Source organism: Equus przewalskii, chromosome 18 (genome assembly GCF_037783145.1).
Source record: "Equus przewalskii isolate Varuska chromosome 18, EquPr2, whole genome shotgun sequence".
NCBI classification, from domain to species: domain Eukaryota; kingdom Metazoa; phylum Chordata; class Mammalia; order Perissodactyla; family Equidae; genus Equus; species Equus przewalskii.
In genome coordinates this window covers 1,046,272-1,299,530 of record NC_091848.1, presented here as the reverse complement: position 1 = coordinate 1,299,530, position 253,259 = coordinate 1,046,272, and the positions used below count along the sequence as shown (strand labels likewise).

The 253,259-nt window shown below is 41.8% G+C and overlaps 2 protein-coding genes, 1 long non-coding RNA gene and 1 pseudogene across 10 annotated transcripts; 2 read left to right on the top strand and 2 right to left on the bottom strand.

The window, feature by feature from the left end:
• Positions 1–40,057: 40,057 nt before the first annotated feature.
• On the top strand, positions 40,058–248,022 carry VEPH1 (ventricular zone expressed PH domain containing 1). Of its 8 annotated transcripts, none has more exons than XM_070582955.1 (14): positions 40,058–40,417; positions 48,063–48,356; positions 82,312–82,527; positions 90,405–90,579; positions 114,490–114,656; positions 125,850–126,059; positions 147,848–148,068; positions 163,190–163,399; positions 164,261–164,658; positions 199,894–200,033; positions 203,059–203,193; positions 225,049–225,166; positions 242,262–242,398; positions 246,417–248,022. In XM_070582955.1, the coding sequence occupies exons 2-14, from the start codon at positions 48,219–48,221 to the stop codon at positions 246,651–246,653; spliced, it is 2,502 nt and encodes an 833-aa protein (XP_070439056.1). In that variant the 5' UTR covers positions 40,058–40,417; positions 48,063–48,218; the 3' UTR covers positions 246,654–248,022. The 8 variants fall into 8 exon arrangements, with proteins under 8 accessions (XP_070439056.1, XP_070439058.1, XP_070439063.1 ...); XM_070582957.1 differs by having other exon boundaries at positions 40,084–40,219; XM_070582958.1 differs by having other exon boundaries at positions 40,152–40,417; positions 125,892–126,059.
• PTX3 (pentraxin 3) lies at positions 101,119–107,212 on the bottom strand. The gene is made up of 3 exons (XM_070582964.1): positions 106,930–107,212; positions 106,115–106,474; positions 101,119–102,349 (listed from the first exon to the last, which is right to left on the bottom strand). Exons 1-3 carry the CDS (start codon positions 107,057–107,059, stop codon positions 101,736–101,738), a joined length of 1,104 nt encoding a protein of 367 aa, XP_070439065.1. The 5' UTR covers positions 107,060–107,212; the 3' UTR covers positions 101,119–101,735.
• On the top strand, positions 139,955–140,766 carry LOC103546773 (PRELI domain-containing protein 1, mitochondrial pseudogene; annotated as a pseudogene).
• LOC139077074 (uncharacterized) lies at positions 224,242–231,735 on the bottom strand. Its single transcript, XR_011529274.1, has 6 exons — positions 231,536–231,735; positions 228,980–229,325; positions 228,715–228,828; positions 227,695–227,919; positions 225,387–225,487; positions 224,242–225,151 (listed from the first exon to the last, which is right to left on the bottom strand). It is a non-coding gene; the product is annotated as an uncharacterized lncRNA (long non-coding RNA).
• Positions 248,023–253,259: the final 5,237 nt, after the last annotated feature.

The window sequence follows — 253,259 nt, the reverse complement described above, 5'->3', positions numbered from 1 at the left end:
AGGATCCCCAGATGACCCTTATGCGCACCGGAGAGTCAGAAGCGCTGTCGGAGCTCACACAGTGTGTCACTTTCTTGTTTACCTCTCTTCAGGCTGTTCCTTGAGCACCTGTCACGTGCCAGGCACTGTTAGATACTTTGTATCTAATTTTCACAAAAGTAGGAATTATTACTACTAATTTGTATATGCTCCAACTGAGGCTGGGGAGGTTGAGGGTCTTTCCTCAGCCGTCCGGAAGGATCACAGGGTCTCTCAAGCAGGCTTTCTCTACTCCTCATTTCCAGAGCTCAGGCTCTCAGATGGGTTTAGGAGGCAAAGCCCCAAAGTCATGGTAATGTCTCTGAAGAACACCATGAAAAATTAGATGGCTCATTTTATCTCAAGAATGAGAAAGACCTTTGCCAGCAGGATATAGGACTAAATTAGGTGTTTGCAACATCGAAATCATAAGCTGGAGCATAAAAGAAAAGCAAGGTGTCACCTGGTACAGTCTGAATGTTGTCATCTGTTCCTTGATCACTCAGTCTGCCTTCTGCCCACACTCACCAGCCACCAAGTGTGACAGGCACCAGAGCCTTAGGAAACGTGTGTGAGGAAATACTTCAAGGCAAGACAGTTTTGTTAACTGAATTTCCCCCGGTGATTTGGAGGAGACCACGCCCGGCCTATTTGGCAGCCAGATGTCCCTGGGGGTTGCTCCTAGTGTTATGAGGAAGGGAAGTTTGAAGCCTCAGCCTGGACGCTGCTTGGGCAGTATATGGCGCAGGGAGCCAGCTGCAGCCTGTTTGGTGCTGGAAAGCCTTCCTGCCTAAGTCAGTCAACACAAAGTCACACACTTTCTGTACATCTCCCTCCCCTGAAGGCACCCACAGCATCCACATCCCGCTAATGGGACCAGGAGGGACGGCCCCTCCCTCAACGCCTAGAGTTGTAAGCACCCACAGGCCAGGAATGAGATCTAAACACACATCCCCTCCTCTTCTCCATCTTCCAACTTTCCCCACATTTCCAGGCATTGGATGAGGGCTTTAAATAAGATAACAATGTAACTTGACTATTAATACTATTACAATTTATCAAGTGCCTGCTAAGTGGCAGGCACTGCAGGAGATACTTCTAGAAGCTGTCTTCTTCAGTTCCCACAGAAATAGGAGAACACCACGGGGCTGGAGGGGTGAAGTGACTTGCCCAAGATCATGGAATCAGTAAGGGGGCAGGGTACGCTCAAATTTCAATTCCTACAAGCCCTCCTAGGCCACACTGTGTCCCCGAGGTCAGACGACACCACATAGGCTCCCTGGGCAGATCAGCCTTTCTGCCCCCTCACCAAGTGATCTACAAAGATGATAGGGCTCCAGGTGCCTACCGGGCTCAAGACTCGTTCATATTTACACACCAGCATTCTCAGGTCCTCCATCTGGACCTGGGAATCTGAATTTTCCACAAGCCCCCCCCAAGCCCCCACCCCCGGTGTCCTCAGACGCTCACGAGCGAGATTCAGAGTGGACTGGGGGTCATTCTGTACAAAGCTGGTCTCGGGTCTCCCATCAGAATAGCCAAAGTACCCGCGCAAACCCAGGGGCAGGTTACCAACCTCAGAGAAACGCACCGCGTTCGGGCACAACCTTGGACCAGGAGGGGACCGGCGACCTGGCGCAGCCGGCGCGCAGCCGCGTCCTCCCAGAGCCTGCGAGATGCCACTGGCGCGCCCTCGGTCCGGGGCCGCCCGGGAAGGCACGCCCCACCCAGGAAGGTGCAGGGTTTGCAGGCGCCACCCTCCCAGGGTCCCACCACTCCCGACACCACCCCTTCCCAGGTCAAGTCCAGATTTTCAGGTCTCGGACGTCCGGGTTCCTCTTCTAGGCCCCTTGTATCCGCCCCATTTTCATTCCTCCCCGCACAAGCCCATTGTGCGGGGAGGAATCTAGGCAAACGGCTGCCTCCTCCCGGAGCAGGATTTAAGGTTTTGTCCAACATCATTTCTTGTCCTGGATAACTCCCGGGACCCACCCAGAAAACCCGGTGACCGCTGCGCAGCCCCACCCGAATCCCGGGTGCAACCGCAGCCCGGCGCAAGGCCAAGGCCCAGCCGCCGGCCCCACCGCGCCATCCACCCGGCTCCGGGCAGGATGCCCCTGGGCCCACCCATCCAAGGGGCCCCGGAGAGGGCGAGCAGGGTCCCCGGATGGTGCCATGCTGGAACCAGACAGTGACCCCTGCAGGCGGCGGCGGACCCGCGTCCCGGCGCCCTGCACGCTCACACCACGCACTGGCACAGGCACTCCCACTCCCGCGAGGGCACACGCTTGTACGGCCGCATGTCCACAGAAATCCCACAGTCACAGTCATTCACACACATTCCCGTGCATACAGCGCACGTTCCCATCCACACACACATTGCAAATAGATAAATGCACTCACACTTACACACACTTGCACACCTACTCAGTTTTTACTGCATACAGTTAAAAGCTACTCTTTCGGTGGTAGGCTGAATAATCCCCGCCCCCCCCCACCCCTCCGCCGCCCCCAACATATCCAGGTACTAATTCCTGGAACCTGCGAATGTGACCTTATGTGACAAGAAAGGATTCTGTCAATGTGATTAAATTAAGGGTCTTGAGATAGGAAGATTATCCTGGATTATCACGTTAGCCCTAAATGCAAGGGCGTGTGTATCCTCCTAAGAGGGAAGCAAAGGGAGGTTTAGCTAGAAGAGGAGGCAATGTGAGCAGAAGCCAGGCGGAGCCATGTGGCCCTACCCGAAGAAGGCGGGCAGCCCGGAAGCCGGCGGAGGCTGGCGAGCAAGCCACAGAGCTGGGAGGGGGCTGCCCTGCCGACCCCCTGATTCCAGGCCAGCGAGCCTGATTCCTGACCCAGCCTGTGGAACTGTGAGAGAATAAATTTCTGTTGTTTTAAGCCACCAGCTGGCAATTTGTTACAGCAGCCGCTGGAAATGAATATTTTCTTATTCACACTTTCTACCACAGCTCTGCACGCTGGAGTCTTTGAGTTCGGAATGAGGATCAAGCCATTTATAATAGTTCTTTCACTTCAGCCAAGTCCTGAACCTTTAGCAGTCTCAGCTTCCTCATCCTGAAAAGCAACAGTAATGCCTACTGAATGGGCAGATTATTGTGAGGACTCATACACACATTCATGCTTTCATTCCGAATCCATGAGTCACCTCCTGCCTTGTGCTGAACACTGCTCCTGGGTCTGGGTTAAATTAGACACCTGTCTGCAGGTACGGAGCATCACAAAAGCTCTTAGAACCACGCCAGTCTGGCACACAGATGTTGCAATCATCATCATCAAAGTCCAGACGCCTAGTCCCACTTTAGCAGCGGTTCACACCAGCAATTTATGGAGAGAGAATCCGAAAGGACAGTAATGAAAAAGCTGAGAGGGACTTCTTCCCCCTCAGAACACACTAACTGTTCTCTCCACCCTCCTTAAGCCCGAGTCACCTTCCACCTTTCCCTCCAGCCGTGCTACAAATGCCTCCATTCACCAGGAAGCATCCAGAGAGTGGGGTCTGTGGTTGACTCCCTGGGCCTCTCTGCTGTGTAAGGCTCGCCTTCTTCCCTCACCACAACCCCAGGCTGTATCCACGTAGAGCCCATCTCTCCCAGGCAGACTCTCTCTTCTCTCCACTCCCCGTTCCACTTCAGATGGCCGTTCCGTCTCTTACTTGAGCTGTTTTCATAACCTAACTTCCCCTAATCCAGCTTCTAAGTGGCAGGACAGAACTCAGGCAGAAACCTTCCAAACTCGGAATCCATGCTCTGTCTTGAACACCCTACTAGCTTGTTCTCGGCACACACGTGTTTTCTCCACACTGACATGAAAGACCACCACAGAAGGGACAGCCTTCATCTACTGCCACACGGGGACATCACTGGCTTTTTGAATGGGACATTTCTTCATAGGGTCAGGCTCTCTCAGGTGTCGTAGAACATCTAGAAACCCTGGCATGATCATTAAATTCGAGTAGTACTCCAGTGTTCATGACTATCAAAACCGACCACACATTTCCAAACAGAGGTGGGGGACGTGAGGCTACATGGATGGGGCAGGCCTCATTAAGTTTTATTATTCAGTTGAATTTGGCCTCCACATTTTCCTCCCATTGCATTTAATAGTGCCTGAGTTAGCAATAGGTATCCATAATTTCAAACAAAGCAAATACCCAAGGATATGCAGTAATTTTTAAGATAGAGAATGTTTTCAAGGAGTACAATGTGCTCCACCACTGTGATCTCAGACGTTGACGCATCGTATCTCTCTGTGCATCAGTTTCCTCAGCTGCAAAATGGAGATAATGAAGAGACTCAATGATAGAGGATTCTTGTCTCCCCTCCATGGTGTAGAATTGGTCTGTGAAGTGGCTTCCTGGCCAGGAACTACATTTCCTTGGCCCCCTTTGCATCTAGGTGGGGCTGTGTGGTTAGTTCAATGAAATATGAGCAGAAGTTATGTGTATTACTTTCTGTTAACGTGATTTGGAAGCAAGTGCAGCTTCTGTACCGGTTTCCTCACCTGCCGGCTAGATGTCAGTGTCCAGAACATCCTAGGAAGCCATACATTGGAAATGAAAGAGCAATAAGGTGGAAAGAGCCTGGGCCCCTTGGGTCTCCATTTAGAGAACTGCCACCCAACCAGACATACTCATTCTGGATGGATAAAGAAGCTTCTATTGTGTTTGAGCCATTGTACATTTTGGAGTTTGTTAGAGCAGCTAGCATTGCCTTAAGTAATACAAATATTTGCCTCCTGTGGTAAATTAAAATGTATAGCACTAGGAAAGCCCCTGGTATGTAGTAAACATCCAACAAATGCTAGCTATAGTTATTATAATTATTAATGTTGTCTCCTTGTATTATTTAGTGGGGCCAAAGGCATCAAAGTCTCCTCTATTGTTTGGGGATAATTAAGTGTGTAGGATGATTTCGGATGCCCTGGCTTACCTGGAACTGAGGGGTTTCCCAAGACACAGAACTTGCCATGTGAAAACGGGATGAGTTGGTTATCCTGAGTAGGCCCTGTAATCGTTTTCCACCCTACCTTCCCCTCATGAGTTGATAGATGGGAAAGATACATTTTCTGTTGAGACTGTAAGGTTTGGTACCCTGGTTTGGTAAAGGCAGCTGGTTTTACTTGAATGAAAATACTCATTTTTCTGTCATTATGACCATCGTGCCACCAGTAGAAGGGTCATGAGTAGACAATAGAAAGGGCCGCTTTCTTGGCCAGGCCCAGGGCACATGAACATTTCTAAGTGGCTGGCTGAGATGTGGAAACTGGTGTGCTTAATAGAATAGGATCAGAAATCCATTCTTCATAGGCCCTACTTTATTTGCCTCTCCTACTGTAATTTCCTTTTATTTTTGTTACATTTCATACTTTGTCGATTCCTTTTGTGACTTTCAGCTGATCTCGCTGCACTGAAACGGTAAAGGGGTTTTGTCTACACCTCAGCTAGCACTTTAAATTAGTGGAGCCTTCTCTGGCCAGAAGACGGTGGTAATCTACACAAGGGAACACCGAGGGCAAGGGAAACACCACGGGAAAGGTCAGAATGCTCGACCAACCACCTCCTCCCATCTTCCAGGGCTGAACCTTGACGGATGCGTGCTTTGCTTTACTGAGGTCAGTAATCCCTCACTCCCTACTGTTTAAGAGTATGCGCTATGGAGCCGGATTGTGTGGACTCTGTCTTAGTCAACTCGGGCTGCCATAACACACCACAGACTAGTGACTTAAACAACAGAAATTTATTTCTCACAGTTCTGGAGGCTGGAAGCCCAAGATCGAGTTTCTGACAGTGCTCAGTTTCTGGTGAGAGCTCACTTCCTTGCTGGCAGGTGGCTACCTTCTCACTGTGGCTTCACATGGTCTTTCCTCTGCGGTGTGTGCAGAGAGAGACAGAGGGAGAAGGGGGTGTGGGGACAGAGACAGACAGTGAGAGAGAGAAGACTCTCTTGAGCCTGTTCTTACAAGCGCACTGATCCCACCATGAGGGCCCCACCCTCATGACTTTATCTAAACCTCATCACTTGCCAAAGACCCCGCCTCCTAATACCATTGCATGGGGCATTAGGACTACAACACATGGATTTGGGGGGGACGCAAACATTCGCCCATAACAAGTTCAATTCTGGTTCTGCCACTAATAAGCTAAGTGAACCTGGATAAGTTACTTAACTTCTCTCTACCTCATTTTCCTCATCTATAAAATGGAAATAATGTTAAAAACTACCTCCGAAGGTTATTGTGCGGATTAAATGATTTAACAGATGTAAAGTGCTTAGAAAAGTGCTTGTTGTTGTTAACATTATTTCCCAAAAGGAGTGCTTTATACTTCCAACACAGCCTATTTTATCCATCTTGCCAGCGTCCTTTATTCACAGCCACCTCTATGCCTTTGCTCATGTTGGTCATGTCCCCTGGAATGCCCTCTGTTCTTCCCTTTCAACCATTATTCAAGTGTCTCCTCAAGTTCCACTTATTCTCTGTCACCTTCTCTGAGCATGACCTTCCTCTTCTTGGAGCTTCTATAGCTCTTATGGTCAGTATCATATTTTGGTAGTTACCATATGTGGTACAATCACTCACTGTTTATTGTTTGATGTATGTAGATTTATTCACTCAAAAATTGTTATTGAGCACTCTCCACATGCCAGGCACTAGGGAAACAATGATGAGTAAGGCATGATCCTTGCCCCCAAGTTCCTTACAGCAGTAGAAAATTCCATACTTTAGACGCCTCCTGTGTCTTCCATGTTGATCAGCCTAGAGTCAAGCATAGGGTGAAGATTTAAAAATTTGCCTGCGACAGTATGCCCAGGGATGTAGCTGGAAAACAGAGAGTCACCACCATGCAAACCCAAGTTGTACACTGCTCACCTGTTACTGTACCTCAATCCTCCCTCTTAAGCACTGAAATAACCCCAAGTGGAAACCTCATCACCACGGTTGCACAATGAATTTAAAAGTGGCACTTTCCCAGGAAGTCAGAGGACTCCCAGTCGTTCTGGATATCAAGTGAAAGCATCTGTTTCCTTCCCCAGAAGAATGGGTCACCATTTTTCTCTTTGCAAAGAAATCCAGGGAGTTAAATTACAAAGGAAGGAAAAGACAGGAAGGAGAGTGGATTTAGGAAATCACTTAATGGTTGCCTTAGGACTCACATGTAGAACATACAAGATGAAAGAAAGGGAAGACACAATCATTTTTAATAGCCCCTTGGAAAAATTCCATCCCCAAATGTCCTTCATTCTTGTTGCTATTTGTTGAAGGTTTGCAGTGCTGACTAAGAGTGTTTTATGCTAATTGGCTTTATCTGACATCCCTTTATCATTTGAAATTAATAGACAACCTAGTAGATACAAGGTTAATGGAATATCTTCTCCACCTCAGATTTGCAACTTGGCGTTTTCCCCCAAACACCACTTTCATCTGTATTTAAGCGGCCGTGTCTATAAAGTCTTCTAAGAAAGCCGTGCTGTCTAATCCCATCAACCCATTCGTGAAACGTTCCAGAGGGAAATCGCTACACTGTCATTGTTGAAGCTGTTCTGCTCTTGGCATGCTCCTAAATGCCCAACAGATTTGACATCCTCTTAGCGTGGTGGGGAGACAGCAGCCTGATGTGCCAAGCACCAAGCACAGCCGGCTCTGTAGCAAAGCCCCTTCTTTAGCTCTTTGGAATGATGCCATCTGGGAAATGGAAGGCCTAATGTGGAGTAGAAGCAAACTCTGCCCCGAGGAGTGGGGACGACAGAGGCTCCTCTCCTTTCCTCCTGCTTCTCCCTTTCTAGGAATACAGGCTAAGGTGACACTTGGAAAGGAAGTATGAAAATGTTATAAGACTGGAAAGACTTCTGGCTGAAGGAAGCCTTCTCTGAATATCAGTGGGGGGCAAGAGCAGAGGAGAGAAGAGGAGAGGAAGTGAGTGTTTTGACCTTCAAGGAAAAGAGTCAAGGTTTAATTGTTTGTCCAACTCAGGTCACAGAAGGGAAACGAGAATTGAAGGAGGCATATCGAATCCAGAGTCCATAATGGTAACTCCATATGTTTCACACTCCAGGATCTCCAAAGTCTCCATAAATAGTATTATGCCAGTGTTTCAGGTATAAAGAATAAAACAAAACCCAGTACATGTTGTGTATACCTGTCCCATCTCCTCCCCCTGCACCACACACCAAAAGTAATCACTCTCCTAAATTCTTTGTTTACCACTGCTTGCTGTCCATGCCTTTGCTACATGCTAATTGTTCTGCATGTTTGTAAACCTTATTTTCATCTGTATCAGATGTAAATAGAAACAAATAGATGTAAGATGAAAAACCAAAATGAAAGCAGTTTAAACAGAATACAAGTTTGTTTTCCTATCACATAAAAGAAATCTGAGGGTAGCCCACCAGGGCTGATATAGTGGTACCTAGAGTTCTGTTTCATCCTAGTTCATGGCTTCTATTTTCAACATCACCTTGTAATCTAAAGTTAGCTGCTGGAGTTTCAGCCATTGTGTTACTTTTAACAGTAAAATTTGAAAAGTTGGTAGTTGTTTTCATTTTCTTTTGTTTTTGTTTTATCTTTTGTTGGCCTAGGATTCCAAAAGTCTTGGAATCATATTTCTTTACCTAGAAGAGAGACTGCCTTGCTAGACCATTACCACAGCAAACTCACCTGGGGTACCCAGGCTTCCTCTCAGGTGTCTGTCTTCTTTCTCAGCTGCCCTGTCCTGGGGACCATACAGGGTCCCACGTAGAGGGCCACTACCATTTCTTCTCAGCCCAATGGCAGGGAGCAGCAACATAAGAAGAAAGCACAAACTCACTTCTTTAGTTTTAGGATTGCTAACCACCAACTCTGGGCTACTCAGAACCCTGCACAGTCTTGACTGGTGCATCTGTCTACAGCAGCTAGGCCAGGAGTGGTAGTATTTCTCCAGCTGTGTGTTGTGGACAGTGAACTCCTGTAGAGTTCACGCTATTATCACTTTGGTAGACGCTAGGGGTTCTTTTATTCCTTCTCTCTCCATAGATGATGATGATGAGGAGGAGGAGGAGGAGGATTGGAGTTCCATAGACAGAAGGATCTTTAACCCTATAAATCATACCTAATATGTTACTCCTCATTTACAAAAACACAATTTTGTTCAAGAATGCCAAATAGCAAGAATAATGTGCATGTGTCCCGGCATTTGTCAATTTGGAAGCTGTGACTGATTGTATTTTCCAAGGTGACCACACAAGATGTCCCTTCTTACATGCTTTTGTTATGATGTGATGTTGATACTCTTCCAGTTGAGAGGGGATGTCTATGTTACTACCCTTTGAGTCTTGGTGGGCCTGGGACTGTGGCAGAAGTGATGCTATATGAATTCCAAGGCAAGGTCATAAAAGATGACACAACTTCCACTTGCCTCTCTTAGGATGCTCATTCCTGGAATCCAGCCACCATTGCAAGGAAGTGGAGAGACAACATGTGAATGATCCAGCACATTGTTCAGCTGAGATCCCAGCTAACTGCCAGTGTTGACTGTCCAACATCTGAGTGACTGAGCCTTCAGATGACTCTAGTTCCCAGCTGTTGAGTCACTCCAAGCCTCTAGCCTCCCAGATACAACTTCAGACATTAGGGAGCAGAAACAAGTTGTCTTCATTGTGACCTTTCTGTGTTCCTGACCCACAGAATCTGTGAGCATAATCTAATATTTGTCGTTTAAGCCACTCATTTTAGATGGTTTTTTGGGCAGAAATATATAAGTGGCAAAAAAGTTTGTTGCTTTGTTATGAAATAACAATAAAAGTTAACATTATTGGGTCTGGCAATAGGTAAGGAATTTACAGTACTTTCTCATTTAATCCTCAAGATGACCCCTTGAAGTAGGCATTCTTTATTAATCCCATTAATAAATCTCAAGTTCATAGTTTGCATTATCTTGTAAGAGAGATTATAAAACAATCTGTTGGAAGAATCTTGGAAAGTACTTTGCTTGTGGAGAAGACAGTGTAATAAACTGATTCATATAAACAATATAAACCATCACATTCTTTTATTTTGTTATAAGGAGCTCAAAGAACTTGGCAAAGTGATTGTCAGTGTCTACCAACCGTATCGACCGTAGTTGTGTCTCTATTTTGAGGGTTTGGGATGGCATGATTAAGTGAGCTGTGAGGGTCCATCAACAGCAGGAGGGTGAGGCATAGGTCTGTACTTCCTAGTATGTCATCTGGCTTCTCTATTTACCCAGCTGTACTTTTCTGAAAACACTGAACATATATTCATTCAACCATTCACCTATTATTAATTTTTAGATTTACAAATACCTATTATACACCGGTGATGTACCAGGCGCAATACTGGTGTGATGGAGAAATATTTTTGAACCATTAATTTATTTTAAAAAAATGTTTCCTTCCTCTTTTTTTGGCTCTTTCCCCCAATTCAGTCAGTGAGGTTTTTCTAGGTTCAGAGATTCGCGGGAGTGGTGCAAAAATAGAAAGCAGAGACAAAGTTTCCCTTTGTTTTTGAGTTTCAAAATATTAGGCCCTCAGAGGAACACATGGGACTCCACACAGACAAAATATCAGAAAGAGAGACTCCAAAAACAAGAGCGAGGCTTCCGTGCGTTCCCTCCTCTGTTCCTTTAGGAAAAGGTCTCTGAACTGAGAGGAGAGTAGAGTTGGAGGAAGGTGATAACAGTGCTGACGTTGGTGGGTCCTGGGACAGGGGCCCTGTGCCTCCTCCAGATATGAGTGACTGCAGAGTCAGAGGGAGACAAACCAAGCTTCCGCCTGCAGCACAGACGCCGGGAGCCAGCGTGGGGACAGTGTGATTGGTGCCTGATGGAAACGATGGTGAGAACCACTGGATGGAAAAGCTTTGTGATCAGGAAGAGGCTGTCTCTCTGGTGGCCTTTGTGAACCACTGCCAGAGACAGGGAAGGACAACAGTTGTCCTGGCAGGTGCCAGCGTGAACAGAGAGCATGGAGATCTTGAGAGGGTGCCCATATAACACCCCTACAACTTAGGCAACCCCAGGGACATGGAGAGGGGACCACCTTGATTTGGATTAAATTTGTCTGCCTTGCTAGAATGAGAATTTGTAAATAAAAATAAATTATTTAAATAGTCATATTTTTCACACTGGTGTTATGGACAGTGATTGTTATTGACTGAACCAGACTTGGGGATTACATGGTTGGAGAAAGAGGTTATAAATGGGGAAGCACGTAAATTAATATGATAATTACAGGCTGTGAAAACCATTAGGAAGGAGATGAACAGCATGCTGGGGAATAACCAGAAGGACCCACATAGGCTGGATTGTCAGGAAAGGCCTGAAGCCAACACAGGGCCCTGAGGTGCGGAAGATCTTGGCCTGTTCTGGATCCCACAGAAGGCCAGCTGACTGGAATAAGGATTGGGATAAAATTGGAAAGTTTACAGGGACTTGTGGACCATGAAAGGGAGTTGAGATTTTATTCTATGTGCAATGAGAAGCCATTGAAGGGTTTTAAGCAAGAAAATCAGAGTCAAATTTAAGAAGATTAATCAAGCTGCTGTGTGGGGACTGGATTGGTGGACGAGGGACAGGAATGGGAGTGGGGGTCTAGTGACAGGCTCCTGCAGTGGTCCAGCCAGAGGTGATGGAATCTTGAGCTAAAGTGGAATATGAAATGAAAAGAAAACAGTAGGAAAATATAACATATATTTTAGATGTAGAACCAAGAGGACTGGCTGGTGCATTTGAATTTGAGAAAAGGTAAAGGTGGATGTCAAGATGACGCCCAGGTGTCTGGTCTTAGTAACCAGGTAGATGTTAGAGGCACTTCCTGAAATTGGGAAAAGGAGACGCTGGGATGATGGTGATGTCTTTCAGGGTTGTGGAAGGAAATCAACTGCCCACTTAGACTTGATTAAGTTTGATATGGCAGGGAAGCCATCCATATGGAGTTGTCGGGAAGGTATTTAAACACGAGCCAGGGGTTGGAGGAGAGGTCTGGGGAGACACAAGTTTGAGCGTCATGACTCTACAAAGGGCCTTCAAAGTCGTGGAAATGGATGTGATCGGCTAGGGAAAGAGTGTGATGGAGAAGAAAAGGGACCTGGACCTAAGCTGGATCCCCACATTTAGAGGTCTGGCGGGCGGGTAGGACAAGGTAGGCTTTACTCTAGAGTGAGAGGCGTGTTCAAAGCTCCTTACTCTTTGTGACAGCTGTGCTTGGTGCATAGTGCAGCCGACTGGGGACCGACACAAACCAGCCCTGCTCTTTGCACGTGGCTCCTCCTAAGGCTCCGAGGAAGTCTCCGCTGGTATTAGTTTCCTCAGCTACACAAAAAGGCCCTGTGGTAGCAGCCCTTACCTTCCTTACAAGGTTTGGTGAGAAGTGTCAAGATGGAATTAAACTCAGGCACAAAGATTTACATTCAAGTGCCGGCCATTTTCTCAGATTTTATGAATAGTCCAGACTTTGTATTTTAGGCCTTTAGAAATATTAATAATGCAAACGGAATCAAAATCATCATTCATATTATTAACAAGCATTTTTGAGTAATGTTTTGAGTAAGTGCCTAATAAAGTTTAAGAAATAAAAGTAACTCATGTTTATTAAAGAGGAATTACTAGGTCTCCATTCATAAGCTTCAATATCCTGCTTAATGGATTCCATACAACATAACACAGAAATCCAGTGAATGAATTATGGAGAAACAGTCCACAAAAATTATACGGTTTCCTTTTTTACTGTTCTTCCCCTCCGTGAAATAACAATGAGGAGTGTGGCTTGAATGAAGCCGTTTCTTATAACAGAATGAAAGCATTAAGGTGACGCTGGTTGTATTTTAGCTAACGGGAGAGAACATCGAAATCTTTATGGTCAGAATGCGCCCCCTTGTGGAAGCTGTGAGTAAGAAAAGGTGGACGGGAAATTGCCCTGTGCTCCAGGTCTGGTGGGAGAACTGAGGGTAGGGAGAGGGCTCAGGAGGCAGTGAATAAAACGCGTGTTGACCACATTCTATAAGGAGCTGTATAAGGAAGAAGGCACTTCATCAAACAGAAAATGAGAGTGGAAAGGGCAGCCTGGGGCAACTAAGCTTGCAGGTTTAGGTTCGAGAAAACTTGAATCATTTATGATGGATTATAAATGAAAAAGCCACTGAATGAGGCCTTACAAAGTGATGGAGGCGTGTGCTGTCTCTGAGCTCCGCCTGCCCGGGTGCAGATCTTGGCCCTGCTCGTAGCTGTGTGACTGCAGGGGTCAAATTGCTGTTCTGTAAGCTTCAGTTACCCCATCTGCAAAACAGAATAACAGTTCCCTCTCAGGGGTCTGTTGTTGGAGAGCAGGGTTATTGTGAGGAGCAAATGAAGTGATGTACGGAAAGTGTTTTTAGTACAGTGATGCTGTGCTCGAATAGCTCTCACGGTTACCCGCCCTCTTCTGGTGTGCTTTCAAAATCAGAGAGAGATATTTTAAAAAAGTGGCTTCCAGATACAGACACTCACTGACTACGGAGGGAAGCTCTGTGGATTTGTGAAAGTCTTGAGACTGAAGATTTTTGAACCTTTCTGCAAGAAACACCAGGTATGCTAACCAGGTTCCATGAGCTCACCTGCGCGAGTGTGTCGCCAAGGTGTCCAGACGCATTTGGATCCGTGTGACCCATATGCTCTTCCTACAGTTGAGGCGAGGTCAGTCAGCGCTAGACAGTTGACAGAGCAGGGCTGGGTGGCAGGGTGGGGTGGGGTGGGGTGGGGTGGGGGTCAGCCTGCTGTGAGTAAGTCAGACCAGGGCCACAGGAAGGGCACAGGCTTCCTGGAACCCAGAAGAGTTGATTTCAGGAGGACAAGAGAGCACATTCTCGGGGAGGTGACCCTTTCCACTCAAGCAGCCACACGATGCCAACAGGCAAATAAAAGAACAGCAGGATAATTATTGCTGGCGTCCCGAGTTTTCTGAAACTTGCTTAGGAAAAAAGAAATGTGTTTGTCTTAATTCCCTCAAATGTGCTGCCAAAAATTCAGGTACTTGGAAACGTCAAGAAAGGCAGGTAAAACAGACTCTCAGGCCAGAAGAGTGGCTAACAGGGAGCGGAGGTATGCTGTGTGGGCTGTGTGCCCCAGCCGGCTCCCCTTTGCACCGAGGCCTCAGGCCCGGGCCCTGGACAGCGCTGCCCGTCTCCCGCTGAGTGAAGGAGTCCACAGCCGGACTCTAGACGCAGCTTCTGTGAAATAGTCATCATTTCAATTAACTAACAGTTGGAAGTTACAGGCCTTTTCTCTCCCTTTGATCACTGTCAGGGGTAAGTTTCTTTTGTTTTCTCATATCACAAACCGATAGCTCAATAAGCTTTGGAAATTAATTCATTCTAATGAATGCTATGAAATGAAACAAAGCCAATTTAAGATTCTAATAATTGATATTGGGCTTCCACGACTTTTCCTGTGTCCGTGCCCTGCTTCGGGCTTCACGTGGTTGACTTCTTGGTCTGGGTCATTCTGTCACTGTCCACAGCATGCTCTCTAGCACCTGAATCCCTCTCCCCATTGGCTTTCCGCGGTTCCCACCTAGCTGGTTCACACCTCTGGGTAACTCACACTTTCTGTTTTGTCTTTTCTTGATGTGGGCTGAGTCTTACTTGGGGGAAAAAAATCCCCAAATTGTACTATTAGAGTCCATCGTGTGTTTGTGCTCTCAAACTCTGATCCAGGACTTCCAGGCCTCATTCAGATCTTTCATTCATTTCTTATTATTCCCTCATGTTCCCCATGGTGTCTGAGTCAGACCTGTTCCTCTGCCCTCAGGTTCCCAGCCCCCATGCCACCACTTCCCACTCTCAGTAATCGTAGTTCATCCTTTACTTTAGAAGATCTAGGGCAATTTTTCTAGGCTCTCCTTTGTCCACAGCAAACTAATTTTGTCGTCATTGTAGGCATTTTCTTATGTGTCTCGCAGGACGTGGCCCTTCCATTCTGCCGAGGCTGACCTTACGTTCTGCTCTGGATCCTGTCCTTTGGAGTCAACTTGAGGGCCCTACTCCATCAATCATCCACTTTCTGTTCCTTTGTCAAGTGCCTTCCTTTATGCTTTCTTCTCCTCTGTCTAATTGATTCCAACTGTACTAACCTACCGTTCAACGTCTGCTCCTCTTTCAAACTTCTTGAACTAGATCTCTATGCATATTCCCGGTGGCTGTGGTCCTTACTATCTAGACTTGCCCTTGTCACTCTGTTACGATGCTTTCTTGAGAGCCATTGATGCCTATCTTCAGACCTTTTCTTTCTTAACCTCTCTGGAAAGTTTCAAATGGCTGTCCACCCTCTTTCTCAATACTCTCTCCTCCCACTGTTCACATGATTCTGCCTTCTTCTGGTGTTTTCCCTCTGCTTTTCTTAGCATTCGTTTTACATCTCTGACCCATTCTCCATGCGCTGCCAGAGTATTCCATCGAAAGTACAAATATGATCACGTTGTCCCTCTGCTTAAACCATTCAAGCCCCCAGTTTTAGGATCAACCCTAGCTCTTCAACATAGCTCATGAGGTTCCTCCCATCTCTATAGCCTCTCTCCTCACCACTTCCCATCCACTCCATGATACAGCTGTCCTTAACTCTGCTTGGGCTGTTTCCTCTGATTAAAGACACTTCTTCTACCTTTCCCATTATGCCCCCACCTCCCATCCTTCTTTATCTTCTTTGACTGGCTAAGTCCTTCTGCTTTATTTCAGTTTAGCTATCACTTCCTTCTGGAAGCTTCATCTGATGTCCCATGTCTGGGTTGGATGTCTCTACTATGTCCCCCTGAGCCTGGCCTTCTCTAGAAGTCATCCTGATGTATAGTCATCTCTGACCCCTGCTGTTCTGTGAGCTCCATGACAAACAGGCTGTGGTTGGTCAGGTCACCACGAAGTCCCAGACCCAGTACAGGAAATTACAAATAGTAGAGGCTTAATAAGTATTAGTTGAATGATCAGGAAAGTGAACTAAATGAGTTAGATGATCCAAACAATAACTAATAGTAACAAAATTAGCTAACAATTTCGTGGTGCTTCCTACGTGTGAGTCACGGTTCTGAGTACTTGAGTACTAAATACCGTATTAACTCATTTAATTCTCCTAACATCCTCAAGAGGTGCCCACTTGTTTTCATTTTACAGAGAGTAAACCGAAGGATGACAGGACAGTGTTCTAGACCAAGGATTAACAAATTCCTGCTTTAAATTCTACTTTAAAGAATTTAGAAATTGAAGGTGCCTGTGGCCTTTCCTACCTGTCTTTAAAAAATGGACTTGGGGCTGGCCCTGGGTGTCAGTGGTTAAGTTTGGCTTGCTCTGCTTGTGCTTCACGAGTTTGGATCCCAGGCACAGACCTGCACCATTCATCAGCCATACTGTGGTGGCAACCCACATGTAAAGTGGAAGAAGTTTGGCACAGATGTTAGCTCAGGGTTAATCTTACTCAGCAAAAAAAATAACATAAAATAAATTAATTGGTTAAAAATGGATTTGGATAGTGACATCTATAGACCCTGATTTATTTCCTATGAGTTATATAAGCAGCCAAGTGTAGGGCCTGTGCCAGAATCCAGGTCCCCTGACCTTCTAACAAGGCTCTGCTGGCCTAGCTCTCTGCCTCGTCATTGACAGTGTGCCCTAAGCACACATTCTGCCTGAGGGAGTCAGTTTGGAGTCAATGACTTGGGCTCAGAGACAGCAAGTTTGGACAATTTATTTTCCAAATGCATAGAGCCAATTCTAAGCCCTCAACATCAACCAGATCCAGAAAGTCTAGCTAAGGATTGCCATTATTTTTCTGTTTGACCATCTAGAAGCACTCCCTGGCTTCTTTTGTTTATCTTATATATGCATTGTGTGTGTGTGTGTGTGTGTGTGTGTGTGTGTGTGTGTGTGGTGTGGAATACCCAGTTTTCATAGCCAAACCTTAAACAAATGAGAAAAGTGCCTTGAGGTCTAACTAGGACAAATGCTACCTTAGTAAATATTGGTTTTGATACCATCTGAGCCTTGGGGTAAGGAATATGAAAATTCCAAATGGTTATTATGCAGATCAATCAGTGCAGAGCACATCAGCGCCTCGGCGGAGCTGCAGAGCTCAATTAACACGCACGGCATCTACTCCCTGCTTCCTGGATGCAGCTCACATCACCCAGGACCCTGAGCAAGCAACACTGTGGGTAAGGATATGTCATGGCAAATCAACAAAATATGCAGTTTGATCAGCATATTCTGAGAACAGATCATTAAAATATGCAACCAGATCCCCCAAGTGCATGAAAAATTAATCAACAAGTTTTGTATCTTGATCAGTTTAATGAGAGAGAAGTCGTTGAACAAAAGTGTCAAACTGCAGTCTGGCAAGGGGGCAGATGACTGTCTGAGAGAAGCCAGGAGGGCCAGAGCTAATACTGCTGGTTTTCAAAATACCAACCCTTAGTATTCACTGTCAGAGAGAGCTGATTAGTATTAAGATGTTGTCCAGCCTGTGTCCAGCAGGATGTGATGAGATGTAGAGGCTTCTGATGTAAATGAAACATTGATTCTCCCTTTCAGGCTTCACTAAGTCTTAATGGACTCAGCCATGCGCCTGGAAGCCCCTGCCAACTGCATCATACACACATGTGTGGAAGTAAGAGGCAGTGGCAGCCTTCTGGAAATATCTAAACCATGTGACCTTGAAGAGAAGCTAAAAGGAAGAGAGAAAAAAAAGCTCTTTAATCAAACTGTATCAGAGATGCCCTTTGCCATTGAGAAAGAAGCAGAGCTTAATAAACCAGGAATGCCCCAGCTAGGAAGTTGGAGAATTTGAGTAAATTAAGCCCGAGTGGTTGATGATCACCGAGGAGACGTGTGAATTGGATTGTCACAGAAGACTATGGGGCCTGCTGTCACCCTGCTATTGGCAGAATGCTGATGGGGAGGTTGACAACCCACTTTTAACACAGCCACACATGCTCCCAGTGACTTGGCCCACATATAAACAGGGACTTGAGCACCAGTTTGTTAATTCCGCGCGGCTACTTTATCTGAGCTGCCCAGCTGGCATTGCAGCTGCAGGAGTGTCGGTTTCCCAGGGCATAAATTTACCCCCCTCTATAATGAGCCGGGCAGCAGAAAGATAGCAATCCCAAATAAAAGGCAGAAAGCAAATCCAAATGGGAAACATTCTGCAGACAAAGGAGAAGATTGGCAGTCTAGCAAATGCTGAGGCTGGAGCTGGCTGCTATTGCCCTTCTGTTGAGCACGTACTGTTGGGGCAGACTTCTTTTGTCTTTCTCAATTTGATTAGACTTTCCCAAAGTGTAGCACATGGACATACCCAGGATGACTTTTGGTTAAATGTGGTAGATGGACAAACTTTTAAAAATGGTAACAGTTATGATTCTGTTCTCATGAATATTAGATACAATCAAAATGGCACAGCAAACCCATGCTTTGACTACTATTCTTTCTTAGAGTGAGGTAAAGTTGGCAAAAGTGAGTCGAATCAAAGTAAATTTAAAGAAAAATACTGCATACATAATAGCACCTGTGATGAATGGATATGTCAAAAGGCATAAAGGGATTTTCAAATGGCTGAAGTTTAGGAAAATTTGAGCTAGAATATTTTCCTTGGGTTGGGGGTTTCATGCCATTCAACCTATGAAGCGGTCCTGCATACGTGGTGAAAAGAGGTAGGATGGAGCAAATCATTTTAAAGAGGAAAGGAAGACTGGAGGATAGGAATAAACCATGGAAATAAAAGAAGGATCTTAAAATTTGTCTCTTACCCGTTTTTATTTTATCTTTATTTGTCAAATGGGCTAAAGGAAGTTCCACAGTCATAAGCCTGGGAATAGAAAAATGTAAGCGTCCACAGATATTTTTTTCCACACTGTGTTTCAGTGACACATGACACACTGTTCAGTCCTGCCATGGGGCCAGACCCAGGTCTGCGCGATGGCCCTGCAAGCCTCTGCAAATCTCTTTCTTAATCAGAAAATTTTAATTTCAAAAATTTGTGACACACAGGCGAAGGGATCTCACAGCACGTCCCTGGAGTCAGGTTGCTCCCTCACCGCGTACAAAGATACAAAGTAAGACCCTCAGACCAAGAACATGCTCTTGAGGTGCTCACGTGTCAATGATCAGTTGTAAAACCATGAAAGTTCTCTTTGGATTACCAAAAAGTAATTTTCAACTATTATATTTTTAATTAAATTTTTATTAAGATTTTATTATAAATTAGAACATCAAAAGCATGTATACTATATATGTGTGTATGGCATGCATACACACACATACATATGTATATTTTTAAAATAATAAGACACACTCGTACCCTTCAGCCAGCTTAAGATATAGAAAATGACTAGGATCCCGAAGCTGCTGCTGTGCCCCCAGCAGCAACTCCATTCCCCGCCTTTCTCAGGCACCTCCTTTACTGCGTGTAATATGGATCATCTCCTTGCTTTCTTTATAATCTTACTATGTGTGCGTGTACCCCTAAGCAATATAGTCTCTAACATTTCCTGTCCTTCCATGCTGTAATAAAGGAATCACACTGTATGGATTCTTCATGACTTGTGTTTTTCATTCAATATTACGATTTTAGTATTGACACATGTCAATACACATAGATTTAGTTTATTCATTTTCATTCTTGTGTATGATTCTAGCAAATATAACGCAATAATTTATCCACTACTCTGTTCACAGACATTTGGATTGTTTCATTTTTTAATATTATGAGCAATGCTGCTTTGACAGTTTTCCTGGTGTGCACGGGGAAGAGCTTCCCTCGGTATACACTTAGGACTGGAATTGCTAGGCCTTGGGTATGTGCTTCTTCCACTTCATAAGGGAGTGTGACATTGTTTTCCAAAATAGTTTTATCGGTTTACGTTCCCACTACTTACAATAGCAAGAAAAAGAAAATGACTGCATCCTTATCTTACGCTATACTCAAAAATCAACTCAAAATGGATTAAAGACTTAAATTTAACACCTAAAGCTGTAAGACTCTTAGAGGAAAATGTAGGGGAAAAGCTTCTTGACGTTGGCCTTGGCAATGAGTTCTTGGATTTGACACCAAAAGTACATACAATAAAAACAAAAATTAATAAGTGGGAATACATCAAACTAAAAAGCTTCTGCACCACAAACAAAACAATTAGCAGAATAGAAAGCAACCTATGGAATTTTCAAACCATGTATCTGATAGGGAATTAATATCCAGACTGTATAAAGAACTCCAACAACTCAATAGCAAAACCCCCAAATAGCCTGATTTAAAAATGGGCAAAACGCTTATGCAGACATTTCTCCAAAAAAGACACACAAATGGCCACTAGGTACATGAAAAGACGCTCAACATCATTAATCATCAGGGAAATGCAAATCAAAACCACAATGAGATATCACCCCCACCTGTTAGGGTGGCTATTATTAAAAAAACCAGAACATAACAAATGTTAGCAAGCATGTGGAGAAATTGGAACACTGTTAGTGGGAATGTAAAATGGTGTAGTCACTATGGAAAATGGAATGGAGGTTCTTCAAAAAACTGAAAATAGAACTACCATATGCTCCGGCAACTCCACTTCTGGGTATATTTCCAAAAGAACTGAAATCAGGATGGCAAAGAGACATCTGCACTCTCGTGTTCATTGCAGCTTTATTCACAAGAGCCAAGGTATGGAAACAGCCTAATTGTCCACTGACAGATGAATGGACAAAGAAAATGATATGTGCTTACAACGGACTATTATTCAGACTCGAAAAAGAAGAAAATCTTGCCATATGTGAGAACATGGATGAACCTGGAGAACACCATACAAAGTGAAATAAGCCAGTCACAGAGAGAAATACTGCTTGACTGCATTTATACAAAGTATCTAAAATAGTCAAACTCACAGAAACAGAATAGAATGGTGTTTGCCAGGGGCTGGGGGCAGGCGGGAATGGGGAATTGTTCAATGGGTATAAAGTTTCAGCTGTGCAACATGAATAAATTCTAGAGATGTGCTGTAGAACGTAGTTGCTATAGTGAACAATACTGTATTGTTCACTTAAAATATTTCTTAAAACAGGAGATCTCATATTAAGTGTTCTTACTGTAAAAACAAAACCCCAAACAAGGGGGAACAAGGACACTTTTGGGCATGATGGATCTGTGTATTACCTTGATTTGGGTGGCGCTTTGGTGAAACTGTGTATGTGTATGTCCAAACTCATCAAATTGTATACAGTAAATATGTAGTTTTTTGTGTATCTATTATACCTTAACAAAGCTGCTTTAAAAAAGTGTTTAATGTTTTTAAAAAATGTACAATTTGTATATGAAAAACTAGTTTGTTGAAAAACGTTAAAGAAGATCTAAATAATTTTGGAATTATAGCATATTCATGGATAGAAAAATTCAATATTGTGTAAATATTAATTCTCCTCAAATTAACCAAAAATGTCATGCTATTTTAATCAAAATTTAGATAGGTTTTTACATGAAAGTTACGATCTGATTCTGCAGTTTACATGGACAGTCAAAGGGCCAAGAATGGCTAGAGGGGCTGGCTTAGTGGCGTAGCAGCTAAGTTTGCGCACTCCTGTCTGTGGCCCGGAGTGTGTCAGTTTAGTTCCCAGGCATGGACGTACGCAGCACTTACCAAGCATCCTATGTATAAGATAAAGGAAGATGGGTGCAGATGTTAGCTCAGGGCTAATCTTCCTCAAAAAAAAAAAAATAGCTAGAATAATTTTGAAAACGAAAAAGAGGCAATTTGCTATATCAAGTATGGTAATTAAGACAATGTGATATTGGTGCAAGGATAGAGTGTATACTAAAAGACAAAACATAGAACCCAGAAACGGCGTTCTCCAGAAGGAAATGGTACATATGGAGATGGCAGAGCAGATCTCAGAGAAGGAGTAAACTCCTAAGTAAGTGGTACTGTAACTATTGATTGACCATATGAGGAAAAAGAAAACAGAGGCCTGCATTCCACCACACACAGCCATCAACTCCTTGTGGATTATGGACTTAAACACAAAACTTTAAAAACGTCTAGAAAACAGAAAAGGAGAACATATTTATGATCTCTATGTAGAGAAGGGTTTCTTAAACAAGACACAAATAGCACAAAGCATAAAGAAAAAGATTTATAATTTGGACTACATTAAAATCAAGATATCAAAAGACATTTAAAAATACCGTAAAAATGGGGCTGGCCCGGTGGCGCAGCAGTTAAGTATGCACGTTCCACTTCAGCAGCCCAGCGGGTTAGCCGGTTCAGACCCCGGGTATGGACGTGGCACTGCTTGGCAAGCCATGCTGTGGCAGGCATCCCACATATGAAGTAGGGGAAGATGGGCATGGATGTTAGCTCAGGGCCAGTCTTCCTCAGCAAAAAGAGGAGAATTGGCAGAGATGTTAGCTCAGGGCTAATCTTCCTCAAAAAAAAAAAAAAATACCATAAAAAGAGTGAAATTCAAACCACAAACCAGGAGGACATATTTGTGATGTATATATATCTGGAAAAGAACTCATATCAAAAATACATATAAAGAACTCTTATGACTCATTAAGAAAAAGACGACCAAATAGAAAAATAAATAAAAGACATGGGTAGGCATTTCACAGGAGGAAAATATGAATGGCAAATAAACACTAAAAGATGCTTGAACTTATTGGTGATCAAGGACTTGCAATTTAAAACCAGGGTAAGAAAGAATTTCACACTTGCTAGACTGGCAAAAATTAAAAAGTCGAGCAATATTATCTGTCGGGATAATGTAGAGCTAAGAACTGTCACACACTGCAGATGAGAATGTAAGCCAGGACAACTACTTTGAAAAATAAATAATCATTTTCCAGTAGTGGGAGACTTGCATATCCTGTGACCTAGCAATTCCACTGCTAAGTATATACCCTAAAGAAACACTTGCACATTTGCATCAGAAGACAAGCATAAAAATGTTGAGAGCAGACTCTCTCTGATAGCAGAAACGGAAGAAGTCAAATGCCCATCAACGAAGAAAGGATAGCTAAAGTGGGACAGAGGCATTCAGTGGAATAGCATGCAACTGTAAAAAGGAAATCAACTGCAGCTCATGGATGGATCACAGAAAACAGAATGTTGAATGAAGAACGTTGAGTCACAGAAGAATATCTGCCTCATTATCCAAGTAATATTTCAAAAACATGAAATATTTAGATAAACACATAGGTTATAAAACTATAAAGGGAAGTTTTGTATAGCACTCAAATAGCGCATCACTTCCAGGTGGGGAAGGGAGGGGAAACTGGGGGCAGACACACGTTCTAACTCCAGTTAATGTTTATTTCTTCTACTGGGTGGTGAGCGCGAGTCTTTATTATCATTCCTTAAATTATAAACATAAAAATATACATTATATACACTCATTTGTATATATTGTAGAGCTCACAGTTTAAAAAAAAGACAAAAGAAATTATACAACTAACAAATATGGCAAAGTTGTGAACATTTACTTGATTGACCAAAGTAAGCGACCTTCTGAGCCAGAGAGAAAAAGAAGGTGCGACTGCAGTATACGCACTGCCAGAGGCCCATTAGTTCTTTCGAGACACTGGTGCATACCTGAATATTGGGCACCTGGCACATAATAGATACTTAATACAGTTGGTGAAAGCAAGGAGGAAAGGAAGGGAGAGAGAAGGGAGTAGAAAGAGAAGGAGGAAAAAGGTAATAAGGGGATTGGGAGGGAAGGAGGCTGGCCACCCTGGATTTATAAATACAGGCAGACCCCAGAGATATCTCAGGGTCAGTTGCAGACCACTGCAATAAAGCAAATAAGGCAATAAAGTGAGTCAAAAGAATCTTTTGGTTTCTCAGTGGATATAAAATTTATGTTTACACTATACTGTAGTCTATTGTGTGCAATAGCATTATGTCTAAAAATATATACTTACCTTAATTTAAAAACCCTTTATTACCAAAAAATGGTAACTCTTATCTAAGCCTTCGATAAGTCATAATCTTTTTGCCACTGGCTGCTGACTGATCAGGGTGGTGGTTGCTGAAGGTTGGGACGGTTGTGGAAATTTCCTGAATAAGACAACAATGAAGCTTTCCTCATCGATTGACCTTTCTTTTCATCAACAATTTCTCTGTAGCATGCGATGCTGTTTGATAGCATTTTACCCTCTGTAGGACTTCTTTCAAAATTGGAGTCAATGCTCTCAAACCCTGCTGCTGCTTTCTCAACTAAGTTTATGTAATATTCTCAATCCTTTGCTGTCTTTGCAACAATCTTCACAGCATCTTCACCAGGAGTCGATTCCATCTTAAGAAACCACTCTGCTCATCCATAAGAAGTAACTCTTCATCTGTTCAAGTTTTATCGCGTGATTGCAGCAATTCAGTCACGTCTTCAGGCTCCACTTCTAATTCTAGTTCTCTTGCTATTTCTTCCACATCTACACTTACTTCCTCCACGGAAGTCTTGAATCCCTCACAGTCATCCATGAGGGTTGGAATAAATTTTTTCCAAACTCCTATTAGTCTTGATATTTTGGCCTCTTCCCATGAATCACAAATGTTCTGAATGCCATCTAGAATGGTGAATCCTTTCCAGAAGGTTTTCAATCAACTTTGCCCAGATCCATCAGAGGAGTCACTATCTATGGCAGCTACAGCCTTACGAAATGCAGTTCTTACATAATAAGACTTGAAAGTTGAAATGACTCCTTGATCCATGGACTGGATGTTGTGTTAGCAAGTATGAAAACAGCATTTATCTTGTTGTGCATCTCCAACAGAGCTCTTGGGTGACCTGGTGTGTTGTCAATGAGCAGTAACATTTTGAAAGAAATTTTTTTCCTGAGCAGTGGTTCTCAACAGTGGGCTTAAAATATTCATTAAACCATGTTGTAAAGAGATGTGCTGCCATCCAGGCTTTGTTGCGCCATTTATAGAGCACAGGTAGAGGAAATATAGCATAATTTTTAAGGGTGCTGGATTTTCAGAATGGTCAATGAGCATCGGCTCCAACTTAAAGTCACCAGCTGCATTAACTCTCTAACAAGAGAGTCGGTCTGTCCTTTGAAGCTTTGAAGCCAGGCACTGACTTCTCTCTGGCTGTGAAAGTCCCAGATGGCGTCCTCTTCCAGTAGAAGGCTGTTTCGTCTATGTTGAAAGTCCGTCGTTGAGTGTAGCTGCCTTCACTGATGATTGAGCCACATCTTCTGGATGATGTGCTGCCCCTTCTAGTAGAAGCAGCGCTTGCTGCTTCCCCCTGCGCTTCCAGGTTATGGCAAGGGCTTCTGTCCTTAAACCTCATGAGCCCACCTCTGCTGGATCACACTTTCTCGGGCAGCTTCCTCCCCTCTCTCGGCCTTCCCAGAAATGAAGAGAGTGAGGGCCTGGCTCTGGATCCGCTTAGGCCTGGTGGAGTGTTGTGGCTGGTTTGCTCTTCTGTCCAGGCCACTGAAACTTCCTCCATATCAGCAACGAGGCTGCTCTGCTTTCTTATCATTCGTGTGTTCACTGGAGCAGCACTTTTAATTTTCATTAAAGGAAAAGGAAAAGGAACAGAAGTTTTCCTTTGCACTCACAACTTGGCTAATAGTTTGGTGCAAGAGGCCTGGTTTTTGCCTGTCTTGGCTTTTGAAACGCCTTCTGTATGAGCTTGAGCATTTCTAGCTTTTGATCTGAAGTGAGAGATGTACGACTCTTCCTTTCACTGGAACCCTTAGCGGCCACTGTAGGGTTACTAATCGGCCTAATTTCAACATTGGTGTGTCTCCGGGAATAGGGAGGCCTGAGGAGAGGGAGAGACGGGGGAACAGCCGGTCGGTGGAGCAGTGGGGACACACACAACATTTATTAATTGTTTGCTGTCTTATATGGATGCAGTTCGTGGAGCCCCAAAACAATTACGATAGTAACATCAAAGAACACTGATCACAGATTGTCATAACGAATATGACAACAAGGAAAATGTTTGAAATATTGCGAGAATTACTGAAATGTGACACAGAGACAGAAAGTGAGCAAATGCTATTGGAAAAATTGTGCTGATAGGCTTGCTCAACACAGGGCTGCCACAAACCCTCAATTTGTAAAAAATGCAGTATATGCAAAGCTCGATAAAGCAAAGCACAATAAAACAAGATACGCCTGTAATTGCTACTACACAATAAATAAATTCCCTGTTGTTTGCAAAGAGTGCAGTCTTGTGTTGACTGAGGGAAAGCTCTGTTCTCTTGCAGAATTTAGCCTGTTCTGTCTTCATGTTACTAAAGGCTACATGACAGATATAGTATACCACGGAGACTTGCCTGTCAAACGTTAACCACCATGCCGTGTTAGAGTAGATTTTTTTTTTTTCTGATAGAGTAATCACTACTACTTATATGGAATGACAGAAGCTGCCTGATAGTATTTAATCTAATCCAAAAATATAAGAAACAGCCCAGCTATGTAAGACATAGAAAGAACCCAAAGGGATTTTTTAAAAAATCAGGACAGGAAGAGAAGCAGTAAGCATATAATTAAACTCTAACAGACTGTACCTTTTCCTTTAGTTTCATGAGAATTGGGGTAGTAGGTAAATAATCCAGTATGTTGATTACATGCTTAAATCTGCCCTTTTTGGATTAATTTTTTAAGGTAAAAAACCTGCAAAATAATATTCGTAACATATCTTCAAGGTATAAAAATAACAATAAAAAACAAAAACTTGTGTACACACCACACAGTTTTAAAAAGTAGAACATCTATGCAATCTTAGAAGCGCCTCCCTTATCCTATCCCTGCCACGTGACATCACCCTGTGATGACGACCCTGAATTTTATTCATATCATTTCACGGTCTTTGTTTATAGTGTTATATATTCGTATATATTCTTAAATCCTAAAGTCTTCATTTTTACACTCTTTTAAACTTCATATAAATACAATAATTCTGCATTTTCTTCTACTATGACTTGTTTTCTTTTTTTTCGCTCAGTGCTCTATTTTGGAGATTCATCCGTGTTGATAACATATGTGCCTATTCATTTCCATTGCTCTTTAGAATATATGTTTCCAAAGTCCTTCACTTCCATTGCTCTGTACAATCCCATTGTATGAATAGCACAACTTACTAATCCATTTTGTCTGTTGATTGATATTTAAGTTATTTCCAGTGTTTAGTTATTATGACACTATGAACTTTTTGGTACATGTCTCCTGGTTCACATGTGCAGGTTTCTCTGGAACTATACCTAGAGTGGGATTTTTGGGTTATAGGGCATGCATATCTGTAATTTTACCAGATAATAATTGTTTTCTAAAGTAATTTACTAATTTGCACTCCCACCAGCATTGATTGAAAGTTGCTGTTTGCCTGTCTTTCGCCACTCTTATGAGTTAGGATCCATCAAGTCCTCTGATGTGCCCACTTATATCATACTTTTAAGCATCCACACATGTGAACCAGTCAGTATACAAACCACGCACCTAGATTTACGCCCACAATTTGAAGTTAGTGCCCCATATTGACTTGGGCCATGGCCTCATTTGGACATTTACCAAAAAGTAAGGCTTAAAAGGGAGAATAACTCTGTTGTTTTCTCAATAAAGTGCTGATTGACAAATATGAGGAAAATATCATGATGTTAGTGGTAGAAATAAAATATTGTATTTGGTACTGTTGGGAAATCGCCCAAGTTTTGTGGGTTTCTGACTTCATAACTACAAGATATTTGGATCAAAGTATACTTACTTTAGGTGACATATGGATTCATAATCCAAGGAAAAAAGCCTCATAAAAATAACTTAACATTAAATATATCTTGCAAAAGAACCATTTAACTTGGCAAAGTATTAATGAAGTAAAACACATGGGTTAGATTTCCCCTATAATACACATAGGAATAAAATGTGCTCAACAAAATATGCTTTGGCTTTTACCAAACTAGAAACATCTGAAAATAACCTAAGAGACTTCCTTAAACCATAGCATGTTTCTGGCTTTGTCCACCACTCAATTAAGTGTTGTTTTAATAATGAAGCACATTAGGGATGGGGGTTGTATCCAGCCTACAAACCATTCTTTATGAGGTAGTAAAGATAAAGACAATAGTACTGACATTAAAAAAATATTTAATTTCACGGTCTTACCTTCTTAGCATATGTTTCATATCAGCCTTACTAGTTGTTTTATGAAATCCCCTTTAGTTAAGAAAGTTAGCCATTGCTTTATCCTTGAAAATTTAGGTGGAAATCTATTATGATGGCTCAAGGATAAAGGAGCCAAGTAAGATGTTTCTCTGGCAACTATAAGACCGTTGATTGTAAAGAATCAAGTTATGAGTGCTGGTAAAGCATAATTGGATTTCAGACATTTTTCAAGGCAAGTTATTGCTTTATTCAGTGTCTTCACAAAGTGAACTCTTGAGCCTTTAAAAATAAGGCTGCAGAAATGACACAAAAATATCCATAAATGACATTTTAGTACAATCTCAGTGTACATATAGACTAATTTTCTACTCTTATGAAGAAGTCATACATTTTAGAGGTAAAAACATAACTGTTTTAGACTTCCACTTCCAATAAAGATAGTCTAGGTAAATCTGACCAATCCATCTGCTGAGAACAATAAAATCTGTAGAAAATAATTTTTTAGGAGTCTGAAAAAAATGTGTTTAAAAGCACTGAAAAGACAAAAAGATGGTAAAGTATCAGTGCATCAAGATGTGGAAGAAGACTGAAGCCCAGGGAGGCAAACCCAGCTTTAGGGACAACTTTTCCCCAGTGGGCTTTTGATGACTCAGTAAGGAACCTGAAAGTCTAAGAGGTTGAGAAGCTGAGCATTACTTTTCACAGCTTCACAGAGAAAAGGAAATAGTCATTAGAGTCTAGGACCCATCAAGAAGGGAAGGGGACTTGTAGAAACTCTGTAGAAATCCTGAAAGGCTAGACCCTAAGGACAGAGTAAACTGAAAACAGAGAAAATGAAGCTCAGTTTCAATTTATCTCAATATCTAAAATTGGATTGAGGTGATAAAAATCCTAATGCACAAACAAATGTAAATCCTCTTCCTAAGCATAAGAAATCCTTATCCTAAAATTATTTTTACAATCAATTTTGCAACTATAATGTCCATTTACACACACACACATACACTCACAAACACACATACACATAAATAACTAAACATCCAAGGAGACAACAGAATATAAATAAAAATGAGGGGGAAAAACCCAGCCAACAGAAATGAACCCCCTGTGTCTCCAGATATTGGCGTTATTAGGCACAGACTTTAAAATAAAATAATTTTGATTACTATATTCAAGGAGAAAAAAAGACACAACTAAAAATTTGGCAGAAAATTGGAATCTACACAAAAAAGAGAAGCAAATAAAAATTTTACAAACAAAAGAATATCATGATGAAAATGAAAACTTTAGTGGATGGAATAGCATGTTAGACACAGCCAAACAGAAAATTAATGAACTGGAACACATTAGAAGAAAATATCCAGAATTAAGAACAGAAAGTCAAAGGATGGAAACTATAAGTGAAATTAAGAGAGATAAATAGTATGATAGAGTCTATCATGCATGTAACTGAAGACCAAGAAGTAAAGGAGGGAGACGGCATGGGGCAGTAGTAATATTTGAGGAGACAACGGCTGATAACGTTCGAAAGTGACCTCTAATCACAAATTCAAGAAATCCTGTGAATCCAAAGTGCAGGATAAGTTAAAAGAAATCCATACCTACTCACCTCATAATATCACTGCTGAAATAAGAATGTCTTGGGGAGATCCATACATATACCATATATGTATGTAACACATATACACCTAGACATATATACTCTCCAAGGAAGTACTAAAAATAGTAAATAAGTATATAATTTTCAAGCTTATTGAGGAGAAAAGAGGAATAGAGAATGTTGAATCAAAACAAAAGCAAGAAAGGAGAGAAAAAGAATCCTAAAACAAACAGAACAAATAGAAAACAAATACTAAGATGATAGACTTAAACCCATGTATGTAAGTAATTAGATTAAATGAAAATGGTCTAAATGTTCTAATTAAAAGACAAAGGTGGGGCCGGCTCCGTGGCCGAGTGGTTAAGTTCGCGCGCTCCGCTGCGGCGGCCCAGGGTTCAGATCCTGGGCGCGGACATGGCATGGCTCGTCAGGCCACGTTGAGGCAGCATCCCACATCCCACAGCTAGAAGGACGTGCAACTAAGATATACAACTGTGTACAGGGGGGATTTGGGGAGATAAAGCAGAAAAAAAAAAAAAGAGGAAGATTGGCAACAGTTGTTAGCCAAGGTGCCAATCTTTAAAAAAAAAAAAAAAAAAGACAAAGGTGATCAGATTGAGGAGAAAAAAACCATATGATGGAAAAAAAGAGATATATCCAAAACAGAAAGATAAAAAGAGGTTACAATTAAGAGACAGAGCATGCAAATATTAACCAAAATAAAGATTATATAAACTATTATCAGACAAAGCTGACTTTAGAAGAAAATCATTATTATGGGTAAGGGATGCTTCATAATAATAAAAGTTTCTACCCACCTTGAAGATTATAACAATTCTAACTTTCTATCCAAGTATTACAGTGCCTCATAATAGTTATAATTACAAAAAAGTCAGAACTTTAAAATAAACAAAAGGGGAAATGGACAATTCCAAAACATACTAGGAAATTGTAACACACCTCAAAACATTTAATTTAAAAAGTCATATTATAACATTTGGAAAACTAACTTGTAAACTTGAGCTAATGTATATAAATATAACCCAGCATACAGGCACTTTTTAAGTGACCATATCCTGAGACATAAAACAAGTTTCAAGATATTTTAAGTATTTATTGAATAGAGTGGGTTTTCTGCCCACTGTGGCAGAAGAAAAGGGCAACTAGGAAATCTCTGTGAGTTTGAAAAGTAAATAATAGACTTCTAAATTATTCATGGGTCAAAGAAGTCATGATAAAAATATAAAATATTTTGAACTTGATAATGAAAATACAACATATCAAAACTTATGAATGACAGCAATAGCTATGCTTAAAAGGAATTTAGTTTTAAAGGCAAATATGAAGAAAGAAGGAAGACTGAAAATCAATAACCTCAACTTCAGCCTCAGGAAAATAGAAAAAGAACAGCAAAATAAACCATAGAAAGTAGAAGGAAGTAATAAGGATAAGAGTATAAAATCTACAAATGTGATTTAAAGGAAATTTTTTTGGAAAACTAAAAAGAATGTGAATAAGGTAAATAGTTATTCCAAGAGGCTAAGGGGAAAAAAGGTAAACCAAATAAAACTTGTAGAAAAGAAATGAGAGAGATAAAAGCAGAAGTTAATGGAATTGAAACTAAAAAAAAATAGGACTCACCAACAAAACTGAATCTTGTTCTTCAAAATGACTAATGGCAAGATGGGGAAAAAAATCAGAAGGGGTACAAATGAATAAAAAAGAAGTAAGAGGTCTGAGAATTAGGGGGGGAAATAGATAAAACTGTCCTATTTACGGATGGTAAAAGTGATTCTGCAGACAAACTTTAAAAATTCATAATAAGATTCAGCAAGTTTGCAGATACAAGATCAATATACAAAAATCTTTTCCCTCACATTAGGAATAATAAAATAGAAACGTACTAGAAAAAAGAATCACATAAAAAAGATACAAACGGCTAAACTATAAAGTACCTAGGAACAAGCCCTACAAGTATGTGCATGAACTTCATGAAAAGATAGTAATTATTCATTGAAGAGCATAAAAGAGGACTTGAGGGCTGGCCCTGTGGCCTAGTGGTTAAGTTCAGCACACTCCACTTCAGCGGCCCAGGTTCACATGTTCAGATCCCGAGTGCAGACCTACACCACTCATCAGCAATGCTGTGGCAGCAACCCACATATAAAGTGGAGGAAGACTGGCATAGATGTTAGCTCAGGCTAATCTTCTTAACAAAAAAAAAGGACTTGAAGAAGTGAAAAATTTTACCTTGCTCATGAATTAATCAACATTGAAAAGATATCAGTACTTTCCACATAATCTATATACAATTCATTATAATCCATACAATTCCAGTTAAGTTCTCAAATTGATTTCTCTGAAATATGATTGAGTCTAAAATTTATCTGGCCAAAGAACTGCTAAGACAATTTCAAAAAGAAAGAACAAAGAAAAGGTACTCTTTCTGTACAATATCAAGACATTAAAAAGCTAAGATCATCAGAATAGTACAGTATTGGCATAGAGGAAAACAAATGGACCAATGGAACACAACAGAGACTCCTGAAATACACCAAAACATGTACGTAAACTTGGAATATAATGGAGCTGGTATCATAATCAACACGTGTTAGAAAAACTTGCTATATAATATTTTGTATATTCTTTGGATAGACATATTTTGTATATTTTTTGGATGTATATACATACTCTATCCAAATTCCCACCTCACATTATAAATAAAAAATAAATTTTGCTTTAAAACCTAAATATGAAAAAATTTACATATTTTATAAAAAATACAGAAGAATTATCTATCTTTATGATGTCAGTGTAGGGAAGGGTTTCTCAATAGGAAATAAAATATATAAATCATAAAGGGAAAGACAATTTTTTTAAAAGCTAAAAGCTTTCATTCTAATTTAGTGCTCTATTTTTAGAGATGAGGAAAGATTGAAATTACGCAAATGCCCATTATTAAATAAATTATAGCATATCCATAGAGTAGAATTACATGCAGCTTTAAGAAGAATGAGTAAGCTCCCTATTTGCTGATATGGAAAGAACACCCAGATATATTGTTAGGTGATTAAAGCAATATGCAGAACTGAGTGTATATAGCAAACTACCATTTATGTGAAACTGAGGAAATAAAACATATATTTATATCTGTATTTGAATTAAGAAACTTTGGAAGGATCCATGTCGTTTCTTGTAGCAGTAAGTTGAGTAGGAGCTAAGTAGATGGAGGACGAGGTGTGCAGGTGTCTTTTCACTATATACCTTTTAATACATATTTTCAATTTTTGAACTATCTGAATGTATTATTCTTTTGAATTTTAAATTGACAGAAAAACCTTTTTTGTAGCAAAGACCTCCCCCCAAAAACAAAGGTGAAACACAAGTTAAATAAAATTTCAGCAAATGTAGCAGACAAAGCCTTAGTATCTACAATATACAAAACACCCAAATCAGTAAGAAAAAGACAGTCCATGCAAACGTGTGAAAAGAATATGAATCTGAAAAGGCATTTAACAGAAGAGGAGTTATGAATACATTCAGAATTTAAAATATGTTTAATCTCATCACTTACTAGGAAAAGGCAAATTAATACAAAAAAGATACCATTTTCATCCAACAGGTCAAATTAAAGAGTCTTTGTTGAGTGTTGTCAGGTATGTCACAAGAAAGTGCCCTCCTTGCAGGAGTATTGATTGGTACTGCCATTTTGGAACGTAATTTGGCAGTATTTAGTAACACTAAAAATATGCATATCCTACAACCCAGATATTTCACTTCTGTATGCATGCTAGACAAATTCCTGCACAAGCACCAGGAAGCACGTACGAGGGTGTTCCTTTGCGTGTGTGTTTAACAAACACTCGTGTGGCGCTTCCTACGTGCCCTCCTGGTTCTAAGCGCTTCACAAATACGACCTCAGACAGTCCTCACAACAACTCCAGCAAGTAACTACCATTAACATCTTTGCTTTATAGATATTAAAAAAAGCTCAATGTGCAAAAAAAGTTAAGATCATTGATCATTGCCCACAGTCACGTGGCTGGTACATGGCACACCTGGACGCGGACGCAGGCGGCCCAGCCTGAGTGTGTTCCTGCACCCACAACATCACGGGGTCTCCCAGGAAATCCCTGCAACTACGTATAACACATCTGCAGAGGAATGGATAGACAGAGTGCGCTATATTCCTAGGAAGAAATGTGAACAACCTCTAAAAGTATATCTATCTATGTATTTATCCATTTATAGATATTTATAATTTACATATGAATAGATCTCAAAGCATCTTATTGTGAAATAATCGGTATTATTCATGTTTTAAGTGTTTTAAGTGTTTTGTAGAATGTACCCGTGAAGCCATCTGGGCCTCAAGTTTTCTTCATGTGAATATTTTTAACCATAATTCTAATTTTTTTCATAATTTTAATTTTTAAATAAATAAATATTGGACTATTCTGGTTATCTATTTTTTCATGAAGGAGCTTTGACAATTTTTGTCCTTCAAGGAATTTGTCCATGTCATCTAAGTTGTCGAATTTATTGACATAAAATTTCCATAATATTTTCTTTTCTCCTTTTAAAATATCTGTAGAATCTGTAGTGACGCCAACTGTTTTGTTCCCTGGTATTGGTAATTTGTGTCTTCTCTCTTTCTCTGATCAGTCTGTTTAGAGCTTTTCCAGTAAAAGAAAGAGCATGCTCCTCTCTTCCTTTTTCCTAGTACTGGGAAAATTTTTAAAAATTTTCTTTACCAATTTGACAAGAAAATAATTGTTTTTCAGCTGAACAAATGTCTTTCCTATTCATCTCTTTCTTTCTACATCAGAATTCTTTTCAATTATAGGATTATTATTTTATTGGCTTTTATAAAGGAAGCCCGCATTCATGAAATTTTTATGGAGTCCTCCTTCGTGTCAGACGGTAGGCTAGAGCTGGAGTTCCTCACGTGAGTTAACCCGATCCCTGCGCATGGGGGTTGCCAGCGAGGGGGAGAGAGGGAGAGTAAATGGCAAACGTCTGTACAGGTTCCCTTGTGGAAACAAAGGAAGACGTGACCAGCTCTACCTCGCATGGGTATCTGTACAGAGGAAAAGGTAAGAATGGTGGTTAAAGGGTACGTTGGCATTTTATAAACAGACCAGGGTTATACCTCCAGGGAGAGAGACAGGCAGGAGCAAGGCACAGAAGCAAATGGGAGAATGATGACTAGAGCATAAGTTGTGTTTTTAGTTGGAAGCATTAGAAGCAGTTTCTGGTTGATTAAACAGAAATAGATTTTACTAAAAATCCGTCTTAGGAGTTCACAGAATTGCTGGGAGGACCAGAAGATCAAAACCATGCTGGAGGACAGGCCTAATGAGGAAGCCTCTGCTGCTCCCACCCTGGGCCCTCTGGGAAACCACCACTGCTGTCCTGGCCGCACAGGTGCCAGCGTCGAGCCAGGACTGTGCCCTTGCAACCGCTTCTGCCCACAAGAGATGGATGTTCTGCTGCCAAACTCAGTGACGAAGTGGGCTCTCCACAGTCATCCTCCTTCAGGCTGCGCCCTCCTACATGACAGTCTCGCATGAAGAGTCTGAGTGAGCTTAAATTACCTTCACTTACTTATTCACAACAACTGAGGTCCCTACTATGAGTCAGACACCATGTCGAACTCTGGGGAATCAACTGAACAAATAAAGTCCCTGCCCTCATGACGTTTATATTTTCAGAGAGGTGGTGATGGAGAAGAGCGATAAAAGAGAAATAAGTAAATATGTAGTATATCAGATGATGATAAGTGCCAGGGACAGAAATTTAAAATAAAGCAGAAAGTGAGAGGTGCAGGGAGGCAGGGAGCATCGTCACTTTATAGAGAGGGGAAGGGAAAGCGTCAGGGCTAAGGTGCTGTGTGGGTAAAGATAGGAAGGAAGCGAAGGAGCAGACCCACCAGGCCTCAGGGCAGAGCCTCCCAGGCAGAGGGAGCAGCTAATGCAAAGGCCTTCTGGTGGGAAAGTGTCTACCGCATCCAAGAACCGCGAGGAGACCCTGTGTGCTCCCGTGTGGCTGGAGCAGGGAGAGCAAAAGCAAGAGTGGTAGGAGATGAAGTTGAAGACGTGGAGGCAGGAGGGAAGCTGTATCACATAGGGCTCTGCTGCTCATTGAAAGGACTTTGGCTCTGACTCAGGGTGAGATGGACAGCCATTCCTTTGCAGGCTACTTGAACAGAAGGGAGTCCATTGTGACTTGTGTTTTCATAGGATTATCTGGATGTTCTGTTAAGACTATAGTTTAACAAGACAAGGACAAGAGCCAGGCAGCTATTGCAATAATCCAAGTGAGACATGAGATGATGATGCTTGTGGTAGTAAAGATGGTGAAAGGTGATAGGCTCCTGGACATAGTCTGAAGGACTGACCTCACTGCACAGGCTTGTGTGTGTGTGAGTGATGGCAACAAAGCTGGAAAGAGGGAAGGGGGCCAGATTACAGAGTCCTTTGTGTGCCAAGCCACAGAGTTTAGATTTCATCTTCAGGGAAGGGGTTGCCAATTATTAGTTTTAAGTAGAAGAGTCACATATCACATTTTATTTTAGAAAGTTGATTTGGTGGCAAAGTTGAGAATGGAGTTGAAGGGGCCATGTTGGAGGCAATGAGTCCTGATAGGAGAAACTTGTCAGTATCCAGACACAAGAGGATGAAGAATTTAACAAAAACAATAGTTCTCAGCTATCACAATGGAGAGGGGGGAATGGTCATGTATTAGTTTTCTATTGCTGTATAACAAATTACCTTGAACTTAATGGCTTAAAATGATACACATTTATCATTTCACACTTTCTGTGGATCATAAGTCAAGGCACATCTTAAACGGGCCTTCTGCTCATGGTATCACAAGCTGCAAGCAAGGTGTTAGCTGGGCTGTGTTCTCAGCTGGAGGCTTGACTGGGGATGAGTCCTCTTCCCAGTTCACTCAGGTTGTTGAAAGAATTTACTTCCCTGTGTCTGTAGGACTGAGGGCCTGTGCTTTTTCCTGGTTGTTGGCTGGAGACCATCCTCAGCTCCTAGAGTCCACCCATAGTTCCTTGTCACATGGGCTTTCTTGACACGGCCTATTATTTCATCAGACTGGCAGAGATAATCTCTGGAGTGAGTCCACCAGCAAGCTTAAATAACATATGGTAATCACAGGAATACCACTCCATCGTCTTTGTCTTACAGTACTCCCCCTTATTCACGGTTTTGCTTTCAGTGGTTTCAGTCACCCATTGTCAACTGCAGTCTGAAAATATTAAGCAGAAAATTCCAGAAAGAAACAATTTATATTGGGGACTGGCCCTGTGGCCAAGTGGTTAAGTTCACGTGCTCTGCTTTGGTGGCCTGGGCTTCGCAGCTTCAAATCCTGGGCGCTGACCTACAAACTGCTCATCCAGCCATGCTTAGGTGGCATCCCACATAGAAGAACTAGAATGACTTACAACTAGGATATACAGCTATGTTCTGGGGCTTTGAGGAGAAAAGAAAAAGAAAAAAGAGGAAGACTGGCAAAAGATGTTAGCTCAGGGCCAATCTTCCTCACCAAAAAAAAAAAAAAAAAACCCTAATTTATAAGTTTTAAATTGCACACTGTTCTGAGTAGCATGATGAAATCTTGTACTGACCTGTTCCGTGCCCCCCAGGATGTGAATCATTCCTTTATTCAGTGGATTCACACTGTATGCACTACCACCTGTTAATCACTTAGTAGCCACCAGGGTTATGAGATCAGCTGTCGCGGTATCACAGTGCTTGTGTTCCAGTCACCCTTATTTTACTGAGGCCCCAAAGCACAAGACTAGTGATGCTGGCAATTCGGGCACACCAAAGAGAAGTCATTGTTGTTAACCTCTCACTGTGCCTAACTTATAAATTAAACTTTGTCATAGGTATGTATGTTTAGGAAAAAAACATAGTATATGTAAAGTTCGGTACTGTCCGCAGTTTCGGGCATTTACCAGGGGTCTTAGAACACATCCCCTGTGGATAAGGGAGACTATTGTCTTCTGTTTGTGAGAAGCAAGTGGCAAGTCCCACCTACATTCAAGGGGAGAAATTACACAAGGGTTTGAATCAGAAAATGGATCTTTGAGGGTCAGCTTAGAATCTACCCACCACAGACCATAAAGGACGCTGAGCACAGAATGGACGGGACCCAGGATGTGACATGTCCCTTGCATGTGAGGGGATGTGAGGGGGGTGGTGCGTCCTCTAATGGACTCTTGCAAAGCTGGGAGGCTGAACACAAAAATGGTGTACCTGCAGCAGTGGAAGTGGTTTCAGGCAAGAAAAATGCTTTATAGAAAGTGAAATCATCCAGGAATTCTCAGTGTTTAAATGGAATTTACCCGTTTAAAGTTGCTTTAGAATTTGTCTATTTTCTGCAAAGGAAGCATCTTAGTCTGACTTTGTGGTTAGAGAAAATGTTCTTCATTTCAAGTTTGCCAAGGGGTCGGGGGAGGAGTGGTGGCAGTTGTGCAGGGACAGAGGGAAAAAAATAAAGATGGGCAATATTCCTTGAAACTAATTACCCAAAAGGATTTATGAAAATTGCGCATGGATGGAAGGACTCTGTCGTCAGGTTTATTGAGGTCAAACTGTAAATGGTAGGAAGCCCAGACAAGTCCAGGTGGTTAAAGTGGAAGTACCTGGGGAGGTAAGCAGGCAGTTGGTTAAGAGGAATCAATCTGGAAAGTCCCACTTTCAGGTCCACTGAATGCCCACATTCTTTCCCAGGCCTCTCCCGCCTCCCTCTGCTGGTCGTCTATGGAAGCCTGTGGTTAGAGAAAATGTCCTTCATTTCAAGCACGCCAAGGGGTGGGGGGAAGAGTGGAGGGGGTTGTGCAGGAACAGAGGGAAAAATCATAAAATAAAGATGGGGCAATATTCTGTGAAACTAATTACCCAAAGGAATTTATGAAAACTGTGCATGGATGGATGTCACAGTTGGTGCCTAATGAATCCCCTAGTCCACTTCCTTTGCAAGAAGCTATGCTGTGGGGACCCGGAAGAGACCTCCCTCAAACCTGGGTTCACCTGATTCTGTCAGGTAGAACTTTTTCAATGGCAGAAAACCCAGCCTAAAATCACTTAAGCTATTAAGGAAGTGGCTTACAGTGGGGGGTACATCTTATCAAGTTTAGGGGCAACTGGTTTAACGCACCCAGATGAAGTCACTAAGATTTGTTTTCTTGGTGGCAAGATGGCAAGAGCAACTAAACCGTGCATCTTCTTGTTGTCAGGTCCAGCAGGAAAGACTCTGTGCCCCCAAAGCCAAACATGCATCTTTGTCATGACTCTCATTCAGCTGGAAGGGTTCACACACCTCCCCTAAATTAATCGCTGTGGTCAGGGAAATGCAATTTCTCTGATTGGCTAAGATCTAACCTGTCTATGAGAGTCAACTCTGCCCAAAGGACAGGGTTTCCCATGGGAAATTTGGGTACAGTTTTACCAGAAGCAGGATAAGTGGCTGTTGGGCAGTAAACAGAGGACAGAGTCCTCCTCCCGCCGTGAGTATACCGTTTAATGGAACCAGCGATTTGTTTATATGGCAGCATGACTGCCCGTGACAGGGAAATATTTATATTTCCGGTTGTGCACCTCACACCTTACTCTCCCCACCGCACTAGCCCACCACACTCACAAACTTAGTTTGACTGAAAGAACAAGTATTCTTGCTAGAAGAGCCTCAGAAATATTCCATCGCTTTATGGGTAGGCAAACTCTCAGATCAATAAGGGGAGAAAGCCCATGTCACACACATAACAGGGGAGAGAAGAGCCTGCAGATACAACAGTCCACTGGGCACACCAATTAATTTATGCATTAGAGGTTTGAGGAACATTCTCCTCAGAAGAGAGAGACGTGAGGAGGTGAGGAGTGATTGCAAAGGACCCCCTGGGTCTTAGGCCTGAGAACAGGAGCTCCATATTTGGATGGTGAAAGGAAGTGAGTGAGCACTTTGGAGCGACACAAGAAAGAGCAGTGCTGGCTTGGAACAATGCCCTGCTCCAGCCGGCACGCTTCATTCTGTTGTTCAGTGTTTCACTAGCAATTCCCGAAGCATAGTCAGACTTCCTGCTCCTTCCCACCAGCCGCTTTGCTTCCCTTGTTGTATTTTTCTTCTGTTATATTTGGCTTAAATACTATCGCATTCCACCATTTCACTCTCTCCGTCCCTCCCAAGCCTTTTCGCTGATGCCTGCCTGATAAAAGGCCCCACATCTGATATTAACCTAAATCTCCCTTGATTCCTTAAAGTGAGTTATTCATTAACAGAACCTAAATGACTGGTTGTTAGGCAAATCTAGTTCTTTCAAATGACTGATCTGCTCAGAGAAGTTTCTGTAAATCTCCTGTAGAAATAAGCAGAGCTTTGTGCCACTTGTGAGCTCGAAGCAGAAGTTTGGGAGAGGGAGAAGATACTATTTTGCCCATTCTGCAGGGTGAGTCCAGGGGAGGGAACCAAGTGTACCTCGGGCTTGACAAGCTGCACGGGGAAGCGCAGCTGTTGCCACAGGGCAGAGTCGGCAGAGGCTGCCAGGCTACCTCTGAGCGTGGTCATGGGTTCCAGCCAACTTGCTCCAAACATCAAGCATTTTGCCTTCTGTTTCCTATGACGCCAGAGTTTCCAGTGCTAAGAGGTATGGCTATCTTCTTTCCTGTTCTTTTGTTCAGCAAAAACAAAAGCTAATTAAAGTAAATGTCAGAAGCTGGAGTGAGGCAAGGAGTGGCTGCGGGAGTAGGGCAGAGAAACTTCCAGGGGCTGGCTGATTATGCAGACGAAGTGCATTTGGGAGTTGTGTGTCTAGCCATGTATGCATGTTTTTCACTTATTAGGGTAAAAAGCCACCTCTCTGTGGGTTATTAAAATATGTCTCTAGGCCTCAGGAACAGAAAAGTATGCTCCTAGATTCACAGAATGTGCATTCTTGTTTTGCTCCATAATAGTCTAGGCTCATTTCTGTTTCATACTTTTGTTTACCTCAAGAAACATTTTGCAACCAGGAAAGGAACTGGCTCTGACTATACGGTTTTCAAAGAAAATTCAATAGCATCATTTCAGTCCTGGGGTTGGCCAGTCAACATTACCGTTTTAAAAATTGTCATTTTTTAACTTGGATATTTCAGCTATCTTACAAATCATAATTGGATCTAACCACTCTTTTGTTCTTTTGAATACATACATAAATTGCTATAATGATCAACTATTGGATTTCATGGTATGTATATATGTTTTCAATTTAAAGAATAGAAAAAATACTTAAGACATTACTTGAATTGGTCATACAGTTGTTTAATATATGGAATTCATATGTAAATAAAGATACATGTAACAGTGAATTTTCCTTGTAATTTGAGAGTTTGGGTATGTTTTCTGGAGAAACAAACCCACAAAATTTGAATTAATTTTTTTTTTTAGCAAGATTTGTATCAATTCCAGAGCAAACATGACCTGAAAAGTCAGAATTCACAGGTGAAAATGCACACACCATGACAGGATGGCAGGTCAAAATCCTCGGTGTAGAAAGACTGCTAGGCTTGAAGATGTTTCCCTCATTCCTGGTGAAGAAAAACATTTCCTATCTATTTGTGTTTCAATAAGTTGCAATATGTATTCAAAATTAAATGGTTTTGGAGCTGTTGCCTAAAGAGGTCACCAAACCTATTTCTGGTCTGCGCTTAGGGTAGTAAGCCTGCTCCGCGGTTAGGCTGTAGGGGCTCCAGCAGAAGCATCGGGCTGAGCCCTTGAGCGTTGTTTGGAACAACCCAGCCTCAGAGCCGTTCAGCAGAAGCAAAGTGTGGCAATGCGTCCCGCGGAGGGACCACGAGAAGCCGGGGGAACAATAGACATCTTGTGGGAAGGGCTGAAATGTATGCGGCCAATTCCCATGGGAACGCCTGTAGTTCCTTCACACTGTGTGAAAAAGATGCTCCTTGAAAAGAATCTTTAATCCTTTCTTTCAAGGGAAAATCTATCTGAGAACTTTATTGAAAGTTTCTAGAACCTAAATGGGTCTAAGATAGTCAGTGTGCATTTTTAATACAGATGAATAAAATGAGAATTCTTTGATGCACCGTAGTGTTGTTCAAAGCATAATGTAAATAAATATTACTATTCTAGAATTTTCTGAAGTGAAGAAACTAGAGACTCTCCTAACCTGGAGTTGGAAGCTAGAGGATAATTTTCTCAGAATAAATTGGCCTCCTGAGTTAATAATGTTTATTGAAATCCCCCCAAAGAGCTTCAGCTTTTTCCACAGGTGGTATGGGGTAATAGCGGGGTGACTAAGTCCTCAGGTCTGTGTGCATTTTCATTTAGCAGAATCTACTGATGTGGAATAGAGCAAACCAGCAATGTTTTATTAGTGCCCACTGACTGTAGGTCACCTTGAAAAGTTGTAAGGAGCATTACGCTCTGGTGCCCTGGAGAGAGTTATCCACGCCCTCCTCACTAACAAGCATGGAGTGAGCACCACTCTCACAGGAAACTCAGGTATTTGCATTACCCAGCCAACTGGGTCTGAGACACACTGCCTTCCATTCGACTTCCACTCTGTGAAAATGCTCACTGCCACTGTTTAGGCATGAGGCGGGTCGCACTGCAGTGAGACCGTCCCTTAAAAATCCAGAGACACATTCAAGACAGTGCATGAACTCCCCAGATTTAAGATTTGAGCAGAGTACAACCAGGATATAAATATGACACAAATGGAAAACACCTAGGTCTCTTTAATGCTGTGAACTCAATGTTAGGTGGCAGTATAGTAGTATGTTAGCTTTTAAAAAGTATAGCATGGGAACTTGTTAACAGAAGAATGACCTATAAGAAGAATGATATCATTAGGGATGTAATTGCTCTCCTTCCTGTCTGGTTGCTTTATGCCAGGCTCTGTGTTAAATGCTTTACGTAATCTTATCAAACCTCCCAACAACCCATATCGCAATTCTCAGGTGCAAGTAAGGAACCTGAGGCTCAGAGGCGCCAGTTAATCTGCCCAGGTTTACACTGCAGGTGACGGCGTGGCTGAACCCAGTTGGCTCCAAGATCCTGCACTCTTAGCACTCTGCTCTTCTTCCTGGATTCCCAATGTCCAATTCTGGACCCTACACTCTAAAAATGTGAGAAAATTGGATAAAACTAGTGATAAGAGCCGTTAATAATAAATAGAGGATGAAAAAGATGAAAGACTAACAAAATATAGTCTCTTCTATTAAAAGAGGAGACTTTTATCAGTATCTATAAGCCAGAAAATTACTAATGAAAGAATACACCTATTCGTGGATGACTGGCTTTTCCATTTTTATAAAGGAGACTTCAAGGGAACATCTCATATACAGATGGTGTAAAAACGATTTATCACCAGGCATCTAAGAAGATTTATGAGATCATTCTCCTGGAGCATATGACCTGGCTCAGTAGCAGGTGTGGGGTCCCCTGACCACACACCTTTGTGGGGCAGGATCCCCAGGGAGGGGGTGACATTCATAGTGTCTACGTCATAGTGATCAAGCAGAGGAATTTTTCCAAAGCACAGCTTCCCAGACAGCAGATATGTAACCTGATGGGCAATCAAACTTCTACGGGAACAGACAAATAAGGAGTAGAGAATAATACAGTATAAAACTTTTTTTTAACGTGCCATTAATTACTGAAACAGCAAGGGAGAGTTCTAGTACCTTTTTCTCCTCTGAAGTGTCAATAGATTAAGCAGAATAAACATTTTCTCTAGTATTGCTGCAACATTTTAAAGTACAAATCTGACATATCTAGTTCCAGTGGATTTTCATGAATAACCTCCCAGCAAATAAAGTGGAAAAAAAGAGTGTATGCATTTTTGTTGAGTAAGTTTGTTCCATTTATAAGCAACTTCCTGCATCCTCAAACTTTTGACGATATTAACTAGAAGCAGAGCAAGAGGATCACTTCTTCAAGAGCTGTGACCCACACTGGACAAACGCTCAGTGTTTCAAACTGTGTGTGTGACATCTTGAGAGGGAGGGAGTGTTAATTAGGCCGCAGTTCTCTCTTCTCTGGGCTTTGTGAAATGGCTCCCAATAGCCACCCCGTTCACCTGCTCCAGTTCCTGTTGAAACCGTTTCCTCTGTGGGTTTTTTTTCTCCATTCTTCCCAGGGAAAGTATAGATTTTCACGAACACAGGGAGTTTTGTTTTCTCTGTTAAAAACAACTCTGCTTTACTGGAGCAGGCTTTATGTTTCGCCCCAGGAAACAGAGCATTTCACTCAGAGGTGACTCTCCACTGGGTGAGGTGCAGCCTGTCACCTGACCAGCTCTGGAGCTGCTGGTGGCATCAGGCTGCATTCCTTGAATTCTTCCACCCGGCTCCGAAATGAACAACTTCAGGTTCACTGAGCTGAGTGGATTCCACGGGCTGTGCCCTCGCAGTCCGCTGCCGGATCTCCCGCCCAGTCTCCAGACACACAGCTGAGTAACAGCAAGCGCGCCTGTGAGGAGTGGCACCAGGTAAAGCGAGTGTGGGGACTGCTGGGGCTCCCTGAGATGCGTCACGCTTGGTGTAGACTCGTTTCTCTTTTTGTGGTGTCTGTTTCTCTGTACTGAAACCTGACTTGTCAACCAATACCTACTTAAAAAATATGCTCCGAATAATGAGAATGTGTGCTTCAGATTAAGGTCCCTTAAGGGTTAGGGAAAGAAATTATGAGTGTGAAAGTTGGGAGTAAGAAGGAATTTTATAAGCCACTTTTTGTAATACAGAAAGTACGAGATTTGGAGGATGACCTACTTGGATGTGAATCTCTTGGGTGTAACCTTAACCTCTCCAGTCCTGTTTCCTCTTTGGTGAAAATAGCTACCTGCAGGGTTGACGGGAGAACTAAGAGAAGAAAGCATCTAGCAAAGAGCTTGGTGCGTGGAAAGCATCTGAGTGTGCGCACATATATGCATGTGTGTGTATAGGTGTGTTTGTGTTTACGGTGGGTATTTCTGTGTACATGCGTGTAGGCCACAGGGCTATGACTTTCATGCGGGTGGGGAGTTTCTCTGAAGATGACATACACTTTGCTCTGGCTCTGACCTTCTCTGCTGCTGCAAATAGACCACCAGCAGGAGAAGCCAGACACCTGAGCAAAACATCGACCAGAGCTGCTGAAAAATGAATAACGTGCCTTGCTGATCCTCATCCAGAAAAGGGCAGTAAACTGCAGCATGGGGGCGCTCTTCCATGAGAACTGATGAGAAGGGAGACAGCTCAACGATTAGCACACACGCTCATGTATACCAGTATACACAGCCCTGAGAGGGCTTTGCCTGGGAGACCAGCTGCCTTCAATTCTGACTCTGAACTTACTCTCCAGCTGCCCCTGGGCTGGTTATTTTGCTTGGTGAACATCAGTTTCTCATGGCATGGAATTGTCGTGAGAATTAAGTGGCTCGATTCTCGGGAAGCACTTGGGGTAGTGCCGGACACGTGGCAAACACCCACTAAACATCAGCTCTTGGTATCCTTGTTTTGCAGAGGGCCCTTTTACATGTTATCAACTTCGATCTTCAAAACAGCCTGATGCGATGGACTGGGCGTGCATTAGCCCCATTTTGCAGATGAGGAACTAAGGCTCAGGGAAGAGAAAAGAATGAACCAAAGGTCCCAGAGCTGCTGAGTGGCTGGGCTGGGTCTTGAATCTGGGTCCTCAGACAAGCAGCTGACTTAGTATGTACTCCTCACACATGCATTGAATGAAATGTACTCTAAAAGGCCCAGCTCAAACAGCATGTCCCCTGCAAAACCATTGTACCGTCTTCCCCCAGGAGAGATCTCTCTCTCCCTTGTACTTCCCCAGACTTCCTTTTACGGTACCTAGGAGACTTTTCTCTTGTCATCCTTGTATTGTGGAATGTTTGGCACAAGTCTCATCTCTCCCGCCCCCACCCCCGGACGTATGAAAGTTTTCACGTACGGCTGTGTGTTGAACAATCATGTTTTGCACACACTGGACACTCAAGAGTAACAGCTGAAGTTGGAAGCATGACTGTCTCCTCCCCAGGTGTCGTGTAAGTGTGGAGAGTAAAGAAGGAGCCCGGAAAAGCCTGGGGGGCTTCTCCCCACCAGAGTATTCTGCTCCTTCTCAGAGCTCTAGCTCTGGAATGTCTGGGGTGGCTGAATCTGCCTAAGGAAGTGTCAGATACTGGCCAACAAGCTGACGAGGTGAAGTCATTTCCATTCACTGTCTTCTTTTCCTGAATATTATTTCACTGAGACTCTGTCACTGCAAATGTCTGAGGGGAAGACAAAGTGTTAAGGGGAAAATTCAGGAAAGCATTGCCCTAATTTGTCTTATAGATATTTCAGTTCACCCTTCCACATTTGCCAGGGTGCAAACTACTCTGTAGGACCCTCTCTCTGCTCTCTCCACACCCCCTGAAGCCTTCCCCACCTCTCTCCTTCTGTCCTCTTCCTCTAAGCTTCTCCTCACTGTGGTTTTCCTGCTCTCAGGTTGACCTAAGTTCCAGGGCATAGATGGGCAAGGATGCAGATCAGCGAAGGAGGGAAGAGGAATTCATTTTCTTGCTTTATGACCCTGCCTGTGTCTTCACCCTCGAGTGTTAACAAGGCTCTGAGGGCCTTTACTCCTAGGAGTAGCCTCACTTGGAATCCACACGCTGTAGTGGTTATGAACTTGGAGCCTAGCACTGGACTCTCTGGCTCCAAACCCCAGCTATTCAGTTTACTAGCTGTGTGGCCTGAGCAAGTTAGTAATGCCTCAGGTTCCTCACCTGCGAAGTGGGGATGAAATAACCTCACACAGTTATCAAGAGGGCTAAATGAGTTAGTATTTGTAAAGTATCAGCACAGTGCCTGGCACACAGACAAGCATACGTAAGTGTCAGGCGTTATTTTTCTAAAGCTGGTGAATAGCACCAAAGTTGCGTGTGGGTTATACTATCCTTGGAATCCCTTCCATGGCCCACAGATTGCACCATTTGGAATGCTACTGATAGCTTATTTCGTTGAGGGCCTGGTGAGGGATTTGGCTTGTGTTTGAGACCATACTGCATGGAGAGCATGTACCTTTGAACTGTAAAATTGCATTCAGCACAGAAAGGCGTTCCCACGCGATCCCTCAGAGAGGAAGACTGCCCAAGGAGGCAGCAGAGCCCCTCTCCCTTTTCACACTTGTTCTTGGAAACACATTCAGGGTGAACGGCTGGACAGAATCGCCTCTCGCTTGTATTAAATGACCCTCTCTTGCTCTCACTGTCTGCGCACGTGGCTGCATTTGTAAGTTACCTGCCTGTATGTAATGACTCCACTCCACTGTTAACCGTGGCAGAAGACCGCTGGCCAGAAATCAGGAGAACAGCACTGCCACAGCTACCATGGGGCCTTGGGGAAGTCAATGAATCTCCCTGGCCATTAACTGATTGCTAAGGTCTCTACCAGTGCAAATGGTCTGTGGTTTTATTAGCCCAGAAGGGAGCTGATGAAAATAATCAGATATTTAATTTGTGCCAGTGCCCTACTCTCTGTGGACCGCTAATTGAGTAAGAAGTACAGAGGGACTTCATTATTTCAACTGTGGGAATGGGGAGATTGCCTCACCCGCAGCCCTTCCTCTTCAGCCTGCATTGCACTGCTATCACTTGCAAGTTCAGTGTTCAAGTTCAAGTTCACACTCACGTACAGTAGAGAGTATCTGGCTTCATACTCCTAGGCAGAGTCCTTTGTTTCACTGCTACTCATTTAGAGAGTACATAAGAATAAGGCGAGTATTGAGATCACCTTCTGGACAGAGGGTCGGGGCAGCTTCTGTTGTCAGTATGGGAAAGAAACCCCGCCAAGAAGGTGAGCGCTGGTCTCCACACCCAGAGAAAAGAGGACACCAGGCAGCGGGTCCAAAAGATGTTTCTTGTGTTTCTTCTTTCCTTTCATTGCCCTTTTTTGTTTGGTTTTCATGGGAATCTGTTTGGGGAAAATCTGGCAAGTGTTGGGCCTGTTTGTTGCTTGTCCACTTGTTTCCTTGTGGCACGGAGAGAAGGACAAGGATATGGAAAGAAGAAAACTAAGTGTGGGATTTAAGCTGCTTTTTAAGGCTCAGATTAAATTCTGGAGAAACCTAATAATTTTTGACAAGACTTTTTGAGACAAAAATAAGGAAAGAGCTCGTTTGAAGATCATCAAGCCGGGATCTGTTACTCTACACACATTTCCAAATGTCTCCTTTTTTTTTCTCTGCTGGGCCCCAAGTTCACAGTCTGAGCTCACGCCATCCTGCTAATGGCTATATTTTGTCATTTGTTTCTCTTACAGAGAGTGTCAAAGAAGACCTGAACGTCTGGAGAAAAATGACATTTCAAGGAATACGGCGTATACCTCCTGCTACGTGTTTTTGTCCTATTAACCTGTGATGACGGAAACATACGGCCCTGGGCCTATAGAAAGTCAAGGATTACCACATTCCTCATCATGCATCAACTGTTCAGGCTGGTCTTAGGACAAAAAAATCTTTCACGAGCTGGAGACCTCTTCTCCTTAGATGACTCTGAGATTGAAGACAGCCTGACAGAAGCTTTGGAGCAAATTAAAATAATTAGCTCATCTTCAGTAAGTAAACGAGTTTTTAGACTAGATCTTTGAAATCACCTATTCTAGAGCCAAATGCTTGTACATATCTTGGGGAAAGGATCTTTGGAGGGGAAAGGGAAGGGACGACTAATATTGGTTTCTCAACTCTGCTCTGTGGTTTAGTTTGGCGTCTAAGAAATAACACCAGGGAAGTCACTGACTTAGGGGCAGCTAGGCTCACTCACAGAGGCCAGAACTCTAGAAATTGCAGGCCAGGGTGGAATTCTCACAAAAAGCTTATCTAAGGGCTCTTTCTGCATCCTTGAAATAACATGGAGAGGTGAGGGGGCATATCTGGGGAACAGCAGACCTGCCAAGCTGCACAACAGCGTCAGTGAATGAAGCAGGGTGTGCTGTGGAGGCTGAATAATGAAAGAAGGAAGGATGACACCTCCTGCCATGCAGGGAATATGAGACAAGGACAAGGATCACTCTGCTGCCAGAAGTGACAGTTGCCCAGGGCTTAAAAACGTGGACTGTCTGCTTCTATATCTTCTCTGTTTTATTTATCTTTCCTCCACTCCTTTTTTGGCCACTCTCCTTATTTAACTTAACTCACCCATTATTAGCCACCAGTATGATCAGACAAATTTAAAATCTCCAACACCCCTCCCCCTCTTCTGCTCTCCTCAGTGTTGGGATAATATATTCTGAAAGCACTCCCAAAGAGGGTGGACGTGGAGTGCCCTGCATGGTTTGATGTTGACCTTCTTGGTCATGCTTCGACCCTCCCTAAGATTGGTCCCATTTCAAAGGCCAAGGCCACCAAGCATCCTCTGGCATCCTCCCAGCTCAATAGCGTTTGCCAGCGCTTGACACAAACACCCACTGGGCAGAGGAAAGAGATGTAACTTGAGCCATAGAATACTGTATTAGCAAATGTGTGCCTATTTCAGAGATAACAGCTTTCTTCCATGTTCTAATGAAGAGATGTTTAAAAGGCATACTAGCAACCAATGTGGCTTCCTCCTCGAGCCTGTCAGCGTGTTCTCTTGTTGGCTGCCATTAACACGCCAAATCCTCCCACTGCCCAACCACTCTTCTCTGCCCAGGTAATGTCTTTGACAGCAACTACGTGTCCACATTTTTTCCAGAACATGAATCAACTTTATCTGACTCAAAATACAAAGTATTCCTGGTACATTTCCACTTTCTGGGTAGGATTTGTGTGCTATTTTCAGCAGCCCAATCCTTCACACTCCTCTGGAAATAAATTGGCTGAACATGCCACCGTTTTTCATTTAATCTAGTAGAAAATCTTTCTCTAAGTTCCCTGAAGCCTATTTCCACTAGAGGTCACTAGTGTCAGTGATTTCTTTTGTTTCCTTCATCAATTGCTTGGTCTCACAGATGTCAAATTCAGAATTTTAGGACTGGTGAGTTCTGTGTCCCCACTTTTTTTTTCTTGAGGAAGATTAGCCCTAAGCTACCATCTGTGCCAATCTTCCTCTACTTTGTATGTGGGATGCCTCCACAGCATGGCTGATGAGTGGAGCAGGTCTGCACCCGGGATGCAAACCCACGAACCCTGGGCCACCAAGGCAGAGCACATGGAGCTTTAACCACTTGGCCACGGGGCTGCTCCCGCATGTCCTCACTTTTAACCATTAAGGCTGGCAGGTCCCTTGTCATCAGGAGCCTTGTCCATCCTTTAAGCCCTCTGATCAGCATCCCCCAGCCAGGTCTGGAGAGCCAGCAGTTCTCCTGTTCTTTCTCTTGCTAACTTCTTTTTTTTTTCATTTTTTTTTAAAGATTGGCACCTGAGCAAACAACTGTTGCCAATCTTCTCTTTTCTTGTTTTCTTCTCCCCCAAGACCCCCAGTACATAGTTGTATATTTTTAGTTGTGGGTCCTTCTAGTTGTGGCATGTGGGATGCTGCCTCAGTGTGGCCTGATGAGTGGTGCCACGTCCACGCCCAGGATCCGAACCAGCAAACCCCGGACCACTGAGGCAGAGCACACGAATTTAACCGCTCAGTCACGGGGCCGGCCCCTCTACTAACTTCTATCACATCTCACTTCTTCCACTTCTGCCGGTAACCAGGGCATAGAGCACATGGGTGGTAGAATAAAAAGAATCATTTTTTAAGGGGCTCGTGCACATCAACCTAATTTTTAAATTTGCTCCTCAATTCTAGTTGTAAACTTGTCTCCGTGTGGAGTTCCCTCTCACTCTCCATTCCTCTAAAGGCCAGCTCAAGTTTCATTATTCCTGGAATGATTTCTCGTGGTTCTAGCTCATAGTGATTACTTCTTTCTAAAAAGACATAATTGCCGTTTTGCATTATACTCTGTTATTATAGAAAATTATCGATTCGTATAACCTCAAGTGCCATCTCTACATTACAGAATCCCACATCTGTGTTTTGAGCTTTGACATCTCTCCCTAAGCTTCAAGTCTACACTAGTTGATGTTGATCACCTCAAACGCAATATATCTAAATTGAAAGTGATCACGTTTCTTCGGTTATACTATCATTTTCCTAGAGCTCCTCGTTTGAGACTGGAGTCGCTCTTGGCCCCTCTCCGTCCCTCTCTCCTTCCCCTGTGCATTCTGTAGACGTTGCCTGAGAGCTGCCTCCTCCTCTGCTCCTTCTGTCCCCATTCTGCTGCTGTCACCCGGGCTCAGGCCCTCAAAACAATTGATCTCCGTGCTTTTGGTCTTGACTTTCTCTAGTTCAATCTACCAATAGTTACCAGATTAAACTTCCCAGACCAGGTTTTATTACATGTCTCTCAATTGTGCAAAACCTGTCCAGGAGGCTTCAATGCCCGTGGCATTCAATGACCAGTGCCAGCGACTGGTCCATGGAACCAGCATGCGTACTCACGGCTACTTCCCCCTTCCTGTGTCACCTCCTTTCCTTATGACCAGGAGCAACTCTTCCTTTCAGTCCTTTCCTAATGACCCTGGATCTTAGTTATCAATTCCACTTCTTAATTTCTCTTTGGAAACGTGGAACTGAAGGGACCTTCTAAATCATCTGTTCAAACTTCCTTCTAGCACAGAAATACCTTTTTTAGGATTCCTGACAAATAGGTATCTTCTCCTTCTGCATTCACAATGATGAAAATGTAGTAGATTTCTGATATTTTCTCCTGCTTCTCAATTTTCCTTTGATAGATTTCCCCTTTCCATTGCCTGAAGCCTTGATGGGGCCTTCGGTTAAGGTTCCCTACCTTGCCCTTGCCAGGGGAGTGGGGAGGGAAGGAGTGGGGACACCTGCCCCAAGCCATGCTAATCAGAATTTCTTTCCCAGTAATTCTAGGAAAGAAACCAGCAGAGGGTGATTTATCATGTTGATGGTGCCCCCAAAGCAGCAGGCTTTTGGTTGCTGCCCCTCCACCACCATAGCCACCTCAGTCACTGCCCATCTAAGGCCAGGTCCTTCAGCTTTTCCTTCCAATCTGTGAGCCACCTCATACCTTTCAATTAGTCTTTTATGTTTTGCTACAGTTATCCAGACTCTTTCTGTTATTTATGTCCAGAGAATCCTAACTGACAGAGAGAGAGCTGTTCCACTGTTCGAAGTTCAAATTGTTCGCTTGCGCCTCCTTTTGGCCAGATGAAATCTCTCTCTTTGTGTTTTCTGTTTATTGTGCTTTGTTTTGTTCTTTGCCCCAACAATCAGAAGAATGTGACCTCTATTCCTACAAGAAGAACTTTAAACATACGAAGACAGTGTTGTCAGTCTCACCTCTGGCTTCTCTCTTCTCAGCTAAACATCTTTAGTGTCCTTATGTTTCTCATGACAAAGAAGGGGCCTTTGGCAGGGAAAGAAGACACCACATCACATTTCCAGTCTCAGGTCTGGAAACTCAGTTCTGTCAGTGCGTGGGAAATGCTACCCAAATCATGCTAGCCAAACGTAAGACTCAAAAATATAAATTAGGATGCTGACTTATTGATCTACAATGAAGATTATAATTTATGTCTGTCAGAATTCTTGTGTGCTCCATGCTGTTCTTTCCACGTCTATTTACCCAGTCTTTCTCTAGACAAAAAATATGATTATTGATTAGGTTTCTTCCTGCTCTACTACAATCACATTCCTGCTCTACCTCCCTGAGATTACATTTAACTCACCTACAGGGTCACCTGTGTGCAGATAGTATCTTGGAGTAGCCCTGTAGCAGGCTAATCCCACTTGTATAAGTGGATTTTTTTGGTTTAATCTTCAAAGGGCAATCTTGTCTCCAGGTTCTCGGAGGAGCTTCATTGTAGCTCCCAAGTACTGCCCACATTCTTAACATTCTGGTTACCCTCGGGGAATCTTCCTAATTTATTATTGTAAATTACCATTGCCCAGTACTTGAACCAATTGCTTGCAACAATTGCTGATACTAGTCAGATACTCTGTTTCTAAAATTTCTTGTCAACAGTAACATCACAGGGTTGGCCACATTTATCCTGTGATGACCTAAGACCTACAAGTTGAATCAGTACTTGTAATAACATAACTTGATAAAAGGCCTAAGTGTATTATGTCACATTTTAAACCATTGAGATAATATTCTTGTCTTTAGGCCCCCATATTCATACCTTTTAAAAGCCATGATTCTGTCTAATGTATTAGTAATCATTCCCAGCTTTGTAGAATCTGAAAATTCAGTAAGAAAACCTCCAATCTTTCCCCCAAAGTCATTCACAAAATAATTGTACCTTACCAGATTCCACTCTGAAGTCCTTGCCTTCTTTTTCTACCAGTTACTCCAAAACACGGCTGGAAAATGTTTTGTCACTAGGTTTGGTTTGACAATGTCACTTCTCACTCAAAATTCTCTCCCAGTTGCTAAATGTGCCTTTCAGTTTTGCCTTTTCATTTCAAGTCCTTTCTAGACCACAGCTACCTGACAGTCATTTCTTCTGCTCCCTTGGCTCTCTTTCCAGACTCCTCCAGCTGAGATTGTCTCCCTATCCTCTCATCTTCCTCCCACACTCTCAGCTCCAGCTTTCCCGTGATGTTCACTCATGCCTAATTGACCTACCCACCTTCCAGTTCTTTTTAAGATTTTTTTAACAATAAAAAATATTAAGCATACAAAAATCACTCAATTTAACAATTACATAAAATTGAAATCACCTGCATGTCTCTCTCTAATCCACTTCCCCTCTTTTCCTCCCAAAGGTAACCAGGATCCTGATCGTGGTGTTTATCCATGCGTGATTTTATTCTTTGCTACATATGCATGGTTCAAAATTACTTATAGCATTTCGTGCTTTTAAACTTTACTTAAGTGCTGTCCTAAGGCTCAATATTATGTCTTTGAGGTTTAGCTACGTTGGCACATGAAGTTCCAATTCATTTGTTTTCGGTGGAATAGAGTATTCCGTTACAAGACTGGGCCACAATTGGTTTGTCTAGTCTTCTTTTGATAGACATTTACTGTTTAAACAGTGCTGCGGTGAACATTCTTATAATTAGCAATTCTGGCAAATGTGCTAGTATTTCTAGTGTCTACAACTAGAATGAAACAACTGGTCTGGGAGTTTTGTATACATTTGACTCTCTGATATACCACCAAACTGGTCTCCAACGTGGTGGCGCCAAATTGCACTCCCATCATCCACGTACACGAGTCCCAGTGGCTTTATATCCTCGCCAATGCTTACTTTTATTAGATTTTTTAAGTTTTTGTCAATCTAAGTGAAGCAGTATCTGATTGTTATTTAAATTTGCACCCTCATTATTAGGGACGCCGACCAGACCATTTTTTCATATGTTTATTTGCTATTTGCCATTTGGGTTTCCTCTTCAGTAAAGCACTTGTTTATGGTTTGGGGTTTTTTTTCCTTTTGTTCTCTTTCTATTTTTCTAATGATTTTTTTAAAAAGTCTTTCCTTATTAAGTTGAAGGAGTTTTTGTCTAGTCTTGTACTAAATGGTTGTCACCTCTGCATGTCACAGGTCTCTTACTCCGAATGTCGCTTGCCTCTCCATTTTACTGTAATAAGTCTTGATATCTGGTGAGACAAGTATCCCCAAACTCCTTCTTTAAAATTGCCTTGATTTGCTTTAGTTCTTTAACAATTTTATATTAAGCTTCTCAAGTCTCGTGAATAATTCTGTCAGTATCCTGACTGGAATTTCATGATATCTATAGAGGAATTTGAAGAAAATTAACATCTTTATAGTACTATCTTCTTATCTGTAGATGTTGTATGTCTATCCATTTATTTAGATCCTCTTAAATGTCTTTCAATAATGTTTTATGATTTTTTTTCCTAAGGATCTTAAGAGCCTTGTACATCTTCCTTTTTTCAGTTTGTAAGTATTTTATATTTTTTAGCTGAGATTATAAATGGCATCCTTTTTTAAAATTGTATTTTCCAACCATTTTTTTCAAGTGATTATAACAGAAATGACACATATAGTGATCTTATATCAGTAAACCCACTCAACTCTCTTATTAATCTTAATAATTGTTTATAAATTTTTCCACTTATTTGACAAATATATTAGGCACCTACTATGTGCCAGACACTGTACTGGATGCTGGGAATACAGGAGTGAGCAAAATAGGCCAAAAAATCTCTGCCATCCTCCATTTAATTGGGTGAGAACAGAGAATAAAATAAGCGAGGGAAATCTGTCGTCTATTAGAAGAGGGTAAGTAAGTGTTTTGTAGAAAATAAAAGAGGATGAGGACGGCGCATTGGAGTCTTGAAATCGTGCATTGAACAGACAAGGGAGCACAGACTGAGAAGCTGAAGTTTAAGCAAAACTTGAAGGAGATGAGGGAGCAATACCTGTGGATACCTGAAAGAAATCATTTCAGGCGGAAGAAGTATTAGGGACAAAGGCCCTGAGGGCACCCTGGGAGGCCTGTGTGGCTGAAGCAGAGAGCAAGGCAGGAAGCTCATGGGACAACAGGTCAGAAGGAGTTGGAGGCTGGATCATGTAGGGCCTTGGGTAGCCATTGGAGTGTTTCAACCAGTGAAATAACATGATCTGACTTTCCATTTCTTGTTTTGAGAAGAGTCTGTGTGAAGGCACAGGTGGAATCAGGGAGGCCGATTAAAAGGCTACTGCATAATCCAGATAATAAGCCACGGAGACGGTAACTGTCATGGCGCCATGAGGGTGGTGAGAAGGTGCAGATTCTAGATGTATTTTGAAGGTGGAACCAACAGGATTTGCTGATGTGGGTGTGACATGTAAAGAGAGAGAGAGAGAAAGGAGATTCAATGATTTTTGGTCTGAAAAACTAGAATATTGAAGTTGTCATTAGGTAAGATAGAGAAGACTGACGGAAGCACGGTTTTGGAGAGGAGGAGTAGGAAGGAATCAAGAGTTTTGTTGTAGACGTGAAGTCTGAGATGTTAGACGTCTGAGTAGAGATGTCGTGCAGATAGTTGGATATATGAGTCTGGAGTTGAGGAGAGAGGTCTAGGCTGCACATTCTCATTTTGGAACTCATCAGCCTTGAGACTGAATGAGATCACCAAGGGAGTGAATAGAGACAGAAAACAAGAAAGTCCAAAGCCTGAGCCCAGTGCTCAGACATCGAGGCGATGAAGACAGACCAGTAAACTAAGAGAAACTTCCAGTGAAGGAGGGAGAAAGTCAGCAGAGTGTGCCATCATGAAAGCCAAGTGGAGAAACTGTGTCAAGGACAGAGCAATGTCTAATGATGAGGACTGAGAATTGACCATTAGATTCAGGCACTTGAAGGTCACTGTGACTTGACAAAGGCAGTATCATTGGATAGATAGGGGTGAAAGCTGAGTTGGAGTCAGTTTAAGACAGAATAGGCAAAGATTTGAAGAAAATGAGCAGTAACACCTGTGCATTTTCCTACAAAGGGGAGCAGAGAAGTGGAGTGCTAATGAGAATTAGCGAGTCAGGAAAGAATTTTTTTAAATGAGAGAAACCCATTCTTCGGAATTTTTTATGTATATCATCATTATCTTAAAACAAAGAGAGTTTTGCTGCTTCCTTTCCAATCTTGATGCTTTTATTTGATTTCTCTGTCTCCTTGGCCTGACTAACACTCCAGAACCATGTCCAGTGGGATAGGAGAGCAGGCAGCCTTTTCTCATTCTTTAAAGGGAGTTTTTTGACTTTTTAATGTAAGTATAGTGTTTGCTCCAGGCTTTTGGTTAATACCCTTTATCAGATTAAGGAGATTCCCTTTTGTTCCTGTTTTTGTAAGAATTGTTTAATTTTATCAGCAGCTTTTTCTGCTCTTTTAAGATAATCCTTTCTTCCCTTTTAATCTGTTAATGTGATGATTTGCAGTAATACATTTTTAAAATATAAAACCATTATTGCATTCTTGGGATAAAATAAAATTTGACATTTATTTTAATACATTTCCTGATTTGGTTTGCTGTTTTTAAAGGAGTCTTGGAACGTAGGGATTGGCCTCTAATTGTCCTTTCTTCCACTGTCTTTACCTAGTTTTGGTATCAAGTTATACACACCAGTCTCATAAACTGAGTTGGGAAGTGTTTCCACATTTCTATTATCTACAAGAGTTTTATAAGGTTGAGATGATCTGTTCCTTGATTTCATGGAAAGCTGTAAACCTTCTGGGTACAATGAGTTTTTTTGTTTTGAGTACTTTTTTAAGTAGATCTTTAAACCACCGATTCAATTTCTTTGAAGAAAACTGGAAGAGTTTCACTTTAGTCACTTCTAGGAAAACATATTTTGTAGGAAATTATATATTTTATCTGAATTTTCAGATTTATTGGCATAAAATTGTATCATTCTTATTTTTTGTGTTCTGCTGCGTCTGTATTTAAATGCTCTTTTTCACTGATATTTTCTTTTATCAATATTTTCAGAGCTTGGTCTTTTTTTAAAAACTTAGTTTATGAATCATCCATATAGGATCTTTCTTTCTATCTCATTAATTTGTTTTTTAATGTTTACTATTTTCCTTTTGTTTTTTCTCTGGCTGTATTCTGCTATTTATTTTTCTAATCCCCTCAGTTGTATGACTAATTATTGATGTTTTTTACTTTCTTATTTTCTAATATAAGCATTTAAGACCATAAGTTTCTTGCTAAGTACCATGTAGCTTAATCCCACAAGTTTTTGAGATACAGTATTTTCATTAGGAATTCTAAATACTTTCTTATTTTATTGTGATTTCCTCTTTGACTCGTTAAGTGATTTAGAAGTTTGTGTTTTAATTTCCCAAAGAATTTTTGTAATTATTTTGCTGTTAAGTTAAAATTTAACTGCACTGTAGTCAGAAAAGGTGACCTGCATGATACTGATGGCATGGAAGTGGCTGAGACTTGCTGTACAGCACAGGTTAAGGCTCTTCTGTGCAAGTGGTAGAGCTCACAGTTGTGTGGTGCTTGCTGCCTACCGGGAGCTGTTTTAAGAGCTTATCACGTGTTACTATATTTATTCCTTTCAATGAGCTTTTGAGATAAGTGTACTAATACTGTCTCCATTTTATAGATGAAGAAACTGAGGCACAGAGAGGTTAATAATTTAACTTGTCCAAGATTATATAGCTAATAAAGGGTAGAGCCAAGAATTAAGCCCAGAGAGTTTAGCTTCAAAAACTGTCCTTAGCCACCACACTATGCCGCCTCTTTAGATGTTTCGTATGTGCTCAAGTGTATGAGGTGTAGGATATTAGGTGTTTTGATTACAGAACTCTTGTTAATTATATTGGTCAAATTTTCTATATCCTTAATAGATTTGTGTTTGCTTGAAATGTCAATTTCTAAGAGAGGTGTTTTAAATGTTCCCGCTATAATTTTGGATTTGTCAATTTCTCCTTGTAATTTTGTCAAGATTGCTTTATAAATCTGGAGACTTTTTTATTATATACATGCAAGTTTAATATTGTCACTTTTTCCTTGGGGAACTTTTCCTCTTATTGTTACATACTGAACTTCTTTGTTTTAATAAGCTTTGTTCTTCTTCTTTAGAGTAGTAGTTGCCTATTTTCTCTTTTTCTATTTTTTACATTTTATCTTTCCATGTCCTTGTAAGACTTAGATGTAATTTGTAAACACCAACTAAATAGATTTTTAACTATTGCAAATTGAAAATCTCTGTCTTTTAGTTGGTAAATTTTGTCAATTAATATTTTAATATATACTAAATTTATGTCAATTTCTGTTGTCTTTCTCTGTCTGTGATAAACGATATATTTGGATGTATTTCTCCATTTTATTTTGTGCTATATTTCCTGATTTTTAAAAATTTTCTATCTTCTTTTCGGCAATTTTTTTAGACTTACAAATTTATTTATTTATTTTATTGCAGTAACATTGGTTTGTAACACTATATAAATTTCAGGTATACATCTTATATTTCAATTTCTGTATAGATTAGATCATAGTCATCACCCAAAGACTAATGATAATCCATCACCACACACCTGTGCCTAATCACCCCTTTCGCCCTCCTCCCTCCCCCCTTGCCCTCTGGTAACCACTAATCCAGTCTCTGACTCTATATGTTTGTTTGTTGTTGTTGTTGTTTTTTTTAAAGATTTTTTAATTTTTATTTTTTTCCCCAAAGCCCCCCAGTACATAGTTGTATATTCTTTGTTGTGGGTCCTTCTAGTTGTGGTATGTGGGATGCTGCCTCAGCGTGGCTTGATGAGCAGTGCCATGTCCGCGCCCAGGATTCGAACCAACGAAACACTGGGCCACCTGCAGCGGAGCGCGCGAACTTAACCACTCGGCCACGGGGCCAGCCCCAGTTTGTTGTTGTTTTTATCTCCTATTTATGAGTGAGATTATACGGTATTTGACTTTCTCCCTCTGACTTATTTTGCTTAGCGCAATACCCTCAAGGTCCATCCATGTTGTCACAAATGGCCAGATTTCATTGTTTTTTATGGCTGAGTAGTATTCCATTGTGTGTATATACCACATATTCTTTATTATTTGTCCCTTGAGGAGCACCTAGGTGGCTTCCAAGTCTTGGCTATTGTGAATAATGCTGCACTGAACATAGGGGTGCATGTATCTTTACACATTCGTGTTTTCATGTCCTTTGGATAAAGCATGTTTTCAAGTACCATGTCTGACCTGACAAAAGAAACAATAGAAAAGGTAAACAAGAGGGACTACATCAAACTAAAAACCTTCTGCACAGCAAAAGAAACCATCAACAAAACAAAAGACAATGCAACAACTGGGAGAAGATATTTACAAACCATATATCAGATAAGGGGTTAATATCCAAAATATATAAAGAACTCATACATCTCAACAGCAAAAAACTAACAACCCGATTAAAAAATGGGCAAAAGATCTGAACAGAGATTTCTCCAAAGAAGATATACAGATGGTCAATAGGCACATGAAAAGATGCTCAACATCATTAGCTATCAGGGAAATGCAAATCAAAACTACAATGAGGTATCACCTCACTCCCGTCAGAATGGCTATAATTAACAAGACAGGAAACAACAAATGTTGGAGAGGGTGTGGAGAGAAGGGAACACTTGTTCACTGCTGGTGGGAGTGCAAACTGGTGCAGCCACTATGGAAAACAGTATCGAGATTCCTCAAAAAATTAGGAACAGAACTACCATATAATCCAGCTATTCTGCAACTTTTTAATTAATGGAATTTCTATCACTTCATTTTCCACCTCTGTTGGCTCTGTTGGTTTGCAAGTTACACATTCTATTTCCATTCTTTTAAAATGTTAGCAGATATATTCACCATATTTTATTAATTCTAAGACATTTTTTACCTAGTTATATCTCTGAAACAAGTATATATTTTATAATTGATTGCCTTCTTGCAGTTGCCATTGGCCAGGCATTAGGCATAACATAACTGCCATTGCTTGCATATGCGTGAACTTGCCATAGCTTTTCGTGTTGCTACTATTCCAACCGAATTAGGCGCGTTTATTGTTAACTACTAATGTTGAGTTAAATATTCTTTTAAAATGTTTTCAAAAATTCTAGATATAAGGTGGCACTGAAACAAAAACATCTTAGCAGTGCAGAAAGGCATGGAAAGAGAGTACCTGAGTATAAATTTTATATTAGTGAGCCAAATATTCATCTGTGGGGCAGTGATAAAAATTCCACCTTTTCAACTTAAAAAGAACATACTTTTCTGTTACTGAGATATTGGTAAAAGATTGTGTATTACACTACAGTAAGTAATGCAACTGAAAGCAGGTGAAATGGACAATTGCCTTAGAACAGATGAAAGAAATTTCAAAGAAATGAGAGGCTGTACCATGAATTCATGTCTTACATAACATTTCCTCTAAGGCATGGTGTAACTCATATTTACATTGGCAGTCTTTTCTCTTTCTTTCTTTCTTTTTTTTTTTGAGGAAGATTAGCCCTGAGCTAATATCTGCTGCCAATCCTCCTCTTTTTGCTGAGGAAGACTGGCCCTGAGCTAACATCCATGCCCATCTTCCTCTACTTTATGTGTGGGACGCCTGCCACAGCATGGCTTGCCAAGTGGTGCCATGTCTGCACCCGGGATCCAAACCGGCGAACCCAGGCCGCCAAAGCAGAACATGCACACTAAACCGCTGTGCCACCCGGCTGGCACTTACATACTAATCTTAAAGCAGCACTTTTATCCCACCTTGTTTAACACCCTTGAAACAATTCTTTAAAATTACAGATTTGTTTCTGAGTTCATAATAGTTTACAACATTGTGAAATTTCAGTTGTACATTGTTATTTGTCCATCACCACATAAGAGCTCCCCTTCACCCCATGTGCCCACCTCCCAGCCCCCTTCCCCCTGGTAACCACTGAACTGTTCTCTTTGTCCATGTATTTGTTTGTCTTCCACATATGAGTGAAATCATACAGTGTTTGTCTTTGGCTTATTTCACTTAACATACTACCTTCAAGGTCCATCCATGTTGTTGCAAATGGGACGATTTTGTCTTTTTTATGGCTGAGTAGTATTCCATTGTGTAAATGTACCACATCTTCTTTATCCAGTCATCAGTTGATGGGCACTTAGGTTGCTTCCATGTCTTAGCTATTGTGAATAATGCTGCAATGAACACAGGAGTGCCTAAGTCTCTTTGGATAGCTGATTTCAAGTTCCTTGGATAAATAACCAGTAGTGGGATGGCTGGGTCATATGGTAGCTCTATTTTTAATTTTTTGAGAAATTGCCATACTCTTTCCCATAGTGGCTGCACCAGTTTGCATTCCCACCAGCAGTGTATGAGGGTTCCCTTCTCTCCACACCCTCTCCAACATTTGTTATTTTTTATCTTGGTGAATACAGCCATTTTAGTGGGTGTAAGGTGATACCTTGGTGCAGTTTTGACTTGCATTTCCCTGATGGCTAGTGATGTTGAACATCCTTTCATGTGCCTATTGCCCATCTGTATATCTTCTTTGGAGAAATGTCTGTTCAGATCCTCTGCCCATTTTTTGATCGGATTGTTTGTTTTGTTGTTGTTCAGTTGTATGAGTTCTTTATATATTATGGAGATTAACTCCTTATGGGATATATGATTTGAAAATATCTTCTCCCAATTAGTGGGTTGTCTTTTAAAACAAAAACAAATCAAAACAGAACCCAGTTTCCTTTGCCTTGAAGAAGCTCTTTAGTCTAATGAAGTCCCACTTTTTTCTTTTTTCTTTTATTTCCCTTGTCTGAGAAGACATGGTATTCAAAAAGCTTGTTTTAAGACCAATGACAAAGAGTGTACTATCTATATTTTCTTCTAGAAGTTTTATGATTTCAGATCTTACCTTCAAGTCATTGATCCATTTTGAGTTTTTTTTGTCTATGGCAAAAGATAATGGTCTACATTCATTCTTTTGCATTCTTCTGTCTGTCCAGTTTTCCCAACACCATTTATGGACGAGAATTTCCTTTCTCCATTGTATGTTATTAGCACCTTTGTTGAAGATTCACTGTCAATGATATTGAACCTGTAGTGAGTTCACTCACCCATTACACATCAAGCCAATCTCTGACACAGTGGGTAGTGGAAGAAAGTAGGAATTTTGCTATTGCACGCCACTGAGCAAGGAGAGAGGGCAGCTAATGCTGAAATCCCAAACTCCCTGAAAAGCTAAAATGAAGGGTTTTTATTTGGGGTTTTAGGTAGGGGAGGGGGTGCATGTGGCCTTGCTGGTCAGCAGCTTTCCCACCAGCCTGTATCTCCTTGCAGGGAGGAGATAGTGAATCTAGGTGCTTGTCCTTGGCAGTGTCTGTCTTCAGGGAGGACAGTGGATTCTGGAGCCAGGAAGCCAGGGAGTAAGCAGGGAAAGAGTGTTTTGTTTTTAACCCCATATATGCTGGGTTTAACGTAGGGAAACTGATATCAGGGTTGGTATCATCCATAGATGTGTGGTTCTATTTCTGGGCTTTCAATTCTGTTCCACTGATCTGCGTGTCTGTTTTTGTACCAGTACCATGCTGTTTTGATTACTATAGCTTTGTAGTACATTTTGAAGTCAGGGATTGTGATGCCTCCAGCTTTGTTCTTTTTCCTCAGGATTGCTTTAGCTATTTGCAGTCTTTTGTCACCCCACAAGAATTTTAGGATTCTTTGTCTATTTCTGTGAAAGATGTCATTGGGATTCTGATTGGGATTGCATTGAACCTGTAGATTGCTTTGTGTAGTGTGGAATTTTAACTATGTTTATTCTTCTGATCTATATGCAGGGAATATCTTCCCATTTCTCTATGTCACCATCGATTTCTTTCACTAATGTCTTATAGTTTTCATTGCACAGGTCTTTCACCTCCTTGGTTAAATTTATTCCCAGATATTTTATTCTTTTAGTTGAAATTGTAAATGGTACTATATTCTTGAGTTCTCTTTCTGTTAGTTCATTATTAGAGTATAGAAATGCAACTGACCTTTGTAAGTTGATTTTGTACCCTGCAACTCTACTGTAGTTGTTGATTGTTTCTAATAGTTTTCTGATGGATTCTTTAGGGTTTTCTATATATAAGATCATGCTATCTGCAATAGAGAGACAAACACAGGCTCAGAATGAAAGGACAGAAGGTTATACTCCAAGCTAATGGCAAACAAAAGAATGCAGGTATTGCCATAATTATATCAGACAAAGTAGACTTCAAGATAAAACAGATAAAGAGAGACAAAGAGAGGCAGTATATAATGATAAAAAGGGATACTCCACCAAGAAGAATAACACTTATAAATATCTATGCACCCAACACAGGAGCACCAAAGTACATAAAGCAACTATTAACAAACCTAAAAGGAGATATTAACAACAACACAATAATAGTAGGGGACCTCAACACTCCACTCACATCTTCCATCCCTTCATTCTGAGCCTGTGTTTGTCGTTGGAGCTGAAATGTGTTTCCTTGAGGCAGCATATTTTTGGGCATTGTTTTCTTACTCCAGCCTGCCACTCCATGTCTTTTTATTGGAGAATTTAATCCATTTACATTTATTTAGAGTGATTATTGATATATGAGGGCTTAATGCTGCCATTTTATCACTCATTTTCCAGTTCTCCTGCATTTCCTTTATTTCTCATCCCATGTACTTTGGACTACCAATTCAGTTAGGTAGTTTTCTATGCTGGTTTTCTTAGTTTTCTCCTTATTTATTATTTATGTCTCTGTTCTACTTATTTGTTTAGTGGTTACCATGAGGTTTGCATGAGAAATCTTGTAGATGAGATAGTCCATTTTCTGATAACCTCTTATTTCTTTAAAGTAAGCTGATTCAATCCCTTTCTTCTTCCCCTCCTAAGTTGTTTTGGTCACATCTTATTCCATCTTGTGTTGTGAGTTTGTGATTAAAATGACAAGATTATATTTATTTTTGATGTTTTCCTTCCCTTTATCTTTAACGTTTTACTTGAGTGTTTGCTGCCCTGTTCTGATGACTAGCTACATTTTTCTCATTTTGTCTACCTATTTATCTCCTTACTCAGGGCTTTGTAACCCCTTTCTTCTTTTTTTTTCAGGTGTGAGGGCCTTCTTGAGGATTTCTTGTGTGTGCATGTGGGGGGGGCGGTGTGTGGTGATGAACACTCTTAGCTTTTGTTTATCTGTGAAAGTTTTTATTTCTCCATCATATCTGAAGGATATTTTGACTGGATAGAGTATTCTGGGCTGTAAGTTTTTGTCTTTCAAAGCTTTGAATATACCATTCCACTCTATCCTACTGAGAGATCTGCTGAAAGCCTGATAGAGGTTCTTTTGTAAGTTATTTTTTTCTGTCTTGCTGTCCTCAGTATTTTTTCTTTGTCATTGACTTTTGCCAGCTTCACTGCTATATGCCTTGCAGTAGGTCTGTTTACATTGATATAATTAGGAGATCTGTTGGCCTCTTTCACTTGCATTTCCAGCTTCCTACCCAAGTTTGGGAAGTTCTCTGGTATTATTTCTTTGAACAAGCTTTCTGCTCCATTCTCCTTCTCTTCTCCCTCTGGGATACCTATAATCCTTATGTTGCATTTCCTAATTGAGTTGTACATTTCTCAGAGAATTACTTCATTTCTTTTTTGTCTTAATTCTCTTTTCTCCTCCATCTGAAGCATTTCTATATTTCTGTCCTCAATATTGCTGATTCATTGCTCCATGATATCAACTCTATTGTTTAGGTGATCCATATTCTTCTTTTTCTTATCCATTGTGTTTTTCATCTCCAATATTTCTGATTGGTTTTTCTTTATAGCTTCAACCTCTTTTGTGACGTAGGCCCTGAATTCATTGAACTGTCTATCTGAATTTTCTTGTAACTCATTGAGTGTTTTTATGATAGCTATTTTGAATTCTCTGGCATTTAGAGTATAGATTTCTGTGCCTTCAGGATTGACTTCTAAGTACTTGCCATTTTCCTTCTAGTCTGGAGATTTAATATATTTTTTCATACTGCTAGACAGCATGGATTTGTGCTGCTGCTTTGTGGTAGTATTTGATTGCCACTTCAACTTGCCACCACTGGGTGGGGGTCAAGAGCTGAGTATTCTGAGCCCAATGTGATCTGTGGTACAGTTCCCAGGTGCTGAACCAGGGCACTGGGTGGGGGTGGGGTGATTTCGTTCTCCTGCATGATGTTGGGGGCTTCTCTCTCTGACCTTGCTATCTGCTCTCCTGGGGTGTTAGCTTGATGAAGGCACCCCCACAATAGCTAGTCACCTCTGTGTGGGGTTTTCCCCCAGGCTGTGAGGGACCTCAGAGGGCGATGGTGTTCCCATGGAGGGCAGCCCCTCTCCTCTTTCCTCTCAGAGCAGGGTGCAGTCACTGGGTCATTGCCCTTTGGGGAGGAAGAGAAGATTTCTCTTAGCTCATTCCACTTCCTCAGGGGAAGGGCTCCAGCACCTCCACCTTCCAACCTATGGCTGTGTGGGTCTCTCAGGTGTCTGTTGTGTTGTGTTGATGTCCTCTGTTGGAATATGAATGTCCTTTTCCTTGTATCTTAGAGGGGAGAGTTTACTGGGAGAGTTCAGTCTGCCATGATGCTGATATCACTCCCCTAAAATTACTGACTTTTTAAAAATTCAGCCAATGCTTACTTTGAGTACCTAATATTTCTGTTTCTTTTCTCACCATTCCTTTTTTATTCTCTTCCTCTTTGTTTTTCTTCTGAATGTAAGTTCTTACTTTACGAAGTAAACATTTTAAAAGTCCCTCCAGCGAAGGTCTGATAGTCATAAATTCTCTCAATGTTCATTTTTCTGAAAAAGTCCTTATTTTGCATGATAATTATATGGATATAGATTTCTAGATTGGCAGTCTTTTTACTTCTCAGTGATCTATGCTATTGCTGTTATGAAATCTGCTTTCAGTTTAATTTTCATTTCTTTATACCTAATCTACTTTTTCTCTGTTTTAATATTTTCACTGTGTCTTTAGTGTTCTATGGTTTCACTATTATCTGTCTAAATGTAATTTTATTTGCTTATTCCTACTTAATCCTCGTTGTGTTTTCTGAGTTTGAGTTTTATGCATTTTATGAATTTTGGAAAGTTCTTAAATATTATATCAAATATTGCCTTTTCCATCTAATCTCTCCCTCTGGAAATCCTATTTATTCTCTCATTTATGCATTCCACAAATATTTTTTGAATACCTACTATCTTCCAGCAATATTCTAGGCATTGGAAATATAATAGAAAACAAAGCAGACAAAAATTATTGCCCTCATATCCTTCACAGTCTTTCCTATTTTATCCTTCATGTCTCTCTTTTTAATTGAGGTATAATTCACATATATCCTTATATTAGTTTCAGGTGTACAATATAATGATTTGATACTTGTACATTTTGCAAAATGATCACCACTATAAGTCTACTTAGCATCTGTCACCGTACAGAGTTACACATATTTTTCCTTGTGAGGACAGCTAATAATTCTATATTGCATATTTGAAAGTTGCTAAGAGGGTAGATCTTAAAGGTTCTCATCACAAGAAAAAAATTGCAACTCCATGCCTCTTAATCTTTTGTATTTTCCATCACTGTGTGACACATTATTTCTTCATTTCCTCAGCTCCATGTTCTAATCCATTGAGTCTTTTTGGATCAGATTTTGGTTTCCATCCAAATTTCATTTAGTTTCCATTCCAAGTTTTGTTTGGTTCTTTTTAACATCTTTCTGGTACTTTTTAAAGTGACTTGGTCTTTGTTCATAAAAAGAATTTTCCTTTATACATTGAGTCATTTTGAACATAAAATTTGAGGTCAATAATTCCACTACTTGAAGTTTTTGAATATCTAATCTGGTCTAAGTTTCATCTACTGACCTGTGCTCATATTGGCATATTTCCTTGAGTGTTTTATAATTTTGGATTTTTGAGTTCAGTTTAAGTAGGATTTTACATGTGTGAATACTGAATGGCTTGGGTTGAGTGTTTCTCCCCTCAAAATAGTTTATGTTTGCTTCCGCTGGCAACCCCACTGGTATTATCAGCTCTGGGAACACTTTTGTTGTTGCTGCTGCTAGTGTCTTGACTTTGGAGATTCTTGGAATGATAAAATAAATGAGATTATGTATATACATATATGCTTTTAAAAGTGGAAAGGGTGATACAAATATAAAGGATTATTAGTATGGATTCCAATCTAGAATGTGACTATAAGAAAGGAGTGACTGTGTGGTCTTTTTGTGTTGTTCATTAAGTGGTTGTGTAATAAATGCATAAAAATTGTAACCACACAAGGAAATATTTGTGACTCAGTTTAAGTTAGAAACCCGAGGCTGGCTTTTAGGGTTCTGGTATCCTTAAGAGAAATAATAAAAATAATAATAGCTAATCTTTATCTGCACATTCTAAGTGTCAGACACTGTTGTAAATCCTTTCCCTATGTTAGTTCATTTAATCCTCACAAGTCATGGGAGGTAGATATTAGTAATATCTCAATTTTAAGGATTAGGCAATGGAGGTCCACAAAGATGAGTGACTGCCCACGATTGCAGAGCAGATAAGAGCAGAATGTGGCCTTGAGCATGGGCAGTCTGACCCAAGAGTCCATGCTCTTAACCACTCTGCTATGCTGTCTCTAAAGGAAAAGAGAGAGAAATGATCCATCCTCTGCCTTATAACTTCTCTCTTCTTCTCTCCCAAACTTCCACTCCCATGCCACATCTGCTCCTCCCACCACTAACTCCTGTATTTCAGATGTTCCACATTCCCTGAAGACTGTTTAGCACAGAGAATAGTGACTGAAAGTTTAACAGACGTTGATGTGGAGGTGTAGTGCCTGTGGCTAAGTGGGAGTTCTTTCTACATCCTGATAACGAGACCAGGAACAGCGTGGTGTGTGGCGTTTTCATTGTACTAAACTCCCGTTTTGGCTTCCCTACCACATTAGGATAAATTACTTTAAAATTGACAATGACCAGGTCACAGTGAGAATGAATCTCTAAACCAGCTTGATGGGTTTGCTATTAAATAAATCTGGTCCTTAGAAGTTACTCATTTTAATATGCCTGGGTACTGACCCAACGGTGAGCTCAAACCTAAACACACGTGTGCACATGTATACATTTCATAAGAATATGGTGTTTCCTGGAATGTGAATCAGGGAAACCCTAATTACAAAGCTGATCCCTCACCAAAAAGCTTTAAACTATTTAACTACATCATTAAAAGAACTGGAAAAATTTTCTTTTGTCTTTTTGAATTTTTGTTGAAGAAAGCAGTGAACTGCTTATTCACGTTTTACCCCTTTTTGGAAGAAGTCTCCTCTTTAGAGAATAAGTTTTCCTTCATGTTATACATAAGAATTTGAATATATAAAATTTTTTCAAGTTGAAAAATCTCTTTATCTTTTAGTAAAGTGGTATGGAGTAAGAAATTATTGGCTTCAAGAGATTCACAGTACTATCAAAGTTCACACCTGCTGCACCGATAACTAACATTTGAACCCAATCTGAAATGCCTGTTCCAAGGGAGAAACAAAACATTGGGTGAGGCCATTCCTTTTTATCAAACAGTTTCAGGAGGTTGACTTGGCCATGAATCAGCAGCTGAGCAAATAAGTGCCTTTGTCTTAGAGGGGGATTGGGGCAGCGTACTGTAGCATCCACTACAGTTCACCCCGGCACCATTCCAATCCCTTTGTTTTATATAATAATTTCATCTCATATGGAAGCAGCTTCTGTGAGATGCTGATTTATCTCTTTTCCTGAAGAAAATTAGAAGAAGGTTAGTGAGGGGATCTATCATCTGTACCACTCCAGCTGGTGTCAAGCCAGCAATTGGTGCTCATTATCTCTATGGTAGGTTGAATAATGGCCCCCCACAAATGTCTACATCCTAAACCCTGGCACCTGTGAATTTTATCTTACATGGAAAAAGGGATTTTTCAGATGTAATGTAGTTAAAAATCTTGACTGGGGATGTTATCCTGTATTATCTGAGTAGGTCCAATATAATCACAAGGGTCCTTATAATAGGGAGGCAAGAAGGTCAAAGGCAGAAGAAGGAGATAGGATGAGGAAGGCAGAGGTTGGTGATGCATTTGGAAGATGGAGGCTCCTAGAGGCCATGAGCCAAGAAATGCAGGTAACCTCTAGAAGTTAGAAAAGATGAGGAATTGGATTCTCCCCTCAGAGCCTTCAGAGGAACAAGCCCTGCTGACACATTGACTTTAGCCAGTGAGACTAATTTTTGATTTTTGACCTCCAGAACTAGAAGAAAATTAATTTGTCAACACAAATTCTTGAGTCACTAAGAATGTGGTAATTTGTTACAACAGCAGCAAGAAAGCTAACAGAGTCTCCCTCCCCTACCGCCTAGTCTAGATTTCTTTCATCTTTAGCTGGCACCTCTGCTGATTTAAGTTGCATTCTACTTGAGTGACTCAGATGCATTTTCCCGAGGGATCTGCATCCCTGGTCTCCATGTCTTTCTTAGGTTATGACTGCTCCATTGTCCACTTATCATCAAAATTGGGCAGGGCAGTGCCTAGAGATGCCCCCATTGTGTAACAGCAGCCCCACCATCTTCTGATGATATGGTCAATTACCCTTTCCAGGATGGGGACTCCTTTTGTTTTCTGCTGGTCTCTTGACATGGGAACCTGAAGTGACTGGGTTCCCAGGCTCATGTATTCTACCCAAAGCAAATTCAACACGATGTAATGGTCATTTCTTTAGTATGTATATTGCCTCTTGGAGGATGGTGGCCCATCCTCACAGAATATTAGATTGTACTCCTTCGAGAGCCTGTTCTGTTGATCTATTAGTCCAGCAGTTTCAGAGTGGGGGAGGAGAGGCCAAGGTAGGTGATAGGACCAGTGAATCCCATGATCATGTGCCCACTTGCTGGACCTCCTTTGCTGTAAAGTGGTTCTTTGGTCAGATGTAATGTTGTTTAGGATCCTGTGTCATCAGGTCACGTACTTTGTAATTCCTCAAATAGTGGTTCACACTTAGGCCCTGTGGGCAGGAAAGGCAACCCAAACCCAGCTTACATGTAAACTCTACTTAATGTAATTGATGTCTCTCCCAGGATGGAAAAGATCTAATGTAAATAACTTGTCACCAAATGATTGATGGGTTTCCTTGAAGGATGGTGCCATTTTAGGGGCTCAGCATTGACCTCTGTTGCCAGCAGATTGCACATTTAGGCAAAGACAATCATAACAAGATGAACCTTGGTGAATAGGAGCTTACGGTGTTGGGCAGTGCTTAGCTTCTATCCCACCAAGGTTACTCCATTTATGCACCCATTGGATCACACTGTGGTGGCTATGACAAAGGCTTGACCAATGTCATCTGGCTGAGTCATTCTATCTAATTGTATTTTTTAGTGCCTCTTCCGTGGTGAATGCTCTCATTGGCATTAACATAGAATGAAAACTATACTTATACTTTGTGCCCAATACCATGTGTCTAGCCATGTACTTCTTACTCAGAGTTCCTTTTCTCCAATCACTCTATCTTTCTTCTTGTAGGCCCTTGGCCGTTCAGCCAAGCCATCTGCCACTGGTCATGATGCTTAGCTCTTACCTGTACATTCCTCTTTCCATACAAAGTTAATGACCAGGTGCACAGACTGGAGCACTGCCCACTGGGGGAATTTTTCCCTCACAACTCTCTTTCAGGGCCACCTCTAAGTAAGTCTATATTGTAACAGTAGTCAAATTTTGACCTTTACTCACATACTGAGCCAACCCATCAGTAAACCAAGTTCAGTCATTTTCCTCCTCTGTCAATGGATCATAAGGGAACCTCCCATATGGCCATAGGTGTGTCCCAGGGTAAGGTGTCATTTCTACAGTAGTAGATGACTTAGGGATCTGGGCAACCTGTTCACACAGTTTATTTGTGTCCTCTGTCCTTGCCTGTGTCTGATCCAAGATGTACTACTTTCTAGTAAAATAATTCAACTCTGAAAGGTAATAAAAAACCAACATCATAATATAAAATAATATGACATATCTAAGACCAAATATACGTATCATATCATTTCACGTAAACAGTCAAAACTCACCTGTTAAAATAAAAAGACATTTAGATTGGATCAAAAGGCAAAATCTAGCAAACAAGAGACATACGTTCAATAAAATGGTTTACAAAGTGTACAAATAAAAAGATAAAAAATTTTAAAAAGATTTACTTCGCCAATTAAAAATACATGTTAATAATTCAAATTAAAGCAAATCCTTTTGATATTTACAGTAACACTGTACCACATATTCAAACCTAATATAAAGGCTATTTTTTTGAACCATGCCAAATTACCAAGCAAAGAACGGGAAATGACACATTGAGATAGGAAATCAACGCTGATCCAAGATTAATCTTCTTTGCTGAAAATTCTGAGAAGCAGTTTGTACACACATTTGCTAAAACAAGGCTCTCTGTTCTCAAATGAAGATCTGTGATGTCTGCATGGAACCCCGCCATTCTTCAATTGCTGTTTGTGACAGAATGGTTTGGAATCGTATGATGATCAAGTACTACCTCCTGATTTTTCTATAACCTGTATACTAGGTATACCATTGGCTATTAAGAAGTATCAAAGGGGCCATCCTGGTGGCATAGCAGTTAAGTTCTCATGCTCCTTCAGTGGCCCAGGGTTGCCAGTTCAGATCCTGGGCATGGACCTACACACTGCTCATCAAGCTATGCTGTGGCAGGCATCCCACATATAAAATAGAGGAAGATGGACACAGATGTTAGCTCAGGGCCAATCTTCCTCAAAAAAAAGAAAGCATTGAGAGTGACGTCAGCATCATGGTGGAGTTAAGTTGCCTGGGATTCTCTCCCCTCCAGCATACAATGAAAAGGGGCATCCGTACTCCACAGAGGATATCCTAACACAACACGAAAACGTCAGAGAGACACACAGCCACATGACAGAGGATGGAGAGGCTGGAGACCCCCTCAGAGGAGCTGGAATGTGGTAAGAGAGAACTTCTCTCCCCCTCCAAAGACCGTGATCCAAAACCACAGGAGGATCCATGAGGGAAAGAATGGGCGAGGGGAAGTTCATTCACGGGAACATCAAGGACCCCCAAGGGCCCATGCAGCCTAGAGGGAAGACCTCTACCAGGCTGAGAGCTTTTGCGGGGGTAGTGACCTCATCAAGCCAACACCCCAGGAGACCAGATAGTGAGAGCTGATCGAGAAAGCCTGGAGTGCACACAGGAGAAAGCACCCCTCCCCCCACCAGTCCCACACCACTCCAGTGCCTGGGATCTCTGCTGAAGGTGATGGGCTCAGAATACGTGGCTCTTGACTCCCACCCAGTGGTGATAGGCAGTAACTGGAACCAAATAATATCAGGATGCATAAGATCCAAGCCACCTCCTCTAGCAACATAAAAAATTTTATCGAATCTCCAGACCAGAGAGAAAATGACAAGTACTCAGAATTCAGTCCTGAGGACACAGAAATATGTAATCTAAATGACAATGAATTCAAAATAGCTATCATCAGAAAACTCAACGAGGTAAAAGAGAATGTAGAGAAACAATTCAGCGAGTTCAGGAGCTACTTCACAAAAGAGATTGAAAATATAAAGAAGATTGAAAATATAAAGAAGAATCAATCAGAAATATTAGAGATGAAAGACACAATGGAAGAGATAAAACAAAAAACAGATTCCCTGAACGCTCAAGTGGACATCATAGAGGAGTGTATCAGCATAATCAAAGATAGACATGTTGAAATGCTCCAGACAGAGGAGGAGAGAGAACTAAGACTAAAAAGAAATGAAGAAAGTCTCTGAGAAATGTCTGACTTAATAAGGAAATGCAACATAAGAATTATAGGTATTCAAGAAGAAGAGAAGGAGAATGGAGCAGAAAGTTTGTTCAAAGAAATAATAGCAGAGAACTTCCAAAACCTAGGGAAAGAGAGAGAAATCCATGTGGAAAAGACTTCCAGATCTCCTAGATATGGCAATGTAAAAAGACCTACTGCAAGGCATATAGTAGTAAAACTGGCAAAAAAATGAATGACAAAGAAAGAATACTAAGGGCAGTAAGGCAGAAGAAAATAACCTACAAAGGAACCCCTATCAGGCTTTCAGCAGATTTCTCAGCAGAAACCGTACAAGCTAAGAGAGAATGGAATGACATATTCGAATCTTTAAAAGACAAATATTTTCAGCCAAAAATACTCTATCCAGCAAAAATATGCTTCAAATATGATAAAGAAATAAAAACTTTCCCAGACAAACAAAATCTAAGGGAGTTCATAGCCACAAGACCCCCCCCCTTAAAGAAATCCTCAAGAAGGCCCTCATACCTGAAAAAAAGGGAGGGAGAAGGGGGTCACAAAGCATGGAGTAAGGAGCTAAATAGGTAGACAGACACAGAATAGGATAGCAAATACTCAAGTATAGCATTAAAGATAAAGGGAAGGAAAACACCAAAAACAAAGATGATCTTGTCATTTTAACCACATACTCACAACCCAAGATGGAATCAGATCTGAGAAAAACAACTTAGGAGGGGAAGAGGAAAGGAATTGAATTGGTTTAGACTAAGGAAATAAGAGGCCATCAGAAAACGGACTATCTTATACTCAAGATTCTGAATACAAACCTCATGGTAACCACTAAACAAAAAAGCAGAACAGAGACACAAATAATAAATAAGGAGAAAACAAAGAAACACATCATAAAACTACATAATTCAATGGATAGACCAAAACACACAGGACGAGAAACAAAGGATATGCAGGAGAACCGGAAAACGAGTGATAAAATGACAGCATTAAGCACTCATACATCGACAGTCACCCTAAATGTAAATGGATTGAATTCTCCAATAAGAAGACACAGAGTGGCAAGATGGATTAAAGAACAAGACCCAACAATATGCTGCCTCTAGGAAACACATCTCAGCTCCAATGACAAACACAGGCTCAGAGTGAAGGGATGGAGGACGATACTCTAAGCTAATGGCAAACAAAAGAAAGCAGGTGTTGCAATACTTATATCAGACAAAGTAAACTGCAAGATAAGACAGGTAAAGAGAGACAAAGAGGGACAGTATATAATGATCAAAGGGACACTCCATCAAGAAGAAGTAACATTTATATATAAATATCTATGCACCCAACACAGGAGCACCAAAGTACATAAAGCAACTATTAACAAATCTAAAAGAAGATATTGATAATAACACAATAATAGTAGGGGACCTCAACACTCCACTCACATCAATGGATTTATCATCCAGACAGAAAATCAACAAGGAAACAGTGGAATTAAATGAAAAGCTTAACCAGTTGGACTTAATAGACATATACAGAACACTCCATCCAAAACAGCAGAATACACGTTCTTCTCAAGTGCGCATGGAACATTCTCAAGGATAGACCATATGTTGGGAAACAAGGCAAGCCTCGATAAATGTAATAAAATTGAAACAATAACAAGCATTGTTTCTGATCACAATGCTATAAAGCTAGAAATTAATTAGAAGAAAAGAAGCTGAGAAAGGGACAAAGATGTGGAGACTAAACAACATGCTACTGAAGTAGCAATGGATCATTGAAGAAATTAAAGAAGAAATCAAAAAATAACTGGAGACAAATGAAAATAATACCATACCATACCATACCAACTCATATGGGATGCAGCAAAAGCCAAATTACAAGGGAAATTCATTGCAATACAGGCACACCTTAACAAATGAGAAAAATTCCAAATAGGCAATCTCAAATTACACCTAACTGAATTAGAAATAGAAGAACAAACAAGGCCCAATGTCAGCAGAAGGAGAGAAGTAATAAAAATCAGAGCAGAAATAAATGCTATTGAAACAAAAAAGGCAGTAGAAAGGATCAATGAAACAAAAGCTGGTTCTTTGAGAAGATAAATAAAATTGACAAATGCTTAGCCAGACTGGCAAAGAAAAAAAGAGAGAAAGCTCAGATAAGCAAAATTAGAAATGAAAGAGTAGAAATAATAACAGATTCCACAGAAATACAACACATTATAAGAGAATACTATGAAAAACTATATGCCAACAAAATGGATAATCTAGAGGAAATGGATAAATTCTTAGACTCTTACAACCTCCCAAAGCTGAATCAAGAAGAAACAGAGAATCTGAGTAGACCAATTATAAGGAAAAAGATTGAAACAGTAATCAAAAGCATCCCAAAGAATAAAACCCCAGGACCAGACAGCTTCCTTGGGTAATTCTACTAAACTCTCAGAGAGGACTTAATACCTATCCTTCTCAAGCTATTTGGAAAAATTAGGGAGGACGGAACACTTTCTAACACATTCTACGGGGCCAGCATCACTCTGATACCAAAGCCTGACAAGGACAGCACAAAAAAAGGAAAACCACAGGCCAATATCGCTGATAAACATAGATGCAAAAATCCTCAACAAAATTTTGGCAAACCGAATACAGCAATACATCAAAAGAATCATACATCATGATCAAGTGGGATTCATACCAGGGACACAGGGATGGTTCAACATCCGCAAATCAATCAATGTGATATACCACATCAACAAAATGAGGAATAAAAACCACATAATCATCTCAATAGATGCAGAGAAACCATTTGACAAGATCCAACATCCAGTCATGATAAAAACTCTTAACAAAATGGGAGTAGGAGGAAATTACCTTAACATAATAAAGGCCATATATGAGAAACCCACAGCCAACATCATACTCAATGGGCAAAAATTGAACGCCATCCCCCTGAGAATATGAATAAGACAAGGATGCTCGCTATCACCACTCTTATTCAACATAGTACTGGAGGTTTTGGCCAGAGAAACTAGGCAAGAAAAAGGAATAAAAGGAATCCAAATAGGGAGTGAAGAAGTGAAACTCTCACTGTTTGCAGATGACATGATCTTATATATAGAAAACCCCAAAGAATCCATCGGAAAACTAATAGAAATAATTGACAGCTAGAGTGAAGTTGCAGGAAACAAAATCAACTTACAAAAATCAGTTGCTTTTCTATACTCTAATAACGAACTTACAGAAAGAGAACGCAAGAATACAGTTCCATTTACAGTTGCAACTAAAAGAATAAAGTACCTATGAATAAATTTAACCAAGGAGGTGAAGGACTTATACAATGAAAACTGTAAGACATTACTGGAAAAAACTGATAATGATACAGAGATGGAAAGAGATTCCATGCACATGGATTGGAAGAATAAACATAGTTAAAATGTCTATACTACCCAAAGCAATCTACAGATTCAATGCAATCCCAATCAGAAGCCCAATGACATTCTTCCTGGTAATAGAACAAAGAACCCTAAAATTCATATGGGGCAACCAAAGACCCAGAATTTCTAAGTCAACACTGAGAAAAAAGAACAAAGCTGGAGGTATCATAATCCCTGACTTCAAAATGTACTACAAAGCCATAGTGATCAAAATGGCATGGTACTGACACAAAAATAGGCACACAGATCAATGGTACCGAACTGAAAGCCCAGAAATAAAACCCTACACCTATGGACAGCTAATCTTCAACAAAGGTGCCAAGAACATACAATGGAGAAAAGATAGTCTCTTCAATAAACGGTGTTGGGAAAACTGGACAGCCACATGCAAAAGAATGAAAGTAGACCATTATCTCAAGCCATACACAAAAATAAACTCAAAGTGGATCAAAGACTTGAAGATAAGTCCTGAAACCATAAAACTCCTGGAAGATAATATGGGTGGTACACTCTTTGACATCGAACTAAAAAGGATCTTTTGAATATCATGTCTTCTCAGACAAGGGAAACAAAAGAAAAAATAAACAAGTGGGAATTCATCAGACTAGAGAGCTTTTGCAAGGCAAAAGAAACTAGGATCAAAACAAAGAGACAACACACCAATTGGGAGAAAATATTTGTAAATCATATATCAGACAAGGGATTAATCTCCATAATATATAAGGAACTCACACAACTGAACAATAAAAAAACAAACAGCCTGATCAAAAAATGGGCAGAGGATGTGAACAGACATTTTTCCAAAAAAAAATATACAGATGGCCAATAAACACATGAAAAGGTGTTCAACATCACTAATCATCAGGGAAAGTCAAATCAAAACTACGCTAAGATACCACCTTATGAGGGCTTAAAATGGCTATCATCACTGACTAAAAATAAATATTGGAGAGGGTATGGAGAAAAGAGAACCCTCATAAACTGCTGGAGGGAATGCACACTGGTGCAGCCACTGTGGAAAACAGTATGGAGATTCCTCAAAAAACTAAAAATAGAACTACCGTATGACCCAGCTATCCCACTACTGGGTATCTACTGAAACAACTTAAAATCAACAATCGAAAGTAACACATGCACCCCTATGTTCATTGTAGCTCTATTCACAATAGCCAAGACTTGGAAACAATCCAACTGCCCATTGACTGATGATTGGATAAAGAAGATGTGGTGTCCATATACAATGGAATACTACTCAGCCATAAAAAAGACAAATTCATCCTATTTGCAACAACATGGAAGGACCTTGAGGGAATTATGCTAAGTGAAATAAGCCATGCTGAGAAAGACAAACACCAGATGATTTCACTCATATGTGGAATATGAACAAAGACATGGACAAAGAAAACATTTCAGTGGTTACCAGGGGAAGGGGGCGGAGGGTGGGCACAGGGGGTGAAGGGGAGCACAGTCAAGAAATAATGTACAACTGAAATCTCACATTGGTGTAAACTATTATGAACTCAATAAAAAAAAAGCATTGAATAATGACTACTAAGTTGTTTTATACAAAGTTATATAAACAAGCTTAACAGCCATTCATTTGATGTAACATAGGCTGTAAAAGGAATTTTAAAAATAAGAATAAAATGGGCAGATGATTCTAGACAAATGCGATAAATGCAAACCAAAGAACCAGGGATCATGATCTTTATATCAGACAAGGAAAACTTCATGCCATAAAGCATTTAATGAGACAAAGAAAGGCACTTTTTATGATAAAAGATTCTGTTCACAAGTTATAAAGCTCCAGAATATCTAGGTATCAAATTACGTAGCAACAATATTGAAAAAACAAAAACTCCAGGAGATACCAGGAAAAACAGATAAGACACATTAGTTGCAGGAAATTTTAATTTACTTCTTTTGGGGCATGCGCACTAAAGTAAAAAAAATTAGTAAGATTGTAGATAATCTCTTCCAAAATCTTTTTATGAAATTATCATAAAATTGATATGTAACCTGACAGACATAAAGATCAATCCCTCTAATACTGATGCAAAAATTTTAAATAAAATATTAATAAACCAAATCCAGCAGCACATTAAAAAATTAATTTCCCAAGATCCAATGGGATATATTCCAGGAATGCAAAAATAACTAACATCAGAAAATTGTTTTCTATAATTTATCTTATTAATAGATTTAAGGGAAAAAATAATGTGATATATCTATAAATGCTAAAAAGGCATTTAATGAAATTCATCATCCATTCTGGACTAAAAATAAATTTAATAAAATAGAAATAGATTGGTACTTCCTTAACATTATAAAATATATCTATTTCACACCAAAAAACCATCATAATGCTTACTAGAGAAATTCTAGGAGTGTTTTTATTAAAGTCAGGAACTATATAAAAGACTTTCTAGTATACTATGCTTATTTTACATTTTTCTAGAGATGCTAGCCAAAGCAATTAATAAGAGAATAAAATTAGCAACACAGGGTTTTGAAAGGAGGAGGCAAAATTATCGTCTCTTGTAAATAATGTGATAACATACCTGGAAAACCCAAGAGTATCATGAAAACATGCTCACGGCAAAATAACTCAGTGTAGTGGTAGGGTGTTAAATTAGTGTGCAGAAACTGGTAGATTTCATATAGTGGCGTTAGTGCCAATAACCAGTTAGTAGAAATAATGGCCAAGAAGGACCAAGTTAGAATGTCAACAAATAGATAAAATACCTAGATATATAAAAAATCTGCATAAAGAAATGTGCATGCTCTAGATTAAGGAATCTTTAAAATCTTTCTGAGGGACACAAAAGTGGGCTTGAAAAGTAGAACGGCGAGTAATGTTCTTGCACAGGAAACTCAGCATCATAAACGTGTCAGTTATCCCTAAGTTAATTAAAATAGCTTAAGAAAAAAGCCATCACAAATTGTCTTTTGAAACTAGACAAGCTGTGCCTATAGCTCCTGTGAAGTAATGATAATAATAGAATAGAGTAATTACAACTAGGAAAAAATCTAAAAAAGAAGAGTAACTAAAAGAGACCCGTCTAGCAGATACTAAAACACTTCCACTTACGGGAGCTTGTCCTATGCGTGAGCCCTGTAAGCGTAAAGTAACTTGCACATGAGGTTGGTCATTGCAGCATTTTTTGTAATTCCAAAGATGGGAAACTGTCTAAATCTTCATCAAAAGGGGACAAATTAAATATCCCATAGTACATCCTTACATTGGAATACTATTCTGCCATAAAAGGAAGTGGGGAAAACTCTTTATATGTTAGTGGAATGATCTTCATGATTCAGTGTGAAGTGAAAAAGCAGGATGCAGATTTTTGTGTCTGTTATGCTACCATTTGTGTGTAAAGTAAGTAGGTCGGAGTATGTGTGTTTATGTCTGTGTATGTATGTATATCAGGTATTTCTATAGGTAGGCACATACGCTTACTTGAATGTGTATGAGCAATCTTTGGAAGGATACACAAGAAAGTAATAGCTTGGCTCTTTGTGGGAGAGTAATAAGCAGGGGGGAAGGGAGATTCTATGTCCCATTTTTTAAATTAAATTTTAAATTAAGATTCATAAATATATTTTTTCAAATAAATAATTTTGAAAATTATTGCGAAGGAAAACTTCTTTCCTTGAGGAATGTCTATTCAATTAAAACCGATGAACCATTACTGAATGTCAACTATGTACCAGTACTATTAATGTTCCAGAAGGAATGTGCTGCACCATTTCTTCCTTTCCTTGGAGTCCAGAAATCTTAGAAAAAAATCTTATGGATCAATCACCTTAACCATCTTAGCACTTACAGTTGGAATATAGGCTTCCTTCTGTCAATGACATTGGTTCTCTGTTCCATCTACCTTTGTGTATATTCGCTTTATTACGTAAAAGTAACCAATATGATATTTCTTCATATTTGAAGATGATGTCATTAAAAGTAACTGCTATTTACAAGGAGAGTTGTGGCCAAAGATAGTGATTTTAGCCCGAGAGTGTTCTCTGTTATTTTTCTCCCCAAAGGATGGTTTTAACTTTTCATTGCTGCAGAGACTTTTGGAAGAGTCAGCATCATTTTTTGCACTTTATAGTCTGGTTTTTCTCTATGGTTTGGTTCTACAAGAATCTACTTGCTGCAGAGCAGGATTTTATTCTGGCACAAGTAAAAATTCTGCTGCACTGAAATAAAGAATACACTCATCAACAAAGGAGGAAGATAAAGAAAATACGCTAAAACAATCCACCAAACCAAGTGGTGCTCATTCTAGGACTGCGAGGATGGATAACATCTGGAAATTTCATCCCGTGTGGTAACATTTCACATCCACAAGCCAGCTAAGAAAAAAATGCTTGGTTATCTCCATTGGTGCCAAGAGGGCATTTAAAAAAATTAAAATGAATATGGAAACTTTCAAATTATGAAGAAAATGATGTGTCCTATATGATTTAATACTTTATAGTATTTTTTGCTTTGGACCACAGAATTTTATATCAAAAATCAGGAACTAAAACCAGAAAAAAATCAACATTCTTGCTTTTATCACTTTTATGTGAAAAGCTTAGGAAATTCTAGTCGACACAATAAGCCATGTAAAGATATGTAAAAATGTATAGATAAAGAGATGTAAAATGTATAGATACAATGCAGAAATCTTTCCAGAAAACCCAAGAAAATGATCTGAAAAATTATCATAATTAAGAAGAGCTGAGCTAAACAGCTGGATACAAAATAAATACAAAAATGCTATAAGTTGACTTAATCAGCAATAAGAAAAAGTTGTGATGAGGAAAAAGAAATTTTGTTAACAACACTACCAGAGAGAAAATACACTAGGAAACACCTTTAAAAGTTCATGGAGCTTGGGGCCGGCCCCGTGGCCGAGTGGTTAAGTTCGCTCGCTCCACTGCTGGGGCCCAAGGTTTTGCCTGTTCGGATCCTGGGTGCAGACACGGCACCGCTCCTCAGGCCACGTTGAGGCGGCGTCCCACATGCCACAACTAGAAGGACCTGCAACTAAGATATACAACTATGTAGCGGAGGCATTTGGGGAGATAAAGCAGAAAAAAACCAAGATTGTCAACAGTTGTTAGCTCAGGTGCCAATCTTTAAAAAAAAAAAGTTCATGGAGTTTATATGAAAATACTGACAAATTAATATTGTAAAGAATTGAGAAATGGAACAAGCAAACAGAAAAGACAGACCTGAAATGGAACCTGGTGTGTATAAAACAGTTCCTAGGAAATGAGCTATTCCATAAGCATTGGGGGTGAAAATTAGATTAGCTGTTTAGTAGAAAATGTACCTTTACTTATTTGCATAAATACCAGATAGATTTAGAGCTAAGTGAGTGGTTAAAAGATTAATTTTTAAAGTACCAAATATTAAATGTTTTGTCAAGTTTTTTTTAAATCTAGAAAAAATGCAGGTGAATTTTTACTACACCTTTGAATAAGGAAACCTTGAAGTTAAGAAACAAGCCGTTAAAGGCATCACACAGAAAGAAAGGAGCGTGTGTAGATGGCTACTTGCGTGCGCTTGGAGCACCCCTGTCAGGCAGGGCGCTGAGGAGAGAGGAGCCAACTTTTCACTGCAAGCCCTTCCTGTGTGTCTTTTGTATTTTTGTACCATGTCCAGGTATTATCTTTTTTAAAAAAATAAATAATTTTGACAAATTTCCAATTTAAAAAAGAAAAAGCAATGAAATCTCAAAAGATTGACAGATTTGGCTATCTAAAAACTTAGCGTGTCAGTGAATAGCAGCAAAAAAACTAAAAGTCATGAAACTAAAAGTCTGTATTCTGTCGGTCCTTTGAGGGCTAACTTTCCAGAGTGTTGTTTAACATGAAGGTTTTCTTTCAAACAGGATTACCAGACCAACAGCAATGACCAGGCAGTGGTTGAGATCTGTGTCACGCGAATCACAACAGCCATCAGAGAGACAGAATCGATTGAAAGGCATGCCAAAGCCCTGGTGGGGCTCTGGGACTCCTGCTTAGAGCACAACCTGAGACCCTCCGGGAAGGACGAAGACACCCCTCATGCAAAAATTGCTTCTGACATCATGAGTTGCATTTTGCAGGTACGTCAGTGTTCAGCATCCCGCGATCTGGTGCTGGTTTGGCAGCTTAGGTGAACACGTGGTATCTCTGAACCAAAAGCCAATGTTTCTGTAGCGTTTAGGTACTGTAAAAAGACACCACACACCATCAACAGCTAAGCTCGACAAGGTTTTGCCGAGCCCCTATCATATGTAAGACCCACCATGGGGAATTCAAAGGAATACCAGAGCAGGCTCTAGTCTATTTGGAGAGATAAGACATGTACATAAAGAAAGCTAACAGTGAAGTAATGTACACCAAGATCCAGATGAGGAACACTGGAAAATTCAGAAAAGGAGACCTCTTTCACCCCAGGAGACCCAAGAGGGGCTGGAGTGTGAACTGAGGGGCAACGAGCTTGGACTATGTGGAGAGAAGTGACTAGGTCATTTTTAAGTGTATTTCTATATGTATTGTGAATTTTGCATGATAATAATATTTACCTGTTCTGACCATGTTTAAATTTCTATCTCTGGTATAAACATAAATTTGGAGTTTTGGCTCAGCCACAAACCAATTATATAAGATTGAAATGTTGGGTGAGTCTCTTAACTCGCTAAGCCACAGTTTCCTCCTTGTAAAATGCAGATGAAATGATATTGTCTATCATAAATTTTATGAACCAGCAGAGATTGGTGATGTTAACAGGTATTTTTCAAAAAAAGAATTCAGTGGTCAGATAAGCGGGGAAACATTGAATTCAATGTTTCCCTTTTGAGCTGTCATAGTGTTTCATAGCATGTTAAAGGCTCTGAAAAGTCCTGCAATGAAGAAAGCTGATTAACTTTGTTGGGTACAGCATGTTCAATATGATTTGACCATGGAACTTCCTTTCCCCTCCTTACCCCTAAAACATTTATGACCATCTCTCAGAACTGTGGTTTCACTGAGCAAAGTTCAGGAAATTCTGGTTATGTTTAAGTGTTGAGCACTGTCTGGCAGCTAATATTAGTTCCTTTCTCCAGCTTCTTTCTTTTTCTGTCTCACAGTTGTCTGTGCTTGACAGGAGCATATTCCATTTTATCTAACCAGCTAGCGACCGGTCGAGTGAAAAGACTCAGCACACGCTATCACGCTGCTTCTCCTTTGTCTCCAGGGTCAGGGATGGGAGGGCAGGAAATGGGGATTTGAATATGTTATTGACATATATCAGAAACAGATTATTTCCCTCCCAAGTGCCACTCCACAGACATTGAGACAGAAACTCCCAAATCAGCCAGACTCTCCAACTCCCACTGTGATTTCAAAACCGCTGGTCTGGACTCCACAGCTGCGCTCTCCAAGAGAAATAGGGTAAAGCTGCAAACACGAGCCACATACGTAATTTTAAATTTTCTAGTAACAGCAGATCAACTTTAAAGTCAACCACTTAGTGTTTTTAGCTTGTACACACACACACACGAGAGGGTGATTCCCCCTCCAGCCACTCCACCTTCCAGATAAGCAGCCCCAGCATTGCGCTAATCTAATCAGGCAAGGGCCCACAGGTCTTCTTCCCGCATCCTTGGCCATTGTACTTGATCTTTTTTTCTGGCCACTTCACTGTCATTTCAAGCTAAATGTGTTCACACACACACACACAAAAAAAAAAACCTGTCTTTTTTTCCCCCAAAATTTCTTTTTTCAACCTACACTCAAACCCACTTCAGATGACCATTCCTATTCCACTTTTAATTAGTAATTATATTGAATTCTTTCTTTTCCTAAATTTATGAACTTTCCACATTTACTTTAAAATAACTTCTGACATTCCAGAGTTCACTGTCTCTGCTTTTCTCCGCATGAAATCAGTACACGTGTGTTGCACGCACCTGTGAGTTCTGGTTTCTTTTGCCTTAGGTGATATGCTTCTACCAGCCCAGCCCGTGTCCTTAGACCTCCTGTCATCTATGAAACAAAAGATGAAGCAGATAATCGCTCAGATCACTGCCAGTGTGGAATCCTGGCTCCCTGAGGAGATGCTGAGAGACAGGAGAGCAGAGCTTTCGAGCTTGAGGGCCTTGGGGTCGGATGCTCTTGGTCTTATACAAATGAGAGATTGGCAAATTATTTTCTCTCTCTGAGCCTCTGTTCTGCCATCTGTAAAATTGGCGTAACAATACTCGCTGCTCATGAAGAACATCTTTTGTTATAAAAGCAATCTCCATGTGTTGTCTAGCCACTATCTGGAAGTACCTATTTCAAACTACAGCTTCCTCTGAGCAGGTTTCTAAATGGAGTTGGCCAATGCCTATTTCTTTGCCTCTGGAAAAATCTTGAAAGGGAAGGTACCCCCCACAAGTCACATTACATTCTAGGATAAATCCAAACCTGGAGAGGGTTGAAAAAGTAAAAATGCACCTCAAGGAGGCTGTAATCATTGACATAGCTGATGTGACAGAATGAAATTCCCGAGACTTGACAGGCCGGCTATCATGAGATTGACAGCCAGCGCATGGGTTTGTCCTCATTCTACCAATTGCGGCACTTACTGCCTCTTCCCCAACCAGATGGCTCAGCAGAGCCCTTGCCAGGTGAGCTCTGTATTTACTCTCTTCCCCCGTCTCTGCTCACTCTGTTGATGAAGAGGGAGAGAGCCCAAGGGGGTTGTTTGTGGGGAGAAGGGAAGAATAGAAATAATCCCCAAATCCACTATTGGGAAATCAAAAAGCACCTATTTTTCCTTCTTTATAGAAGGACCCGCTGTCCTTTCACCCTGATTCCACACTTCATTTTTCTTCACTCCTCTTCCCCAGTTAATGCTGTATGAAGATTCAAAGTGTGTCCCTGGCTGGCATTGCATGCAAAGTGCCTTGGACAGTTTTGAGAACGCTTCCTTCACAACCCTTAGAGGCAGGACTGGTTATGTTGATCTAGAAGTTTATTCAATGGGCAATCCCAGCTCTACCATTTACTAGCAGTGTGATCTTGGGCAAATTAATGTTTCTGTGTCTTAATTTCCTCATCTGTAAAATGCAGATGATACGAGTAGCTGCCTCATCAGTTTGTTGTGAGGATTAGATGAAAGATATTAAATAACAGATGTGAAATATTTAGGACATGATACACGCTGCATGAGTGTTAACTCGGGTTGGTATCACCATCATCTGCAGAAACTCTCAAGTAGCACTCAACACTTTCTAACACGCTATTTATTTCATTATTTATTTTAGCCATTGTTCATTTCTTGTCTCCCCCTCCCCAAAATAGAAGCCCTGTTTTATTCACTGATGTAGTCCCAGCACCTAGAATAGTGACTGGCACAAAGGAGGCGCTCGAAATAATACTTATTGAACGAATGAACAAACGAACATATGATTGGCTCAGACGACCAAATGACGTCGTGACTGCCCTTTGGCTTCAGCACCTGCCGCACTTCTCCCTAGAGCGGACCTGGTACTTATTGCTCAGTTAATGCTACACCAGACAGTGGCAGGAAATGAGAGGAGACTGGGACGCCCCCAGGTTCCTGAGACCCACTCGTCCCCTGTCAGAAAATACACTGGGAGAGCGTAGGCGTGGGTGCCATTTCGATTTTCTAGAGAGCCATGCTGCTGAGAGCCAAGCATTTTATACATAAATCCAAAATTAGATTATCTGATTGACGATGCAGAATAAAAAATCATAGAATGCCTATTTTAATAAATAACATTTAATATTTCTTGATATTACTTTCACGGCTCTTAGTTGAATTCAAAGCCTGAGAGCCGAAGAGCCTTTAGTTGCTGTCACCTCAGATTTGCATCTCTTTTACTTAGTTTTATTCTCTTCAGTTTTAAAACACTGGGAAACTTTCCCAAAGTGCATTTTCAAAAGGCAAATCTCCACCAAAAGCTCAAATTGGTGCTAATCTAGTTAAGAAATATAATTCTTGGCATCCATGGAACAAAGCCCTCTTGTTGGGCTTCTGCAGCTGGATATAACTGTCCCCGTGAGCAAGTCTTTATTTCCACCCTGTACTTCACTGAATTCGCGCCCTGAGCACTGAATTGTGTGTGAGATGACACGCATACCAGCATGCTCGCGTCTGCACTGAGCGGCAAGATCGTCACAAGCTCTGGCGTGGCCGCTGCCGTTAGAGTGGTGAATTTGTACGAGGGATCAGACGGCTTTCTCTGCACGTGTACCATCAGCAGCCCTGTGATCCAAACAATCCTAGAGATAAAACAGTTTCATGGGGCTGAGATCTACAGCATTAGCAACTCCTTTTGCTTCACTTGAGAGCGAAGCTCAGTCATTGGAAGGAGGTGGCATGGTCCCTGTCAAGTCTGTGTGACCCGTGTCTGTCCAGCCTCACCTTGGCCTCCCAGCCCCTGCTCATCCTGCTGCTGTCAGCGGTGCCCATGGCTTCCTGCTGCACCAGGAACATCCAGACACTGTTTGGCGACTAAGAGCCTCTGGTGGCCGCTCCTTGGTGCTTATACGAACCATTTGCTCTTTGCTTAATGTTTCGCTTCTCCTGTCATTTGAGAGATTTCCAGATAACATATGTGGGAGCAAAACAGAAAAACGGAGTGTGTTAAAATTTTGTTTTGTTTTTTTGAGGAAGACCAGCCCTGAGCTAACATCCGTGCCCATCTTCCTCTATTTTTTGTGTAGGACGCCTGCACAGCATGGCTTAATTAGCAGTGCCATGTCCGCACCTGGGATCCGGGCCGGCGAACCCCGGGCCCAGAAGCGGAACGTGCAAACTTAACCGCTGCGCCACCGGGCCGGCCCCTTTTGTTTTTTTTTTAATAATGACATTATGCATATTTTTTTATTTTATACATTTCACTTGGAGCCACAGTCCAAAAACTTTAACTCTTTGGAGTTAGTCTTTCAAGTTAAGTCTTTAACTCCAAAGACTGTCCACTCTTTTTTCTAGAACATCTAGAATTACTGTAAGAATAATAAGATCAAATTGGTTAAGACAGTCCATTCTTTAATTGTTGCTGGCAAGTGTTAGCTCACATTCAAGGTTTAAAACCACCAGTCTCTGGGAATACTGATGCTCGCTGATCTCTCACTGTGCCTGTCTGTGCTCACAATGAGCAGGAACACTGGAAGTTACTTCCCAATGCCACCCCCTGTGCTTTCTCAGCGAGTTACAGTCAAATGTCCTTGCAGACGCACTTCTCTAACGGAAGATGTGTGCTTCTCTAGCTGCAAGTTGTTCTTGGCTAACGACTCAGAGTAGACAAAGTAGATTGGGCATGAAGCTCTTTGTCGGAAAGCTCTGAGAATTGCGTGATTGTGTTCCACTCTCAAAACCAGGGCTCTCGCCAGCCATGCCAGGGACTGGCTCCTGATAGCCTAATAACGTGAAAGGGGTGCCCTAGGTGTGACCTAGGGAAGACCCTCACGGTGGATGAGTAAATTGGCGTGCCTGATTATACACCAGGCTTTTGGAAATCCCTTGGTGGGAGTTAGCCTCAGTGGATCCAAACAATTCTATATGGCTGACCAAGCACATGCCATGACTTCTAAAGCTGAAGGGAGGGGAGAAGCCAGCCTCCCAGGGAGCCTCATGGTTCATCATATCAGTAATAACCCAGTCCAATCACCCCAATTAAATTCACCAAGAGGTGAGCAACTCTCGATAAAGGTGAAGCCTGGTATCAGAGAAGTCTGGCTGCAGGCCATGGTCCTGATAGTTAGATGGTCCTAAGAATTCTAAGAAGGATAGGACAGAGACCCAGTGAGTGTAACTGCTATATAAGCACATGATTTGTCACCAGGGAGAAGGGTCAGAGCTTTCAACATGGCTGACTTAAGGGTAGGATATCAGGTCACTTAGCAACGGGGATACGTTCTGAGAAATACGTAGTTAAGCAATTTCATCATTGTGTGAACATCACAGAGTGTCCTTATGCAAACCAGCATGGTACAGCATACTACACACCTAGGGCTTATGGTACTAGTCTTACGGGACCACATCATATAAGCGGTCCATAGTTGACTGAAAGATTTTTGAGGTGCATGACTGTACCGATTTTCTCTGCTCAGGAGTCGGATCGACCCTTAAGTCTGGAAAATGGATTGACTACATGAATGGATTAAGGATTTAAACGGTCTGTTTTTCTCTCTAGGGACTGGGAGGAAAAAAGCTTAAGCACGAGAGACTTAACTGGCTCACTTAGAAAAGTTTAGGGATGCAGCTGGCCTCAGGGACAGCCTAATGCATGGGATTCAAATGGTGTCTCCAGGACCTGGTTTCTCTCAGCTTATCTCTCAGATAGATCCATGTGGCACTGAATCTCATGCAGATTCTCTCCCCCTGAGATCAAAAGATGGCAGCAGATACTCTTGATCTTCCACCCTCGATACTTTGAATTCAGCAGGAGAAAGACTCACTTTCAGAGCTCTTTAATGCCTCCTTAATTATAATCGGATAACTTGCCCATCCCTGAACCTATCATTTGGACTGGGGGGGGGGGTGTGCTTCTCTGATTGGTCAATGTCTAAGTCATTTGACTACTCTTGAAGGCAAGGGTGGAAATGCCTTCTTTAGAAGTACCTGGGATCATGGCCTTGGACGTTGGACTCTGCTAAGGAGTACGTAATAACTCACCTACCCGAGAAACTAGCCCTGAAAATGGAGGACACTGGAGCGTCAGGCCCACACCCGGCCTGTTGCTGGCAGTGGGTGAGGCAAGTAAGATGGATGGGAGAAAGTGGAGCCCCCGTCTGCTTCCCCCTTCCCACCACATTATGTTCCCAATGACAGTTATAACAATAGATTTACATTTTCTTCACTGGTTATTCAATTGGATAGATGTTTATTGAACACTTCCCATAAACCCAGAATTATAGGAGGTCTTAAAAGGGATAATCTGTGGGTGGAAAGATATAAGTACTTTTCACATGGACAGTTAGAGAAAAACCACCACTTTTTATTTCTAATAAAATGAAGTCAGCTCCCTAAACACATTGTGCACTGTGCCACCCTTGCTCTGTAGGTACCCTCAGGAGTGAGGTTGATGATCAGAGTGGTTGATGATAGTGAAGACATACCATTCAGTTTTATGGAAACAATTTGTATTTTCCAAATATTATTCCCTAATTAGATAAGTAAAAGCCAATTGCATTATTTTTTGTGTAAGATATTGATGTTCAGTCACAAAGTAAATCAAAAAGAGAATTATTTTAGGATCCAGAATTCCTTTAGTTTTTAGTCTGAAGTTCATTCATTTGATTCTTCTGCATCTCATTTGCTGAAACTTTAGTTTTTAAGATACAGTCAGAAAGCAACTTGTTCTACAGTCCTGGGGTTGTTTTCTCAAGCATAAATCTGACGAGCTATTCCTCTCATCAGTCCTGCCTGATCACCCTGAAGGTCAATTCCAGCTCCTTAGCATGGCATGCCAGACCCTCACGGTCATACGCCTGTTTACCTCTCCAGTCCCTTCTCTCACCTCCCTTCTCCACCTTTCCCGACATGTACCACACTCCAGCTACTGAACTATTTGCAGTCTCCCAGATGCACAAGCTGTCTCTCACCACTGACACGGGCTTTTCCTTCTGTCTGCCCCTTGCCTTGCCATCACGCAGCCATCTCCTGTTCATCTGCTGTGTCTCAGCTAAGACATCACCTCCTCCAGGAAGTCTCTCTGGACAGCCCCAAGACTGGATTAGGCGTTCCTTCTTTGCTCCCTTAGCACCCTGCACTTTGCCATCATGGCCCTCACCAGCCTATGCTTTTAACTGCCCGTTTGCCTGCAAGTCTTCTAACAAGACAGAGAGTTCCCAGAGATGCCAAATACCAAGGAAAGTAGGTGGGTCTGTGTTTTTACAGCTGCACTGTGGGAGTTCAGCTTACTAAATATTTTTTTGATAAATGAATAAATGAATGAGTAATGAGCCACTTATTGTTTGTTGTTTTCTTCTATTTCCTCAGAATTACAATCGGCCCCCTGTGATGGCATTAGCCATCCCCATCGCAGTGAAATTCCTCCACAGAGGCAACAAGGAGCTGTGCAGGAACATGTCCAACTACCTGTCTCTGGTTGCAATTACCAAGGCAGATCTCCTGGCCGATCACACAGAGGTTATAGTCAAGAGCATACTCCAAGGTACGATGCAAAGGCTGAGCTGGGGGACAAGTTTTAGGAGCCATTTTAAAGTAGTTTCATGAAGCGGTTATGGTTTGTGGGAAATGAGACCTGGTTTATTGAGAGGCACGTTAGATTCTCAGCTTTACCGTTAGTCAACTTATGAACGTGGGTAAAGTTACCTTGGCTGGCTGAGTCTTTCTTCACTGGGCAGGTAAGTTATTTGGACTCATTAGACGGGTTGTAAGCTTCCTTCGAGTTCTACACGTCTCAGTTTGGTGTTGCCCACACTTGGTTACCTTGTCCAACTACTGATTGTGGAGAGCCGTCTGTCTGTACCGCAGGGAGTGCGGCCCTCCGCTCTCAGTGGCAGAGGGAAAACCGCTTCTTCCTTTGGGTTCCAAAAGCGAAACATGTTAGGTAAAATACAGCAGAGAACCTGTAAAGACTTCGTAAATGTGAATGTGATTTGGGACTGATTTATAGTTGTGTTAAATACTGCCATTAAAAATCAAGTCGGGGCACCTCTGTTAATTATTGCACATTTGAATGAAAGAGCAAGTTAGTCTGCTCAAAATATTTGCCCTGTCTTGTATTTTTTCCTCTTGTTTTAGATCTATCAGAAACCATGTTTTATGGATTTTGGATCAGAGAACAATATATGATATTATTTGATAAGCACCCAAATGTCCCTCATTAATAAAAATGCACGAGATCCATGAGTATCTTAGCCTACATTTTACTGACACCGCCCGACATGTCAAGTTGAGCATCAATGCTCTGTGCTCCCAGACCAAGTATTTCTTAGAGTCTCTGTGGGTGTCCTGCACGTGCTCTCTTCCTGAGGCGTCCAGATCCGTCCACAAGCCCAGGCTGCTACTTTCTCCACGCTTCCTGGCATGGCATGCTGCGGTGTGATCACTCCACCACCCTGAGCCAGGCAAATTCTGTGGCTGCCATCATGGAGGTTCCAGGAATGGACTCCTCTCCACACTGCTCTGCCGCGGATGGCAGCCTCTGTCTCTTTGTGCTGCTCCGCCTGAGCCTTCAAGAGCCACCAGTCCTCAGTCCACTACCCCATGTGGCAGCCTGTGGCAGGATGGGGAGAAGAGCTTTCTTTCTCCTCGGTGTCACACTGCGGTAGAGAGGCTCAAGAGCGGGGCTGCTTGGCTCCCAGTGCAAAACTGCGTCACTGAGTTTGCAATAAAACACATCATTCTGCTTTATCTAAAAGTCTCTCTTCCCTGGGCTCCACTAACTACCTAAGAGTCAGGCTAGTGGCAAATTAGTCCTCCAGTTCTCAAAATGGCTATGGCCTACCCAGGACTAAGGTTTTATTCACTGTACCAGACACTCCCAAGAAGGAGTTTTTAGCACCACCACCCCCTGGACATCTGACCAGCCACCCAGTGGTCTGCCACATGCCAGGAAATGTCTGAATCTCAGCCACGACAGTGGAAGTTCATCACTCTACCTGTGCTCCCCTCTAAAGGTTTGTCATTGATATTAGCAGTCAGTTTCATTCATTTCTCATTTTCTTTGGCTACAGGATTAAATTCTAATTTCACTTTATTCGTGCAATTAAATTTGCTAAAAGTCCAGAAAAGCAATTATGCTTTTTTCACCACCTTGGCTAGATATTTGGAACAGATTTTATAGGAATTACAAACACAACACACATTTTAAAACTGTGATAGTTAGACTTGCAAGTAACTGATTTACAAAAAAAAAAATTGAATTGTCTCTTTGCAGCTGCCAAGAACTTAGCTCACGTGTTTTTTTTTTTTGGAAATGCACTCTCAGTGACAAAGAAATCTTTTGAAGCACAAAATAGACTTTCCGAATTCACTGCAGGCATTTGAAATAAACAAACGATTTGGTTTATTTGATCTGGCACTATGAAAATTACCATAAAATAAATGATAATTTGACCTATAAAAGTTTGGGGCTACATATTTCAGGGTTTAGATTTTTAGGACTGATGTGTCTGTAAAACTCCACAATCACCTACATGAGTCCATCAAACTTAGAGCTGCAAAGCAGAAAGGATCTTGCTGTCTCCAATTAGTAAGTTTCCTGCTCTGCAAATCTTTGACATATATCCTCTGCCAGACAGCCTTAGGAGGCATCACTGGGATTCCTTTTTCTTTACCTACAGTTTTCTCCTCTTTAGATCTTCCTCCTTGACTTATATTATCCTAATTGCCATTCTCCCATTTTCTACTACTATAGATATGCTAAAGTAGTTCAGTTATTTGATTTCATCTAAGTTTTTACAAGCCTAGAATTATAAAATTGTAGAATCTTATTGGGACATTAAATTGGGATATTAAACATGATTTAGCTCAGTTACCCAGGCAACACTTGAATCCTCACTAAATGGTCATCCATTCAATGATAACAATAATAATTATAATAACTACAATGACTACAATTTTTTTCATGCTCTCTTTATGCCAAATGCTGCGTTAAGCACTTTATCCCAATTATGTCATTTAATCCTCACAAAATTCCATAACACAAGTCCTATTATTATTCCATTTTACCAATTAGTAGTATTTTAAGTAAGAGAAACTGCAGGTATAAGTGGCTTGATGATGATGATGACAAAGGAAAGGAAATGGAAGATAAGAAGGAGGAGGAGGAGAAGAAGAACAATAACGAGAAAAAGAAGAGGCGGCGGAGGAAGAACACCTCGTTGGAACACGTGACTGAAAAGTATATGAGAATATCAGACTTCCCATAGAGCTTGATTCAGGGCTCAATGGTGATCCCAACAAATTACTCACCTCTGCTTCCTGTAGATTGGTTTCACTTTCCTGTTCCATGTTATGGGCCTCTGCAGCTTCCAGCTCACATCACCATGAAGACCAGTTGAGCAAAAGGAGCTCCATATCCAGTCTCGTCTCTGTTTGACATGACACGGGCCACATGCCCATTTCTAAACCAATCCATGATTGTTGCCAGAGGATACAGTACCTCAGTTGGCCAGGCTTGTGGCATGAGCTACCCTCAAAGCCAAAGATGGGAGTCAATTGCAGCAGAACCACATGGATGGGGAGTAGATCCCCAAAAGAAACCCAGGGCTGTTGCCAACATTGATGTAAATGAAGAGTGGATACCAAAAAGCAGCCTTATGTAAGTATTTACTTTTATCTCTTCACAATTTCTTCTTAAGAGATTCAGCCCATTACTTTGGCATGCCCAGATCTTGCTGGATAATGATGCTCCATCTCAGTGTATCAGCAGTTCTTCCAAGGTTCTTGTCATCTGTAAATTTTAGGAAGAGAATCACTCTAACTTCATTTTAAAACACTAATGAAAAAGTAGACCACATGGGGCCAGGCAAGCCTTGTGGTGTACCAGTGGTGACCACCCCTTACACTTGGTTGGTATTATTCCATTGATCATATTTTTTCATTTGTGTTATACATGTCTGTGCCTGATTCCAAACCAAATGCCTCATTTATGCTTCTAAATCAATCATGAGAGACTTTGTCAAATGAGCTTATGTATCTATCCCTGAAGTTCAGTAGTTCCAAGCCAATTTTTTGCTACTTCTCATTATTAATGATTAGATATGAACATTTACTTTTACATTAAATGTAAATACAAATTCATTTTATTCAAATTGGTTAGACTCCATTTGTCTGCTTTGTATTCTCTGAACTCTCCCAGTGAGAAGGAAATTGTGAAAGGGTCTTCCATTTGGAGAAAGGATTAAACACCTGAGCAGAGTATCCCCTTGATTTGAACTTGAGAGCAAAGGGGTTAGAAAACCTGACTATCCCTACATCAAATAGTATTTTAAAATCAACCTACCAAAAACAAAACAAAAACTGCCTTACATCATTTTACAGGCAAATTAGAACAAATGTACAAGGAATAATTACAATCTTATCTAAACTTTTTCAGATAATTAAAAAAGAAGTACATTCTCCAACTAATCTTACAAGGCTAATACAGCCATGATATCAACACCAGGCAAGGACAATATAAGAAAAGAAAACATAGGCCCATCTTAATTATGAACATAGAGGCACAAATCACAAATAAAAATTTTAGCAAAATGACTCTAGAAATGCTTAAAGAAAACAATAGTTAACATTTTCTGAGTGCTAACTCTGTACCAGGTACTAGTTTTTCAACTCATATAACTCTCCCAACATCTTATGAGGGAGAAACTATTGTTATCCTCATTTTATAAAATTCATAATAACTAAGTTGAATTTATCCCAGGAATGCAAGGATGGCTTAATATTCAAAATGTAATTCCTCACAGTAAAAGACTAAAGCAGAAAAAAGTCATGTGATCACTAAAAGCATCTCATGAAATTCAGTACTCATTCATGAAAAAAAATTTTTTTGAAAACTAGGAATTTTGAGGAGCTTCCTTAAACTTATTAGGAGGAGATATATATATATATATAAAGAGCATTTATATGTAATGGTGAAACATTAGAAGCATAAAGTCTGGAATGAGGCAAGAATGCCACTATGTCTACTTCTATTTACTGTGGCACTATATAATTCTGATTATAAGAATCAGAAGGGAAGTGACAAAACAATCATTATTTCTAAAAAATATGATTACCTATAGTAGAAAATCCAAATACTCTCTAGTCAATTCTTGAACATAATAGGAGAAATTTTAGTAAAGTTCCTGGAAGTGAGATCAATTTACAGAAAACGGTTGTTTTCCTATACACCAGCAATGATAAATTGAAATGTAATATTGAAAATATTAAAGTAGCAAAATACAAGATATCTAGAGAAAAAGATGTGTGCGAATTTTGAGAATAAAACAATTTTTTTGAAAGTAATTAAATAAAAGATAAGCAAATGGAGCAATAAATCATGTTCATGGATGTAGCAAAGATGTCAGTTTTCTCTAAATTAATCTATAAATTCAATGAAATTTTAATAAAATGCCAACAAAGATGTCCAAGAAAGAAGACAAGCTGACTTTAAAATCACAAGTAAGATAAGGTGGAACACAGAGCCAAAATAATTTTGCAGAAAGAGAAGATGCGAGTTGTTGGAGAGGAGGGGGAGGTAATAATTTCCATACCAGACATCAAGTTGTTGTAAAATCATAGCAATTAAAAAGGAGTGGCACTGGGACAAGAACAGCCAAACAGCCTGTGGAATAGAATAGAGAGGCAAGAAATAAGTCCTTGCATACATGTAATTGCGTATATGGTGGAGAATCTTTGCAATGGATAAGAATGGATCATTCAATAAGTGGTTCTGGGACAACTGTCTTTATCAGAACATGCATAGATTAACTTCATGTGGAATAAAGACCTAACTATAAAAAGCAAAACTTTAAATATCTTCTTTTGTAAAATGCAAAGTCTGTTCATGATTTTAAAAAGTGTCTCAGGGGCCAGCCCCGTGGCCAAGTGGTTAAGTTCGCAAGCTCTACTTCAGCAGCCCAGGGTTCGGATCCTGGGAGTGGACATGGCACCGCTCATTAGACCATGTTGAGGCGGTGTTCCACATGCCACAACTAGCAGGATCCATAACTAGAATATACAACTATGTACTGGGAGGGATTTGGGGAGAAAAAAAGCAGGAAAAAAAAAAAAAAGAAGATTGGCAACAGTTGTCAGCTTGGGCGCCAATCTTTAAAAAAAAAGAATGAAGTGTCTCAGCAAAGCAGCAATAGAAGTCAACATCCTTAATCTAATAAAAGATATCTACCAAAAAACCTACAACTAAAATCATACTTAATGGGGGAAATGTTGAATGCTTCCCCTTGAGTTAAAAAATAAGACAAGAATGTCACTTGGATAATGAATTTGTTTTCTGTTTAAATCATATCAGAGGTAATTTAATATTTTGTACCAGAACCTTTTCAGAGCAAGAGGGCTGTTTTTCAGTGGTCCTGAGTAGTTCTCCGATTTGTTCTCTGCCGTGTGAAGATGCTCTGTAGAATGTGTCCAGTGATGCGATATAAAAGCATCCCTAATGCTTAGTGCAGTGTGAGTTAGCACATCTTTCGGCTGAGAAGTTTACAGTATTATTGAAAATCCTTAAAAGGAGGGTATCTGCGCCTGGGAGGGGTTGCTTGAGGGCTTGTGGGGAGCCCCTCTCCAGATTTGGGTTTGGAACTCTGTGCTACAATTCACAGCACCGCTGTCAGAGCTAAAGCAGCGATGTGCCTTCCTCTGCATTTCTGAATCAGTGCTCAGGATAAGGAAATACGTTTCTCCGTCGATATGCCTTTACATAGTCCTCTGGCACAGGTAACAGGATGACCTCAAAAGATTTGAAAGTTAAGTCGAAAGTCTTTGGAAAGAAAATGTGGTATTGTCTCAGCAAGAGTCCAAATTCCTTTTCGATTTACTGGCAAAGCCTAGAAAAGACTGTCTACTTAATTATGATAAATTCATCTCATTTCTTTCTTGATGTGAGACAAAATTTAAACCACTGATTGGTGAGCTGTCTCAGAAAAAATGGAGATAGAAAATTGACCCCCATTTGTTATGGCAGCAGTAATATGTACCACATAAGGTGGATGCGAGGCTTAAATAGATAAAGCAGCTACACTTCACACAAGGCGGGGCCCGTAGTTCATCGTGGTTTCTACAATTCTTCTTAATATCATCATCGTCATCATCGTCGTTGTGGCCATCATCATCATTGTCATCATCACTAATTGAGTATCACATGCCATGTGCCAGGCCCATATGAAAATACTGAGGGCAGAACCATACCTATTTGTGGAGTTTCATAATCCCTGGGAGATACTTGGTCGTTAAAAATTCATGATACAACTATTCTTTTTTTAAAATTGTTTTTGTATCTTTTTTTTCTGTTTCTTTTTTTAAAGATTGGCCCCTGAGCTAACATCTGTTGCCAATCTTCTTTTTCTTCTTCTTCTTCTTCTCCCCAAAGCCCTCCCAGTACATAGTTGTATATTCCAGCTGTAGGTCCCTCCGGTTGTGGCGTGTGGGATGCCGCCTCACATGGCTTGAGGAGCCGTGCCATGTCTGCGCCCAGGATCTGAACCTGTGAAACCCCGAGCCACTGAAGCAGAGTGTGTGAACTTAACCACTTGGCCACAGGCCTGCCCCATGGTACAAGTATTCTTAAAGGAAAAGATTGTAAGTCCGCCATACTACAGGCTGTTGAGAAAGAATTTGTTAATCAAGTATTCTAGGAAACGGGCTCCTAAGAAATCTTATTAAGAATATTCAACCTGAATATTAACACACACAAGGAAGTGTTAAATGTAGTGTTGTGAAAAGTCAACCCAAATGTGGATCAAGAAGTAGAGACACATCTTGAAACAGGAAAGCACCTCTTCTGAATTGCTCCCCAAGTCTTGGGTCAAATGCCTGCCCGGGTTTGCACCTGCTTGACTCCACCAGCAGGTGTTGCTGTGAAGTAGAATAAGGCCTGTCCGGATATGAACACACAGAGCTGGGTTCTGGGAATGGCTTACCCACAATGTAAGGGAATCTTCATGGTTGTTTATTTGTTTGTATTTTTGTTTACTTATTTTTCTGTTTAACCCACTGGGAACAACTTGGAAAAACATTTTTAATATTAACTATTTTATTTCAAATATTACTGTACAGTTTAGAAAGCTCTTTTTATACACTATCTGTTTTTATGTCATCCTCATAATAACCCGTCAGCAAGGAAAGCAAATCCTATTAGAGCTAATTTCTTTGCTAATTTGAAATTCATAGTTGGCAGGCCCAAAGTCTTATAGTTAGTAGGTGATGGTGCGAGGACTTGAATGCTGGATTTCTGACCCCAAGCCCAGGAAGCTTTCCTCTACACTCCAGATTTATAAAACATTCAGATTTGCATGCAAGGGTCAGCAATCTAAATTTTCAAGTTCACCGAATCCAGGAATATATAAGTGAATGTGTACAATTACTTTGACCAAGATTTTTAACTTTACGAGTATTATTTCTTAAGTGGCTAAAAGATAGTTCTGGGAACATTTGGCCTTAGTAAGCTTCTTAGCAAGCTTTCAATATAAAATTTAACAAGAGAGGTAATAAAAATCAATTATAATTTCTTTGTTTTCAGATCCAATTCTTTGTTGAAGCGAAGTTAATTAAGTAATTGTAAATACCAAGCTCTAAAATTCTACAGTATGAACTTAGTAGTCAAATGTTCTTGATATTTTTTAAAGTAATTAATACTTAATTACAAGCCAATCTATATTGTAATAGACAAGGAAAACATCAACTCTGTTTCGTTCATAATCTATCACTGCAGAAACATTGCTCTCCTGACACATAAGTATGTACTAGTGTGACAAGTTGATAAACTGTCACAATTTGCCTGGAACTGAAGGGCTTCCCGGGACACAGGACTTTGAGTGTTAAGGCCGAGATGGCCCTATGAGAACCAGGACAGCTGGTCCTTCCAGCACACATGTACCACTGTATATATACATGTATACGAAGTGTTATGCATTAGTTCCACACATATTTTTCCTCCTAATAACTTGAGTAACGTTGCACACTAATTGTCCTATGCCACAACATTGCAATGCCCTCACTGGCTATTCTTGTGAATGAAACTCTTTGCCAATGTGCTAAAGTAAGCCAACTTGCTGATATTTCTTTTTAGATATTTTATTTCTGTTTTACACATTTCTTACTTCCTCCTTTTGCTGGCACTATGTATTCTAAAGCTCACTAAATGCTACTAGTTAGTAAAAAGAAAAGTCAGATAGCTAACTTCCTGAGAATTTGTAAAAAGTATTTTCTAAGTATAGACAATGAGTGTTTGAGGGAATAAAGTACATGGTTTCTTTAATTAAAAAAAAATTCTCTACTGGATTGGCATTAGATTAGGTGGACAACCAATAGTGGATTAAAGAAGAGAGCAGTATATTTTTCTCTCACGTAAAAGAAGGCCAGGGCAGGGAGCCCAGGGCTGGCAAGACAGCTTCGCAACATCGGAGACACAGGCTTTTTCAATATTGTTTGAGTTCATCTCATGGTCTAAGACGGCTGCTGAAATTCCCATCATTACTATATTCCAATCAGTTGGAAGGAGGATGGGAAAGGCAATCATCTCCAATATTTCAGCGTCAGCCAGGACTTAGTCACATGGCCACACGTAGCTGCAACTGATGCTGGAAAGAATAGTGCTCTGGAGTGGCCATATATGCCATTAAAACTAGAATTCTGTTCCTTAGGAAAAGAGGGAGAATAGATATCAAGGAACAGTTAGAAGTCTCTGGAACACTTCTCCAGACTTACTTCTGTAGCAGATGAAATTTCTAGTTTTGCAATCCATGAATTACTTTATTTCCTTCTGTTTCTTCTCTGCCCTCAACATGCAATTCCCGTAAAAAAAAAATTTTCAAAGTTCCCTTACATTTAACGCCGTCAATGTATGAGTTCACATATATTTTGGCCTGCCTTATCTTGGGTCTCTTGAACAGATCTAATTCATGCTGAAATGTGGAAAGGAATTGAAAGCATGCTTAATCTCCCCTTAAGATTTGTCCAGTATTTCTTCTTCCAGCTAAGCATTCAGGCTGTGCCCACAATGGCTAAACAGGGCCTTGCACACAACCACTGTGCCTGCAACTTTGAATTATGTCATCTCCAAGGGGCTGAGACTGGCCCAGCAGCTCAGAACTGTGAACGATTTTCTTAGAGACTCATCAGTCAGGTTTTGTGGGTCTCACGAGTGGGATGAAGCTGTAGTGATATCACGAGCATCCTCAAAGGCTCCTAGATACATGGAATTATATTGCTGAAAGGCACTAAAAATCCAACCCCCTCCCTTTCCTGAGAAGACCCAAGGGAGTTAAGTAACTTGTCTAAGGACACACAGCTAGTTAGTTACAAAATGTGGTTTGGTAATTACTCCTGGCCCTGTTCTCCAAACCTCACGAGGAGATGACCTGTGGTTGTTCAGGCCCCATCTTTAGGCGGACACACCACCTCTACGGTTGTACGATATCTCCACTGATGTTCACAAGTGGCTCTGTGCTGTTCCCTCAGGCCTGCACGGCCCGTACAGGGGAGAACACTGGTGTGGCGGAGAGTTACCTCCCGTCTGCAGGGTGAACGAGGTTGGCCGTCCTCTCCTTCCTGCAGAAGGAAGAGAATGGGGTGTGCTTTCAGGGCAGGAGGCCTTGTTTCTTTTCCAGATTCTTAGATCGCCCAAATAACAGTCCTAAGCCACCTCTTGCAGGCGCCACGTGTATCTGGGAACCTTTGCAAATTCATTTGTTTTCCATGTTCCACAGCACAGACAGTTGTGGATGCTCGTAGAATCATCACATTGGAAGAGATCTAGAAATCATTATTTACTCAATTCCTTGATTTCTCAGTTGAGAAAACTAAAATCCAGGGAGATGAGTTGACTTAGCCAAGATCATATTTCTTGCTTATGATTTACAGGATGCTAAAGCTTAAACAACTCCATAGTTTGTCTCTAACAATGTTGACTATTACTATTTACATAATAGATTAGTATCTGAAAACTAATTGCCTGCTTTAGATGAAAAAAGAAAACTGTGGATTTGCTCCAAAACATCTTTTAAATTTAAATTTAGACGACACGGGCTAGTTTTAGAAAATATTTTATTTACAGTAGAGCTTTACAAAAATAGTCTTAATAAAATTAATACAAAACCATTTTACAATATAACTTATATAACTATCTTCTCAAAAAAGTGACATTCGATTATAACATATAAACTACATTTGTATTTGTTAAGTCAGATTGTAGTATAAATATGTTTTATCCTCATTTTTTTGTAATAAGGTACATACCAGTAACAATGAACAATGGACGACAAATGTTATTTTATTATTCTTCCAATGTAAAATTTATCTCTGGCCAAAACAAAAATAACCAGAGAAAAGTAAAACAATTGTCCTTCTGTTCAACAATAGAGTCCTTTTTAATTATTTGAGAGTTTATCTGACAAAGACACAGCATTCATCTGAAAGCACCATGGCATAAGGTCTAGTAACAATATCCCCAAAAGGCTTCTCCAGCGTCTTCCCCTCAACTGTGTATTCAATGTTTTTCCAAGACAAATAAAAATGGATCTTAACTCTCTCCTTCATTAGTCTCAAGCATTCTTAATACACACTGAGGTTTCTTAAACCTTCCCAACTGGCATATGTTGAAAATGTGAGTTTCCTTCTTTGGCTTCAAGCAGAGTTTTACAACACTTATGAAACATACTGAGCTCCTCCGTGTGGCTGAATCTCTGTGACTCCCCACCCAACAACATTTCCCCGGATGTGACAAGACTCTGCTCCTCCGGTCTCCCTTATCTCTTCATTGCTGAGAACATGATCCCAGATATTGAAGCCTGTGAGTCTTCCAGAAAAGGCTAATGTTTCATCAAAGCCACCACCCACACAGCAGCCGTTCTTTTCTTGGCCGATCTGCAGGATTCCTCCCTCGGGGACAACATGACCTGTGGCCATCTCGACAGTGGAAGCCACCAGTTCACCGTCTACCCACAAGGACGTGCGCCCTTTCTCTGAATTCCAGGTGCTGCACAGATGGGTCCACCTCCCCAGGGAAACCACAGTATCAGCGACCAGCTTGCTCTCCTCTCCACCCACCACAAACACTATGGACTGGGAGCTGAGGTACAGCTGGATCTCATATGGATTCCTCTTTGTGCCATAGGAAAACAGGATGGTTTTGTTTAATACGTCTGTGGCTTTGACCCAAATGCAGGCACTAAAAGACTCAAGCCTCAGTGGTCTCGCCGGATGCACGCTTCCAAAAATCTTCTTGGAACGCATTGGGAACAAAACCGCTGTTTCACAACCTAGAGTAGCAAGAAAGTAAGAAGAATATGAGAGAAAATATAAATTCATTCAGAAATGATTCTGGCATTTAGGCATTTTAATGACTACAATTGAAAATTATAGGCAGCATCACATTATGACTTGAGGGCCCCCAAGTATGCTCTCTGCAGAGCATAAGCAAAGCACACAGGAACAAGGAAGCCAGCGGTCTTCCCCAGCGAGCAGCTAAATGGAGAAGAAGGCAGGCAGAGGAGCCAGGCTGTCCAAACCCACAACAGAATGACAACCGCGTTTTAATAACTACTGCCCCCTCCAGATAGCTTATTTTCTTTGTTACAGCTTTTTAAAAATGTTGAATGATGCATTAACTTTAAACAATGACACTGTAATTTCCAAGAACTTAGAGCCAAACTTGTTTCCATCTCCTTGACTTCACCAAACTCCTAGAACAAAAAATCTGTGAATGCAATGGACCTAGCTCACCCCATTTAGCCATTGCCAACATGCAGTTTTAAACAAAACTCGAGGACAGGCATGTTGTTGCTGAACACATTTTAACATAGCACATGTTCTCAGATGTTTGTAAACTCTGCAGTTTATAGAACACCACTTGTGAAGGACAACAGTGTGTAATAATGATGACTAACTCCCATCAAGTACTAACTATGTGCCAGATACTGTTCTAGTCACTTCAGATGTCATTTTAATCCTCCTACCAACCCTAAGAGATAGTCTTCATAGTCCCATTTTGCGGATGAGAAAACTGAGGCATAAAGCCCTAAGTCGCTTGGCTATGCTTATATAACTGGCAAGGGGTGAAACTGGGCGTTGAGATTGGGCACACTGGCTGCAGAGGCCACATCCTTAGCCAGCACACTGCCTTGCTTCTTAATGGTAGAAGAAACCTCGGGTTTGGCTAGAAGAGCTGAAATTCAGTTTGTTTTGCTACTAGTAAGCTGTGCAGCTTTTCATGAGTCCCATAATCTCTCTGAGCTTTACAGCTATCTGTAAAAGCCTCTTCCCTTCTCCTTCTAATGCTCTGCAACTCTGTAAGCAACAGGTCTGCAGCTCTCAAGAAGAGTTGCATAGACCAAGCATATGCTTAAACACTCTTACTTTGTCCATATGTTTATAAATACTATTTAAGCAGTAATAAAAAACCTTTAAGGAAGAGTGAATGCTTCCAAGGGGCCTGGTGGAGAACATATTTCTGCTGAAGAGCAGTTAGAAGGAGACTTTCAAACTTGGGGGTTGGGAGCTCAGTAAACTCCCACCTCGGTGCATCTCCAGGTCACGTGTCCAGTCAAGGAGCTGGAGATGCTGAAGTGAAGGCCTTCCAGGTGTCTCTGGGAAACGATGTGATAAAACCTTTAACAAGTGAGCTCTGCTTTATGCTAACCTCATGTATGTATGAAAGATCAGATAAAGAATTTTTTTAAAAAATCTAAGTAAGGGCTAAGTATTCACTTTATAACAACCTAAAAAAGATTTGCCGTAAGATAGCTTTGAAAAGCAAACTCCCGGAGCATTTAAAGACTAACTGCTGAATAGACAGAACTTGCAGGAACCAACACCCATGCAGAGTGCAGTGAAGTAACGTAAACACCAGCAAGGGGCTGAGGGCAGTCTCTGTCCTGAGAAACTGAGATGTGGACCTTATCCTTTAGAAATAGACAAAGAAATATTGAGATTCAGAAAATCCTCTAAAAGAAGTTACAATACCAAAGCTCAAAATTGGCCCCATCACGCTTTGTTATTAACTTTTTCACTGAATAATTTGAAGTTTTGAAGATTCTTTAAAATTAATTTTTAAAGAGGCATTGATTCTTTTTCTCAAATGAAATTGGTAGGTTCATTTAAATCAACAAACTGGGTTAATTAAATCAAACGAAGGTCATGGAACAAAAGATCAGCATATGCATGGGCATTGAGAAATTCTCGGTAACGTCCAGTAAAGTCGTGTTCAAGAAGGTGCCTACTGCAATCTACTATAGTGACGCCCTGTTTCAGTAAGCCCAGCAGTCAGCACTGCATTCCAACCATCCCTCGCTGGCCGCGCTGGCCTCTTGGAGACTCAGCTTCCTCTGGAGGCTGCACTGGCTCTCTGAGTTCATAGAGAGGAACTACATGCTCGTGGGGTTTTTGTGGCTTCTTTTGGGGACCAGTGATTCTCTTGATATTTCTTTAAAATATGAGAACTTTCTCATGAAATAACCTTTAACTAATAGGTTTTTCTGATTATATTATCAAAGACCAAACAAAATTCCAACCAGGTTCTTAGGAGACCGACAACAGAATGATTAGGAATTCCTCAGGAGCCAAGCTGGCAGGAAACAAGGGAGGGGAAAGCAAAGCATGTGGGGAAAGTACTACTCGAGGTAACAAGAAATTAACATTTTAGAATTCAGAAATGCACCCTTCTTCTGCTCTAACTAGTATGCAGAAGTGACGATGAAAATTAGCATAATGCTACAGTAGTTTTGTTATATGTATAATGATTATACATGGTTTGCAAAAGACAAGAAATTCCATCCATTAAAATAGCCACAGAATTATAATTTGCCTCTTTGTCACTTACACTGTGGATCTATTGTATATTTGGTTTATGCTTTTCCCCCTGTGAAGCCCTACTTAATATTTAAGAAACTATGCTCTGCACTGATAAACAGTCCTCAAATCTTTAGAAAAAACTGACATTCCAGTCTGACTCCTGTAATTCTAAGTGAAACACGCTCTCATACCTGCTATGATTCTCCCTCCCACCCCGTGCAGTAAGAGCTGTTGTACTGGAAACATAAGGAAGCATGGCATTGCTTGCACTTGTTTTCTGTTTATGAGATTTTCAGGAAAAGTATAAGCTATATTTTCCTACCTAGGACACTGATTTTCTAATATAAACCATAAATGACCGTTGCATCACCATTTCTTAGAAAGTTTGCCCTATAATGGAGTGTCACTTGGCTCTAAATCTTCTCTTTGTTTTTTAATATCTTTAAAATGTATTATTTCCGGCCCACACGTGTTTGGAGATTCAAATAGCATCATATGAACTTTGACAAGATGCAGCTAGTTGGAAGGGCCTCTCTCCTGTTTGGCCCTGATCCTCCCATCCCCGGGGTGGCCCAGATACCAACTGGCTCCTACACCTGACTGTTCCCCTTTGGATCCCGCAGCCACCGGTTAATCCCAAGCCGCACATCCTCCGCCCTCCTCTCTCACGCTAATTCAACAGACCTCTGGGGGCTGGGGGATCCCTCAGGAATTCCACCAACCCTCGGGGAGATCAGATCCATCCCAGGTCTCTTGCTCAGAAACAGCAGGGAGGAGAGGCCGGCCCGGGGACTGGAAAACGTCCCTAAAAGTTAGTCTGGGCCTGAAATAGCCCGGGGAACCAGAGCTCCCCCCAAAAGAGAGACAGGCTAAAATTAGAAGAAGTGGAAATCCCTAACGGAGGGAAGCAGGACAGTGAGAGAGGTCACGGTTATGATCGGTCAAGGGAGCTCCTGCAATGCCTGGTAGGATCGGGTGTCAGTCAGGGGCCCTTGACGTCTATTTCAAGACTATGATGGTGACGTCCACGGCTATCTTCTGGGATGTCTCGGGGCTGGAGGAGACCTTTTAAAGCCAGTTTTCCTGCCTAGCATGGTGCGTCTGAGCTCTGTGACCGTGCATGGAGAAGCGGAGGTCCGCGCGCCCGTTTCCCCCGGGAAGGCCTCCCCCAGGGGACTGCCGGCCGCGGCGTCCCGCAGAGCGCGCTCTAGAACAAAGCCGCGGGGGCTCCTCACCTGCGGGCAGCCAGCGCGGGGCCGCCCCGGCCTGCAGGGCGCGCAGGTCGGCGCGCGTCTGCCGCAGCTCCTCGAGCGCCGCGCCCTCCAGGCGCGCCAGCCGCCGGCCCGCGTCCCGGCTCTCCTGCTGCAGCTCGGCCAGCGCGCGGGCCAGCCCGGCCTCCGCGGGGGCCGCGGGCGCGCACGGCCCCGCCAGGCGGCCGGCCAGCCGGCCCAGCTCCTCCCGCAGCCTCTGCAGCTCGCCGCGCAGCACGTCGTCAGTGGCCTGCAGCAGCATGCCCTCCCGCATCTGCGAGTTCTCCAGCATGGTGAAGAGCTTGTCCCACTCGGAGTCCTCCCGGCGGCAGTCGCACGGCGTGGCTAGAGCGCGGGACACACACACGTTACCGACCCGCCCAGGCCTTCCTTGGGTGCTCTTTGTAAAAAGCTGACCTCCCTCGGCGGCCCCAGGTTACAGCCCATCCCCAGCAACCCCCTTCCCTTTAAGGACACCTCCGAAAAACAGTGTGTAAATATCTTGAGAATGACAGAAACCACTCATGCAGGTATATATTAAGTTGAACTCTATGAAATTGCCATTCATGTAGCTCAGAGCAGGCAAATATCGGCGATTTCATACGGTTCAACCCACTGTGTATCTGTGATAGAAATAACTTTTTGAAACCTCCCCCTTTCCTAAAGGGCTTCTCTCTTTTGCAAAATAAACTATAATTTTTAGCTTATTTCATTGGCTATAAAGTATATGCATAATATTTAGACCCAAAGAGGTGGATATGTAATTGGGGTTAGCAGAGAAACAGTTAAAATGAACTTACGGTCCTCGGTGGGATGGAGTCCATTGTCTATTTCGTTGTCCAAGTTCACATACATGAGCTCATAATCGTCCGAGTTCTCGGCCGACACTACAGACCAGAGAACACAAAACAGAATCGCAGGGAGATGCATTGCCGGAGAGAGACGAAGCTCTTGCCACAACCGGCGGTAGGAACGAGGCCAGAGGCTCTCCAGGGAGCGGAGAAGGAGCGCGGACTCTGAGAGGCAGGAGGCGAGAGCCCTTAATAAATGCTGGGAGAGTCTGAATGGGGATGAATGAGTAATGCCGGTGGCACTGCGGCAACGGGAGTTCCCTGAATTTGGGGGAGGGGGCTGGCGGGGACAGGGAGGGAGATGCGCACGTTGCACAATAGTGAAAAGCAAAGGTTTACACAGCAGATTAATTGGAGGAGGGTCAGAGGGGAAAGAGGGGGGAAACCAGGGCTGGGAGTGTCCCCTGAGGACCGGCTGTTGTAACTTGAATTCGTAGCCCTCAGGGATGAAAGGGCGGGAGGTGGGTTAGGGAGAGAAATAGTTCAGCAAGCATAGAAGTGTGAAGCAAGAGCATCGTTTCAGCATTTTGTGTGTGCCTTTATTTCACAACCCTTTTCACTTGCACACAGTTTTATAGGTCTAAGCTGAGCAAGGTATTCGGTGATTCCAAGACAAACTATTCTATGGCTCCAGAAGCCAAGTCCATTCTGAGTTATTTGATCTTGAATCCTTCTGGAATTGCAACTATACTTTTACAAACATGTATTTTTTTAATGACAAACAATATGGCAAAACTGGCAAACCTAGAATAAGAAAGAGCTGGGGGATAGGAGTAAACTGATTTTAGATACGCTTCTTTTCATAACCTGGTATTATATGAAAATTATATTATTTCACCAGGCTTAGAATCAAAGATCATATTTTTAAGTAAATTTAGGGTAAATTCTGCCAATATATGGGGTCTGTTTAAACTGAAAACTTTCTGGCACAAAACACCTAGAATTGTGTCTACATAATAATAATAATAAAAACTTTAACTATACAAATGAGTTCCCCGTAAAGTAAGGGAAATTGTCCAGGTGCCAAAGACAGAGAGGGAGCTGAGACAGAAGGTGAGCCCCAGAGCTGCAGCTGGGGCTCCCTTGGAGGGGGTAGGAGTGGAGGTTATCAGGGCTGTGACAACCACCAAGTGGGGGCTAAGCTTAGGCCAGGTGAGGAGGTGGAAGTGAGACTGGCACGTAAAGCTGGACCCTTAGAGTTACCTCCTGCATCTCAGCAGGCACAGCCGCACTCTCTGCCCAGCTCAGGAAAGTGAGAAGTCAGCACGTCCGTGTGACTGAACTCCACAGGGTCCCTGAGAGTTTGTGACTTGAGGCCTGCCCTCACACATGTTTGAGATTCAAATGTATATCGTCTGCCACAGTAAAAATAAACTCACAATGAAAAGTACGTAAATGTAAGAGGAAACAACTCACCATAAATGAGAATCAGCAGAAACCAAAAAGGACTAGACACTCCTCCCTAAAGAACTTCATTTATTTAAAATGTCAGCTAGAAATTAGAAAATAAATGTGTTTAAAATTATTTAAGATCAGCAAGAAGGAATTGGAAACATGAAAAAAAGAAGACATTGTCAAAAGAAAAAGACTAGGCAGATTTTTTAAAGAACCAAATATAACTTCTGGAATTTTTTAAAACGTTAATTAAAATGTTTAAAAACCCTCAAGGAATGGGTTAAACAGCAAAGTAGGCAAAGCTGAAGAGAATGTTAAGGAACTGGAAGAAAGATCTAAGGAAATAATCCAAAATGTACTCCTTAAGTTCAGTAAAGTATTCTAAAATCCTTTCATTGTTCAGGGGGTGATAGAGAAATTAATTAATTTTGCTTTGTTAGTTCAAGAATGTTTATCTTTTAAAGCACAACCACCAAAACCAAAAGGAAATAGAACATCCAAATAGAGGAATTTAAAAAGAATTTAAAAAAACAACCTTGATCTGATCAATAGAAAGCAGTGAAGGAAAGAAGAAAAGCATAGACAAAGATAAATAAAAAGCCCAACATAATGTAGTAAAAATAAATCCAAATATACCAATAATCACCATCAGTATTAATGAAACAAACTTTCCAGCTAAGAGACCAAGGTTGACAATAGGTATATCTTTCAAATTGCAAGCTATATGTCACTTATAAGCACCACATATAAAAAATGAGAATATAGAAATGTTGAAAGTAAAACATGTAAGAAAGCAGGGATGGAGCAGGGAAAGTATACCAAAAATATAGCATAGCCATATTAATATCAGTCAAAAATAGACGTTAAGGCAAAAAGAATAATTAAATTATGATTTTAAAAAACCACTTTGCCAGGAAGATACTCAGAATTATCTAGCAACATAGTTTCAAAAACTATATATCAAAGATGGACAGAATTATAAGGAGAAATTGACAAATCCATAGTCATGGAGATAAGATTTTAGCATACCTCTCTCATAACTGATAAGTCCACTTTTGTCATAAGTGATCATTCAAATGCTAAAAAAAAAACTGCTGAAAAATACAGAAACTTAAACTATATCATTTAAAGTTCAATATAATGAAATAGGTAAAGCATTGTCCAGAAGGTCTGATAAGCAAATTCTGCCAAACATTCAAGGAACACATCATCCCCATCTTATGCAAACTGCTTCTGAGAATAGAGGGTGCAGGAACGTGCTACATTCTTTTCATGTGTCCAGCAAGTATGGTACCAAAAAGAGACAAGGACAGTACAAGAAAGGACAAGTGCAGGCCAGTCTCATTTAAGAACATAGATGCAAAAGCTACAAATCGGATACCAGCCAAATGAACCCTGCCATATATGTACAAAAACACATCATAACCAAGGTGAGTTTTTTCCAAAACTGCAAGATTGATTAAACGTTAGAATATCTATTAATTGATTATATTAATTGATTACATTTATTATATTACATCATATAGTTATGTCAACAGATGCAGAAAAATCATTTAATAAAATTCAACACTCATTCATGTTCAAACTAGGAAACAGACAGGAACTTTAATAAACGTAAATACCAAAAATCTGTAGACACATAGTCTAATAATGGTGAATTCTTAGAAACATACTCTTTAAAAACAGGAATAACAAAAGGATTCCCATGAACACTGATTCTATTCATCAAACTATTAGGGGTCCCAGCCAGTAAAGCAGGACAAGAAAGGAACATAAAGAATAAAGATGGACAGAAAGAAACAAAGCTGTTACCAATTTTTACAATTTGATTACTTATATACAGAAACTCTAAGAGACTCTAAAGACATTGTTAATAAGAGAATTGAAGAAATTTTGCTGGATGAAAGATCAACATACAAAAATTAATTGCTTTCTTAATACCAGCAGACAAATTGAAAATATCTTAAAAGAAAAAACCCTCCATTTACAATAACAACAACAAATATGGAATACCTAGGGATCAGTTTAATAAAAGATGCATATGGCACAGCTGATATCACAAATCTTTATTGAAAGGAGTAAAAAAACTACACAGATGGAAGGTTATGTCATGTTCTTGAATGGGAACACTCAGTTTCACAGAGATGTCAGTTATCCCAAATTAGTCTATATATTCAATGTGAAAAAAACAGAATCCTAACCCAGTTTTTCAAGAAAGTTTACAAAGTAAAGGTAAAATTAATATAAAGAAGCCAAGAGGAATTTGAAGTAGAAGGTGAAGAAATTTTCCCTATGAGACATAATGATTTATTATAAAGTTATTATAATGGAGAAAATGTATAATTGGTAAACATATGATAAGTACCCAGAAACAGACCCAGACATGTGGGAAACCTTGTAAATGCAAGAGTTACTACAAATCAGAAGGGGAACAATTGACTACTCAATAAATGGAGCTGGGACAATTGTTAATACACACACAAAAAATATTTATTTATTTATTTATTTATTTATTTAAGGCAGATTAGCCCTAAGCTAACATCTGCTGCCAATCCTCCTCTTTTTTGCTGAGGAAGACTGGCCCTGGGCTAACATCTGTGCCCATCTTCCTCTAGTTTACATGTGGGACACCTGCCACAGCATGGCTTGACAAGTGGTTCTAGGTCCACATCCGGGATGGGAACCGGTGAACCCCAGGCCCCGAAGCAGAGCATGTGAACTTAACAGCTGTACCACCAGGCTGGCCCCCAAAATATTTATTTAGATCCCTTCCTCATATGTACAAAAAGTAAATTCCAGATGGATTAAAGGCAAATATGAAAAACAAAACGGTAATGCTTTTAGGAGAAAATATAGAACAATATTTTTATGAACTTGGGATAAGGAAAGATTTTTCAATAACAAAAAAATCACAAACCATAAAGAAATTTTAAAAATCAACTACATTAGAATTGCAACTTCAAAATTTTTAAACAAAAAATTAGTGTCCAGAATAAATAAGGAAATTCTACAAATCAATAAGAAAACCCAAGCATCGAAATCAAAAATAGGCAAAGGATATGAATGGCCCAATCATGGGATAGGAAATGACCTGTAAACATGTAAAAAGGGTACTGGGCCACTCAAATAATTAAGGAAATGAAAATTAAAATGAAAAAATCAGATATCATCTCACACCCCATCAGCTGGCAAAAACCGATGTCCGTGAAGACCAAAGGTTAGCAAGGATGTGGAGGGTGCTGGTGGGTGTATAAATTATTGTAATCATGGTGGTAGGCAGAATAGTGCCCCAACCAAAGATGTCCAGGTCTTTATCCCCATAACCTGTGGACATGTTATGCTTCATTGCATTGAAGATAGAATTAAGGCTGCTGTATAAGATACGGAGTTAATTCTAGATTATCCAGACAGGCCCAATGTAATCACAAGAGTCCTTAAAAGTGGAAGGGAGAGGTGGAAGAGAGCATCAGAGGAGGAGACGTGACACCAGAAGCAGGCTCAGAGAGATGCCATGTTGCTGACTGCAGAAGATGGAGGAAGGGAACCCTAAGCCAGTGTCTCTAGAAGCTAGAAAAGTCAAGGAAACGGACTCCCTTCTACAGCCTCTGGGAAGAAACCTAGCCCTTCCGATGCCTGGATTTTAGCCCAGTGAGACTCATGTTGGACTTTTGAACTATAGAAATATAAAGTAGTAAATTTGTGTTACTTTGGAGCACTACGTTTTTGGTAATTTCTTATGGCAGCTATAAAAAAACTAATACATCCACTTTGCAAAGAAACTTGGAACATCTAGAAACTTAACTCTCAGAAACATAACCACTGCTTTGCTACTTAATTATGCAGTCCAGGGACCATCAGCACCGCCTGAGAGCTGGTTGGAAATTCAGATTCTCCACTTCTACCCTCAACCTGCTGAGGCAATAGCTAACAAGACACTCAGGTGGTTTCAAAGCACATGAAGTGCAGAAGCAGCGCCCTAGGGAATGTCTCCCATTTATGCGCAAAGAAATAGGTATAAAAACTATTGGTGAAAAACTATTGGTGAAAGCAAATAATAGTCATAATAATAAGAAGAAAGATTTTAGCCGTAAGATTTTATGGTCTTTCAGCCATAGAGTGTATGAATAAATTGTTGCATACTTATACAATGGAATATCATACAGCTGTGAGAATAAACAAAGAAGAGCTTCTTGGAGATAAAACTTCAGCATAATGTTGAATGGGAAAAAAAACTTTGTGGCAAAGAGATATGTACAGTATGATACTATTGATATAAAATTTTAAAGCATACAAAACAGCACTATGAAATGCTTATTGATATGTACACATGCAATTGAAGTGTAAAAACATTCATGAAGATGATAAGTACCAACTTCAGGATGGTAGTTGCCCTGAGGGAGAAAAGGTAACGCATGGGATGGAAAACAGTTACGGCACAAGGTTGAATTTTGACAAAGCTGGTTGGTGGGCATAGCGGTGTTCCTTATATTATTGCCTACATTTGTCTAATGGCTTGAAATATTTCATAATTAAGGAGAATACATTAGTTTACAAATAGAATTTATACAATTTCTATGCTGAAGCGTCTTCATCAATTTCTAACTCAAAAAAAGTTCTTAGCATTTATTTTTGTATTATTTGATCGGAATTAGTCAGCTAAAAATGACTAACCTGGAGTTTTCCCCTTCAAGCCTCCCAGGGCATTAGTGAATATTGCGCCAAAAAGCCTTATGCCAGTTTGCTGTCTTCAGTTTCAACAACAGGCCCATTTATCATGACCTTCTCCAGCAATTGCTCAGTATGTCTACATAATCTAGTTCTGTGATCTAATGCATTCTGTACTGACTGGGCATTACGCTTAAAATTCCTGATCATTTAAGGAAAAGCGCTTAGTAAAAATAAACAGAAAACAAACAAAATAAAACAATGTTTTCAGATGAACACAACATTTTTTAAAAAGAAAACCTTGAGTATATCCAATACCTTATACTCTGTGGGCATATGTCTAAAATCTGTTTGAGACTGACTCTACCGACCCACATGTGGAAAAAGCAATTCCATTATTTATTGTCACCCAAATACATTCAATTCGATCCAGAATCTCCTTTCATTAAATTTACTCACTGATACTCTGAAATTGCTGGCCCTCTTTCCTTAATCCTTATATCTAAGTGGCCTTTACATATGGACATGTCCCCACCATTTAATAAGGGTCTGTGTACATGTTTTCATTGCATATTTGATTCTTTCTGTGTGTACCTTCTGTATACAAAGCCAGATTCAAAGTAAATTGAGGCAAGAAAATTCTTTTTCAAGAAATCCCTAGAAACCACTTTTCCTGAGACCTTTAAGTACTTGAGAGGATTTTGAGAAAAAGTCCACACCATAAAGCGATAAGCACATGTTCCCCATATGTTTGCAGAGGAGTCCCTGTAGCTTATGTAGTATTTTTTCTTTAGATTTTGCCATTTTTAATCCAGTTGTCCATACATGTCTTTGAGACAAATCACGTGTGACAAACAAACTGAGTCTAAACTGCGCTTGAAATAGTGCAGAAATTGGGGGTTTAGATTTGCATTGCTACTTTTCTAACTATTCATAAAAATACGGCACAGTTTCCATATGTCGTCTGTCTAAATCATGCCTCGGTATCTCTCAGGAACGTGACTGCATTCCTCTGCGCTATTTTTTTTTGGTTCAGTTGCACTTAGATTCACGCTCATGGCACTGGTTACTTTTCATTTAAAACAGCATCCAAACTTTGTTTCTCGTCAGGAATTCTTTATCAGAACTGTTTCCTTCTCAAGGGTGTGGTCTGGTTACTGTCAAATGTTCCTCTTTCCTCATGGGGCATTACTCAGGGAAAATTTTCATTAGATAATAGTACTGATTGTATCATAAAATATTCCCTTTCGCGGAATCAGTTTAAGTCACGCGTTAATGATCTTCCAGAATAAGTCATCATAAGGTACTGCGTTATTTTTAGCAGAAATCTTGACCATCAGTCCGTGCTATTTAATGTGTAAGTGCAAAGTTTATTGCGTTGACAATAACGGTATTTCTATTGCTCACAGGCTGACAAAGTCATCATTCCTTTTGTTGTTCCCTCAATAGGTAATGCCATGTTGTTGAGGGTGTTACCTGCTGTGTATGAAAAGCAGCCTCAAGCGATTAACAGACGCCTGACGGAACTCCTGGCCTTGATGTCTCGGCTGGAACAACCAGAACAGTACCATCTTCTACGGCTTTTGCACGTAGCAGCAAAGACAAAGCAACCGGAGGTAAAGAGTACATTGTATACATGACGGTCCACACAACTAGGCATGTTTCTGGGTCTGTGACAGGATGTGTGCCTAAGGGTTCCTGTCTCATGAGTCCATACACACCCAGCTTTAGATGAAAGCGCTCATCCACTTTTTCTAGAATCATAAAAGTGAGGAGGTAATGGCAGAAGCTGGGTACTGTCTTAGGGTTCTCCAGAGAAACATAACCAATAGGATGTGTGTGTGTGTGTGTGTGTATTTATATAATTTATTATGGGGAACTGGCTTATGCATTTATGGAGGCTGAGAAGTCCCACAGTCTGCCATCTGTAAGCTGAGGACCTGGGGGAGCGAGCGGTGTAGTTCCGGTCCGAGTCTGAAGGCCTAAGGACAAGGAGAAATGATGGTGTGAGTTCTAGTCCACGTCCAAAAGCCTGAGAACCGGAGGGCTGGTTCTGTAAGTCCCAGTCCGAGGGGAGGAGGGGACCGATGTCCTCAGCTCAAGCAGTCATATCAGGCCCTCAGTGAATGGGATGCAGCCCTCCCACACTGGGGAGGCGACCTGCTTTACTCATTCTATCAATTTAAATGCCAATCTCATCTGGAAACACTCTCACAGACACACCTAAAATAGTGTTTAATCAAATATCTGGGCACCCGCTGACCCAGTGAGAGTGACACATAAAATCGACCATCACAGGTACAAACACAGCAAATGTGCAAATCCATAGCCACTGTAGGATAGTGTCAGTGAAAGTTTAGTGTGGCCATGCAGTCCTAGGGATCTACGGTTTCTCAGACAGGACCAAAGAAAAGACCTACATATGCCTTGATTTATGGGGAAATGAGCCTGTAGTGAGAGTAAAGTCTCTTTTTCTAGATAGCGAATTAGCTGTTTTTTGGATTCAAGTAAAACATCGTAATTAGAATGTTTGTGATTATCAGTAACAGAACACACAACCCACAGTGGTTTAAACAATACAAGGAATCTATTAGCTAATGTGTTGGGAAAAACCCTTCAGATCAGGCTTGATCCAGGGGCTCAAATCATGTGAACAGAACAGCTTCTCTATCTCCATTTTCAGATTTGATTTCTAGGTTTTAGCTTCCATTTTCTGCAAGCTTTCTCATTGCGGACTCCAGATGGGTGCTAGGGGCTCTCTAGGCATTATGCTTCTCCTACCTCAACTACCACCACCAAAACTCAAGTGGAAGTCCTGATATTCTCTGATAAGGACACATGCTCAACCCCTGGAGATTCTCCTGAACTCCAAGAATATTCAGATAGAAACTAGAGGTATGCTAGGAAGGGAGAAGTAGAAATGGATTCTGGAGAGTACCAACATGTGTGCACAGTGAAGATTAATGGTCAACCCAAGGTTCAATCAATTATGATTGTATCTCTGCTCCAGTTCCTGATAAAATCAATATCTACTACTTGAAAAACCAGTTAACACTAAGGTGAAGACTGGAACATTTGCACTCAACATTAGAAGTGTTCAAAGAAAGGAAGGAAAGAATGGTCACGTGCATAATGAAGCACAGTAGACTGCAAGCTCTTGGTGGTAAGGCACGATTTCTTCTTTGCCTCTGGATCCCACACCTTGGCATAGTATCTGACAGCACTGAATAAAATTCATACAACCAAACCGAACTAAACAGAGTGATAAGTGTTCTACAAGTGGTATAAACACAGAGAGAGGGGCAATGAATTCTGTCTTGGGAGAAATAGGTGCCATGCATACCCACAAAGGGAGCAGCATCGGGGCCAGACATTGAAGATTCCAAAGGTTTGTGCCAGGTGGAACAGAGGAGCCAAGGGCCTTCGGGAAGTGGAGACAGGGCTAGGAGTCCTGGACACTGGAGAGCAGGCTTGAGCCCCACCCTGGAGATTTCCATTCAATATGTCTAGGTGGGCCCCCTCCCCACGTGCTGCCTTTTTACAAGTTCTCGGGAGATGCTGCCCCTGCTGCTTCCGGGCCCACACTTGGGATAGCAAGGCTGGAGGTCGGGCAGCGGTCTGGGGATGTCCGTGTCATCTGTTTTGTGCAGAATGACTGTGCAGCTACAGAAGTTTAGAGGAAATAGGGAGGGTTAAAAAAATCCAGTAAGAATAAAAAGATTGAAGACGTGAGAGAAAATATTAGCTAGAACAGGGTGCACGAGTTCATTAGGGAATGAATTCCAGAGCACACCTGGGGGCATCAATGTCAGAAAAGACGAAGGGTAGAGAGGATGAGCGAAGCTGCAGGGCAGTGTGGGTGGGAGTGGAGTGGAGAGTTCACCGGGTCACCTAAACGGAGGCTCAGGGTGAGGGGCACAGATGAAGTGGCGCACTCATTTCCTGTGCTGCTGTAAAGTTATCACAGACTTAGTGATTTAAAGCCACACGAGTCTATTACCTTACAGGAGGTTAGAAGTCCAAAAGGGGTCAGAAGAGCTGCATTCCGTCTGGAGACTCCAGAGGAGAATCTTTCCTGCCTTTTCCAGCTTCTAGAGGCTGCCTGCACTCCTTGGCTCATGGCGGCGTGACTCTCACCTCTGCTTTTCGCATCACATCTCCTTCTCTGACTCTCACCCTCCTCCCTCTTCTGAGGACCCTGTGGTTGCACTGGGGCCAGTCAGATGACCCAGGATTATCTCTCCATCACAAGACCCTTAACTTAATCCATCTACAAAGTCCCTTTTCCACGTAAGGCAACATATTCACAGGTTTAGAGGTTAGGATGTGGACATCATTCGGGATCATTATTCTGCCTACCACAGATAGAGTCTGGGGACCAGGTGTTACAGGGAGTAAGGAGGGGTGACTAAAGGCCAAGCTTGGTTTCATAAAGGAGGCGGCTGGCATGCCATTTTATCCGCAGCCTGAGAGCAAGAGAAAAACAAACAGTTTTTGAGAAGACAGGTTCAATAAGAGTTCAAGGGGATCTGGAGAGAGTAACTGAATTCAACTTATTTCCCATGGGGTGAAGGCTGGGCATGACAGTAAATGAAACCAAGAGGAGGCTTACTTATAGAAAGGGGGAGGGGAAAGGACTTGGGTTCACCCCATCCAAAAAGGCAGGGTCGGAAAGTGAGGGTGGCATCGTGTGTGGCATTCAAAGAGGTCCCATCAGACCCCTGGCTACAGCCCTTCTGTGGCTGCCCAGAGACTCAGAAAGGGCTTATGAGACCATTTAAAACCAGGCCCTGACCACTGCCTGGCTTCCTAGAGTCTCTTTAACCCCAGCACCTCCAACAACTATAGAGTCCCAGGAACCAGGAGATGGGCATTCTCTCTCTCAGGGCACAGTTTTTATATATATACTGTGTTCTCCACCTGGAATTTTCTTCCCTCACTACTACAGCCCTTTCTGGGTGGTCTCTTTCTGGTCCTGGTCCTTTACACAGCTGCTTAGATGTCGCTTTCTTGCTGGGAATCTTGTTTGACTCTTTCCTTTCCCCTAATCTCGGCCGCAGCAAATTTCACCCTGTAATGCATCTGCCTCTACTGTTCTCTCTCCGTCTGGACCACCTTAGCTGTGATGCGAATGCTCGGGATATGAGGACCATCTTATTTGCCACTGTGTCTCCAGTGCCTCGCACAGTACCTGGCACACAGAAGTCATTCCAGGAATATTTCTTAACCCAGATGAGTTACTGCTAGTGCCTAAATTTGCCGAGGACTTTATCATTCACAAAGGACTTTTTTTTTTTGAGGAAGATTCGCCCTGAGCTAACATCCATTGCTAATCTTCCTGCCTTTTTTTTTTTTTGCTTGAGGAAGATTAGCCCCAAGTTAACATCTGTGCCAGTCTTCCTCTATTTTGTATGTGGGATGCTGCCACCACATGGTTGATGAGGGAGTGGGTCCACGCCCAGGATCCAGACGCGCAAACTCCAGCAGCTGAAGCAAAGGGTGTGGAACTGTAACCACTCTGCCACAGAACCAGCCCCTACAAAGGACTTTTTCTTTAACATCTAATATCTTATTTAATCCCGCATATAACTCTATGATGTGTTATTTTTTTCTTCATTTACATCAGTCAAAATAGATGCTCTGAGAGGTTAACTTGCCCCCATCACATGGGTAGTAAGAGGTAAGTGACGGTCCAGGACTCTGACTCCCCACCCCCTCCTCTCTTGGCCTTGAGAGGTGACCAAGCAGGCTCCGCTCGAGAAGGCCACAGTGGGAGCAGTGTTCTCAGCTGGTCACGGGAGGCAGGGGAGGGTGGACAAGGGGCGCTAATAGTGGCCAAGCTCACTCCAGGTACCAGACACTGTGGGGGAGTCCTACAGACATTATCTCCCTGTTCCCTGCAACAAGCTTCTCATTTTGTAAACAGAGAAGTTGAAGTTTGGAGAGGTTAAGAACAGGGCTGGTACCAATGAGTGACTTGGTGAGGTAGCTTTCCACGCCCCTTCCTCTTTATCAGCCCCTCCACTTTTCCTATGGGCAGTGTCCATGTCTCCTACTGGCTATATAGTCACACTGCCCTTCTTAAGACTGCCATTTACAAAAGACCTGGGGCTGATACTGGTTGGATAACTTTCTCAAAGCCATACAGGGGAGGCCAAGCTACATTGTAAACTCAGTCTAATTCCAGCCAATGAGATGTTTCGACCTCAACACACTGAACAGTTGAGGCTGCGGCTAGTGAAGCAAATGGGAGTGCCAGAGGACACAGTGGAAGGTGGCAGTCAGAAAGGTGAGCTGGACAAGAGAAGGAGGAGACTTGAACTGAATGAGGAGGAGAAGAAAGCAGATTCCTGTAGGTACTGTGGTTGCTGAGTGTGGCTCCCAGAAGGAAGAAGCAAGGGGTTAGGAAGCACCCATAGTGATGTGAACAGACCCTACCTGTCCCAGGATCCTAACCGATGGGGAGAAGTTGTGACGGGGGAACTGCCCAACCTTTTGTTTTCCATCAGCTCTTCCTTTGTGTTAAAGTAGCTTCCTTTGTGTTAAAGTTTGCCTCCTTCAGCTCTTTAGCTCTTCATGAGCTCACACCTGGTTACTGAGTCATGTGGGCAGTGAGCAAGAGAAATGCCTGACTCACCTCCTCTCTCTCACGTTCATTAACCAGACAGCAGGCAAGGGGAATGGGAGGAAGGATGGAGAAAGGGTTTACTGAGAGAGGGAAGTGAAATCTGGGGCAACAATCAGAAATGCAGACTGAGGCTTTCAATTTAAGTCCAGTTGATTTAATTTCAGATGAAATAAGAAGGTAAATAATGAGGTTTTTGACCCTGTGAAATTTGGGTTAAAGTGGAGCTTTTCTTTCTGCTGTGCTCCGTGCTTGGAGGTAAACTGTGCAGGTTCTCCATGAGAGCCTTATAGAGGAATGTTTCACACTTTCTTGAATGCCCTCCTCACCACCCTTCTTCTGTGACCAGTGAAGCCTGGCTCTCCAGGGCTGGAGGGTCAACAGTTGGCCCTTGAAAAAAGATTTTCTGTGTGTAAAGCTAACTAGTCCATGAGATTGCAAAGATGGCATAGCTTCAACATCCATACATCTGCGAACTTCAGATGTGGTTGGTTGGGCAGCTGGGTCCTCTTTCTCCATCATTGCCCTCTGGGTGTCCCTCTCTAAGGAAACTAACCTTCCTAGATGGAGAGAGGCAGTTCCTGGCTGGTGATTCACGGCTGGAACCTCCAGAGAATCCTCAGGGTCCATTTAAGGGAAAGACTGGGTGGTCAATTTTCCAAGTGGCCTTCTGGGGCTAAATCTGTATTCTTGGCTGCCATAAACCGTGCTGTAGTCTAGCCAACAAAAGATGGAAAGGAATAGAATTTAGTAACACATGTGAGCACATCTGTTATTATCCCCAGGACATGGGCTTCTAGCCCTGACCATGCAGAGATGAGTGGCAGAAAGTGGCAAGTTGAGCCCTCTGCTGATTAATGTCTGGACCCGGAAGAGCTGCTTTTGTGGTCGAGTCCCTAGAGAAGAGAGTCCTTTTCCAGGATTTTCTCTGAGCAGCACAGAGCATTCCTATTCACAGACCTAATCTTATAGCCGCTAACACAGCATCACCAGGCTGACAATACTCACAGGTCACTTTTGGTATTTGTTTAAAATAAGAAGCCATTTGAAGAACATTAAGGAGATGGAGTGAAAGAATATATAGACTGTTCTAAAACAGTCTTTGGAGCAGAACCATGGTTTTCAGAATATTTATTTTTTCAGTATGAGTAAGTAGTAAATGAAAAGAGTGGTAGTTATTTTACAGATTTTTGGAGATTAATAGAGATTGTTAGTGCTAGCCAAATTCATTGAAAGAGAAAATTGGCCTGAGGACCATTTTAAGAGGGAGCACACACACACCCATGTACACACACACGCACACAATAGGTCTACCTTTTATTCTATACATAAGAATTTAAAAGTCACTCGCTGCCAATCAAGTTATGGTGCTGTGTTTTCAGATGGCCCTACCCTCAAGGTGCCCATGGCCTCAGTTGATGAGATGTGTCTACAAAACTTCAGTTCAATGACGAGATGCTAAACCTGTCAGCAGACTGCTAGGGGAGCCCAGGAAAGGCAGTGATTGATTCTGCTCAGGAAGGACCAGGAAAGCCAAGGATAGGACCCGTCCCTGGGCTACTTGCTTTAGGGGGCTCTGGTTTGGGCCTCCTCTACCTGTACCCCCAGTTCCCATCCACTCCCTTGCTGACTAAACAAAGTCTAGGTAACTGGGACCTTAGAACCCCTTTCCTGTAGGTCTCATCCTGCTCCCAGTGCTTGTACAGCCTGGTCCCTGGATCTGTTCTCCCAGGGACAGGCCACGTCAACAGTGTGACTCGTAGGCCTAGGGGGTGGCCTTCATGAGCTTGCATATGTGGGCTGGGGTATTCACACTCATTCATATGAGATTCCTTGCAGGGCAAAGCCACGGGTAGAAAGAGAAGGGAGGGGCAAGGAATGGGGGCTAGGGGCATTTCTCTCTGTTCCCTCTACAGAGGCCAAGAACTCTAAATTCAAATCAAGCCTCTCAGGTTGTTATGAAGGTGTATGTCAGGCAGGAGGATAGGACATTTTGTGTAGCTGCTAGATATCTGGGCGTGTGGTCTGGGGGCCTCCATCTGTACTCTAGCCCAGGTCCTGCATGTGTTAGCGTGGGCTGGAGGGAAGGCTTCCCAGAAGTAGAGATATTTGAGATCAACTTTTTTTTTGTTTTTTTAGAGACTGGCACCTGAGCTAACATCTGTTGCCAATGTTTTTTATGTTTTTTTCTTCTTCTCCCCAAAGCTCCCCAGTATATAGTTGTGTATTCTAGTTGTAGGTCCTTCTGGCTCTGCTCTGTGGGATGCCACCCCAGCACGGCCTGACGAGCAGTGCTAGGTCCACACCCAGGATCCAAACCGGGGAAACTCTAGGCCACTGAAGCGGAGCGCACGAACTCAACCACTCGGCCACGGGGCCAGCCCCTCAGCTTTGAAAGTATAAGAGTCTTCTCCATGTTCAAGCCACTCGGGGTGGTCAGTGGCCTGTTGCTGGGTCAGGGGGTTAATGGGGAAGAGGCAGCAGATAAGCCTGTCCATGAAGGCCCTGGAATGCCATGGCGTTGGGATCCCGGCCGCGGGCCGTGGGGAACTCTGAAGGTTTGTAAGAGGATTGCTGTGATCAGTTGCGTTTTAGGACAAAGCCTCTGGTGGCAGTGAGGAGGCTGAACAGAAGGGAGAGAGGCTTGAGGCCGGTGTGGAAGCTTGTCCAGGGGGCTTATGGCCTGAACAAAAGCTGTGTCAGCTTGCTCTCTGCCAGCTGTGTTGTCTTAGTGGCTACTCTGCTGTCAGCAAAGGCAAGGCTTTCCCTGAGACATGAAGCAGCTCCCAGTGAGGTACCTGAAGAGACCAGCCAAAGGAAATGCCCTGTGTTTGGGAAATAAAATTCCTCCTCATCCAAGACTAATCCATCTAAGGCCCAAAGCGCCACTTCCCTTCCACGTGTATGGCAAACTTCAAGGCATGTCTCTCTTTTCTATCACCATCATCATAAACTTTGGGTTATCAGGAAATCACAGCAAAATAATCAACTTTTGTTTAATTGGTAAAATTGTTATTAGTTTGCTTACATTATTCAGGGCTTCTCTTCTTTTTGGTCTTTCCAAGGATTCAGCTGTACCCAGGCATGTATATTTGCCTTGAGCCAGCTAGCTTTCTCTCTCTTTCTATCCTTCTTTCTTTGTTTCTTTCTTTCTTCCTTTGTTTGTTTCTTTCTTTGTTTCTTCCTTTGTTTGTTTCTTTGTTTGTTTCTCTCTCTCTGTTTCTCTCTTTCTTTCTCCCACCCTCCCTCCCTCCCTCTCTCTCTCTGTCTTTCTCTCTTTGCCTTTTTAATTTTTCTTATAGGGCAACAAATACAACACACTCTTGTGCGGCTTGAGATGTATGGCTGGAGTTTAAATAAAAAAAGTAAATTGGCATGACTAGAGGCACATGTCACAGAGACCTCAGTGTTCCAGAAATAGGACATGAAGAGTAAGGACTGAGAAATGGAATTTTATAGGTAGGAAACGTGTAAGCATTTTCCATTTCTAAAAGCCTCAGGTTAGGTATGCTGCCCCAACCCGGAGCAGCTGGCTGACACTTCTGCCAGATGTGCCAGGGATCTCACGGCTTCTCCTGAAGGACACACAAGTGCCCTCCATGCACAGGCAGCACTTATCAGACTGTTCATTCATATATGCCATTTACCAGAAACGAGCACTAGCCTTTCCTCCACGAGTACGGGATATGAATATGAAGTCCATTTATGTGTAGGATAATTTTAGCTATCTCAAAATTGTCTTCTTTTATGTCCCTGTTATGTTGTAGATGGCACACGCAGTATCCGTGTTTAAACATTATGTGCAACTGTTCAGCAGCTCTGCGCTGGAGTGCTGCCTGTAAATCAGATTTGCTCCCCTCTAGAATCATTTAGATTTGCCTTCTTTTGCTTTGTTCCTCAAATTTTTATTGACTCCCCTCCTGGCGAGGCTCTGTGCTACACACTGGGTATACAACGGGGTACAAATTAGAACTGATATTTGACCTTGCAGAGCTTTCAGTCCAGCCTGCAAGACAGACATCTAGACCAGCAATAAGAAAGGAGCCAGGGAAGGACCTGCTCAGAGCCACATAGGGTCTGATGGGCACTTCAGCAGGGCCCTGGACTGGAGGGGGTGGAGGGCATGGGGGAGTCAGACAAGGCTTTTAATGGAAGTAGCAGCTAGTCTGAGACCTCAGAAAGATTAGGAGTTAATTAGTCCAGCAAAGTAGGGACAACAAAAGTTCCCACAAGAGAGAATCAGAGTATAATCCCAGATACAAGAGAAAATTTAGCAGGTCAAGAAAATTTTCTAAAAATTCAACATGGCTGAAGCGTGGCATGCCATAGAATTTGGATAGAGGGAGAGTAGACTAGCTGGGCAAGGAGATAAGTCTGGAAAGACGGATAGGAGTCAGTTCAGAAAACGTATGTTAAGCCTCTATCTTGAGAGCACTGGCAAATGAGTGAAGCATTTAAAGCAGGGCAGGGTGACCATTGCGGCCACAGGGTGGAGAAGGGACTGGGTGAGCAGGACTGAAGGCGCGGAGAACAGGATGATGGGGTCAGCGGTGGCAGGAGATGTTCCTGCCGAGAGACAGCTCCCCTGACTGCAGCCTGAATTACAGCCCTGGGACAGTCTCTCACAGCACCCAGGATTTTCCCTACATGTCGATTATTATCACTTATAATTATGCATTTCTGTTGTGATTGTTTCACTGAATGTCTCCTTTACTAAACAGTGAATTTGTTATGCCATGAGGCAGGAACCCGTCAGACTTGTTGGCAGCTGTAACCCCAGTACCTAGAACAGTAGCTTGCTGGTGGGAAGGACCCCGTGAACATTTGTGAGTGAGTGAATGGATAGACGAATGGAAATGGAGGGCAGTCCACCGATCCGTGAGGCACTTGGAAGGTGGAATCCATAGGACTTGGTTGTTGCTCAGACAAGGCTGCTGCTAAGGGAAAAAGAGTAGTCAGAAATGATTCCCAGATTTCTGGCTCAAGTCGCCAGACAGATAACAGTGTCCTTCACAGAGAAAGGAGAGCCTTGGGGCCAGGGAAAGTGGTGGGAGAAGCAGATTTCTGGCAGAGGATGGATTATGAGTTCAGCAGGTTGAACTGTGCATCAGATTCGGTTTTAACACTGGAAGCCACATTTCAAGTCTACCTTACCAAAAAAGTAGCAAATCAAAAAAGCAAACCAACAACAAACACAAGAAACAAGCATAGTAGAAATATGGATGAGGAGATAGCTTTTACTTTTACTGTTCAGTTTCCCACAGATTGCCCTTTCTAATTCTTTTATTTCAGCAGACAAAACAATTCAATAAATAGTCAATATTCAAACATGTCTTTTCCACAAAAAAGTCACATATTCTTTAATATAAATTATTGTATCCTTATATTCATAAAAGCACTAAAAATCAAGAAAATATTAGAGTAGTGTGAATATGGTGGAAGTCATCCTACTTTAAAAACGTTCTTTATGTTATTACATTTTTGTGATCAAAATGGAAAATTGAAGAAAATGTGGGAGCTCTTTCCTGATTTCTTATTTTTATTATTAAATATTTCCAAACCATATTTCTCCAATTTTAAGACAATTAAAATCAAGAAGGATCTCTTACATGCTTATGTTGACCTTCAAATTACAGCTCTGACGGTGGTTTGGAGGAAATGGAACATCAAGGTCAAAACTTGATATATGAATAGGAGCACCTAAGCATTTTGTAAACTAGCAGAGTCCAGGTTTTAAAAAGAAAAAGAAAAGAAAGTGAAGCTGCTGAAATTTTACTGTAAATTTTAAATTCCAAACTTGGGAGTTTTTCCCCAGGTTTATTGAGATGTAATTGACATACATCACTGGATAAGTTAAAGGTGTACAGCATCATGATTTGACTTACATGTATTGTGAAATGAATATCACAAGAAGTTTAGCTAGCATCCATCATCTCATGTAGATACAACTAAAAAGTTTAAAAACGAAAAAAATGTCTTGCCGTGTGGTGAGAACTCTTAGGAGTTACTCTCTTAACTTTCACATATATCATATATGAGAGATTTACTTGAGTTCCAATAAGGGTAATAATATCAGAATGTGCTGAGTTCAGATTTAATTTAATCAAAAACATTAGATTGCTTTTGATTTAATGAAAGTTCCTCTTTGTTTCTCTTTGTTTCCTCCTCGGCTTTCTTTTTGTAGATGGTTCAGAAGTGTATTCCTTTTCTAATCGGGCATTTGCAGGATTCGACCCATACTGATGTCATCTTGAGCATCCTCACAGAGATAGCAGGCTACGCGCCGGAGGCTCTGAACAGTTCCCTTCCGGTGCTGAAGGAGATGGCTGAGAGACGCCCCTACCTCATTGGACAAATGGCAAGAATCTATGGAGCTGTTGGGCATGTAGATGAAGTAAGTTTTGCCTTTTTTCTCTCTGTTTCTCTAAATTCCATCGCTCTTAATCCACTGGAGCTCTAGGACCTACAGATTTGTCCTAGGACTTCCGAGGACTCTTCATTTCTCTTCCAAACCTTTTTCGCCGACAGCAGCCTGTAAGGTGAAGGGCATGTTGTGGCAGGGTTACATGGAAGATTAAGGAAGCGAGGCTTTCATTGCTGGAGTGTCACGAGGAAGGGAAAGGGTTAAAATGGAGAGAGCAATATGACATACTCAAGACTGCTCGGTAATAAGAACAATCAATAAAAGAGTTTCATCTCATTTCTGGTCGCAACTCTGCTTAACCCAGGAGACCATCAGTCAGCACGGAATGAGCTCTCAGAGACTGCCTAGTAACGAGAGCCGGTGGCTGGCCTGTTAATAATGCCTGCACTCAGTATGTGTGGAGCCCTCTGGATGATGTGAGTCGGGAGAGGGAAATAACCCGTCACGGGTGTTTAAAGGTCCTAGCCGAAATATTTGCATAATGGGATCTTCCAGCAGAGCAACAGGATGCTCTCAGTTTGTGAGGGTCAAGTGACTAAGAAAGATGTTCCAGAAATGCAAGTTCTGAAGGCACGTGTGTCTGATTGATGATTTTATATTGAGATTTAGGATTTTTATTTTTTTTAAATAAAAGCAAATCTCTCATTGAGGGGTGAAGCTTTTGCCTTCACCCACTTACATATAATTAGCTATAAGATAAATATAAAATTGTACAACTCTTAAAAGCAATTTTGTAATTCATCAAACTCAACTTCTCAATTCCACGTAGGAGAAAATTGAAAACTGGAAAGGTTAAGTGACTTACCCAGACTCAGACTGGGTTAGTTGGTGACACAGTTGGAATTAGGTCTTTGGTATCTTGGCACTCTTTTCAAATTTTGTCTAAAAAATGGGTCTTTGGTTCTGTTTCGTTTCATTTCTGCTGAGAGTTGTGGAGAGCCGTGAATCCTGGCTTCCTCCTGGTGGAGGGCCTTTCTCCTCCTAGAAGCGGGTGGGAGCTGAGCTCCCCAGCAGCCTGCAGGTCAACGGGAGGTGGGTCTTGTCAGAGGATTACTTGGTACGGCCGTGCTGCTTACTATGATCCCTTTCTACCCGCTGCTGACAGTATGTCTCACGCCTGATGCCACAGCTGCCTCTGGTCACGCTTTCCGTGCCCGCCCCCTCTGCTGCCAGGAGAACCTGCTGCTGAGCCCAAGAGCTTTGAGGCCAACTTCAGCTGACAGCTGTTGGAACAAACTGCTGACCTTGCAGCTTTTTGCATGGACCAGAAAATTCAACCTCTGATGCGTGAGGCCCTGGAATCTTTAAAAAGTGCACCCCTCCTGCACTTTAATGATATACTTTGTGGCACAGATACATTTACGATTCCTTAATATGTAGTAATATGCATTGGAAGTGCATTTAGTCAAACGTCCCACAGAAAATGTAATCTGTAAAAAAATATACACCACTAGCCACATGCAATTATGTAGGCTTGTCTGAACTAAGGTGAACCCAAGAGAGAATGGTCTATTAGGTGACATTTGTGTGACTCCAGATGGATGCAGGAAGGAGAGGGGATCCAAGTAGCCTGAGGAATCACTTATTTCAGAATTCAGGATATCAAAAGATTCTCCTCTCTCTCCCCCAATCTTTCATTTTCATGTGCCCACGGAGGCATCTATGTTTAGGGGAGAAAAAAATTTTCTGGTGCTTCTAATTCAGTATCAGATGATTTTGTTGCTAGGATTTAAAAGATTTTGGAAATGCCAAAAAGCCAATCCAGCTTTGAGTATCTTGCTCCAACTTTTGAAATGCACAATCTGTGACTAACTGGAACCTATTGTTCCATCCCTCCCTTGTTGCCTGTCTTCCGGCAAACCACGTTGATTGATCTTCAGAGGAAGAGGGAAGTCTCCTGGGGTATGCAGTCCTCAGGCCAGGGACAGCCTCTAGCGGTGGTGTCACCCTGGAATCAATTGCACAAGTTATTAATCGACTTATGCCTCACCTTCTGTGCTAGCCTGGAGCCAGGTGTAAGAGCTGCAGGGCTGGCTATGAGGATCCAGGTCGAGTGCGTCTGTCTTTCAAATCAGGGTCCATCTGGATGGGCAAACTGTTTTCAACAGCTTGATAGCAGCGTCACAATTCTTCCATCTGCATTACACCCAGCAGAAGAGAGTTGTATATATAAAGCAAAAAATAAAACCCTCACATTCTTATTTTCTCTACTTCCCAAATTACCTCGAGGATCTTCTTTTGCCCAAATTCAAATGAAACTATGCTTAATAGCCTCACAGTTCTGTGTCTACAGGAGACTACCTGGTGACTCACAGGCCATTTTAGGCTTGTGCTAAAGGGTACCCATTGGATGGAGAGTGAAGCCAGGAGGACCAAAGGGCAGAGAAGCCCCTCCTGGGGCATCTGATGAGTTGTTGGCCCTGAGGTGCTCCTTCCCTGGCACTGTCCAGTAAGGGACACAGCTGGTGCTTCATCAGGAGTCACCCACTTCTGTGATATGCTCAGTTGAAGCAAATGCAAAAATGAGAAATACTATTTTATTAGATATGTCCTCCACATGGCAAAAATACACAGGTCCTTTTGTCTTTCTCAAATGGGAAGATTGCAGACAACAGCAAAAATGACTTCGTAGCAGCTCCTAAGGAAGGGTCCGTCCCCAAATACACATCCAGAGCATTCCTATAAAGCCCTGAGCACAGTGCCTGGCATATAGTAAGTGCTTGAGGTGTTTCCACTAATAATAACAGCAGCAGCAGCAGCAATAGAATAAAAACCTGCCTAGCTAGAGAGGGCTAATGAGAGAGGAAGATGCTTCCTCTCGCTCTAATGCATCTCTTGTAGTGTTACCCATTTTCTTCCTAAAAGCACATGTGTGACCCTTCTCCCTTGCACACGTCTTCTGCTGACCCATCTGTTGCCCACAGAGAGACATCTAAACTCCTCGGCTTGGCCTCAGCCTCCTCTCTAGCCTTAGCTCTTACCTGTCCAGGCTACTCCATCCCGCTACACTCTCTCTACTAGCATTTTACGTCCTTTGCTGAGCACGCCTGCTCCGACGTACATCGTGCTCTTCAGCCTCTTCTTCTGCCTGGATAGTCCCTACTCCTTCTTCTGCTTATCTTTCCTGACCTAGCTCAAATGTTGCTTCCTGCATAAGGTCTTCCCAGTTCCCTTAGGTGATTGGTCACCCCCTTTAGCCTCCCCACACAGTTTAGTTATATCTCAAATGTCAGACTGACTTGCCAAGTTGTAATTTGCCTGTCTGTGTCTATTTCTTTTCCATGAGTCTATGAGCTCCCAGAGAAAAGGAATCATACCTTATCCATCTGAATTCACCTATGGTCAAGAGTGGACGTGCACTCAGGGGCACTGTTAATCCAGAATTTGAAGGTTGGGTTCTCACTGGCCACTTTCATTCAGTCAAGTCTCATCTAATTCTTCTATTATATTTATTACAATAGAAGACATAATTATAGCTTAAGAGAAAGGAGAAGAAAACATTGAGAGAAAGGCTTGTTGATACTTCAGAGCCTACACAATTTATCTCTGATATCTAACAAGTGAAAGATGAGGATGAGCTTGACAGTAACCACAAAGTACGTGATGAGGCGTATCCATCTATGATTCCAAAAGATCCTGGCTCCTTAGTAGGTGACTTAAGAGAAAGATGATATTGAGTGGATCATGAAAGGTTTTCATATACGAGGCCTCGGCAGGCAGCAAACAGGTTGAAGTGCAACCCCGAGGATCAAGGTTCACCATCGTGGACTGAGCAGTGGTCACCGCCTAGGGTACGTCTGTGTAAGGATCCGTCGCGTGAATGATTGTACTCACTGTGGGGACATCCATACAGTGAAACATGGTGACTAAGAGGGTGGGCTCAAGAGTCAGACTGCCCTGGTGTGAAGCCTGCCTCAGCCACTTACCAGCTGTGTGGCCTTGGGCCAGTTACGTCACCTCCCTTGACTCAATTTCCTCATCTGTAAAGTGGGAATAGCAATATTATTCAGCTCATAGGTTTGTTGTGGGGATTTAATGAGTTAACCATGCAGAACAGTGTCTGGCAAACGGTAAACATCCAGTAAATCTCAGCGCTTTAACCTATTACTTGCTCAGTGTTGCCCAAGGCTTTCTCGGTGCATTTATTTGGATACAGATTGAATCTTAGGCCTGACAGACTGAAATTACAGAGGACAGAAACTGGGTAAATGGCTCACCGCTTCCATGTGGCTCCAAGGAAAGAGGCCAAATGGAGAGAGATGCGTGGGACAAGCCAAAATAAGCAAGACAGACAGGGCATGAGGTACCATGGGTGGGGATGTGTATCAGGAAAGGGGTAAAGCAACCTGGCTATCTCCTTTTTCTTTTTGGAGAAATAGCTGGTATATGTGGACTTTTTTCTCAGAGTGAAATGTCTCTCTGCTTTATAGTTATATTGCAGACCATTATTCCTGAGGGCAATAAGAGTAAGAAACAATAATAAAGTCACATTCTGTAAAAATTGTATAATTTCAAATAGGTCTTATCTTCCCAGGAGCCCTGGTGGCGCCCTGTTTTCCACAGAGAGCAGGTGGTCCCCGGCTCCCCGCTTATAAGAACAGCTTGAGTAGGTTTGCAGCAATTTTTTAAAAACTCTTGTTAACTAAATCTGAAGTGGCTTAAATGAAACCCAGACCGGATTGACTTTTCTTGTCCATGGAGAACTGAAATAGAATGTTTCAATTCTAGAGGCTTTTCTTTCTTTGGTTTTCTTCCCTCATTAGACGCTCTCAGCGTGCACGTGGTCCCAGCCCCCTTGTTTGGTACCAGGGTTGTTACAGCTGTCTTCACTAACATGAGTCAACACGGAGGAGCCTCCTTCAGGAATAGCTTTGATTTTTTTGAGAGGCTGAATTGAATTCATCTGTGCATCTACTTAAGTCTCAAATAAATGAACGAAAACAATTTTAGTTTAATAGTCAAATCCTCATTAGGATCTAGTCTTACTAGAAGGCGCTGGTATATAGCACACACTCCACAGCCATGATTTCCCCCCGTGCCAGACCTACAAGGCAGGAGACCTGTGTGGTGGAAAAGAGGCAAGATGCTTTAAATGCCCTTTATGAGAGTCTCATAGCACATGGAAAGATGCTATGGCAGCTGTTTTCCTTAGCTGGAGACCAACGGTCTGCACCTGTGAAGAGTCACATGGCGTGCCCTCCAGCGCAGCCGCTGCCACGGTGGGTGTTAAATCCTGTGCCCTCTGCCTTGTTTTTCTAACAGGCTGGAATATGCTGGCCAAGCACCAGGGCGTGTTTATTACATCCTCTCTGGGCTCAGAGTCATGGACACTTTCCAAGTAAAGAAATGACACCCATCTTCCCAGGTCGCGTTTCTGTGACATCCGGCAGGCCTTCCCCAAAAACACTTTCAGGAGGAAAAGGAAAAGAATGACAAAGGCAAGTGAGAACACATTCCTGTCCTCATCCTGACTGTGGAAAAACATCCTGCAAAGTAGGTGACGGATGGACCCATCCAGTGATGGATGATTTACGCCTTCGACTTGCAAACCAAGACTGAAGGATCTGGGGCCTTTCCACAAGAGGAAGGACCCGTGACTTAAAGACACAGTTTCCCCGAAGATGGTGAAGTTAGTTAAAGCGTCAGTAGACTCAGTGACTTTGGGGATTCATTTTCTCAAGCCTTGGTTGGTGCCAGCCGGCTGCTGCTTAATGCGACAGAATTGTCATCAATTAGGGAAGCTATTTTTTTTCTAAAATGAAAATAGCTTTATTGTTTTTTACACTGTAAAAATGTTACATGATAATGGTAAATAATATTAATAATAAACCTCTTGCAGAGTGTAACGAAAACAAAAACAAAATACTTTGAGTATATACAAAATATGCCTTCCAAAAACAGAGCTGACGTTCCATCTTCTCTCTTCCCAATGATATAGGGTTGAGTTACTGATTCTTTCTGGGTGCAGGACCCAGTGCTGGTGATGGGGACACAGAGAGGAAAAAGACATGGTCTCTGCCCTAGAGGGCCTCACCGTGAACGGGGGCTAAGGAGATGTACGAAGAGATGATTTGAATTTCATTTGGTGCCTGTTACTGCTGAATTCTAAACGAGATCAAGAAGGAAGCAACTAAGCTTGCCTGGGGGAGTCTGAGAGAGTGTTACCAGCTTGGCTTGTCTGATGATAGGGTTATGTCGGGGGAGGAAGAAGAAGGCACCCGTGGGAGGACACAGCACACCCAGCAGCAGGCAGCTGGACAAAGACCTTGAGTCTCCTGGAAACCACGCAGAGTTTCAAAGGCCTGGAGTATTGAATGAATAATGGAGGAGCAGGAGGGAAAGGAGGCCAGACAGTAGACCGGGGCCAGATTGTGAGAACTCCTCATTGGTTAGCTGACAGTTCTGTCTTCTACCTTCTCTCTCCAAACTTATTCATCTCTGGTGCCCAGGTGACCTTGGAAGAGTATTTTGTTTCCCTTCATCTTGCAGACAAGTAAAGGAATACAGTGTACCTCAGAGTTCCCAAGAAACCAAAGAGCCTGGTAAAAGGACAAACAGTCCCCACAAATTGTTGCAAGCATAGAATAGTAAATAATAGTTACCAAAGTTACATGTTGCAACAGTTTTCAACCATGTCTTATAATTATCAACTGTAATTTAGGCCAATCGACCAAATCCGCAAAGGGCTCTCATTTGCTCTGTGAGCAGGGCAGCTTGGCAAACTCTGCAATGGGGCAGCAGAGCCTAGAAGGGGCCTCTGCTTGACCAATCTCCCCTCAGGATTGACCCCAGGATGGTGAGCCTGGTCCCTGCAGATCTGATCTCCTCCCTTCAGAGGAGGACCATCTGACTCTTGCACCAGGATCTGTGAGGCAGGAGGCTAGCATGTCTGCCCTGGGAAAAGCAGAAAGCTTCCACTGCCTGCCTCTTCTAGCCTTGAGCTCAAGTGGCTAAATCCTAGATTCACCTGAAAGGACAACTGTGCATTGGCAGCAAGGGGGCTGCGAGGATGAAGTCGCTGCTGACTCTGCTCAAGTTCTGCTGCTCTTTTAAGACTGCAGCAGTCCTTGCCCCGCTCCTAGCCCTCAGACGTACCTAAATCACTACAGCGTAAGCCAGCTACTTCCACTGCCAGCATCTGCATTTCTTTGCCTATGACTTTCCCACCTCACAAGCCGCTCTGCTAACATGCGTGGTGGGACAGACGTGTGAGGCGTTAACGCTCCCCCAGCAGCTCTCCACCCGTGATGCGAATTGGGGATCCTTCCCCAAATGAGATACACTTTTTTAGCATCTTCTGGTTGCATTTGCTTTCCATTCACTTAGTGTATGAATACACACCCTCCCAACTCACTCTAAGTCCTCTGACGGAGGGAACCCCACCTAACACTTCCTTGTGCCCCCTGCACTACCCATCCCAGCAATGGGCTCATAGCAGGTGGCCCACAGATACTTGCCGACTAACCGTTCTGTAGAGGCTGGAACACGACTGAGTGTCAGTGTCTCGTACTGCTAAACGGCAGCTGATGACCTGGCGGGCTGTGTTTGAGGAGGGCCAGGAAAACTGTAGACGTTGGGTTCCAGTCATGGGCGGTGGCTACTGGTTTTCAGGATCTGTCAGTCCACTTCCTGTGTGGTGGCCTAAGTGTGGTCCCCAGACCAGCAGCATTGGACATCACCTGGGAACTGGAATCAGAGTCTACAATTTAACAAGATCTCCAGGTAACGTGTATGCTCATGAAAGTGGAGGAGGCCTTGGTCTCAAAGATCCAGGCCCTGCAGGGTTTATCTGCCGTAGGATCCTCCAGGGGGTTATTTATCAAAAAACTTAAGCCTAGATTTATTAGTGAGTAGGAGTTGGGAACTTTGTACTGGTTCACATGGACTGACTTAAAGCCCCTAAGAAAAGGCATGCCCGACAGGTAGCTGATCAGCAATGGACTGTTGCGCTGAAACGTTCGTATTACGATTTTTAGCATTAACCAGAATGATTCTTCTTGTCTACATGAATACATGCAGATAACACATAAGAAATTACACTGAGAAGGGCATCTTGACATCAGCTTATTTCTTGTTAAGTAATAAATAAATCTAAAGTAGATAAAGAAATAGTTGATGCTATTTAAGACTAACAAATTTGAGTTGACTGGAAAATAAATGTTCCCAGAACAAGAGTAAATGGAAATGATCTAGGTAATGTTTCCCAACTTTCAGCGCTATGAGATCCCATAGAGTTTCAAATATCTGTCAGTTCACCCAAAAAAATAGAAAACAAACTTTCCTTACTATTCCACATCACTGATATCTTTACTTACCAAGTATGGTTGATTTGAGGAATCCCTGAATTACACTAAGCTCCTACTGCTCCCTCCACTCTCTCTGGCTCTTTTTACTGTCTTCTGCTTTGGAAGGCAAACTTGCTTCAGCTGTAGGTAGCATTCTCTGTGACAATGGCCCCTATCTCATTCAAAAGTCCCTTTCTTCCTTCAAAACACTTCCAAGAGTCCACCTTCTCTGTGACAGCTCCACATTCTTTTTTCTTTTTTTTAATTGGCACCTGAGCTAACAACTATTGCCAATCTTTTTTTTTTTTTTTCTGCTTTATCTCCCCAAAACCCCCCTGTACATAGTTGCATATCCTAGTTGCAGGTCCTACTAGTTGTGGCATGTGGGACGCCACCTCAACATGGCCTGATGAGCAGTGCCACGTCCCCGCCCAGGATCTGAACTGGCAAAACTCTGGGCCGGCCCAGCGGAGCGCGCAAACTTAACCACTCAGCCACGGGGCCGGGCCCAGCTCCACATTCTTAAAGCACTATTTTGTACCAACTCCTTTCCAACCGGTAGGTGCAAATCAAACTGGCAGGGGATGAGAGAGATGGGAGGAAGCAGGAGAAGTCACAATGGTTTCCTAAAGGAAATACTCTACCTTCCTCACCTTAGAAAGTGAGAATGACCTTGACGGCAAGATGCACAGATTTTAGTATCTCATACAGTAGATAAAATGGAAACAGTAGATACAATGAGGGCTCTTCTGTTCCGTTGAGAAATGGCAAGATTAAACCACACTATGGTCTGAGTGCCACGCCCTCCCCGCAATTCATGTGTTGAAACCTAAACCCCAAGGTGAGGGCGTTTGGAGGTGGCGCCTTTGGCAGGTGATTAGGTCATAAGGGTGGAGCCCTCATGAAGGAGGTTTGTACCCTTATAAAAGAGATCTCAGAGAGCTCCCTTGCTGCCTTCCTCCATGGAACCAAACACCAAATCTGCCTGCCCCCTGATTTTGGTCTTCCCAACCTCCAGAACGGTGAGAAATAAATGTGTGTTGTTTATAAGCTACCCAGTTACAGTAGACTGAATGGGTTACGACAACCATGAGTCCCTTCAAGACCTCAACGCAACCCTATCTAAAAGTCAGATGAGGCTATTTTACTCTACGTCCACTGTTTACATGAAGATGAGCTCACAAATGAGTAGAAAGCAATTGAGAAAGTAATTGTTTTCTCCAACTAGTATATTTCAGCCTTTTTCTTTTGAGCATACCCTGGCGAGGCGTACCTTCAAAACCCATCCTATTAGCTGCAGTTTGTTTCCATATTTTTATTTACTTATTTATTTATGCCCTACTTACTTCCAGCAAGCAGTTAATGCAGTTTACAATGAAAATGTAGTTGCTATGAAACCAAAAATAATTAATCCAGGGCAAAATCCAGGACCTTTTTAGTTCCTAGCACTGGAGGGATTGCGGGGGAAGGTACCAGAAAAACTATATCAAATTCTCCTAGCTAAGGAAATTACTAATCTCAGGCAAGGTTTACACTTTTGCGAACTGTACTTTTCCATTTCATTCTCCCCTTTAAGTAATGAAATAATATCCAACTATTTCTGTCTAACCTGTATTTTGGGAGTTACATCTCAACTACCATGAATTAAACATCCTGGCTGTTTCTTATGAAAATAAGTAGGTGCAAATAAAGATAGGCATCCTGTATTTAATTACATAATGAGTCAGCTAGGGCAAGTTCAATTGGAGCTGATTTGAGCTGATTCTAGTTCAAATGAGTTAAATAATGAGCCCATAGCACTTGTTTTTTCCTGACAAAAGGCTCAAACACAATTTCTCTTTCTTTCTTCCTTTTTTTTTCTTTCTTTCTATTTCTTTTCTTTCTGTTTGGACCCATAATAAGCATCTTTCTTCAAAATGGTTTCCATGATCGGGCCAGGATTTCTGTGGTTACTACTTTTTTATATCATTCTGTGATTACACCACATTTGCTAAATAGATACTGTGTCATTAAAGATGGGCTGCTGCTCTGAGTACTCTAGAAATGTTTCAGTGTTAAAGTCCCCAAAGGTCTTTCAAAAAGTTTGCTTAATTGAAGCAAAAGAAATAGTGGAACCATTGTTCAGGATAATCAATGAGAGGTCATTTACATGAGGGGACCATGGAGCGGTGGGAGAAGAAATTCTGGCTCAGTATAATTCACTCTGGGTCCCTTGAACTCACACAAAGGATTTACCTTTAAGAGGCTAAGTTCCCAAGCCCCCAGTTTTTAAAGAGTAAATCTAAACTACAGAACCTCTAAATCCTTTATCAACCACAAAATGACACTATGTTCAAAGTTCTAATTAGGTGGACTTCTCCAAGTTTTAATGTCTGTAAGCATTTGGGGGTAATTTTGCAAAGAAAAGATGCTGGAAAATAAACTCTCAGCACAAATAGAGAGAGATTTGGGTTTTCAAACATAAATATGGCCACACTGAATGCTCTTCTGGGAAAAATAATCTTAAATTGGAAAAATTTATTTGACGGCAGACTATGTTCAGTTTGCGGCCCTTTAAAAAAACAATCATACTAAAAACATAATTTATATGGTTTATCGTTGTCTCACATGGTAAGGCACAAGGGTAAATGACCTTTCACACTCTGTGGTTTCTATTTTAAAACCTAAGTCAGTTTCACTCAAATATCTTTCTAAGGAAGATACAGTAAGTTCCATATTTAAATAAAAGCCATAATTGCTTTATAAATACAAATATTATACCTTTTTTTTTTCTTGACAGAGGTGGGGTTTACTTTAGCATTGTGTGCCAAATGCATAGAGTTGAACTGAGTCCAACTGGTCCTTAATTTTGCCATGTTACAAAATTTGAGGTTCCTTCAAAACAAAGGATACATCTGTTTTCATCAGCTGTTTCTTGACTTTTATTACTGGGACTTATTTTTAAAAATTGTTTTGCCTAGACAGTATTGTTTTACTAGACATGATTTATTACTCTCCCATGTGCCCACAGAAGCTATGTTCCTGAAATCATGCAAACTGAATCAAAAATAATAAGGGAAGGATGCAAACTTATTCCATTTACATCGCATAAATGACCATTTAGAATATGTAAATATGTTTACATCCTAATAGAGTTTTTGTTTATCAATGGGAAGAAAAATATGTTCAATTACTCCAAGCTGATAGAAAGATTGAGGCATGGTCAGAGGATAAAAGAAACAATTGAGGAATGTGACTTTTTGGAATGCTGTTGGAAAAATCAGCTCAAAACCGGAGGATTATCTGCCAAGGAGAGACATTTACAATGTTTTTTGTTTATTTATTCTCTACTTTGTTCCACAAAAAAGGCCTTCGGGGACCATGCCCTCTCAACATTCTGCTAAAAAAATTATTGAATCTTAGCTTTTGAATATGATAAACTAACAACATTTGATGCCTACTTACTGTGGATGCTAATATTTTAAGGCTAGAAGAGCATATCCTTGTCTGACTGGCATAATTTTTAAAGAATTAAATTTATTAATTGTATAATTAGCTTGGAATTTATAGATTACTGGATAGCTTGACCATTACTGCCTTGCCTACTTCAATAACAGCAACTTTTTACAGGATAGAAAATGTTATAACAGTAGAACATTTTTACTTCAGACACAGAAAAAGATTGAAAAAGACTGAGAAATAGTTGCAAAGAGCAAAGGATCTAGCTGTCTATAGATTATGAGCTGGAACTGGGTTGAGGTCACTAAGAAAATCTTAAGTTGTATAGTATTTTGACTTAATCATGAAACATTTTTAAAAAGGGAAACAGTCTTTCTCAGTAAAATGCTGAGTATACTTCACTTCTAGGTAAGCTCTTTTGCAGGTTACCAAAACATTGGCCCATATTTACTTATACTGAGCCGGTAATGGGTTTTGGACATTTCTAGTACTTCCAAACCTCTATCAATTCACAAAATAAGTTGACTGGGAAAAATTAAGAGGATATACTGCTTGTGCGACAGCTTGTTTTAGTTTTCGTGATAATTCAAACATGTCTGCGCTTGCATGTAGGATTTTTGACACTCAAGCAATAATAGGCAACATTTATTTGGCCTTTCTTGTGCCAGGCATTGTTCCAAATGCGTCGTTTTCAACTCGCTGAATCCTCACAGCCACTCTATGAGGCAGGCTCTGCTATTAACCCGTGTTATAAACTGAGCCATGGAGAGTCAAGCAGCTTGCCCACGGTCGGTGACAGGCCACCGCAGAGCCGGGCTGCAGACCCCGGAGGAGCTCCTGGGTCCACCCCGAGACCGCCCGCGGGAGACAAAGGCCAGCGGGGGGGCTTCACGCGGCGCCCGCCTTTCTGCTGGCGGAGGGTGGAATTTTCTCTGTGAATATTTATCCAAAGAAAAATTTTCACGTTTACTGACAATTTAAACAACCAGTACTGTTTTTATTCGCCCTGCTGGTCTCACGCCCCTGGATTCCACCTTGCATGCAGTAAAGAAAGCACCTGGAAAGCCAAACGCTTAACCAGCCCTTTTTCAAGGGGACATTTTAGGCAGTGAAAGCATTCGGGCTGAGAGTGGAAGGCGCCTCAGAAAGAGCCTAAATCTCCAGGATGGGTCTGAGCAGAGGCCCAGAAGGAGAAACTTAACACTGCCTGGGAGGGCGCTCCCGTCTCCATGACCTTGACTCCAGCGTCCTTTCGGCTTTTCTAAAAGGGTGACGATAACCTCATCAGTCACTAGAATATTTGGAATTCTATTTTAAAGGTTAATGCCTCCAACTCTGAGCAGACGGCAGAACAGGGGGACCAAACGTCTTCTAGTGTAGCAGGACAGAGTCAGACACCACGAGGCAGGAGCAGGTCGCTGTCCGGAGAGATTCCCACGATGAGAACCTGTTGCAAAGCCGGCAGCGGGTTCTCTGCGAGGAGGGTTCCCGGGGAGACAGGGAGAAGCGCAGGGGCGCGGGCGGCGGCGGCGGACTGCGAACGTTCTACTTGTCACTTAAATATGTTTACATACCTTCTTTCCTTTCTGGCATATATTCAGTAATGTGAAAAAACAATAAATGTTTACTATATGCCAAATAGTATGCCTGGCATTGAAAACAATAACATTTATAGTAAAACACTAGGGCTTTACCAAGTGGCTTATTTTTTAATTCACTGATATTTCTGGTATCACCAGACCTTAATAAAAATAATACTTATGATGACAATTGATTGCTACTTTTTTTTTGGTCATTTGCTCTGTGCCAGGCCCTTTATAGGTACTTTTTCATCATTCCTTAAAGCAATGTATAGTATTCGTGTCAGCTGAGTCTGGTAATAGCATACCCAGCTAAAGCTGGCTTCGATAATAATATTTCCTACCTCATGTAACAAGAAGTCTGGAAGACATGGTGGGCCTAAGGTGCACTCAAAAGTTCCACAATGTCGGCGGCTGCGCCGCAAGTGGCGCTGTCCCGACAGCTCCTCGTGGCGGCGGTGGAGGCGGGCTGGGCGCGGCGCGGTGGTGACTGAGCTGCGAGCCTGGCGGGCGTGCGCCGAGCACCGGCCGGCCTCCGCGTGACCCCCGGCTCCGCACCCCTGATGCCGCGCGGGTGCTGAGCCTGCCCCGGCCGGGACGATGGTGAAGTATTTCCTGGGCCAGAGCATGCTCCGGAGTTCCTGGGACCAAGTGTTCGCTGCCTTTTGGCAGCGGTACCCGAATCCCTATAGCAAACATGTCTCGATGGAAGACAGTACACCGGGAGGTGACCCCTGACCAGAAGCTCCTGTCCCGGCGACTCCTGACCAAGACCAACAGGATGCCCCGCTGGGCCGAGCGACTGTTTCCTGCCAATGTTGCTCACTCAGTGTACATCCTGGAGGATTCTATTGTGGACCCACAGAACCAGATCATGACCACCTTCATCTGGAACGTCAACCATGCCCAGCTGATGGTGGTGGAGGAATGATGTGTTTACTGTCTGAACTCTGATAACAGTGGCTGGACCGAAATCCTCCAGGAAGCCTGGGTCTCCTCTAGCTTATTTGGCATCTCCAGAGCTGTCCAGGAATTTGGTCTGGCCCGGTTCAAAAGCAACGTGACCAAGACTATGAAGGGTTTTGAGTACATCTTGGCCAAGCTGCAAGGCGAGGCTCCTTCCAAATCCCTTGTGGAGACAGCCAAGGAAGCCAAGGAGAAGGCAAGGGAGACGGCACTGGCAGCTACGGAGAAGGCCAAGGACCTTGCCAGCAAGGCCGCCACCAAGAAGCAGCAGCAGCAGCAGCAGTTCGTGTAGGCAGCCTGGGCCTTAGGGCAGCAGCCCACCAGACCACCAAGCTCAGGCCCCCTGCCCTCTCCCCCTCGTACTTCATGATTAAAAGTCAACTTCCAGCCCTCTCTACTGTCTGGGCGGTGAGCTGGGGGGTGTGTCCTCTTGGGCATCTACGGTGCACCAGGCACGTTACCAACGTCTGAGCCGAGTCTGCTTGTTCTCACATTGGGCAGCTGAGGACAGAGGCACAGAGAGGTGCAGTGACTTGCCCAGGGTCACAGACAGCGTGTGAGTGACATGGTCATAAATGTTAGACTGTACGCTCCACGAGGGCAGGACCTGTGTTTTGTCGTCTGATGTGTCCCAGGCACCTGGAACAAGGTCCAGCATATAACAGGCACTCAATAAATACCTGTTGAATTAAAAAACAAAACAGTTCCACAATGTCAGCAAGTGTCCTTGATGACCAAGCTCTTTCCATCCTCTCTCCATCAGCCTTGGTGTATTGACGCAGCCTCATAAGTGTGTCCCCTGTGCTTGCAAGATGGTTGCCACAGATCCAGGCAGTACATGATGTAGACACAGCAATGTCTGCCTAAAGAAAAGGCGTGTGTCCTTCCATGTATCTCTTTTTCTTTGGGAGGGAAACCTTTTCCATCAGTCTCTCACCCCAGAAAACTTCACCTCAGGTCCAAATGCCCAGAATAAATTCATATACTCATCCTCTAGTTAAAACGGAGGCTAAGGAATTGAATAGCGATCACTTTCACTTTATAGCAGGATGAAGGTTCTACCAATAAGAAAGAAGCTGATAGAGAGAGATTCAGCTACTGACAGACAATCAAAATTATCTGCCACCGAACTGCTAGCTCCAATTTACAGATGAAGGAACTGAGACTTGAAGTGGCTAAATAAGATGCTCAAAGTCATACAGCTAATAAAAACACTGAGCCAGAAATCATCCCAAGTTTTTCTCAATATAAATCCAGCCATACCAAAAACATCTGTCAGTACAATCATTCCCCAAAAGGAGATAAGAAGATCAAAAGTCCTATTTTGCTGAAAGGCATTAGGTTTCCCATCTCGTGGTGCCAGAGGTGTGTCTAGGAGTGAGGGGGTGTTGGTAGTGATTTTCAACAATAAATATTACTCTATGCCAGGCGACACATTAAGCACTGGAGGTGCAAAGATGAACATGACATGTCCAGCCTTTGAGGGGTGCGCTGAGGAGAGGGAAACAACTGGACACATGAATTGCAGGCAAGGATGTCAGCGCTCTTGTGAAGATACAGCCAGAGGTCGGAGCAGCGCAGAGATGGAACAAGCAGCTTTGGCTGGGAGAGTCAGGTTGGCTTTCACAGAAGAGGTGACATTTGAATTGGTTTAAAGACACATATGGGAGTGTGTGAGGAAGAGAAAGGGAGTGATCCTCAGCCCGGGCTGCACGTTAGAATTATCTGGGAAGTTTAAAAAATTCCTATGCCTGGCCCCCACCCACCACAATGAAATTAGATAGGAGTCGGGGGAGGGTTGTTACTGCTATTAGAATCGTTCTAAAAGCTTCCCAGGTGATTCTAACGTGCAGGCAGGGCTGAGAACCACGCACAAAGAGGATAGTGTCAAGAAAGGGTCTCAAAACAGTTCGGTAGAGAAGAACCCTATAATCAATTGGTGATGCCTACTGTGCGTGGAGGAGAGAGGAAGGTTGCAGCCTACAAGGCTGCACTAAATGGTCTTTCTCAGCCCTGGCAAAGTGGGACATTCAACCTCTGGAATCAGGCAGATCTTGATCCATCTTGGCTCTGCCGCAATGACTCCATGACCTGTGTAACCTAGCTCAGGTGATTGGCCCTCTTATCCTCAGTACCCTCAACCTGATACCCATTTTGCAAGACTGCTGTGAGGATTAAGTGAGGAAGCATATGCCAAGTACCTGGCACACAGAATGCTTAATAAAGGGAAACCATCAGCATCATAACCAGGTACCACTTTGTCATTTTTGGCCACTTTCTCAATTACATTCTGTCATCCGGACAAAGAATAACAGAGGAGCTTTATGAGATAGGAGTAGTGGTATTTTAAAAACAAAATGACTAACACTGATACAAATGAATGGTATGGCCAAGGCAATTTTGCAAGCGTATACTCTAGTTCAGGGGTCACCAAATTACTGCCTGTGTGGCAAACCAGCCACACCCATTCATTTCCTCATTGTCTGGAGTGGTTTTCCCACAACAGAGACCATATGGCCCATAAAGCCAAAAATATTTACTATCTGGTCCTTTACAGAAAAAATCTGCTGACCCTTGATTCTAGTTCATCCAATCTCAGTGTGGTCCAGGACCCCCTGAGACCCTTCAGGGGGTCTGCATCGCCCAAGCTATTTTCACAATGATGCTTGTACATCACTCACCTTCTTCACTGTGTTGACATTTGCATCGAAAGGACAAAAGCAATGATGAGTAAAACTTCTAGGGCCTTAGCGCAAATCAAGACAGCCGCACCAAAGTGTCCTTACAGTTGTCTTTTTCACCACCACACAGTCCCAGGAAAAAACAAAAGGAGCCAGTTTCACTTAACTCAGGGTTTCTCAACCTTGGCACTGTTGACATTTTGAGCCAGGTAATTCTGGGTTGTTGGGGCTGTTCTGTGCATTGTAGGATGTTTGGCAGCATCTCTGGCCTCTGCCCAGCCCTTCCTCCCATCCCCAGCTCTGACAACTGAACGTGTCTCCAGATATTCTTTTCAATTTGTCAGGTTTAACTTAACATATGGTAAATATCAATAGCCATAACTCGAGACAACCAAAAACTCTTTGGGACCTTCTACAATTTTTAAGAGAGTAAAGGGGTCCTGAGACCAAAAGGTTTGAGACCTGCTGGTCTATTTTGTATTTACAGAGTATTTGTGATGTTTATATTATGAAATCAAAAATAATTAAATGAAAAGGACCACATAAGTGATGGTGAATACGATATAGAAAAAAGGAGTGGAAAAATATGGGCCTGGGGGGTGGACTTTTGACGGGAGGGCTGGGGTGTAGCCAGTGAGGACACAGCTTAGAGGGCAATGCAACCTGGAGCAAGTTGGTCTTCTATCTGTGCCTCAGTTTCTTCTTTGCGAAATGGCAGTGATTACAGTACATACCTTATAATACCACTGGGAGTATTACATGAATAAATAGGTAAAAAGCATGTAGAATAGGCTTGGCACTTAGAGGAAGTGCTCTCTGTGGGTCAGCTATCATTATTTTAATAATAAATAATCAATTCACATCAGAAGAGATGAAGTCGGACCTGCAATGAAGGCAGACAGGTGCTGCTGCCGCCGTCCCCACAGTGGGGGGACTGAAAGCAGAAAATCACAGTCACTGGCCCCCACAGACAGAGTATCATGGAGCCGAGAGGGAAATCAGAATCTCCTAACCCCCTTCTTAGCCTAACATCACGCTTTCTAATCCAAAACCACATCTGTTACCCCTGTGAGGTACGTGGACGTGCTCCAAGTTTTCAGAACAAATGATGTGAGGTTGGCTTGGTTTCATACGTGAGTTCCTGAGCAGCCGTAGGTTTTCTTGTTCCCGCCCTGTGATTAATTTTCCCTTCAGCTCAATTTGGCTGCCTGAGGATCCCCCAGAATTATGTGGATTTCAGCAACTACCCACTCAGTCACCTTCACCTTGAGGAAGACACGTGCTTTAAAGAAAGGGCTTGCTAATTCTTATAACGAGAAGAATTCATAAGGAAACCATAGGGAGGGACACTTCTGAGATAAGCAAATGAACTATTTGTGGCATGGCTTTAAAAAATTGCTGAAACAGGATCTGAAGCTGAAGCTGAGGAAGCTACTTGGAATTTGAAGTTACATTCTTGTTGTAAATGTCACACCTCCCGTGTCTCAGTTCTTGTATCTTCTGACCCTGTAGCAAGCAGCACAGATTTTACTGTAATTGTTTTCTATGGTTACTCAGAATGTTGGGTTTAGATTCTAGAACCTTGTTGACTTCAAATGTTGCCTTCTCTGTGAGGTATGACCTGACTGCACTGTTGAGCGTGGACCCCCTTCCTGAGACCCCACCCAGCCTCCTGCGTGTTTCTCTGAGGCACATCCCTCCATCCAACACTCTATAGCGTTTACCTATGTATTTTGCTTATTGTCTGTCTGCCTCATTATCATGGCAGAGACTTTTATCCTTTTTCTTCAGTGCTGTGTTCCTGGCTTCTAAAACAATGCCTAGCACGTGGTAGGAATCCCCACCTCCAGCTTTTGCCTTTAAATGGGGAATGGAAAACGTCCCTGTGGTGCACTGCATATTGTGAATTCACATATGGAACCCTTGCATGAATGAAAGCATCTATGTTGCAAAAAAATATTAGACTCAAGAGTATTTAAATGTCCTTCTGCAAGCTGGCAATTGCATGAGCCAAAGTATAAAATGGGCTGTTAGAAATGTGATCCAGTGCTCTTTACTTTTCGTTCATCTAATGTTGTTCTCCTTTAATGAATAAATATCTCTTCAATTAGCTGCCAGTTGATGGAAGCGTCTCACACACCCAGACAGAGCACTGCGTCCTAGTGAGTCTTAACAATGATGAAAGGGTGGATTGGCAGATGTAGCCCACTTCCCCAAGAGACGTGTTCCAGTGCAATTGTACATGGAATCTTTGAAAATCAACTTAAGCATTAAGACCAGGGAACTTCACTGCTTAAATCTGTTCTGTAATAAATATTTCCTGTAAAGCTCAGAATTCCTTTGCAACTACATACTTTATACGTAAAGTCATCTTTTGGCATATAAGGTTTGCTTAAATCAGTGAATCGAGACATGCACGCTGGGCGTGGACTCCACAGGATCAGTTCCGTGCCAGGCTGGTGATTGATGTGTGAGAAGTAGCCCCTTGAGTGGTACTTGACAGGCACGTATAACCATCAGGGAATTATAAATGAAGGGGGAACTGCACGTCCCTTAGGCAGAGTCCACCTCTCATTCACCTTTGTCATCTAGCGTCTAGCACAGGCATATTATAGGCAGGCAATATCTATTTGGTGACTGAATAAAAGCATGAGTAAATAAATGATCAAATTCAATGAAGTACTAATAAGACTTTTAAAATGAGTCTATAATGTGGTAAAAATTCAGACAGAAGAGATCACTGGGAACAACTTCGTGGAGGTGACATGACAGGAGCTATATCTCGAAAGAAATTAAGGCTTCAAACCCTAGAACAAAGGGTAAAAGGGAATTTCTAGCTAGAAAAGTAATTTAGACCTGTATACCTATCAGTGAAAAGGATTTTGAGAGCCAGCCCTGGTGGCTTAGTGGTTAAGTTCGGTGTGCTTTACTTCGCTGGTCTGGGTTCTGTTACCCAGGCGTGGACCTACACCGCTCTGTTAGTGACCATGCTGTGCTGGCAGCCCACACACTAAAAAAAGAGGAAAATTGGCATAGATGTTAGCCCAGGGCAAATCTTCCTCAGCAAAAAAAAAAAAGAATTTTGAGCATCAACTGCCAGTACATGTTTATTAATAATTATACGTATGTTCTACTACACTAACATTATGAACAATTTTTAAATACTTTAAAAAGTAAGATTTTAAAAGAGGAGTTAAAGATGAAATAAACTATATTTTAAATTCTTTTTATTTATTTATAATGGCATATCATTATTTATATTGGGTACAAATCTACGTTTTGAGTAACCTCCTTGATAACTTTGAATTTTTTTGGCTAACTTCTAGTCATGTTGGGTTAAATCATGTTACCTCATAATATGGCTGATGAGTCTTAGAGACAAGTCCGCTAAGCCATTTTCTTGTTATTCACTCGTGCCTGCATTATTCATATAGTCCTTCATCTTCCATTTCTTTGAAGGAACCTATTGAAGTCACTTGTGAGAGAGAACTTGATTAAAGCTAGATAATATAATCTACTCACTCAACCAGGCACATAAAATCTGTAACATGATGAAAGATGCTTCAAGTGAACGGGTGAGTGAGAATGCCCTGTGGAGAGGAGTAAGCTTTGCACACCCGTGTGCTACCTGGCGTCATCTGACAGACGGATGGATGGAGGGTGCCATGGATCATGCTGTCCCCAGGCAGGTGGAGTCATCGAGTCAGGTGTGGAGACTGGCCCAAGGAGGATGCGAAGTTGGGAAGGGTAGCTGTGTGGGGCCAGTACATGAATGGTGGTTGAGAGGTTTTGGCAAGACAGGCGAATGAGACTATTTATATATTTCTAGGAAAAGAGTAAAAGAAAAAAAGTTTTATTTAAAAAAATTTGTCCTGGAAATCAGGAAAAAAAAATTAAAACCTCAAAGAAGCCGGTTCAGAGGCACTATGAATGAAACATTATTTCTCTTCAGCTCGCTCTCTAAATTCCCCGTTGATTTTCTTTTAAAACACAGACCTTTGTTCTTCATTGTTCTTTTTTCCCCCCAGCTTTATTGAGGTATAATTGACAAGTGAAATTATAAGATATTTAAAGCGTACCACGTGTAGATTGTGAGAGGATTCCCCCACTGACTTAATTAACACGTCCATCATCTCACAGATTACGTTTTTTTGGTGAGAACATTTAAGTTCTGCTCTCTTACCAAATTTCAATAATACAATACAGTATTATGAACTATAGTCACCCTGCTACACATTGAATCCTCAGACTTTCTTCATCCTATGGCGGAAAGCTTGTACCAAACTCTCCCTGTTTCCCCCCTGCCCAGCCTCTGCTTTCATGAGTTCAAGTGTGCTCATTTGTTTGTTTTAGATTCTACATATAGGTGAGACCATATGATATTTGTCTTTCTCTGTCCGGCTTATTTTCTTAGCATAATGTCTTCTGGCTTCATCCATGTTGTCGCAAATGGCAAAATTTCCTTCTTTTTTATGACATGGTTTATGACATGACTGTGGGTCGAATAGTATTCCATTGTGCATATATAGACCACATTTTATTTATCCATTCATCCATCCATGGATGTTTAGGCAGTTGCCATGTCTTGGCTGTTGTGAATAATGTTGCTATGGAAGATGAGAGTACAGATACATCTTCAAGATAATGATTTCATTTCCTTTGAATATATACCCAGAAGTAGGATTGATGGATCATACGGAAGTTCTATTTTTCATCTCTTGAGGAACCTCCGTACTGTTTTCCATTGTGGCTGCCCCAATTGACATTCCCACCAACATTTGCACACTGTTCTTCGTTGTTCTTGGCAGGAGAGAGCCAGGAGCTGCCTGCCATTCCTGGTGAGTCAGCTGGCCAACATGGAGCATTCGTTTCATCATATTCTCCTGCTGGAGATTAAGAGCATCACTGATGCCTTCTCCTCCATCCTGGGCCCTCAGAGCAGAGACATCTTTCGCATGAGCAACAGCTTCACTGCCATTGCCAAGCTCCTTACCCAACAACTGGAGACTGCCAAGGCCAGAAGTGGCAGGTGAGCAGGAATTGTTATGGACCTCAGGGGTCTGTTGTGAATCCATAGAGGCATAGCACAGACAGCAACACTTTGTTTTGTAGGTGTGAAACTTCCAAAAGAAAGCCAAACCCTTGGGGATGGCCTCGTGGCAGAGTGGTTAAGTTTGCGCACTCCGCTGCAGCGGCCCAGGGTTTCACTGGTTCGAATCCTGGGCGTGGACATGGCACCGCTCGTCAGGCCACATTGAGGCGGCGGCCCATATGCCACAACTAGAAGGACCTGCAACTAAGATATACAACTATGTACCGGGGGGATTTGGGGAGATAAAGCAGGAAAAAAGAAAAAAGATTGGCCACAGTTTTTAGCTCAGGCGCCAATCTTTAAAAAAAAAAAAAGGAAAGCCAAACCCACTGTCTCAACACAGAGTATCTTCTGAATGGATTATGGCATTTTCCAGAATTTTTTTCTAAATCTGTGAAAACTAGAATGTAACACAATTATTTTTTAAAAGTGCATAAAATGTGGTAAAAGGATAAGAATGTAGTACAAATACTAATGTTTATATCACTCATTTACTTAGTCAACAAGTATTTAACAATTGCTTACTCTGTACCAGGAACTCTGCCAGAAGCTAGACATATAGAGAGAGATAAAACACGTTCCTTGTACCCAAGGAGCTCTCTGTCTAGTCGAGGAGATAAGTACTTAAGTAAGTAATTCGAGAATAGTGGGGAGATTATGCTAATCAAGATGAGGTCAAGGATTCTAGGGAATACAGAGATGGGAGTATCTAATTCTGCACAGAATGGAGAGGAGTGGGAAACTGAGAACAGGGAAGACCTCTCAGAAGAGTTGATATTTTGAACCAAATCTTGAAAGATGACCAGATTGCACCAGGCTGTCTTTTGGGCAGCATGTGAAAGAGCACAGCACTTTTTAGAAACAGGAGTCGTTTTGTATGGCTAGGGTGTGTGTTACAAGGAGAACAACATTAGGTAATGCTGATGAAGGACTGAGCAAGGACCATGATGGTAGGTCTGACATTCCTTCCTCAGGAGTTTGAATTCTACCCTGTAGGCTATGAGGAGTCATTGTGGGGTTTTGTACATCACAGGATATGGACAGAATCCGTGTTTCAGGAAGCTCACTCTGGCCCCAGTGCAGAGAATGTCTCAGGAAGAGGCAGCCTGGAGTCAGGTCCAGCGAGGGAAGGACAGAAAAATGTCTGTGGCAGCTGGCCATGAGGAAATTACAGATGATTGTGGAGTGTGAGCTCCAGAGGCATGGCTGGGCAGAGGCACAGTACCAGGGGTTGAAAGAGGAGAGTGGGTACAATGCACAAAACTGACCCTTTCAGGAAGTTTGCGGAAAAAAATAAAGAAGACCATGCAAGAGTGAGGGAGGGGTTTATTTTGTTTTGCTATATTTTGAATAGGGAGACACTTGTAAAGCTTTACGACCTTTAGAAGCTACAAAGTACTTTCAAAGACATGATCTCATTTGATCCTCATGATCACCCGAAAGGTGAGGAAGGCAGATATCACTATTTGTATTTTACAGAAGAAGAAACAGGCTCAGAGGCGGGTTAAATGTCTTCCCAAGGTTGCACAGTGAGTAGGCAGTAAGGACGGCCTCAAATCCCCATCTCCACCGCTCAGATCCCATGCACTGGAAGGCATTCAGCTCTGGCGAAGGAGCAGAGCCCATTTGTGACTAGCGTCAAATGTTGTCAGTTTTGGGGCTAACAAATGATGCATACCATTTCCATGAAATAAGGATTCCAAAAACATGAGAAGCCGTCTTGACAAAATAGTAATCATTTAGTCACAGGGTCTACTTTATGTCCAGCATGGCACAGAGCCTGGAGGTCCCAAGAGTTCACAGTCAGGTGGGTGACGGGGTTTGGGGAGAAGCACATACAACAGGTTGTGGTGCGTGAGAGATGTGCTGACCAACAGCTGGGGAATTAAAGAACGTTTCACAGAGCAGGAGAAATTTAAGACCATTCCATATTTATTGAGTAGCTTCCATGTGCCAAGCATTTCTCTGGGTACTAGATTAAGTTGCAAAGGATGAAGAAGAGTTCCTCAGATAAGAGTAGAAAGGACACTCCAAATACAGAGCATAACACGCGCAATGTGCAATACAAGGGCTTAAGTGTGTGTGACCCAAAGGGAGGAAAAGCAATTAACCATTGTGGTTGGAGCAAGTACACCAGGGAAGGGTGGGAAAGTAAGCTGAAAAGTTAGGTCAGAGGCTTTGCATGCTATGTCAGGAAGTGAGGGGTCATCCGATAAGCAATATGGAGGCTTGGAAAGATTTTAATCCAGTGAAAAATCACAGGCCCTAGCTCACTAGTTAGCAGACAGTAGGCACTCGTGAGTATTTCTTCACCAAAGGACTAGGAGAATGAGGAAGTGGCTAACGTTGTGGAGCACTGAACGGATTTGGCTGGAGCAGCAGGATGGCGAGTGACAGTGGCTGGGATGCTATGCTATATTGGAGCCTTAACAATAGTCTCCTCCAATTGTGAGGGAGGCCTAGCCCAAGTTGGTGGTGGAGACGTAGGATGTCAGGACAGGTCATCATAGAGGATGCAGAATTATGAGGAACTGATCACCAATGGCAGGTAGGGTAAGGAGAAGGGAGGAGAGTGGATGAAAACCCGGAAATATCTAGCTTGAGCGACTGCATACATGTGGAAGGTGGCACTAGTAATCAAGGAAAGAGGCAGCAGGAGAGGAGCCCATCCAGGAAGGCCCACTATGCACAGAGAATATTATCTGGCCAATATGATCATCACAGTCAACAGTAGCTTTTCATTCGAGGAAGACATTGCAGTTGTTGCCCTGTTCAGTGTATAAAGGCCTACAAACCAGGTTTTCTAACTTTGGCTCTGTTGAAATTTGAGCTCCATAATTCTTGGTTGTGGGGCTGCCCTGTGCATTATAGAACATTTACCAACATCCCTGTCCTCTACCCATTAGATGCTAATAGCAGCCCTCCTCCTCAGTTACGACAACCAAAAATGTCTCCAGACATCGCCAAATGCCCCCTAAGACACAAAAATCACCCCAGTTGAGAACCGCTGCTATATACATATTCCATTTAAAAATAGCATTTTCACAGACCCACGACCTGCCTAGCAACAGCCTAAACACAGCAGCATCCAAGAAATCCAAGGCCAGCATCATGAAGGGATCATTTGTCATTTATATGCAAGCCCCAGGTCCCTGGTGGCCAGTTTTCATGATACAGTTTTAGAAATTTGGTCTAGAGCTCTACAGCTGGTGTTTGGGGAGCCATTTTGTATTCTGCACACAGCCAGCCTGCTTATTTCTTCTGCCAGTGATGACTGCCTTGTGCATCGGATTTCAAAGCTTGGGCTCACATTCTAGCCAGCGGTCCATCCATTCTCTGCTATTGCTCTGCAAATGCAAAGTTGCAAGAGGCCAATTGGCATCTGTGAGGTTACATGTACAAAAAATGTTTATATAAAGAAAAAACAAGTTATACAAGGCTTTCATTAGGCGTTCTAACAGAAAAATTGATCCTTAATACCTAGGCCCAATCCAATCAGCAATAGACAATTTTCCCGTGAAAAGAAGAATTTAGGAGATATGTAGATAGGAGAAAAAATAAGGCATCACTATCAAAATGTGTCTTTATGTATGAGAACACATTTAAGTTTCTCCTCCTTTTATTTCTCTGAGAAAAAACAGAGAAAAATTAAATGCGAAGAGATGAAAAGGTCACCTCTCACCTCACGTACCACCACCACCGCCATCGCCACCACCTCAACCTCTCAATTTCAAATGCTTCACCCGCTACAACCCTCACTGTAAATCCCCTTCTAATCGATTGTAATTACTTCAGTGGGAACTTCGAAACACTGGTGTGGACAGCAGACCTTTTGTATCAGCTGCTCATCCCCTCTGGGGTGGTTGCTGCGGCTTCTCTCCTAACATCTTTTCCCTGAATAGCCTGTAGTGTGACCGTTTGGCCTCAGTAATCTTAATCTGTGCTCCTCAAAGCAGAAAGGTCTATACTTTTGTCAAAAGCATTCAGTAAAGTCTGATCCTTACAATTAAAGGGGAAATGAGGAAGTGAAGAGAGCTTGGAAGAAAATTAAAGATGATAAAATTCAAAACAGGTGTCGTTTAATTTACAAATCTGACACATAGCCCAGCAGGCCGTATTTTAGACTTCAGGCCAAAACTATAAGATTATCCACAGAAAAACAATTAACATCCTGGAGAGAATGAAAAACTGAAGTGGACAGGAGCCCTCCGTGTGCAAAATGACTCTGAATTAATGGGGTGAGCTCACTTAGAGGCACCTGGTAAGCACACCTGCCCTTTTCTTGTTCCTGTGTTTGAGAGAGAATATTCACATCCAAGTAGTAAACCCACAGAGACTAGATAACAGGACAGCCAAGCAAAGCATTTAGATTTTGAAATTAATTCTGGGGAACCGAAAGGGGGAGAACAGCACTGTGGATTGAGAAACAAGAGTCAAGATGGAGGAGACCATGTATATACCTTTCAAAACAGCATGAGCCCTAAGTAGCCTTCTGAGCAGCCACTGACCATTGAACTTTGGTCTGCCAGGGTGCAGAGGAAGCTGGGGAAGGAGAGGTGACTCCAGGTGGCTGTGTGCTGGCTGAGCAGTTGGTGATCGATCGGCTGGAAGATGCCTTTGCCGAAAGAACGTAGTTCCGGGGAGATTGCTCTCATCAGGCCTCATCAGAACTGGGGACGATTTGCCCCAGGTGGTCTTAGTACAAGTCTCTGGGCGGGGCACATAGGAGGCTACAGTTCCCTCAGATCCAGCTTTCAAACCCTAGCCAAAGTCAACAAAGTCATGGGGAATAAAAGTTGCTTATAAGAAAGTTTTAACACACAGCTTGTGATTAAAGCTTTCCCAAACCTCTGGCTTGGTTAAATGGGTGGTATGTTCTTCTGTTGTTTTGGTGGTGATGGTGGCAGTAGTGGTGAGACTTTGTGTTTATTGTTTGTTTTTGAGAATCTGTCCTGAAAAAAAAGCAATGGGGAGTGAAAGGTAAATTATAGTTAAAACCAACTGAGTAGGTGTAAATCTGATTTCGGTATAAATGGGAAGAGATGACACAACAGAGGGAAGGAGATAACAAAAAAAAAAAAACAGTGCGTGGGGGAGAATGAAGGGAGGATAGAATGAGGAGAATATATTCACAGGAGAATGACTCCCGGGTATCTGCCCTCCTTCGGGTGGCCCCAGAGTTTTGGTTTATGCTAAATTCCATGCGATGAACATCAAAGAAATGGATTACAGGCGAGAGCCAGGGATGGGATTCAACGCGTGGCCCTCATGTGCAGCTGAGGAACATGGTCTGCAAAGACCCTCTCACACTGTGAGACCCTTTGCAAACTGTCATTCCAGAGTTCCCACCTTGACGTCCTGGAAGTCACATCAGACAGAACCTGACCCTGGGGTAACACACCGTCCCTGACGACATTGCCCAGGAGCTTGAGAGTGAAGGCTCCTTACCGAGTCTACAACAGAAATTGCAGAGAGCAGGAAGCCAAGTTCTTCTCCTCAACTTTGCAAAGAAGGCTGTGTCTGTAGGTCTGATCAAGCTTTTAACTAGCTCCTACCACAGGTGCTAGGAGCTTCTACTGTTGTGTTGTTTAATCATCACAACAACAAAGTCTTCTAGTAATGTTAGGGTTAGAGAGGCTTCATATTAAAGCGTAATGGAGTAAACGTTGTAGAGAGGCAAGAACAAAGTAAAATTCTGTACCCAATCCCAACTCCCCCGGAGGTCCACGGCAGTTCTCAGAGGGGCAACAGCACGAATGCCCAGACACTGGCTCACAGAGTTCCCTTTCATTTCTTCCTTTAGTCAAGACCAATGAATCTCAAATTTTAGCGTGGATGAGATTTACAGTGTTCACGGTGCTTCATGGTTAATTTAAAGGAATTTTAAAGGAAAGTCAAGGGTGACTTTTGCCTATTCCTCCCAAAAGTGGTACTCCACTGATCTTTATCATTACCTTCTAGGATGCCCTCTTTATGCCTTCCATCCACGCTGCCCTTCTGCAAGACTCCAGTGTGGTACCACTTCCCTATGTGGTCTTCCCCACCCACCGCTGCCCACAGTGACCTTCTCTCCTCTGAGCCACTACAGCTCACACTGCCTCTCTATGCCCTCGGACCCCAGTCCTGCCTGAAGTGTTAGGTATTTTCCTGTGTGCCCCTCGAGTCTCCCCCAATCTTGAGAAAGCTAATATTCAGAGCCTATGCTCTACACAAGGAAAATAGAGTCTTAAAAGTACTTATAAGAACTCCCACTTTTTAGGCAAGACATGTTTATACAAAGAGAAACTGATTCTTTGAGAGCAACTGTTGGCTCAGGGAATGCACATGAGGAGGTTCAGGACCATAATTAAAAACATGTGATGTTCTGGTCAGCGTTGCCCCCTGCTTAGGAAAAGCTGAATACAATTTCACCCCACCAAGGTAACCAGCGTTTTAATGAAAAATGAGCACATCTTTTCAATCCAGAGAAGTCTACACTGGTCACTGGTATAAAAAGCACATCCTAACAGCCATTTGTGGCAGTAGCTGTGGCTATTGTCACTCCTCCATGCATAGGAAAGGAAGGCAGAGCTTCAGTTTTTTTGCCGTCTTTTTACTGAAGAGGTTAAGTCTGACATGTGGTACCATTTATGTTCCATCTGTTGTTCATTTACTCCACCATTTGTCCTTCCTTAAAGCAGCATTTATGGTGATGGGAAGGTCTGTGAAGGTATGTTAGGAATTCGTTTATCAGCAAGAGATGTAGGTGGGAGACATCATTATCAGCTTTGGAGACAATGAAGCAAGCCCAGGGAGTGAGGGGCCCCAGAGGGGCTGGCTCCACCGGTTTGGACAAAGGGGGTTTGGGGGTGGGGCAGCCCTGCCAAGGAGTGTGAGCAATGCAATTATAGCTTCACCAGGGGGACCGGGCCCCTTTCCTGTAACGCAGCAGTGTTCAAAACACAGGATACACCACAAAGGAAGATAGCTTTTTGTCAAGCTCCTATGGCTTGGCTTCCCATTTCCAACAAGACAGGGAACAACAGCTTTAGCCTGGAAAAAGGTCAGCTGTGCTGTGGGAGAAGAGGTGAGAGGGATGGGACCCTCTGCAGCCCCTGTGGAAAGGGTGACAGCTGAGGGCAAACAGTTCTGCTTGACCCTGATGGCCTGGCTCTTTGCTCTTCTGGTTCCCCAGAAGCTCCCTGTTGCTTTCTGGCAGCCATCATAATTCAACTCTGAAGTTGCTGTTTGCATGACATTCCCTGAGTTTTGAACACCTTTTCAGTTTTTGGTAAAGTGGATGCCAAAATTCATTTTTCAGATCACTGCAAAGGGTTGCTCAATGATTATATGTCAACTCAGTTCTGGTGTCTGTTCCCACAGGATGATGCTCAGAGATATTAGCATACAGTAATTTTTGTTGGTTGCTGCACTGTCACCAATCCCGTAATACACATTGCTTATTCCTGGGTAGGTTCAAATGCAACCTGAACCAAACACCTACTGAGCAGCAGCGGGGGAGGGCCGTGAAGTGGGTGAGCTCTGGAGGCAGATACCTGTGTTTAAGGCTGGGTTTGCTAGGTGGCCTTCAGTAAGTTATTCAGCATCTCTGTGCCTCAGCTACTCCATCTGTGAATGGAGATGGTCACAGGGCCTGCTTCACCGGATTCTGTAAGAAGCAGTGCATGCGGTGGACTAGAGTGCCTTGTGCATAGAAAACCCTGGGTAAATGTGACCTGTCGGCATTTGTCCTCTGTTCCAGGTGCGCATGATAGTAGGCAATTTCATTTAACATGTCCATAGACCAGAGTTACTCGAAGCGTAGCTTGTGAACCAGCCCCAGTCTGCAGATCGTGTCCTCCCGGCCTGCGACAAGGTTATTCCAGAGATTGAAAATGAGACTTGAGAACTTTTACAGCAATTTGACATTGCTGCAACATCTAAGTGCATGACCAGTGGGCTTAGACCCTGTATGTCTTTGTTTTATTTATTTTATTTCTCTGGTAACTTACATTTATTATATTTTACAAAAATACTGGTCCATGACATAAGAAAATTAAAAAACCCGTTCTTTACCACCTGCAGTTTGAGCATCATTGCATTAGATTCTTAGTGCAGCTGAATGTACGCAAATCTCAGAACTCTCCTTAGTAACTAACATTCTGCTCCCAAACTTTCCTTTGGGACCTAAAGCAAGAGATTGAATAACTAAAACGTAATGAACACATGCCACTTCAGGCATGACTCAGATATAGCTAGAGGGATGGCTCAGCTGGGGAAAGAGTTCTTCACGGTCTTCATACTTCCCGTCAGGAGGAAGATGGACTTTGTATTAGTTGGCAAGCTGAAGGCCGTCAGCTAGAGTCTGCCGTGGGGAAATGCTGAATTCTAGGTGGACTAAGAATCGAATCATAGGATTTTGTGCTGAGTTCCATCCCCAGCTCAGTCACTGGCGTGTTCTATCACCCTCCATTTCCGGGTAGCTATGTTTCTACCTATTAAAAGTGAGGTAGGATGTCGTATTGGGGTGGAGACTATGAGAGGACGTATCAGAAAGGAGAACGCAGCAGTTTCCTGCCCTCCCAGTGTCAAACGCGGGGAGTGACCGCGACCTGTTTCCTCTCCAGACCCAGTGTGGCAATTTCATAGAGGGTCCCCTCGCCGTCTTCCTCACTGCCAGACCCTGTGACCTGCTCAGCTTCCCAGAAAATACGGTTAGTCTAGGAAAAGAGGAGCGTGTCTTTAGAGTTCTCAGCCCTGATCCAAAGTGCCCTGATGACATTAGTCCTTCGCATTCTTGTACTCCTGTATATGTACAAAGTGCTTTTGTAATTGGTGCCATCCAGAAGACAATTCATAAGGATGCAGCAGCCTTCTGTTAAGGCGGCTGCTCTCCCAATCTGCCCATTTTAGTGTCGGGAATCTCGACTAATGATTTGGGGTCCATCTGAACCAGTATCTATCAGTGGCAAAAGCTCAAAAGGCACCTTAACCTTGGAATTGATAAAAACCCTGAAAGGCTTGAGGATGACAAAGCTATGGAACGGGAAGGAACTGCATACGGTTTACCACTGACCAGCTCCAGATAAGGCATGGGTTATTTAGTCTCACCTCACCGTGGAATTAGTAAAACCCTCAGCAGCCACGCTTGATCAAGGGAAAATGCCTCTGCCCTGGCCTGCTACACATTCTGCTCTTTTGTTGTCTGGGCTGATGCTTCATAAACTTGAATGTGCCACTGAGGCACCTGGAGATTGTGTCCAAGTAGGTAGATCTGGGGTGGGGTCTGAGATTCTGCATCTCCAGCAACCTCTCAGCTGATGCTGATGCTGCTGGTACAGTGACTCCACTTTGAGTAGCAAAGGCAAGGGCTTTGCACTTTTTTTTTTTTTTTTTTTTGCAGAGGAAGATTTTCCCTGAGCTAACATCCACTGCCAATCTTCCTCTTTTTGCATGTAGGTCACCACCACATCATGGCCACTGACAGAGGAGTAATGTATGCCTGGGAACCGAACCCTGGCCGCCAAAGAAGAGCATGACAACCTTAACCACTAGGCCGCTGGGACTGGCCCAAGGGCTTTGCCCTTTTTGCTGATGCTTTGTCCGTGTCCCATTGAATCACTGAGCGTCTGCATTAGAGTGGTCACTTCCTCATATCAGGGCTTTTCAACTTTTATTCTGACTGCAGGGAATTCTCTCTCTGTGCCTTCAGTTGCTCAGAATTCTTACTGGAAGTACAGAGATTTTTTAAGTCAACCACTTCTATGTCCCCATGCTCGTGTGCTCGCCCAGCAGGGAGGGCCGCTCTCCCGCAAAGCACATTCCACAGGCTGCCGCCGTGTGCGGGAGGGTTTGTCCTGTCCTCCCTGGCTGTGAGCAGGAGAGGCTCACCGTCCAGGTTTGGCATCGCCTGCACAAGCTGTCTTCTTCCAGTGTCAAATGTCCACACTGGGCAGCCACCCAGGGTTTTATCATTTGACTTGTTCGTCCCCATTCTGAGTGGGCTGTACTGTCAAATGCATTATATGATATAATGCATTCAGCAATCTGGTGATGTGGTATCATTAATTCTATTTCTAGATGACAAAAATGAGGCTTACCATCACAAGGACAATTGCCACATCACTAGAGAACAGGAGATTGGAGTCAAGGCCCTAGGTCTTTTCCCTGTGAGGCCGAGCTCAGTCCATTTCCCTACAACCATCTCTTTTGGAAGCTCCTAAAAAAAGATCTTGTGTGAATGAAGTAAACCACGGAGTCATTTCATTGCAGCAAACTTCTGCATCCTGGTGCCCATCTATAACTGGGCACCTGCTGGTCTCTGCTGTTGCCCACGGAGCAGGTCCAAGGCAGGAGAGAGTACCAAGAACCTAGACTTAGCGCTGTCTGTTCCCTCAGTGTGTGAGTGGAGCTGTTCCAGCAGCATTCCTCGCTGCAGTCCCCGGACAGATGGCAGCACTGTGGAGCTGGGGCATGACCTCTGCCATTCTTATGATGACTGGTGACCCAAGAAACTGCTGAAGAGTAAGGACCAGGACACCCTCAGAATGGAGGACTCCTCGTGGCTTTGACCCATGTGGGCTCCTGCTTCCCCTCGAATGAGCTCAGCTCTTTTTGAGTACATACCCGGACGTGGGATCAGCAGCCAAGCTCGTCAAAAGTTAACTCATATTATTTTCTTTGCTTTAAGGACCCAGGAAGAGAGAGCTGCCAATCGCTCCACCTCTGCCAGCTCTAGTGCCCATCTCCAGCTGAGCAAGAGCAGTGAGCTGCCCAAGGGCCCACTCGTGTCTAAGGGGAGCCCTGCTCAGCCGGAGGGAGGTAATGAGGCCTCCCCGAGCAGCCCTAGAGGGGCTTTTAAAAGTTTTATCTTGGCAACAGAGACCAGAAACTGTTGAGACTGGAAATCATCTGAGACTCTTGTCATGTGGCATGTTGAATTAAAGCCAAGTTAATATTTAGGGGATTACAGAACTCTGACAAAGATTTCTGTAAAATCACCTCTGGGGTTAAAAGTGACAAATGGGAAGAAATAAGAACCCCCTTACATAAACCCAATCCACTGGCCCCCAGCTCACTCCCCCACAAGTAGGCGCACAGGACCAATGGCCCCACCAGGGCTTTCACATTTGTGAGCACTTCTTGCTCCAGAAGGAATGCAGAATTTATCTTTGTAAAAGGTCTCTGGTTTCGGGGCTGGCCCCGTGGCCGAGTGGTTAAGTTCGTGAGCTCCGCTGCAGGCGGCCCAGTGTTTCGTTGGTTCGAATCCTGGGTGCGGACATGGCACTGCTCATCAGACCACGCTGAGGCAGCGTCCCACATGCCACAACTAGAAGAACCCATAACGAAGAATACACAACTGTGTACCGGGGGGCTTTGGGGAGAAAAAGGAAAAAAATAAAATCTTTAAAAAAAAAAAAAAAAAAGGTCTCTGGTTTTGAACAAATTCTCTCCTATCTGTTTGCACTAAATTTAAAAACGAAGAGGAGAAGAGAAAGAGCAATGCATGTTGATTATAAACTCAAATTTCCCTCTGTCATTTTCTGAGCTTCCATCCTGAACCGTCCCAGCTCCCTGCCAGCAGCACTCTGTGACAAGCCCAGGTGGACGGATGGGCAGTGAGAGAGAGTTCTCTTTGGTCTGTCTTGCAGATCTGGATGCCTCGGTGACTCCTCATGACCGCCCCGTCCCCTGACTCTGTGTCATACACATCTCCAGATCATCAAAACAAGGAGACTGTGTATCAGAGAAAGTCTTTGTGGTGAGAATTCTACTCATCAGCAGCCCTCGTCAGCCTCGTATCTAAGGATCACTTTTCTGGGCCATTTGATTGTTGCACCTTCACTCTCATATTTGGCCCTTTGCAATTCCCTCTTTTACTCCCAGTCTCATTCCTTGCTTCTCTCCACATTTGATATTTACCAAATGACACCGCCCCACCCTCCACCCCCATAGGCCAGCAGAAGCATCTGGTATCTTGTCATGGGCATCTGGTAGACCTCTGGAGGTTTTTGTGGGAGCAAGGAGCAGTCTCACTTCGGAAACCAAGGTGGTCTCAGTTTATTTATTCCACAAACACTTCAGGTACCTGTGGGTGCCAAGCACTGTGCCAGCACAGGGGAACGAGGAAGAGCAGTCCAGATCCCTGGCCCCGAGCAGCAGGGGTTTACCCTGGAGTAGAGTTGCCAGATTTAATAAGCAGAAATACAGGACATGCAGTTAAATTTCAGATAAAGAACAAATAATTTTTTAGTGTCATAGAATACATGTTTAGCATGTCCATCTAGAGACATACTTATACTAAAAAATTTAGTTGTAGTTTACCTGAAATTCAGATTTGCCTGGGTGTCCTGTATTTTACCTGGCAACTCTACCCCAGAGACACCTGACTTCCCCTCTTGGGATTGGTGGATGTCTAGGGGTAACCCACAACTGCTCTCATGCCCAAGTCCCCTCATTCAGGCCCGGGTGCTTAATAACAACACCTGGCAACGGGAGACAGAAGCCGGGAAAGGGGGCTGAGTGACTGTCCTCTCCTAAAGCCTGGTGCCACGGCATCACCAGGGGACGTCAGTTCCCTTGGGGATGTGAATTACTGATCTGCCTGTGTCCGGGCCACTGATGTCTTCTCTATATGTTAACGCAAGGCATAGACAGGGCAGATAAAGTTGCCAAAGGAATAGCAACAATAATAAAAACAATTAGTAATAATAGTAATGAAATCAAATTTCCGTTGACTGCCTGTTACGTGCTAGGAATAGTGTTTCACAGTGATTCCGTCGTTTCATCTTCCCAAGAAGTCTATGAGTTAAGTATAGTTGTTATCCCCGTTTATTGATAGGGAAATTGATATAAAGAGTACAATAAATGAAAGAAAGATCTCCACAAGTATGAAAATTTTATTAAAAAGATCAGAAACTGATCCAATAAAGTTACCTACTGAGATTTACTATAATCATCTGAAATTCAAAGTTCTGGGGGAGAAAATGTGATTATTTTAACTATTGTTATAACCCAAAGATTTATATAGAAAGAAAAAAAACTAAATTTGTGAGAAATTGTTCCTCTAACAGCTCATATGTTTTGAGATTTAAAACATTACATAATGCTCAGTATCTGATACATGGATATTGAGGTATACTTTGTGCTTTACAAATTTTCAAGTTTTAATAATCCCAGCTATAGAAATTTCTGAAATACAGTTCAAAAATAAAGGCATCTTTCATTTTTGAAATGTGATCAGGTTCCCAGGAAGCGGAGAAATACTTTAGTTTGGTGACTATGCGTGGGCTAACATGAACAGAAAATAAATATCCCCCAAAGTTCTCATCTTGAGAGAGTTCACTGGATCTTTTAAAATTAATCTTGGTAATCATCATGGTTTGTAAAATAACATCCAGTGTTACGGCTATCTTGGTTTCATTTGTAATACGAGTAAACGTTCCGCTTTTAGAATCCTCTGGCTAGAAGATGTCAAAGCCTCCCATCGTTTGTGGGCAGCTGCTATCATATATGTGTCAGGAAGCGGAACGTGTCCAAGGTTAGCCTTTATTCCTAACTGCTGCTTCTCGAAATCTATTCCTGTGTATTTCAGTCAAGCATGGTATGGATAATAAATGAACATTGTGTACGCAAAACCATAGGAAGCCTATAAAAATATATTTAAATATTATCAGCAATCACTTATTAGACAATAAACAATGTCCTGGTTACCTAACGGGTCATCTACTCTCCTTCCCAGTTTGCACCATCAGCAGCTGCCCTTGGGCTGGACTAACAGGGGGATGCAGACCACGGCGGACCCGAACTATGAACCGTTCCTCAAGGCCGGGACCCTCTCCGGGCCACCCAGAAAAGCTGCAGGATCCTCCCTTGCCAGCTAGCCCACATCAGTGCCTGCCACAGATGTGGCCCCAGAATGAGTGGACTGTAGCTGGAAATACTGTTACCAGCCTTCTGCATTGGTTTTCCCTAAAAACCAGAGCATTAAAAACAACAAAATTGTGTCTTCTCGCTCTCACCTAAATACTGTGCCAGGTTTACTTTGGCCCTTAGAGAAAAATAGCCATACATTTGAAAAGCCAGGACTTTTCTAAAGGCTTGAGGCCCCTGTCCTCACCATCTAAGAATAACGCTAAAGAGAACCAAGTAAATATACAGCCAAACCAAAAGAATCATTAGTCCCTGTTGATGACTGCATGTCCAGGGATTACTAACTCTTGCATTTATAAGGAAATAACTAATGCTGAGCCTATATGATATGATTGATAGTGATTGCTAAATAGATAGAAAGTAGCTTGAGCCTGGCTCACCCTCAGAAGACAAATAAGGGGAGACAAATGGACCACTGCCTTGACCATCCAGCACCTGAGTGAGCACGATGGGCTCTTTCTGAGTTTATCCGTCGGCTCTTTCTCCGTCTAAGGCACTGTGGCAGGCCTTGGGAAGGTTCCAAAGCCACACCGCAGACAGCCCCTGCCTCAAAGGAGAGAGTTTTAATGACCTACAGAGAGTTTTATAAATTCTGCTATGAAACATATATGGAACTATTAATATCATCCAGGAAAACCTCTTTCCTCCAACATATTAAAGTTCAGAAAGAATTTTCTTGCTTCATAACACTGATTTCCGTAAAAGTAACAAAACCGTGAGTTTGCACGGTCCTTTTGAAATGTTCTTATTGTATCAGTTTCAGCACAAATACATCAGCACGTGTATTTTTTCTAGGAAATACCTGGCATGAATTTCCTATGGAAGCCGTGCGTTTGGAGAGCTAGCTAAGAACATGGTAGATGACCGTAAAAAGTGCTTTTTATTCTCGGAGTCCTTCAAAAAGTATTTCCAATACTAAGTCGACATAAACACCAAGGTTCCTAAACCTCTGGCAAAATAAGTTTTGGAAGCAATTTCAAGTAGTAACTAGTATGGGCTATGTCCAATAAATATTTGTTAAATAACTAATAAACATTTTACCAGGTAAAGCTTTCGGTTTTAAAGAAGAGGCAGTTAAACAGAGAGTAACACTGTCATAAAGGGTATATATGAGCAGCATCTAATGCAGTGATTTTTATCCCTTTAGGAAAAAAGCCAGTGCTGAAATCGAATTCCCTGAAAAGCTGAGAGAAGCAAAGCTCACTATAGCTGGAAATGAAGACCATGAAAAGCTCCAAGTTAAAATACAGGCTTTTGAAGACAAAATCAATGCTGAGAGCAATACCCCCGGCTCTATCAGAAGATATAGTTTGGGCCACGTTTGTAAGGAAGAAAGAAAAGACATTAGATTTAGCAGGTATGAGCTTGTTCGGCTGGTTTTTAAAGTGTGCACTCTATGTTTGCTGCTAGTCTTGTTAGCACCCTGCTCTGGGGTCATGTTTAAGCGTCTTTTACCAACAGTCACCCAAGTGCCAGCCTTTCCTGAATGAAGTTTATCCACAGTGCTTTCATCATCCAGAGAAGCTCGCTATTTTAAAGGAAGAATACAAATGGAAAACAAACCTCTGGCTTATTTTTTCAAAATACTTTTTAAGTATAAATATGCCAATGTTAAGAATGACTGTCAAAAGCTTCCCTTGGCTTCTGATGAAAAAGCAAATGCAAAAGTATAAAAAAGAATGTAAGGAGGCTGGCCCCGCGGCCGAGTGGTTTAGTTCACGCGCTCTGCTGCAGGCGGCCCAGTGTTTCGTTGGTTCGAATCCTGGGCGCGGACATGGCACTGCTCATCAAACCACGCTGAGGCAGCGTCCCACATGCCACAACTAGAAGGACCCACAACAAAGAATATACAACTATGTACCGGGGGGCTTTGGGGAGAAATAAATAAATAAATAAAATCTTTAAAAAAAAAAAAAGAATTCACTGTTTAAAAAAAAAAAGAATGTAAGTGTGTAAGTCCGCCATTATCCGACCAGTTTTGCCATGAAATTGATTTTTACATCTTTGTTTTTGGAGAGGCCTAGACCTTCAAAATTTTGGCTTATTACATAACTTGTTGGTGGTCTGTTTCATCAAATCTGTTAATAGCACCAATTTTCAGTTTCGTGCTCTGGCAGAAGTACGTTGTTGTCCGGTGTTATTATTCTTTCTTTTCCTTGTCAGTGAGTGGTAGCTCAACCTCCTTACTATCTCAACTTTCCTTTTGTTTGTGCTGTAGGTCAAAGAGTTTGGCTTTGCACACGGTGCTAACGAAGGGCATGAATTCAGATGATGGGGAAGTCGTGGAGAGTGGAGATACACCAGCCAGCATCTCTCTTTCAGACTTAGACCCACTTAGCCAAGGAAATGACAAGTGGTCCTTTAAGGCAGACGCTGATGGATCACAGCTGGGAAATTCTTCAGTTTCACACTCAAGTAGTATACATATAGAATCAGAGAATTTGCCAGAACTCGTTAAAGAAAACTACCGGGAAGAAACTCCAGAGGCAACCACAAGTCCTGTAGAATACCAAGATAAGCTGTATTTGCACTTAAAGGAAAACCTCAGTAAAGTGAAAGCATATGCTGTGGAAATCGGAAAGAAGATTCCCGTCCCTGATCAGTGTACCATTGAAGGTAAGTGCTCTAAGCGCCCCAAACTTGAGAAATTTCAGACATCACTGGGGAAAAAAAAATCTCAAAAAACTCAAATCACATAAATTGCCATCCTATTTTTCTGGATCTTTTGCAAAATAGATCATTTTGAAACACTCTTACATTATTTTAATTGCTTTTTTATCTAGTAAGTTCGATCATCTTTTTGTTTTCCATTTGAACCTACTTAGGTGCACCAACTCTGATTTTTTTCCAAACCTCAAGATATATTGTTCCTAGCTCCCTGGTGTTAGTGTTCAGGAAAATCCTGGAAGGGATCTGTGGCCCCCAAAACAGGGTCTGAGAAAGGGGCCCAGCCTCAGGCATTTTTCCATCCACATAAGCATGCGAGGAAGTCATGCACAGCATTGAGCTCCAAGAGATTTTCTTCCATTCATTCAACAAGCACTCAGGAAGCAGCTACTGTGTGCCAGGCACTGTGCTAAAGGTTCTGCTTTGTGTGAGTCTCAGCTATGACCCAAACAGACACAATCTCTGAACTCTCCGAGATTATAGACTGAAGAAAGCATAAGTAGAGTCAGGAGGTGATGCAGCCCGGGACCAGTGAAAGTGTGAGCCTGGCAGAAAACATAGGACAAAGGCATAAAAGGGTGTCAGGGCGGGCCTTCCCTCAGTGCACAGTCTAAGGAGGTGCCCAAAAAACTCAGAAAAATTTTAAGTGAAGACTTAACAGGATCAGTAATGATGTCTTGCTGAGCTATATTGGAGCTGAGGCAAAAGGAGTAGGTAGTAATATGAATCGTGTCTTTACTTACAATTTTGATAATTTTGTTCATCCTGGACTTTTTGTATTAATTTTGATTTTTTTTTAATGTTAATTTATCTTCGCTACTAAATTTTCTGGCACTTCCTTGAGTTTTGTGCCCTAATCCTGGTCCTGGGAAAGGCGATGGGTTCGAGACACAGGTACTAAATGGCAGAGGGCTAGGGCGGCTGCGCTTCTGGCGTGGGTTGAACAGGTCTGGCTGGCTCGAAGGCACTGTCAAACTAATTAGACGTTTCCCGCGATCCTTCCTAACCAGCAGCTGTGTTATTCCCTTGAGATTCACATGAAGGTCCTAGCCCTCTAGCAGAACACGCCGTCTTTTCACACGCATCTTTTGCCCTTCTAGAAAAAGCTAGGCAGCGCATCTTCCAGAAGGAAATATAGCTGAAGAATAGTGAATCCAATTCATATTCACCCACCCTCTCTATCATCTCTTTCCAGGTTTAGGTTCTAGGAGGGTCCTGTTTCCCAAACTCTACTTCCTGCCTCTTCTCTGGCCCCAAATCAGAGGAAAGGACGTATTCTCAGGCTAACAAAGGAAAAGGAGGGGTCCAAGAATTTGGTCATGACAAATATTATTATTTAGCATGTCTGTGTAGAATCTGACATTTTCAAAGGTGTTTACTTACTCAATTGATCAGCCTTCTTAAAATTCTTTTTTTAAATGGTGACAATAAAAGTGATATTATTTGTATTCAATACGAATTTTAGATAATTAAGTATACCGGAGGCTTGGAAATAGCTAAAATAAATAAAACTCAATCAGTGCAAACCCTTTATAATGGCATGTTTCCCTAATAATCCATGTGTTTAATGTACAGGTTGGAGAACTTTATATAATTGACTATGAGAGGAATTTCCCAGTTTGACAGAGTCTGTAGCAAGGTTAGACGTGCTTCCATCTACTAGAACAGTTTTTGGCTTGGGTTTTTTTTTAAAGTTTAGACTAAAGCATTAAAGGTGTGCTGTACCATGAGTTTTAATCTTGTGAAAACATGAAGTCCAGCAGAGATACTTCAAGCATCTAGTTGTCAAAAACATGTTATTTCTTATTGCCTTGAATTCGTTTGGGAGTTTGAGAGTTAACTGGGTGACTTGGGTTTTTTTCCAAAATATGGAATGAATCCATCATCTTTACTTTAGAAAAAAAAAAGGTATTTCCTTTTGATGCCGATGTTTCCTACTAGGAATCCTAGAACTGAGTACATATTTTTTTAAGTTGACATTTTGGAATTAATTCATACTTTTGTAATTTCCTGGAAGTTCCTGGGAAGTTCCTTGCCCAGAGATGTGTGAGGGATGGAAGATTTCTATGACTCACTGTAAATATACTCACCAAGAAAGTACTGGCGCTGCCTGCAGGGGACACGCTGTGGCTCTCTCAGGGACTGTGGAAACCATTCGGGGAAATGCCAGCAAGCATCTGGCTGACACAATTCTGCTTGTTGTCATAAGATCGCTTGATTCAGCAATATTGCATTTCTTTCCTTAAAAATTTATTGAAGAAAGATTTAGGCTTAGAAATTGTGTTATGTTTATTGCGTTGTTGGTATAAAAGCGACATATTTGGTCTTTCTTGCTGAATTTTGTAAAGTAATCAAGAAACAAAGGGAGGAAGCATAAAGACCACTTCCATAACATTTAAAGTTCAAAAGACAGATAGCCAACAGGAAACAAGAACAAGAACAAAAACAAGGTGTTAAGAATAATCTTAGACTGATGTTAGAAAGTCCACACTTTAATAACATGACAAAACAACCCTTTAAAGAAGCTCTTTTGGTATTAGTTTGAATCATATGAAGAAACTGATGTTGGACTTCCTTATTTTGACCTACAAAAACATTGCTTTCATATGGTTCAACCTAATACCTCAGTAATAAACTCTGTTGAAAGAACGTCACTAGTCACTGTACAGCAGAATTGGATATGAGGAAAATCAAGGTCACAAATGGCGTCCTCAGCCCCACTTAGATGTCTTTTGTTTGCATGATATTGATCGCAGTGGGGACAGACAATGGAGCGTAAATCGATCAATGCAAACCTATCATCACGTCTGGAAAAATTGTGACACCCTAGGTCTTACTGAGGTTGGGTCAGCAGCGTCATTTCGGGTATGAAAGAACCTGTTATCGCCAGATCAGATATACTCTCCTGAGCCTTAGAGGCCTCTGGCATGGGTGCAGGTTTGCCAACCACTGAAAGTTCTGTATTCAAACACAGTGGGTCTAATATCACGGCCTGATTATATTGACATACAAGACACAAGGAATTTAGTTCATCTGCCAAAGGGCATTTTAAAAATATGAATCACTAGTATTCATTTATGTGAACAAAAATGATTAGACATTAAAAAAAAAGAAAGAAACACATGATATTGAAATAAATCCTTGAAAATCTGGCCCATCGCTGGAGTTCTGTAAAGGGTGATATAAAAGCTTACAAGAACCCATCCGTGCTATTTTGGTTATTTTGACATATTTCGTGATTGGGTAGAAATTCATGCCATCTGTAGAGCATGTCAGCAAGCCTGCCTCGCAGAAACCTAATTTGAAAGCTAGTGATGTTGTCCTTTCTCTAATAGACTCACGCGAGTTGATTTTTCTTAACTTGAACAGATATAAGAACACACAAAAATAAAATAAAATGAAGTTTATTGTAAATATCAAGAAGCAGGTGCTGTTTTCCTAATTAATTACCGACAAAGCTTCCTTATGGAAATTGTGTGTGTAGACGGTCCAACCTCCTGTTAGTATGGCTGAGAGGTGAAGCCAGCACCAGTTCTCACCTCTTTCTCCTCTGTTAGTCCATCCTTGGGGTGATGATGATAACACTCATCCACTTGATGGTTCTGGGGAGGTTTTCTTTTCTCTTTCTTTTTTTTAATAGATTGGCTTTATCATGGAGTTAGGATAATTTCTCCATGGGGAGAATTGTAAGATTTGGAGGCAGGGAAAAATCCTAAAGCTTTTCACACAATTTGAGAGAGAAAAACAGCAAGTAGGAAAATGTTACAAATTTCCCAGAGCCTCATTTCATTGAAGTGGTCACTTGGGCCCCTGTTTGAAAAACACTTGTTAGGAAAAACTTTTCTAAAGAGTTTTTCTTGGTGCTTTGGAATTTATCTTGGATTACATGCTCACCAGTTCCCATTTCTCTAAAGAGTAGATTTTAGTTGAAAGAAGACAGGTATAATGGTGGCTGGGTCTCTCCTTGACTTTCTCCTGCCACACATGTCCTGGTTCCAGTCATCCGCAGTGGCCCATGAGAAACATCCAGATAATATGGTAAAGGAGGATCTACAAATCTTTTTGAAAAGATGCCCTCCAGACTCCTCTGTGGAGCTAGCATCAGATTGCAACCCTTGTTCGTCCCCAGCTAAGGCGAGCTGCACAGCTGGGCGGGTAACCACAAGTCACTGGTAAGGATGTCATACACTTAACTCCACAACTTAACATGTTGCAGAGTTCCGCTGGAGGACATCAGGTAACTTTATGTCCCCTTAATTATATTTTCGAAAGTTCCTCCCTCTTAAGAAAAATTTTGATTTTCTTTGCACATCCAAATAAACAATTAAAGAAAGATGACCTAGCCATGCTATCAGACAAGGGAGTGTGTTGCTTGTCTGCATCTTGGTTTAACTGATATTTATCAACAGATGAGATGTATATTTATCCAACTAGAAGACAGTTCAAAGTCAAATTGGTAAGCACATGTACACGCTTGGGCCATTTTGTATGGAAATCAAGGAGAGATTATCTGCCCGTAAATGAAATGAGTCGTCCAAACCCTTGAAACAGTCAGTTTACCTAATGTAATGTCCACCTTGAGTATGTCTCTAACACATTTAAAGGGACCTTGCTAATTAATAGAGACAAAAGTAAATACATAAATGTAGCAAAAATGCACAGGAATGCATTTCAGTATATCTCACCCTAAAGGTAGCCACGTTAAAAGCAGAAAAAGGAGGAGGAGGTAGTTTAGAAGCTGAAGTAGTTTGCTGTGACTTATTTCATATTCTTAAATATATTCTTCTAAATGTGTTATTTTTAAAATGGGAGGTTATACGGCATTATACTCTGATAGCCGCAGTAAGTATTTTTATCTTTTTTTAGGGAAGATGTATCAGTCATCCGTTACTGTGTCTGGGGACTGGCTTTACTCCACAGGACACAATGCTGTTGTGAAATGGTCCTGAGCCACTGACAGTTCCCAGCAGAAGAGTACATTCCAATCCAGTTTGCCGCAAACCAAATTTCAGGAAAGCAAGTGTTATTTTTCCTATTACTTCCATTATGAAACTGGCAGTATGTGCCCTGTAGGGGAACAAAATGCTCCCTGGATATCATCAGATCTCATTTAAAAACTGAGCAGATCCCTATTTCTGAGCTCTGTTGGTGATGAAGAGCTGGTAGCCAGGAAACTGAAAAGAGATTATATGGCTGCGGAAAGGGTTTTAGTATAACAGAGGAAAAGGGAAAAGAAAAAAAGATAATTTTCACTTGTCTGCTCCACAACAGCCATCAAATTTCAGATGATGGAGGATTTTTAAATGTTTTTCCAAAAACATAGGCAGTGGCATACTCGGCAATCAGGAGTGTAGGCATCCGATAACTTGGTAGTGTGTATTTGTGTTACAGTCCGTTTTCAGAGAGATGTGTGTTTGCAGACAGCAGATGAGTCTATCTGAAGCGGAGAGAGCCTCGTGTCACGTGTTGGCAGGCCCACTTGAAGTGAGCTCAGTAAAAGATGCCAAATTCCTGGGTTTACTCTGTCTACATTTTTCTCCTGTCCACATTAGAGACCAGTAAGAAATTATAAAATGCAATTTTTTCTTTTTCTTAAAAGAAAATTCATTGGACTTTTAAAAATAAATTGTTTTACAGAAACTAATCATTTTTCAGATGAAATATTCACATCAATTATCCAACAGCCATTAGAATATTATTCTACCATTAAAATAAGCCACAAATGTGCATAATGCCATTGCAGAGACTCTGAGTATGAATCCACTTCTCATATCAAACACCCAATTTCTAAGCAGCCTTTTCAGATCAGCTTCTTTCACTAGGAATATGCATTTTAGGTGCCTCCGTGTCTTTTTACAACTTGATAGCTCACTTCTTTGTAGTGCTAAATAATATTCCATTGTTTGGATGTATCTACCATTTGTAGCATCATGCAGAATAGCTTCACTGCCGTAAAAATCCTCTGTGCTCCGCTTACTTGTCCTGACTGTTCATTCTTCATTCATTCATTCTGCAAAGATTTCTGAGTTCCTGCTACATGCCAGCAGCATCCTAGGAACCTGAGAAATGTCAGTGGACAAAACAGGCAAATATCCTTGCCCTCACAGAGACTGTTCTAGTGGGAAAAGACGTGACATCAGTAATAGAAATGATAAGTAAAGTATATAGGAAGTTGGAAAGTGTTAAATCCTATGATAAAAGGAAAAATAGAGCTGGCTAAGAACCAGGACAAAGAAAAGGATTTAGATAGATGATAGATAGATAGATAGATAGATAGATAGATAGATAGATAGATAGACAGATAGATGATAGATAGAAGATAGATATAAATATATGGTGGGGAGAGTTTCAGAAGGACACACAACAAACTATTACCACTTGTTTTCTCTGAAGAATCAGATTGGGGATAGGGAAAGAGAAACTTGCACACTCTAAAGTATACATTTCTGCAAGGCTTGGAATTATTTAACAAGAGTATTTGGCGTCAGTAACAGAGATGCTGGTAACTTGGACCCTGGTGCTAACTCCGAACTCTCAGCATCCTGCCTGACCAGTCTGTGGAACTGGGTGTCAGTTCCAACCCTGCTGTTGGGCAGTTCCAATTCCGCCAACAGATTGCTTCATCTTCTTGTGCCACCACTTCCCACGCTTATCTCAAAAGCATACACAGGGTCATGGGTTTTCAACCTGTGCTCCTTAAAGAGCTTCAGGGGCCCCTTCAAAGGACCCCTAGACCCCCTCTTTCCTCCTTTCCCCTGCCCCGCCAACAGAACAGCTCTGATTTTGCTGGATTTACATTGGCCTTCCTGATAGATGTTTAAACCAAGAATTCCCCAGCTTAAAGACACTTGAAAATCACTCAGCTGGATTATTTTTAAGGTCATTTTTAAAGGTCTTTTACGCTCTAAATGAATGAATTCTTAGTGTCTTATGTCAGAGCTGGCAAAATGTAAAACATTAGTTATTTGGCCAAGTTTTTCATCAGCCTCAACTTTATTGCTAATTTTATATCTTTAATGAGAGGTTAAAAAAACCCTCACTTTTCTTTCATGTTAGTTTCCTGTCCTGTTTCCAGACACCTGTGTCCCTCAATTTACTACAGTTTGTCGGGAGAAAATAGCCAGATTGTTCAATATTTTTGAGGCTTGTCTCACTATCTCCCAGATTTATTAATATGTATCAAACAGCAAATGATCAATCATGGTCAGCAAGTGAATGCATTGTGCCTGTCCTGCCTGGTCTATTTCCATTCAGATTGTCTGGTGTACCTTACTTAAGGGAAACCAATCTTATTTCAAATTAGATATGACCACCTATAAAAATGTATAATAAAATAAAAAGAGATGATTCACTGAATGTGAGGGGAAAAAAACAAACATAGAGAAATAAAATAAATTCAGTAGTTATTTTCTAGAAATTTTCACAATTGCTAAATGTGGTTTACAGATTTACTTCTGAGCACCTTTGTGGCCATTGAAAGGAGGGAGACAAAATCAGTTAAAAATCCACAGTGACTGTAAATAAAAGCATGATAATTGCTCAGGAGAAAAAAAAAATAAGGAAAGCTGTTTATTTATTTGGTTGATGACTGCTGCACGCACTGGAGCTGGTGCCAAGGAGGTGTTTACATTATGCACTAGACATTTAACCACTAAACAAAACACTAGAGCAGTGGTCTCAACCAGAGGCAAATTTGTCCTCAGGCTGAGGACTGTTGGTAATGTCTGGAGACAGTTTCGGTTGTGATGACTGGGGAGGGGAGGCAAGTGCTACTGGCATCTAGTGGATGCTGCTAAACTTCTACAATGAAGAGGATAGCCCCCTAAGACAAAGAGTTTCCAGCCCAAAATATCAGTAGTGGTTGAGAAACCCTGCAGCAGAGCCTTGCTTCTCAAAATGTGGTCCATGGACCAGCAACGCCAACAGCACCTGGGCACCTGTTAGAAATTCAGATTCTCAGGCCCATCCCAGACCTGCTGAGTCAGCATCTCCGGTTGAACAAGGTCCCTCAGGTGATTCATACGCACATTAACGTTTGAGAAGCACCACTACCACAGGAATGAGAAATTCCAGCGGGTTCCAGTAGTAGAGAAAAGAATTCTCTTCCTTACAATGAATTTGTGATTTAATTGACTGACTCTTCATTTAATGATCACTTCTTAATTGAAGAGATGAGCTTTCTTCCCAAGGACACTCAAAGATATAGGGTTCAGTCATCTGGACTGTTCCTAGCACTCAATTTGTGGTTCCCATTGTCTTTTGATTCTTCTCATGGGATATGAGTTTTAAAAAAGGGTAAATAGGCTTAGAAGCCAGGAAGCTCTACTTCTTGGTATATGGTTGAATTTTTAGTGTGTGACCTTCTGGCTTTTAATGAATATGGCATTTAGTTCCTCGTGGTAATTTTAACACCTTCAAAATACCTTGGATATCAAATATGTCTTTGTAGGGGAGGTGGACATTTCCTCTCCCCAAATGGGGGTTCATCTGGCCGGAGAACGAATTAAATTCACATGAGACAGAATAGCAAGAGAAAATTAAACAAAGCTTTATAAGGAACCATGGCCCGGGGCCTTTCTTCCCAAAGGAAGAAAGGGCACCGAAGAAGTGGGGTGCACAGAGTGGTTATATAGCCCCCAAACGGGGTGTTTCACATGTGATTGAAAAGTCCCTTTTACAATAGTCACGAGGCTGCTCTGTCAGCACAGCGCTTGATGGAAACGGCAGATAGGTCTGCTGTCTCAGTGAGCGCCGCAGGGTGGCAGGTGTGTTGCCTCGGGTTGGGGGGGGGGGTCACAGATGAGCGCAGCAATCGGTTCCCAGCCTAAAGAAAGATGCTTAATCCTTAAAGAAATGCCAAAGTTGGGAGGGGGAGGGAAGTCAGTTACAGGAGGTTACCAGACTACCACAATAAAATGCAGATTTAAGTCCTTGCCTTTGGTATTGATTAAGAGTTTTTAGAGAGAAGGTCATCTCCTTTCTTCTTCCTGGTACAGAGAGGGAGGCACCTTTTACAGATAGAGATTTACCTTACAAATGTAAACGTGTCCTAACAAAGGGCAAGTTCCATTCCTCAGAGCCTCCTTCCCTGTCCCAGTTTATCAAAAGCAATCAACCTCAAATGATCCTGATGCCAAAGAGACATATCTTGGGGTGGCCAATTTCAGGTCCCCACATCTTCAATGATGCTTATCCAAGTTGTGTGAATGAATTAGAAACATATGGATTACATTTCCCTTAAAATATGCATAGAATTAAGATTAAGCAAAAATGTGCTGGAGGCAATGTGTGCTTTCCTAAACCTCAAACATTGAAAAGTGGATTGAGACAAATATCTACATGTGAATTCTCCCACCATTGATATTTACAGATTAATCCAATTGGCCCTCATTCCTTTAAACAGGAACTGATGTTGTCGTACTTTGGACTATCTTTTCTCTACTAAATCTACATTATTTTTTTTCTAAATTCTTTTAAAAAGAAGCTTGAAAACACTTAAATAAAAACTATCTTTTCCTGGGGCTGGCCCCGTGGCCGAGTGGTTAAGTTCGCACGCTCCGCTGCAGGCGGCCCAGTGTTTCGTTGGTTCAAGTCCTGGGCGCGGACATGGCACTGCTCGTCAGACCATGCCGAGGCAGCGTCCCACATGACACAACTAGAAGAACCCACAACGAAGAATACACAACTACGTACCGGGGGGCTTTGGGGAGAAAAAGGAAAAAATAAAAAAAATAAAATTAAATTAAAAAAAAGTTGAAAAAAAAAAAAAAACTATCTTTTCCAGTAAATGTAGACAGCTAAGACTATTCCTACTTCCATACCATGTTGTAGGGGAGGAAGACATTTCCTCTACCAGGTCTGGGTCCTTCTGGCCAGACAACGAATTAAATTCACATGAGACAGAATAACAGCAGAAAATTAAACAAAGCTTTATAACATGTATACACAGGAGAGACCCAGAAAAACTGAGTAACTCACCAGAATGGCCAAAGCTCTCACCTTAAATACCATCCTCAGCTAAAGACAAAGGAGGATGTTGGGGCTGGGGGGAATCAGTTATGGGACATCACCAGAAAAGCACAATAAACAAGAGTAAGGTTATTATGCAGCTTTAAGTCCTTGCCTTTGGCATTGATAGAGTTTGTAGAGATAAGGTCATCCCCTCCCTTGTTCCTGGTACAGAGAGAGAGACACATTTACAGATGGAGATTTCCTTTACAAAGGTAAATGTCTCTTAACAAAGGGTAAGTAAATTCTACTTTCCAGAGTTTCTCTCATGTCTGCAGTTTTTAAAAAGTAACCAGCCCAAAATAATCCTCATGCCAAAGAGACAAATCTTGGGGTGGCCAATTCCAGCCCCCCACAATGTCTTTCTACTGAATTTTTACTTTACAGCTACACAAGTTCATAAATACAGTTACACCCTGGAGTCTTTTATCTGTCTGTTTGTCTGATTAATTGTTTTTTAACAAAGCTTTTGAACTCTTATAAACAACTGAATCTACAGTAAAAGAATCAAGACATAGACATCCTTTATGTTATTACAACACTGATATTGTACAATCTCTCCATAATTCCAACGTCAAGTGTACACAGAACGAGTACTTAAGAGGTTTGTTAATGTTTCCAGAAGTTTTGTCCTGTTTAGCTTTGCATTCCCTGGACTCTTAGATATTTTTACTTGGTGTGCAACAGGAAGAAGAATTATTCTGCCTTCTTAAAGTAATTATATAAATTAAAGGGTTTATTTGAGAATTTAAAGCAGAACAATATGAGGAAATTTCCAAAACAAATAAGAAAACCAGAGCATATTGCCAGCCCTGGTTTGTTACAGTGTTCTCTGTGAATACCTTTAATGCAAACTTTAGTGCCCTAAAGGGGAAGGGAACCCAACTAAGTTCAACTTAAAAACTGGTTTTTCAAGCACGTGGGTTTAAGAAATTCCCAAAAGCTTCTAGTCGAGCACTGCTATTGTTAACTTTTGAACTCGTGCACATCTTAAGGAAATGTAATCCATGTGTTTCAAACTCATTTTCACTTTATTTATCAAGATACAGTTTGGTAAACTCTTCTGATCCCTATGAGCTGTTTTACTGATAATAGAAATCTCATCAGGCTGGGAACTACCACCACGATGCAATAAGGATGGGGGTTAGGTACCATAAAGAGTCTGAGAAGAATTCCCCTTCTTTTTTCCAATCCCAAGTTTTACACCATCACCACCCTCTCGGGCAGGAACCTCAAATAATTTCTTTTAGTGCATTCCTTTGTGCTCTCATTCTTTGTCCCTTTCCCCTAGACAGGAGGCGCTGACATTCTCCAGACAGATAAGGGTCTGGTGACATAAGAACTTAAAAGGGAGAGTGTGGGGTGGGGTGCCTCCAGTGCATGGGCCAGGATCATAGGGGCAATTGGAGCCCATAAGTTGTCTGTGCTCCTGCTCCCTGGACAGGGCCCAGTGCTTGCAAATACCATCCCAGGAGGAGGAGCTGGCTTGACATCTTTGGTGACCAGCTGACCAGAGCAGAGAAATCCACATAACAACAAGTCCAACCAGAGTCAGCCCTTGCAGCCAGCTTGGGCCTTCCCAGGTCTGAGGTCACTGCCTTCATCAGATAAATGACTTCCCCAAAATACTTCTTTGTGCCCTGGAAAGGGGCTTCCTTTCACTATCCTCATATGAAGTTCCCAGCTGGGCATGCAGAAGCCTAGGGTACTAGATATGGTCTTCTCAACCCCTGGGGGGCTCAACTGGGCCCCAGGTGGGACAAGAATAGCACCTAGAGCCTGAGGAGATTCCATGGGCCCTGGAGTAGGACTCAGGATGCCTTTTTTAGGTTTCCAATACCTTGGCTTTTAGGGCTCTGGCTTAAATAACCCAGTTATCTAACATGCCCCACACTCACACACCTTGTGCGCTACCTGCTGAGAGGAGGGGGAGGTTAGAGTCCCAGAGCCAGAGTTAGAGTGGGGTATCCTAACCACAGCAACTGAGACAAGAAGCAGTCAGCACTGTGGGTCTGAGTCAACGTCCTCGCAACATTGCTGCAGGCTCTGCACCTTCTCCATCCCCAGAGCCTAGCACAGTGCGGGCAGAGAGTGTGCTCCACACATATGGCTGAGTGAATGAACGAACAAGTGAGCCAAGAAGTGAAGAGCAAGGAGCAGGTCTTCCCAGGGCCTAACCTAACGATGCGACACCATTATTGTGACTGGAGCGCAACTCTCTGTCCAGTGGACTCTAACATTGCACGTGACTTTTCACTTATGGCTAGGCTGACAGCCTTTATTTAATTAGGAAAAGAAAAGGGAATTGTCTTGTTATGCAACATATAAGGTTGAAAACCCACAGAGACTGCCACAAATAAAGAAATTGTATCTCAAACTCAGCGTTTAAAAAGAGGCAAAATGGTTAATCATTTGCTGGGAATATGTACATGGTATTTTTCAAAACATTTGATATATTGAAGAAAATGCTGAATTAGTGGAAACTGATAACTGTTAGCTCTTTTTAAATAAATGAGCTGCATCATAATTCTTCATAACGTCCCAAGAGACGGGCAGGATGGAGGCCATTGGGTGGCGTGGTTGGGAACTGGGGCTCCAGCAGCCGGAGTAGGAGCCAGAAGTCTCTCTTCTACAATGATCGCAATTGATTGCCTATTTGAGAATTCAATGAGGTGAGCATCCGAAAAGTAATACTCCTAAAAGCTTTTAGTACTTTTACCTGAAATTCGATCAGTATTCACATTGCAGGCTCCAGCTGTCATGGATGTTAATTGCGTATGAATTTCTATCTGTAGGAAAATGTGGATGGGGGGACGAGGGCACAGGATAACTCCCACAACCTCGCCACACAGATCTAGGAGAGGCAGGCGCTGAGCAGGGTTCGAGGTGAAGACTTCTCCTCCCCAGAACAGTTCCACAGGCTGTCACCTGTGGGGAGAATGATCTTATTCTCCAAACTAAAAATGGTACATGTAAGCTGAAGAAAAAATCGAAACAAAACTAGTTGCCAATTTATTTATATCCAAAGGTTTTCAGACACAATTCTTAGTTTCTGAGTATTTGGCATCTCTGAGGTTGCTATCGCCTGCAATTGTTTGGTATAGAAAACAAACTTACCTCATCTCTTGTTCCCCAGAAGGCTTCTCCCTGCCGTGATAACTTTATGATAGCTGATACGTTAATGGAATCTATCCAACTAACAGCACAGCCCAATTCTAATCCATTTCCTGGTGGAAAAAAATTCCAACTGAATTTTTTTTACAATTATGAAAGTATAATATTCACTGTAAAAATGCGGAAAATAGAGAAAAGGATAGAGAAAGTCATCCTTAATCTTACCGTTTTACCACTGTTGGAAATTCTGTTCATTTTCTTCCGGGACATTTTCTATGTTGCAAAATATTTTGACCTTCTGGGAAGGGTTATTTCTCAAAGAGTCTTCGCTTTTTAATCATGATGGTGAAAATTTGGGTTTGAAAAATGTTGACTAGTTTAGAAGTACAATTTAAAGATCTAAGCCAGCAATATGCAATTGTAACTGTCTTTTGCTACAAAATTTTAGCAGGACTTGCTAGTCAACTAATATTTCTTTAATTTAATATGTGAAGAGGGGCCAGCCCCATGGCCGAGCGGTTAAGTTTGCGCGCTCCACTGCAGCGGCCCAGGGTTTCGCCGGTTTGGATCCTGGGTGCAGACGTGGCATTGCTTGTCAGGCCACGTTGAGGCGGCGTCCCACATGCCACAACTAGAAGGACCTGCAGCTAAGATATACAACTACGTACCAGAGGGATTTGGGCAGATAAAACAGAAAAAAAAAAAAAAAAAGATTGGCCACAGTTGTTAGCTCAGGTGCCAATCTTTAAAAAAAAAAAAGTGAAGAGATATCAAATTTCCCTCTATGAGTAACATTTGCCTCACAGCTATATTGGATACAAGACATTGTATCGAGATCAGTACTTTTCTCTAAAGGATATTCTTTTGCCATACCTTGGTAAAACATATTTCTTTCCTGCCTGTGTCATTAACACTAAGATAAATGAAATAATCCTCAAAATTTTAACATTCTTCAGACAAGTTTGAAGTATAGAAAAATGTTTACATAAAGTCTTGCAATAGTTATCATTGTTATCAGCTTGTGTTCTAGACAAGAGATTGGCAAATTTCTTCCCGTAAAATTCAGACAGTAAATATTTTTGTACAGAGACAGGCCATATGGGCTCTGTTGCAACTACTCAACTCTTCCATTGCAGTGTGAAAGCATCCGTAATACATAAACGGATGGGCATCACTATGTTCCAATAAAACTTTATTGACACAAACAAGCAGTGAGTCAGACTTGGCCCACAGCCATAGTTTATCAAGACTTGTTTGGACTATCAGTTTTTGTTGGCTGCCACATTCACCTGCCGTTTTATGTTAGATGGTGTTTAAGGGTTTCGGACATCTCCCGCCACCACACACACAAACACACACAAGACTTCCAGTAAACGTGGCTGGTTGAAGACATGTTTGTCTCCGCTACCACTAAAATTCCACTTGAATGATAATCAAGGAATTAAAAGGTACAAGCTTAGGAGAACGCAGGAGAAGACAGCAAACAAAAAGTTCGGCAGAGTAAAGGATGTGTAAACTTGGCAGCAGACAGTGCCTAGGTCATACCATTGGTGGTCCAAGAGAGGCGCCACGTGAGAGGCATTTTGCACAGTCTGCTGAGATCTAGTGATCTAGTGTTGGGGGCACAGCAGACTGCTTCTCAGGGAAGCTGGGTCCTAACCCGATGCAGTCTCTGTCTGCGCTGCCACAGCTTATTTATAAAACTCCAGTAGTGGGCTGGCAGGGGCCTGACTTCGATTGTAAACGTTTTGGCTCTCAGTAGACTTTCGGAATGAGAAGAATAGTGCCAACGAGAACCAGCAGTTTAGCACCCAGTGCTTTGACTGCTATTAAGCTATTCTGAAACCCTTTCCTTCCAGCCTTCTCTCTAAGACCCAAGGGGAATATTTGTTCATATTGCAGTGTCACTCCTACTACCCATTGATGAGATTCCATCGTGTGAGGAAGAAGGGGCAGAAAATAAAAACACAAGAAATGGTGGAAAGGAGGCTTCTGGGATGCTGATTCGCATGTCTGGGTCTCTGTCCACAAAGGAGGCGCAGTCCGAGGGAGGCTGGGAGCCACGGTGCCAGGTGGGCTCTTCGGTGTCTCCCTCCACAGTCCCTTGAGAGACTGGCAGACAAAGGCAGCGTGAACCCGAGTGCTGTTGTGACAGATGCAAACTTCAAGTGTCACTGGGGTCATATACAACAGGCTTCACTAACTTGGAGCCAATAACTCCTATCTCCTTTTCCCAGCAGACTATTTGGAGAATTGATAAGAAAAAAAATATGCAGAGTTGACTGAGTATTTTTTGAGACAGCCATTTTTTGTGCTCTGTTCTCTTTTTTGTCCCAAAGCAGACACTAGTTATATTCGGGTCCTGTTTGCTCTATTCAAAGGGGAAGAGAATTGAACTTCTTGAGTTATTACTAGCACCATCACATTGTTGCCATTCCTTTGATTTGACTTCCTTTCCTCATAATAAATCTTCTTATCTTCTCGCTTTCTTTGATGTTCTCATCTCCTGTCTCAGTTCATTGTATTCGTATTTCCTTATCCCATGTACATTCCTTTCATTCTTAGTTTGGTCTGCTCTCTTTGAGGATATCAAAGAAAAAAACACATCTTATATCCCATATGCACAGACTGGGCTTTTCGACAGCAGCTTTTCAGAGAACGTTTCGTCGAGCACAGAGCATCGTAATATTGATGATGGCGATTACGGGAGGGGGCTGGTTACTGATTTTCAGTTTTGACAGAAGGCAAAATTAAAATCAAATCTCCTTCAGCAGCCCCTGCTCACCACGTAGATTCAGAAAGGCATGGGATACAAGGAGCCACGAGCCTTCCGTGGGCATGGAGCACCATCCCTGCCATCACTGCCCACCAGTTGCCATCTGCTCAGGGTGGCGTCTGGTTCTCCAGCCTACTGGATTTTACATTAATGTGGATGCCTAAGGCACACACATATCCAGGACTGTCTGTGAGGACATCTGCGGACAACCTGCCGTGGTTTTCCCTTGGGTTTATGCTGAGTGATAGTTGGATTTGGGGAAAGGCTGACTTGGCAAGATCAGAGAGCACGGCCGTTTGCCGTGTTGGACCTGCAGGGAGGGCTTTGGCCATCCCACTCAGAGCGAGGTACATGGTGGTTCAAGCAGGGAGGAGGAGTTATAATTTTACAAAGGAAATAAAATTAACCCTACCATCTTTGTTACAGTGTTGACTACCATTTTATTCTTGGAACAATACCACCACATCATTTCCTATGAATTCACCGATCGCCCTGATTTGAGTTGCTTCTTGTGAATGTGATCTCTTGAAGCTGGAGGGTCTTTTGTGAGTCATACTTCTGTGTGTGATGGGGATTAGACTACCCCTGTTGCCAGAACTAGTTTTGAAGTTCTATTCCAAGAGTTTCCAATGGATCTTAGACATCATCCAGGCCAATTTGGCTTTGAAATCATCTGCTGTGGTCAAGCTTGCACAAATTTAAAAAGAAAAGAATATAATACCAAGTCTGGCATGGTCTTTGAGAACTGTCTACACCAGCCCTACTGCCCAGGTTCTTTCCTGTCTCAGGGCCTGGACCTGGACCTCTCTGCACCTCACCTTTCACGTCGCTCACTCCTGCCTGTCCTCAGAGCAGCCCTCTCTGAGCCCCACCCCAATCTAAATGAGCTATTCCCACATTGGTCTTTGGGGCGTTTTCCTGTTTTTTTCTCCTTTGTAGCAGTTATCACATTTGTATTTTTGTGTATTATTCTTTATTGAATAGAGAAACTAGGTACCACATCTTTTATTTACTACTGCACATCCAATATCTATGCAGTAGGAGCTCCGTAAACGCACGGTGAATGAATGAGCTTTTGAAAATTCCTGTGAGTCTGTGTCTATAATCTATGAAATCCCTTTGAATAATTATTTTTTTACTGCTTAAAAAAGCCAAATCTTCATAAGGAGCTTTATTAGTCCAAATTTCACTTTTGTATGTCTGGATATTTTGGAATATTTTTTTTAACATCTTCATAGCCAATGCTTATCCTCTTAAAAACAAACAAGAAATAGGGAATTACTTGTAAATTGTTGAACAAAGAAATATATGTATTATAAATAATAGAAATAGACCACCGTTTGGTTTCTGCTGTTAGCTTGTCTTGTGTCAGTGTTAGAAGTGACAGTCGTAAGTTGGTGGTGACGCCGTTTGTATTGGGAGGTGTCTCTGCCCCTAGTTTCAGGCTCTAGTAATTTCTCACATGGATTTTTTCTTTTCAAGTGGGTCGACTTATTATTAGTAAGAATTGCTGATTTTACTGAGACTCTTTATGCTGCCTAATGAATATTTATTGAATAAATTACTTCCTTTAATCCACATGGAAAACCTCCAGTCTAGTTATCATTGTCCTCATTTTATAGATGAGAAAATAGAGTCGGAAATTCAAAACGCCTGTCCAAGGTAACACCATAGCCCACAGGTGGCAGAGTCAGGACTCGACCCTAGATTCGTGCCTGTCTATGCCTCGGCCTCTGTGGACGACGCATCTGCATCCCCACGTCTGTGCCTTGCCCGTGCCATTGCCCCTGTAGGTACCTCCCGCTCCATTTATCTCTGGATCCACCTGCCATTCAGCAAGCCTTATTTCCTCTGTCCTCAGTGATTCTAGGCACTACTTAATCTTGGATTGTTATTTTTTTGTATTCATATCTTACTAATATCTACCTTTAAACTGTAAAACTCTCAATAACTCTTTCTACAGTTTCAATCCCCACCCCAATGACCCTTACTTGATAAATCCCAAAGTATTTATTAGTGATCAGGATGATGTTTGATGTTTCCCTGGTGCAGGATAGCAAATGAAATCTACCTTCTTCAAGCTTAACAACTCTCCCTAGGTGACGGCAACTGCACCAGTGAAAAGTCATCTGCAGCATCTCTCAGAATCTATGCTCTAAGAGTGTTCATGCGAAAATGCCTTCCTCAGAGGCTTTTAGTCATATTTGTAGGCTGCAGTCATGAGTTTCCCTTAAGACTAGAATTATGTTCTAAAATTATCTTCCAAATTCGTGGTACACCCCCAGAACTCGCTGCACACAATTAGTTGCTTTCTATTCAGTGAAACCTCATTTAGCAGCAGCATATGAAACAAGATTCTCCCTGATTTCCCCATATCAAATGCATGATTATAAAATCAAGGTAGAACAGATCCCTAGTGGACATGCCAGGAAAGCCACGCTTGGTTAAACGTTGCTAAAGGCCACTTCTTGCGAGAACGTCGGAGAGTTTGAGACAGTTGAGATATGCTATGTGGAGGCCTCGTGCATCTCGCACCAATCTATCTAACATCCTCAAACCTCTTGGTACATATTTACCACTCTCCTAGCAGCGTTCTCTTGAGGCTTTTGGGTGGCGGCTGGGCCAGAAGGTCTAAGATGTGCACATGACTCACATATGGACAACCTTAGGCTCATCCTTCTCTCCGCAGAGGGAAGAAATGTATACAGACCCATTTTGGTGGGGTTTAATAATAAAGCTCCCTAAAGTTTTCTGTGCCGTAAATCTGGTTGCTGTTACACATCTTGTGGAATCGTGAGGTAATTGGTCACACGTGGAATGGTACCTGCAGAGAGCTACAGCTGGCCTGCCTTGTTCGCCTCTACAACTCTTGATAAATCTCTGCTTGGTAGAGCCAAATGTTTATTTGTAACACATGGGCTTCCACTGACTCACTGTAACCACAAAGTGACTCTGTGACATTGCCAGAAATCAACTGCATTAGCATCATTCAAATATATATACGTGTGTGTGTGTTATATATATATATATATACATACATACATAAATATGTATGTTTGTATTAGATTCAAAATCCATATAAATTCCAAAATTGTACCAACACCTATGAAAATCCTCCACATTTATTTCTGATCATATTGATGTTGACTATTTTGCATTCTTACTATTTGGACATCTAACTCGGATTTGGCAACCATCAAGAATGCATGGGAGGGGCTGGCCCGGTGGGCGAGTGGCTGAGTTTGCACGCTCCACTTCAGAGGCCCAGGGTTTTGCCAGTTTGGATCCTGGGCACAGACCTGGCACCGCTCATCAGGCCATGCTGAGGTGGCGTCCCACACAGCACAACCAGAAGGACCTACAGCTAGAATATACAGCTATGTACTTGGAGGCTTTGGGGAAAAAAAGGAAGATTGGAGACAGATGTTAGCTCAGGTGCCAATCTTTAAAAAAAAAGAGTGCATGGGAGAAAACAGTTAATTCTTCCAAATGAACTTCCCCTGGAGGGTTCATGATTGGATAAATGCTCCAGTTCCTCTTCCCAGAGCTGAGTCAGACTTGTCACTGTTGGTAGAGAGTGCATTGTTTCTAGTCGTTATCAAAAATTCACTGGAGAAGTAATAGAAATGTCAATACAGTCATTGAAATCAATTTCTATTTTGGGGGGAGAATTGGTTAAGTTTCTGAAATGTTAGAAACAACACTGGAATTAATCCAAAAAGTATGCACAGTGTTGCCACAATAAGTCTTTTCTGTGATTACAGGCAGTCGGTCCCCGGCAGAAGGGTTCTTGGTCTGAGCGCCGTCTGTCAGGGTTGCTCTCGCCTGTTTGTGCGGTCAGGGGACTGAGAAGGGACTGCAGACGTCACTTCAGCTGCGTCTCCTTCACACTAATATGACAGTTTCACTTTTAAATTTAGATATTGCGAGGACAAGAGAATAATTGTTTAAAAACATATGACCATTCCTTAACAAGTTAAACACAGAATTCCCTTAGGACTCAGCAATTCCATTGCCAGGTATATGTCCAAAAGGATTGAAAACAAGTGTTCAAACAAAACACGTGCATGAATGTTCATAGCGGCTCTATTCACAACAACCCAAAGGGGGAAACAAACCAAATATCCATCGATGAATGAAATGGATACACAAAATGTAACATATCCAATCATAGAATTTTATTCAGTCATCAAAAGGCATGAAGTACTGGGCCAGTCCCAGTGGCCTAGTGGTTAAGTTCAGTGCACTCCACTTTGGCAGCCCAGGTTCGGTTCCCCAGCATGGACTTACACCACTCTGTTAGTGGCCATGCTGTGCTGGTGGCCCACATACTAAAAAATAGAGGAAAGATTTGCACAGATGTTAGCTCAGGGCAAATCTTCTCCAGCAAAAAAAGAAAGAGAAAGAAAGAAAAAGAGAGTGAGTGAGGGAGATGAAAGGAAGGAAGGAAGGAAGAAAGAAAGAAAGAGGAATCACAAAAACCCACATATTATATGACTCCATTTATATGAAGTATCCAGAAAAGGCAAATCTATAGAAACAAATTGCAGATTTGTGGCTTCCAAAGGCTGGGAGAAGGAGGAATGACAAGGAACTGCTTAATGAGTATGGAGTTCCCATTTGAAGTCATGAAAACTTACTGGAACAGGATGGAGGTGGCGGTTGCACCATGTCATAAATGCACTTAATGCCACTGAATTGTACACTTGAAAATGGTAAAATGGTAAATTTTATGTTGTGTCTTTTATAATAAATTTTTCAAAAATATATGACCATACATTCTGTAACAAACTCCATACTTAATAATCATTAAATACTCCATAAATAAATGTTACAAGCATAGTTATAGAATGGTTCTAGGTTAACCCCTCTGTGCTACTAGGAGCAGCAAGCGCTATGTGCTAGGCATCATTTTAAATGCTTTACTCTACCCTGAGTAATGTATTATTATTCTTAAATCACAAATGCAGAAACTGAAATATAGAGGAGAAAACAAAGTTGCCCCAGGTCACATATCTGGCCGTCGGTAGACCTGAGCTTTGAGCCCAGGGTGTGCAGCAGCAGAGTCTGTCCCATCAGCTGCTGTGCACCCTATAGGGTGCGCTGACCTCGCTCTGTGATAATAAAGCCTTTGGCAGCATGTTCTCAGGCTCTCAGAACAATGTTGATAAACTTTCAGTTCCCAAGGAATAGACTATTTGAATATTTGAGTAATATTTTTATTCAAATCTGCAAAGGACAAGCATATTTCTATTGCCTCTTTTATTTGCCTAATTGCTATTGAACATACACGTGCCCTGAAGGAACTACAAGAAGCACTATTCCCTTTCGGTGCAAATTCACCGCGCTCTGCCAGGCCGTTTGCTGTGATCAGAGGTAACCTGTGGCCTCTGCAGTCTTCTTCTGGAACAAGAGCTACGTGCACTTTCTCAAACGTCTCTCTCCCTCCCTGTCTTTCATTCCTAGACTCGGTAAGCTAAACGAAGTTTGGTTGAGTCATAAAGCAGGGTCTTGGCCACAGAGGCATGCAGGGGGTTGAGAAAAGTAAAGAATATCATAAGCACAGAGAATGGGGGTAAGAAGTCATGGCTGAGAAGAAACCAACTAGAATAGAATGTCAGCCTCCTCCAGGGATCTCCACACAATCCCAAATCACACTGTCCAAGGAGTGTGGCTCACTTGCATGGGATGTGCAGGCCCTTTGCCTGCCCACCTCCGAAGGGCACCTTTTATACAGTGGCCTGTGGGAATGACGCCCCCTGGACACACATAGTGGAAAGCGTGTATGGCTATAAGCAGTGGCTCTGCAGATAAGGCCTAAAATCATATCTAAAAAGATGAAGCTTGCAGGGCAACTAGAGCTCTTGAACAGATGTAGTTCCTGGCAGCAAAGGAATGCCAAGGGCATGTTTCCAGCATAGTCCATTCATGTGGATACAGGGAGACCCGCGAACAGGCCGGTCTCCAGATGGGAAGGCACTGGCAGCAGCTAGGCAGAATTTAGAGCCAGCTCCCATTCCAGTGAGGAGACGGAGTGGGAGAAAGTGAGGACCCAGGGCTTACTGTTCATGTATCTCCATCTCTGTTCATCTCAACCTAGTCTCTTTCCAGCCCAGCAACATTAGTGGTGACAGAGTTCCTAGTTAACCACCAGGTCTGCCTCCTTTGGTTCTGGAAGTGGCTCAGGCAAAGCCTGTCATGGGATATTGTTGCTCTCGATAGGTGGCCAGGATTGGCATATGCAAGGGTGTGTTCTGTGATATTTATACCTGGAGCACATGGCTGTTTTAGGCTCTTCGTAAATGCTTATGGAAACAGCACATCAGCTACTTCTTGACTTCTGCCATCCAAATCCTGGGAAAGACCCCTTGTCATGTATCCCACCTGCTCTTTTGCTGCTGCTTCTCTCAATCCAGGACCCCAGCCCAGGGCTTAATACTAATGAGGGTTTCCTCATAGAGTTTTTTAATACAGAACAATACCAGTTACTGCGTGGTTGCCCTGATGGTTGTGAATTCATGAATCTCAAAGGTCCTCTCCTGGGAGGACCAGCCCAGTGGTTATCTGCTGAGAGATTTCCTTTGAGCAAGATGCTATCATACAGTACAGATGGGTTTTAAATATCTCAACCATTTTCAGGCTGGCTGTGGGTCATAAACGCCTTCCATCTGAACTTTCTGATACCCAGATTCCCCTTCTCAGGAAAGGGCTCTCAGTGAAGCAGAAAAATTGACAATGAGGCCTTGCCAATGTAGAAACACTTCATTTAATTTCAAAATGAAGCCATTATAATCTAAATACATGGGGAAAATTGAATCAGTGCTTCACCATGCTTTCAACTGTTTTTAGATCTCAATATTTTAAAGAAAAGAATAGCTTTCCAAGTCTTTCCTGACTTATATGAGCAAGCCTACCACTCAAAGTCCCTTTCAGCTCTGGAACTTTATGATTTTTAACTCGCAGTGGCATCAGATACGCCACACAAGGCAAATATTTGAGATGCCAGAGCTTCTCGGGGCAGTAGCCCACTTCTGCCACCTCTGTTGAATGAACATTGATTGTCTTCTCATCCCAAAGTTCATGCCACTCCATGGACCATCGGAAATAGCCAGTTGAGGCAGCAATATCCAACTCTGGTAACTCTTACTGTGGTCCTCCAATAGACTTTCCCATCTCCCTCCACGGGACGAGAATATAACCAGCTGTTCCAAATGTACAACTAGAAGGCTGAGTTTCTGGAAGCTGAACCAGTAGCAACCAAATTGCTACTCTATGATATAACTCTTTCTCTGGGCAGCAGTAAGAAAATGATAGTAGAAATAATTGATTAACCAGAAATAGAAAAAAGAAGTTGACTCTATGTAATGTTAATTATGATGACTAACGTCATCATCGCTGGATTTTAGGTCCCATAGGAATGAAACAAGTTGTACTTAAATACAACTTGAAAGAAGCAATGGGTGAAACTAAGGCTTTCAAAGATATATTGACCTCTGTTGGGTGTAACATTAATTTATAGAAAAATAATTTTGACATTTGCTTCTACTATAGCCTTTCTAACGTCTACTATGGACTTTCTAGTTTCCAAGCTAACTTGGCAGAGGCAGTTTGTCTCCTCGATTGCTATGCTTCCAGCTCAGGTGGCTCTCACTGGGGAACAGCGATAGCCTGAGGTGGGACTTCATGGGTCAATCATCTGGGTGTCCCTCAAGAGAAGTTTGAGCGTGAATGGAAATGAGCCACATAACTCATCCAGTTGTCCTATAAAGATCAAAACTGCAATCAGAACCAAAAGTAAACTATCAACGAATCTCTAAATACTGTGTAAATGAAAGTGATACAAAATTTATAAAAGGATTTACATAATTAAAAATATCTAGATATAAATTAGATCCCTCTTTTACTTCAACTGTTATTAATTGCTGCTTAGTCTAAGCATAGTAAATTACTTAACATCTTTCAGCCTCAGCTTCTTGCTCTAACCTGGAAGTATCTCCATCATAGGATTGTTGGGAGCATTACATGGCAATACACACATAAGCTCTTGAACAGTACCCGACATAAAAAACCAATCAATGTTAGCTATTTCTCCCCTTATTCTGCTGCAAGAAAGTTTTTCTCTCACCTATCCTTTAAATACTGCAAAATAGCAAGCCTACCTTAGAGCTTTCTGATGGCATTCTTGCCACATTTCTAGGCTTCCGAGCCTCAAAATAGCATTAGCATCAAAAGCCTCACTTGCTCACGACTTGGAGTGCTGGAACTTTGGAGGATTTCGGAGAGACCCAGTGGATGGCTTCACGCAGTTATGAGATTTTCTTTCTTCTGTCATTTCCCCAGAGAAATTTATTTCCGTTGTATAGAATTTTATTTCAGTCTACACTTCAGTACTATCTCTGCATGAAGTTCATTCTAAAGTAAACAATTAGGATACCACTTCAGGTGTCCAAGAGACCCAAATTTCAGGACACCAAGAGACCTAGAGCTTCCAAGGGTCATTATGCAGCCCCATTTCTCGAATCAAAGTAGCATTATGGCAACATTCAAATATTTCCTCCTGACGGAAGGATCATTTCTTTCTCCATATGCAATAGTAGTAATTGTCATAGTGATAACCACGATGATGACAAACATTAAGCACTCGCTCTGTGCCAAGCACGCTTCTGTCTGAAAGCCTCACACGAATTAATTCCTTTTATGCTCAGATTAACCAGGGCGACCAACTCCTCTTGGTTGGTCGGAGACTTTCATAGTTTTGGCTCTGGCAGTCTCAAGTTCCAGCAGCCACCTCAGGCCCAGGCAAAGCAGGATGCTTGGTCACCCCTCAGAAATGGCGGCTCTTCTTGTTGTTCCCGGTTAGGTCACAGACAGGTTCTGGAAGCTGCCCAAGGACACGAAGCTGGTAAGTTGGAGGGTCTGGCTCTTCACCACCACCTTGGAGCAGGAACGCGCTGGATGCCATTGGCCCTAGAGTGGCTTCTGAGGGGAAGGCTTCTGCCTCAGGGCAGCAACATCCGTGTGAGAGCATCAAGATTCTCCACCCCCTGAAGGTTAATGGGCAAGTCTCTGTTCTTTAATGGCAACATAAAACAGCAAGCCGGCGCAGCTTTCCAACAGTTCTCACATGTGAAATTCGCAAGCATATATGCAACAAGAGACACTGCATCTCACTGTGTGTGATTAGGTTTCAGCCCTTCTTGTGCAAGATGCTCGACTCCCTTCCTTGGCCACTCCCCACCCTTTACCCTTTGCTGTGTGACTCTTAATAAGATTGATTTTTTTCATTAGGACAAAATTTCTTTCTCCACTCCAGTCTTCTTGTTCAGTGTAGTTTTGTTCTCTATCGTTACTTTTTGCTTATTGTAAGCTCGCCAGATTTCATGTTACAACTCAGATTTGCAGAGAAAATGCACCATGATTTTGCCTAGAACTCATCATGAGCAACTAACCACAGGTGAGTACGGGGGAAATTAACTGAGTCCCCATTTAAATTTAAACTCATCTGATCACTTGAATAGTACATTTAGGAAACAATCTGTCATTTGGATGAAAATGTTCTTTCTTATACCCCTCCCATGCTTATCTCCCTAAGGTGGCATCTGGGCGCGGGAGGAAGTGGGCTCTGTTCCTTGTGGTGGTGGAAAAGCATTGTGCCTGGGGCTGGGGGCACGGAGGGAGTGTCTTCTTGCCTAAAGGATAATGTCCTTTGCTTGATCCCCTCTCCCTGCTGGCGCACAGCTGAAGTCTACGGTGGTGCAATTTATCACCCAGACACTGTGCATGGGCAGGCCCATAGCTCTGCCTGGCCAGTCTGACCCCACCTCGGCGTCCCCTCTGAGGCCTGGCTTGGACAGCTCTCACTGCAGTCACTGTGCTGAGCTCTTTGCCTCCGTGGTGATTGCTCTAAGAGCCGTCCAGCAAGAGCCTCAGCTTCTTCCACCTGTTCACTCCATAACAGAGGCACGGAAAGCTAAACCTCAGACCTCCTCTGCCTGCTCCGTGAGCTGTGCCTTTAACTAAGTTGGCTGCCCTGTGTTGGTGCTGAGGGCCACCTGGGAGTGCATCTCCTTCCTAAGGGCCATCCTTGCCCTCAGTGTTACCATAACTTACGTAATATACTTCCCCTTCTCCAGGCTGAAGTTTAAAGATGGGGAAGTTAGGACCCACTTCTAATGGCCTCACACTTGTCTCTCTCCTCTCCACAAGCTCCCCTGCCAGAACTGAAAAGTCTTCTCTTTCACTACTTTGATGTTCTGTTCTCCTCCCTACCAACCTTAGAGCTGACCTGGCTGCATCCCCTCCACACCACAGGTCTATAATGTAAGCCCTCCATGTTCAGAGTTGATAGACTAAAAGGAGCTAAAGAAATTTAGAATATCCTTCCTCAAGACAGAAGCGTTGCTTGCAAGGCTATTGTCATGCTTCATAACCCCATTTTGGCAGATAAATTCTACCTTACCTTGTCTTTCTCTTTGAACTCCTCTAACTATCTAGTGTCTACCCACCACCACTCCCACGCCCACCCAACTGCCAGGTAGGCAGAGGCTTAATTGGATTAGGACAAAGGTTGTGGATTCAGGAAGGCAAAAGAGAAAAATACTTTTAACACTATTAATATTAGCCCCACTGCATGGTAGTTTAGTGAGACATTATTTAATTACTTGCTTTAACCAATATCAACTTTTTCATTGTATATGATTTTCTTTTTAAATTATGCAGGTATCACATGAATATAAACCCATAAGGACAGGATTACAATGATACGGAAGTATATGGAATAAAGACTGTGTGCTCCCCGTGCCCAGTCCCATTTGTGATGTCAGAATAACCGTTGTCCACGGTTGATCTAGAGCCTTACAGACTTTCTCCCACGCATTTATAGAATACATGTGTTCATACACCAATGTATAATTTCAACTTCCCCCCCCCCCCAATTAGGGCCAAAGAATAGGACTTGTACATCTACAGTTTGTACATTTCTGAATAAACAATTACCAAATTTCCCTTTTCTTCTCTGAATTTTGTTTTCATTGTTAAAGCAATCACTTGCAAAAGAACTTTATTTCGTTTTCCTGATGATTCAGAACAAAAGCATCTGTCACGCGTTTGATGACTGGCTGGAATTTCTGCCGTGAGTGCGAAAGCGAGCTCAGCGCTCCTGCTCTGGGCGGGGAGGTTGCACATGTGCGTGGGATGTGGCCAGTGGCCAGCCAGCTGCTGAGAAGGAACCGTGTGTTTCTCAACCGATAACATCATAAAGAGAACTTAGTGAAAATGAGACAAAGTCTTCTTTCCCGTCACCTTCCTGCCCTAAATTCTTGATCAAATGAGAAATTTTGTAGTTTTTCCTTAGGTACTCACCAATTCAACCACTCACATTTCTGAGCACCTTTTGCAAATTCAAGACCTGGAAATACCGAGATGATTAAAGCAATGTCTACTCTTGAAGAGTTATTTGATATAATTTCAAACAGTCATTTCAGAAATTCACCTTCGCTTTTGAGGATCTTTTTCTTTTTTTTGCCTTGGAATATCTTTTGTTTTATTTCCTACATTGAAGCTATGAAATTGTTATTCAGTTCAAAAGTTCCTTAATTTAGGAGTGATGGAGAGTACAGTTTTAGTCTAACACAAAAATATATTCTACAAATCATATGGAATTAAAGTTTAATAAGTGGCCCACACTGGTTTGTGATGCCTTCTTCCATTTTTTTCAGGCAAAAGCAAAATGTTTTAAAGTGATAAGCCTGTTCTACATTTTTCCACAAAATTGTAATTATGGTTGACTTCAAAAACATCCTTTATTCTACCTACTTTGAAAAAGCTCTCATCAATAAATTACCAGTTTCATTTCCTCCTCCTTCTTTTCTACCCAATTTAGGATATTTATACAGTTAAATGACAGTATTATTTACTCATTCCGGGTCAGTATCTTGAATTCCATGTCTTTGAAATACATCAAAGGAGAATTAAATGGAAGATGGCAGAAATGGCTTCTGTGGTTCCTGTCTGGCTAGTGTCAAGCAGGGGGAGGAAATCTACTCTAGTGGATCCTGTTGCCGTCTGTCCTGGATTCATGCTGAGAGCAAGTCCCAGTAGCCCGGGGCAAACATCCGCCCTGCTCCGGGCAGTCATCTCAGACACATTTCTTCATAGGCCTCTGTACCTCTCATTGAACCACAGAATTTCAGAGCTAGAGAGTACATTCTAGTATGACAGTTCCTCAAAAACTTAAACATAGAATTAACAAATGATCTGGCAATCCCATTTCTGGGTATATACACAAAAGAATTGAAAAAGGGTCTAAAAGAGATAGTCGCACACGCAGGTTCATAGCAGCATTATTCACAGTAGCCCAAAGGTGGAAACAACCCAAATGTCCCTCACCAGTTGAACGGATAAACAAAATGTGGTACACACAGACAATGGAAAATTATTCGGCCTTAGGGATGAAATTCCAATATATCCTATAACATAAATGAAACTTGAAGACATAATGCTAAATGAAATAAGACAGAAAAGGATGAATATTGTATGATTCCACTTATTTGAGGTACTTAGAGTAATCAAATTCATAGACACAGAGCCAGGGGCTGGAGGAAGAGCGAATGGAGAGTTATAGTTTAAGGGGTGTGGAGTTTCAGTTGGCAAGAGGAAAAAGTTCTGGAGATGGATGGTGGTGATGATTGTACAACAATGTGAAGGTGCTTAATGCCACTGAACTGGACACCTAAATAGGGTTAAAATGGTAAATTTTGTGTTACATTTATTTTACCACAACAAAAAATACTTACCCTCAGGGAGCTTACAATCTTGGAGAGAGAGAAAGATAGTAAGCAAAAAAAAAAAGTAAAATTAAAAATAAGTACATTCTAGACAAGCTTTTGATCTGCCCCCATTTTACAGATAAGAAGCCATAGGACAGAGAAAAAAGATAACAAGAGTCTACCCACTGAGACTCTGGTGGTCCGACCCCTGGGCCGCTGCTTCGTCCATCGAGCCGCACTTCCTCTGTGAGGCGCTGCCTCTAATGTGTCTGAGCCATTTGATAATATACTTGGAGGGAGAATAGGATCTGGAACCTGGGTTCAAATGCCAGCTCAACTGCTTCCTGGAGGTTTGATCTTAAGATTTCCTCCATACGATGGGGATACCAACACCTCCTTCACAAATGTTCGTGTCATTTATTACACTTACACCTAGGTACAAAGTAAGGAGTCAACAAGAGTCAGCTCCCTTCCTGCGAAGTCCCTCGAAATGCCTCCTCTGACTCTGGTGCTTATTTATAGGTGGTGTTGAATGTGTAAATACTTTCAATCTAGCAATTTCAGCAAAGATATTCCTGTATTTGAGTTTTTATAAATCATTCTAGAAATATAGTTTGGATATGAAGAATAACTCAGTTTAAAAACCTGGGAAACAAGCCAGATACATTTATTTGACCCTTATTTAGCTGGGAAAGGACTTCCAAAGTGTACGTTTGGTAAAGAATTCAAAACAAGAGCTAACATTCTTTTTTCCAAAAAATAAAGCCAATTCTTTAATATTTCTATTAGCTATAAAAAAACCAAAACCACATTCTCTTCTTTATTCTTAAAAGGCACTTATCTCTAAATAAAAAGTATATAATGGCATAGACTCTATGTTAGTGACCGCTGTGCAACACGAGTTATAATTGTCTGGTCTCCCGAGAAGAACAGTGTTTCTCAGATCCCGTATCGCTGTTTAGAAAAACAGACACACTTACAAACTGACAGCAGAGCATCACAGGGCATTGAAGTCACCGCCATAGCCCTCCCTTTACCCGATTCCACAGCTTTCTCCACCTCTAAGGAACTCAGAGCCCAGGCATTTTGATTATTTCCTCTGGTTTGAGAATACTTTCCTACTTCTTCCTACCATATTTGAGGACAAAAGACACCAATTATTCCCATTTTACACAGAGCTTCTCGTTACAGATTTGCCACGGCTCTAGACTTGTGAAAGATTTGTCCTACTCCCAGGTTAGAAAGTTTCCTGACTGTATAACAGTCGCCTAAAATTAATGCCTTAGGTTTTATTTGTGGGCTGGACAACTTATGTGGTCCTGTTAAAGATATTGGTAGTTTATTTTGGATTGCCTGTCCTGTCCCCACGGAAACTGTAGATGGCCCAGCTGGGGAGGCAGGTTCAAGTCCGTTAGCCAATGTGACTCTGAAGAAAGCAGTATCACTTTGTGAGGAAAACGTGGGCCTTGCATTTTAATGAACTTGAGTCCAAACTCTTGTTCCGCATCTTACCTGATCAAGTCACGGAACTCTCTGACCCTTTGACTTCCTAAGTGAAAAAAATAGATAGTAATAGATAATTACGAAAATTAAATGATAATTATAGAAAACATCTAACAGAGTAATTGGTACAAAAGTAAATGCTAACATTAGTTATTCCACACATTAACTTTCTCTAATATTTTAAGTAATTCACACATACACACACACATAAACTAGATCTGAATTTTATTTTTAATTATGGTTTTGCTTGATTTAGAATTTCCACCACTAGACGTTTAAAATATTATTATAAAACTATAACTCCCTTCTGAAACATCATGATGTCATTTAGGACTATTTCTAATTTAAAATGTTTCCCAAAACGGTAATTAGTATACCTTCTAGATTTTTTTTTTAAGAATTTAGGATGACTGTTTTTTTTTAAAGATTGACACCTGAGCTAACAACTCGCCAATCTCTTTTTCTTTTTTTTTTTTGCTTTTTCTCCCCAAATACCCCCCAGTAGATAGTTGTATACGTTTAGTTGTGGGTCCTTCTAGTTGTGGCATGAACTTTCTAGGTGTCTAACAAGGTTTTTTTTAGCATTTTCAACCATGAAACAAATAAAGAAGTATTTCTTTACTAGGATCCTAACATTACCAAGATTACTCCCGTTGGAATACAGCTAAAATACAAGTCGGTAAACTAAGGAAGAATGTTCTCATTAACAAATAGGTATATCTCTCATGCTAGATATACAGTGTGGAGTGTTTAAAAGTGAGATAAAATTTCAACATGAAAATTCATATCGTATTATTATAATTTCTTGTTATTTCCATGGGACTATCCTACTAGTTTTATCTTTCTTGCTCCAGAAAAAAACCAGAAAGTATAATAAAATATCATTATTATGTTTAGAAGGAAACTCTCTATGCCAAGCATTATGGTAGGTGCCAAATACACAAAAATTTTTGAGAGAGAAAGAGAGGAGGGAGGAGGGAGGGGAAGGTGCAGGGGTGGGGGTCAGGAGAGAAGTCTACCTTCTATAGCGCACAGAGATAAAAATACTAAGAGTGGAGCTAGGCTTCTCCCTGTTGATGTGGACGCTTAGAGATAAGCAAGCGGAGGAGGCTAGGACGATCCATGTGGAAATGGATTAAACTGAAGTCAGTATGAACTCATGTTTAGCTTAATACACATACAGATGGTTACAGATAAAAGATCTATAGATATGTGTACGTACACAGGTTAGCGTACACACAGAATTTCCTTCCTTGCTCTGTCAGCTGAGAAGGCCAAGGAACAATGACACCCTAGTAGCAACAAGCACACCCAGCACCCAGAGCTTGGTTTCTAATAACATTCTCCAATAAAAGGAACCAGAACTCCTTGGAGAAACAGCTGATTCTAAGACAGGGGTAGGAAACATACAAAAATGAGCCTAGAGCATCTTTTAGTGCCAGAAAATAAGGAAGTGCTCAAAGAAAAAGAACCCACATAGACAATGATGGGGGAACATCAAATGGACAAGAGCCAGCGGAAAGAGCTCCCAATGGCCAAAGCTGGAACAATCAGAGAAAGACAACAGACTAAAGAGTATCGAAGTATGAAATAAATATCCATGAGTAAATACTGATAGAATAATTGAGTAAATAATTTGAACGAAATAACTGGAGGAGGAAGAGACCAATCTGTGCAGAGGAACTCCACTCAGTTTATGTAGCTATTCAGCCCTCGAGGAGTGGAACCAACCGCCCACTTCTTACGTGTTGGCTGCACAGAGTGACTTCCTTTCAAAGAGTACCGTGTGGAAAGTGGAAAAAAAGAGTAACTGCAGTGGGGAAACCTGGTAACCACCACCTCAGCCAGGTGATCAAGGTCAACATCAACAGTCCTGAGTCAGGTTGATCAAATTTACTCCTGATATGACACGATGAAAACTGCAATTTACCTGCGTGGTCTTCCTCCCCAAAACTCAAAATCTAATCATGAGGAGAACAGACAAATGCCAACTGAGAGACAGTCTACAAAACACCTAACAAAAGTACCCCTCAAAACTGTCAAGGTCATCAAAAACAAGGGAAGTCTGAGAAATTGTCCCAGCCAAGAGGCACCGGAGGAGACGTGAAGAATAAACCTCAGGCCAGCCCTGATGGCCTCAACTTCAAGTTCCACGTACTCCGCTGGGGCAGCCGGGGTTGTCCCCCTTAAACTTTTTCTAAGTTCAAAATCTTGATCATCTTCCAAGGTCCACCTCGCATATCACCTCCCCCGTGAGAACAAGCTGCTCATTTCTCTGAGCGGTCACAGTAGTGTAGTCCCTCCTTTATCTCACGGACTGAGAACAATTCACTCCATTGCTCATAGATGCTTCTCCCATTTGGCTGGAAGCTTCTGAAGAGCAGTGTCAACACTGCGGCCCCTCTTGCTCCCTGCAGTGTCTTATTTCATTCATTCAACAACCAGTATACAAATCAATATACAACCAATATACAAATTCTTAGTTTCATTCATCCAACAACTGTTTATTGCATGCCTACCGTTCCATACCATAGAATGAACAGGAGGGAGAAAATTACAGAGAAAAATTAACAACAAAATGTTAATGTTGTGGGGAAAACTTTCCACACCAGGAAAGCTCTGAAAAAAAATGAGGAGAAAAATATCGATACAGATCACGTTTACCGAAAGCATTAATCGAAGCCTTACATCACAGAACTCATTTATTTTTACAGCCAGTGTGTATGCTTCTAAGTTCAAAGTCTCTCTCTTGTACCACTTTGCCCATCTTCTGTGATCTGGGATCCCTGTGGTTTGTATACAGAAAGCTAGTGGACTCAGAGTGAGTAAAATAAATCTAATCAATGTCCATTTTCAAAAGAAAACATGAGTGAGCAGTAAGAATTTGGAGGAAGGAAAAAGACAAAAACCGTTTTTATGGCAGAGGCCTGAAGTCCAACACATGACCATCAAGCTATTGCGTGGGTTCTTGAAAAAGAACTTGTTTGCTTTTGAAACTTCCTATTAGAGCAAACACATTGCTGTCTCAGTGTCTGCCTTACAGCTAGATTTATTTCAAACACCGTTTGTGTGTGTGTGCTCTCCTGGAATACTTGGTTTCCTATTTCTCCAGCAATAATTAATTTAAGTTCAATTTTCAGAGCACCAGTGCCAAAAACAAAATATTTTCATTGCCATTGTCAAACAATTTCTGATTTCAAGCCGCTATTGTGCTCCCGTCTATTCTCTGAGCTCTTGCTTTCTCGGCGCCGGGCCTCCTGTCTCTGCCACAGAATCTTCAAGCACTCTTTACATCTCGTGATCCATTCTCCCACAGAAAGTGGAAATGATGTCTGATTTTATACATGGATATCGAATGCTCAGCCCCCCATTTTTTTCATTCCCCAAAACAATTGAGTTTATGAAAACTAGCCCTTTTTCATACCAGTGTTTCAGAATCGTGGAAAGCTATTATTAAGATTTCTGTATCTATTTCTAAATCGCTCTGCAACTTTATTGTCTTGCTCCCAACATCTTCGCCTCTAATCTGTCATTGGCCACTCTCCCTTAACCCTTCCAGACTCTTCCCAAAAACCTATTATTCCTTCTCACCTGAGCCCCGACTCCCCCATTTTCTAGGGAAGCCTGTGCACTCTCTTAGGCGGGGATTGATGCCCACTTATTAGGATCCCCATTAACTTTTAATAAACTCTAATCCATTTCCATTTTTAAGAGTAGGGCATATTGAATCTATTAATTTTCAAAATATTTCATTTAAAATGTCAGATTAATTCTGAAACAAAAAATACCCTATTAGCTATTAGTATGACTACAGATTTTAAAATCTCCGGTACGGTAGAGCCCAAAGCATCCCGATGTGGCATCAGCTTGGCTGAGTCCAAATCCCGGCTCTGATACAGATTGGGCAGCTTTGAGCAATTCTTGCAGGAGCCCTGAGCATCAGCCATCTGTCCAGACACGGTAAAGCATCTTCTGTGTGCCGCCTCCAAGGTCATAGTGGGGAACACTGCAGTCACAGTGGTTCACCAAGCTGAGCCTCTAATGGGCTAAGTTCCCTCATCTTTTAAATGGGAACAACAATACCCATCTTGTAGGGCTGTAAAACTTAGATGGCTCCTCCCACGTTCGGCTTCTCCCCACCTCTGCTCTACACTGCCACCACCCTGCCCCACTTTCTTGTCCCTAAAGAATGCTCTCATTAAGTCTCCCTGCTTGAGCTCTTCAAGGTGAAATGACATTTTCAAACCAGAGCAGGCCAGTTCACAGGAAGCCACACTCTGGCCAGAGTTTTGGAGGCTGTCTCTGTGGCCCCCACACAACCAAGAGAAGAATGCTCCTGGTTCATGGGGTACCATCCACTGCCCAGAAAATGCCTGGGTTTGCCCCGTCCATGCGCTTATTCTTCCCAGGTTACCATGTCAAGGTCCCAGGTATCATGTCAATCATCAATCAGATGGCTACGATGTGGTGTCACCCTTTTTACTGGCAAGAGGTTTTTTTCTTCCGCATGAGTTGCTTGGAGATTCTTCATGCATTGTTAATTAAGACAAGAGAAAGATAAATAGAATACTACTTGTTTAAAGCATCTTCATTTAAATCTACCTTCCATGGAATGGATCTACTCAAATACACAGTAGTTTGGAGTTGTTAGTTCACAGACTGAAAAATGTATTTTTTTTTCCTGACAAAGATTCACCCTGATCTAACATCTGTTGCCAAACTTCCTCTTCTTTTTTCTTTTGGTTGAGGAAGATTAGGCCTGAGCTAACATCTGTGCCAAGCTTTCTCTATTTTGTATGTGGATAACGGTCATAGCATGGCTGACAAGCAGTGTAGGTCCACGCCCAGGATCTGAACCTGTGAACCTGGGCTGCCAAAGCAGAGTGTACCGAACCCAACCACTATGCCACAGGGCCGGCCCTGAAGAATGTATTTTTAAAGGTGGTGGTGTGTTGAAGTATAAAGCCTAACTCTGGTAAGAATCTAATAGTTAATGCTACGTGTATTTGTTTCTAGATTCTGTTAGAAGCTGTGTAGCAAAATTGTTCTTCACCTGCTCCCTGAAGGGTCATTACTGTCTATACAGCAAATCCAGTTTCATCCTCATCAGCCAAGAGCCTCAGCCCTGGATCCAGATCATGTTCCTGTTCCAGCAGGTGCGTACGATTCGTGTTCATAACGCCTCCTGAATGAGGTGGTGGGTGTGCGTTCATAGTCATTTTTACGGAATGATTCTTCGACCTGAGTTGATAACAGCAATACATACACATTCCATTCATAATTGTTTAACATAGATTTTCTATATTTCAGGATAGTTTTCTTATAAAAGGCCCTGGATTAGTAATCAAGAGACTAAACCTATTAATATCTTAAAGATCCTTAGCTTTAAAAAAGAAGAATGAAAGGGAAATACTTTTTGTTAAACAACAACAAAAACAGCTTATTTGGGGCAATAGCCCTCCTTGTGGAGAGGTGTCTATTTCTCCACAGTCTTCCAATCTCCAATTAATTTTAGTGTCGACACATTATTTTGCCATTGCTAAGATCCTGGAATGCCACTTTCCCCCCATGGAATAAAGGTATATAGGTAAAACTACATAAAGAGGAACTTTCAACTTTACAATGAAGAACTTGATGCAAAGATTTTAGCATCAAACAGATTCTTATTTGGAAATACTTATCTTGAAACATTAAATTTTCACTTAAAATTCAAATATAGATTGTAAAATGTTAGTAATAGAAAGGATCTTAGACATCTTTTACAGATAAGGAAATTGAAGGGCAGAACTCAGACCACCAGCCTCCTGAGCCAGTGGCTTGTTCTTTGTTGCACGTGTTAAACGTAAACTGGGGCGATGCAGGCAGAGAGGGCAGAGGCAGAAAAAAACAGAATGCAAATGTTAAAAGAAGTTTAAAAATTAGGCCACGTGATAATATAGTATTTATTTCAATTAATAAAATGTTTCTGTAAGCCCATACAAAAGTTACCAACCAGATAGTTATAGTTCTTTAAAAAGAAAAGGCAAGGGGCCGGCCCCGTGGCGCAGTGTTTAAGTTCACACATTCCTCTTCGGCAGCCCTGGCTTCGCTGGTTCGGATCCCCGGTGTGGACCTACGCACCACTTCTCAGGCCATGCTGTGGCAGGAGTCCTGCGTATACAGTAGAGGAAGATGGGCACGGATGTTAGCACAGGGCCAGTCTTCCTCAGCAAAAAGAGGGGGATTGGCTGCAGATGTTAGCTCAGGCCTAATCTTCCTCAAAAAAAATTTAAAAAATAAAAGTAAAGCCAGGCTTATTAAGAAAATGAATTTTAATCCTGAATATATCACAATCGCAAAGTGGAACTATAGTAATTAAGAAGAAACAGCTTAGACATGCCTTAAGAGTACCATCTTTTCCTGTATTGTCTTCTTAAGAACACCTAATAACATCTCACATGTGAATCAAATTGTATGTGAAGATAAAAACAACATTGATTTTTCCTCCTTTTGTTGAAATAATGACCTTATTTTTCTTCTACTTTATTACTTTTCAAACAGTTTTCATCAGTGATTTTGTATTTGGTTTCATCTTTGGCTCTGTTCTTAACAGTTGTCAGTTTTCTGAAAACAAACCAAGAAAGCTTGATTTTATTTGTGTCCCTTCAGTCTTATATTTTTTACTTAGCCTGATTCCTCGTCTTTCTCTTTAAGCAAAATCACCAAAAAGTATCTGTATATGTTGCTTTTCTTCTTTGTTCATTTTATTATAATGTTTCCTTTTTCTCCCCACACCCTTGATATGGTATGACCTGGGTGAATCCTGACTTTGGGGTAAATGAGAATCAAATCTGTGACTTGCTGGTTATAAACCCAGGTCACACAATATGTGTTACGTGCTGGGGCAGACTCTTTCTCTGTTCTGTCAATTTAACACATTCCTAGAGTTCTCAGATTCACAGATTCATCTAAATGGTCCTCTTTGGCGTGATGTTTAATTATATCAGAACTTGCTCTTCTTTAAGTGAAAAATTATGTGCTATATAAGTTTCCGATAATAATCAAGAAGTCCCCAGATGTGTCCACATTATGGGCTGCATAATCTGTTACTGGCTCTTAACCTTTTCTAATCTGTGGGCCACTTACTCGGAGTGTAAGATCCTCCAACTTTTCCCACTCAGTACAAGAAACAGTTCATCTTGATGATAATAGATTTTTCTGGAAAAAATGTATTAATCTTTATTTACTAACTAGAAAATTTGTACACACAGACTACCTGGAGATTCTTCTAAGTCTATGCTTAGACAGTCATTGACGCAGAAAATAGGATTTTATAAGCCAATATGATTATTTTATCAGACCTCACACATAAAGGATAATATATATGGCATTATATGTATATAAATAATATTTTATGCCCTTTATTGAGGTTCTACATGTTTTTATAAAATTGATCCCCTGAATTGAAACACTTCTCACATTTATAGGTATAACATCACAATATGTAAACAACTATTAAACACATGATTCATTAATAAACATACAAATAGTTTAAATCTTCCTTTGAAAATTTTATTTTCAGTGGCTTGAGTAAAATATATGTAAATGTGATTTTCTTTACATTAGTAATCTTATTGTCCAAAACTCAGAGCATCTTAAAGGTCTAAGAATGTTCACCCATTATACATTTCAGAAGTAAAAGTGTTTGTTTCCCCCAAACACCCCCTCACACCGTTTGTATTTGAGTAGTTGCATAATGAACTCTTAGTTATTTAATTTCTATTCTTCATCATCTAGTCTGTATAAAGAGACTTGATATTTGTACTCTAGTTTTAATTTTATACCTAATTCTTAGATCTTTGAAAAATTAAAAATGAATATTTATATTAACCATCCTCCCATTAAGCTCATGCTTGGGAAATGGTCAAGGTAAATACTATGTTACAAAGGTTAGGCATATTTATAGAGATCAATATCAACTGCCTTGAAAATTCTATTGAATAATTTTAATTTTCTGTTAAAAAATGAGAAGCCTGGAGTGTATCATATGTTTGATCTTCAAGATAGATTTCTTTGTTGTTTCATTTAAATGAAACCACGTTAAAGATCAAACCCAGCCTAAATAGTGCCTTGTAGTCAATCTGACAGTGTTGTCAGGACGGGAGAGAATGTGTCCTGTTTCTCTCATTGATGCCGTTTCAGAGACTGTTTCCTGAGCCCCTGTCCATACAGAGTCGATCTGTGCAACTTCTCAGGGCTTTGTGGGAGAAGACGCAAGCAGAGGGTGCCCACAGCTTTGAAACAGCCATGATGGAGTCCACATTTCCACAGCAGAAGGTAAATACTTCTTTCCTTAGACATGTTATTTTAAACCAAGATTCAAGATTATCTTGAAACAGTTGCCTTTTCTTAACAGTTCACTCTTTTTCCTTGTTTCCTTTACCCTCTTTTATCATTATCAGAAAACCCTTAGTAGCTGACGATTTTTCCTGTGGTGCCATAGTGGACTCGGGACAGAGTGAGATCACCCGACGGGTCACTGCCTGTTAGGACCTTGTTAAATTAACATTTGTTAAGTGGAGCACAGGGTGCCAGATGGTGGCCAGAAAACCACAAGAGAAGCTGCAATAGAGAAGTTTATTACACACAGGTCCTGGAGGAAGTACGTGGCATGACGCAAGGGGCCGCACGGGGAGGCTTAAGGAGCCGAACAGGCGGAAGAAGAGGCAGGACGTGGGGCACATGCCCTTATGTCCTCCGTGGGTGGAGTGCTTTGGGATTCCCGGGCTAATGGTGGATTGGTCAATTCAAACCGAAAGCAGCAGGGGTTTGGTGCGCTCCACGGGGGTCTTACCCAAGGGTTGCGCTAGGGCAAGGGCTGGGAGGTGGGGGAGGCTGCTGATCCAGCAGCTGTGGGGGAAGTCGTGTTGGGAACTTCCATTTGCTTGTCACTCAGGGGCTGTGATCTAGGGCGTGTGCTTGCATGAGGGCCTAGTGTCCGTTTAAGGCCCCCCGCAGGCGGCTTGACCAAACAAAATGGACGCCAAGGCAACAATACGATAGAGTAACTTAGCTAAACTCTCAACATTGCCCTTTAGGCTCATCGACTGACATTATACAGCCCACTTAGAGCCACACAAAGACTACACGCGTGGTATGGAATAGAAAACATTTTACGGAAGACGGAGGACTCCAGGATTGAAAGGGAGACAGCCTCGGGGAATTGGGCTCTAGGTTCTTTGGTGCTTTTCATTTTTTCCTTCCAGGCTTTCTCTCATCCCCTTGTCCTCTGCAATCACCAGGAAAATGAAACATATGGTGGGCAGGAAAAGAGGAAGCACGGTCAGGGTAAGAAGGAGCCCTGTTGAGGCAGGCAAGTGCTTTTTGAGAGACAGAGCAATTTAAGAATGTGGAAACAGGGGCGTCGTTCTCAGGACACAGCTGATGGAGACCTCCTGAGCAGGGCCCCAAGCTGGGCACGGACCAGAATGTGGAACTACACCCATCCACTTGATAGGGTAAAACTGAGAGTGGACGTGCACCGACCTGATCAGCTTTGCGTGAGAGAGGTCACAGGCCTGGATATGGAGAGAATGGTTAGAGGAACCCCGAGTGCAGACAGGAAGGCCACGCGGGCAGCTCTTACTGTAATAGTTCGGAAGGAAGGGCTGACTAAAAGTGGAAGTTATAGGAAGAGGATGACTTCAAGAGCTTTTAAAGAAGCAGAATCAATAGGACGCTGTGCCTGATAAGGAAAAGGGAAGAACCAAGGATGACCCCAGGGGCATCATGTGGCTGAATGGATGATGGCACTATCCTGAAAAAGACACCACAAGGGAAGCTGGTGTGGAGGAAGAAGAAAAAGCATTCTGGTTTACGTATTTTGAGTCTGAGTTCTTTGTGTAGAAAACCAGGTGGTGATGGTGGTTGAAATGCCAATGCGGACCCTGGGAAGAATGCCACGACTGGAGATACGGGTTTGGGAGTCCTCAGGTAGCACTTGATGACATGGCAGTAGCTTGGATCGCTCAGGGAGAATATGTATAATGAGAATAGAGGATGGTTATTGATCTCTCCTTAGTAAATATTACCGGCTTCTCTAAGCCCTTCCATGCCCAAAGAGTCTGATGATTCTTTATTTTGCCTTTGAAAGCCCAGTAATAACTGTTAGATGTTACTGGGCAAACCAGAGGTTCTGAGAGTATATGATCATGGTCTCTGTCCTTGTTTTACTGTTGAGAAGGGGAACATACCAATAGTTAATAAATACAAAGTACAAACAAGTAGAAAATTAATCAAAAACTGTTATATTGTGAAACTATCTCAATACCGCTTAAGTGCTGAAAGGGTTGTAAAAGGATGAGAAATGGGTGGGATTAGTCAGAAGGTTATTTAGAATGGTCTGTATGACACAAAAGACCAACTATTGCGTCAGTACTTCTTGGCTTTCGTTTGAGAATGAGACACGCAGTACTAAGAATAAAGAAAATGCCATCGTTGCCTCAAGGCAAAGTAGAATGGAATTCTTTGCATATTTCATTCAAATTTTAAGCTGGTGCATTATGTTTAAAGACAATGCTCAGATTCTTATGAATTTTTCATTGAACTGTATTTTAACTAGAGGCAACTAGTAAATTAAAACTTGGCAGGCTGCTTCAAGTCCTAAGAGATTTCAAAAAAAGAAAACTTGGCAAACCAGTTTTGTGCATGCTTACAAGTATACTTATTCATATTTCTTCTATTTTATACCAATAAATATTCCTCCAGGGAAAAATTAACTGCAAACCAAAATGTTTTTGAAATTTTTAAAGTTTTGTAATTTGGTTCATTCATAAGTAATAGAAAATTATTTGATATCTGGAATGTACATTATGTGGCAAAGTCATCTGTCCAAGTTTTTCTCAATTAAATTGATTTTCTCCTATCTGTTATGAAGTGTTCTGCCCATTAACTTCACAGTAACTGTGAGAATGGCCCAAAGGCTGCTTTATTTTCACCAAGTGAGAAAATACACAGTGACTTGGAAAGGAGGAACGCGTGTGCATCTGTTGCTGTGTGTAGGTAACACTGCAGCCAAATGGATTTAGGAACACAAAGAAGAAAGAAATTCCTGAAAAAATGCCTGAGGCTCTGGAATATAATGCTCTGGCGGGTTTCTTGCTGTGATTGCTTTTTAGTCAAATCTTGGAATTTGAGAACTAAAAATCAAGAGTAGGATAATCTATTAAACTACAAACTACCTGAGGGCAGGGATTTTACTGTGTTTACCATTGTATTTGTAGCATCATATGGTGCCTGGCAATTGGTATGCTCTCTACAAACAATGGGTACCAATTGAATAAGTGAATGAATCTTGTCATTTTCCAATGTTAAAACTGGAAGCAATGGGACATGTTGAAGGTCACGTAGCTAGTCAGTGGCAGAGCAAGAGTGCAAGCACACACCATGGTGACATCGGGGCTTTCACCAATATATCTGGTTCGTCTCTACGCTGGCACGTAAGAAGATGACATTTCCCTGCCTCTTGAAGCAAGGCTGGGCCATATGACTTGCTTCAGCCAGTGAAATATGAGAAGGGATATATGTCACTCCAGGCGGAAATTTTTAAAAGCCACTATGTTCCCTCTTTTCCCTGCCATAGTGATTGTAGAAGCAGATGTTGATACCCAGTTGGCAGAAAATGGACACAGCCCAGAATTCCAAGCCACCATGTGGAAGGCGGCTGCTCTGGAGAGCCACCCAGACCTACCCCACGCTTTGCATGGGGAAGAAACGGTCTTTTGTCTTGTTAAAGATTTCAGTTCTGGTGTTCGTTATGGCAGGGTAACCTGCCTGTCTCGACTCATACTCCTACCAGAGCAGTTAAGTACGTCGGCTTAGAAGCCAGGCTACCCGGGTTTAAATACAAACCAGTAATATTTTAATAGCTAGAAGGAAAAATGGGTGAGGTTAGTTTTAAAATTTCTGAGAGAAAAAAAGAGAGGACTTCCCTATACATTAAAACATACTATAAAAACTGTAATCGTTAAATCCTTCCACTTTTATGGCAAGAATTAACATAAAGATAAATGAAACAGACTATGTGGTCCTGAAACCAACACTAATATATCCATATAATCAGTTATTGTTATATAATTGTTTAACTACATATAAAACAAGTTAAAGTCTTTAAAAAAAAACTAGACTAGTTAAGCAAGATGAAGAAGCTCTAGCGATCTGAGTACAACATTGCACCCATGGTCAACAATAATATATTGCACACTTAAACGTTTGTTTAAAGGGTAGCTTCATGTTAACTATTTTTTCTACAATAAAATGAAATTTTAAGTAAATAAATTTTTAAAAACTAGACAAAAAAAGAGAATAGGTGTCAAAATCCTAGAGCTAACTTTATACATATAGAAAAATGTAAAGACATTTTCTATACTGGAAATTAGACACAGACGCCTGTTCTCACCCTCAACAATGAACGTTTTACTAGGGGTTCCACCCCATGCAGAACGTCAGGAAAAGCAAGTAAGAGATGGAAGAGTTGAAAGAGAAGAAAGCAGAGAGAGACAGCAAGAGAGAAATTATTTATGCGTAATAAAATTATTGGTATAGAAAATTCAAGAGAATCTAACCTTTAGGATTTGTAAGGGAGATTCATAAAATTACTTGATATAAAATCAACATAATAAAATCAATAATATACCTATACATGAATAATAACTATTAAAAATTCAAAGAATATGCGATTTATAATAGTAACAACACCTGTAAGGGATCCAGGGATAAATATAAGGAAAGATGTGAAACTCTTTGATGAAGAAAATTTTTTAAATAGCAATAAAAACGTTTTTTTAAAACCTGAATTAATGGAAAGATATGCCCCTCTTGTAGCTAGGAACCCTGATTATTACAAAAATGGAAATTTTCTCCCAAATTAAAATATAAATACAACTTCATTTCCAATCATAATAGCAACAGAATTTCTTCATAGCGTTCAACAAATGGATCCTAAATTTGAGAATAACCAAAATAATTGCGAAAAAGAACATAGAGGAGGACATTTTTCTACTGAGAAAAGAAAAGTTATTCTAAAGCTGTAAGATGAGGGCGTGATTATTGCTGCAGGGATAAATCGATGGTAAAGAATTAAGAGTCCAGAGACAGTTCCAAGCACATACAGATGCTCGGTAGCTGACAGAAGGGAGATTCAAATCAGGAGAAAGTGAGATATTTTACAAACAGTATGGGGACATGTGACATTCCAGATTGAAAAGACAAAATTAGATTCCCCCCAGACACTCTACAATCAGCTAGCTCCAGATAGATTGAAGACCTAAATGTACCCAGCGAAACCTCATGACAATTAGAAGAAAATACCAAAGGCTGTCTTCATGACCTCAGGATAAGAAAGAACTGAAGACAAAAGTGAGCAGAAATCATGAAGGAAATATGAATAGATTCAACTACTTAAATGTTTAAATTTCTGTGTGACAAAACACACCATAACAAAATTAAAAGGCAAGAATAGCTGGGAGAAGGTATTTTAAATATGTGTAACCAACACGAAAATCTCCGACAAATCAACAAGGAAGAGACAAACAACCCAACAGAAAACTGGGCAAAGAATATGAGCAGAAAATTCACTGAACAGAAACTCAAATGGCAAAAAAAATAAGAAAAGATGTTTAGACTCACTCACAGTCATTGAAATAATTGACTTACATTTTTAAAAATGATACATCATTTTACAATGATCATACTGGAAAGAATAAAAAATTGTGACAATGTAAGTCTTGGCAAAGACACGAAGAAATGAGAATGTTCCTACATTACACATGAGAATAAAACAGGTTTACCTACTTAGAAAAAAAGTACTCAAGAAAAAAATATATGTAATAATTAAATTAGACTCCTAAATGACAGCTAGTGACAGTCAAGGGGGCTGAGTAACTAGCTTTCCAGAATCCTTAATTCCATTTAAAGCTTACCAAAAAATACGTAAGCATTTCCTCCCCCCATCCCCCCACCAAGGATTTCTCCTATCCAGTTAATTAACATATCCATCACCTCACATATTTATCTTTTTTTTTTTTGGTGAGAATATTTAAGTTCTACTTTCTTAGCAAAGCTTAAGCATTTTATCAGAAATGCTCATTTCTTTCCACAGGGAGGTTTTGTATTATAACATACAAAATTGTTGTGTCCTAGACAAAGTTTAAAACTAATTTTCCTTTACAACCTTTTTAAAAGAGCAGTCTGGCAATAGCTGGTTATGTCATCAATTCACGTACTCTATTATCCTGCAATTCCATTTCTAGGTGAAACGCTCACTTACCTGCACTCGCAGACACGTGCAGATGTTAACTGAGCATGTTTTCACCAAAAGATCAGAAGCAATGCAAATGCTCGTCAGTAGAAGAATGAAGAAAAGTGGTGTGGTACAGTCATGCTATACAGGCAATGAAAGTAGATTAATTAGACCTGTACATAGCAACATGGGGTTGAGTTTTAATAAGAAAGTTGGAAAAGTATGATATGAAGAGTATGATCACTTGTGTAAAATTTTAGAACACAGTAAGCAGTGTCATGAATGATCTATGGTACATATGCTTGTGATAAAAACAACACCATATTTAGAATCACACTAGATTCACAATGGGGTTGCCTCTGAGTAATGAGGACGTGGGGAAAGGAGAGGGAACTGCGACTGGGAAGGGAATTAAGGAGACATCAATTTAATCTGCAATTTTGTTTTTTAAAAAGAATCAGAAGCAAAATGTTAGCATTTGTTAAGTTTGGCCAGCTAGTGCATGGGTATTTGTTATCTTATCCTTTGTACATGCTTCTCTTTGTTTTTTTAAATATTATTAAACCTGTAAATAATGTCTGAGTAGAGGATTGATAGATTTGACTACATAAAAATATAAAGTTTATAAAAAGCAAACTTTATCTTACACAATAACTTAAAATTAAAATATGCGTAACAAGCATGAAAGACAAATTTTAATATCCTTAACATACCCTAAGTTCATGCAAATCAATAATCAATGGGCCAAGGACATGAGCATATTGCTCAAAGGAGACTCAATCCAGAAAAAGCATTAAGCCTCATTAGCAGTCAAAGATATAAAAATTGAAATTAAAATAATGTTATCCTGGGGCTGGCCTGGTGGCGTAGTGGTTAAGTTTTTGCACTCTGCTTCGGCGGCCTGGGGTCACAGGTTTGGATCCTGGGCATGGACCTACTCATCACTCATCAAGCCATGTTGTGGCAGCATCCCACACATAAAAAATAAAGGAATATTGGCACAGATGTTAGTTCAGGGACAATCTTCCTCAAGCAAAAAGAGGCAACAGATGTTAGCTCAGGGCCAATCTTCCTCACCAAAAAGAAAAAAGTAACATTATCCCTTTTAACCCGTTTTTTGAAACACAGTAATCGGTGCTGGCTAGAGCAAGGAGTTTAGACACTCTCACAAATATCTAGTTGAAGTGTAAATTATTTCAACATTTCTAAAAAACAGTTTAGCAATACAGGTCAAGAGTCCTAAAAATATTCATATCCTTTAACACAGTGTTTCCATTTCTAGGAAACTGTTCTAAAGAAATAACCTGAAATGTGTACAAAACTTAAGATACATACATGAAAAAGTATTGTGAAGTAATATGTAAATAACCTAAGTGTCTAAAGATGGGAGAATGAAAGTATTTTATATATATATATATATGTATATATATATATATATATATATATATAAATCTCCATCCCTACGGAAGAATATTAAAAAACCATGAAAAATCATGTTTATGAGAAATGTTTAATGATACAAAACAATACTTATGTTAAATACCACATTGCAGGATACAATATTATTTATAAAAGAAAATTATTTGGAGGATTACCCAATAAAACAACCAAAAGGAAATCTATCAAAATGTAGCAGTGGTTAGCTCTGGTTGATGGGATTAGCATTTCCTAAATTTTCTCTAAGAAGTATATATATTTTCTATAGTCAAGGAAAAAATATCATTACTGAAGTACCACTTTTAGTTATATTGCTTTATGTAGCTTAACATAAATGAGCAATTTATAATAGAGAAAATTTCATTTTAAGATAATCACTTTTCATTATAAAATAAGAATTTTAGGAAGAGGGCAGAAAATCTGTTGATTTATTTAAGAAATGAGGAGAGCGGCCTCTGTGGACAGCTAGAAATACTATTAACGAGTTCTCGCCGGTCCACGTGCGGGCCAGCCCTTCAGGGAGCTCACTCTGATCATCAGAGGCCCCGACAGCTTGTAAAGTTGAGTGAGGGATTGGTAAAGGACTAGAATTTGAGAGAGAAGTCTGCTTTATTAACACAGGTTGCCGTTCCCAAAGCATGGAGAAATTCCATATGCCATAGAAATGAGGTCTCACAACTATGCCCATTATGGAAACAACAACAACAACAAATGAAATTTACTGCTGAAATAAAATGTGCCCATCTGGCTAACATTTGGAGATTTATTTTCAGTCCACATTGCTACAGACACACTCGACAGTTCTCAGGGTAATCGGCTGTAGTGTCAAAGCGTAAATAAAACTGAAGCCCCAATTCTGGGTCGAACAAAAGGAGACCTTCTGATGCCCCGAAAGGCTTAGATTTAGTGTTTGAGTTACAGTGTTAATATGGTGCTTGAACAAATAAATGCGTAAGTAAGTAAATAAGGGGCGGGCTTATTATATATAGGCTGTAACTGTTCGAATTCTTAGAAGAAATTTAAGTCTCCCTGTCTGATGTAAGTGACAGGTGTGGGTCGGCCCCGAGAGAGAGCAGTGTGAGTCACGGTGTTCGAGAGGGGTTGATTATGTTGAACCCTCCTTTCAGAGCAAGCTAGGTGGGAATGGGGTAAATAGGAATTGGCTTTGAGATTTCAAAAGCCTGGAGAGGGGTGGGGGCTTTTAGGGTTTTAGGCTATAAGCTCAGAACCAGGAAATTCTGAAGGGCGGTGTGTAAGAATCCAAGATGAGGTAGAGAGATAAGAAGAAGGCATGAGTAAGAGTCTGCAAAGAAGCCAGGGCAAGAGTGTGTCCAGTGATCAAGGGGTAAACTGAGGACTGCAAATTGTGTTAGAAAACCGGAGGAAAGGGGGTTGGGAGGGCAGATTGAAGGTGGAAAGTGGCTGCATACACAAATGTCTGGGATCCTCCTTGCTTGGAGAGCGAGCTGGTTGGGAGGATGGTGGAATTAAAATACAGAATCTGGGTTTTTAAAACAAAGAGGAAAATGGTTCCACATAAGGAGAATGACCTGAGCAGTAACATTGGAAGAGGAGGAGACCAAAAAAAGAAATCACAGTGAAGTCATGGCAAATAATGACTTTAAGTTCATTCATTCAGTGAAAACTATTTCTTGTGAATGTCTGCTGTACGCCAAGCACTGCAGAGACCGAACATAAACGCTCCTGCCCTGCCCCAGGGAGACGGGCAAACACACAACTCGGCAGTGAGAGACTGTAAGAGGGGGAAACGCCGGAGGAAAATGAGGAAGAACCGGAGCATTTGGTGGGCAGTCAGGAAAGGCTTCTGAGCTGGTGTCTGATGAGTTTTTCTGGCAAAGAGAACAATTTGCACAAAAGCCTTGGGACCGAAAAACAGAGCAAAACAAAAAAAGAAGAAGAAGAAAAGAAAGGCAAAACCTTAGTATATTAGAGCATTCTCCTCCGAATTTAAATCACACATCCCGTCAGGAAAAAATGCTCGAGCAAGCACTCTCCTGTTTATATTTATTTACTTACAAATTATATACATGTATTAGTACACTCATTATTTTGATTATAAAACATATGCAAAAAGAAATTTTAAAGGATGAGGTGAAAAGTTAAAAGCGGAAGTTCTAATTTCTTCTTCTTCCTACATCACTGTGGATGGCCACCTCCACCCCAGGAGCCAGCTCAGCCCGTCCCACAGCGTTGGGACCAGGGAAGGGATCAGGGTAGAGCCCAGGAAACAAAGGGGAGAGTGAAGCCGGGAGAGTTCGTCTGGGGAGCGTACCGCCGGCCTGTGAGCCACGCTCGGAGCTTGGACTTGACCGCAGTCTGTGGGAAGTCCCAAAGGGTTCTGAGCAGACATTACCCAGACTGTTTTCAAAAGATCACTGTCTGCTGCGTGGAGACTGGATCAGAAAGGGGCAGAAGCAGAGTGAGGGGCATCACAAAGGAGCCCACTGCTGATCCAGATGAGAGGAGAGAGTAGCTTCAAAGGGCAGAAAGAAATGAGGCATTCAGTCTAAAGTCTGGAGGTAAGAAGGACCTAACAATCTAGTGGGCGGGGTGTAAGGGTGAGGACACTTTCGAACAGCTTAAGTTTAAAATGCCTATGCGATGTCCCAGTGGAATTGTCTAGTAGGCAAATGTGAGGTGGTTTAGGCCAGAAATAGAAACGAGGGCACGTCAGCAGAGGGATGATGAAAGCCACGGGAAGATTAAAGCGACCTGGGAAGAGAGTAGAGAGAAGAAAAGGACTCAGTTCAGAACAGAGTCCAGACAGCAGCCGAGAGACAAAAGGAACCCAAAGAGTGTAGAGGTCACAGGTCACAGGTCTCAAGAGAGTGTCCGAGAAAGACAGAGGAGGGGAGCGGCTGGAATTCGGCAGCCAGATCACGGAAGACAAGTACGGAAGCATGGCCATCCAGTTTGACAACTGGGAAAGAGCAGTTTTAATGGTGTTTTATTGGCAAGGTTCAAATGGGAGTAGGTAGAGAAAGGAGAAGGAAAGAATGAGGAGGGAGACAGCGTGTCTTGGTGCTGAATGAGTTGTTAATGGAGGGAGTATGAAGATGGGCTAAGGGGAAGCCGCAGAGCATGTCTGTGAGTTGTCGGGATGATGCAACAGAGAGGGTGAGAGTGATGAGCGGTGAGAGGAAAGGACCACATACAGAGCCAGACCAATTAGCAGACTTGGCGGCGGAAAGATGAGTGAGTTCACGTTTATGGCTTTTCAACTTTTTCAGTGAAGTAAGAGGTGAGGCCATCAGCTGAAAGTGGGCTGAGGGGAGAAGGTGGAATGTAGGAGGTCTGAGGAAAGAGGAAGTCTGAAATGAAATTCTCAGAGAAAGGAGCCATGAACTCACTAGAGACAAACAGCAGGACCGTCAGGCAGTGAGGAACATCCACTCGGGATCCCAGATAATGGATTAAAGTAAAATAGGCAAACGATGTTCTCTAGCGGTGATCATCTGTCAAGGCCATGGGGGAGTTCGCCCAGGCGTGGCTTTTGCCTTTTGGTTGAGTGGTGATAAGACGGTGGAAGCTTTCAGGGTAGGAGACATCTGTGTTTGAGAAGATAGAGGGTAAAGATGCAGACCAAAAGAAACAATTTAAAATGCTGACGAGGAAGAGTCTACACGCAGGAGACCCGATTTGGGAAACAGAAAGATGGTCTTTAGGGCCCAGAAAAAAACAAAGTTATTTTCTGAGTGAAGAAGGTGGTGGATTTGTGCTGAGCTTCTCTTCGTAAGAACCCTCTGCTTCTCCTCCCAGGCCCACGCACGCTCTCCTGTTCCTCTGGGAAACAAGGGCACCAGCTCGTCCATCGCTAAGGCAGGCAGACCGTGGCTGCGAGGCGAGGCGGGGCTAACTCTGACCGAGGTCACGTTTACACCATGCTCCCGGCCTCGGGCTTGCGAAGCTAGGTAGCCCTGGGAGAGCATTGGCTTAGGCACCAGACGCGTTTTTACCACAGTTTCCTAGTCTCAGTGGACTCGAGCTCTTCCAGCATAGCCACGTGCCAGTTCTTCTGGGCTTAGTGCAGTTGATGCGAGAGGCTGGAATGTGAAGGGTCCTGGAGACCTCACACATCCTCTGGGGACTTTTACAAGCAGGACCCTTATTGATGCCTTAGGACCACTGAGTTTGGAAGTCCAGCCAAATTCTAAACTTTGCCTCCCTGAATACTGTCTCTACCTTCATTTGGACTCCTTTTTTTTCCCTTAACAGCTATACACTATAACAGGCTAACATTATAAGAATACATTATAGGGCCCCTCATTTAAACAAGTCCATACACACAACTCATTACATTAAGTGATTGCATGTGATTTTTCTAAACACATTGAACTGTGACAGTTCCATTCACTATTACAAAATTAGGAAATTATTAGTCTTATACTTGACTAATTAATACAAACTATTAGTATCTCCCTAACCACCATCCACATCTACTGTACTTATGTTGTACTTATGCTTTTTAAAGAAATTATAATTGGCATAAGAAATATGTTCTCAGTTTAGTTTAAATCCTGGTTTATCACATGTATTGTATTTCCTTCATGTTTCACAACCCAGACTGTCCCATAATGAAGCGTGTCAATTTTACTACTGTAGTGAACATTCCTTCACAGTCAGCCAGATGTTCTGCATCAGTCAAGGAAATTAAAAAAAAAAAAAAAACCTTTAGAAAAAAGTTAACAAAATAACTCTATTCCTGGGGGAACAGAGGCATGCAGTCCCTCTGAAATGTCTGTTCTAATCCAAGACGGGTTTAGGTTCTTTTCTTAAATAATCAGTGCATGGCGCTGGCCCAGTGGCATAGTGAAGTTCTCACTCTCCGCTTCAGCGGCCCTGGGGTTCCACAGGTTCAGATCCCAGGCACAGCCATGCTGTGGTGGCATGCATATACAAAATAGAAGAAGATTGGCATAGATATTAGCTCAGGGCCAATCTTCCTCAAGCAAAAAAAGAGGAAGACTGCAACAGATGTTAGCTCAGGGCCAGTGTTCCTCACACATGCAAAAAATCAGTGCGTGAGCAAAATCTTTTCCTTTTTCCCTCAAAGCTGTCATCGACATCGTGTGAATGCCTACAAACCCTGGGCACTAAACTGTTAGAATAAACAGCACTTCTTTTCAAGCAAAGTGGAAGTGTGGCAGTTAGAAGCTCAGGATGTGGGTTGAATCCTGGCTCCACTGCTTACCAGCTCTTTTGTTTACGTCCTCTGTGCCTTGTCTTCTTGACCCGTGAAGTGCAGGAAATACTGGTACCCTCCTCACAGCAATGTTATGAGATTTAGAAGACGCGATACATGTAAAGCCCCTGGAACAGGGACTGGTACATGGTAACAGCTCAATCAACGGTAACTAGTATTATTTTATTGCCCTTCCTCTGCAAGACCCCTCTAAACAACATGAATGACAAAACTTTCATCTCTTAAGAATAAGCTCTATTTTCACGGTAGCCAAAAGTTTATCTAGGCCTAGGACTGTTATAAAAGGAGACTATTCAAACAGAATAATAATTTTCCAAGTTAAAAGCTGGTTTTCACTAAAGTAATGAAACTTTCTCTTGTGTGCTCATGAATATACTCTAAAAACAATTCTGAAAGAGATTTCTAAAAATGTTTTGAGCAGAGGCTGGGTCACTAAAATGTGAGTGGTCATCCAAGTTTAACACTCATTTCAAAATATAAATTCAGGGCTTTTTAAATCTAAAAACTCATAGCAATTTAGATATCTCAATACTAGACAATATCAAGAAAGAGAAGTCAATGGCACCATTTGCTTTTATTTTTAGGACCCTGAAAATTGCACATAGGTTGGCAAATTTTTGGTTCCAAGGACACACTACCCTCCTCCCCTTAGGAATTACAGACCATGGAATAATCTTTATTTTGTCTTGAATTCAGTAAACAAATATTTCCTAGAGTCTAATTATTTTCAATACATTTTTGTATTTTATACTATTTTCAATATAACTTGGGGTTCCTATTGAAAACCAATCTGAGGGGAAGGGGCCTTTTTTTAAGTCCTCTGCCAAATACGGAATCATTTGATGCCTCACTCCAGGGTCTGGCAATTCCTTCTGTAGTCTCCCTTGTAGCCAGTCCAAATTGCTCATGCTGAATGTAAGCCCCTTTCTTCATGATCTCGCACCAGAGCCCATGGAAAGCAGCAGGGCACCACCAATTCCAGTGCCGTTTTTGCTAGTAGTTCCCAGACCTTAGTGCCTGCGCGAGACCATAGAGAGCTTGTTTGAATGCAAGTTCCTGGGCCTCTGTGGGTCCACAGTATGCTCCTGCAGAAACACCAGAAGAGAGGCAAAGACAACAGAAACCCAACTGACTTGGCCTGAGTAACGTCTCCACCACCACCGACTTGCTCTGGGAATCCGGGCAAGCTGGTTAACCTCACTGAAGTGCCATCTCTTCACCTGAGACCTAGGAACAAACCCACCCGCCTATAATAGGGTTGCTAGGAAGGGAAACGAGATGATACATTTAAACCCCCAGCAGAGCACCTGGCACGGGGTAAGTGCCCATAAACAGCTCCTATCAAACACTTATTCATCAACTTCGAGGCCGTGGTTAAATCACCTGTTTAGTTTTCTCTTTTCTGGATTTGTAACCATTTAGGTATCGTTGCGGCCCTGCTCTGAATTTTTTCCATTTTCACCTCCTTCATAAGAACTGAATGCTATGGTCTGTGTCTGATCAGGGCCCAGGTACCCCATTCTAATGAGTCTCTCATTCTAATCCCGTGTGTGTGTCTAATTATTCCCTAAATGGGCACACCTCATTGCACCCTTTAATCTCAGCGCCTCATCAGAGTCCTCCATTTGCCCATCTTGTTATTTCCCGTCCCTTCCCCAACGTCCCTTTTCTCTGCTCCTCCTTTCAGTCCTCGCGTCTTCTTAAGCCCACTTCTTTATTCACAGTATTAAATCCTTCCTTTTATGCTTGTCATTACTCCCTCCTTTCTGCACAGCTCATTACATCCCTCCATCTGGAACTTCATTATGCCATTCCATTTTTATCTCATTACATCCTCATCGCACACATACTATTAGCGCCTCCATTCTCGCAGAGCGCTGCATTCTTTCTCTCTGCTTCTTATCACAACCTGCCCTTTCCACCCTCCCCATTTACTGCTTCCATTTAGAAATCACATTACATCCCCCTAAATGCCTTTGCCCTTGCACTCATCCATTTATGCATCTCATTACACCATTGCCATGCACATTTTTATGTCCATTTCTATTTGTATGTCTCATTATGGCCCCATCAACATGCACATGTCATTATTCCCCTTTCAAAGGTTCACGTTGCATTACAGCCTTCCATGTTTGCATCTCATTACATCCAATATTCCCAGGTTTGACAACAAACTAACAAAAACAGACAGATAAGTAGGTTACTTTTGCTTTTAGAAAACGAAATGTGTTTCTCAGGCACCTAACATCAGTGTTTTTTAAACAAGTCATTCATTTCAGAAAGATTTACATATATCTATCTAGCCAAGAGACAAGAAGCACTATACTGTATATGCATAAAAAGGAGCTTCTTGGGCCAGCCCTGGTGGCCTAGTGGTTAAGTTCAGCACGCTCCACTTTGCTGGCCCAGGTTCAGTTTCCAGGCACGGACCTACACCCCTCTGTTAGTGGCCATGCTGTGGTGGCAGCCCACATACTGAAAAATAGAGGAAAACTGGCACGGATGTTAGCTCACAGTGAATCTTCCTCAGAAAAGAAAGGAGCTTCCCATCTTGCTTTGTTCAAATCATCATCGTTATCACTACTTTGTATTATTTCTCTACAAGTTACAAAGTAGCGTAATCATCCGTGAACTGATCTGTGGCGAGACATCTCTGAAGGAGACAGCTCAGGAATCACAGGCGCTTTACAGATTGAGGAGTACGCTGAAAACACTGAGAAATTAAGATGTTCCCCCAGAACTGGTAGTGAATGACAGTGGTGGGGCTCAAACTCAGATCTTCTGGCTCCAAAACCTGCCTTCTTGACACTATCCCACTCTGCAGAAAAAAACTCTTCTTCCTAAGTATCACTTGTGTCATTTAGGCCACTCTGTAACATCTCCCTAGGACAGAACTTGGGGTCAGCATGATTTGGGTTTGGTTTGTTTTGTTTTCTAAAACCAAACAATAGAACGTATTTCAAACACTTTGCATTTCATGTTTATCCCTTTTTCTCTGAATTTGAAGAGCAAGATTAAAAGAACCTTTGCTATGGAGCCCCCAACAAGAATTAATGCAAAACTCCTGAGAAAGAGATGACCCTTTAATGACCTTCACCACCAAGGCCTCACACAGGCAAAATAGGTGGACTCCTCTACAAGGGGTGTGAGGGGTTCCAAGGAGGCCCCCACGTGCAGAGCTCTTCTTCCTCAGAGTCTAACCCCTGCCAGTCTCTTTGTTTCACTGAACTGTGTTCTCTGCCTCACTTTAATTTTTTATCAAATTATGAAATAGCTCATAAATTCAGAAAAGTAAAGAAAGATGATACCCATTCCCACCGCAAGATAGAGAGATGTGTACATTTCTTCTATATTTACTTCAAATATTTCCCTTTACAAAAAAGAAAGAAACTGCTGCAAATACTCTCCAGAGGTTGGTGTATATTATTTCCATGAATGTTTTTGTACTATTGTTTGAAAATTTCACATATGTGTTATGAGATTGCACATATCTTTTGCAAAATGCTTTCTACGCTTAATGTTATGTTTTAAAAATATATCCATTCGTATAATTTATATATTTTCATATATCATAGAGCTAACTCATTCATTTTAGCATCTATAAAATTTTCCATTGTATAAATAGACCAAAGTTTACTTTATCCGTTTCTCTACTGAGGGGTTAATGGAGACAGATCAGCCATCCGCACATGTGTTTCCAAGGGTGTAAGATCAATTTCCCAGTCAGTGAACGTCAATGTAACTTGAGGAGCTTGTTCAGAAATGCAGATCCCTAGACCTGAACACAGACTTAGGATGATGGTTCCCGGGGCGGAACCTGTGTCTGATGTTTGTAACAAGTTCCCCAGGGATTTCGGACACCAACACCTCCTGAGAACTGGTGCTCTGGAACAGCTGAGGGTCTTGTTAAGAAGCAGTGCTATATTGATGAATTCAGGCAAACGTTCTTCTTCACTTGCTGACATTTTGTTCTAAAAAGTTGTTTTATAAAGTTAAATAAAATAAATTCCTATAATATGTGTAAAGATACAGGCATTTTTAAAAAATAAATATGTTCTGAAAGGGCTTAATGGTCATAGTTGAATAGACATGAAAATTGAAAACCTAAATGCTACTGTTGGTGTAAGCTGGAGACAAAAATCTCTGTGTCTCAATTAGTGAAAATTTATAAAAATTCATTGGACATCTACTATAGGCAAAGTGCTAAGTATTTTCAGAAACTACACAATAAAGAAATCAGTCTTCTTGCTAAAGAGCTTTGATCCAGCTGAGGACCAAAAGAGTCACACCAGAAGAAGCTTGATAACAATCACAACCAAACAGAAATGAAAGTGTCTTCAAGTTTTCCTCTGGGAGGAATACTGTGGACCCAAAGAATTCCCTGCTCACGTCCTTGGCGTAGAGGACTGTGTCTCCCTTGTCTATTTATCCTTGGTTCCTGACGCCAGGTGCTATGAATACTAAGTGCCATAAATTGAATTCAATAGTAATATTTTTCAGAAATTGAAATAAATTTAAAAATTAAACTAGAGCATAAATAGTCTTCAGAGTCTCTTTTGCTAGTTTATTCATTCAGCATAGTGTTTCTTACAAGACACTATGCCTACATAATGTAGGACAATATAAATCACATAAAGATGAACAATATAAAGATAAATCATTAATTTTCTTCCCTCAATAAGTTTATTTCACACCCTGTACTCCATATAGTTGGAATACGTATACTAGAAATAACCATAAAGACATAAAGCCTTACTATTATGTGAAAATATTGGGGATTGTTAAAAAAAAAACCAAAATTCTTGTTTATGTTTTTTAAAACATACTTGAAGTATGTGCCTAGAGTTGATCCTGTTAACCACAGGCACATGAGTACACGAGGTACCTATATTTTGTATCTGTGCAAAAACTGCTTTAGAACAGAATTTAAATGTGCCAGAACCCAAAGTTCTTCCAGATGTATGCTTTCACTGATTTCTGGAAAATTCTTTCCCAGTACCCTCTCGCAGTACATAGACCACGTTATAAGATCCAGAGGCCACTTTGTGCTTTTACAGAATTCTTAGCGTTGACTCATGCTGTCATTGTCATCGAAATAACGTCGTAAATCTCCTCTCATCTTTCCATGCTGCTGGCTTATTTTTCCCTTAAGAGGCCTCTCAAGAGACTTTTTTTATAGTTTTCAAAATTCCTATTCTCGTTAATGAATTTTTTCTAAAACTGGGTAAACACTAATTGAATTAGCTGTTTAAAAACATCATTTTCCCTCCAGAGGTTTTCTCGCTTTTGAATTAGGTAGTGTTTATCAGGAAAATCCTTCTTAGTGCATGCTTACTGTGATTATATATCTTTTTCTTTAAGTCAAGAGAAATCATTTGTACTTCAATATTTGGGTTTTATTGAGGCCTGATTTGGAGTGTACTTGGTAGAATGTGACCCCTTTAAACAGAATCATCCTTTTCATTGAGAATCGGCCAACAGGGTATCACCTTCCCTTCTTCCTTATGGCAGAATCTCAGCATGGACTCTTGATGCTGCATAACAAATTACTACCAACCTAGCAGCTTAAGACAACACATATTTGTTATCCTACGGTTTTCTTGGGTCAGGAGTCTGCTTGTGACTTAGTCAGGTCCTCTGCTCGAGGTCTCACAAGGCTGCAATCAAGACACTGGCCAGGCCGTGTTCTTGTTTGGAGGTTCGAATGGGAAGGGTCTGCTTCCAAAGAAGCTCCGGTTGTTGGCAGAAATCATTTATTTGGGATTTGAGGACTGAAGGCCTGGATCTTTTATTGGCTGTTGGCTGAAGGCTGCCTGTAGGTGTGAGAAGCCACCCACAACTCCCTGCCACATGGCCCTCTCCACAGGAGGTTCACAACATGGCAGCTTGCTTCTTCAAGGACAGCAGATGTCTCTGTATGCATCAGCTAGTAATCGTGGGATTGATATCCTATCACCTTTGCCGTATTCTTGGTTAGAAGCAAGTCACAGGTCCCTCCCACACTTAAGTGGAGGGAATTATACAAAGGGATGACCATCAGGAGATGGGAATTCCTGGGGGAGTCACCCTAGGATCTGTCCACCACAGTCCCATTGAACTCAAGTACTCAGGGAATGACTCTTCTTAGAGAGGAATGATTTTTATTACTTCCCTGGAGTCAAGTTGTCTTAAAGGAAGTTTGTAATTCTCTAAACAAATCAATTTTCATTCTCTTGTCTTTAAAAAAAAGAAGAAGAAGCCATATAACAATTCTTGGGCAAGGCCTGAGGAAGCCACAGGACCCAGCAGGGTCAAGAAGAGAAATCATGACCTCAAGCACATTTAAGAAGTCAAAATTCAATGGGCCGGCCCTGTGGCCAAGTGGTTAAATTCACAGGTTCCGCTTTGGTGACCCGGGCTTTCGCCGGTTTGGATCCCAGGTGTGGACATGGCACCGCTCATCGGTCCATGCTGAGGCGGCGTCCCACATAGCACAACCAGAGACACTCACAACTAGAGTCTACAACTATGTACTGGGAGGCTTTGGGGAGAAGAAGAAGAAGAAGAAAAAAAAAAGGTTAGCAACAGATGTTAGCTCAGGTGCCAGTCTTAAAAAGAAAAAAGTCAAAATTCCAAAAATTTAGCTATCACTAGTTGTTGGTTTGTGTTTGCTTGCTTTGGGATTCATTTTGCTTTGCTTTTCCATCAATATCTGGAGCTACATGTGTTTCATCTGTCTCTCCATTCAAAGCTGGCTGTTACTGCAACTTCAACAGCTCACAGACTCTCCGTCCACCTTCCCCACTCAGTGCCCTTGGCCCAACACACACCTCCTCCAGGAAGCCAGCCTGCTCTGACTTCAGAACGTAAACACTGGGCTGTAGCTTGCCTTCTTTCCTCCACTCTTTAACTAACTTTTTGCCAAGACAAATGTGGATGTTGGGCAACAACCAGAGACGTTGCTGGTCTCGGAACAGGAAACATAAAGGCACCTCTAAGTATCAGTCTCAGCGCTTAGTTTGCTGCAGTGTTTGTGGCGAGTGAAAAATGGAGCCTGGCTGTGGTGGCGAGAGAAGCACTCTGTGTGCCAATGGAAGTACGCACTTCAGAGACTTCATAGTTTTGAAACTGCTATTTATGAACATCTGCTTTTCACCCATTAATGTTAATATGAATTTCATCCTTTGAAACCTACAAAACTCCCAGGTGCTTCTTCAGTCTTTATCTTGGGCATATGCTTTAAAAAAAAAAAAAAAAAGCCTCCTTTTTTTCCATCGAACACATTTGAAATCACTTTTGCTGAAACAACATTCGTATGTGCAGTGTCTGTTGGCGTGCCTAAAGTATGGTATTAAATGGTAGCAACTGGAAACGCTGTATGCAGCATGACGGACCTGCAAATGTCCAATCCCAGAACGCAACCTTGATCGTCTAATGAAGCATGCGGAAAAACAGCCATTTCTAGTTCCAGTATGTGCCTTTCATTATTCCACAAACATTTAAATGCTTGCTTACGTGACAGGCATTTTTAGCGCTGAGGTTATAGCAGCTAATACAACAGACAAAAATCCCTGCCTTCATCGTATTTATGTTCCAGTGAATGTAAATGTTCTCTAAAAAGAATTCCCTTTAAATTTTCATAATACTGGGGCCAATCCTGTGGCCCAGTAGTTAAGTTCCTGTACTCTGCTTCAGCGGCCCAGGGTTTCACCAGTTTGGATCCTGGGCACAGACATGGCACTGCTCATTGGGCCATGCTGAGGCGGCGTCCCCCATAGCAGAACTAGAATGACTTGCAATTAGGATATACAACTATGTACTGGGGGCCTTTGGGTAGAAAAAAAAAAAAGGAAAATTGGCAACAGATGTTACCTCAGGGCCAATCTTCCTCACCGAAAAGAAAATAAAGCATGGGCTCTGAAGCCAAAAAAGAAACAATTTCTTAACACCATTCCTATAGCTCATTGGAAATGTTTACACGGGGCCTGCAAACCGACAACGTTAATCCATTCCTGACACAGGACTGGACTCTGGAGCTACCACTGGGAACAAAGTCGATGTGCTTCTGCTCTCAAGGAGCTTGGAGTCCAGCACACCTCACCTCTGTCAGGAAACAAGACCTGGGACACAAACTCTGGGGAGGATCCTGGTAGCTGCTTGGCCATTCTCTCTTTTCGATCCCCCATAAGCAGTGCAAACAATGCTTCCACCCATCAGCTCTTGGGCCCCCCGGGAGCAGTTATCGTGGTACAAGAGCCTGCGGGTCCGAGGGAAGGAAATAAAATGACAGCGCAACAGAGGACAAACACAGAAGTCCGCTGGCTAGGTGCAAGGCTAGGAAAGACATCAAATCCCTCTTAGGAAAGCAGGCTTTTAAGAGTGCAGTTCTGGCCACCCTGTAGCAGAGGCTAGAAGTCATTTACATAATAGGAAAGCCTCCAGAGGACAGTAGAACTATTTAATTTGGTTAGGCTAATCGTTTTCCCCCCATTTACAACGTAATGGAGCCTCTCTCCTCTGCCTCTTAAGCAGGAACACGTTGGCAGGATGCCACAGGGCCCGTAAAACACGGGCAGTCTTCTTGGCGTGTCAATTCTACTCAACCATTTGGAGGGGGACAAGTTAATTAATTTACTGATAAGTAATTTAAGACATTATTTTTCATTAAAACCAATAGAGCCATATTATGGAATAGAATGCAAAATTTGCATATACTTTTAAGGTAAAGCATAAAACTAAAAGAATGCTGGAGCCAAGGGCTGAGGGAGTAAGCTGTCCCCTGTATTTTCCATCAGCCCGCTGCAAAGCCAACCTGAGAAAAACAATTTTGTTGATATGAATAACTGATTCTCAATTTTATATGAAGCGTAAATAAAAGACAAATCCCACAGCAGCATTCCTTTCAACCACACTGCCACTTGGATACCCCTCATTTTTAGAAATTCTGGAGCTGTTACTGGATAGAAAAAACATCCTGGGCCCCTTCAGGCTCTGACACCTCACCCCCCCAGCCCTGACGCCCAACCCCGAGGCCCAGGCTCCCGCCCGCTGTATTGAAGGGTGCTCTCCTGGGAGAGTTTGGATGGCTGCTCTTTTGCAAGAGGTGCCAAGAGAGGTTTCTCAGTGCTCCTGCTGGTCCTCAGCGCTGAGTTTGAGCACTGGCCCTCCCACTTCCACACCCCTTCCTGGGCTCAGAATGCTGTGAAGCAGGCAGATCAGCTTATCTTCTTTGTGCTCTGTGTTCCTGAAACAGGCTCTGGACCAGGTACAGCTCCATCTGGAAGAAGTGAGGTTCTTTGACGTGTTCGGCTTCAGCGAAGCGGCAGGAGCATGGCAATGCTTCATGTGCAACAACCCTGAAAAAGCGAGCGGTGAGGCACCCCGCCCCTTGCTGCTAAGAATCCTTTGTGCCCCTGGATTTACAGGGATCTATGAGCCCGCCCCTCTTCTCGCCCTCTCCTTGCATAAACATCCTAGGTTGTAATCACGCACAGAGGTGTCCCGATCACCTTGGCTTCGTGCTGAGAAAGGCATCTCACCAAAGTAGGAGTGAGAAAAAGAGAAGAGGTTGAAAGACAGAGAAACACAAACCTGAAATGAGTGAGAGAAACACCTTCCATAGATGTGGCTTTCAAGAAAGCAGCACTGGCCATTTTGCCACGAAAGCATTCTTCATTTCAACCCAGACGACCCTGAGGTTAGACACAAACAAGCATTCTGTCAAGAGCCTCACAGCCATGAGCCCACACTGAGTGAGGGAGTGAGGGAGTGAGCACACAGGCCGTACCATGTCATCCCTTACACTTGATGATGGCTGACCGTGTGAAAAGGGAAACACTTAAAGAGGAAGGAATTATTGGAGAAATAACTTCATAGCTGGTTATTCACCCTTCCCCTTCCTTTCAGCTTCCCAAGGAATTTGGTCTACTGACTTTGCCTAAAAATAATAATTGTCAGTGAATATGAGCCAAGCCTTATGCTAAACATGTCAGATATCTCATTTAGCCTTCACAGTAATCTTATGAGGTAATTACTAATATTATCTCCATTTTGCTGATGGGGAAACTGAGGCTCTGAGCGATTTGGTAACTGCCTGAGATCACACAGGTAATAAGTTAACAGCGGCAGGATTTGAACCCAATCTGAGTCAAGAGCCCATGCTCTTAACCATTCGCCATCCTGCCCCCTGGTTACACTTCCCCAATCTGTCCAGTGGAAATAGGTTGATAATAAGTCCATCTTTAGAAAGTTATGATGTGCTTGGAAACAGAATATTTCATCACTAATTTTTCCTCTGAGAGGACACAGAGTTCTCAACAGTGACTCTGCTCAGGAACCACCGTTTAGACCAAGGGAAGAGTGTTAAACACTGCTGAACACAGAGCCACTTTGTGGACTAGCCATCCTCTAGCGAGACGTGGATTATACCACCTGTACCCATTCCTTAAATTCTAGGACTTTGTGCATCTTAAAGATTACCCATTGTGGCAAGTCCATTCTCTTGCTAACTGCCAAGAAGTTGAGAGTGAATTTTAAAAAATGTGTTTATTTAGCCAGATGGAGATGTGAGGGATTCATGGAGAGGCACGAGTTAAAATGCATTACCTGCCGGGAAAGGTCCACAAGGAAGAAGCTGGTGGTTAGGGTCAGGGTTAGGGTCAGGGTCAGGGTCGGGGTCAGGGTTAGGGTCAGGGTCAGGGTTAGGGTTAAGGACAGAAGCCTTTGTGAGGCTCTGATTGTTGGTTGATTAGAGTCTGGATGGAGCAGATGCTGGAGGGAACACCCCACTTTTGAAAAAGTTAATTCCAGCCAATAAGGAATTGGGAAATGGAATGTCTCCATTGTAACACGTTCTAATTAGACCTTATTTCATCTATAAAACAGACAGAGCATCAAAGAAACTTTATTTGAGAACATGGCGAAGTAAAGTGCTTATCTTAGGTGGCTCTGAGAGGGCCTTAAGAATTTTCATTCCAAGTTAGCAGAGTCCTCAGTTGAATAAACATTTAACTGTATCCGTCCAACGGAGGCTGCGGGAAAGGGGCCGAAACTTAAAAACACAAAGTGTTCCTTTAATACATGTTTTTCTCAAAGTCACTGCCGTGCACTTGAAAAGGACGTTTTGCCATTCACTGTTTCTCACAGTTAAATATAGACTGGGAACATATAGCAATAAAAATTCAGACAAGGCCAAATATATTATCACAGAACATATTGAGTCAAAATGTTTGGCCCTGAAACTTCAGTATGCTTAGATTTCTTTGCTCATTTCCTTATGCTACACAAAAGAGGACTTGAGTGAGAGAAATCCTATTTTAAACTACTATTTTCACCAAAAACTCTTGACTCCCTGAAAAGTTTATATAGGTTGTTGATTTCACCTTATTTTTATATAAGTGTACAAATTATATATTTAAATGAAAGTTCTAACATAATACTGCTGGCACATATTACTCATGGAGATGGTACTTGCATTCATGTTTTGCTTAAATCATGAGTTTAAAGATGATAAAGACCTAGGAATAAAGATCTTGTTATTTGGTTATGTGCAGCTAGCGTTGTACTTGCATCCCATTTTTCTCTTATGTAATGTGTGTTTGTTGCATTGGTTCAATGTCTTCTACAGGCAGGACCTTAGGATAAAGTATGAATAAGGTTCAACATCCCTGCTCTGAAAGGATTCAAAGTCCAGTTAGGGCCAGTAGGCATATATGGAAAAATCTAGCATACTTCTTTGTATGTTATTAGTATGCAATAAATACTTGTTGAGTGGGTGAATGAATGAATAAATAATATGTGAAAGTGGGTAAGTCAAAAACACCTTGAATATTAAAATAAGGTGTTTCAAGATTGTGATTACGTGTTAATCATATCGAATACATCACTATACAATACCCACCGTATTTTGAATCTGGCAGTGGAGGTTAGTGCTTCTTTCCTCCTTGAGAGAACTCGCTCTATATGAAACACAAGGTCCGCCCGCCGGCCTGTCTCAGCACCGGGCGCACTGCACCAGAGTCTTCTGACTCCCCTGGGTTTCATCAGTGTCCTCACAGGGTGCAGGCGACCTGCCAGCCTCGGGGAGGAGGATCTCAAGAAGTAGCAGTGGAGTCTAGGACAAAGGCTGAAGAAACTGGATTTGAGTTCTTTTTTGCTATAAGGTACTGACAATTAATACAATAACTGTTGTCAAGCATTCATTGTTCAAATATCGAAAAATAATAATGCTGGCCAGCATCTCCATAACTGAAGAACAAAACACGAGGCAATTAGAAAATTTGAACTAGACCTCCGGAAAGGCGTCCTGAAATAGAAATCCTTCTTAATAATGTGTAGACTAAACTGTGGACCCCTTCAGAAACTGACAGCAAATCAGCTGGCTTACATGGTCACCTCAATACATTCCCCTCTTCAGGCAAAATTCTCGTCACCGTACCAACCCCCACTCATCCTCCCACCAACTCCGCCAACACACAGAAATTCGCAGGAGTTTAATAGCTGGTATGCGATAAAATGTATTTTTATCCAATTAGGTGCAGATAAAGTCAGAGGAAACTGAATACCAGAATTGTCCTGAATAGTCCTGGAATAATTATAATTGCTGGCGTTTATCATGCTAACTATGTGCTAAGCTTTACATGCATTTTTCTCATTTTCTCATCATTATTGACTCCATTTTACAGATGAGGAAACTGAAACACAGAGGTTAAGCAATTTCCCCAAGGTCACACAGCTCATAAGAGGTAGAACCAGTCTTTCAATCCAAGTTAATTCCTGGACCTGAAATCTCAACCTTTATGGCAAATCCAAGTTAAGGACGTAGAGTATTGGAAATTCCATGAACAATTATTTCATAATGTTATAATCTATTGGGAAAACCAAGAATCGATCTGCCTCCCAGATGACTTCTTCTACTTACAGAAGACAGGGACTTTGGTGCCATGATGGGTAGGAAACAATTACATGCGGGAAATGATTACATAGAAGCTGTTTCCAACCCCTCCAACTGCTGACTGGGTTTCCGATAATCATTCTATAAAAGTACAGAGAAGAAGATTAAAAACCACTGAAATAACTCAAGAATCCTCGGAGGCTTGCCTCGTGGTGTTTATTGCCAATCCCATTACTCCACATGAATGAGAGAATAGAGATTGAGCAAGTCTGTTTAACAGAACAGAACTTACTTCTGGAAAAGCAAGCAAATTTCCTTTATCAGTCGCTCCTGTGTCTTGGAACTGCTAGTGCATGTGAACAGTAAGCGTTAGTCAGCGGGGCCGTCCCGGAACACATCTGGCTCTCCGTTCAGTCACATTTTGTGAAAGGAGGCGGAAGAGCTGGGTCGTGACTTTCACTCTTGTTTCTTGAGACACATGGGATGCCTTTGTTCTGACGCCCAACAGTAAACAACTGAGAGAGTCTCGGGTTTGGCACTGGTGTCCTCCTCCGTAAATCTGAGCACTCCTCAGTGTGATGACTCTCTTAGTCACCAGATAGTTAGATATTGAATGTGACTGTCAGTAGGAGGTCTCACTAGGTTATAAAATAAAATGAAAGACTTTTTTTCAGATAATCTTATATCATGATTCCTTTTTAGAACTTGATTTGAAATATTTGAGCGATAAGAGCATACTTATATTATTGTACCATTAAATCACATGGGCAAATAGAGATGGTTTCAAAGTGATATCAGGATAAGAAAGGCCTCTGTAAGGAGATTTTCCTCAGACTCTGCAAGCCGGTAATGGTAGCGTGCCCCTCCTTTGCTGGACCCTGCCAGTGTGCGTGAGATGACTTTCCATTCCAGACGCCAGTGTGGAAACGAACTAAATGACCTCTGAGGACCATAGGACACAAATAGCCTTGTGAGTCCATTAATATGAAACTTTCCCATTTAATTTCAGTGTCAAGTTCCACAGAACTTTAAAGGTGACCAAAAAAAACCATTTTGGATTTCTGCAGCGGCTGGGTTTGCCTTAGGATGCCTTCCCTCCAGCACATAGGGTAGAGTATTGTCTTCTGGGAAATGTTGTTGGAGCACCAAAAAAAGCGCAGTGCTCCTGGAAGGTCCCTTCATGCTTTCACATAGCTATCCCGCTAGTGACTACTAAGTAGGTATTGAGTACATAAAATTGAACCCCAGCTTTTTGTTCAAAGACACTTTGAATTACCTAATGACAAAACAAATACATTCTTATCAACTCAGATAAGTTATTATCCTCAAATCTTTTTCCTTTTCTCTCTCCTCCCATCTTCCTGTTCTATGCTTCTCTGGCATGGGCATACCTCTCTGTTAACCTTCCCACACACTCACCTTCTCTCTCTCTCTCTCTCACACACACACACACTGGCACACGTGGACACACCACCCCCAGACAAAATAAATCCTCTCCTCTTGTCCTTTCTGTTCTCTGCCCACACTTCTGTAGTGTATACAGCATGTTGCCATCAATCTCCCCGAGAAGACAGTAAACCAGAGGAGGAAGACCCACGGGTCATTCACCTCTGTGTGCCCTACCCGGTACGTGGCACACAGTAGTATTTAACAATATTTGGCATACAGATAGATGACTGAGTAATTCATGGATCATGTAAGTGATAGGATGACTATGGAAGAAATAGGACTTGTCTTGAAATGCAATTTTAAAATCTAATACTGTCTCAAAAATTTTTTTAAAACTTACTGAACCAAAACCTTGAAATAGCATCTTTTGCAAAATAAGCTTTTATAAGAAGAAAATGTTGCTGTGTACAAGGTTTCAACACCTTACGGACACCCAGTTTTAATATTTTACTAAAAGGTTTCAATTTACACATACACACAGATTCCTTATAAACTTGCTAATAACCTGCTGAGCATCGATGAGAAATAAGCTAAGATCTGTAACCTAACACCCTTCAGGGGTTAATTTCCTTGTTTCATCCAGTGTAACTAACCTAATCCTTGTGCCTTTCCACAGTGAGTCAACAATCTTATCCTGAAATAGGGTAACAGTGTCTGATAGGCCTTGTGTTCTCAGCAAAGCCTTAGTCACTCCACAGTTATCCACAAACAAATCATCATGCATGGAAATGTGGCCTTTTCCACTGGGAAAACAAGCTGAGTCAAGCCAATATTTGGAGGAGAGCCCAGGGGGTAAAGCAGCCTCTTATCACTAGACAGGCTCAGGATGACGTTGATTTAAAGAATTATGTCATTTTTTAAATAAAGCACTTCATATGTTTTAAAAGAGCTCTAGTCATCACCTTTCAGAGTATTCCTAAACTTTTTATTTACCTATATAAATACATCAGGAATGAAATTTGGTTTTCAGCCACAAACTCACCCATCTAAAAGACATGCAGGTGCTTTTGGCAACCACCGAGAATGAAGTCATCAAATATCTCACCAGAGTGGTCATATTTTGTCTTGGATCTCATCCTTCGCACCTTCTCAGAAATTCCACAGTACAGATCACTCTGTCCCTCTTCTCTGCTCAATTTCTCCCTCCCGACGGAATCCTCCCAGTGGCTTGTAAACACATTCAAGCAGCTTAACCTCTCCTTTCCCTTCACGTACTGCCCAAATCTCTCACCTCCTCTTTGAAACCAAGAGTCTGGTTTTAAGTCTGTATTTCCTTGCCTCCTTCTCCTTGTGACTCAACCCTCTCTAATCTGGCTTCTAAAGCCATCATCTCTATTGTCATTAAAGTCATGCAAGTCCCCCCATGCACTGGATATGTTTCAGTCTTTGCGCTACTTGCCTTTTATCAGCATTCAATTCTGTTGACCAACTCCTCCTCCTGTGTCGAACATTCTCTTCCTTTAACTTCTGTGACACAGCACTCCTCTGGTCCCCCCCCCCCCGCCCCCACTCTCTAGGCACTCCTCAGCCCCCTCTCTGGGCCCACCTTCCTCTGTCCAGCTAGTCGTTGTTAGAGCACCTCTCTTCTCCCAACTGTTCACTCTCTGCCCAGCCAATCTTTGCTGGTTCTGCAGCTTCAGAAGCCACTGCTCTGAGACAGCTCCCAAATGTGCGTGTATCTGCAGTCCAGGCCTCTCCTCTGAACTCTGGATTTACATCTCGCATTGCCTACTAAGCTGCTTCAAAGGCACCTCAAAAGCAGTTCATTTAAATTAGAACTCGTGGTTGTCCTTCTCTTGCTCCTAAAAAACACTAGGTCTTCTTCCAGTGTTCCCTGTCTCCGTAAACACAACATCACTCACTCTGGTGTACTAGCCAGAGACCCACTGCCCTCTCCCTCAACCCCACCCAATCCATCACCCAATATTATGGATTTTACTTTCTCAGTTGCTCTCAACTCTGTCCACCTCTTTCCATTGCCCTAGAGCAAACTGCCGTTCCCTCAACCTCAAATGATGGCAGTGGCCTCCTAACAGGGATAGCCGGGACCCTTCTGATTGGCTCCCACACTGCAGCCCGACTGATCTCTTCAAAGCACAAATCTGATGGTACCACCCCCTGCATAACCCTACAGTAGCTTCCCACAGCTCTAAGCTAAAGAGCACGCTCCATAACACGTCCCTCAGTGCTCACGTGCATGGTCTCCAGCCTCACCTTGTCCCACCTGCCATCTGCTCCTCTGCTCCCGCCAGAAGGAACTTCATTCAGCTTCCTGTACACACAACGCTTCCTCTTGCCCCTGGACTTTCATATGCGCTGTTTTTCTGCCCAGGGTCTTTTCTCCTCTCTTCATCTAGTCAATGTGATCTACCCTGCCCATTACAACTCAAATTCACCACCCCAGGGGAGACCTTGTGACCCCTGACTGATGCTACGGTCCTCAGAGCACCTCAGCTGTCTCCCCAGAACACTTGTTACAGTTGCTGTCTGGTTTTTGGCGGGTGATTATTTGATTAATATCTATGCCCTCCAGTTAATAGTAAGTTCTACGAAGGGAGCTCTCCTCATCCCTCCATTCGCAACCCCTGGCACGTAATAGATGCTCAAGAAATATTTACCAAATAAGTGAATGTCCAAAGTTTGTATCTTCTTGGGAAACTTTAAGCAGTAAAATTTTTCTCAGTCAAGTGGTGATGAAAAACCAATTAATGAATTCAGAGTGATTTATTTTAAGAGAAAAACGGTATTCATATGATGATATTTCCAGTGTACCCTTTGTACCAAATGTATTCTTTGTATAAATAGTTTTTTCTTAAATAAGTTATTTTCAAAAGTTATAAGAGATCATTTTATTTAACCACATGAGGTATTGTGTGTGTTTAGGTATACATATATATATATGTATACATATATCTCAAACACACACAGAGTGTGATGGTGTATATCTTATAGATAAAGCTTCCAGTGCAGACATTGTAAAACATATTTATTGCTAAAAGGTTTGAGGCCAAGTGCTGAACCACAGAAGATGGAACTTGAGTTAAATAATTCCACAAAAGTATTGTAGATAACACCTTAGAAAATTCTAAAACACCACGAGTGTAGGCCAGGTGGATCAACGGCTAGCATGTGCTCAGCTTGTAGCCCAAACAAGTTGGCCCTTCTTATCACAGACCTGGAACAAGTTATGTCAGATCAGTTTTTCCCCATGCAAGGAAAGCTTACAATGCACAGGCAGAATGGGAAAGCACTCTACATTTGAAACTGTCTTAAATCCTATGGCTAGATTTTGCCAGTAATACCTACTCATGAGAGCTTATTAATGGGGTGACAACATGGGAACTGTGGAATCCTTCCTTTTTCAAAGTTCAAGTCTAAGATTGAACAATTATCTCCATTCTTTTTCACCATTCCTGATGTTATCCCATTAGTCTCTATCAGTCGTTACTGGGCAGGTCTGGGCCAGTCTTCCTTGATAACTTCCTACAAAAGCAGAAAGGTGACCACACTTACTTCTCAGAACTACTGAACGGGTTACTTTCTTGGCAAGTGGGTTTAGAATTTTTATTTTACTGATGACACTGTTGATCCAAAATAACCAATAGCATTCTATAGATAAGAGAGATAAGGTGGCTTTTACTTGAGCCAGAGTGAGGATTGTAACCCAGGAAGGCCTTTTCCAGAAAGTAAGAAAGCATTCTGGAGAAGCATAGTGTTCAGTACAGTCGTATATCTTTTTAGAATAAAGAATCAGGGGCCAGCCCAGTGGCGCAGCAGTTAAGTGGGCACATTCTGCTTTGGCGGCCCAGGGTTCACCGGTTCGGATCCCGGGTGCAGACATGGCACTGCTTGGCAAGCCATGCTGTGGTAGGTGTCCCACATATAAAGTAGAGGAAGATGGGCATGGATGTTAGCTCAGGGCCGGTCTTCCTAAGCAAAAAGAGGAGGATTGGCTGCAGATGTTAGCTCAAGGCTGATCTTCCTCAAAAAAAAAGAAAAAGAAAGAATAAAGAATCATATATTAAACATGCCCAGGATGCATGTTCAGCAAAGTTTCAAAAAGGTATTCAGTTGCAAATTAGGAGGTCAACGTGACCCCAATGATGTCAGGAAAGGGACTAAAGTGGGCGTTGCCAATAGGATATTACCATTAGGCATGGGGGGTAAGTCTGCATTTTTATCTTAGGAGAGTGCATTCTTTGCTTTAAGTTGAGCAGATGTACAATGTATGTTTGATAGGCCATAAGTTAGGCTTCTTTGGTTGAAGCCAAATCAGTTTTGAACCCAAATAGCTACCCCATACACCTCAATATGTGAAAATCTCTTGTCAATACAATAAACAAGCCAAATTCCATAAACATTCATTCTGTGCATTTTTTCTGTAACTCTGGTGACTGAAGCCAAAGACATGAATGTGGTCTTATACTGCCATCCTATTCTTTAATTTCATGGAAAGGTCATAACGATTTTCTTCCCACTATTGGTTTGCAGGTTTACTATTCTGTATGTTATATGACTATTACTGCATTCTACCCTGAGGCGACTGTCATTTTCTGGAAGCTCTTGAGCTACATTAGAATCACCTGGGCATCTTGTTAAAAATGCAGAGTCCCTTATCTCCCCCCAAAATTCTGATTTAGTAAGTTTGGGGTGCGCCTTGGAATGTGCATTTTGACAAGCCAGCAGGTAATTCTGATGTTGGTGGCCCTCAGAACACAGTTTGGAGAACACAGTTCTAAAGGCTTGTAGAATAGTAGTTCTGAGGGTCTTTTAGATCAATATTTCAGCAATTGACAGAGAAGCCTAGAAAGCGTACCACATTTTGATGGGTGTGAAATTATTGAGAAAGGAAGCCATTCAGTCACATACGGAATTGCCCTCAAAGGGCTGCTGTCAAATTGAGTTTGTCTGTCCTGTCTTAGATCCCACAGGCTCTTATAGGATGTTCCAAAGTCAGTGCTGCATTATGCTTCCTTGTTTATTCACTACGGAGAAGGAAATACGGCCCTCTGAGACATTGATTGGATATTCACAAGAAACATGCCATTCGTTACCATCCTTAGGGATTTCCAAAAACCTCAGATGCTCAGTCTACTAAATGTGGCTCCTATGACCCCCTCATTTAATGCTTCTGTCCCTCTTTAAGCATATCCTCTGTAAGCATAGCTGGCTTTACTGGCACACACACAAAAATCAGTAAACTCATGGAAGGGAGCTCAAGTAAATTTGACACTCTCAATACATACAAAGAAATTCCCCATAAACTGTACAGGGTTTGTAATTTCCAGAAGCAGTGATTTCAAGGGGAAAAAATGACATACTTTTTCTAAGTTTTTATTTAAAAACTAAGTATTTGGGGATTATAGTTTTCTTCTTTCAGAATAGGCCTTCGTTTGAAGATATTTATCTTTAGCAATCGAGAAATAATATCTAAGAATTCAAATATCACAAGGTAAACTCATGACATTCTCAATTATGGTTTATTCATGTACAATGAACTTTCCAGACAAAATTAGCATAAGCCGAAAAGCACACAGTATGAGGAATTCTAGCCAGGTTGGAAGTCAGTGTACGATGTGAATGGTAATTATGTGGGGGTCACCATCTACTGTCGTTCCTTCCAGCCTGTCACAAGAACAAATGGGAAGTCTGGAAAAAAGGGAGCAACCACAGATAACGTGGAAAACGCTCCCAATGCAGCCCAGTCTATGATGGATTGGCTTGAAAACGGCAGTCTTGGTAAATAAACGGATCAGTTACTCAAAAAGAGAGGCGGTAATCTCCTTTTTGGAACTCTTTGAATTGCTTGTCACACCTTAAGCCTGGAGGCCTTGACCTTGGGAAGGATCCCCTGGCTCCCTCTGAATTCTCTCGCTCTTCCTCACACTTTCATTAGGTCTCATTTCATTCTTGGTTGGAGGGATGGAGCAGGGGGCCGAGTTTTGTCCTAGAGCCATTACGGTATGGCATTTCTAAAAACTGCTTGTTTATCGTCACAATAAAAGGCTGATGATGGTCATTTTATGTTGATGATGATGATGATGACGATAGAAGCTACTATTTATTGATCACTTACAATGTACCAGGCATGTGGCTAAGCAAGGCCACTGTTAACCTTGATGGCACTTTTGTGTGCCTTTATTGATGGTGGATGCAGTCCACTTGGGGGTGTATGGCTTAAACAGCCCATCAGGCTGCATTTCAGGCCCTACTTACCACCTGGGCTGAGCGCTCTTGTGCTGTGAACAATCTGCACAGCCATTCGTGGTGGCCCTGTTGTTAAGCATAACAACCTTAGAGAAGAGGAACCTGGAGCTCAGTGAGCTTAAATCACTTGCACAAGACCAGTCAGCTGTTACGTAGCAGATTCTGGAATTAAGCTGAGGTCTGGCTCCATAGTCACTGCCCTGACCTCATAAACCATAGGCCTATACCAGAGAAAATTTTGGGTACAGTCTTATATGATCTATTATAGGAAGGAGTAAACATGGCATTCAACACAATATGTTTAAATAAATTCTAATTGGTTAAAGACATATTTAGAATTACAACAAATCTTAAAACAAGATGGAGACCGTGAATTATTGAACTCCTGTGCTCTTGAGATAAAAGGGGTTGAATGACTACAGAAATTATTACTTTTCATTACGTTACATTACAAAGCATTAGAGTTTGCTTTGCATGATGATGTCCTAGGATCTTTAGGATTGGTGTCTCCTTCAATCTCACACCTCATCTCTTGTTCTCGTAGTGCCATCAGGTTCCCATCACATAGAATGAGCTACAGTTCCTAGAATGCATTTCATGCCCCGTCTCTCGGCCTTGACCCTTTGCATATGATTTTTTTTTTTTTCAGAATACCCTTCTTCCCTTCATCTTCATGCTACTTGTCCCTCAGAATTCAGCTCAGACAGCATCTACTCCAGGAAGCTTTCCTGCCTCCTATGCCCCAGTTTAGAATATGTGGCCCTCCAGTGTGTTCCAGTCTCCCTTACCTCTGGCTTTCAGTTACACTTGGGCCACTGGGGACACCAGTGCAAGATCAGGGGGAGAGAGGAGAAGGAGGTCGGGTTATTTATTCCCAGCTCCCCCCCTGCTTGGTCACTGCAGGTTGACAGGCCTCTGTCCACAGTCACGGCTCCTGTCCCTTAGCGCTCTCCACACAGGTCTCCCTCTGGGTCCTAACTGTTCCCCCCCTTTCCTCTTCAGGCACAGGAGTGTGAGCCTCTCCATGGTTCCCGGCCCTAGACAAGTATGGTGCTTTTCCTACATCTTGCCCACATCTGTGTAAACAGTCCGTTGATGAACTCCCTTCAGTTGCCCAGCGTGAGATGCCCTCCGTTTCCTGCCAGGACCCTGTGGGATACATAGCTGATCCCATCTGGGGTCCCTGAGGCTTCATGCCTGGGCTGGCTGGACCTTCACAGGTTCCAGGCCCCTCCTTAGTCCTTAAGAAAAGGAAGCTCCTTCCTAATGGGGCTTCAGAAGAACTTCCAGGGGCCGGCCCAGTGGCACAGCGGTTAAGTGCGCACATTCTGCTTCAGAACTGGTTCGGATCCCAGGTGAGGGCATGGCACCCCTTGAGAAGCCATACTATGGCAGGCATCCCACATATAAATTGGAGGAAGATGGGCACAGATGTTAGCTCAGGGCCAGTCTTCCTCAGCAAAAAAGAGGAGGATTGGCAGCAGATGTGAGCTCAGGGTTAAGCTTCATTAAAAAAAAATAAAATGCAAAAAAAATTTTAAGAAAAGAAGAACTTTCGAATAAAGTCAAATATGACCTCCCCACGACTATTTGATACCCCCATCTCCTTCCTGGATCTTACACTTAGAAAATCTCGAATCACCTTCAGACCCTCAGCCCATGACTTTTTCCCAAAGCAACTGCTTTATGAACTTGGTCTGAGTTCATTGATTCTTCCGTCTTTAGTTTCTTTTCTCGTGCTTTCCCTCGCACACCCCTCCTGTTGCCTCAGTCCTTTTCTGACTCTTCCTAGAATATTCTTTGTCCCTTCTTCAGCAGGGGCCCAGCTCTCATGTCACCTCCTCCCAGACAGAAGTAGAGTTTCCCTCTGAGAGTGCTGTAATGCTTGGCTCTTCCTTCTCCAGTGTGAGTCACCAGACTCTTGGCCGAGCTGCAGAATTTGGAAAATGCTTTACCTCTCCTACAGATGAGAAACTCAAGTTCCCTCTGAGAGGGCCTTTGTGACCCCTCAGCTCTAAACAGTGCCTTACAGCTTATCTGTGCTCAAAAGTCTGTGTGGGCCGGCCGGCTGGCTGATGGATGAACAGAGGAATATTCTTACTTGCTTTTCTCTTCCTGCTGTGGGCTTCTCAGCTTTCAGGCTGCTGCCTGGTACTGCTTCCCTCTTAGGCACCAACTTCACGTTGAGACATGTTGAATTAGCACCTTCAAAATTCATTTTTATCAAAGTAAATGTCTTCAACTCTTGGTTCACGAAATACAATTAACATGTAAACATTTGTATTAGCATTCCAAAAGACTTTTAAGTTGATAAATATGGTAACAGTTTGGGTTCCAATGGCACCAGAGAATTTAGTTCAGTATTCCATAGCTTTTTCAGCCAACTGATAATTAAAGAAAAGAGCAGCTCCAGGTTGGTGGAGAATGTCTTAGCCAAATTGTGGTGCTTTGAATGAAATAATGTGTTAATTAGCAAGTGAGAAAATATTTAAATATCTTGTATGTGTTACGTGCGAACAAGGTAGTTTTCGATACATGATCATTCCCTCATAGTCTCGTTCCACGTGTTATTTTTCAAATGGAATATGATCATCCTCAGAAAGAATTAGTTCCCGGTTTTGACCATGAAGAGACTGTGATATCATATCACAAGGACTTACTATGGACTTGCTTACAAGGACTTGCTAGGGGCAACAGACCTATTAAAATGACACATGGCCAGTCATGCATATGCTAGACATAATTGAAAAAAAAATTATTTTTAAGACATGGGATAGCAGCTGGAAAAAATTCTGTCTTTCTTTTTTTGCCTTTTGAAACTATTTTTAAATTAATCCTACAGCTACAAATAGCCTGGCTTTTATGGAATTATCTGAAGCTGACTCTGATGCCTAAATTTGGGCCCTAACACTCAGCGACCGCTGTAGAGTCCTGCTAACATTGCCTTCCTGAGACCCTTTCCACAGGCTTTCCCTGGGGTTCAGTTTTCCTTGGACCACACTGAAAGGCTTTGCTGAGCAGCATTTCTCTATAGGCCTCATCCTTTTGTTCTCAAGTAAGCCCATCATTTTGTCTTGAGTCTCCACGGTCATTACGGGCATGTGGTATGTGGGGGTGATATCCCACCCACTCCAGTTCTCAGCAATTCCTTCAACTATTTTGCCAAGTGCTCCTTGCAAACTTTGTCACATACTCTCCAAGGGAAACATTCGGATCTTCGTTGAACAGAAAGACTTGTAGCTGATCCCCTATGTCAAATCCAGAAGGAGCCATGTGCTTAAACATTAATATTTAAATCAATGTGCAGATCAATCATAATTGGAAGTCAGCTCAGATATCAGGACTATTTCAAATGCTTCTTTGAGTAAATATGGAAGACTGAGACCAGAAGAATGTACTGTTACTACATGACATTGCATTAAATCATCTTCCCATTGAAACCACGGCACAAAAGCAAAGCGATTACAAACTGTGAAGTCAAATTCTCAGTAACAATGATGCCAGGGGAAGTAGTGCTCTCTGCTTACCCAGTGTCCTCACATAAATTTCCTTACAGATTTCAATTTTTGATCTCTCGACATCCTTGTTAAGCACGTGGGAGCAATTATTATTTCCTCTTTGCTGATGGGAAAATTGTGGTTGAGAGGACTCGAATTCCTATTCAAAATCCTTGAACTGAATTCTCATTCAAAATCCTTGATCACTACAACTAGATTAGCAAATTTTTCTAATTGGAAAGCATGGGGAATGGGTGTATTAAGAAAAAAAAATTTGGGGGGGAAGACTGGCCCTGAGCTAACACCTGTGCCCATCTTCCTCTACTTTATATGTGGGACGCCTGCCACAGCATGGCTTGATGAGCGGTGCGCAGGTCCGGCCTGGGATCAGAGCTGGTGGCCACCAAAGCCCAGCGCGAACTTAACCACTGCGCCACCAGGTGGCCTGGGAAAAATTTTAATCTAATTTTTGGCTTGGATGTTCCATTGTTGTTTGTTAGTTTCCTTTTCTCTGGGCTCTCCTCTTGGACTTTCCCTTCCTCCTTCCAGCCAGGCTGCTGCGCCCTCCATGACTCCACTGCACTCTGGTGGTAAACACTCGCTGACCCCAGCCCAGGCCTGTGCTGTGAGGCGGTTCCTGCTCCCTCGGGACACAGAGCCCGTGGGAAGACAAGGTGTCCTACGTGCTTTACCTGAGGCGACTGCAGAGCGTGGAGGCTGCACAGAGGAAGCAAGCATGAGCATGACTAGCTTTAAGATGCCCTAAATCAGATGATTCCTAGCAAAGCGAAGCAGAACACTGAAATAATTTTCTTGATATCATTTGTTGATACTTCTAGTTTTCCTGCTCTCTCCACCCTCTGCTATGCACAGTACCATGGAGCTTCTCAGAAGATGGGAGATGCTTCTCATCCCTGAAGCCTCAAATCAAATGTCGCCTCATATGTCCAACCTCTTTCCTGACGACTTAGCTGCATGTGCACCACCCCCGAGGCACCCCTTCCCTCTCCACCATGGCCCTATCACGCTCTAACAATGTATTTGCTATATATTTCCCATTATTGGCCTTACGTTGGGATTGCCAATGGACATCCAATTGAATAGTCATGAGACAAGAAAAAAAAGCCAAACTAGCCTTAATAGAACTTTGTTTATGAAAACTATACATTTCATTATTCTTCCCCTGAAAATGCTTTCGAGGTGGACAAATCCTCCTGCCTAAGGTAGTTATCTGACCTACATTAGAAAAGAGAAATTGTGGGGCAGGAAGGAGATGTTGTCTCATATGGTCAAAGAGGCACTGTCTAAACTTCCAAGTGATGGCACAAATTTCCTTCCTTTCAAGGTGCTATGAGAGTTGAACACAAATGTACACAAGTAAATATTGTCATACTCCACAGAAATCAGATGCTTTCATATGAATTTGAAGAGTGAATCTTAGATAGTTGGTAAAAGAAATGAAATCCTTCAGTTTGACATCTAAACTTCTCACATATAATGGGTCTTCTAATTCTATGATTACATGTACTCATACACACTTTACTGCAATGTCAAATTAATCCACTCATTCAACAAATATTTATAGATGCCCTACTATTTACCAGGCACTGTGTTAGACACTGGTGATACAACTGTGAACAAAGCAGAGACCTTGTCCTCATGGAGCTTCCATTGAATAGGAAAAAGACGTTAATTGGACAAACACCAATAACTATCTACAAATGATGGTACCTGATATAAAAGGAGCATGCCAGATGCTCTGAGAACATGTAGCAGGGAAGCCAGTCTGGCCTGAGTTTGGGGAAGGTCTCCAAAAGGAAGCAACGTTTGAGTTGAAACATGAAATGATTCGTGGTTGACTAGGTGAAGGTGGGAATATGGGGTCTGGGGAGAGAGGGTGCACTCCGGAGAGTGGGTGCACTCCGGAGAGTGGAAACACAGTGTTCAGAAGACTTGGGTAAATCTGCCTGTGCAGCTGTTCTGCCTTCAGGAAAGCATGTCTTTTAGAGCATTGCATCGACTTTGCTGCCAAATTTCTAAATATACTTCGTTTATGATTATTTATAAAGCTATATTTCTAAGCAGCTCATGTGAACAGGATATCACGAAACAGAGGAGGTAAGAGCATGGAAAGCTGGCTATCTGGGTGAACCTTAAACGCTGCTAACCAGATGCTCTTCTTATGAACTGTATTCCTTTTGAAAATCTCAATGAGGGTTTTCAACACCTTCCCATCATCATATCTAAACTGTGCATTCTTTCAGGGATAAAGGCGGAAAGGTTAACCAAATTCATAATTTATTATCCCACTTTCCAGATATATTTACTGGGTTCTGGTTCACTATACATTTCTGACTTTTGATCACTTGCCAAATAAATAATGGAAAATAAATGGCTCAATCATTCTATTACCTTCAACAGTTGTAAATCAAGACGGCCAGCCTCTCATAGAAGGAAAACTTAAAGAGAAGCAAGTCAGATGGAAGTTCATCAAAAGGTGGAAAACTCGTTATTTTACGCTGGCTGGAAATCAACTTCTGTTTCAAAAAGGAAAGTCTGTAAGTTCCTCCGTTGTCTTTCACACTTGCATTTTTGAGGTTTTGGTCTCCATCAAAACCTGTGGGCATTCTGTCTTGAGTTAAAATGCCTATAATTTTTTTCCTACTCCATTTTACGATTTTACAGTGTCATTTAATTCCCTCTGTCCCTTTGACTGTCTATTCTGTTCAACCCTTTGTTAGACGGTCCGCCGGCCCTCTTTAGTTTATTATGAGAGCCCTCGTTTGTTGACTGAAGTTTTCGAAGACGAACTGCAGGAGGACTATCCCGTGATCCTGACTTGAACTCTGCGCCTGTGGTTCCTTGTGGAACCCCTACATTTACGATGGGGTTCCACGATATCTGTGATATTCACTTTGATCTCTTTTATAACCGTAGGTTAAATTTGGAGGTGGGACCCCAAGGAAGGGGGACAGCAGGCAGGGAGGAAGAAAGAAAGGCTGACTTATTTCAAGTATCTTTTGTAGTCAACTAAGTTGAATTCTGATTAGGGAAAAATATGAGTACCTTTCATTCATGTAATACTCAGTTAATAAATAGAATAGGATTCTAAAAGAGTTAAATATTTATTTAATATAATTTCCCATGTGAACTAGGATACTCAGTAAATATCTGTATTCTCAATTTTCAGTGGGAAACCTCTGAAATAGCATTCTATTCCAATCAACAATGAAGAATTCTCTCCTTCTTTTCAAATCAGTTTACTTTGTCATTAAACTCTACTCACTCAGAATCAGGGGGAATGAAAGCTTGAGCTACTTCTTGGCTGTTTTGAAATATAATAATAATACTTTATCAGTGCTTACTTATCACATGCCACGTAGGATAGGCTCAAACCATCCTCAAAACAATCCTTTAAGGTCAACACTATTGTTATTGCCCTTTTACAGATGGGAACAATGAGACTCAAAAAGACTTATCGGCTTGACCAAGGATAGAGTCGGTAAGGTGAGGAAGGGTGAAACCGGAGTCAGGCTCAGGCAATGTGACACCAAAGCTTGTTCTTAAATGAGTGCACTGTCCTGGGTCCCATGTCCATGTAAAATACAGAGCCAGTGGCAAACTGGACAGTGTCTGAATTAGTTCATGAAAGGCGTTAAGTTACATAAAAATTATGATTCACTTGAAGCATATGTATTATGTCTTTAGAGTGCTCATTATAAAATTTATTGGAATTGGCTACTCAACAGGAATCAAGTATGGTGTATCTAAATTATGACAAATTTTTCTCTGTGCTCTTTTAATTAATAAGACTTCATGTTGAGGCCGGCCTGGTGGCGCAGCAGTTAAGTTCGCACGTTCCACTTCGGTGGCCCAGGGTTCGCCAGTTCGGATCCCCGATGCGGACATGGCACCGCTGGCAAGCCATGCTGTGGTAGGCGTCCCATATAGAAAGTAGAGGAAGATGGGCACGATGTTAGCTCAGGGCCAGTCTTCTTCAGCAAAAAGAGGAGAATTGGCGGCAGACGTTAGCTCAGGGCTAATCTTCCTCAAAAAAAAAGACTTCATGTTAACTTTCTGAATGAAAAGGAAGATTTTGGTGACACTTTGAATTCATGTTATCTGTATATCATGCTATCATGTTATAAAATATACAGATGGACTTTCTTGTGCCTGAAGATTTTTTTGAAAGGACAGTATAATGGTGTATTCAATTTAGACAGTTATTGGAAGTTTAAAGAAAGATCTTTTTAGCATAGGTTCACATTGAAGCATTGTTAAAGAATTTTAAATGACCATCTAAATTTCCTGTTTTTATTAAAGAAAACAGGAATAAAAGTTAAGATGTAGTGATTTCTCAGATCCCTTGAGACAGAGCAGAGTTAGTGCGTAAGAATGATCTTCCTGAATTCAAATAATAACCTTCATACTTCTTGATTCAGAGCTTTTTATTTTATTTTATTTTTGCTGAGGAAGATTCGCCCTGAGCTAACATCTGTTGCCCATCTTCCTCTATTTTGTATGTGGGCTGCTGCCATAGCATGGCCACTGATGAATGGTATAGATCCACACCCGGGAACCAAACCCAGGAGACTGAAGTGGAGCATGCCAAACTTACCCACTAGGCCACCGGGGCTGGGCCCAGAGCTTTTTAATAAAGTTTAGGGAATAAGCTATTTTATAATTGGCTAACTTGTTTGACATCCTTATAGGGAAATTATGGCTTGACATTCCAAAAATCTGACAGAACACGCGGCTCAAATATTGGGAAATAATATAATGTAGTATGAGGACCACAGCAAAATCCCTCATCCCCAGGCACACAGTACCCTAGCAGTGGTCAGCAACCCGGCCAAAGTTTCAGCCACATGGTAAAGGGTCTTTCTTGTAAATGAGGAAAATGTGCATTTTAAATAAGAACTGTAAGACTGCAGTGGTATCTTTTACTTTTCCATTCTTGAGGTCTTGGTCTCTACCAACCAGCTGGGCGCCGGTGTCCTTCGACTCCTGTCCATTCCTCTCGTGGTTAATTCCCTGGCCCTCTTTAGATATTGATGAGAACTTTTTTTTTGGATCAGTTCCCCCATGTATCAACTTCTGTACCATAGACTAATTCAAAGAAATATAATTTTAATACTGTCAGTACTTACTATAAACCAAATTAAGCTAACAAAGTATTATCTAGTGCAGTTATCTTCAAACTGTCCTGTATATTCCCTAAAAGAATTTTGAAAAATCTGTCTAATACCTTGTAGCATTTTAAGTTGCATCAGCATTTTTACCACAAGTTTAAACAGTTGTATAGACTGTAATTTCTGTTGAATTGTAAATGTTGTCATTTTAGAGCAAAAAAATCACATCTTTCCTTTAAATGTAACCATTGGAACACCATGGCAATTTGACACCTAACACCATCCATTTTAAAAAGTAGATAAATTAGTTCTTCTTCAGTAGAAATGTTTACATTGCTTTATTTTCTTTGAAATCATATTTTTATTCTCCCTGTCCCACAGCATTTTATCATCACCTCACCATTTTTCACTGCAATAAAACTATGCATATAACTTGAAATTTAATTATTTTAATTTCTCGTGACCATCAATCTCTAAGTGTCGAGATCTTTTTAAAAAATTATATCATTTAGGAAAATCCATAAGTATTATACCAAATGTAATAAAGTTATTGAACAGTAAGAAATGAAATGCTAAGGAGAAGTCATCTCTGAATGAAATAGATGGGGAGTGATTAAGTTGCCTTGGTTGAAGGACACTTCCTTGACATCAATATTTTGAATTGCGTTTTTTGTTTGATGCTCCTGAGATTTTTCCAAGTTAGACAATACACCAGAGAAAGTTTGGGATGAGTGAGATGGGTGTCTTTCCATTGCAAAGTGAGAGAAGGGCAGTTGAAAAGGGACGGTGTGAAAGGAGAACTGGCACGATTCTCGACCACAGGCACATTCTCCAGTAGACAAAATGTGTTCAGGGATGTTAAAGACCTGAGATTGCTTTAAAGAAGTGTCAGATCTGTTAAAACTATTCCTGCTAGCCCACAGTCATGGCCCTGGTGCTGTAGAGACCCTTAAGTCTCTGCTTTGATGCAAACAAAATGTAACGTCATTAAACATTCGTTCGCTTAGTGTTTGTAGACAAACCACGCCTGCAAAGCTCCAGAGAGTCTCAGAAACAGTTCCACCTACTTAACACCGGAACCCTGTTTATTCCATTAATACCCTTTCTCAGAGGTAGTACAAAGGAAAGTTCAATTGCATGCTCCCCAAATTATCTTAAATTCTGAGTTAACAGCACCCCAAATTGTACAGTTGCACGATCCCACTGTCTAATAATTTTCTGTAAACTGGCTATCTTGTGCCAAGTTATGATACGATAACAAAGGACCAGTTGCTCACTCCTTCAGTTGTTCTAATGACTCTGAGGCCTTAGCACCCAAAATAACAAAGATCTTAAGCCATATGAAGTGAAACGATTCTGGTCCTCTTGGAAAATTCTCTGGGGACCAGAGATCTTTCCATAGTCTGGGAGCCAGCTTATGTTCTCTCCTTCCCATGCATTTCAGAAGGACGACCCTGATGACTCCCCAATAGAACTCAGCAAAGTACAGAGTGTGAAAGTGGTGGCCAGGAAACGCAGGGACCGCTCTCTCCCACGGGCTTTCGAAATCTTCACAGACAATAAAACCTATGTTTTCAAGGCCAAGGATGAGAAGAATGCAGAAGAGTGGCTCCAGTGCATCAATGTGGCAGTCGCCCAAGCAAAAGAGAGGGAAAGTAGGGAAGTAACCACATATCTGTAGGGATTTGCAAGCCGACCTCACACCAACTATACAATGGGCATTGCACTATCATTGCCAATGTCAAGAAAAAGAGACAAATTCACTGCCATGCTGTTTTTTTACTAAATACCCCGGAACAGTTTTCCCTAAGAAGCAGGACCTAAATGTGGCAGGATTCTCCATACATTCCATATCCTACTGGCATTTGCATTAACTCCAGAAGGTCTGTGTGATGTGCTCAAGATGAGGAGCTCCAGATGGTATGCAGCCAGAAAGTGGAGATTCAGGGTCCTAGAAACTTCTATAGATATGTCATTGCACATTGTAAGAAAACCACTTTAAAAGATCCTGGAACCACCTGTCCTGAGGGAGAATAGGCACTTCTGATGAAGAACAGTCTGTCAAAAATACTGAAAGGAGAAACACCTACTAGGAAAAGTCTAATCAGTGGACACTGAGGAGAACCATACAGCTTACTTATAGACATATGCTAATTACTTTTATCCTCTCCTAATAGGAATGAGACAAACCCGTGATAAAACGGCTCTCAGGTTCAGCCAGTTATGTAACTAAATGTCTGTCTTTCAGAACTACTTCTCTGATTATTCCTTTTAGGTTCAGATACCATAATATGATCTAAAGTTTCGATACTTGGATATATCTCCTGCCCAAGGCAGTAAGTGTAAGATGGAATAAGCATAGAAAAACATTTTCTCCATCTTCAAAATACGTGCCATTTCCCTTAAACTTTGAGATTTTAAAATTCTATACTTTTCTTCTTCGTATTCAATTTTTAATACATCTGAATTACAAACATTGATTGGTTTTTGCCATTACTCAATTTTTTTAAATTAAGCTATGGTAGGCAGAATTCTAGGATGACTCTCAATGACCCACAGCCTGGTATAACCTATAACCTCATTCCCTTGAGTATAGTGGCTCCTGTAACTTGCTTCTAACTAATAGAATATGGCAAAAGGGATGGGATAACCTCTCTCATGATTATGGTACATTATATGGCAAAGGCAGAGAAATTTTGCAGATATAATTAAGGCCTTTAATCAGCTCGACTTTGAGTCAATCAAAAGCAAACGATTCTGGGTGGGTCTGACCTCATCAGACGAGCCTGTTAAGAGAGTGAACAAGTCAGAAACTCTCTCCCACTGGCCTTGAATGAGCAAGCTGCCACGAGTGCTACAGCGTCAAGAAAATGAACTTTGCCGACACCCAGGGAGTTTGGAAGAGGATCCTGAGCCTCAGAGGAGAGCCCCGACCCAGCTGAGACCTGGATTGCAGCTTTGCAAAAGCCTGAGCAGAGGACTGGCTAAGCCAGGCCTGGACTCTTGACGCACGGAGACTCTGAGATAATAAATATGTGCTGCTTAAGCTGCTAAGTGTGTGGTCATGTGTTACACAGAAATAGATAGCTAATACAAAAGCTAACTTGGAATACACAGAAAGAGTAATTTTTTCTTGAAATTTATTAACTATGTAGTTATACATAGTTAATTTAGTAATAGTTAATAGTAAATAGTAATATTAATAGTAAATTTATTAACTACATAGTTACAGTATAGAAAACTGGAGAAAGATTCTAAGTAGTGAGCATCCTGAATCCCCCCCCCCCCCCCCCCCGCTCTACCGCTAACTCAGTAGCAGAGGAAACAGGACAGAGGCCAAGTCTGGGGAGGAAACAATTCACTTTTAACTTGTAAGGTTTGAGGGTATTGTGTGATAGAGAAGTTATTATAAGTTGAAAATAGAGTTCTGGAGGTCAAAATTGGGGTTCATTGGATTTGCAGATGGTCATGAAGATGTGGAATTAAATGAAATTGCTCAGGGAGAATAAGACAAAAGAACCACAAAGGGCTTCCTTGGGACATCCAGCATTTAAGCAAAGGCAGGCTGGAGAAGCTGATTAGTGTTCAGACACCTTACAGACCCAGGGAAACAATGTCACAAAAGCCAAATAAATAACATTTTCAGGAAAAAGGAGGAGAGCAACAATGTGAAATCCTGAAAAGTAATCACGTAAGTTACAGAATGACTTTTGCAATTAAGAAGCAATTGGTGGGGCCAGCCTGGTGGCACAGTGGTTAAGTTTGCGTGTTCCACTTCAGTGGCCCAGAGTTTGTGGGATCGGATCCCAGGTGCAGACATACCCACTGTTCATCAAGCCATGCTATGGCAGCATCCTACATACAAAATAGTGGAAGATTGGCACAGATTTTAGCTTATGGATAATCTTCCCCAAGCCAAAAGAGGAAGATTGGCAACAGACGTTAGCTCAGGGCCAATCTTCCTCACCAAAAAAAAAGAAGAAGAAGCAGCAATTGGTGTCATTGGTAAGAACAGTTTCATTGGAGTGATGGGGTAAAAGTCAAATTTCAGTAGGTAGAAGAATCAACAGGAGGTTAGGAGTCTAAAGTGATAATTGGACTACCCTTTCAACAAAATGGGGCTAAGATGGAGAAAGTGTTTTGTTTTTCGTATTAAAGATGAATTAGACTTAAAGGAAAGAAGTTTAAAACATAGAAAAAAAGAGGAAAAGTAACTTTGCTTGAGCAAAGTTTCCAAAAGTGATAGAAAAGGAATAAAACTCTTTCATTCCACAGCAACTTATGGAGCAGCTACTAAGCTACCATGCTTGGCCTGGAGATACTAACATACAAAGACCTAGCTCCTCCCATCAAGGAGTTTACAGCATGGTGGGAAGGACAGACATACACAACAAAAATTACAGGGCAATGTGGCAAGTGCCTTGATGGAGGTATGCACAGGGGGCTGTGGCAACACACGAGAAGACACCACTGTCGCTGACTTTGACTCAAGTAGGCTCCCTCACTGTTTCCCAGAGGTGTCAGAGAACGAGCTCATCTTAAGAACCAGTAAGAGTGTCGTGGGCAGACAAGGAGCAAATGGTCAGTAGAGGGAACCACCTTGCAAAGGCAAAGGAGGGAGCTGGAACATGGTCCATTTGCAAAACAGCAAGTCCTTACCTGGGATTGGAACATAAGGGGTCTGCTGGGGAATGGTGCCAATGATGCTGGAAAGGCCTGGGGGCCATAGCATGAAGGGCTTGCTTCCATGGTAAGGATCTTGAACTTTTTCCTTAAGATGGTGATGCACCATTAAAAAAGGTTTTAAGAAGATTTGCATTTAGAGAAATAACTGATAGAGAATGGATTGTAGGAATATCAAAAATCATAGCAGGGAGATGATTTGGGAGGTTCTTGGAAGGTGGTGAGGACGTGGACTGATGCAGTGGCAGAGGAGATAGAGGGCAAGGGAAATGCGGGAAAAATACTGAACTAGTCAAATGGACAAGACACTAGTGGATCGGATGGACTAGGGGACAGGAATGGGAAAGAAAGAGTCTCTGAAGACTCCTAGGTGCTTTCCTGGGACACTTGATGCACGATGGTGGCATTTACTGAGATAGAAAATTCTGAAGCAACAGTTTGAGAGGTGAGGCACACAGTAAATTAAAGTTTGACATCTACTTTCAGAGTATACATAAGCGATTCAGCTTGGACTAGAAGGACATCTCCTCCTAAGAAGTTGGGCAGGCAAAGGGTGAGAATAGGCATAGTCATAAATGATTCTCTAATATTATTTTAAAATCTACCAGCTCATTCTTAAGAGTCAGTGAGTAACCCTAGATGGTTTAATCAATTAGGAAAAACTGGTAACGGACAGATAGAAATGGAGTAGGAAATGACTTTGAATTTATTATTAATAATTTAAATGCCAACCATGTGCTCAAACCTTTCACAGCAGAGACATTACAGTAAAGTGCTGCTTATGGACTGATTCTGTTTTCACTGAATGCTTGTCCTAAGAAAGAAGAGAATAGCCCTACCAGCTCAATTTGGAGGAAAAGAATTATTTTTGCTAGTTGTTACAAGTCCTTGTGATTTAATTAACCTGATTCCTCTAGTTAAGAACACAACTCTCAGAGCCTTTGAACCGTGTTTTAAAAAAGCAAATGTAAGGGGTCGGCCCGGTGGCGCAGCGGTTAAGTTCGCACGTTCCGCTTCTCGGCGGCCCGGGGTTCGCTGGTTCGGATCCCGGGTGCGGACATGGCACTGCTTGGCAGCCATGCTGTGGTAGGCGTCCCACGTATAAACTAGAGGAAGATGGGCACGGATGTTAGCTCAGAGCCAGGCTTCCTCAGCAAAAAGAGGAGGACTGGCAGTAGTTAGCTGAGGGCTAATCTTCCTCCAAAAAAAAAAAAAAACAAAAACAAAAACAAAAAAAAAAAAAGCAAATGTAAGAAGTTGAAATAATGATCTTTCTGGCTTCATTCCATGATGCAGTAATTCCAAATTCAAGGCCATTCTCCTGGGTTCAGAGTCACACCGGGAGCCTCGGGACCCTCGCTCTCCCACTGCTATTTCCTGCCCTTCCTCTTCTCTTGGCAGCCGGCTGAGCACAGACTGGCCTTTCCTGAGAGGGCTGCCGTTCCTCATCCTGACCAAGGAAGAAACCGCTTCTCTAAACATGTGTAAATCTTTAAAAATGTTGGTATGAATACAATTATAATCACAGACAGAAATTCGAGTGGTTTTCATTTTTACATCATTTTGGTTCTTTTTCCCTCGCAGATAACTGTGGAAACATAAATGTTTATGTGTGAGAATCTCATCTGGTTATTTTTTTGAGAACTTGGAATTTGGGAAAAATAAATGTTCAATACTCTTCTAATATTGAGTTTTCTATAAAATCTTTGGCTGGTGATGTTGAGGGATATTTATTGGGTCATCTTCAATTCACATATTTACCTATTTTCTGTAGGCACTTCTGGGCCTATCTGTGGGCTGACTTATTCTCAGGCATAAAGACGACATGGTTGAAAAAGCATTTCCCACTTTAGGAAACAATTGCAAAATGAAGTGTGACAATATGTGAGCAGAATTCAAGGTGTATTGCACAGAAGTAAATATCATAAATGCCCCAGTCAGGATTTTAAATGCTAGGCATAAATGCCCTAGTCAGGATTTCCAGTCCCCAAAATCTAACTAAGTTTTTAGAAGAAAAACCCAAGATGTCATCTTGTTCCAGAATACTGCCACTGTGTAGACCTGTTGGGGCCATTCCTCCCCAAAGATGTGTCTGAAAGACAAAGGGACTGGGAAAGCAGGGACACTTCTACTGCGCAGTGGAGTCCAGAGACAATGACACGGGCTCTGGGCACCGATACCTGAAGATTCAAGTCCCAGCTCAACCAAAATTAAATTACCAACCTGAGTAGATTATTCATCTCTCGTCTCTAGGTTGGGAACAATATCTATGGGGCAGAATCAGTATGAGGCTAAAATGTCGTGTAAAAGCATCCAGCAGAGAATCTTTAACTTATGAGGTGCTCAATAAGGACACTCCATTTTTAACACACCGCTAAGGAAGGAAAAGATCCTACCAATGAAACTATGATGCAATGCCTCCATGAAAGCCCGATGAGTAGAGTTTTACCTCAAAAGGTCTTTTACCTTTTCTGAGGGATTTGGCAGTTCCTTCTGACTTCAGTACATTGCATGGTATGTGATTGGTAATTCTTTTATATCTATTTCAGCAACAAAATAAAACCTGGCTTTATTTACATGTTGAAGCTTTATTTACATGTTGGATAAAATATTTAGTGTCTGATTCACAAGACCATGGGGAGCTGTGATCATTCTTCCAATGATGGCTCTGTGGTTCACTAATGTCACATTTCACCCCACTCCTCTATTTCTGTGCTTTTCTATGTATGCGATAACTTTTTGTTTCAAAGTCAAATCGTATTGTAATTATTTTAAGGTATGCTAAACAGCGATTAACACGTGTGGTGCCCACCACGCACATAACTCAACTGAAGTGACAACACAGAGCTAGGACCAAGTTCTGGCTTCAATAGGCAATGGCACCTCCATTCCTGGCAGACAACAGCTGTACACCACCACCAGTTGTAAGACACATCCCAATTTCAGAGCTGTTAAAATATGGGAGGAAAAAAATGTAAATGAATGAGCAAAAGTAAGTACCCAATTAAGAGTTCCACAAGGGTTTGTTTCACAGTAATGAAAGCTGTGTCTGAAATTTTTTGTGAACAATAAAGCATATTGCAAATGTAAGAAATTTTGAAATCTTTTAAGATGGTTAAAATGTCCTTACTGCATCCGTTCTCAAAGCTATGAGATCAGCCATTCCTGTGGATGCTTACCCTCTGTATTAGTCAGGGCTCTCCAGAGAAATAGAACCAATAGGAAAGAGAGAGAGAGAAGAGGAGATTTATTACAGAATTGGCCCATGCAGCTATGGAGGCTGAGAAGCCCCACAATCTACTGTCTGCAAACTGGAGGCCCCAGAAAGCCGGGGATGTTACATGGTCCAAAACATTCAGGCCTGATAACCAGGGGTCTGGTAGTGTAAGTCCTGGGGTCCAAGGTCCCGAGAAACAGGAGGTCCAATGTCCAAGGCAGGGAAAGATGGACGTCCCAGCTCAAGAAGAGAGAAAGAATTAGCCTTTCCTTCACCTTTTTCTTCCATTTGGGTCCTCAACAGATTGGATGAGGCCTCTTTACTTGGTCTACTGAGTCAAAAGCTAATCCTTTCCAGAAACACTCTCACAGACACACCCAGGAATAA

What these genes read in the sequence shown, in the direction of transcription:
- VEPH1 (XM_070582955.1), top strand. Translation starts at nt 48,219, where the DNA reads ATGCATCAACTGTTCAGGCTGGTCTTAGGACAAAAAAATCTTTCACGA. An exon ending in CAAAGACAAAGCAACCGGAG is followed by an intron (nt 114,657 to 125,849) that starts GTAAAGAGTACA and finishes TTCTTTTTGTAG; the next exon opens with ATGGTTCAGAAGTGTATTCC. An exon ending in GCCAAGGCCAGAAGTGGCAG is followed by an intron (nt 148,069 to 163,189) that starts GTGAGCAGGAAT and finishes TTATCCCTTTAG; the next exon opens with GAAAAAAGCCAGTGCTGAAA.
- PTX3 (XM_070582964.1), bottom strand. Translation starts at nt 107,059, where the DNA reads ATGCATCTCCCTGCGATTCTGTTTTGTGTTCTCTGGTCTGTAGTGTCG. An exon ending in ACTCCATCCCACCGAGGACC is followed by an intron (nt 106,475 to 106,929) that starts GTAAGTTCATTT and finishes CCCGCGCTCTAG; the next exon opens with CCACGCCGTGCGACTGCCGC. An exon ending in CCCGCGCTGGCTGCCCGCAG is followed by an intron (nt 102,350 to 106,114) that starts GTGAGGAGCCCC and finishes TTGCTACTCTAG; the next exon opens with GTTGTGAAACAGCGGTTTTG.